This window comes from Rhinatrema bivittatum, chromosome 1, assembly GCF_901001135.1.
Source record: "Rhinatrema bivittatum chromosome 1, aRhiBiv1.1, whole genome shotgun sequence".
Classification (NCBI taxonomy): Eukaryota; Metazoa; Chordata; class Amphibia; order Gymnophiona; family Rhinatrematidae; genus Rhinatrema; species Rhinatrema bivittatum.
In genome coordinates, this window is record NC_042615.1 from 285,521,698 (window position 1) to 285,755,965 (window position 234,268).

The 234,268-nt window shown below is 44.2% G+C and overlaps 1 protein-coding gene across 1 annotated transcript; it reads right to left on the bottom strand.

Moving 5' to 3' along the window:
• Positions 1 to 16,284: 16,284 nt before the first annotated feature.
• Positions 16,285 to 185,290, bottom strand: DOK1 (docking protein 1). Its single transcript, XM_029596004.1, has 5 exons — positions 184,782 to 185,290; positions 109,018 to 109,317; positions 90,451 to 90,562; positions 75,095 to 75,267; positions 16,285 to 18,766 (listed from the first exon to the last, which is right to left on the bottom strand). The coding sequence occupies exons 1-5, from the start codon at positions 184,836 to 184,838 to the stop codon at positions 17,492 to 17,494; spliced, it is 1,917 nt and encodes a 638-aa protein (XP_029451864.1). The 5' UTR covers positions 184,839 to 185,290; the 3' UTR covers positions 16,285 to 17,491.
• Positions 185,291 to 234,268: the final 48,978 nt, after the last annotated feature.

Sequence of the window (234,268 nt, forward strand, 5' to 3'; positions counted from 1 at the left end):
GGTATCCTTTGACTGGACTCCCTTAATATATTCATGATGAACTTTTGAGACAGTGCAAATGATGTAATATTCTTTCTTTGGCAAGTTAACAGTGTGTGTGTGTGTGTGTGTGTGTGTGTGTGAGTGAGTGAGTGAGTGAGTGAGTGAGTGTGTGTGTGAGTGAGTGAGTGAGTGTGAGTGAGTGAGAGTGTGTGTGTGTGTGTGTGCGCGCACGCGCTGGATCAGGTTTCAGGCTAACTGTCCTCCATAAAACCGAATAAACAACTGGGGACACTAAAACCACCAGTTGTGATGATACAGGTTGGAGCACAGATATTCCACAGAAATTCTGCAATAAGTAAGACTAAATATGTTGAGGCTTTCTGGCTTTGAATTTGTTATTAAATAACTGAATTTCTTGTATTATTTTAGGGTTTTTTTTTTTTGTTTGATGCCCTGACCAGGGTGCCTTACAGTAAATAATAAAATAACAAAATAGGGAACATAGTACGAAGTTAAATTATAGGGGGCAGGATGAGATAGATGGAGGAAATTATAATTCTGGGTAGCGGGGCCACAACTAGAAGTGGATAAGAGGAGCAGCCATTAAGGGTGCAAAATGCATTGGAGTAGAAAAATGACTGAAATTCAAGAATGGGTTTGCAGCCAACGAAGCCAGGTAGACTGCTGCAGTCCTGTCATGGATGCTCTGCTATACAAGGTATCACCTCTAGGTATCACTGTGGGGAATGAATCTGGAAGGAAAGCAGAAGACTACTGAAAGAAGCTTGCAGATCCAGATTGCTGTAAATACTGGTTTTAATAGTAAAAGGTCTCGTTTTACTAAAAACTGCCTCTAGTCTTTTCTGTGAGCGAGTGGCTAATGCTCACGATATGGTGTCAGAAGTGATCTGGTGAAAATGCCAACATTCAATCCTCCAGGGGAGCTTTTGCTTTAATAGGTCAGCAGATTGGCCCGACTAGATACAGCACTTTACATGGCTCAGGATTGCCACAGAACTGAATGCTGAATCATATGGTGTCCAGGTTTCCAACTTGTTTGGCTTTTTTGCAGAGGAAAAGAGAAATAGGTAAGATGCTATAATGAAGGAGTCTGATGAACAATTCATTCTAAAATTCAGTAGGCAAAGAGATAAAGGGAGACTGCAGAAGCCTACTTCTAGTCTCGAAAATTTCAGATATTTGTGAGTTTAAAGAACCAGAATACATCAGGGACCGACTAATAACTGGGATTCTGGATAAAGTACAAATCCAAGTAGATCTTACTCTTGAAAATACAATACTGATAATAAAGTCAGTGGGCCTCAAGGTTTCCTGTCTCCCTCCTAACTTTCTTTCTGTTGATTCCAAAACAGAAATAGAGTTTTCAAGAGGTTAAATATCAGGAAAAAGAAGCACATTCAAACAAACACAGCTTAGAGAAGATAGAAGCTGAGAGGAAATAATAGGAGCTGAAGATGCAAATATTATCAGCAAAGGAATGGTAGAAGCAGACAAACGGGGGAGATGACATCTAAGGAGCCAGTGTAAAATAAAAAGAGGAAAAGTACAGACAGAAAAGAGGAGAAAGTGTTAGTAATAAGTACAGTAAAGAAACTGATAGAAAAATAAGTGGATAACCAATCATGGACAGAGCTAATGAGTCCAAAATAAGAAAATGAAGTGGTCTACTCTGTTGAAAGCATCAGAGGATAAGGATTATGGATAAGTAAAAAATGGAGATAGTTAAAATATGGATGAGAACAGTTTCATTGGAATGAAACGGCTGGAAACTACATTGGAAAGGATTGTTGGTTTTAGATGAAAGGAGATAATTAAGGGTTTGAAGCACTGAAAAAAAGTGCAAAAAGTGGAATATAAATCTAAATAAATTAAATAAATAAATACTTTTGAAAGAAAGGAGAGAAAATGGATCTATAGTTGGGGATTGTAAGGGATATCCCAGAAGTTTTTACTACTGTATGCCACAAAATATGAATTTTAACCCCATATTGGAATCTGGCCTGTGTTCCTGAAAAGAAATGCAAAAGAGGAACTTTGAACAGAACAACAATATGTGCCTAAGTTATTAGATCTGTCTGTTTAACTTAACGGTTATAGCTTCTCTCCACAAACAATGAGCTAAGCAGCCCAGTGTGTCAGAAACAGATCCCAGGCTGAAAAACATCTCAAATCTGCCTGGAAATGAAAATCACCTAACTAAAGAGTTGAGTTTGTAAGACAGATTAACTCACAGGTTAGCGTTGACTCAGCAGGGCAGCTCACTGGTCAAGAGGTTACAGGATTGAGATTATATATCTGGTCCGGAGTTGCCATGTGATAGGAGCATTAATCCCCTCCCCCATGGGAAAGGGAGGCGAGCAGTCTGAAATAAAGGAGATACCTTTTTTTGGCTCCTGTTTGACAATGCATGACCTACCTGTTAAAAGCAGAAGGGGAGAAGGCATGGGGGAGGCTCGCACAAGAAGAACCATTAACACCTGAGCTCGCACAAGAAGAACCATTAACACCTGAGCTAGCAACCCCCGCCCCTGAAATCCTGCTGTTATCTAAATGCTCATGTCAAACCTGTCTTTTCTTCTCCAGGATTTAGACAAGCCTCCTTAACCTCGCAAGCAACTGGGGCAAAGAAAGCCTGCTCCCTTCAACAGAGGCAGCCTCTGAGACCTCCCCTCACAGACTGCTTCAGGGTGAAATGGAAGGTAATCTCCTAAAGTTAAGGAAGTAGTTAGCTAACTACATTTATTAATATACCCTAAGCAAGTCAAAGCCTTTGATATGTTTAAGTTCACAAATGATGCAGGTTTGGGGAAAAGGGTTGGGGGTAGGAGACTATGGTCTGGAAAGACTATTATCATGCTTTGGGTGTGCGGGGGGGGGGGGGGGGGGGAGGGAGTGGATTGGCCATCCTCTAGTCTTACTTTTATTTTGTAGGGTCATGATAGCACTACATCTTTTAAAGATATCCAGTTCCGTAGTGTGTTATCTGACCACACAAGGCTGGATAACAAAAACTTAGCTGACTATATTCAAAGTGATGCATATAGGGAAAAATAACCCATGCTATAGTTACACAATGTTAGGTTACATATTAGGTGCTACAACCCAAGAAAGATCTAGGCGTCATAGTGGATAACTCATTGATATCAGTTCAGTGTGCTGCAGCAGTCAAAAAAGCAAACAGAAGGTTGGGAATTATTAGAAAGGGAATGGTGAATAAAACGGAAAATGTCATAATGCCTCTGTTTCGCTCCATGGTGAGACCGCACCTTGAATACTGTGTACAATTCTGGTTGCCACATCTCAAAAAAGATAATTGCGATGGAGAAGATACAGAGAAGGGCTACCAAAATGATAAGGGGAATGGAACAGCTCCCCTATGAGGAAAGACTAAAGAGGTAAGAACATTTCAGCTTGGAGAAAAGACGGCTGAGGGGGCATATGATAGAGGTGTTTAAAATCATGAGAGGTCTAGAACGGGTAGATGTGAATTGGTTATTTACTCTTCCGGATAATAGAAAGACTAGGGGGCACACTCCATGAAGTTAGCATGTGGTACATTTAAAACTAATCGGAGAAAGTTCTTTTTCACTCAACGCACAATTAAACTCTGGAATTTGTTGCCAGAGGATGTGGTTAGTGCAGTTAGTATAGCTGTGTTTAAAAAAGAATTGGATAAGTTCTTGGAGGAGAAGTCCATTACCTGCTATTAATTGAGTTGACTTAGAAAATAGCCACTGCTATTACTAGCAACGGTAACATGGAATAGACTGTTTTTGGGTACTTGCCAGGTTCTTTTGGCCTGGCTTGGCCACTGTTGGAAACAGGATGCTGTGCTTGATGGACCCTTGGTCTGACCCAGTATGGCATGTTCTTATGTTCTTAAGAATAGCCAGTCAGATTTCTGTTACCTGATTATAAGTACCTGAATAACTTTAGGTTGGTTATATTCAGCAGGATGTTTATCCTGCTGAATATATGGGACAAGTCATCTGGCTAACTTTAGCAGGATAACTTGTTCACTAACCGGCTTAGTGAATATGGACCTCAGTGGTGGAGAGGACAACAACAATAATAAAGAGGATGGAATAGCTCTCTTATAATGAGAGGCTGCACAGGCTAGGGCTCTTCATCCTGAAAAAGAGATGGCTGTGAGGGGACATGATAGAAATTTATAAAATCATGAGCAGGGTGGAATGGATAAATAAAAGGCGGTTAATTACCTTTTTAAGTAAAACTAAAACAAGTGGACACTTCATAAAACTAACAGCAGATACAAAACAAATCGTAGAAAATACTTTTCTCTCTGTGCACAATCCAGCTGTGCAAGCTGTTGTGAGGGGACATGATCAAGGCAACTGGCATTGCAGGTTTAAAAGATGTTTGGACAAGTTCCTGGAGGCAAAGTCCATTAAATTTTATTAGCTGGGTAGACCAGAGAAAGCTATTATGATCACTGGGAGGAAGCAACAGGAAATAAAGCTACTTTGGGGTCTTCTGGGTACTCGGAGACAGGATGCTGGGCTCGATGGACTTTGGTCTGACCCAGTATGGCATTTCTTATTATACACTTCCTAGGCAGCTTAAGTTTGAAAACAGTTCAAGTCGCTCCTGCCTTTTTCAAACTATGTTGGGTCACTAATGAGTAGAAAATAAAACAAACAGGGAAAAAAAAAAGAGAAGCTACTGGAAGATATGATCCCCTTGACAGAGGAAGTGAGAGGTTTAGGTCTTATTTTTAGAACTGGAATGAACACACTTGAAAAGAAGGAACTGAAAATATGTTAATATTTTCACTACTGTGCTTCCACATTTTATTCACACATCAGTCTGTGATGATCTCTTTCAACAAAATAAAATTGTACCAAATCCTTTCCCAGAAATTATTTTTTTTATATTAGAAGACAAGCAACCACGCACTCATCACTTAAACATAAAACTAACCTACTAAATCCAAATTCCAAGACCCTTCATCAGTGATATCTCATAGCTAATAATGCAACTTATTTCTGCTCACACCACAGTGCAGTCTTTCCCCAACACCAGAACTGTGAAAATTCACCAAACTACATCAGACCAGTAATATTATGAATATACCAGGTATTGCCCACATGTAGTTATTTATATAGGTGAACACAACAAGAGTAACATAAAGCTTGATAGTAGGAAGCTAGGTAAAAGAAGTTAAAACTGATACATATTCAAGTCAATGTAAGATGGGGCATGGACCTTCCAGTACATCTATTACCAGGACTTGCAGGTAAGTAAAACAAGTAGTACATTACAATTTTGTGAAAAACTGCTCAACCATTGGGAACATCACATCCCCCATCAAATCTCTTCACCATTAATGTGATAGTCATATTAAATGTAAAAATAAAGAATTTAAATTTGTTTTCTAAATGATGATGTTATAATGTTGTAGCAGCCATAATAGTGTGGATGGTAACAGACGCTGCAGCTCTTCCTGCATGAAACAATATTGTATACATCTTTAGAGGGGTAACCATGTTAGTCTGGTGTAGCAAAAATCACAGAGCTGGGTGGCACCTTATAAAAGTCTAACCAAATTATTAAAGCATGAGCTTTTGAGGATGAGTCCACTTCATCATTTGACAAAGTAGACCTGCTCCTCAAAAACTACTTCCTTCATCTGTTTAGTCTATAAGGTGCCACTTGCCTCTGTCAATATTGTTAGGTAACTCATGCTGCCCTAACTGTTGTTATTCTAAACAGCACTACCCTGTGGCAGAGATCTTCTCTCTCTGTTGTGGCTGAGGCTAGCGAGTGTTGCAGGTTTGCCGTGCTGCAAGGCTTCTAGATGTAATCTCAGTAAGGAAGAGGGATGTTCGATGCCCTCTTCCCTATTGGATCTCCTGTACAGGAATGGGGTCCATCCAGCAAAGTCTCCCAGGGGCAGGGAGGAGAAGCAGGGAGAAATTTAGGATAACCACCCTGAGAGAGGATGTTACCTGGAGTACCTTGGGAAAAAAAAACAATCCCTGATGAACAAGTTTAACAAGTTTATTTTTTACCAAAAGGAAAAGGATTAGAAGTACTCTTGTAACAATACAAGTATTCAAGTTCTTTAGCATGTACCTTTGGAATAATACTTCAAAGACTTTTGTTAACCACAGACAATTAGACAACAATTAGAAACTGTAAATACTTTCCAAATTTCCTTTTACAGTAGCAGTGCAAAAACCATATTAACAATTCTATTCCCTTGTTTCCAGGAAACATCTGCTGGATTCACTCCAAGTCAGATAAGCATGACTTTTATTCTTTTGTGTGTTATCTTCACATTATTCTGTGTTTAACCTTCAGATCTGTATCATAAGTCTTTGTGGATACTTTTTCTCTTTCTCAAACTATTCTTAAAACCAAGAATCCCTTTTTTATGGTAAGTATGCTCCTTTTTTCTATTTGTCTTTTGTGTTTGCTGGTCACTTTCAGTGTTGTCGGTCCCTTTGTGTTACTTTCTTATTGAGCTCAATTAGATTCTGCTAGCTTGCTAGTCTGGCCTAAGATGTGATTTTTTTTGTAGTTATATGCACACACTTATCTGGGATCCAATCTCAGTCCGTTGTGATTCAATCTTTGATGCGATGGTCTCTAGCACAGCAACCATCTTCTCCAGGCGATGGGTCCTGAGGTCACTGGCATCTGCTCTTCCTCAGTCGCTGTCTGCCTCCAGAGGGGTACCTACTACCTAACTATACCAACTCCAAAAGAAAGACTACCTACCTGGCACAGAATTATCTTTTGCAAACTAAAAGTCTTTCTGCTGTGGGTGCCTGGCAGCTTGGTGAAACTGTTTTATCTAGCTAAGGAAAATAAATGATAATCAGGAAATCCCTATCTTTAATTTCAGGGGAACAGCAGTTACCTTTCACACAAAAAGAAATCCCACTCCCCTCATTAAAACAGGCAAAAAAAAACCAACCAAACAAAAAAAAACCAAACTGTGTTCCTGTTCAGTTGCTTCTGTCCCTCCTTTTCTTTACCTTCAGGGCACAGGAGTCTCTCTGGGATATCTGGAATCAAAACTTTTTTTTTCTCTCTCTCGCAGATTTCCCAGGGACACAGAAGCTTAGTTATTAGTTTCTGTGGCTGTTCCTTTTGGGTGCAGGCTAGCTCCATCACAAATGCTTTTGGGGCTTGACAGAGCTAACGACCAGCACTTCTGCTTCCTGCCAAGTTCCCCACATGGAAAATCTCTTTCTCCCAGAGCAAATCCCTGGTCCATTGATGTCACTATAAAATAGTGCAACTTTTAAAAATCTTTACTTTCCCTGGAACTGCCACTCTCAGCCTTCCTGGCAATAGGGCAAAGGTGTCAACCACTTCTTTTAATTTTTTTTATACTTTAAAAATAGCTGCACTGTCCTAAAACAAGGTTCCAGGAACTAGACATCTTACTTTTTACTGTTCATACACTAGGCAAATTGCTGATAAAAGCTACAAGTCTAGTCCCCCATGCTTTTGAGTTGTACAAAAGACATACATGGTGCCTGCAGGAAAACCTGGACTGGATTCCTACTTAGAGTGGAGTCCCAGCACAGGAGCTTTCCCTGGCCACATAAGCATATCAAACAAGCCTTGCACAAGTGATGGGGGCTAGCACTATTTACCCCAACACTCAAGCTGGTCCAAACACTTATTTTTAAACTATTTTTCCCCAGGGGCTACATGGACTTGCTTCCCGGGATTCATTTTTCTCTCCAGCACTCTCTCATATAGCCAAGCAGCAGAGGCTAACCCAGCATCCCTTCCTGCTGCCCCTGCTGTGGTCTGTGCTCCAATGTGCCTCTGTCACTCCCAGGGAGGGAGGCTGTACACCCTGTCACTGAGGGGCTGTGGCAGCTTGTCACTGTTGCAGGAGCTTGGTAAGTGCCTTCTACTGCATGTTTTTTCCTCCCTTGCCTATAGTTTAATGTCTTAGATTTGTTTTACTTGGATTTCTTCTCTTTTACTTTTGTGCCTGCCCCTGAGGTGCTGATATAATCTGGCCAACTTAAGAGCCCAGGCTATGATTTAATTGTTGATGGACTACTAAAGGGAAACTCAACCAGCAGCTCCATTTGATCTCCTGTAATTGGGGTGGTAGCAGCCCTTCTCTCCTGCCTCAAACAGCTGATACACCAGGGGAGAGAAATCCCAAACAAAAGAACAGCATGCTGTCTCTGCCTAGCCCTGCTCCTGCCGCAGCCCAAGTAAGTTTTATTACCTTTTTTAACCTGTTCACATTATGTATTTGCTCTTCTTTGAATACTGTAGTTGTGTATGAGAGGCACAAAACACAGGGTCATTCATCAAAATGCATTATGGCATTAACGGATGCGTTAACACATTCATATGCCATAACGCATGCGATAACAACATTAGCGCAAGGCGCAAATGCAAATTTTTGGAAGGGGTGGAATCAGGAGGCGTTTGGGTGGGATTTAGGAAAATGAGGGGCAATATCACACCATGCAATAGCATAACACATGCTATTGCACGGTTTTAATGCTGAAAATAACTACACCTTTTTTTCCTGGTGTTTATGCTGTGCGATATGCCTGAAATGGCTGCAACACAATTCGCGATACATTTTTAGAATTGCATTTTGGCCATTTCTGGGCTTGGGAAGGGAGAAGGAATGCAGTGGGGGTGGGGGGGGGGAGAGAGAGTGAGTGTCTACAAGGCCTTCATATTAGTCAGGTATTTATATCTCAAGAGGAGGGCCATCTAATAGCTCGAGCTGAGGTGCTGGTGGTTTAGGGGCCACTTTCTCATAAAGGGTAAGACATATGAACAGCACAGTACACCTTGATGAAGATTTGAAGTAATGTGAGGAAAGTCTGACATGGAGGAGGTTCTCCATGTGGTGTGAACAGAAGGCCCTAGATCCATTCTCCTGTCCCACACAAAAACTGCTTGAGTTCCTTCTGCATTTTGGTGGCGGTCACCTCAACATGCTGGGTCAGGGAGCTCCAGGCCTAAGTGACTTACCCACCATATACCAAGTTTTATCATGACAGGGTGGTCTTGCGTATGCACCCTAAGTTCCTGCTTAAGGTGGTGACGGATTTCCATCTTATCCAGTCAATCGTCCTGCCAACATTCTTTCCCAGGACCCATTTACACCAAGGTGAACGAGCACTGCACAGTTTGGATTGCAAGAAAGCCTTAGTCTTCTACCTTGAGCGGACAGAAGCCCATAGACAGTCCACCCAACCTTTCATTTCTTTTGACAGGAATAGATTTGGTGGTTGCCATTGCCAAACAGACACTATCCAGTGTAGGCAGATTGCATTTCCTTCTGTTATGCCCAGGCAGGACTGAATCTTGGGGGTCATGTCAAGGCTCATTCTATCAGAGCTATGGCAATGTCTGTGACCCACTTGCGAGCAGTTCCTGCGGAGGAGATCTGCATGGCTGCGACGTGGAGTTCTCTCCACGCATTCACATCACACTACTGCCTGGATAGGGATGGCAGACGTGACAGTAGGTTGGGCCAGTCTGTCCTCCGGAATCTCTGATGTGCAGAACCAACTCTTCCCACCTAGGGCCCGTTTATGTTCAGACTGTCTCCCCCTCTATTACCAACAGTACCGATGTTGTGCCCATTGGCATCTGGTTGGTGTCTGTTGGTCCCCTATGGTGTTGGGGAGCAGCCTGTAGCTAGGGATTCACCCATGTGTTAGGGCTACCATCCTGCTTATCCTAGGAGAAAGCAGAGTTGCTTACCTGTAACAGGTGTTCTTCTAGGACAGCAAGATGTTAGTCCTCACAAAACCTGCCTGCCAGCCTGCAAAGTTGTGTTTCTCCTACTTTTATTTTAATTCTGTATTATGAGACTGATGAGGGACCCCGCATGGACGCGTGGTACAGGGCATGCTGGGTATGTTCAATATACCTAGTCAAAGTTCTAAAAACTTTGACATACGTTTTCCATGCTGGGCTCCATCTAATGATGTCACCCATGTGTGAGGACTACCATCCTGCTTGTCCTAGGAGAAACCCTTTGAATATTGATTTCTTAGTGTTACAAACAAACACAATTTTACAGTCAATTGCTAGCTTCCAATATGGTCATGGAAAAAAACTTAAAAATGTCTTCCTTATGTATTCATATGTAAGTGATCACTTATATGACTGGTCTTTATACATACATTTTTTAATAAAGCTGTATACCTACAAGTACAGCTTTGATGGACTACTAAATTGCATTTTCCATCAGATTTTTTCCTGTGCTGTATAACTGATAAACAGGGTTTCCCATCGATAGCAGGGCTGAATTAGCCATGCTGTCATGGGAACTGTCAATCAGGCCCGGGAGGCGGAGCTTCCAAAGTGATGTCAGAGCTTTGCTCTGAGGCTGCGCGTGGTTTCCCGCGCTCGGATCAACTCTCCTCAGTCTGTTTTATCCACGCGCTGGATCGCACGTGGAGCTCCAGACCTCCTCAGTTTTTGTCAAAAAAAAAAAAAAAAGAAGATGAAAGATAGGAACTTTGTCCCTCCGGATTTAAGCCTTGCGCCTGTGGTAAGGTGATGTCCCGGATGGATGGCCACGACAGGTGCTATCGATGTCTGGGCCCAGACCACCCGATAGCCACTTGCTCCCACTGTGATAAGATGTCCCCAAGGGTGCGTCGGCAGAGAGCCAACAAAATTGAGGCCTTAAAACTAGGCCGGGGTGGATCCTATGCCCCCCTCCGAGGCGCGATCATCGCCAGGACCGGCCTGTCCGGAGACATCCAGAGGCAGGGACTCCACTCGGGACCGAGTAAGGAGTCGAAGGGATTCATCAGCGTCGATGAGGCGGCTGTCAATGGAGCCCGGTGCTCACAGGCCTTCGGCGCAGAGTATCACGGTGTAGACCGTATCTACCTCCTCGATCGATGCGACGCAGATGATGCCATTTGTGCCATTGCGTCCACCAGCTCATACGTCGACTGCGCCGGAATGACCGAAATCGCACCAAGCGTCAACGCCGATGCATCGATCGACACCAACTACATCGACGCAAACAGAGGCCTACTGATTCGGCATCAAAAAAGACCACGACGCAATCGGCGCAGGTACCGACGCCCACAACTGCTTCTTCAACACCACAGACACAAGTACCTTCTGTGGCCACTAAGACGAGGGAGAAGGCTAGAGACAGACATTCTCTTGCCCCTCAACCTCGGAAGAGACATCACACTTCCCATGGAGAGGGATATCTGCCCGTGGAGTTCAGTGCGCCTTCCTCCCCGGACTCCAGCGAAGAACTAGTTCCGGTGTAGACTCCTCGCTCTCCCTCCTTGTCCTCCTCATCTCTCACGGTCTACTCGGACATGACATCGATCTAAAAAAACCGCACTAGCGGGACCGGTTTGCAAGAATCACTTTCAAAAAAGGGAAGGCTCTGGATTCCCCTCACACCCGAGATACTAATATGCCCCCTCCGGACTCTGATATACTATTAGCTGCATTGCCATGAAGAGGCACAACACATCGACCAGTCATGCCTTTACAGACACAGGAGGCGTTTTCCACTTTTTATACCACTCTAGCGGGGTTTTTTGAAGTTATGCAAGCCTCCTACAAGTTGCTGATAAGTTCTCCAAGTACTACACCACCGTCTCCGCAACAATCGGTCCAGGCCTCACCGACGCCTTCACCACCAACTCCGGTTCACATTCCAGTCCTCATTACAGTATCGACACCTCATAACTTTCCTTCCCATCCCACGTCACCTACGGGTGACACTACAACTCCCGACTCATCTATGGGATATCTCTCGGAGCCAGAAGAGCAACCTGCTGAACCGTATTCTCCGCCCAAGGACCTTACTTATCCTAAATTCTTGGAAAAAAATGGGTAAGGTACTCTATCTTGATATACAAAAGGTACCAGACCCTAGGGCTGACACCTTAGGACTGCTTAAAATCTTCGACCTTCCGGCAGATCCAACAGCGTTGCCAGCACACAAGGTTCTAGATTCGGTTCTCGAACGTTCGTGGGAGTCACCCTTCACGCTACCGGCAGTCTCTAGGAAAACGGACCTTAAGTTCAAGATGCAAAAGTCATCCTACTACACGCCTACTCAATTGCCCCATGCCTCCGTGGTGGTGGAATCCGCCATGGTGCGGGCCAAAAAATAAAAAATTCACTCGTCCACTCCCCCGGGTCGAGACTTGAGATCTTTGGACGACTTTACTAAGAGAACCTTTCAGGCCTGAATGTTAGCTGCCCGGATAGGACATCATCAATTCTATATCATTCAGTATATATATGAATGTATCCAGTGCCTTAAACAGGGTTCAGAATCGCAGACTCTGATGCCTGCAGATCCGGATCTTAATGCAAGACATCGAAGAAGCCATGTGGCATTTACTGCATACCGTGTACGAGAGCTTTGAGGCCTCCTCCAGGGTTTTGGCAATGGTTACTGCGGCACGCAGAGTCGCATGGCTTCATGCTAGCACCATCAGACCAGATGTACATGACAAACTGGCCAATTTGCCCTGCAAAGGAGACAATCTCTTCTGTTCACAATTTCAGGAGACAATCGCGCAACTCAAAGAGCAGTTGGGAGTGGTACAATCTCTCACCACTTCACAACACTACCCTGCTTCCAGGGGCTACTACACCCCGAACAGAAGACAATCCTTCCAGCGACGTCCGTACCGTTTGTATACCTCATACCGAGCACCATCGTATCAGCTTCCTCCACGGCAACAAACACAAGCACCCCAAAATTGCAGAGGCTGTCAGCGACCTCTGCATCCAGCAACACAATAACCTGCTACTGCAGTGAAGTCTAACCCCTCTTTTTAGACTTCACTCTGCCATCATCACACCAGGCAGGAGGCATAACAACTCACCTTCAGCAGTGGGAGAGAATAACATCAGATCAGTGGGTTCTGGACATTGTCCGCTGGGGATATCAAATCCCTTTCCTGAGCCCACTGCCCCTTCCTCACCTCACATCCAGGGGGCCCAGATCCAACCTCATGCAGTTGCAAAAGGAAGTGTCTGCCTTACTCCATCAACAGGCAATTAAACGCCTCCTTCCATCCAACCAAGGCACGGGGTCCCATACTTCTTCATTCCAAAGAAGTCTGGGAACCTGCGTCCTATTTTGAATCTCCGAGACCTCAACAAATTCATTGTCAAGGAAAAGTTCAAGATGATATCTCTCAAATCCATACTGCCCCTGATCCCACCCACAGCTTGGATGTGTTCAATAGATCTCAAGGATGCATACACTCATATTCCAATACCTCCTTCTCCTGGAAATTTCTATCTTTTCAAGTTCATGGCCAGCACTTTCAATACAAAGTACTTCCCTTCGGTCTCTCGACAGCACCCAGGTTATTCACCAAGTGCATGGCAGTGGTGGCGGCGTTCTTTCATCAGAAGGGAATAATAATTTTTCTTTACCTGGATGATTGGCTTCAGATAGCGTCCAGCCCGCAGACGCTACTACAAAACCTTCATAATACGATTCATTACCTAAGTCAGTTGGGCCTCAACATCAACTACCAAAAGTCCAATTTGCAACCTGCCCAAAGGATTCAATTCATAGGAGCCATCTTAGACACAACACAGCACAGAGTTTTTCTACCACACGACAGGAGACTCACGATGCGTCAGCTCTTCCGGCGCCTCCACCGCACACCGAAGCTTTCGGCTCTTCAAATTCTCACAGTGCTGAGACACATGGCAGCAGCCATTCATGCAGTGACCACTACCAGACTTCACATACGCCACATCCAATGGGATCTCAAACGACAATGGCGACAACATTCCCAACCCCTGACAACGACAATATCCCTAACACCAACCATGTCCAGGGAACTAGAATGGTGGCTACGCGCACGGACGCTCAGCAAGGGCGCTCCATTCTTGCTGTTACCTCACAATGTAGTACTCACCACGGATGCCTCCCGCAAAGGCTGGGGAGCACATCTCAACCACCTGCAGACACAAGGCCTGTGGACCCGACAGGAACAGCGTATCAAATCAACCTCCTAGAACTTCGAGCGATATGCTACGTGTTATGGACTTTTGTCTCTCACCTTCGGGGTCATCGCGTAATGATCTATACTGACAACCAGGTAGCCATGTTTTACATCAACAAACAGGGCGGCTCGGGCTTATGGGTCCTCTGCAGGGAAGCCCTCACCAATCTGCTATGGGCCAGCCGACACTCAATTCAGTTGCAAGCTATCTACCTACCGGGCATCTCCAACACCAGAGCAGACAAATTGAGCAGGGCATTTCACCCTCACGAGTGGTCTCTCAACCCAATAATAGCAGAAGAGATCTTCCATAGATGGGGAAAACAGACAATAGATCTCTTCACCACGGAATCCAACTGAAAGGCAACTCGTTTCTGCTCCGTCTGGCCAAGTCCGTACCGGACCGCCCAGGATGCCTTTCTAATTCCATGGAAGGAAACCCTAATTTATGCTTTCACTCCATTCCTCTCATTACCAAAACACTACATAAGTGCATGTGCAAGACGGCGCCCAATTAATCTTAGTGGCACCAGCATGGCCACGTCAACCGTGGTACACACACACCTCCTCCGGCTTTAGACAGCGGAGCCCTTTCGATTACCGAATCGAGAAGACCTCCTGTCACAAGAGGAGGGTGAAGGTTGAGCGGCTCCTTCTCGCTGAACACGGATTTTCTGTTTCTGTACAAAACGTGATTTTGGCCTCCAGAAAGCCATCCACGAGACAACTATCAGCTCAAATGGAGACGCTATGCAGCATGGTGCACGAACGGAGCAGACCCGCTCACCTGCACCCCAGACATACTCCTGACGTATCTACATACATTATAGATAGCAGGTCTTGCCACGGCTTCCGTCCGGGTCCACCTTAGTGCCATAGCTGCCTTACCGGCTCCATGAAGGACAACCGATCTCCCATCATCCGATGGTTTCGTGATTCCTCCTGGGGCTCACTCACCTTCGCCCTCCAGTCACAAAACCCCCCATACCATGGAACCTCAACCTGGTCCTCGAACAGTTAATGTTACCCCCATTTGAACCAATGGAAATGGCGCATCTCAAATACTTGACTAGGAAAGTAGTTTTCTTATTTGCGGTAACGTCAGCTCGTCGAGTTAGCGAGTTACAAGCCTTGGTACACTATATCCAATATCTACAGTTCTACCACGATGAAGTACTCCTTCGAACCCATCCCACCTTTCTGCCGAAGGTCGTATCCCAATTTCATCTGAACCAATCCATAGAGCTACCTACGTTCTGTCCAAAACCCCATCAGAACGAACAAGAAAAACTTCTGCACACATTGGACTGCAAGACAGCGTTGGCTTACTATAAGCAACGAACACACTGGCCTAACAGAGTTTCACAAATATTTGTATCTTTCAATCCAAATGCTCCTGGACTTCCAGTAGCGAAGTGGACTATCTCTAGCTGGATTACTCAATGTATACTCTTCTGCTATGAAAAACGGCAGTCCAAGTTACCTTCGCTTCCCACCACTCATCAAACCAGGGCGGTGGCAGCTTCATTGGCTCACTTAAAACATGTTCCACCACTGGACATTTGTAAGGCTGCCACATGGGCATCTTTTCACACATTCACTTCCCATTACTGCTTAGACCAGCAGGCGGCAGATGATGCCAAGTTGGGATGAACACTGTTACAGTCCTTGCATAAGTCACTGGCGGGGTCGACTGGCACGTAACTACCAGCACGCCGCACCCACTACATGAACTAACAATTCAGTGCAGCGTGCTAGGGAGCTTCGGACTCCCATGACAGCATGGCTAATTTAGCCCTGCTATCAATGGGGAAAAGCAAGTTTGCTTACCATAAACGGTGTTTCCGTAGATAGCAGGATGAATTAGCCATGCTGACCCACCCACCCACCTCCCTGCACAGTCGACCGTTGTTATTGTACGACCACGCTTGCTTTATCACAGACTGAGGAGAGTTGATCCGAGCACGGGAAACCATGTGCCGCCTCAGAGCAAAGCTCTGACATCACTTTGGAAGCTCCGCCTCCCAGGCCTGATGGACAGTTCCCATGACAGCATGGCTAATTCATCCTATCATTTACGGAAAAACTGTTTACGGTAAGCAAACTTGCTTTTCTTGTTGGTGGACATTGGCACATCTTGGGTGTTATTATAAGGTCACAGGATCTCTTCCTTCAACCATCCTAGAAGTGCTGATTTCCCATTACCATGTAAATCCTGGAATTCATGGTTTATTGCATCACATTCTTTCCCTTTCAAATATGGAATAACAAACACACATTCACATTCTGGGTATTAAAACATATTTAATTTGTTAAAGTTTGTTTTAAAAAATATATTTTTTAAAAGAAATACATTTTCTTTAACAAAAATATATTACCTGGCAGTGAACCAGCACACATGAAATATCCAGATCCTCCAACCGATATTTTCGCCTATAGGCATCATAAATAGCCCCTTTGATGGATGAATTGAATGCTCTGTGTGGCACTCAACCCTTCCTCTTCCCTGCAAGTCTTGTCTGTAACAGGACCGCACATCCATCTTGTGGTGGCTCAGCAGCAGATGGATCTAATTTGATTACCACAGGGTCACTCCTTCGTAATCAAAGCAGAAGCCAAACCTACACCCAGAGCTGCAACACCAGGCGCCAATGAATTAGATACATAGCATCCAACAAATAAATTTGCCACCTGCACCAAGGGAAGGAGGTGATGGCACATAACTGCTGCTTCTGCTCCTGGCATAATGACCTTAATAATCAGCAAAGTCCCAGTATGGGATTCAGCCATCCCTGGAGAACCACAACTTCCTGTAAATTCTCAATAGTGGTGATTTTGTGGAATGGTGACTTTGTGGCATATTCCAAATAAGTTTATAGAGCAGGTCCGAAGGGAGCAAGTCAAGTTTTTCTTGATCTATGTTATAGCATAACCTCCAATGTATTATATTGTATGAAAAAAGTTACATCCAAAACTGCTGTACAGGAAATAGATTCATTTAGAGACCAATAACGTCCTTTGTCCTCTCCCCTAACACATACAGGGTATTAGTAATTATTCCAACCTATCAGTCTTCACGAGGTCATTGGAAATGCTGCAGAACTCTATGAATGTCATTTCTCAGACAGCTCATCAAATCATTAAGATCCTTCAATGAATTAGAGGAAGATCCTAGAGTATCAACTGAGTTGATTAACAGGGTAATAAGGACTGTTTCATCCTCTGCTGTACAGTAACAGTAAGGACAAACTGTTTGAAGGAACACCAACACCCAAATTCAGGCCTACTCAGCACAATGAAAAAAAAAAGTGAAAATGTTTAAAAACTAAAAAGGAGAAGGTTGAGGTTACAAGCTTCAAATTGTGTGTATTTAACAATATACATTTGCTTCTGTCTCTCATCCTTTGACACTGTAACCCACGAGATATTATCAGCATTTCAGCCAGACAACATTAGAACAGCCTGATAAGAATATAGTGTTTGCCTGCTGGTTAGATGTCCCCCAGGTCTTCATACAATGATGTTATTTTCTCATCCACATTGAGCTCACATGACCCCTCCTCTGGTGATGGGTGTATGGTGAGCGGTGGTGGTGGCATCCCTCTGCCAGGTTTTATTACCTGGCTATAGATGGCTTCATTATTATTGTTGTTTGTGCTATTAAGGCTTGATTTTCCCACTGAGGTGGTGCCATCTTTTTTCACTCTGTCCAGATCTGTGCTTTTGTCTGGTAGTCGGGGAATCACTACCCCTTGGGGTTTTGGAGCAGGGATGGGTTTTGGCCCCTTGGCTTTGAATCTCTGTGGTTTTTTAATCTTTTGGAAGACAGGCACTGAATAATCATCTGTATTGGGATTATAGGGGTACTCGTACCCAAGCTTGTCATCAATCCCCTGTGTCTTCCAGGCATCTATTGATAGGCAGGCTTCATCGTAGATATTTGAAGAAGAAGGGGGTGGCATCTGGGCTCTTCCTTCAGGTTCATCGTAAATGTGCTCCTCAGGTTGCATCCTGCTTGGTGGCTTAGGGTCAACCACCATTTTTACCATCTCATAGCTGACCTTTTCATAAAGATCCGAATATAGTGGACTCTGCTTTCCCTCCTCAAGTATACCACAAGATCTCAAAGTGTTATGACCTTTGACTCCACTGCCTGGCACACTGTCAACAGGATCAGAGTATAAGGAATCCACACCGGGTATGAATGCCTTTACAGAGTCCTTGGGTTCAGAGTATAGGCTGGTTGGGTCTTCCAGAGGCCCTGATGCACCCTTGGGCATCTTTAGGAGTGGGGAACGAGGAGGAGTATTAGGGCCAGCAGACTTAGTTGGTGGCACTGGTGGCTCTGGAAGACTTCGGGCTTTTAATAGCTTCATCATCTCTTTGTCTTCAGGGCCCTTAGATTTTCCGTCCTTCCTAACTAAGAAATTCTCAGTGGAGCTTAGCTTGCTCGTGAGTCCGCCTTTATTTATGAGATCCTCAGGCGTGGCAAAATCTATGTTGAGTGTTTCACTTGTAGTATCAGAGGCCTGTGAAGTGACAGAACTAGAGGACAATGATTCAGCAATAGCATTCTTCACCAGCAGCATGGCAGGGCAATCTGACTCCACAGAATTGTAGCTCTGGCGATTCTCCTCAACTTGGGCTTTCTGTTCTTTGATGGAAGCCTCCACAATGAGGAAGATGTCATTTCCCTGCTTAGTCTCAAATGTGAAATTCCCCGCTCCAGAATCGCAGCGTCTGCCAGCTTCAAAGGAAAACATTACCTGTAAGGGAAAGAGAAGAAAAGGTTGGGGTTAACAAAGGAGTGCCCTCAACAAGAAAAGCGAATTGCTTCCCATTAACACATTGCAAATGGATTCCCTACTTCTCCATATTATTTCCTTCATCTTTAACTACATCCCTGCTCCAATAGTTTCTCTAGCTTCCTGGTCAAGGAAGACTAACCCTGAGACTAACCCTCCATGTTGATCTTGTGCTAGCAGGGGGTCAGTGCGACACAGCAGTCACCTTACTTCCTACCCAAGAGCTCAAGTGCATTGTGTCTGTAAAGTCTCTAAGCCATGCCAGCCCTGTAGAAAACACTCAAACACCCTCCTCCTTTGCTGCAGTACATAGCCTTTTGGCAGAACTGGCTCTGTGAATAGATTGTTAAACACACTAGAAATTTGCTACAATTTACTAAGCTAGGAGTCTGTTACTTAGATTGGTATGTGAGAAAATGTTTAACCACTGAATATGAACTTAAGGCATACTGTAGTTATTCAGCAAATGATTAAGATATAACAGATCAAAAATTAATACATTTCACAGAAGAGCCAAACCAAAAAGATATTTCTTTTCTTCTTTCCACCAAATGTCCTCCCTTAGAAAACTTGGCACTTTCATTTTTAGCTTTTATTTTATTTTTCTGGGAATTTATCAGTGTTTATCATAATAACAAGGAGAAAAATCAGTGACAAAAATTTTTCCCCATTGATTTTTCTCCTGTTTTTGCTCATTATGATAAACACTGATAAATTCCTGGCAAAAAATAAATAGCAACTGAAAATAATAATAATAGTTGCAGACATTTGGATGTGAGTAATGAAGCTACATACTCTCCCCCTCCACAAACTGTATATGTGTATCATAATGGGGTAGATTTTATAAAAGTACGTCTACGCGTACTTTTGTTCGCGCACCAGCGCAAACAAAAGTACGCCAGATTTCAATAGATACGCGCGTAGCCGTGCGTATCTTTTAAAATCCGGGGTCGGCGCGCGCAAGGGGGTGCACATTTGTGCACCTTGCGCGCGCCGAGCCCTGCGCGCACTGCCCGTTCTCTCCAAGGCCGCTCCGAAATCGGAGCGGCCTCGAAGGGAACTTTCCTTCCGCCTCCCCCCACCTTCCCCTACCTAACCCACCCCCCCAGCCCTATCTAAATCCCCCCTACCTTTATCGCAAAAGTTACGCCTGCCGAAGCAGGCGTAACTCGTGCGCGCCGGTGGCCCGCTGGCGCGCCATCACCCGACCTGGGAGCTGGTCCGGAGGCCTCGGCCACGCCCCCAGGCCGGCACCACGCCCCCCGGAATGCCCTGAACGTTGCGCCTCCCCCCGACACGCCCCCCCCTAGCAAAGCCCTGGGACTTACACGCACTGCCGAGCCTATGCAAAATAGGCTTGGCGCGCGCAGAGGGGTTTTTTTTTTTTTTTTTTTAAAGGGTTACGCGCGTAACCCTTTTAAAATCTGCCCCAGTGTGTCTTCCACAACTTATCTCTTTCTGCTGAGATGCTTTATGATGATAAAGCTCCAATGCTGAAATAGTGAAGAGCCTTCACATACATGACTATCGAGGTTTTCTTACTTTTTTCTTGTAACCTAGACACTGTGGTGACCTCCAGAAGCCCAGAAAGCAGTTTCAACTGTTTCTCTATTATGGGTGATTTCAGCCAATCCTACTTCCCAAATATACAAGATGATGGATTCTGACTTGGAGCTTCTATGAAAGCAATTTCACCTTAGAGACTGGCTATTGTGAGAATCAAGGTGATAAATAAGAAATTACTTTTCATTTAAAAAGATACTTTAATATGAATTGCCTTCTCAGAAATGCTGCAATTTGACAGCATTTTATAAGTTATTAATAGGCAGCTGGTTACTACCTAATAATAACTTAAACACTGATTTTTCACCAAGCTAATAAATGGCATTGAAAATCTATATGGGGCAAATTGTCAGTCACAGCTATAGCTGAGCCCATCTTCCAGCACTGTGTCAGTTTCTCCTGTCCTCTGGTGCCAGTAATACAACACTAGAGAGAAAGAGAAAGCTGATACATAGTTTTTGAAGCTAAAACAAAACTTTTAGTTGCCCAGTGCTAGCTTGCTAACAAAAATCAATATTTAGCTCAAACTAGGCAACATTCACTACATAGATCAGATGTAGGTAATATCGGCCCTGGAGTGCCACAACCAGGTCTGGTTTTCAGGATATCCACAATGAATATGCATAAGGTATATTTGCATACACTGCCTCCACTATATGCAAACATCTCTCATGCATATTCATTGCAGATGTCCTAAAAACCAGACCTTTTTGTGACACTCCTGGGGTGGCTTCCTTTCAAGGAAACAGGCTGCGCAGAACACTGCTCAAGGTGTTAAACTTTAAACAGGTGTAACTCATTCTGAAGACAGTTAAGGAAGGCTTGAGAACCGAGTTACAAAGGTCACAAAATCTTCCAGCTTCTTGACTGCAGTGCTGGACAAGGCAACAACACGGAGAAATGAAACACCTGCATAGCCATAATATTTTGCTGGATCACGTGAAAAGGAGAAAATATTTTTTCTCCTCTGTGAAAAAAGTCCAGAAATGTTCTAAACGTCATTATTTTCCAAAGATTGTGAGAGAGAGAAAAAGTCTAGGAAGCATGTTGAATTTGTTGGGTGACAAAGGAACTGCATGGGTTGCGGAATACAAGTATACACTATATATGCAGAGAAATTACCAACTACCAACTATTTGCAGCTCAGATCAATCTGGCTTGGTTCTGGCAGGCGTTGGGTGGAGGCTGATCACCCGTGGTTTCTCTGGGTTGCATTGCTCTGCCATTTTTATGCATCTACTGTTATGGTTTATTGTTAAAATATTTAGCTGTGCAAGCATAATATACCTGCACCTATTTAATTTCGCCTTACCCATCCTATCAAGGCAGAAAAGGGAATACGGTATCAAGAACAAGCTGTCAGTCTATTTTTCATGCTGGAGGTATATGTTAGAGCTGACCCCCTGAAGATCTTTTAAGGCTTTTTGACTCTTATGCTACATTTGTAGGCCTCTAACATTTAACATTTAGCAAATTGAGACTGACATATTTGCTCATCATGAGTCAAAAGAGGAAAAAAAATGTGTATCTCAGCATGTGCAACAAAAGGGGTAATTCCTTCCTGACTCCTTCATATTTTGGCAGCAGTCCTATCTGGGAACATATCATGTTCTTAAAGTTGTGTAGTCCCTTCTCTGCCTTGAGAGAGAGGCTGACTGCCTGCAACCCTTCCAGATCTCTAAGATCGTCACTCAGAGCCTCCTTAATTGTTCTGTTGACAAAAGAAATAAAGAATGGATACCTGCCCTCCAGTTTCATATGTTTGCCCAGTTTTTCTATGTTGGTATTCAACTTCCTCCATCAGTATAGCATTATTTTTTTCCCCCATACTGTAATACATTTGTTAAGGGACCTGTGGTTTCCCCTTACTAAAGGAGCGTACCAATTAACTGGGGAGGTTCTGTGCAGAGATATATGTGAGAGACGTTTGGGTTTTGCTCCCCCATGTGGGAACATGCATGTGGCATGTTTTAGTTGTTTATCATCCTGACGCACCTGCTAGCCTCGTAGATTTTTAGTTAGACTTTTTCCTCATGTATGGGAATTGGAGTAAGGAAATGTTCCTGTTTAGCAGCCAGACTCTGCTGACTTGTCTATCTAGCCTTTAAGATTTGTTTTGGACTTAAGACAATTTTTGAGAATTCCTGTGAGAGCCAATCCCCCTGGTTGCAGTGGATTGGGGCGTCCCTGTATTCTAGGATGGATTGGGGGTAAGGAAGACCTGCAGTGTGATATATTTCCTTCAGAGTGTAGACCTGACAGTGACCTGATTCAGAGGAAGAATATTTTTGCATTAACTATCTTTTGCACTATCTCCTCTGTTTGGAGGCAAGGAAGTTTTATTTCACCCTTCCTGCTTCTTGCTTGATTTTTCCCCATCAACTAATATTTTTGTCCACTTGGAGCTGATAACCTATGGTATCTGGTAGTCAGTTTACCAAACCTTTGGAAGAGGGAAGTCTTTCATCCAGAAGGATACAGAGGTGTTACAAATTCCATCTAAAACAAGGGATGCCAGTAAAGCGCACTACCAGGAGAAACAAAGAAGATACAACATAAAGGTAGCAAGAACTTTGTTGTTGATAAGGGACGTTTTCATGAGGGAGTGAGAAATGCCCACCAGGCAGAGGCACAGAAGTTCACCTTCTCAATGAGAGGGCAGGGTCTTCACAGTTTACGTAACCGAAAATGCTGGCTCCCAGGGGTCCGGCCTCTTCCTCCTCGGACACCACCGGAGCTGTTTTTTCGCCCGAGGAGCAGTAGCTAAAGTGCAAAGCCAGCGAAAAGCTGAAGGTAACCGAAGCCTTTGCATGTTCGGTTGGGCTGAGTGAGGAGTTGGTTAAGGTGCCTTCCTCGCCTTTCAGCTACCTCCTACACATAACGGGAGCTTTGCAAGCTCATCCGCCTCATTTGCTGTTCATTGTTTCTTGAGCCTGAAAGTTGTAGTTGTAGTTGTAGTTAGTTAAGTGGACAGGGTAAGTACCAGGCTTGGTCTACTGGTAAACGAGTGATCGGGATCTCCAGGTCCTCAGTGCCTCTGCTCTGCAGGTTCCCCAGACCGTGAAGTGAAGATTTTTCACGTGTCCTATCTTTCGGGGATGGCGCATTTTAAAGTGATCCACAATCACAAGTGTTTATGTGTTCGTTAAAACTGAGTTGTGTTCGTAGTTTACTGAAATGCACACAAATCCTTTTCTTTCCAATTCACTGTGCATGTTTGTGAAAGAGAGGCAGTGGGATGATCTGGGAGAAATGAAAGGATTTAGTGGAGATGGGGCACTTGGAGAACAGTGGAAAGGGGAAGGGCGGCAGGAGAGGATGGGCTGCACTGAGCTCCAGAGTCTGCCCTTGCTGCCTCATGAAAACCTGTTATGTTCACATGTCCTCAGACCCCCCTCCCCCATCTTGCTTTATCTTACATATCTCAGCCCCTCCCCAAAGAGTTCTTGATAACCCTGGCCTCTTTTTGAGTGCCATTCAAATTGCAGGCAAAGGAGCGAACCAGGTGACTCGCTCGCGCCCGCCCCTCTGCATGGGGAAAGTAATCTCCCCCCCTTATCAAATCCAGAGAGTAAATTTAACATTTGTACCGGTGGGAAGGACTTCTGTGGGCTTCAAAGCTAAGCATTTGCATGGCTCCTCTCTGTCTAACCTAAGGTACTGCTAAGTAGTTCGCATGTCACCATTCGCTAGTCAGAGCAAGAACATAGTCTTAGCTCCTGGCTTACATTCCAGGATGATACAGCATTGCAGAGCCGTGGGCAGCTGCCAGGGACGGGAGCAAAAACCCCTATCAGCAGTCTGTAGGGGCGGTGCCACCTATTTGTTGAGGTGCTGGGGGGGGGGGGCGGAGGAGAGCAGTATTTAGAATTGCCCCTCATGGTCCTACGGAGCCTGACTCCACCTTCTCCTCATACTTTATGCTCCCTTTTGGCCCCCGTGTCTGGGAGGGGCAAGTAGGGTCAGCTGTAGCATCCATGTAGCAGCCTATAAAAATACCAGCTCTGCAACCTATAGGGGCCCTAATATCTCTAAACAAGTCACCTGGGATGGATGATCGGGAGTGGGAAGCAATCATGTACCATAGTCTAGGGGTTCACCCGTCCAGTAAGGGTCAGGTAGAGGCATAGGATACCCAGCCAGGTGGGAGGCTGTACCTATTGGTTCGCTGGCTTATCCTTGGCCCCACCCTCATGGAGCGCCTGCATTCGTAACCACAACAAAGAAAAGGCGTCTTGCATTGCTAACCGCTGGTCCTCGAGTAGCTACGTATTGCACGCCATACGGCAGGGATCGCCCAGGAACATGGTTCGTTCACACCTCATGACTTTAGATTCTCGAAGCAGAAACATGCCACGCTGATCGCTACTTTTCAAAGGGGAAGTGACATTCTGGCTCCTGGAAAGTTGTTTGGCGGTGAAAGTGTTTCTATGAGTCTGAATCAATTCCTTCTATGAGTCTGAATCAATTCCCTCTGTGCTGTAGTAGCTGTTGGTGTACAGTAGAGGAAAACTTATACGAGAACATTTCTGTTCATTCACTTTAAGATTCCGGGTCCGCAAGCGGGAAATGTTTCAGAACTTTCTTTGCAGTGAGGGGGAGCAGAGACAACGTTTGCCGATACGTAATTCAGTATTTTCAGGCGAGGAACAAATTATGCACTTAAGGAAATCTTATTTCTGCCTGCTGTTCTTATTGGCACCTAAGAATACAAAGTCTGATTCTTGTGGGACAGTGGCCTGTGCAAAGATAGAAACTCTTCAGAATGGATTCAACACTGCCGGCATCAAATTGCAAGGTGAAAAGCAGACATGTTGTAAGTTTGCTCGCATTTCGGTTTTCTTTTGATTCAGGCCATGAGGGGTAACACTTTGAAATTGAAAAGGGGTTAATGCTCGGTGGGGCCAGGGGGTTCCCCCTTCCTCAGTGTGATGTACAAAGGCCTCTGACCCATGACCTACGTTCGTGGCTGTGGCATGTCTTGCCCGTCAGTAATAGGCTGTTCGAGACTTTGCTCTTCTGGATTGCATTCGCGCTGGTATTCTTTGGAGTTTGGCATGTTTACAGCGCCATCGTGTAATACGCCAGGCTATGTGGCTTAACGGGGTTCGCCTTATACCTTAGCATGTACAGCCCAGCATAAGACCGAACAAGGAGCCCAACCCTAGGCCCAAAAGGAGATGGGCTGTTTTGCTTCACTATGATAAATCCCCTTAGCTGTTACCAGTTTTCAAGAAAGCCATCTGATCCAGCAGCCATAGCCATTGTTGGGGGGGGGGGGGTCCCATTACGAGCTAGCGGAAGGTACTTCCATGCCTGTGTGTGCCGGGCCCCTGTGGCGGCGGTGTCTTAGTCCAGGAGAGCATTTGTAAATGCAGAAGCATTAGCTGGGAGGTGCCAATATGTATGTAGGAGGCCCAAGGGCCCTCCCTCATTGCCACATATCAGGCCCAGGCCCAAGAGCGGCATCGACTGATCTAGGGCTGATACGAGGGAAGGGGCTCCGGCAAGGCTCAATTTGTAGCCACCGGCTGAGGGCTTGCTTGTGGTGGCCTGAGCTGGGAACCCACTAGGGGCGGGTCCCTGTGGCTCCGCGTGGGCGGAGATTAAAGTATCTGCACCCGCTCAGCCTCGACTGGACTCGATGCCTGATTAGACTCCCCTGTTAGGGATTCTAATAAACAGCTGAGGCCTTTGCATCCGAATTGTGTGTCGTGTTTTTATCCTTGTGTGTAACTGGTGAGACCAGCCGGGCTGGGGTGGGGGCGGTTTTGATCCCAAGGGTGCCTGGGCTGCCTGGTTATTGAAAGAGGCAACCGGATATGCCTGGATTTGTAGGAGCATGGTTAGTAAGGTTTTTGATCTGCGTTTTCAGGGGAAGCTCACATTTAGTCTTGGATGTCAAGGAGTTTGATAGTATTCAATGAACCTTTCTTTTTCTACTATTAAAAAAGCTCAGTTTTGGGCCTGACTTTCTGAAGGTAATATCATCCCCTGATCAGTTCTCCAACTGCAAGACTGAAAATCAATGCTGGCTTGACATTACCCTTCCATCTAACTAGAGGGATCAGGCAGGGATGTCCTCCACCTTTAGCACTCAACTGTAAAGATACTGCAGGGGTTACAATAGGCATTACAGATCATGAAATCGATCTATTCGCCAGTGATGGGGGTTCTGTTCCTGGAAAAGCCATTCTTTTCCTTGCCGAGTTTCATGTCTGTCTGTAGAAGGTTTAGTTGGACTCCTATCAGGATACAAATTACATGAATCTAAAAATAATATACTTCCATTTAATACCTCACCTGATCTGAGAGTAATATTTAACCTCACTTCCCTTTTCAATGGAAATACAGGAGCATACTGTTCTTGGGGATAATTATACCTCTACATATAAAAGACCTGTTTATCATCCAGACATTCTGGATCAATTTAAGAGGGATCTGGGCAGGTGGAGTTATGTCTCAATTTCTTTATTGATCAGGATAAATGTTAAGATGAACATGAAACCCCAAATTATTTTTTTCTTCTCTGTGATGAACCTACATTTTTTTTTTTTTTTAAAGAAACTGAACAATATCCACTTATTGAGAATGGAAAATGTTCCAGAGTCACTTTTAAACTTTTAATTTCTGCCAAAGCAGATGAGGGTCTATCTCTGTACAATCTTGAACAAATACCACTGGATGGCGGAAGTGCAGGGAGCTGTTAGCCCAGAATAGCACAAACTGAAAATCACTCCGTAGTCCTCTTATGAAATGGTTTCATTCTTATGTACACCCAGAAAGCACATCAGAGGATTTGTGTTCCCATCCTATGGTAGGACCAGCTATGCAAGTGAGGAGAAAGGAGGCCGGACAACGTAAGCTCAGCCCTGCTGCTGCTTCTTTGTCACAGATACGTCTTAACCCCATGTTTCAACCAGGGTTTGAAGATCCAGAGTTCTTGGTAGACAAAAGAAATGGGTTTAACTAAAGCAAATGATTATATAAAGGAGATGCTATTATCGGTATGCATGAAGACACTGTTGTCCTAGCCTTCTCACCGTTACAGGTAGACCATTTTTGCACTCTAACAAAACCCTTTTTCTCAGACATTGCATGAGTTAGAACGTGGCATTTGAAGAAAAAAAAAAAAAGAAGCAGCACAGAGGGCTTATTGCAATACTTCATTTGCAAGTAAATGTTACAGATCACAAGGGTAAATCTCTCTACCAAAATAAGTGGGAGAATGAGTTGCAGAAAATACTATCCAAAGACCAGTGAATGCAAACATGGAATCCTGCACAGAAAATCTCGATATGCACTACCCATACTGACACACGTTATTTCAAACATATGTTACCCCCGAGTTGCTAAGTAAGATATGGCCTGATACACCAGACACTTGATGGAGGGGCTGTATACTTAAGGGGACCTTTAAACATATGGAGGATGAGCTTAAAAGGTGTGCGTGCGAGCCCATATATGAAAAGTTTTGATTTATCCGGCCAAGTAGTGGCAAAGTGTAAACAGTTGTGCGAGTGTGAGCCCTTCTTGCTGCGGCATGGTTGATGCTGCCTCATGGGCGTGTCCACGAGACCCATGAAGAAATCTGGAGAAGTCACTTCGGTACGGGCCAGGCTAAGGTTTCACCTGAACCAGCTGGGCCCTAGAATTGCGGTAGCCGGCAGGTCTCAGAAGATTCAGGGAACTAGGCAGGGTCCAGAGGCAGTCCAAGGTCAGGGCTGGTAGCAGACAAGGCACGGTGCAAATTCAAGACGAGGGTCAGGTCCAGCAAGGGCTATGTCTAAGTCCAAAAAGTCCAAGGCTGAGATCAGAACCAGAGAGACGGGCCAAGACAGACAAAACACCAGGGGAACAGACAGGGCAAGACCAAGAGGCAAGGGTAAGACAGACAAGAGGAGGAGGCAAAGATAGGGCAAGGCTGGGAGGCAGGCTGGACCAGGCAAGGAACTGCTGGAGCAGGAAGACCCATTGCTGAAGCAAGGTAGGAAGGACTGTGGAGCCCTTTATAGGACTGACAATGATTGTGTCATTGCTGGGCGCTGCAGTGCTTGCCCCCCGCGGGCCCTTCAAACATGGAAGTGGCAGGCGCACGTGCGCCTAGGTAACAGCGGTGTCCTGCCATGCTCGGGAAGGTCGGCGGCGTACGCCGCGAAGAGGGCACCGGCGGCCTCGGGGTAAGTGAAGCTGCTCGCGGGAACTTCCCGCTAACAGGAAACCATAACACAAAGCTGCTACTTAGCTAGATAAGTTCATCTAAGCAGTGCTTTTAGACTTATCCGGCTAAGTAAGATACCTGGATGTGTCTAAAAAAACTGCTAATTAGATGGCTAAGCGTTAAAACGCTGCTTATTCAATTAAATCAGATAGCCTGATCAGTCTAAAAGGCGCTACTTAGCCGGATAGATCAGAACTTATCTGAATAGATGCCGCTTAGCCGAATAAGTTGGAAGTTAACCGGATAAGTATGTGCAAATGATATACACAAGTAACTTTACTTCCAGTTTTAAAGAGATACATGAGTAGATTTTAATCGCATATTTTAGATGCATTTACCCGCTTTAAGTCGGCTTTCACATGTGCAAGTCAGGGGATTTTCTAACATGGTGCACGGGAAGGAAATTACAATTAGTCTACCAGCTCACCCAGTCCATCCGCAGCTCCTGAAGACCCCCTTGGCTCTTCAGCATAAAGTCCCCCCCCTTTCCACCCAAACCCCTCCTACCCAGTCACTTTTAAGATGTTTACATTCACTTTCACCCAGGGGCGAGGGTGATTACTAAAGCAGGTGGTGCACCAGAAGATTTGCTGCAACCATGTGACTGAAAAACAAATGTTTTGAGATGCTAGGACCAACTTAATTATATCAGACCCTCTCTCAGGCTTATGATCTCAGCATTGAACTATTTTACATAGGCCAGGTTGTAAAAAGTTAAACTAAAATTTCTAGTTATCTTTTTTGTGTATTTCTTACTTTAAGGCGAGGCAGCAGGTATTATGGGGAGGGGTTCATTGAAAACTCTGCACATCCTGTCCCTAATAACTGCTTTTCTCTTCCTATTACCCCTAGTTGAAAACCACAGTTCTAGAACATGTTTCATTTGCTACTTTTTCATAGGTAGGGTTGCTGGGAATTAGTGCTGTTCAGGCAGAATTGGATATTGTGATGTGTGTTTGAGGTATCTGGCTACGCTTAAGTTATAGGATACCACTTCTCGCGACATCTTTAAATATAATTGAAAGTATGGCAGCTACTCAGTATGGAGACTACTCAGAAATCTGTTGTCAGGTGCATTAGTAGAACTGCCAAGGCTCAGACCTGTATGCCTACTACCCACCTATGTTAGCTTTGGGCACAGCCAAAAAATTAAGTCTGGCCTCATTTAGGATATTTTGCAGCTGAAAAGTCTCCCAGAGAGGGCCACATATAATTCTGTTGGCCTAGCATCTCAAAATATTTGTTTCTGTCACATGGCTGCAGCAAATTTTCTGGTGCACCACCAAATTTAACATATTGTAAAACTAACAAATTGGACTGCTACAGATACCTACACAAAAACAACATACTAGCAGATTACCTATACTTGATTGCATAAACAAAGCACAGATAGGCTCTACCAAGTACAGAATATATGACCACAAATTAGAAATAGAAATATTCAAACAAAACCTGAACCGGAAACCCAAAAAAGCCAGAATCTTCCTGCAGGGCAATACCAGAGAAAAAAAACATGAATTTCCTTCTGTACTGTGTAAAATGCAAGATATGAGAGATACACATTTTTCAAACCTGACAAAAAATGAAACACTTCCCAAAAATATAATGAGCAGGAAAAACTCCTAGGAGAACATTACATGCACTTAAAGGGATATTCTCCAAGAGAAAGGCCCTCACCAAATGTAGAATAAGTGACCACAAATTAGAAAATGTGCAGTCAAAAGCTGAAATAGACCTCCAAGAAATCAGACTTTGCATGCAGTGATCTTAGGGATCTCTCCCACATATACAAGTTCTTACTCTCACTCTCTCATATACACACACATTCAGGCTCTCACTCTCTCTCTCTCATACACACACACATTCAGGCTCTCTCTCTCTCTCTCTCATACACACACACACACACAGAATTCAGGCTCTCTCTCTCATACACACACACACAGAATTCAGGCTCTCTCTCATACACACACAGACATTCAGGCTCTCTCTCTCTCATACACACACACACACAGACATTCAGGCTCTCTCTCTCTTATATACACACACACACACATTCAGGCTCTCTCTCTCTCTTATACACACACACACATTCAGGCTCTCTCTCTCTCTCTCATACACACACACATTCAGGCTCTCTCTCTCTCATACACACAAACACTCAGGTTCCCATTCTCAACACATACACAATCTCTTCCAGCCACCACCAAACCCCTTCTTCCTCTGCTGTGGGGATGGGATCTTGCAATGGCCTTGCTCCATCAGGCTTCTTATGATATCAGGCAGCCCTGAATCGGTGTGCCTGATCACAAGGTGGATGGACCCCAGGCCCACCCATGGCTATGCCACTGCTTTCAACCTTTTAAATTTTAGGGCACACTCAAGTTTGCTTGATTTTCAAGGCACACACCACTTACCAAACCTAATTTCACCTTCTCGCCTGCCCAGTAGGATCTCCCCCTTCTCCCCTGTCTTCCCAGCATCCTCATCTCCCCTGCTTAGCATTCCCCTTTGCTCTGTCTGGTCTCCTCCTCCCAGCATGCTCATTAGTAGCATTTTCCTACCTGCTCTTCCTCCTTCAAGGGTAGCAGCTACTCTTTCATCAGCAAGGGCAATGATAGTCTGGTCTTCTTTCACTGGCAAGGAAGTGGCAGCGTGGGGGCCGTCTTTTCACCTGCAGGAGCAGCAGTACTTTTTTGTACTTTTCACTGGCAAAGAAGCAGCAGTGCAGGGCTGTCTTTTGCCAGTAGCAGCAGTGTGGGGGCCTTCTTTCTGCTGGCAGGAGCAGCAACAGCTCAAGGTTTTTTTTCCCCCTTGGCAGGAGCAGCAGTCTGGAGCCTTCTTTCACTGGCAGTTCCTCTGCCTTGAATCAGCTTCAGTGCACACTACTCCTGCCTTGTACCAAAGGTACTTTTGTACAGTGCCAATGCTCAAAAGTTCAATGTGCCAGCCCTGCGGGGAAGGGAGAGAGTTGGTGATAAGGATGATTGCCAAAGTACATCAAAGATCCTGCTGAGACCCATGGGTTCAAAAGCTCTACCCCAGGGGATCCATCACTCAGAGAGACTCCCCGACACACAGGCTCTCTCCCCCTCATACACACCCACACACACTCACTGGCTCTCTCCCCCTCATACACACACACTCACTCACTCACTGGCTCTCTGCTCCTTATACACACACACACACACACAATCACTGGCTCATTTCCCCTCATACACACACACACACACACACACACGGCCGGCCTTATGTGCGCTAAGCCTATTTTAGAAAGGCCCGGCCATGCGCATATGTCCCAGGGCTATGAAAAATGGGCGGGGTGGGGCAGGGTCAGAGGATCCCGGCACAGTGGCCATTTGCAGCTGTGCCAGGGGATCGTGTGCCAGCAGGTTGCCGGCATGAGCAACAGGTATGATAAAGGTCGGGGGGGGGGGGGTCCTAGGGGGTGGAAGGGGAAGGGAAGGGGAAGGGAGGTTGCGTTAGGGGGTTGGGAACGGGGAAAGGCCGCGAGGCTCGGCGCGCGCAAGTGACACAATTGTGCACCCCCTTGCGCGCACCGCCCCCCCCTTGCGCGCACGTTATAAAATCGGGCGTCCATGTGTGCGTGCCCATAGACGCATGCACGTAGGTATTAAAATCTACCCCATACTCACTGGCTCTCTTCCCATCACACACACACATTATATATATATATATATATATATATAAATAAAACTCACTCTCACTGGCTCTTTCCCCATCATATACACACACACACACTTTCCCCATCATATACACACACACTCATTAGCTCTTTCCCCCTCATACATACATACACATACTCTCTCATTTGTTCTCCCTTCCCCTCATAAACACACTCATTCACTGGCTCTTGCACAAAGCAGGCCTACTCTTCTGCTGCAGGCACCAGGGGGATGTGTGCTGGAGCCTTTGTAATCAGCAATTGCTGGTAGGAGTGTGCCGACTCCAGAAGGGCTCTTCCTCAGCTGCAGATGGGAGCAACAGTGCCGGCAGCCCTGCAGATCCTTTGTAGTTAGCATCATGTGGGAGGGTCATGACGGCCCCGTCTCGCTAAGCCTCCTCTTCAGCCTTGCTGATTCCTTTCTTCTGCCATTGGTGGGATAGTTGTTGCCAGCGGCCCCGTTGGGTTTTTCTGCACTTGCAGGCAGGAGGGGAAGTGTTGGCGGCAGAGGTGTACCAAGGATCTCCGGTGCCCGGGGGCCAATGCATTTGTGTTGCGTCTCTTGCGACCCCCCCCCCCCCTCAGTTATCCTCTTTGTAGAAATGCTTGTGGTCACAGAAAGTCTCACTAATACAAACCCCAGATAAAAAACTGAACTGACAGACTATTGTGAGCTGCCTAGGAGGCAAAAGCTTTCCTGCCTGCAGACAAGACGCCACTAGTTTCCTTTGCTCCTTCCCTCTGTGGTACTGATCATGAAGGAGACCGAGTGTTTAGGACTGTGATGTAAAATTTCTCTTTTCTTTCAGCCTTTCCACTTTTTCCATGCAGTGCATTAATGCAAAACTAGAACATCACCATCAATTATAAAAGTAAACCATACTAATAAAAACAGTATTTCAAAGCATCTAATAAAAAAAAACAAGGATAAAAAACATTTCCAAGAAAATCAATAAAATATTTCAACAGAATAAAGCTAATAAGGATAAACTTCCCCTTCTCCATACTTGGGAACTTTTGATTATTTTTTTTTAATTATTATTTCTTTATGCATTTTAAACATTTAACAAGATTACATCTTGAAAGAAAATACAGAGATAACATAATTTATACACCAAAACTATCACCAATCTAGAAAATACAATCTTATTATTATCAGTGTATAAAGTCCTCAAACAGAGTAGGGGCAGAGTATACTCAACTTAAAGAAATGTAGAAAAATAATTATTTTACTACAATAAAGAAATAAAGCTGGGTAGGTACAGAGACTAAATAACTATGAGGAACTTGAGACAATCGTACTTGGAAAGGCAGGTGTTACCACATTTTTCCCCACTAGAAACTGTGTCAATTGGGGGGGGGGGTCAAAGAAAATATAAGTATTATTATTATGCTTTATTATGCATTTACATGGAAACTTTAAGTAATACGCCCCCCCAATTTGTAGGACCTGAGGTCTTAGTAACAGAAAGGCCCTCCTCCTTTTTTGTGTCTCCCGCGAGATATCCGGAAACACTCTGATATTACAATGAAGAAATATTTTAGACCTATGACGGAGGCCTTATTAGCGCGGGTCCTCATTTGCATACTGAATCGCGCGCCCAGGAGAGTGGGAGGACTTAAGTAGACATTCTATTTCTTATTTTTAACAGAGTCTGCTCAAACAGATGCCTCCCACAGTTTATGATGACATTATACAGAGTTGGTCTCAAGAATTAGGGATAACTTTGTCTAGTGAGGTTTATGCTAAACTTATTGCCAGAGCTTGTTACCTTACCACCAATGTAGGCCTCTATGAGGTCCTCTACAAATTTTTAATGCAAGCTTATATATCATCTACACGTGCTTATGCAATGCATATTACACAGTCCGATAGATGCCTAAGGTGGCTTATGGATAGGAGTACTTTGGGACATCTGTTCTGGACATGTCCCTGCTTGCAGAAATTTTGGGGCACAGTTCAGCGTTACATCAAAGAGGTGACGAGATTAACCTCATGCTTAGAAGCTAGTTCCTTTTTATTTGATGACTTACACACCCCTGTCAATACAAATGCATATCTAAATTTGTAGGTGCGTAAAACACTTCTTTTAGCAAAGAACATTATTTTACCTAATTGGCTCCTACCTGAAGCTCCCACACTAACTCAGTTAGTGCATTGCCTGTGTGCTATGGAGAATCATATTGAAAAAATTGTTTTGACTATAAAGCGAAAGTCGTTTTGGAAAATTTGGGAAATGTATCTGCAAACTCAGCCTCATAAAATTCAGAGTTTTTACTTGAATGTTCTTCAATGATGGTTGCCTGAATCCATTGGTTGTAGTGCTTATTGGGAAGGGATTTTAAGGTTGGCCGCTTGTTAATGGGTAACCTTTATATTTCGGTCAGTGACTGAGGGTGCGCAGATTCCCCCATCCTCAGTCACATCTCTCACGTTACTGTGTATTTTGCCTATGCTAATATTAATAAAAAGATTTGAAACATACCAGGCAGGAACTGATGCAATACCACCAGTAATCTTTGAAAACCTTAGATTTAAAATGATACATGAAGGTCTCGCAATCAGTATTGATTGCTGCAGGGGTAGATTTCGTAGTTATGCTCGGCTCGATTGTCAATTTCTTTGCAATTCTAAACAGTTTTTGGGGTTGTAGCCAATTTCTCTAATGCGTTTAGAGAAATATTCTCGTTTGGTCTCATTTATCAGGGAATGATAAGATTTCAATAATGACTTGTAGTAAACTAAAGAGTTTCCATGCCTCCTGCAGGTTAACCTTTAGATTGCTCCTTTAAATTTTTCCAACAAATTTCCTCATTTTATCATAATCTCTCTTTTTATAGTTAAATGCTACTGCAGTATTCACCCTCCAGTGATTATATCAAATTTTATTACATTATGATCACTATTGCCAAGCGGATCCACCACCTCTATCTATTGCACCAGGTCCTGCATTCCAGTGAGAATTAGATCTAATGTAGAAACATAGAAACATAGAAATGACGGCAGAAGAAGACCAAATGGCCCATCCAGTCTGCCCAGCAAGCTTCACACACTTTTTTCTCTCATACTTATCTGTTTCTCTTAGCTCTTGGTTCTATTTCCTTTCCACCCCCACCATTAATGTAGAAAGCAGTGATGGAGCTGCATCCAAGTGAATATCTAGCTGATAAGTTAGGGGTAATAGGGGTAGTAACCGCCGCAATAAGCAAGCTACACCCATGCTTATTTGTTTTACTCAGACTATGTTATACAGCCCTTATTGGTTGTTTATCTTCTCCCCTGCCGTTGAAGCAGGGAGCTATGCTGGATATGCTTGAAGTATCAGTTTATTCTTCTCCCATGCTGTTGAAGCAGAGAGCCATGCTGGATATGCATCGAAAGTGAAGTATCAGGCACATTTGGTTTGGGGTAGTAACCGCCGTAACAAGCCAGCTACTCCCCGCTTTGTGAGTGTGAACCCTTTTTTCTTCTCCCCTGCCGTTGAAGCAGGGAGCTATGCTGGATATGCTTGCAGTATCAGTTTTTTCTTCTCCCCTGCCGTTGAAGCAGAGAACTATGCTGTATATGCATAGAAATTGAAGTAACAGGCTTATTTGGTTTGGGGTAGTAACCGCCGTAGCAAGCCAGCTACTCCCCCCTTTGTGAGTGCAGATCCTTTATTCCACATTTCCTCCTGCTGATGAAGCTAGAACGATGTTGGAGTCACAGTAAGCATGTGTACGTTTATTGAATAAGGGTATTGTCTCCAGGCAGTAGCCATCATTCTGGTGAGTCACCCACTCTTCATTGGCAGCCTCTTGACTTTATGGATCCACAGTGTTTATCCCACGCCCCTTTGAAGTCCTTCACAGTTCTGGTCTTCACCACATCCTCCGGAAGGGCATTCCAGGCATCCACCACCCTCTCCGTGAAGAAATACTTCCTAACATTGGTTCTGAATCTTCCTCCCTGGAGCTTCAAATCGTGACCCCTGGTTCTGCTGATTTTTTTCCTACGGAAAAGGTTTGTCGTTGTCTTTGGATCATTAAAACCTTTCAAGTATCTGAAAGTCTGTATCATATCGCCTCTGCTCCTCCTTTCCTCCAGGGTGTACATATTTAGATTCTTCAATCTCTCCTCGTACGTCATCCGATGAAGATCCTCCACCTTCCTGGTCGCCCTTCTCTGTACCGCTTCCATCTTGTCTTTGTCTTTTTGTAGATACGGTCTCCAGAACTGAACACAGCACTCCAGGTGAGGCCTCACCAAGGACCTGTACAAGGGAATAATCACTTCCCTTTTCTTACTCGATAGTCCTCTCTCTATGCAGCCCAGCATTCTTCTGGCTTTTGCTATAGCCTTGTCGCATTGTTTTGCAGACTTCATATCATTAGACACTATCACCCCAAGGTCCCTCTCCTGCTCCGTGCACATCAGCCTTTCCCCCCCCATCGAATACAGTTCATTCGGGTTTCCACTCCCCATATGCATGACTTTGCACTTCTTGGCATTGAATCTCAGCTGCCATATCTTCGACCACTCTTCCAGTTTCCTTAGATCCCGTCTCATTCTCTCCACTCCTTCCGGCGTGTCCACTCTGTTGCAGATCTTAGTGTCATCCGCGAAAAGACAAACCTTGCCTTCTATCCCGTCCGCAATGTCGCTCACAAAGATATTGAACAGGACCGGTCCCAACACTGATCCTTGCGGTACACCACTTAAAACCGCTCTCTCTTCAGAGAAGGTTCCATTTACCATCACACATTGTCTTCTGTCCGTCAACCAATTTGCAATCCAGGTCACCACCTCGGCACTCACTCCCAAGCTTCTCGTTTTATTCACCAGTCTCCTATGGTTGGTTCCATGACCAACTGCTGCATGAAGCAGTCATTAATGACATCTAGGAACCTTACCTCCCTTGCATGTGACATTTACCCAATCAATACTCATGAAACTGAAGTCTCCATTATTGCGTTGCCCATTTTACTAGCCAATCTAACCTCTGTTAGCATTCTGCAGTCTATTTCCTCACCCTGGCCATGCAGGCATTAATCTATATATATCCTCACTACTATACTCTCCTTTTACTCTTGGGATTTCTATCCTTAAGGATTCCAGAATGCAATTTCTTTCCTGCAAAGCTTGTATCCTGCCTGGCTCTATGCCATCTTTAACATATAGTGCCACCCCTCCCCCAATTTTATCTGCCCTGTCATGTCAGTATAATTTGTACCCTAGTATCAGAGTGCTCCATTTGTTATCCTCCTTTCACCAGGTTTCAGAGATGCTTATTATGTCTATATCTTCTTTTAGTGCCATGCATTCTAATTCTCCAGTCTTTTTTTTTTCAGACTTCTGGCATTTGTATACAGACATTTTAAAATAGGTTTATTTGTACTTTTATTTTTAAATGTACTCACAAACTGCTTATTAACAGATGTTATAGGCAGTTTAGAGTCATTTTTATCTGTGTGCTCTGTATTGAAATACATCTAGTTTTTCAGCTTTATGAACTACTGCTCTATTGGGACGTGCTAACATACTTGGTTTGCCAGTATCGTTTAAGATACTTGCCTCTGAACCAGGCGCTGCTAGTGACTAGCTGCTTTCCCCCATGTTCTTTTTTAAAAGCTAGCAGCTCGGTTCCACTCTGATTAAGGTGAAACCCATCCAGTAGGAATAGCGTCCCCCTTCTCCAGAATGTTCCTCAATTTCTAACAAACCTAAAACTTTCTTCCCTACACCACTGTCTCATCCACGCTTCTGCCTTCCTTCCATTCACTCTAAGTGGTACCAGATGCTGAACAGAGGTGGCTCCTGCAGCACTTTCCTACACTGGCTTTGTGGCAAGGGAGAAGGAGTGGTGCGGAGGGGAAGACAGCATGGCACACGAGAGAGAGGGGGAGAGACAGCATGGCACACGAGAGAGAGAGAGAGAGAGGGGAGAGACAGCATGGCACACGAGAGAGAGAGAGAGAGAGGGGAGAACAGCATGGCACACGAGAGAGAGAGAGAGAGAGAGGGGGGGGGGAGAGACAGCATGGCACACGAGAGAGAGAGAGGGGGAGAACAGCATGGCACACGAGAGAGAGGGGGAGAGACAGCATGGCACACGAGAGAGAGGGGGAGAGACAGCATGGCACACGAGAGAGAGAGGGGAGAGCATGGCACACGAGAGAGAGAGAGAGAGGGGGAGAACAGCATGGCACACGAGAGAGAGGGGGAGAGACAGCATGGCACACGAGAGAGAGAGGGGAGAGCATGGCACACGAGAGAGAGAGAGAGAGGGGGGAGAGCATGGCACACGAGAGAGAGGGAGAGAGGGGGAGAGCATGGCACACGAGAGAGAGGGGGGAGAGCATGACACACGAGAGAGAGAGGGGGAGAGCATGGCACACGAGAGAGAGAGAGAGGGGGGAGAGCATGGCACACGAGAGAGAGAGAGAGAGAGGGGGGAGAGCATGGCACACGAGAGAGAGAGAGAGAGGGGGAGAGCATGGCACACGAGAGAGAGAGAGAGAGGGGGGGAGAGCATGGCACACGAGAGAGAGAGAGAGAGAGAGGGGGGAGAGCATGGCACACGAGAGAGAGAGAGAGGGGGGGGAGAGCATGGCACACGAGAGAGAGAGAGAGAGAGAGGGAGAGCATGGCACACGAGAGAGAGAGCGGGGGGAGAGCATGGCACACGAGAGAGAGAGAGAGAGAGGGGGAGAGCATGGCACACGAGAGAGAGAGAGAGAGGGGGGGAGAGCATGGCACACGAGAGAGAGAGAGAGAGAGAGAGGGGGAGAGCATGGCACATGAGAGAGAGAGAGAGAGAGGGGGGGAGAGCATGGCACACGAGAGAGAGAGAGAGAGAGAGAGAGAGGGGAGAGCATGGCACATGAGAGAGAGAGAGAGAGGGGGACAGCATGGCACACGAGAGAAAGAGAGGGGGGGATAGCATGGCACATGAGAGAGAGGCAGGGGTACAAGGAAATGTAGACAGAGGAGCACTCAGAGGACAAAAAAAAATCAGGATTCTTTACAGAAGATGGAGGAAGAGAAACACAAGCAGACTTACAGAAAATAAGAAGCTGAAGAGAGGATGACTGCGCTGAGAAAGATAAACTCCAGGAGTGGGAAGAAGCAGGGTATTTGTTCCTTCCTTGATAGTGCTGAAATTTGGTGTGTAGGCCCTAATAGACCTTTTCTGAAGATAAATACATTAGAGCTTACTGAACACACTCTTTGGCACTGCCATGTGTAAAAGAAAAGGAATTTCTCCACCTACCTAAGTATCATCTGCTAATGTTAGCGTAAGCAGAACCTAAAAGTTTCCAGGTGTGATCATTAACCCGGGTGCATGAAACTTGGAATTAAGTAGCAGTAAGAGGAGACCGAGCTCTCTCCTCCAAAATTCTCATACAGCTCCTAAGTGCTTCCACTCTGCAGAGCAGCAATTGTATAGATGCGTTCTTCTTTTCTCCCTGCCCTCATCAGACTAGCCCCGCAGCTTCGTGGTCAGCATGAGCTGGGGTTAGGGGTGCCACGGAGGCAGCATTCATAGCCGCTGGGCGGGGGGAGGGGTAGAAAGTTGTGGTGACTGCTTAAGGGTGGACATTTAGTGACTAGATATAGGGCCCATGACTGGAAAGTTCTGGAAGGATCTCTGGTGTATGGCTCTAAAGGAAGGGGGGGGGGGGGACGGAAAGGGAGGAGGATCTAAAATAACAGAAACATTCTCCTGAGTAGCTGCGACTGAAGGCTCGTGGCACCAGATCCCAGCCATAGTTCCAACTGAGCTGGGAGTACAATGGAGCAGGAGGAAACTGCCTGCCCGGAATAAAAATCCTGCATGCTGCGAACAACAGGGCTTTGATGAGAGGATGGAGAACATGGATTTGAAAGAAAGAGAGAAGAAAAAAAAAAAAGAAAGCAGCACCCTCAGGATTTTAGCACTAGTGAGAGAGGTTATTAAGAGAAGGTTTATGGAATCCCGCACCTTTCTCCTGCAGGCTTAGAGTGGGAGGAAAGAGGAAATGCTGGACATTATGCGTGGTGGTACCCCGATGGCAGTCAGTAACAGAGGATTAATTTATTTTTTTTAAACAGCTGCATAGAGGAAGAGAAAAGAGAGCGAAAAAAAGAAAACGCTATACAGAAAGCAGCAGCTTGAAGAAGTGCTAAAGTCCTAGGATGTGCCTTTGTGAGCCTCTGTTGGGGACAGAGTCAGGCTGTGACAGAACTTTCCGGCACTCCAGTGGGTGGTGCACCGTGACCTGTACTGGTCCAGCCTCAGGACCCCCCCCCCCCCCCAAATCTCTGTCTTCACTTGACAGCAAAGCAGAGAAAAGGAAGAACTTTTCACCCCACCAATAGACAGAGCCATTTTAAACCAGATCACATTTTCCAGTCAGTTTCTTTCTTTGGTAAACCACTTCCTAACTCCAGGCCATCTCTGTCGACTGAGCACTGCAGAGCCGTCACAAAAAGGACAATACCGCCCGAGTCTTACTGCCAAGAGCCTTACCGCTACCAGAGGAAGAGAAGAGTCATTTCCTAAAAGGGAAGTGGGTTTGATCAGCTTCAACTTTCTGAGCAACATGCATGCTGCTGAAATTAAACCAAGACAAGATTATAAATATCCTGTGATGTGCGAGCTGCAAAAACACCACTGTCAGTTCTCAGTGATCCTCCCTGGCTTTCAGGCCCAGGATTATTTTTGGTAGACCCAAGGTATTTCTGAGGAGCAGGAGAGGTCTTTCACTAAGCCGCAGTATTTTGCCCTGAAGGAACAGCACTGCGGGAGTCACAAAGCTGTGGTGGATGACGCTGCGGCTCTGTGAATCCCACGGAATTTTTCCCAGCAGGAGAATACAGCAACACATGGTGTTTTCCCACAGGGAAAAATGGCACGGCAGCGAAACCATCCACACAACCCACGAAGGCGGCCCTGGGACTAGAATGTCCGTTCCCCCCTCCCCAGTAATGTAAAACTCCCGCTTAAAAACCCCGCGCCGTTCCTATTGCGTGACAGGGGAAAAAGCTGGGTGGTGCCATTTTCCTTGATGGCTGCTGCCCGGGCCCAGAGCCTCCCAGAGGATGCACATTTTACAAGGAAGGGAGAAGGTCCAGGGTGGGGGATCCACTAGACCATAAGAGAGGTTTTTTTGTGTAAAGGGTTGGGTCCAAGGGGCGCGATGGTCCACTGGACCACCAGAGCAATTTTATTTTCAAAAAAAGAAGGGGCCTGAGGAGGCTAGGGTGAAGGGAGAGGGTCCCAGCCCAGACTCTTCAGGGAAGGGGAGGGGCTTCCATCTTGAAGAACCGAGTTTTTTTTTGTTTTTTTTTTAAAGTTTCATCAACTCCAGGCTGCCTGCAAGGGCAGTGGAGGGGTGGCACAGCGGGGTCTCTGCTACAACTCCTCATTTATAGTTAATTTCAAGTCAAATAATGCAGCTTGTGAATTTTTTTAGGGTATTAATGAACTCATTAGCATGTGTCTGCATGCTAATGAGCTTATTTAAATACACACGGTACTGGGGCTGGAATAATGCAAGATACTTTAAATATCTCGTCTTATCCCCATGTTAGGTCATTTACCATGCAAAAAAACCAAAACAAAAAAACAGCATTTTCGTGTGGTAAATGGCCTACCGTGAATGAGGCCTGTGTTTTGAGCTCAAGGCTTGGTATCGTTTAAAAACGTTCAGTCCTTTCTTAATTTACTTTATTATGCTAAAAAAGCCTTCTGGGCTCCAAAAATACAATTAAGATGGATATTCTTGGCCTGTGCAATATTAGTGCTACATTAAGGACATGTAATATTAAATCTCTTTGACAGCAAATCTTATAACGATGCTACAGATGCAGCACATTAACTCTCTCTTTACTATACGCTTAGTGGAGCAAAAATAATTCTTCATAGTAAAGAAAGGTTTTTGTTTAAGAAAGTCTGAAAAAAATTACTTGCGCCTCATTTTGGGAAGAATATTGCACGATGGCACAGCTTTTCATCATGGCTCCGAGCACTTTTAACCTTCCCAGCCTAGCCAAGGAGAAGCGTGAAGAGCAGCAGCCCTGCTCTCCCTCCCCTCCCATGCCTGCCTGCAGCAGGAGCAGTAACAGAGGAAACACCGTACCCCCCCTCCCCCCCGCAGTGGTCTCTGCCCCAGTCTCTCTCCCCCCTTTCCACTGCAGCATCAGGCACTGCTGTTATCACACAGCAGCTCCTCCCTGACCCTACCTAAAACAGCAGCAATGGTGAACCAGTGGTGTGCATTCCCCGTGTCGCTGGCATGCCACTGCCATCCTGCCCACACTCTCACTGCTGTAGCCTGGGGGAGGGAGGAGAGAAGCCTAAGAAAGGTAGGGGGGTGGTGGGAAAAAGAGAAGATAGAGAAGATAGAGAAGGAATATAGGGAGGGAAAGAGAGGAAAGTGGGGGGGGGGGGGGACAGGAGGAGGCAGGCGAGGAGCCTAAAGGAAAGGGGAAGGGAGGAACCTGGGGGGAAAGGAGGAACTTAGGGGGGGAGACACAGAGGGGGAAATAGAGGAACCTGCAGAGGTGACCTTGTGACAAGAGAGGGGAGCAGAGGAAGATAATCGCAAGAGAGGAAGTTATGTAGAGCGGGGGAAGAGAGAAAGACAGAGCGAGAGTTGAAAGAGAGAAACATCAAGGCAGAAACAGACCATACAGCATCCAGTTGCCCATCCACATGAAGATGACAATTGAACAGGTGATGCAGGGGAGAGAGGTAAGAGTGAAAGATAGATTCAGATATGGCTGGAGAGAGGAGGGGAGCAGAGAGACTGGAGGACCTGAAAACAGGAAAAGCACTCCCACTTTTTTTCCACTTTAATCCTTGGTTTTAATGGATACATTTTCAGCAATTGCTCCAGACTCCTGGGTAAGTTACAGTTATCTCTAGCCACGAATTCAGCCATACTCACCCGGGTAAAAGTGTGGCTGCATATCTGCCTGCATCTAGCCAGTCAAAGTGTGTGCAGCTGGGTTCCCTAATCTAACCAGCACAGTGCCTTGTAAAAAAGACTTCACTCTCTTGTACATTTTTCACATTCTCCTGTCTAAAAAATAAAATTCAAAATGCATTAAAAGCAGGAGTTGGTTTCAGTTATCTATACAACATGCTTTACATTTTCATTGTGAAAGAACAATTATAGAAATATTCCAAATGTGATTAAGAATTAAAAAAAAAAAAAAAGGATCTGGATTGCGTAAGTATTCACACATTTTGTCATAGCAAACCAAAACTAGATCTGATTCAAAATTATTGTTAAATGAGTCCACCTGTGTCCAATCAAAATAGCTGAGCAGATTTGAACAATCCTGGATGAAGGATTATGCTGTTTGAGTGGGGAAGAGCAAGATGGCGGCATGAGCGAGAACATGGTTTGCTGCTATGCGGTTCCCCTGTTTCCTCATGCGCTTTTCCTTTTGCGATGCCCTCAAACGGAAGGGGACGTGCAGGTTTTCCCCTTCGAACCCATCCACCTGCCTGCCCAGCAGTCTATTACATCTTTTATGTCCCAGTTATCTGCAGAACAGCAGGTGGAGGTCTCGCTGTGGTTCATAAAGAAAGAGTGCTGTTTCACCTGAGGAGAAGATTTCCTTTAGCCCCCTGGATCTTTGACCTCCACCAGCAGAGAGATGCAACACCCCATGCAGGTTTCCCTCAGCACTAGTGGATGATGCCATTGTGGTGATCATGGTAGGAAAGAATGGTGAGGTCTTGGCATCTGTACTACTCCGGTGATGGAAGAGGATGGTGGAAAAATGAGTTCCAGCCTGCGGCCCATTTTTCTTGCATAGGAAAGTGGTGCTGTACCAGAGGCGGCCTTGAGATTTTTTCCTTCAGTTCGGCCATGGATGGAGCAGTGTGTTCTTCTTGGTGAGTCTCTATCAATACCGGCGAATCCGGCAGTGGTGATGCTAGATTCTCTTTGGGAGCTTTTGGTTGGTTTTGGGATGTCCCTTAATGATTGTGCTGTCAAGACAGATCGTCTTTCTACTAAATATCTAAATATAAATTACTAAATATAAATATAAATTACTAAATATAAATATAAATATAAATCTAAATATAAATTATCTACCTGATAATCAATAGCTTGAGCCCCACTTCATACAAGACGTTTGACACACTACCTCCTGAACAATGGACACTGGCACGTTCCAGGTTAAAGCATAAGCTCTAACCCGTTAAATTATTCATATCACGTTATATTTATTCTACCTGCTTTTGCTTTTATCTTCCTTCCAGCTTGTTTTAAGCTCCCAAGTTTCCATTCCTTGTTGATTGTAACTTTGACTTATTCCTTTTCCTTTGTTATCCATTGTTTACCAGAATTGTTACATCAGTTTACCCTTGTTAAAATGTAAACCGATCTGATATGGTTATCTACTATGAAGGTCGGTATAAAAAACTGTTAAATAAAATAAATAATAAAAACTTAAGCCAATGGTGATGAAGCATGAAGGACAATTGCTAGAGCGCAATAAAAAGATTCAATCCACGGAGAGTGACATTAAGAATGCTCATCTTGTTAATGCTACAATGGTGAAGGAAAAGCATATCTTCTCTAGGAGTATAGGAGTTTTGGAAAATCAATCTAGGCATTTGGACATTTGTATGTTGAATTTTCCAAACGTTACGAGTGAAATGCCGCTTACGACTTTGAAGAAATATTTCCTAGAGGTGTTACAATTACAGTCTGACCAGATTCCTTCTAAAAATGAGGTGTATTTCTTGCCTAAGACTGCTCATTTTATTTTTAACAGAGTGAAATCACTCAGTCTTCTACAGATTTGTTTAATATGATAAATCTTCGGGAGAATTTAGGCCCTGAGATTGAGCAATATAGTCTTTTAGTTTCTTTTGTGAATGAGCAAGATCATTGGGCCCGATTCATCAAGGCTTTTTCCCATAGACACAGAATGAGAGAAATGCCTTCGTGAATCAGGCCCTTAAGTAAGGTAATGCGATGATATTTTAGAAATAAGAATTTTTGTTTTTATGGCCAAGTTGTAAGAATTTTTTCTGATTTGTCAAAAATAACTCAGGAGAGAAAGAAAGGATTTCTTGCGTTAAGACAAGAGGAAGTCAATATTCAAAGCTGGCCATTTAAGTAACAAGTTACAAGGCATATTCAGCGGCACAGCTATGTGGCTCTGCCCTGATCCGCCCACAAGTTATGTGGCTATCTTTTTAGCTGTATAAGTGACTTATGCAGCTAAGTGGCAGCACCCGAACATATTCAGCGACCGCCATGTAGCTACATTAGTTACACGTATCCAGCTAAATAGTGCTGAATGTACTTTGAATATTGACCTTGAGGCTATTACTTTGGGTGCCTTTTTCATTCTAAGGTATCCTTGCAAGTGTGTAATTAATTATAACAACAATTATGTATTTTTTGTTCCTGAACAATTGAAGTCATTTCTGGACTCCAAAAAACTATTGACATCTTCCCTGGCTCCCACTTAGGATCAGCGGTATGATCTATTAGATACAGTATCTTTTATGGTAAACTATTTCTCATGTAGTTTCTTTAGGTCTCCTAATTTCTTTCTTTCCCACATTTAATACTGTATGACCAAGGAATGGAAATTTACATTGTTTAATTGTTTATTTGTGATACTTTCTTTTTGGTTTCTGAATTCCATTGTGCTTCTGAATGCAAAGTTGTAGTGCCTGGTATATTGTTATAATTAATTAACAAAGTGAAACCCCCCCCAAAAAAAACAAAACATGCTACTTCCGTTGTATGAAGTGAATTTGAAGCAAAGGTCAAAACATGCCAAACAGGAAGGTGTCAAAACAACTCAGAGATAATGTTATTCAAAGGAACAGTTAGGGGAAGGCTATAAGAAAATGTCAATGTGTCAGTGTCTTGGTACCAAGACACTGACATGATCAGGCTGTCCCTCCAAAGAGGGCAGTAGTCGTGGGTTAAGGAAGCTGCTGCTGAAGGTCACTATAAGGCCTGAGATTACTTTACAAGAAACTAGAGAAGTCTCTGGCTGAGACTGGGGAAAGTGACTGTTCAAGACATTTTTCAAGATTTTGCCACAAATGTGACCTGTATGGGTGGCAAGAAGGAAGTCACTGCTGAAGAAAAGCCATCTGATGTGCCACATAGCCACTGCGAGGAAACCAACACTTAGGGGACACTGCACGCATGTGGGAGAAAGCTTTATGGTTTGGTGAGACCAAAGTGGAACATTTTGGTCCCAATGCTAAGCCATCTGTGTGGCATAAAGCAGCCCATCCCCCTGCTAACCCCATCCCTACAGTCAATCATGGTGGTGGCATGTGGGGATAGGGAGGCTTGGGAAGATCAAGGGAAAGATGGATGGTGCAAAGTACAGGCAGATGTATTTATTTATTTATTTATTTTTATATACCGACATTCGATCTCAATCGAGATATCACACCGGTTTACATTCAGGTACTGTATTTCTCTATCCCCAGAGAGCTTACAATCTAAGTTTTTGTACCTGAGGCAATGGAGGGTAAAGTGACTTGCCCAAGGTCACAAGGAGTGACAGCAGGACTCGAACCCTGGTCTCCTGGTTCGAAGGCCGGTTCCAGAATGCCATTGACCTGGGCCTGGGGAGAAGAATCCTTAACACAAAGCAAAAACAATGGAGTGGCTCAGCAAGAAGAAAACTAAGGTCTTAAAGAGCTCAGTCAAAGCCCAGACCTGAATCCAACAGAAATTCTGGGTCAAGACTTGAAGACTGCAGTCCACAGACTTTTCCCAGCCAACCTGTAAGAGAGCTTGAGCTCTTTTGCCACGAAGAATAGGTAAAAAATTGCACCATCCCACTGTGCTAAGTTGGTATACTCTTAGCCTAAATGACTCATGGCTCTTATTGCTGCAGAAAGGGCTTCCACCAAATATTTCGTCAAGGGGTGTGAAGACTTATGCAATAAAGTGTAAACCCCCTCCCTTCTCTGGCAGAGGGTCGCTGGTGCAGGGGCTACAGCAATGTCCCAGGTCTGTCTTTACTCTGCCAGATCTCCAAAACACAATCGCACCAAACGTCATCCCTGGGGGCTGGGGTTGTCCGGGAAGGAGGAGGCCTGAGTCTCTGGGGACCCTAGGTGGGGTGGTGGGGTAACCAGGCTGCACAGTCACTCTCACTCTTGTACAAATATTCACCACAAGGGGGGGTCTGTTGATGCAAAAGGGCATATCTGAAGTAAAAGAGTTCAAGGTTGGCATTCAAATAAAAGAAAGGTTTGCTTAGGCTTGAAAAATATATTCATAATAGGGCAATGTTTAAAAAAATCTGAAACAAAATAAGAAAAAAAAAATCAAAAAGGAAGTATGGTGTCTGTCCATAGTGCTTCTTTTCTCTCAAAACTGTGCCCTGGTCCAAAATGCCTTCCCTAATAAGTGCAGGTAAATGCTCCTCCAGTTCCAACATATGCCAGGGATGATGGAAAAACTTTGCCCAGCGTCAAAAACAGAATCTCCAGGGCACTTCTCAAAACTCACAAAAACTCTCAAACATCCAAGCTGTCTTCCACCTTGCTGTTAGCTGGGCCCAAGATGCTGAAACCGAGATGTAGTCCTTCCTTCCAGAGAGTTCTCCCTCTCAGTCAGGAGCTGATCCAAACTAGCCAAAAATTACCTTAATCTTCTAAAAAAAAATTCTTAGTCTCCAAAAACCTCTGCACTTGACTAGGCCTTGAGCACCTTCTCAAAGTCCCCTCTCCAACCCTGTCCCGAATGAGATCCTGACTCTCTGCAGTCTCGCATTCCCTCTCAGTGTCTCCTAACCCTCTGACTACTGCACATGCTCAGTGGCAATTTATACCACTGAAGCCCATCCCAAAAAGAGGATGTCTCAAAAGATGGGAAGATTCAGAATACACATAAAAGCCTACCTATAGGAGGAAGTGACGTCATCGGTGAGATGGCAGCTTGAAACGAGGGCTCCTCCTAATGCCGGGCGAGTTCCTTTAAATTTTCGCATTTTCTGCTGCTCGCTCATTGTGCTTTGCAGCGCACCAGCTACCTGAAATCAGCCGGATGCCGTTGCCCAAGAAATCAGTGGATTTCAAAAAGTTTTCATACCGTCAAAAAGGACAATCCCCTGAGCCCGCTACTTCCAAGATGGCGACCGCGGGCGCTGACGCCGATGGCGAGCACGAACCCGAGGAGGAAAGCTTGGAGATGGCGCAGGAGGAAGCGGTTCCTACTCGGGCGGAATTTCGCTCGTGGTTCTGCGAGTTACGGAGTGATATCAAAAACTATAAACGGGACATCATGGTTGCGATACAGGACATGAAGGAGGAAATGGGGGATATTGGACGGCGAATTGATGCCGTGGCAAACCAAGTTGATTCCCATGAGGAGGATTTGAAGTCTATAGGTAAAGAGGTGCAGGGGCTGCAAAATACGTATGATGATCTAACCCTTAAAATTGAAGATCTAGAAAATAGATCAAGGCGCAATAATCTACGCTTTCGTGGGATTCCGGAATCTAGAGACAAAGAGAACTGTACCGAAGTCATACAACAAATTTGCTCTTCCTTGCTTGCAGATAACACTTCTGGTGCCGGGGAGACTGAGCCGGTCAAAATTGATAGGGCGCATAGAGCGTTGGGGCAGCGCTCACAGCCTAACGGCAGGGACATTATTGTGTGCTTCCACAACTTTGTGGACAAGGAGAAGATATATAATTTGGCAAGGAACAGCACAGCATTGAAATGGAATGGCGCCTCGATTAACATCTATGCGGATCTCGCCGCTAGTACGCTACGCAAGAGGCAGGAGTTGCGATCCGTGACAGCCTTACTCAGACGCGATGAGCTACGCTACAGGTGGCTGTATCCGTTCGGCCTCCAGTTTACCAAGGAGGGATCTACGTTTCGTATTCGAAATATGGCGGATGCTGCAAAAATACTGACTGATGCTGGTTACCCGGACCAGGATATCAGGAATTCGACTCCCAAACCGGAGGTGCGGAAACCAGATAGACCTCGATGGCAACGTGTGACGCGAGGAGGTCGTCGGCTTACCAGGAACTCACCTAGTCCATCGAGCCTTGTGGATAATACTTGACTGAGCGGCTATACGCCAATGATTCCTTTCACTATGGCACGCAGCTGCACTTGGGAGCAGAAAGCGTGCTCAGTTTCATTATCGTGACAAGTTCAGTTTAAATCAGGGTTAGCTTATTTGGTTGTTCTTGACGTTGTTTATATTTGTAGATTTTTGAGAATATGCGAGTTAATTCTACAGCTTTGGGGGGACTCGCTTTGGCATGGGATGTGGGAGAGCCCACGTTGATTTCCTCCTAAGCACAATTACCGATCTCTTCCCGGGGATATCGGTATGGAGGGGCAGGGGAGGGAGGGGGAGGGGGACGGGATTTGGGGGGGGGGGTTCTATACACTGCAGTACCTATATTCTTTATATTACATCTTTTTTGTCTTTTTGTGGGAGTGGTTTCGCTGTCTACTAATCCTTTATTTCTTAAAGATGGGCCCCATGATGCAATGGGGGGGCGTTAGCAGCTGTTATTTGCGCTTTCCGGGGGTGGCTTCGCTTTGTTGGTGGCTAAGTTACGGGGATAGGATTTTTATATCATGGCTGCTTTAAAAATTGTCTCCTTAAATGTAAAAGGTCTAAATTCGCCTTACAAACGTAAAGCTTTGTTTAACGAGTTGACCAGACAGAATGCGACTATCGCTCTCATCCAGGAATCTCATTTAAAGCCTGGCCATCTAAAGTATATGAGGTCCCCACAATATCCCGTACAGTATTGGTCCGGGGCCTCTCGAGGATCCAAATATGCAGGGGTGGGCATTCTATTTAGAAGAGACTTGGTGTTTGCTGAGGTTCACTGTGAAAGAGCCTTGGATGGTAGATATGTATTGGTTGTCATAGATGTAGCTGGCCATAAATATAGCGTGGCTTCCGTATACGCCCCCAATCAGGATCAAGCAGCGTTCTTCCAGCGGCTAAATACGATCTTTAAAAGTGTGGTGGTGGGTCCACTTGTAATGGGAGGAGATTTTAACATAACCCTTAACCCAGCACTGGATAATTCAAGGGGACTGGCGGCCTCCTCAAGGCGAGGCCGGATAGCCTTGAAACAGCTAATGGGGGACTTTAATATAGTTGATGTATGGCGAGTGAGATATCCCACTTCTAGAAATTTTAGCTATTTCTCTCGGCCACATAATACCTATTCCCGTATTGATATGCTTCTGGTGGATAAGGGGCTCCTAAATACTGTTACGTCCACGGATATAGATCCCATTACGTGGTCGGACCACAGCCCAATATGGGCTTCCTTGGATCTGCAGGCTACCGACCGCGGGCAATTGTATTGGAAACTTAATGACTCCCTTCTGGAGGATAAGGAGTTTGTGCAACAGATGGAACAAGTCCTTACTAATTATATTACCGAAAATGATACAGGTGATACGCCACAATCTATGGTATGGGACGGCCTAAAGGTGGTGGCTAGAGGTCACCTGATTTCGAGAGCTGCATTTATTAAAAAACGACGCAGTTACGAGAGGGATAAGATACTGGCTCAGGTGACGCAGGCGGAAGCGGTACATAAACTAAACCCCTCGCAGCAAAATTGGAAAAAGTTATCAGCAGGGAGGGAAGCACTCGCTAATCTAGATGCGCACGCTATTGCCTTTCAGCTAGAGCTCTTAAAGCAAAAATTTTTTGAAGGAGGGGATAAGGCTGGGAAGCTTTTGGCGCAGAAACTGAGACAGCGACAAACTCAAAATAATATTACCAAAATTAAAGATAGCCAGGGACACATTTTGACGGTCAGTAAGGATATTCGACAGAGATTTATTGACTTTTATACCACTTTATATAGTAGAGACCGGTCTATAGAAGATGACAACATTGATCAGTTTCTGCAGGGTTTAGCTATCCCCGAATTACCTGCAACTCACTGTGCACATTTAGAGAAAGAAATTACTATGCTGGAGGTGACACAGGCTATTAAACAATTAAAAGTAGGGAAATCTCCAGGTCTGGATGGCTATACAGCTAAATTTTATAAAACCTTCTGCACTCAGCTGGTGGGCCCGCTCACTGCGATGTTTAATGCTTTACGTGAAGGGGATGTGATTTCCTCGCACACTAACACTGCGGGTATCACTATTTTGGTGAAGCCGGGACAGGATCCTGCGGTGTGCGGTTCGTACCGCCCGATTTCTCTGATTAATTTAGACCTAAAGATTTTGGCCAAAATTCTAGCGGATAGATTAAAGGGAGTGGTAGGTGACTTAGTGCATCCAGATCAGTCTGGTTTTATTCCAGGCAGAATGGCATCAGATAATGTGAGAAAGGCGGTGGACTTTATGTGGTGGGCTGCGCAACATCAAGATCCAGCCTTATTACTGACTATCGATGCGGAAAAGGCGTTTGATCTGGTGCACTGGTCCTATTTATTTAAGTTATTAGAAAGGATGAAGTTTGGGCCTTTCTATAGACAATGGATTGCGAAGCTATACGATTCACCCAAGGCATGTCTAAAAGTAAATGGGGGTTATACGGATACGTTCCTCGTACAAAGAGGAACGCGTCAAGGGTGCCCGCTTTCCCCTCTACTCTTTGCTCTGTTTTTGGAACCTCTGGCTATAGCAATTAGGGCCAATCCCAACATATTTGGTATTGATATCGCTGGCGTGTCGTCCAAAATGGCGTTATTTGCTGACGATATCTTGTTCACCATCTCACATCCTGTCCAATCGCTGCCTGAGGTTATCACTGAGATTTCACGTTTTAGTCCAATTTCAGGGTTTCGCATCAATTGGGATAAATCAGAGATTCTCAACCTCACAGTCCCTCTTGATCAGGCTAATCATCTCCGTAGTGCTTATGCTTTTAAATGGCCACCTAACAAGATTAAATATCTGGGGATATATTTGGGACCACTGGGGGAATTATTTCATTTAAATTACACACCCTTGTTGACTAAAATATACAAGGAAATGGAGGAATGGGATAGGTATCATATCTCATGGCTCGGGAGGATAGCAGTGGTAAAAATGAACGTGCTTCCACGCCTTTTGTATCTATTTCAAACCTTGCCTCTATTACTTTCCCGAAAACAAATAACCAAATGGCAAATCAGACTGCAGAAATATATTTGGCAGGGTCGACAGCCCCGAGTTTCCAAGACTATTTTGTATAGATCCAAAGTGCAGGGAGGGTTGGGAGTACCAAATCTACTGTGGTATTATGCATCTGCTCAATTACGGGGCATATTGGACTGGCATAAAACACCTGTGACGAAGCCTTGGGTAAAATTAGAACAAGCCATGGTGGGGTGTATGCCCTTGACAGCCCTGCCTTGGCAACCTGCCAACACATGGCTTCCTTTAAGGCTCCGGCCCTTACCCCTGCAGACTACTTTATCAATCTGGGATCACTGGCGGTCTCACTTGCTGGGAGCCAGGCGGTACTCCATATTGACTCATCTTTTTTTCCACTCGGATTTTAAACCGGGTTTAGGGACCGGAGCTTATACCACGTGGAAAGCTAAACAAATTTTTCACATAGCCAATGTTTGGGGTTCTCAGAAGCTTCTACCATTTCAGGAATTTTGTAGTAGATATGATCTTCCCCATAGTGAATATTTTCACTTTCTACAAATCAGGCACTTTTTGGGTTCTCCGGGGATAAGAGGGGATTTGCAGAAGGGAGTCTCTTTTTTTGAAGGACTCTGTCGGGGAGCCAACAAGGTACAAAGAGCAGTCTCTCGGTTGTATGGGTTTTTCAACTCTGATTTAACCCACAAACCTCACTTTATTCAATCCTGGGAGATCGATTTAGGTATGACGGGAGACATGGATGCTTGGAAATCAATTTATTTAAGCATGGGCAGAGGGCTCATAGCCTCCCATTTGATGGAAAATTGCTACAAATTACTATATAGATGGCACAGAAGTCCTTCGCAACTCCACAAAATATATCCGGGTAAATCTGAGTCCTGTTGGAAAGGTTGCCAGCAGGTTAGAACGTTTCTCCACATGTGGTGGTTGTGCCCCTATATTCAATGCTTTTGGCAAGGGGTTTATGGCTGGATAACAGAAATGTGTCATGAGGGCGGAAACTCTACTGTTGGTAGGGCTCTGCTTTATGTTAGTCAGGATCTACAACCAATCTCACCTAGAGGGTTAGATTATTTTATTTTGGTGGCAGCCCGTTGTGTAGTGGCTAAATATTGGGGCTCGATACAAGTTCCCACCTTACATGAGGTTCAGATGAAGGTATCCATGGTGTATAAACTCAGCAAAATTACCGCTTGCAAGAATAAATCTCTCTTAGCATTTCACAGGAGATGGGAACCATATGTTTTATGGATGGGTAAGGCACAGTTATAAAACAGGAGTTGCCCCTTGGAGGTAGCCGCCGGCAGGGAGGAGGTAGATGTGTGGACGCCATAGGTTGTACTTAGTAGGATTGCATTTGACATTTTCCAATGCCACCAGGTCCCACAACTGTCAGGTCTATAGTGGGGGGGGGGGGCGGGGTGGGGGGGGGGGTGGGTACGGGTTGGGAAATTGTGAATAATGGAAAATCAGGGTGTATTGTATTAGAACTGCTAAGATTATTTGGACACTGTACTGTTTCAGTTGATTTATTCTATGTTCATTCTCTGCAGTTGTTTTCTGCCATGTTGACTATGTTCATTACACTCAATAAAAATTTTTCAATATAAAAAAAAAAAGCCTACCTATAAAAATTCTAAAAGGACCATTGAGAAAATATTTCTGTGGATTCTAATCCCTGCTACACTTGAAAGAGCTTGAGCTCTTCTACCAAGAATGGGCAAAAAAAAACTGCTAAGTAGGCAGACTCTTATCCTAAATGACTCATGGCTGTTATCACTGGAGATGAGGCAAATATTTAGTCTAGGGGTGTGAAGACTTATTCAATCAAGAATTTTGTTTTTTTAATCTTCATTACTTTTGGAATATTTCTATAATTGTTCTTTCACAATGAACATGTAAAGAATGTTGTGTGCATCAGTGAAATTCCTACTTTAATACATTTTGATTTGTAATTTTTAGTCAGAAGAATGAAAAATGGACACAGTTGTGAAGACTTTAACAAGACTACCAAATTCTTTATAACAAAGAAAAATAAACTAGAATCCCTGATCCATCCTTCTTTCCTCTCTCTGGGTACTCTGATGTAAAAGCCCCCAAATGTGCCCCTTGCACCCTGATCCTCCTTCCTCTCAGAGACCAATAAAATATTGTGATGCAGGCCTCCCCTGCCCCAGATCCCCCTCCCAGCAATGGCATTCAATTAAAGAAAATACAAAGATGCATGCCTGATCAACTTCTCCTTCCCCATCTCTAAAATATCCCCCACTTTAACCCCTACTCTCACTCCCAAGAACCCCCCCCCCCCCCAATATTCACCTGAAGGGAGCCAGCAAGAGGACTTGCTTCTCTCTCCCACTGGCTGTGGTGTCCTTCATTGCTCTGACAAGCATCACAGTCAAAGGAACAAGGAAAGCCCAGCTGAATAGTTAGGAGCGAGTTCTCCTGCCAGCTCCCTTCAGGCAAATTTTAAGAATTCTGTAGGGTGGTTACAGGGGTTGGCAGGATGGGAGAGGGGTGGGTGATGGGAGAAATCAGCCTTCATTTGTTGTATTTTTTTTTAGATCGGGTGCCACTGCTGGGAGGAGGATCACAGTGCCAGGGGAAGGGGGCAGGAGGGGCACATCACAATTTTGAAAACATTTTTTATTGGTACCCATGAAGAAGAGCGAAATGACGAGAGAGATTTGAGAGCTTTCTACATCAAGGAACCTGTCGGGAGGGAGGGGGAGATGAAGAGGCATTGGGATTTTTATATTTTAGGCTAAGGGTTGATTGGTTGGATTGGTTTAGGCCAACTATTGCAGTTCTTAAATTTGTCTAGAGAAAGCTATAAATAAAACTTCAAAGAAAGGGGAAGTACATAAACTTACAAAACCACAATTCAAAATCCAACAAAATAAACAAAATTAATACAAAAAGTAAAAAACAAATACATTGTTGAATATTTCTATTAACATATATACAAAAATATTTACAGCATAAAAACCCACAAACCCAAACTATACAGAAATAATCAAATGTTACAATATTTTCCTCCTATCCTTTCCCAACCCTAACAAAAAATTAAATATATACAAAACAATTTTACACATATCACCCATCTAAATATACAAAAACAAATTAAACACAACATATACAAAATAATGTACATAACAATATATCCCCATAACTCACCCAACACCCACATATAAACCCACCCTCACATTAAAACCTTACAAACCCCAAAGCAAATGGTAACGAGCACCGAACTTCCAATGTTGTTTCTAATATAGCAAATATCATACATCTCATCAAATCTCTTGACATGGGCCCATGTTTTACCTCAGAGAAACTTAAAACAGAGAAAATAAGTTACTTCAAAATCACAGATAAATAAAACACCAAGAACAGGAAAAAAAACCCTCTTACCAGGAAGAAATGCACAACAAATTCCACACTGTTATCAAGGCAAACCTATTAGAAAAAAAGTCACACTGCTTAAATAAAAGATTTTACCAAAAATAAATTGGTATTACGAAAACTTACCAACAAATAAGTATAAAAGCCAAAAGTAGCAACAACTCCATCCTAAACTCTCATTAAAAAAAACCCCAAAAACCACCAAAAGCAAATCTACCAAACGACCTTATATAGTTTGCAAGACACATTAAAACCAATCACTAACAATAAACTAAAAAAAAAATATATTGACCAATCCTCAACAGCCAAATCTGGAATATATTCAGCCCAACCTATCACAAACATTTACGGGTAGATTTTCAAAGGCCTATGCACATAAATCCTGAGCTTTATGTGCGTGGCCGGTCCATGCGCTTGCCGAGCACATTTTCAGAGACCCGGCCACGCATGTAAACCCCAGTATATGCACAACTGCCAGGCCTCTTCAAAGGGGTGGGCCGGGACAGTGCCATTGAATGTTGTTCCGAAGACTCGCGTGCCGGCAGCTGGCCGGCGCGTGCAACTTACTTCAGCCTGGGGACCTGAAGTTCTAAAAACAAACTAACAAAAAAAGATAAGTAGGGTTTAGGGGGTGAGGAGGCGAGGAGAGGGGAGGGGAAGAGGGAGGGAGTTTAGATAGGGAGGTAGGGAAGTTCTCTCCCAGTCCGCTCCTTGGACTGGGAGGGAACTGGGGAAGGGCCGAAATGCATCACCGCGCAGAATTTGCATAAATTCTCCCCCCCCCTTACACCCGCCGCCCGCACATTTGCGCATGGATTACAAAATCCAGTGCGCATGGATTACAAAATCCAGTGCGCATGGATTATAAAATTCAGATTTTATAACATGCACACCAACGCACGCATTTTACAAAATCAGCACATCCGTTTTAAAATCTAGCCATATGTCCAAGAAAAATAAATATTCAAGTGAATTTTCAAATGAGTTATGCATGCAAATGTAAGATACTTTCATAGCAATTTTCAAAAGCCATTTACCCATGTTAAGTGCACTTAATGTGGATAAAACTTATTGACAATTCAAAGGCATATATTGTTGCAATTTTCAAAAGCCTACCTACACGGGTAAAGTGCATTTACACATGTAAAGCCCAGTTTTAAGCGTGCACATGTTTTTGAAATTCATGCCCATTATATGCAGAATACCCACTCATTTCTAACATTAGCACCATCTAGACTTAACAGAACCCAGATGGAATATCCATCTCTGCTCAAACAAAAGGGAGCCAACAGGATGAATTACGTCTCCGAGGATTGGGAAATATTTGCTATAAAGCAAAAAAACGCAGTTCATAAGGACAACGTGATACCTCTATCCCATGCTCCAAGAGTGTAACTTTAACCCGAGTATGAGTAATATTACTACGGTGTTCAATGATGTGAACCTTTGATGAGTGGATGGTTTTGCCCACATAAATAAAGCCACAAGGGTATAAGATCACATTCGGGCCAATACAGAAAAAAGTGCGGGAGAGCCGGCGAGCGCCCGCTCTTCCAATGTGCGCACAGGCCACTCTCCTGTGCGCGCGATTTAGTATCGGCCGTCATGCAAATGAGGGCCCGCGGTAAAAAGAGGCGCTAGGAACACTAGTGCGTCCCTAGCGCCTCCTTTTTGACAGGAGCGGTGGCTGTCAGCGGATTTGACAACCGACGCTCAATTTTGCCGGCGTTGGTTCTCGAGCCCGCTGACAGCTACAGGTTTGGAAAACAGATGCCGGCATAATTGAGCATCAGTCTTTCAAGCCGCTGGCCTCCGGCCGATTTAAATTTTTTTTTTTTTTAAATTTTTGATTTTTATAAAATTTTGGGGCCTCCGACTTAATATCACTATGATAGTAAGTCGGAGGGTGTACAGAAAAGCAGTTTTTTCTGCTTTTCTGTACACTTTCCCGGTGCCGGCAGGTGTTAAATTCTGAAAGTAAAATGTGCGGCTTGCCTAACAAATATGCTTCATTTTTTTGAAGGGGTTAATAAACATGTGGATAAAAGTGAACCGGTAGATGTAGTGTATTTGGATTTTCAGAAGGCATTTGACAGTCCCTCATGAGAGGCTTCTAAGAAAACTAAAATGTCATGGGATAGGAGGTGATGTCCTTTCGTGGATTACAAACTGGTTAAAAGACAGGAAACAGAAAGTAGGATTAAATGGTCAATATTCTTAATGGAAAAGGGTAAACAGTGGAGAGCCTCAGGGATCTGTACTTGGACCGGTGCTTTTCAATATATTTATAAATGATCTGGAAAGGAATATGACGAGTGAGGTTATCAAATTTGCGGATGATACAAAATTATTCAGAGTAGTTAAATCACAAGCGGATTGTGATAAATTGCAGGAGGACCTTGCAAGACTGGAAGATTGGGCATCCAAATGGCAGATGAAATTTAATGTGGACAAGTGCAAGGTGATGCATATAGGGTCTGACCCAGCATGGCAATTTCTTATGTTCTTATAAGAAGATACTAAACCGTCCCACAGATGTTTTCCACGTTTAAAATGCAAACAAAGGGGGGTTTAGAAGAAACAGAGAAATCCCATGCCAATGGCCAACGCATCCTAATAATGGAAGTGACCCACTGAGTAAAAGGGGTGTAAGGAAGGACACAAACCACCCTGTCTGAGGACACAACTAGTTTCTTCTTGAGCAGCAATTCCTGATCTGAAAACCCGTCAGTCAATTTTTCCGATTTCGTAGTATACGTTACGTACCACTCTAGCTGACTTCAAGATCCAAGTAGTTAAGATGCAGGAAGCATTTTTAGCGTGGGGGTATCCACTGAGGATTGTCAAGAAAGCGTATAAACATGCCCGGTTTTCAAATTGGGAATTGCTGCTTAAGAAGAAATTGGTTTTGTCCTAGGACAGGGTGGTTCTTGTGCTTCCTTATACTCAGCAGGTCATTTCCATTATTAGGACACACTAGCCATTGCTACTGAATTTCCCTGTATTTTCTAAAAAAAAAACCCCCCCCCCCCACTTGTTTGCTTTCAAACAGTCAAAAAACTTGCAGGACAGTTTAGTATTTTATCTTCCTTTGGAGTTAAAAACTGCTGATGGTATCAGGCTGGTCATCGCCCCTGTGGAAGTTGCAGTGTTTGTGATCTATCTTTAGCACTCCTTGAGTTCAAACATCCGGTAACTAGTTGTAAATACGAACATGTTCTACAACCTGTTCATCCAGTAATGTGGTTTATGCGGTCTTGTGCCCATGTGGTTTAGTTATGTGGGTAAAACCATCCACTCTTCAAAGATTCCGATCATTCAACACCGTAGTTAACATTACTCATGCTCGGGTTGACGCACCACTCATGCAGCTTTGGATAGAGGCATCACATTCTTCTCAGGAGCTGTGGTTTGTTTTTTTTTTTTGCTTTACAGCAATTATTTTCTCATCCTTGAGGAGGAAATGTATCCTGTCAGCTCCTTTATTTTGAGCAGAGATGGATATTCCGCTGGGTTCTGTTAGTCCAGATGGTCTTAATGTTAGACTTGAGTGGGTATCCTGCATATAGGGGCAGATTTTCAAAGGGGTACGCGCGTACCCCCCGAAAACCTGCCCCAAGCTCCCCCTGTGTGCGCCGAGCCTATGTTGCATAGGTTGTCAGCGCGTGCAAAGCCCCGGGGCTTTCCTGGGGAAGCGTGTCGGGGGGGGGGGGGGGGGCATGCCGCGGCCGGCGCGTCATCGGGGGCGTGGCTGCGGCCTCCGCACCAGCCGCCACACCGGACCATGGCGTGCCGGCAGCCGGCCTGGTGGGAATTATTTAGGGCCGGGAGGGCTGGTTAGTTAGGGGAAGGGAGGGGAAGTTGCGGGGGTGGAAGGAAAGTTCCCTCTGTGGCCGCTCCGATTTCGGAGCGGCCTCGGGGGGGAACGGAGGCTGCATGGCTCGGTGCGCGCAGGCTGCCGATTTTGCGCAGCCTTGCGCGCGCCGACCCCGCGCGTATCTATTAAAATCCGGTGTACTTTTGTTTGCGCCTGGTGCGCGAACAAAAGTACGCGCGGGCGTACTTTTATAAAATCTACCCCATAATGTTTATTTTTCTAGAACGCTATCTGCTTGTGAGATTGTGTTGAATATATTTCAGATTTGGCTGTTGAGGATTAGTTGATAATTTTTTTTAAAGTTTATTGTCTGCGATTGGTTTGAATGTGTCTTGTGAATTATGTAAAGTCGTTTGGTAGATTTGCTTTTGATGGGTTTTTTTGAATGAACGTTTAGAATGGAGTTCTTACTGCTTTGGCTTTTGTACTTATTTGTTGGTAAGGTTTTGTAATGCCTATTGTTTATTTTATTATTTTTTTGGTTATAATCTTATTAAAACCAGTGTGTATTTTTCTGCTAATAGGGTTCGACTTGGTAACTGTGTGGAATTTGCTGTATTTTTCTTCTGGAGTTTCTATCCTTTGATAGCAATTTGTTTTATTTTTTGAAGTAACTTATTTTCTCTGTTTTTATGTTTCCCAGAGGCAGCCTCAAATGAGGCAAAATATGGGCCAGTGCGGGGATGCTTGATGAGACATATGATATTTGATATAATATTGTTAGAAAACATTGGAAGTCCAGTGACAATTTCCATTTGCTTTGGGGTTTGTAAGGTTTTAATGAGAAAGTGGGTTTTTATGTGGTGTTGAATAGATTATGGGGGTATATTGTTATGCAACTCAACAAAGAACAGAGTGAGAACAATAGCAATTATGTTTTTAACTGTATCGGAAACAGCTGTGACTCATATGAAATAGCCGACATAATAGGCATCATCGTTTTTGCTTTTCGCGAAAGCAAAAACGATGATGCCTATTATGACGGTCATAAATGCAGTAGTTTAATCTCATCAGTATTTGTGCGTCTAAAACATGGAGTATTGCCTAACTTGTGTGAGGTATATTGTTATGTACATTCATTTGTATTTGTTGTGTTTAATTTATTTTTGCATATGTAGGTTTTTTGAGTGATTTGTATAAAAATGTTTTACATATGTTGAATTTTTTGTTAGGGTTGGGAAAGGATAGGAGAAAAATATAATATTGTTTGATTATTTCTATATGGTTTGGGTTTGTAGGTTTTTATGTGTATGTATTTTTTGTATACATGTTAATAAAAATATTCAAGAATTAATTAACTTTTTAACATTTCTGAATAAATTTTATTTTGTTGGATTGATACATTTTGAATTGTGGTTTTGTGAATTTCCATACCTCCCTGTTCTTTAAGGTTTTATTTATAATACTTTAGGGTTGGTTTACTTAGCCAGTACTTTCTTTGTTCCAGACAAACGGACCAATGCAGAAAGGTGCATTCAGCCAAACACACAGTGTTACCTGCACTTGAATGCACATTTTGTGAGCATAAGCCTAGCTGCCAATGCAGGAAGGAGTTTTACACTCACAAAATGTACTGCTTAGCGCCCTCGCATTGAAATTTCAAACAAACAAGGGCATTAAGAAGTACTCTGATGCACAGAGGTGCACTAGCTTAACCTGGTTTTGACTTGTGCTGGAATCTTTACTCCTGGTCAGAAATGGAGTTAAATTTCCAGCCCTGATCTATCAACCTACCCCATCAAGTGCATGACCTGATTCTGCAGGAGCAGTTTCAGATGGACAGAGTAGGTCCCGTCAAAGGAAAGGGGTAAGAAATCTGTGATGGGGGCTCGCCGCTAAGCTGTGAGAAGCTGGCTTAAGGGTGAATTTTCAAACATTACGTGCATAAAAATTAGCACTTATGTGCATAAAACAGCATATATATGCTATTTTCAAAACTGCAATTTAGGAACGTAAATCAGGATCTGGGAGAAACTTGGCATGTGTAAGAAAGGGACAGGGCCAACATTTACATAAATAAGTTGCTGTTTTGGGGGGTTGAGTCCGTGTCGTCGGCTTGATCGCACGCTTTCTCCTTTTGTTTCCTAGGAGCCGGCGGGATTCAGACATTTAACCTGCTTAAAAAAACGCCTCAAACATCATAAATATAGTCTGCAGAGGAGGGAGTCTGCCCCACAGAAACGGCATTTTTGGAGGTAATGCCAGGTCGAACTTAGCGTACCGGCCTGGAAAAGGTTATCAGGGGTGATGACAAAATGGTGGCGGAAGGCCCAGGTCAGGAGGGCCTCTCTCCGGCACTTATCAAGGACCTCACCCAGGCAGTTTCGGCCACGCTAGCAGATCAATTACAGCGCATTCAGTCCTCAGTTGATGAGATTCGCAACAAAAGTCATTGCATATGCCACGGCCTTGTCAGTGGTGCAAACCAATCTTGCCGTGCATGAAGACCGCCTTACTGGCCTGGAGACTGGTGTGACTGAGCTAGGGCGACGGCACGGATCCCTCGAGGATAAACTTGAGGACCTGGAAAATCACAGCCACAGGAACAATTTGTGCATGGGGGGGCGGGGTGTCTAGAGATTACAAGACACAGTGATGATCTGCCTGTCTTGCAAGGTTGACAACTGTGCTTCCAAAGATATGAAATATTAAAATTATATTTGTTCTAAAAATTCTGATTCATATCTTTGTTTAAAAAGTGCTGACAAGCGTCTTATGAAAGTCTAATATTTAGACATTGGTTCCTTAATTGGTGCACGGTGAAGATCTGGTACGCCTTTGTGAAAAGGAGATTAACGAGCAACTTCAGTTAAATGTGATGATTAGACCGATTTTGGTGGAACAGGCACAACGACTTGGCAGTGGAGGGCCGGACCAGGCGCGGCCTCACCAAGTCTTTGTTCGTTACTTAAATTACATGGAGAAAGCCAGAATCCTGCAAGCCTACCACAATAAAAAAGATCTTTTATTTCATAACATGAAGCGGTACATGTTTCATAACATGAAGCGGTACAGAGAAGGGCGACCAGGAAGGTGGAGGATCTTCATCGCATGACGTACGAGGAGAGATTGAAGAATCTAAATATGTACACCCTGGAGGAAAGGAGGAGCAGAGGTGATATGATACAGACTTTCAGATACTTGAAAGGTTTTAATGATCCAAAGGCAACGACAAACCTTTACCATAAGAAAAAAATCAGCAGAACCAGGGGTCACGATTTGAAGCTCCAGGGAGGAAGATTCAGAACCAATGTCAGGAAGTATTTCTTCACGGAGAGGGTGGTGGATGCCTGGAATGCCCTTCCGGAGGAAGTGGTGAAGACCAGAACTGTGAAGGACTTCAAAGGGGCGTGGGATAAACACTGTGGATCCATAAAGTCAAGAGGCCGCCAATGAAGAGTGGGTGACTCGCCAGAATGATGGCTACTGCCTGGAGACAATACCCTTAGTCAATAAACATACACATGGTTACTGTGACTCCAACATCACTCTAAGATTCAACAGCATGAGGAAATGTGGAAAAAAGGATTTGCACTCACAATGACGGGAGTAGCTGGCTTGTTACGGCGGTTACTACCCCAAACCAAATATCCAGATTACTACCTCCACCTTCCTCTATTCCTGATGCCTTTCAACTAGCTTGATCACTCCATTCTTATACTTCACTTTCAATGCATATCCAGCATAGTTCTCTGCTTCAACAGCAGGGGAAAAGAAAAACTGTTACTTCACACATCCAGCAGAGCTCTCTGCTTAAACGGCAGGGGAGAAGAAAAAAGGGTTCGCACTCACAAAGCGGGGAGTAGCTGGCTTGTTACGGCGGTTACTACCCCAAACCAAATGTACCTGATACTTCACTCTCGACGCATATCCAGCATGGCTCTCTACTTCAACGGCATCGGAGAAAGACTGATACATCACGAATTTCCAGCATAGCTCTCTGCTTCAACGGCAGGGGAAAAGAAAAACTGATACTTCACGCATATCCAGCATAACTTCAACGGCAGGGGAGAAGAAAAAAGGATTCACACTCACAAAGCGGGGAGTAGCTGGCTTGTCACGGCGGTTACTACCCCAAACCAAATGTGCCTGATACTTCACTTTCGATGCATATCCAGCATAGCTCTCTGCTTCAACAGCAGGGGAGAAGATAAACAACCAATAAGGGCTGTATAACATAATCTGGGTAAAAACAAATAAGCATGGGTGTAGCTTGCTTATTGCGGCGGTTACTACTCCTACTACCTCTAACTAATCAAGCTAGATATTTCACTTGGATGCAGCTCCTCCACCGCTCTCTACATTAATGGCGGGGGTGGAAGGGAATTAGAACCAAGAGCTAAGAGAAACAGATAAGTATGGGAGAAGAAATGAGGGAAGCTTGCTGGGCAGACTGGATGGGCCATTTGGTCTTCTTCTGCCGTCATTTCTATGTTTCTATGTTTCTATATGAAACTGCGGCTATTCCAGGAATTTTCTACTAAAGTTCAAGCTATGCGCCAGGAGCTTACACCGTACTGCACGCAGTTATACCACTGTGGAACTTTCTCCCTCCAATATCCTGTGCGTCTGCAAGTTTTTTTTCAGGGTGAGACTAAAGTAATCACCTCGGCGCAAGCAGCCAAGGAGTTCCTGGATCAGCTCCCAGGTTGATGAGGTCTTGGAAGTTATTTTCTTCAGTTGGTTCCTTCTGGCGGCGTGGAAAGTCGATGTTTTCTTTTTTTTTTTTGACTGAGGTTCGCGTGCTCTGTATTCTCATTGCCTTGTGTCCTTGGCTCACATGTTTATCTCTATATATATATATATCAGGCACCATTTCTTTTTCTTTTTTGTGTTTTAGGACTTAATTGCCCTGGATTTTGGCTGTATGGTCCGAGCGCTTTACCTAGCGGCATGACTTTGTGTTTTTTTGAGCTTGGGCCTACAGAGTTATCTTTTTCTATGTAGCTGTATGAGACACCTTCAACCTTTTCTTTTTGTGCCCCTGCCTAGCCTTGGCATCATGGATCTGTTCCTCCCTGGCGCCTATAACTTTGATGGAGTCTGGGATAACTGTTTGGTGCCTGGTGAGCGGTGGTGAAGTCTGCCGGGGAATTCTACCGGCTCTGGGAGCCTTCACTTGATAGTGGGTGCCTCTTGCTGGTGATTGAGGAAGAGCCCACTTCTTCATTGGCATACTGGAGGTGCCCCTCCTGAATGAGGGATTGAGAGTTAGAATGTATACTTTACTGGGGGGGTGGGTTGTCATTGTAAGTGCTTGGTTTAGTGTGACTGTTGGCCTGCTTGAGCATGTCGCTTTTCCTGTTGCGGGGATTCTTGGAAATTTTGAGGGAGGAGTGGGTCCTTGCTGGGGGATCCCTCCTTTTTTGAAAGCTTATAACATCTTTTGCATATATACTAATATTAATTCAAATGTCTAGGATTATTTTTTCTACTGTTAACATCAATGGGTTATACTCCCCAAGTAACTGGAAGACGCTTCTCACTGATTTACGGAAACGAGGGGTGCATATTGCTTTTATTCAAGAAATTCATTTGGATGATGCAGAGCACAAGAAATTACAGCGGGAATGGGTTGATCAATGTTTTTTATTCTTCTTTCACTTCCCGGCAGAGAGGGGTGGCCATTCTGATCAGTAAAAAGATTACCTTTAAGAATAAATGCTTCTCTGATCCCAACGGCCGCTATGTTATTGTTGTGGGTGAATGGCAGGGAATAAAAGTGGTCCTTTGTCAATCTGTATGCACCAAATATCTACTCCCATAGTTTCTTCTCCACTCTTTTGGCTCAGGTGGTGGCATGGGAGGGCTATTCGGTGATCTTGGGAGGGGATTTTAATGTAGTTGATAATCCTCTGGTAGACTGTAAACCACCAAAAAATCCTAAGAAAACCCAAGCTGATATGGAGTGGGCTTTCTGTCCCCAAGAGCTGCAATTAATTGATTCATGGCTTACACTTCATTTGGAAGACCGGGAATTCACGTTTTACTCACAGGTGCATAACGTGTATTCCAGATTGGACTATATTCTCATATTGGAATTTCTTTATAACAAGTTGGTAGCTAGTGAGATTCACAATGTCCCTTTTTCTGATCATGCCTTGGTACTTGTTATGCTTGACCTAATTCCCACGCAGGTGGGCAAATTCTGGTGGCCCATGTCACCTTATTTATACAATGACAAGTGCCTTGCTTTCTTCCTCCATGACAAGTGGAAGGAATATGTTGAGTTTAATCTCACACCCGGCATTGACCCTGTAATGTTCTGGAGTGCAGCCAAGGCTGTCATGCGGGGGCATATTATAGCCTATCAGGCTTTTGCTCAGCAGGCTAGGAACATCAATATCCTTGAACTCACTAAACGGATCATGTCGTTGCACCGTGCCCACACGCGAGATTTAGCTCAAGACACTAAAGAATGTCTGGTGGAGGCACACTGCAAACTAAAAAAGCTCTTAGATGCTAAAGCACAAGAAAACTTGTATCTTAAATATAAACTTTATCAATGGGGGGAGTAAATCTGGGAAACTACTGGCCCAGCTGGTGAATTCTGTGGGCCGGCGGAATGAGATTACTCCTCACATTTGGGAAGGGCTGATGAATCTCACTACTTTAACTGTTGTGATGGCACCACAAACGACAGTATAGAAAAATTGTCAAATAAATAAATAAATAAATAAATAAATACTATGCCTCAGATAACTGAAGCCTTTGTCTCATTTTAAGGTCTTATATATGGCTGGGCCAGTTAACGAGCAGACTTATCATACTTTTTTCAGGAACTAAGTGAGCAAGCTCGTGAGTTAATGGATAAACCCATTCATGAGCATGAGATACACAGGGCTATCAGACAATTGAAATTACTAAAAGCTCTGGAGCCTGACCGGCTCGGGCTGGAATTCTATAAACTCTTAGGTGATTCCACCCTATGCCCATTATATGATATGTTTCATGCTGTGCAAGGGTGAGGGGAATTTGAAAGGGGACACAATCCGGCCACTGTGATATTGCTACCCAAACTGGGGAAGGATCCTGCTTTCACCTCCTCATCTCCCTTTCTTAACCAAGATATTAAATTGCTAGCAGTGGACCTGGCCCAACGAGTGAATTTGATTATAACTGAAGTTATTGCTCCTGATCAAATGGGGTTTATTAAGGAGAGGCTCTCTAACACCAATCTCCTAAAAACGTTACTGGTTGTACTTTCCCCACCGCCTAATACTAGCCAGGGCCCGATCCTCAGCCTTAATGCTGAAAAAGCATATGATTGTGTGGAGTGGCCGTATCTACTTTGGATACTGGAATGCTATAAATTCGGGGATGCTATGATTTCCTGGATCAAATTGTTATATAGATTGACACAAGCGCAATTATTGGTAAATGGGGCCCTGTCTGAGGATTTTATTTGGGGGGGGGGGGGTAGGGGCACCAGGCAGGGATGCCCCTTGTCTCCCCCTTTATTTGTTTTTGCTCTAGAACCCTTGGCGATTAGGCTTTAGGCCCTTCGCTCATTCCAGGGCATTAAGACCAGGAGCAAGTCTGTTAAATTAAGTCTCTTTGCAGACGATATGTTGCTTTATGTGGGGAATCTGGCTGAGAGTTTGGGGGATATCATTGAGGTTATTAATCTGTTTGGGTCCTTTTCAGGACTTTTGATTAATTATGGGAAATATGCAGCTTTCCCATTATCTCCTAGTTTACAACAATGGGTGGGGCACTTTCTGTTCACCTAGGCCGGATCTCATTTTAAGTATCTGGGTATTCAGGTTGCGAGGTCCATGGAGGAGCTTTATGATCTCAACATTGAGGCCAGTTTACATAATATGAGGGCTCTCTTATTGAAATGGAAGGCCCTCCCCCTTTCTGTTTCGGGTAGGTGCACCCTGGGTAAAGATGGCGATTCTTCCTAAAATGTTTATATCCATTACAAATGCTCCCAATGTGGCTTTCAGCTTCAACGATTAGGTCCTATTGCTCTACGGTGGGATCCTTTATCTGGCGTAATAGAAGGGCGAGGGGGGGCTTTCATGTGATACGGCTTGGCCGCTCAGGTGGCGGAGTTGTACTTCCTGATCCACATGTTTATAATACTGCTTGCGTTATGTGTTATTTACAAGAATGGGTGTCTCAACATCCTAAGTTTGATGTGGAAGGGCTGATGTCAAATTGGATGTCCCCCTACACCCCTATAAAGTTAGTTCATTTACCTCCTGACAAACTGATCTCCCTGCACACCTCCATTTTTTGGGTTAAGGCCATCCAGAAAGCCTGGGTGTGGTGGCGGGGGTTGGGGGCACATAGTGCGTCTATCTCCCCCTTCTTGTTCCTGACAGGGAATCCAAATTTCTTACCAGGTCTGGACGGCTTGGATTTCCAAAGCTGGTATGGTTTGGATCTTCGTTCTCTGGCCCAGCTGATAGATGTTGAATTTTCTTGTTTGTACTCATTTGAGCAGTTGAGGGAGGAGTGGGATATACCGAGACATCAGTTTTTTGCCTATCTCCAGGCTCGCCATTACTGCCATAGTATAATTAAGGGGGATGTTTATGTTATTGTTCCTACTGACGATGAGGAAAGTTTTTTAGAAACCCCACTGAAATTTAATAAGACTGCCATTTGGACGAGATATTTACTTTCTCTTTTGCTTGCCCCTCATTTGGCTCGTTTGGCTGAGAAATGGAGTGCGGATTTAGGCATCGATGTCTTCCCAGAGCTATTGTCCCATGTATTTTTGTTGATATATAGGCATTATGCTGCTGCTTCTATGAGGGAAATACAATTTAAATTACTACACAGAACGTATATTACTCGGGAATGGGATGTTCTGAGGTTGTGGGATCTGATTCCTGTTTGAAATGCAAAATTGCGCCTTGTACCCTTTGTCACATGTTCACGGGCTGCCCTAACTTGCAGCCTTTTTGGGGCTCTATTATGTCTTACTTAGATAATCTGTGATATCACTTGGACCGGGGAATCCAAGACAGTTATTTGCAGGTTTGGAAATCAGAGGCATCCCATCCTTCGCTCAGTGGAAGGGTTGGATGGAGCAGACCGCACGACTTGAACTATTTTGGAAACAGGACTTAGCTACCCAGAAGTCTTCACTACACCTAAAAGGCTACTTTGCTCTTTGGGACAAGTTGCTTCTTCTGCGTTGAAGCATTTTTCAAAACTTGAGGATATGAACTACAAGATTCTTTGCTTTAGTGTACGTACAATGTGGGCTACTCTTGATGGGATGGTGTGGTAGGGTGGATTGTATGGATGGGGTGTGTGTGAATGTTTGGTTATATGTATGTGTGGAGCCATTTTGTAAAAATTTTCAAAATGATGAATCATTTGATTGCATTGTAAGCCAATATGATTATTGTGGCTGTTACTACTATTGTGTGGGGGTTTTTTTTTTTATGATCTAATAAAACACACATTTGAAAAAAATAAGCTGCTGTTTTAAAACCTGCCCAAGTCACATGGGTATGTTTTTTATTTGCATATTGCACAACACCCTGGTCTCCACTAGGTGGCCCTAGATCCTGCCCTGGGTTTTCAGCTTAGTGGGAGAAACCATTTTCTAACAGTACCTCCCTTAGAGGCTGCTGTGAATGGTAGCTCCTTGGTGCACACTGAGGGGCTAGTGGTCTAGTGAATATGGTCATTTTGGTTTGGCTTCTGGAGAGTAAGGAGCCATTTTGGCAGCAGGTAGATTTGAGAGGACCCCAGTGCATCCCTGGCCTGTCAGAACCTGCCTCCACTTTTGTGGCAAAAAGACTTTAGGGACAATTTGAGTATTTTTTTGGGCAGTTTTGTTGGTGGTGAAACCTTGGATCCTTCAGGTGAGGGACATGCCCCATATCCGGAAGCCAGGTGTAAGCTCTTCTTCCTGCCAATGAAGGGACTTGTCTCATCAGAGGAAGTTTTTGGGACTTGGAAAGTGTTTCCCCCTTTTGGCTTGAGGGGGTTTAGTGCCACCCCCTTCTCATTCTGAAGCCGGGGTATATTAGCCTGTTTTTCCAGCAGCAGACTTTTCCTACAGAGCGGTCATTTCAGGATGAGTTTGGATAGAAAGGACAAGATCTTTGGAGTCCCGCAGCTGGATCTCCACCACTGTTCCCTCTAAGCTGTGCAAGTGCATGGCTGCGCACATCTTTTACCACCTGGTGCAGGGATTGGCTCGTGCAGGGATAAACCAAAGCCCTGCCGATCTGATCCATGGCATTACATCTCCCTACACCTCCTACCGAGCAGCAGGGGTCACGTTTATCCTGACGTCATCTCCTGCCACAGGGTCAGTCTCTCAGCTCTTACCACAAGATCAACCCTGAGACAGCAGGAGATGACGTTTGGAAAACCGTGACTCCTGCTGCCGCCTAACCCTCAACCTGGCTCTGTGGCGGCTGAAGATAAAGGATGCAGTTGCTGCCAGTGGACCCCATTCTGCTAGCGATCAAAAAGAGGAAGAGGAAGCGGAGGCCACTAGTGGACCCCATCCTGCTGGCATCCAAAGAGAAAAGGAGGATGCAATGGCTGCCAGCAGACACCATCCCACTGGCACCTGAAGACAAGGTCTAGGCACTGTGTTTGTATGGCTGGGTGAGAGCATGGGTGGTGAGGTAGTGACTGCCTGTATGTGTAGATGAGTACCCGGGTGTGAGGGTGAGAGCCAAGCTGTGTGTATTTGTGTAGATGAGTACCTGTGTGTGTGGGGGGGTGACAGGGGGGGGGGGGGGAGGGAGGGGTGACTACCTGGGTGAGTGTGTGGGTGTGGGGGGGGAGGGTAGGGAGGGGTGACTACCTGGGTGAGTGTGTGGTGGGGGGGGGGGGAGGGTAGGGACGGGCGACTACCTGGGTTGGTATGGTGTGTGGGGGGGGGGGGTAAGGAGGGGTGACTACCTGGGTTGGTGTGGTGACTACCTGGGTTGGTGTGATGGGTAGGGAGGGAGGGAGGGGTGATTACCTGGTGTGGTGTGTGTGAGGGGGGTAGGGAGAGAGGGGTGACTACCTGGGTGGTTGGTTTGTGTGTGTGTGTGTGTGGGGGGGGGGTAGGGAGAGAGGGGTGACTACCTGGGTGGTTGGTTTTGTGTGTGTGTGTGGGGGGGGGGTAGGGAGAGAGGGGCGACTACCTGGGTGGTTGGTTTGTGTGTGTGTGTGGGGGGGGGGGGGGGGGGGTAGGGAGAGAGGGGGTGACTACCTGGGGTGGTTGGTTTTTGTGTGTGTGTGTGGTGGTGGGGGGGGGGTAGGGGAGAGAGGGGTGACTACCTGGGTGGTTGGTTTGTGTGTGTGTGTGGGGGGGGGTAGGGAGAGAGGGGTGACTACCTGGGTGGTTGGTTTGTGTGTGTGTGTGTGGGGGGGGGTAGGTAGGAGAGAGAGGGGTGACCTACCTGGGTGGTTGGTTTGTGTGTGTGTGTGGGGGGGGTAGGAGGATGAGAGGGTATGAGAGGCGGGTGCCTACCTGGTGGTTGGCTTGTTGTGTGTGTGTGGGGGGTGGGGTCGGGAGGGAGTGACTACCTGGGTGGTTGTTTGGTGTCGTGTTGTGTGGGGGGGTAGGGAGAGAGGGGTGACTACCTGGGTGGTTGGTGTGTGTTGTGTGTGGGGGGGGGGGTAGGGAGGGGTGACTACCTGGGTGGTTGGCCTGTGTGTGCGGTGTGCGTGGGGGGTGGTAGGAGGCGTGTGACTACCTGGGTGGTTGGTGTGTGTGTGCTCGTGTGAGGGGGGGGTAGGGAGGGGTTACTACTGGGTGGTTTGGTGTGTGTGTGTTGTGTGTGTGTGTGTGTGTGTGGAGGGAGGGGTAGGGAGGGGTGACTACCTGGGTGGTTGCGCCCAGGAGACTGGCCTGTGCTCGCCCGCTTTGCAGCGACGTTTACAGTATTGGCCCGTTATTTGGCTAAGTAGCCCCTTTCCTGCTACTTAGATGGACAAATTCGAACTTCTTCAGATAAGTAACGACACTTATCTGGCTATATGTGATTTATCCACCTAAGTAGAGCTTTTTGGACTTATCCAGCTGCATGCTACTACTTAGCCAGATAAATCAGCATTTATCCAGATAAGTTTGAATTTGCACAACTCGTGGTTTTTACATACGCGAGCATTTGTGCACACATAGGTACTCTTATTTTTAACCTGCACATATGCTTTCTGCACAGGTTATAAAATACTGTAGCAACTTTGCTCATATTCATATACAGGTGTATTTTGCCAGCGTGACCAGTTTGAAAGTTACCCTCTCTGTTCTATATTTTAATTATTTAAAATACCCAATCCACGGGGAAGCCCTCCGATGATTTCCTTCTGCCTATTGTCCTGCCGCATAAGCTCCTGTTCTTTCAGGCCAGGTTCACCCTGCCCTCCCCCCACCACTGAGATACAGTGAGGCCAGAAAGCACACACACAAACCCCAGATCCGGACCAGTGCCACTCCCTGCATGGAAGAATTCTCAGACTTATCCTCGCCCCCATCTTAGCCCCACTGGCCTTAAATAGCATCAGAAACTGCAAACTGCTCCAAATGGCACCAGCAGCCATCATCCCTGCTGGGACAGAAAAAAAAATACCCAGCTTGGACTGGACGACGGGCAGTAGTCAGAAAGCTAGTGGAGGCTGGCACTGATCTGAAACTGATTGGCAGTCACTCACGCCATCGCCAAGCATTAACCCTTGACGGAAAGTCAGCCAAAGCCTTTGCAAATGCTGCTAAATCTGTGCTAATTCCTCCTTCTGTACTGTTCTGTGTAGATAGGAGCAGCTGTCAACCGGATACGAGGGCTCCTTTCCTCTCCCCCTCACCTATGCTGAACGCACATTTTCAGTCTATGCGCCTCCTTTTTATTTTTTAACTCACGATGGATTGGATTAGCATAGCATAGCATACTTGCATCGGGAGTTAAACAACATTTTAATGTGCGTGTAAAACTGCGTGCTGAAATCCAGTGCACAGGTTCTTAATGCACAAGATTATTGCATTGGCCTGAAAGTTAGCCATGTCGTTGTATTGCGCTATCCCCAACCCCCAGCACACCGCTGACTTGGCCTCCCTTTCTGAGCGGTTACATTTGTGCGTACAGATTTAGATGGGCTGGAAGGGGGAGATTTGCAATTGGACAGATTCACTGGCTAACCACCACAGTTTCAGGCCGATACAGAAAAATCGCAGGAGAGCGGGCAAGTGCCCAGGCCACTCTCTCTGCATGCGATTCAGTAAATAAAAATATTCAAATTAGGGTCCGTGGTAAAAAGAGGCGCTAGGGACACTAGCGCGTCCCTAGCGCCTCTTTTCGGACAGGAGCGGTGGCTGTCAGCGGGTTTGACAGCAGACGCTCAATTTTGCCGGCGTCAGTTCTCAAACCCATTGACAGCCACGGGTTCGGAAACCGGACGCCGGCAAAATTGAGACGCCGGTTTTCAACCCGCGAACCGCAGGCCCATTTAAAAATATATTTTTTTAAATTTTTAATTATTTCTAACTTTTGGGACCTCCGACTTAATATCGCCATGATATTAAGTCGGAGGGTGCACAGAAAAGCAGTTTTTACTGCTTTTCTGTGCACTTCCCCGGCGCCGGCAGAAATTAATGCCAGCCTTTGGGTAGGCGCTAATTTCTTAAAGTAAAATGTGCAGCTTGGCTGCACCATTTTGCTTTCTGAATCGCGCGGGAGGAATACCTAATAGGGCCATCAACATGCATTTGCATGTTGCGGGCGCTATTAGTCTCGGGGGGGGTGGACGTGCGTTTTCGACGTGCTGTTACCCCTTACTGAATAAGGGGTAAGCTTAGCGCGTCCAAAACGCGTGTCCAAACGTGGGTTAACAGTGTGCTCCACCGGAGCGCACTGTACTGTAATCGGCCTGTTAGCTTCCTGTAAATCTTCTGAAAAATTCACCTTTGCATTTTTGTCCCACTACATGTGACATCAGTCCTGCATTCAGAGGGCAAATTTTTGAAAAGCCATTACTGGGGAAATAGGATGTCTGAAAACTGACCAGCCTGTACAGGGGGGGGGGGGGGAGGGTCAATAAAGCCCCTGCTTTTCCCCACGGGAGGCAGGCTTAGACTGGAGGAGGCAACACTGCCCATTGGTTTTGCATTTGCAAAACCAGGCGCACTGTTTTTCAAGGAAAACATATCTGCAGGAAAAGCAGATGCAAATCTCTGCAGGTACTTTTCCCCCCTAAGCAGTTTTCAAAAGGGAAAACACATATTTCCAGGTCTGGGTAACTTTGGCAGTTATCAAGACAAACCCCCATGTTTTAAAATTCCCCAAATCTCCCTCTGCTCCCCACTCACTGGCTAAATTTTGTCGACACATCGTTGCCCAGAAAAAAAAAAAAAAGACGGCACAAGGTGGGGTGGAGGTTTTTCTGACGTGTTTTTACCTTATTTTATACTGTCCAGGTAAAGAGCGGTCCTAAGATTTCTCGGACAACTTTGGCTAACTTCAGGTGGGATATTCAGCTGGTTCACATTTAGACAATCTATGTTATGGTTAATGTTTTTCAAACCCTATGTTCCACGTAAACCGATTTGATATGATTTGTATCATGCATGTCGGTATATAAAAGAACTAAATAAATAAATAAAAATAAATAGACAATGTTTGCATTAAAAGTTAATTGGACAAAGTTGCCTGATTAATTTTATCCGGTGACTGTGGGCCGGAGTATGGGACCCTTTTTGAGAAAGGGTGCAAAGTCCAAGGGAAACTTGACCCATGAACTTTGCACCTACGCACATAGTTTTGAAATTGTTTCCAAATGTCTCTCTCTCAGACACCTTAATGCTTACAGAAGGTCGCCATGTGCCAGGTTAACAGACACACCCCCTTGACACAGGCCTCGATTCACAACGGCAGAAGGCGGGTGAGAGAGCACACCTTGCTTACACTAAACAGATGCAGCTGTTTTCATCAAGGTAGAAAACACAGAGCGTTCAGGGTATGATGGGAATGTAAAGGTTGGAGATCCATAGATCGCTTGTATTTACATTATTTATTTATTTAGCATTTTTCTATACCGACTTTCCAATAACAAAATTATTGATCAATTCGGTTTACATTTTAAACAATAACAACAATGACAAGTAAATGTCTTACAATGAACAGGTCGAATTAACTTGGATTAAGATATATGGGGGTAATAACATAATTAAGATATATGGGGGTAATAACATAATTAACATTACCCCAACCCCCACATACCAAGGTATGTGGGGGTTGGGGGAAGAGTCTTGGAAAGGATAGTACCAGAATCAGTAATGCAGGCAACTCTAGCTCTTGAGGATCAAGAGATTATCTTGATCCTCAAACCAAATCCTTCAGTACCTGGTTTATAAATGGTTTAATCCTGTTTTGTGGTTATATGATGGACCCATAATAAGCCTCTTAGTGCCAAAGTCTGGAGACATTTCGGCACCTTAGGCGAGAGAGAAGCCAGCCACACAGACTCGTTTTCCTCTTACCTTGTCCCGGCCATAGCGGCGAAGCAGTTTGTACGGCCAGGTGTACAGGACTTTTGTGGTCTTGGGGTCCTTGAGAATCAAGCAGTCCTTGTCAGCTTTGAGCATGTAACCCCCGTACAGCTCGCACCTCTCTGCAGCCTCCGTCTTCTGAACGGTCACCCAGAACTCATTCGCTGCAGGGAACAAAACCCAATGACAATACATCCCATTGAGAAGAGCCGTATCACACGGAGAATCCTCCAGAGCACTTTAACCTATGGTGTACGATCAACTGGGAGATTTAAAGGTGGTGAGAAAGGGAAATCTTCCAGAGAGAAGTGTTATGACATGACATTGCCATAGCTATTTTTCTGTGGATTTTCCTCTCTCTACATACATAGCAAGGCTTGAAGATCCTGGGCAAAGAATGAACTATTTTCAAATTCTGCATCACTTGTAGGCCCCTATATTTGTCTGCCCTGCTTAGGCTATCATGCATATAACACCACTTTTGCATTTGTTAATCGCTAATGTTAATGCACTTCAGTAAATTGGCCCCCTTGTTAGAAAATCTACTTTTTATTTTTTTTTAAAAATGCATTCATTTTTGCCATATGGCTAGGATGATGTAGTGATCTGCAGCATGAGGAGATCCCCATTGTGCACGATGTTCAACTTTGGACCAATCAGATGCTGAGTTTCCCAGGCTTTTTCAAACCTGTTCCATTTCAGCACAGTTTTAAAACTTGGACTTGCTCAGCCAACCTTAAGTCATGTCGTATTGTCTAAACGACGTTCCTACGTGTGCCAAAGCCAGGAGATATGCGCGTATATCGGCCCGGCGCGCCATCCATAGCAGAAGTAAAGTTAGGAGGTAGAGGACCCCGGCGTGTGCTTGTGTTCATAAGTATTTATGTGCTGGTTTCAGTCATGAATCCTGGAATGCCCATGCTCCGCCTCTTTTTCAGAATACAAATTTTGTGCATGTGTACCAGGAGATTTGCAGGTACACTAATGCCTTTAAAATGTGTGCCGTGCGCGCTGGCCTGACTTCTGCGTGCATCTCGCAGGCTTTGGCGTGTGCTGGGCTTTTAAAATTCACACCTAAGGTAGCTCATTGCAAAGCAGCCAGGCCATATGTGCAGGCTCGGAAGCTCTTTTCTGAACTGCAGCCAGAAGCATGAAACCGTGTCACCGCTTCAGGGTATTCTGTAAAACTGGGGAGGTGTTTTGCACATGCTTTGCACAACTCAATCAATTACATCTCATAGTATTTGTTTGTGTGTGTCAGTGTCCGAGCAGTACACTATTTTGTGAATTACTTTTGCTTGTTCTGTTTTGGCTCCACAAAACATCTGAGTGCAGAGGAGACTGGGAAAAAAAAGGGGAAGGAATAGCTCCCTTTCTGGAAGTGTATGAAAGTTTTTAGGGTTTACAGATGTGGATGAAAGGGGCGGATGGTATAAAAGGCACCATGTCTTGTAATTGTACGGATTGGGACAATGGCCTCTCTCATGTTCTATTTAAAGTGCTCTGTTCTAAGCATAGCCAAGTTTGCATATTGGTATATCAGATGTGTCTGAAGGGCACCACTGCCTTTGTTTCTCTTTGCTGCTTAAATAAAAAGTATTTTGCAAAAAAAAACCACAAAAAAACCCAAGGCTGTGTTTGCTGTGGCCCCTCAGAGAAAGAGGCAGCGCAAAAGTCAAGAAATGCCATTCCCGTAGAGTTCATGCGTCAGGCGATTGAGTAATTCCTTTTCCCAACCCATGGTCCTGAAAGGATCAGACCCTGAATGCTGGGCTCTGCTGGACATTTTGGTGGGCTGCTATGTAGTATCAACAATAAGCTCACAGACCGCCATGTTCCTCAGTCCCCTGGTATCGTTGGAGCAACTCAGCAAGTTCCTAGGAAGCACACTGCTGCTTTTTTGTTTGTTTTTGCAAAGATAAAATGGGGAGGACCACCTTCAGGAGATAATACTTGTCAGTGAGGAGGTAAGGCCTGTCCCCCAGAGAAGAAAGGCAAGCTGAACAGGACTGGTGGTGGAATTCATCTATCAGTCGTCCTGCCCTGCCCACAGAAAGAGCAGTTCTTTTGGGGGTTTTTTTTTGTTGTTTGAGACCAGCTGGACTGAAGAATTTCTTTCCTGCAGTCTGCAACACCAAATCTCTAGGTTAAGTAAGGAGCTGTGCAGCCTTTATAGTAATAACTGCAATATGTATGTGTCCTGGGCCCTGCTTTAGACAGGAAAATGGGGTCGGGTGTGTGGGAGGAGGTACTGGAGGAAGAAGCTAGTTCCCCAAAGTTAGCAAATAAGGGGATTCTGTTGCCTCGATTCTTGCGGCAATCAGATAAATGCTCCCACGTGTGCAGGGAAGCTGAGCATCCAGTATTTTCATACAAAAATGTAACCCCCCTAGGGGAAGGGGGATGCTACTTTCCAACCCTGCACAGCACCAGAACAAACCTAGCCAAGTGAGGGAACGCAGGTTCTGTGAATTAAAAACATAGAAACATGATGGCAGAATAAGACCGTATGGCCCGTCTAGTCTGCCCATCCAACACTTCCTTAGAGATCCCCTGTATTTATCCCATGCTTTCTTGAATTCAGATACCATTTTTGTCTCCATCATTCCACTGGGAGGCTGTTCCACACATCCACCACCTCTGTGAAATTGGGTAGACTCAGAAGTAACCTCAGGAAATATTTGTAAAGAAATATTTCCTGAGGTTACTCCTGAGTCTACCCCATTTCAACCTCATCTTTCCTTTGAAAGAGGTTCACTTTCTGTGCATGAAAACCTTTGAGATATTTGAATGTCTTCATCATATCTCCTCTATCTTGCTTTTCCTCTAGCTTATACATGTTTAGATCTTTAAGCCTATCCCCATATGCTTTAGGACAAACACCACTGCTCATTTTAGTATCCACCCTCTGGACCAACTTCCTGCTGTTTATATCCTTTTGAAGGTGCAGTCTCCAGAATTGTACACAGTATTTCAAATGAGGTCTCACCAGAGGTGATATCACCTTCCTTTTCTGCTGACCATTCCTCTCCCTATGCAGCAAGCATCTTTCTGGCTTTTATTGTCACTTTACCCACCTGTTTGGCCACCTTAAAATCATTAAATACATTTACCCCCAGATCCCATTCTTCTTTTGTGCTTAGAAGAATTTCACATCCAATACTGTACCTTTCCTTGGGTTTTTGCATCCTAAATGAATTAACTCTGCATTTTGTAGCACTAAATCTTAGCTGCCAGACTTTAGATCATTCCTTGAGCTTCGCTAGATCCCTCCTCATGTTTTCCACTCCTTCCTGGCTGTCCATCCTGTTACACATTTTGGTTTCATTGGCAAAAAGACAAACTTTTCCCGACAACCCTTCTGTTATGTCGCTCACAAAAATGTTGAAAACAATAGGTCCAAGGACCGATCCCTGAGGCACACCGCTAGTAACAACCCCTCTCCCCTCAGAGAAAACTCCATTTATCACCTCCCTTTGACACCTTCCACGCAGCCAGTTTTTAACCCAGTCAGTCTTTCTAGGATCCATACGAAGGGTGCTCAATTTATTTATAAGTCTTCTGTGCGGAATTGTGTCAAAGGCCTTGCTGAAATCCAGGTACACTACACATTTAGTGTATTCCCTTGATCCAACTCTCTGTCACCCAATCAAAGAAATTGATCAGATTTGTCTGAGAAGATTTTCCTCTGGTAAAACCATGCTGCCTTGGATCTTGCAATCCATTGGATTCTGAAAATTGCACTATCCTCTGTTTTAGCAGTGATTCCATTAGTTTGCTCACCACTGAGGTCAGCTAACTGGCCTGTAGTTTATTTATTTATTTATTTAACATTTTTCTATACCGACCTTCAAGTTAAATACCATATCAGATCGGTTTACATCGAACAGGGTTAGATAACTGAAACAACTGAAGGAACAACTTTTTTTCATAATCAAAGAAAAACCAAGGAAACAAAAGTTACATTTAACGTGGACCGTGAACTTGGAAGCTTAGGCAGCTGGAAGAAAAAGGCCCGAAGAGGGCATCAACTTAGATTAAGTAAAAGGGAGAGATCACAAATTCCAGTCTAGTGATAGTCCACATATTAGAGGAAGGAATACGTGTTCCCAGCTTCCTCCTTACTTCCACCTTTATGAATTAGGAACTACATCCGCCCTTTTCCAGTCCTCTGGAACTACTCCAGACTCTAAAGAAGCATTGAAAAGGTCAGCCAGCGGAGCTGCCAGGACATTTCTAAGTTTCTTTAGTATCCTCTGATGTATCCCATCTGGCCCCATTGCTTTATCTATTTTAAGTTTAGCTAGCCCCTCACGAATAGGCGCTAACTAAACAAAGTTGGGACACCAGTCTACCAGTCTGCAAAATAAATAGTCCACACCAAATTTTGTGTTTCAAACAGAAGAAAAAATGTTACTGAGAAAAAAATCCAACGTTCAGAAGAGTTACAAGAATAAAACAGTCTGAATGCAAAAATCCAAACAGTCCACTCTTCAGGTTATCACAATTATGTATGTAGGCACAGCTCTTATGCTGCTTAAGTTCCCTTCACAAAAAAAAAACCCATCAACAGAAGCCTCTTCTTGTACAATCAATTTCTCACAACTGGCTGGCTAGACCAGAATGAAATTCTATTTTGTAGTTTCCCTATTTCATTTCAGTGCTGGATAACAGCTCTTTGCTGAGAAGCTAGGAAGCAATTAGATCAAATTGCTGGCCCACATCCAGTGGCTGGTGTTTGTGGTTTTATGGATTTTTCTTAGTAATTTTGAGGTATTGTATTAGTTGCAGAAAGAATATATGATCATATAGATTTTAATAAAATCAAGGAATAAGAACAGAAAGGCAACAAAGGAAGGGCATCTGGAACCAAGAACCGGTTCATGCTGAATAAAACCATTATGACCAGCTGTAAGACAGGTCAAAACCTCAGTAGAGCATGGACACATTATAAAAAAGCTTTTGATAGTATCCCACACTCTTGGATAATAAATGTCCTTGAAATGTACAATGATTCCTGGATTGATTACGCATATCAAGCTCACCATGAAAATATTTCAGACTACATTCCAACTGAACTATGGCGATGGCCAATGTTATTCCTAATATCAAAATCCAGTGAAGAGTATTTCAAGGAGATTCCCATTCACCACTTTTGTTTTGCTGGGCACTGAATCCTCAGAGTACAGTTATTAATTCTTTGGGCTATGCATTTTGCCTTAATTCCAGAGACACTAATGATCCATAAACATCGCACTTATTGCTTGCAGATGACTTGAAAATGTTTAGCCCCTGCAATAGTCATTCAGTGGAACAGTTCAGAGTAGTGAAGAGCTTCTTAGATGACATGAGGATGGCATTTGGCCTGGATAAATGTGTGAATGCAACTTTTGGTAAAGGAAAAGTTAAATAAAACATCTCTCTGACTGAGGACTGTAGCACAAAAGATCTTGAGCAGGATGGCATATACAAATATCTAGGGATGGATGAAGGTGCACAAATTCAGCACAAGTTACTGACAGAAAAGAGCACTAAAGGAGAATGAAACTGATTTTGAAAAGTGCTTTAACATGAAATAATCAATTAATCAATCAACTTGCAATATCTGCACTTTCCTACAGATCTGGAATAGTAGACTGGTTCAATAAAGATCTTAAACAGTTGTATGTAAGAAGAAGAAAAATGTCTTCATGGATATGCAATAATCTATAACAAGCAGCATATGCCAAGACTGTATATTCCAAGAGCTGAAGGCAGTATGAGCCTATTGAAATAGCCTATAATAGAAGTTCTATATGTATAATCTTTCAAGTGTACCTAACAGCATCAACAGATACTAATACTTAAAAAGTGCTGATGTATGAAAAAAAATGGTCTCCATCCATAAGCTTGGATAATCATTTCAGTGAGTAGAAAGAATGAGAATTTACCAGCACATAATAGGAAAGAGGCAGCAGAATTTGCAAAAGATGAGAAAAACTCATTAAAGATTTTGACTAGCAGACAAGGAAAATCAATAGACAAAAGCATGAATATAATGGGAAATACAGTCAGTCACTGTCCAACAGCTAAGTTAGCCAGATAAACTTGTGTGGCTAAGTTTGGAGGCATATTTAATAGCCAGCTACATTCAGTAGTTCAGCTGCACTATCTTAAAGTTTGCCAACTAACTATATTCAGCTAACTTTAGGGAAGCTCTTTGGCCCAACCAAATATATTGGAGTTAGCTGAATAACTTAACCAGCTAACAACTCCTCCAAATTACAGAACGTCCCTGTAACGCCCCTAACTTATCCAGCTAAATTCGGGTCAGCTGACTTATTTACCCACTAGATGTTAGCCAGATATGTGCCCAAATCTTCGTTTAGCTGATAACTTCTGAGTTATCCAGCTATATGCTTTTGAATATGGACCTCAAAAAGTTGTTTCAGAAACCCCACATAGATCAAAACCTGACGCAGGAATGGTTAAGGATAGATGAGCTTAGATCTGAAGATGATACTGATAACTGCAGAACAGGATAGTGAATTATGGACACAATGGCTCACAGCCAGCATAGAAAAAAACAGTAAGAAAGATAAAAGTAGATTATGTAAAACAGAACTAATAATGGATATAGATCTTGTTGCTGGATGTCAAGTGTTTGATGTCAGGCCTGTATACAGAAAGGCATAATAAGGTGGAACAGCTCATCCACTGGAAATTGTGTAAACATTACAATGTCAGTGTACCAGAAAAGCACTGGGAACATGACCCTGAGAAAACAGTAGAGAATGAAGACAAAGTCATCACCTGGGACATTTCCATTCCAACAGAAAAAAAGCTCAGTGCAAGAAAACCGGATATCGGGATAAAGGAGAAAAGTAAAAGAACAGCATTACTGATAGAAGCATCACTACAAGTGAATATTCTGTGGATCATATGGAGAGAGAGAAGATCCTCAAGTGTCAATAAGGCAATCAGAGATCAAGAAAATGTGGCAGAAAGAAACTGAAAATTCCCAATTGTACTGAGTGCCATTGGTTTCAATATAAAAGAACTTCCAGGCCCATCTAGACATGTTGCTGTGCATACAACATCTAATGAAATCCAGAAGAAGCTCTTTATGGCACAATGCAAGTATTAAGAAGGGCAGGAACAGAGAATTTGAGAGATTGAGGTCTTACTGAACATACAATTCCATCAAGCAGAACTTTGGCACCCATTAAGGAGAGCACAAAGCAACGGAGGAACAGATTTGAAGAGTCCTGGTCAAAGACCACCATGATAGCAAAAACCTCCACAGCACATTGATGCTGGATGCAGACCTCACCAGTCTGAGTCTCCTGAGAAATTCTACAGAAGAATTATCTTATGAGTGGCTGCTACTATCAGCAGCAATTTACACAATCAGGAACATCGAAAAGTTTGCAGTTGGAGAGATTGCTAGCACATCAATTGCAGGGTTTTACACAACCGACAAGGATGCTTCTCAACTGCAGCTTCATCGTGATATGTTTGCTGGATGCCACAATGAAGCGGAAAGTTAACCTTTCAGCTTTTGAGGATGTGGTTGTTCTGAGTGGGACACAAGAGAAGCATCTGCGACAGCTACTACTAGAGCTGACGAAGCTGATTAAAATCAGTCTTACTTATACATGAGCTTTTAATCACGTATATCAGAAAGATCACTCTTCATGCCTTCGTAGAATAAAGACTTTCCTACAGTCGTGCATGGGGTAAGCTAGGTTCAATCAGATCGCTGTTTTACATGAACATAAAGAAAAGGCTTAGGAGATGAATCTTAATATTACAGCCGAGTACATTCAGGCAGCATGAATGAGAAAAAAATACATTCCGTGTGGAAGAATTCTAACAATGCATAAGAATGTATTTCTTCTTATTGGTGCTCATCTACTCTTCAGTGCTTCCTCTGGTTAGCTCTAATAATTTTATTTCTGGGTTGTTGCTGGGTTCTTTACACACAGCGGACTGGGCCCAATGTGAATGGCAGAGTGGACAGGGTGACCTGGACAGCTGAACCCTCTCCACTGTAAAAGGGAATTATCTCTTGACTGGCCAACCAGGGACACACACTGTTAAAATAGCTTTCCTTTGCAATCTCTCTTGAATCTACAACCCTGGGATTAAGAGAGTTTGATCCAAAAGCAGCAATGGTGGTTCCAGCAAGGCAACTTATTTAGCTAAAGAAGACAACAATCAGGAGATAACAGAGTCTTTAGCCACAGACTTCACAGCACGTTAACAAAGCAGCACCCTCCATAATCAATATATTTTCTATACAAGCAAAGTCTTTTCAAATAAAAAAAAAAAACCTGCCCAAGGCAAGGGAGGTTGTTGGTGAGAGCTCTCTGCCTTTCCCTCCCTTCCCAACATTCCCTTTGCACCGCTCAATCTCTTTCCCAGAGGCAAGAAGGGCCATGCTGGGCCAGACCAAGGTCCACTGAGCCCAGCATCCTGTCTCTGACAGTGGCCAGTCCAAGTCACAAGTACCTAGCAGATCCCAAATAGTAGATCTGTTTCTTGTTGCTCATAACCAGGGATATGCAATGGCTTTCCCCAAGTCTACCTGGCTAATAATTGTTTACAGACTTTTCCCCTCCACTAACTTATCCAAACCTCTTTTAAACCCCACGAGGTCGACAGTGAGACTGCTGGACAAAAACTTCCATGATCTTCCTAGGGGGCTTTGTGAAGGGCAAGAGCCTAGGAGTTATTTTAGCTGGCAGAAACACTCCATGCTAAAAAATACTAGTGCAACACCAAAAGCAGTCTCTCACTTTGTCTTGGTTTCCTTGCACAGCTCTCTCCAAGTCTTCTTTCTTTTTCATCTCTAAACCAGCAACCACATTCCCTCTAGAGGTCTCAACATAAAGACACCCTATATCACAGAAAAGACATCAACAATCGATGAAGTCACATGGCACACTACCATGGTGTACCTCTGCTTTACACAGACTCTTCAACATAAGGGAAAGTATTTTTAATGGCGAGTCACATAATCGGCTAAAATTAGCCAATTATCTTGGTGTCTTCGGTCTTTAAATGCCTACCTATAAGAGAAAGGATCTTTGGTGTAGGCAGTGCTATTTTAGTTACCAATTTATTATGTATGCTATTTTTGTACCCTAACTACTTATAGATAGAGTAGGCTAGGAATTTTTAATGTAGGGACCCCTTTGGTCCCTATTTGTGTTGCCCCTGGCTTAAACCCTACGTTATGCATTAGGTTGGAGGAAGTAGTTGTCTGAGCATCCGTTGGAGACACCACCTGTGAGGATGCTTCGATTGGTTGGCCAGTCTGCTGAAAGGCAGGAGGGCATGAGGAGAGGTGCGGTGTCTTCTGTTAGAGTTTTAGAGAGGAAGGAGAGTTGCAGAAATGATTCCCCATTCTAGGCCTCACAGCCTGGCACCAGAAAAATTCTTGGCATAGATCTCATGGTCTGGCAGGAGGTATTTGAGAAGAGAGAAGAGTTTGAGAGAGTTTTGGATTTTTTTCAGAGATTTTTGCATTCTGGGAGCCTGATCCTGGCTAAGAAGGATTCTCATCCCTGCCTTGGGAGATCAAGAGAAAGTGCTGTGATTCTTTCCACCCAGCTAAGGAGGGACAGCAGTGATCTGACAGAGTAAAAGAAAGCAGTGTTTTTCCAGAGTTCTGTTCCTGATTGTTTTGAGAGGAATTTCTGCCATTAGTTCCTGTCTACGAGAAGGACATTTGTGTTTTGCTGTTTTTGGGACCCTCTACTCCAGAGGTCCTCGGTAACATCGTGGAAAGAGGTGAGGAGATCCCAGCCCACACTAGAAACCCACTTTCCACCATCTGTGGGGCTGGCGGGTTGTTTTCCTAGTGCTGGCCACCACTGGCTCAGAAATGCAGGTCTGAGACCATCAGAACTGTCTGAATTTGTTTTGTGAACATTGATTGAAGACTGGACTTGAAGTATTTTTAATTCAGGAAATTTATTTCGGAACACCCTACACGAGTGTCCCCTGAGTCCTTTGGTGCTGGGGACAGAGACTGAGTGTGTGAAGAATTCGGCAGTGAGTGCACCCATGGAAGAGAAAGTGAGAGCAGAAAGATTTGTTTTTTTCCCCTGCATGCCTTGGAGTCCAGAAGGTTAAGCCTCCTCTTCCTCCTAACCCCCCCCCCCCCCCCAACCCTCATCAAGAAAATCCACACCTCGGGTTGAAAGGACCGGTATAAGGGAACTGTAAATTTAGCCCTGGGAACGGTATTGTCCCCTGCATCAATTCAAGTAGGGGGGCTATAGTAAAATAAATAGGTAAAACAGATGAATGAATGGTTGTGCAGATGGTGTCAATGAAAGCGTTTCGGCTTCCTGGACCATGAGATGATATTCCAAGAACTGCTGAGCAAGAGATGGGGGGTCCACCTGTCAATAAGGGGAAGCAGCGTTTTCCAGAACAGACTGGCAAACTTACTGAGGAGGAGGAGGGCTTTAAAGTAGGATTATTGGGGCTGGGTGGGCAAAGATCTGTGGTAAGTAATGGACTCAGGTAAGTACATTTTTAAACACTCACAGAGAAATGGGAAAAAAAATGGCAACATCTAGATCACTACACACACTAACTCTCATAGCATGGGAAATAAAATCTCAGATCTAGAGGCAGTCATAGAAGAGGCTGACGACCTGTAGACAGAGGCAGTCACAGAGAACCATGCCTGGGATTATAGGCACACGAGCCTACAAACTCTTCAGGTTGGACAGGGTAGGAAGGATGAGAGGAGGAGTGGTGATACATATAAAAAAAAATATATATATTAACAGAACTGCAGGGTTTACAAGATGAGGAGGAGACACTATGGGTTCATCTGAAAGATGAAATGCAATATCCATTTATATAGATGTGATGTACAGACCTTCTTTGCTGACAGAAGACATGGATAGAGATATTCACAAAACTGCATTGAAAGGGGAGGTGCTATTGTTATGTAACTTCAGTCTGCCAGACATGGATTGGGATTATCCTGGATGCAGTGTCAGCTAGAAGCAGGGGGGGGGGGGCGGTCCCTGATTATCTATAGGAAGAACTTTTACAGAAACTAGTAGCAGAACCAACAAAAGAGAGGGGCGATACTGGACCTGGTACTTACAAATGGGAAGAATGTTTCTGATATCGGGGGGAGGGGGGCGGGGGGAAATCACCAGGCACACAGTGATCACAGGATGGTGTCATTCAGTACTAGAGCACAGGCAGAGATGATTCATTCAAAGGCCAAGGTCCTGGACCTCAGAACATTTCATTTTGTTAAGCCAGACGTGTCTCAAGGAGGCATTAACCGGGTGACATAAGCTAGGGGAAGTAGAAGAACAGTGGACAAAACTAAAAGGACATATTATAAGGGCAACTGAACATTTGTAAGAGTACTAAATAAAAAGGAGGAAAATGAGGCTACTGTGGGTTTTCTAAAGAAGTGGCTGAAAAGGTAAGGCAAAAATATTTAGCATTCATAAAACTACAAGAGACTGCTCGAAGAGGAAGAAAGGTAACTCTCTGGAAAAGGTACGAGAAATTGGGAAAGTAGACATGAGAGCAAAAGAGCAAATGGAAATAAACATAAGACAGTAAAACAGGAGGACAAGACTTTAGTTTATTTATTCCGATATGTTAGTGGAAAAATGGAATTGTAAGACTCAAAGGTGAAGGGAGGAATATGTAGAGGCTGACTAGGAGAAAGCAGAATTGCTTACCAAATATTTCTGTTCAGTATTCACTAACAGGCCGATACAGTACAGTTAGCCTGCTCTTGTTAGCCTGCTCTTGGACACACGTTTTCCCTTACCCCTTATTCAGTAAGGGGAGGAAAACGTGCGTCCAACCCGCGGCACCTAATAGTGCCCTCAACATGCAAATGCATGTTGATGACCCTATTAGGTATGCCCGCGCGATACAGAAAGGAAAATGTGCAGCCAAGCCACACATTTTACTTTCAGAAATTAGCGCCGACCCAAAGGTAGGCGCTAATTTCTTCCGGCACCGGGAAAGTGCACAGAAAAGCAGTAAAAATTGCTTTTCTGTGCACCCTCCGACTTAATATTATGGCGATATTAAGTCGGAGATCCCGAAGAGTAAAAAAAGTTTAAAAAAATTTGAATTCGGCCTGCGGCTGTCGGGCCGAAAACTGGACACTCAATTTTGCTGGCGTCCGGTTTCCGAGCCCGTGGCTGTCAGCGGGCTCGAGAACCGACGCCGGCAAAATTAAGCGTCGGCTGTCAAACTTGCTGACAGCCGCCGCTCCGGGCTAAAAGGAGGTGCTATGGACGTGCTAGTTTCCCTAGCGCCTCCTGTTCCCCGTTTCTACCGCACCACCTAATTTGAGTACTGAATCTCACGCACCGGCAAGGGGCCGGTGCACGCGCCGGGAGAGCGGGTGTTCGTCTGCTCTCCCGCGGACTTTACTGAATCGGCCTATAAGAAAGGGCTTGTTGTAGTACCACAGAAAACCACCACAAATAGGAATGGAAGTGAGGAATAGCTCAAGTGATTTTAACAAAAGACTGAGTTCATGAAGTGCTAGCAAAACTAATAGTAGATAAAGCAATGGCACCAGATGGAATACATCTAAGGGTATTAAACATAGAAACGTGACAGCAGAAAAATACCATATGGCCTAGCTAGTCCGCCCATCTACGGTGTTCACTAAAACAGTGGGCCTAATTTTAAAAAGCATTACATGCTTAAAATTGTTTTTTTACATGTGTAAATGCACTTTACTCAAATAAGTTGGCTTTTGAAAATTGCTACAATATATGCCACTGAATTGTCCATGGGATTTACTCACATAAAAGCACTTTACTCAAGTCAAAAATTTTCAAAAATTGCTATGATAGTTTCGTAGCCCTTTGTGCCACAGAGAAGGTGCAGAGTGTATAATCTTTGAGAGATCAGTGTTTTCTTCTAAGGGAAACTGGCAAGGATATTATGAAAGGGGGAAGGTTCCAGAAAGTGTAAGGTCATCCAGTGGTCAGAGGTCTTTCTGACAGACAGACTGGTTCAGCCCCTAAGGGCTGGGTTTTGGAAAGGGGATATTACCCCGGTTAGAACGCGGGAGGGCGCTCCTTCAGAGTCACCAAGCCAAAAGAAGGAGGCGGCAGCTGTGACACCCCCCTTCCCCCCCCCCCCTCCCGGGGTTTTCAGGGGAAAAGAGAAAGGAGTTGGGCAGAGATACCCCACAGGTGCCTGAGTGAAGAGAAAAGACAACGGAATTATTTAATATTGGAGTTACAGAGTGAATAAGGGAACTGTAAGGAGAGCCTTCAAAACCAGAAGGAAGCCTGTGCCTGATTGGAGCCTCTGAGCAGGGTTGAGAAGCTGCATTTTTTATCTACAGAAGCGGGAGCGAGTTGCCTTGCAGTCGCCCTAAAAGGTGTGACAAACAAATTGGATTTAACTGTTGTGAAAATTAAGGAAGTCAGGCCTAGTCTAAGGCTGAAGAAAGATTTGTACATAGGACTGTAATATGACTTTATTCTGAACTTTTTAAAAAAGGATTGAGAGGGAAACTGCAGATTTTTTTCTGGAAGTATGATTACTACAATTTTTGGACTGATTAACCAGTTTATTTACATAAAATATTTTTTTTTTGTTGGAGCGCACCCTTTGTAGTGGACAGTGAATTTGTGGGGTTGTTTGTGTGCGTGTCCTGGGCTCAGTTTGGCCCTGCAGTTAACTGCCTCCAGCCTATGACCCAGCTGAGATTGATTTCCTAACTTTGGGTGAATTAGCCCAGGTTCACCGAAGCTGAGAAGGTAACTGCAGATGGAGAGGGGGTTACAGGATGTTACATTTACACGTGTAACTCCTTTGAAAATTACCTCCAATAGAAGGAAAAACCAAACTTTTGTGGGTTTTTTTTCTATGGTATTTTGAAAATGGCATGACGTTGCACATTGACATTGTCAGCTCAGTGTGCTGTGGCGATCAAAAAAGCAAACAGAATGTTAGGAATTATTAAGGAAGGGAATGGTTAATAAAACAGAAAATGTCATGAATAGCCTAGTGGTTAGAGCAGTGGACTAGGAACCAGGAGACCAGGGTTCGAGTCCTGCTGTCACTCCTTGTGACCTTGGGCAAGTCACTTTATCCTCCATTGCCTCAGGTACAAAAACTTAGATTGTAAGCCCTCTGGGGATAGAGAAATACCTACAGAACCTGAATGTAAACCGATGTGATATCGCGATTGAGATCAAATGTCGGTATATAAAAATAATAAATAAATAAATAAATAATGCCTCTGTATCGCTCCATGGTGAGACCGCACCTTGAATACTGTGTACAATTCTGGTCGCCGCATCTCAAAAAAGATATAATTGCGATGGAGAAGGTACAGAGAAGGGCGGCCAAAACAGCTGCTCTATGAGGTAAGGCTAAGGAAGTTAGGGCTGTTCAGTTTTGAGAAGAGACGACCGAGGGGGAATTATGACAGAGATCTACAAAATCATGAAAGGATGTGAAAAAGTTAATGTAAATCAGTTATTTACGTCTCAGATAACAGAAGAACTAGGGGGCACGCCATGAAGTTAGCAAGTAGCTCATTTAAAATAAATCGAAGAAAATTATTTCACTCAGTGCATAGTTAAGCTTTGGAATTCATTGCTACAGGATGTGGTTACAGCATTTAGTGTAGCTGGGTTTAAAAAAGGTTTGGATAAGTTCCTAGAGGAAAAATCCATAAACTGCTATTATGGTAATTAATAAGCAATAGTAGCTTTTGATTTATTTAATGTCTGGGTACTTGCCAGGTACTTGTGACTTGGATTGGCCACTGTTGGAAACAGGATACTGGGCTTGACGGACCCTTGGTCTGACCCAGTATGGCAATTCTTTTGTTCTTATCCCTAATAACACATCCCCCCTTTTTCTGCTGATCATTCCTCTCCCTATGCAGCCAAGCAGGCTTTTGCAGTTACTTTATCCACCTGTTTGACCACCTTAGGAAGTTACAGCAGCTCTGCCTTATGACCATTTTAGCACTTGTTTACAATCAGGAATAGCTCCAAACGACTGGAGAAAGGGCAAAGGTGATTCCGAAAACTACAGGCCAGTTAGTCTGACCTCAGTGCTGAGCAAACAGAGGATAGTGCAGCAGTTTCTGGAAGCCAGTGCCCTAAGGTAGCATGGTTCTCCTCAGGTTTTTCTTTTTTTTTTTTTTAATTGGAGATATTATTTACTAATCCTTAAAAGTCTTCGACATTGGAGTCTAACATCTGTGGTGAAGGAATGATACGTTTTGGGAATTTCGGTTATCTCTTACAATAAAAAAGTTTTTTGCCTTTTTCTGATTTATAAAAAATAAAAATAAAGATCATTCCCATAGCTCTTACCTTGATCTCTTGAGTAATAAATGCTATTTACAGCCATCTCCATGGAAGATGCACCGGTGTCGTCATCCTCAGTCTCCAACACTTTGCTCCTTTTTGTGCCATTGGAGCTATTCTGTAACAGAAAAACCCCCCACAATCTGTGAAATCCAGTGAAAACTGCTGCACAACATTTCAAAAAAAGACACGTTTTAATTGTGGTGTCATGTCATTTGTGAGTAATTACGCGCTTGTCATTGTACTGTATCGTAATGTTTGCTCTCCGTGAGCTGTTTTATGTACATGTATTATGGAATCCACTTAGAATAGTAGTTCTAATGTAAGTGGAATATAAGGATATATTATTTCCCATGGTGATGCCAACAGGTATAGTGCATTCAGAAAGTATTCAGACCCCTTCAATTTTTCCACATTTTTCTTACATTACAGCCTTATTCAAAAATGGATAATATTCATTTTTCCCTCCTTGATCTACACACAATACCCATAATGCAAAATCAGGTTTGTAGAAATCTGTGCAAATTAATTTAAAAAACAAAACCTGAAATATCACATTTACATGAGTATTCAGAATCTTTGCTATGACACTCAAAGCTGAACTCAGGTGCATCCTGTTTCCATTGATCATCTTTGAGATGTTTCTCCAACTTGATTGGAGTCCCCACCTGTGGTAAATTCAATTGATTGGACATGATTTGAAAATGTCCCATAGTTGACAGTGCATGTCAGAACAAAATCAAAGCCATAAAGTTGAAGGAATTGTCTGTAGACCTCCAAGACAGAATTGTGTTGAAGCACAGATCTGGGGAACAGTACAAAAAGTTGCTGCAGCATTGAAAGTCCAGAAGACTACAATGGCCTCCATCATTCTTAAATGGAAGAAGTTCTGAACCACCAGGACTCTTCCTAGAGCTAGCCACCCACCTAAACTGAGCAATCAGGGGAAAAGGTCCTGGCCAGGGAGGAGACCAAGAACTTGGTCACTCTGACAGAGCTCCAGAGTTCCGCTGTGGAGATGGGAGAATCTTCCAGAAGGAAAACCAACTGCAGCACTCTACCAATCAGGCTTTTATGGTAGAGCAGCCAGACAGAAGCCACTCCTCAGTAAAAGGCACATAACAACTCACTTTCCAAAAGGTACTTAAAGGAATCTCAGAGCATGAAAAAGAAGATTGTCTGATCTAATGTGTGACAGGGACACTAGTTGTGTCACCAATAAAGCCTGGGTGAGCCCTTGTTCTAGCTGGAGAAAGCAATATGTTAGAGTGGTGGGAGATATCATTTAAATACAGCTCCTCCTCTTGTGAAGTCTGGAATAGCCAACCCCAAAAAGGCTATTTAGGAGCTCTCCAAATGAAGCTTGGGAGGCAGTCCCTTTAGATTTACAAAGAGTGCAGAGAAGTTTCACTTTTTGTTGTTTTTGCAGGCCCAGTCAGCAAAAGCAGGGCAGCCCAGCCTGTGGGTCCTGACTAGGGTCGGGAAGATATCCTTCTTCCAGTACACAACCTGTCTGGAGTTTTCCCTCTGGGTCAACTTTAAGGGATTTTTGAGACTTGAATTAAGGAGCCTCACTGGACACCTGGACTTTTCTTGCCCACGGGGATTGTGTAATCCTATGTGCAGGCGTACCAGGGATTGGGAAGATAGACCCCTGAAGTGGTGGTGATCTGCTGTGAGGAGGGCACTCCGTTATTTTGATTCTGTTCCTTTTGGGGGAAAGAACACTTTTGTTAGAAGTTCCAGGAGGAAGTTTGGATGCCCCTTCCTTCCTGTCTGAAGCAAGAGAACATCCTCTTTCCAAGAAGATTTCTTACAATCAGGGATCCTGCGAGAGAGTACTAAAGAGACTGTGTAAAATAAGAGAAGATCCAGAAGATCTCCTAACCATGAGTAAAGGAAACTTCATCATTGGGGACAGCCATCCGGTGATCACTACCCTGGGGAGAGAAAGGGAGAATTTACTCTTTGTGCCATAGATTGTTTTTGCAAGTTATTGGTCTTGGAAGGGGTTTTGTCCAGCTTAAAAGACCCTGCCCATCTGGGAGCTCCACTTAATTAATCCAAGAGAGTGAGAGTTTTCCCTGGTTCCCGATACAAATGAGTCCTGCACACATAGAGGGAAGAGATTGAGAAGAAATTGAGAAGATAATTCTGTGGTGTTGCAGTTTATGTTTTGTGCCATTTTGGACACTACTCAAGTGACTCCAGGTGTTCCGTGACAGAGCTCCCTCTGATGACATCACCCATATGTGAGGACTACCATCCTGCTTGTCCTGGGAGAACCTTGATGAAAACCTGCTCCAGAGTGCTCTGGCCCTCAGATTGGGTGATGATTTACCTTCCAACAGGACAATGACCCTAAGCACACAGCCAAGACAATGCAGGAGTGGCTTCCGCACAAGTCTGTGAATGTCCTTGAGTGGCCCAGCCAGAGCCTGGACTTGAACCCAATCGAACATCTCTGGAGAAACCTGAAAATACCTGTGCATCAACACTCTCCATCCACCTGACAGCTTGAGAGGATCTGCAGAGAAGAAAATCCCCAAATCCAGGTGCGTCAAGATTGTAGCGCTATACCAGAGAAGACTTGAGGCTGAGTAAAGGGTCTGAATGCTTACGTAAATGTGATATTTCAGGTTTTTTTTTAAATTGCACAAATTTCTACAGTTCTAATTTTGCTTTGTCATTATGGGGTATTGTGTGTAGACTAAGGTGGGAAAAATGCATATTATCCATTTTAGAATAAAACTGTAACATAACAAAATGTGGAAAAAGTGAAGGGGGTCTGAATACTTTCTGAATGCAATGTAAGTCAATGTTGAATGATTATCATCATCAATTTTTAAATTTTTTTTTTAATCTGTTGCCTTCCCATACAATCACTCAAGGTGATTTACAACATAGCAAAACATAATAAAAATAAATATTACAAACTAAACCACCACAATATAAATACAACATCTTTAGGAAGTGAGTTTCAAAGAACTGGGCTACGGTACAAAAAAGCAGGTTGTCTCATCTGTGTTAATCATGCCATTTCACCGATGGTAACTCCAGGAGCCCCTCTGATATACTGTAGATCTCAGAGAGTAGATGGGAAAGTATATCCCCAAATATGTACAGAGATAGCTCAGGGTTAAATCACTTATGGATTTAAACACCAGCAGGAGCATCAAACTGGATTCTGAATATCAGCAACCAATAAAGAATTTTCAATACTGGTGAAGTTTGGGCACTTGTCTTAGTCCCCTCAATTATCCGTGCGGTTGTGTTTATTTTTTTTAATAACCGAAGAGTAGTTTCAAAGGAAGACCTAGTACAGCGTTATTTACAATAGCCAATGCAAAAGATTAGCAACACATGGACCACCAGTATCTATGCCGACCTGGACAAATTTCTCTGGACAGATAGATCGCAAGGCGAAGTAAAGACCTTTACACAAATGCGGTGCCACTGATAACATCTCATCAAGTGGCACTCCTAACCTATTTGCTTGCTGCTTACAGAGCAATGATACTATGTCCACCTGAAGGAATATTTCTAATTATTTTCTTACCATGAGTACATCTGTTTTTGATGGATTCAGAAGCAACTTGTTCTGGACCATCCAATAATGAATTAAATCTAAACCTCTGTGCATCCAGTCGTTCCCCCCCCCCCCCCCCCCCAATCCTCTTTACCCAGACCCACATGAAGCTGGGTAGAACCAGGCTTAGTGAAATCAGAGGAAGACAATTCACCCTCAGCCTCCAAACAGTGGTGGCACAAATCAGCGGGCACTCCTGGCTGAGGTGCCCGTATATAACAAGCAGTGCAAAGAGAAAGACAGGCTTCTTAGGCACAGGCGCCACAGTGTCTGACAATTCGCTGAGCGGCGGTTGGAAGTGTGCATCTAGCTGTTTTTTTGTTTTAGATAGGCGCTCAACTAGGTGCCTAAAAATAATGCATCCAACACTTAGGTGCACACACCTAGGCGCTTACCTAGGTGGTCAAAAATTAAGCTCAAAAGGTAAGCGTGTGGCCATTGCAAGTCACTTACCGTGGGTGCACAGACTACAAGGCCCCATTGTGTGCCCAAAAACTGGGCGCACAATCTGGATGCACAGTGAGATGCACTGGGCTGACATCCTGTGGAGGGCTGTTCTGGCTCAGTTAAAACATCAGTGTTTTATCATCCAGGCAGCTAAAATTTCCCTCCAATCAGTCCTCAAGACAAAGATTCTGTAAGTTTGAATGCATAACCCACTTGTTCTGGATTCATCTGACCAGACACTAAGAATTTTTTTTTTTTTTTTTTTTTTTTTTTTTTAACTGTCCGCCTAGGTACAAAGTCCACAGGCACATAGTGGATCCTGTACCTAATTTTCAAAGGGGAAAGTCCCTGCAGACTTTCCTTTCTAAAACTATCATGGGGAAAAGTATCTGTAGAATTTTGCGTCTTTTTCTGTAGGTAAAAATGGAAAAATATGAAAAATAAGGCATATAGATTTGAATATGCAACCCAATGGGCCTAGTTAGCAAAAAGAGGTAATATGTGCAGTTAATAAATTTAGATTAATGGCATCTATTTACTAACAATGCAGTTAATGTACTTTAGTACACTATGATAAAGAAGCTTCCAAATGCATTATTTTTCCAGTCCCAACCAGAGCACATAGAAACATAGAAGTGATGGCAGAAAAGGACCTTATGGCTTATCCAGTCTGCCCAGCAAGCTCTCTTACCAGTTTCCCATACTTATCAGTTATTCAGTCTGCCAAGGTCAAGGCTCTTGTTTGTTACTGTTTGAGTCCAATTTCCTTCCCCCACCCCCCATCCCCCATGGAAGCAGAGAGCAATGTTGGAGTTGCATCAGAAGTGTGGTATTAGGCTTTTTAATTAAGGGTAGTAACTGCTGCATCAAGCAAGTTACCCCATGCTTATTTATCTTCCACTGGTCCTCTTCCTTTGCAAACGGTCATTTAATATCTGCTTTAGCCTAATCAAGATATTGACTCACCTTAATGCCTCTTGCCTTCTTCTCCAATCCCTTTGATTTATGTAACTCGCCTTATCCTTTGATCACTACCCACCCTCCCCCCTCTTATTTTGTTTCTCATTTCCTTTGCTTTAAATTGCTCTAGCCAATATTTTATCATTTTATTTAGCGTTGCTAATGTTCAATTTAATTATCAATTACCCTTTACTGCCTTAAGACCCTGTATCACCTCCCTTGTTCTATGTAACTTCTTGTTTCTGTTAATATTGTACGATGTAAGCCAGCATGATGTTCCTATGAATGTCGGTAGATTAAAAAACCTTAAATAAATAAATAAATACATCTTCCCAGACTGTACAGTTCAATGTCCTTGTTGGATGCTGAGTCCAATTCCTCTTTTCCCCCTGCCGTTGAAGCAGTGAGCAATCATGGAGTTGCATCACAGTATGAAGGCTTATTTGTTAAGAATCCGCCACACAAGCAAATTACTCCCACGTGACGGCTTATTTGTTAAGGGTAATATCCGCCACACGAACAACTTACCCCCAAGCCTCTTACATCATTCCCCTCCCGCTTGCTTTTAGGGATCCACAGTGTTTATCCCATGCCCTTTTGAAATCTTGCACAGTTTTTGCCTTCACCACCTCCTCTGGCAAGGCATTCCAGGCATCTCCCCCGCGCTTCATTTCATGACCCCTAGTTCTACTGTATTCTTTCCAGCGGAAAAGTTTATTGTTGATCGTGCATCATTGTTGAGGACACCTTTTCTCAATCTGCCTAAAAAGGCATGTGCTGTGTAGCACTATGCGTCTTGCTGGTTGGACTGTGGCCCCGTCTCTGCCAGTCAATGTACCTGGGCAAATGGCTTTGAATACTGTCCTCTATACAAGTTGCATATTGGGTATTAATTTGAAATGGCTTGCTCTAACCCTTCACTTAAGTTGTTATGTTATAGTAATTGCCATCTTGTTCTTTTGTTTTTATACTTAACAGCCTGCATGTATATTACTGAAGATCTTATTGATTACAAAATGATGGAAAAAAGAATTGCTGATATCCTTCCTTTGCATATATTCATACTTGTCTATGAATTGCTACGTTAGAGGAATCACGTGTAATATATGATCACAACACAAATTAGGATCAATGCAAAATGACCTATTATGGTCAACAAGAAACCATACAGGATGTCCACACTGTCAGCAAGTGATGCTAAATGTAGCTGAGGATGCACTTCCACCCTGGGTTACAGAATTAGAATTTTTCTACTTTTTCTAGCATGTGGTTCTACAAAAAAACATGTGGGCGATGATTATGTCTTTGTAGAAGTTGAAAAAGTAAAAGCACTCCCATGCAACTACACCACTGGCATCTTTTTGTCAACATTTTATGCAGTGTCTGCATTTTACATGTCTCAAGGAAATACACGTGGGCAATTATGGGGCACTCAGATTTATAATGGTGCAACTGGTCAAATAGAAAGAGCACATAAAAACTTTGGGGATAATTTTCAAAGGGACTTCTGCATGTAAAACACCGTATTCCAAATGGAAATGTAGCCGGTCCCCTGTATGGGCAATGAGCTGCAATCAGATGTGCCTCGGGTCTGAGTCAAAGTCTAGATGAGGGGGAAGCTGTCTTCCCGGGCCTCTGGCACGGTCAGTCACAACTTCAATCAAAAGCTCACACTCTAGTTTGATGATCACCACCAGATGCAAGAGTGTCCAGTATAAGAGTAAGGAAGCCCAAAGCATCAAACTAGGTAAAAAGCAATACTCACACCAGTGTCTATCCATTCCACCAGTGCCCTGGGACAAGAAAGGAAAAGCCAAGCAAGAGTCCAAAGTGGTGTTCAAAATAATCTGTTACTGCAATTTAAATAAAAGGATCCAGGCCAAAATCACAAAAATAAAAAAATAGCATAAAAAGTTTTTCCCAATGAAAACAATGCTTTCCTTGTCCATTTTAGGTGGTTTTCTCATCACTCTCCCTTCTCTTGCGCCTTCCTCCATAGCAGATATACCCTCCTCGTGTAGGGCAGGATGACTAGAGTGTTGCTCCAGCATAGATTGGTCAAGATGGAAAAAGTATCCCTAAGCACACAACTTTAGGTAAATCCCAAAGTGGGTCAAAAACTATTAAACTGTAATCCAACTGCAAAAATCTTCAAGTCTCTTGAGTTCTTCTCTCAAAAGCCTCAATACTTCTCTTCACCCATGTTGTTCACTGATTGCCTGGGTAAAAAGATCTTTTGATACAACCCTTCGGGATACCAGGGAGATGCCCTTCCCTCCAGTCTGATCAATCCTCTTAAAAAAAAAACCAAAAAACAAAAAACTTCTCAAGAGCAATAATACTCCTTCAAGTCAATGGATCCCTTGGGATGAGGCCAAAACGCTCCAGAGCTCCTTCTCCAATCTCTTTTCACCCACTCTCAGTCGCCTTCCTACTGAATACTGAGCATTCTCATGGGGATATTTATATCCCACACAAGCCTTTCCCCAAAAGAGGAGAAATCCTAAATATCAAAAAACCCTCCCCTTGTCGCTCTCTATAAAATATTTGGGAGCCAATGTTAGTAACTGGTAAAGCCCCGTTACAGAAATATTCATGACTATAACAACTAAATGGACCATTCACTCCACACACGTCCCCAAGTAACATGATTTTATGCTCGACTTTCTAAAAAATGCATACAACTATGCTCGGGTGCAAAAAGAAATCTGAGCAGCAGTGTGCAAATGCTTGCAGAATGATGTCAATGTAGCAGTACAACCTGTGCACACTACGTTATACACGTGCACACCAACTCCACGTGCGGTTTCCTGGCTCTTGCAACGAGCAGCTAAAAGATCATTTTCCCTGTGTAACTCAGAGGGTTACTAAAGGATGTTAAAACCAGAAGGGGTCCCTAGCAGTCTTGCATCTGTCAGAAGATGAAGGGTGGTATAGTTCAAAAGCATTCCTAAAGGAACAGGAGAGTTATAGGATCCCAAGGGATCAGGTGACGGTAGGGATGTTTGTGTAGAGGAGAACTTGAAGTGCTGAGAGAGAGGGGAGCATCCTGTGAAGAGGAGATGGATTTCCAGAAAGGTACTGCTAGAAGGAAGAATGTTGTTGTCCACAAGCCAGGGAGAGTCTGACATGCTAAAAAGTGTGAGTGTGGTCATCACATCACTCTGGGCCATATTCAGGATCAGTGGGGCAGGCAGATACAAAAGATACCAAGGGAGCATGGGTTAACAGGGGAACTTACAGTCTTTCAAGGCCCTTAAGCCTTTTGGAGATATCTTCTGATACCTCCCAGTAAAAATAAAACACTGCCACACAGTCTGATATTGTTCAGAAATAAATCTTTTACTGGAAAAACTGAGGCAGATGAATAAATCAGTAGAGCAGACACTAGAGAATAGTGAAACCCATTCAGAAAAACACAAGACAGTACACAGTCCAAAGGTACAGTCATTGCACAATCTTCACATGCTAGGGGGTTTTTTTTTTTTTGTTTTTTTTAATTTCCTCCATTATCCACTACTTCTGATGTACTCTTCCTCCCCGGCCTCTCCCATTTTTGGTAGCTTCTTCCTGGTGTGCAGATCTCTATAGACTAGTAACGTGAACTGGAAACACTCCTGAACACTGACTGCTTCCAAGCAGCATCTCTGAAATGAGGGCTTCCACTCTGGCTATCTTTATTCTGATTCCAACTAGAGCTGCATATGTCGAGTAGCGCTATAGAAGTGTTAAGTTGTAGTGGTAGTAGTAAATAAACTCTGCAAACCCTTAAAACAAATCATCAGCGAAATGCAAGGAGTATGAGACTGCCACTCCTAAATAGCTCACTGGAGATGAGGACGTTGTGGTCTATTGTGTCAAAGGCTGCTGAGAGGTCCAAAAGTGTTAATATTGCCTACTGTCCATGGTCTAGACACAGCCATAGTTCATCCAGCAGGCTGAGCAGTATGGGCTTTGGTGCTGTGGCACGCCTGGAAGCTAGATTGGTAGGTGTCCAGAGCACTGGTGGTAAGTAGATAGAGAGGTGCAGTAGCACAGACTTCTCTATGATCTTGCTTAGGGAGAGAAGATTTGATACTGGGCAGTAGTTGTTTGGGTCTACGTTGGATGACATCAGAGTGGGTCTTATTGCTTTCTTTAGGTAGTTTAGGAGATGGGGGCCTCTGTTAGTGATAATCTTAATGTAAACCGATGTGATATCTAAGATCGAATGTCGGTATATAAAAATAATAAATAAATAAATAAAATACAATAAAATAATCTGAGACTAACAAAAACAGCAAAGTCAATGGAATCCAATGAGTGCACGGAATTCTGCATTTCCCCCTAGTTTTGTTTATTTCAATTGGCCCTCACTACAATATCTCTCCTCTTGTATTCGGAGGGGAGAGACGGCAATTTTCAAACTGTACATACTGGGACAAATTCTGCTGGTATTTTGCAGTAATTTTCCAAAGAGAAATTAAGCACCTACTGGGTTGCAACCCTGAGTTTGAAAACCACTACTATAAACAGGTCCTTTGTTTCCTGCGATCTCGGGGTAAATTCTGCACCAAAGATTTTTTAAAAATCAGTGCCATAAAATGCACATTTAACATTTAATACTCTTTCAAGTTATACAAATGAAAGTAGTTTTCCACCCTTTCTGGTATGTCTGGATATTATATTTTATTATTTGATGGTTCTTTCATTCTTTCTCCATTTCTTTTTTTTTTCTTTTTCTTCTCTCCTGTCATAAGAACATGCCTTACTGGGTCAGACCAAGGGTCCATCAAGCCCAGCATCCTGTCTCTAACCGTGGCCAATCCAGGCCATAAGAACCTGGCAAGTACCCAAAAACAATCTATTCCATGATACCGTTGCTAGTAATAGCAGTGGCTATTTTCTAAGTCAACTTAATTAATAGCAGGTAATGGACTTCTCCGCCAAGAACTTATCCAATCCTTTTATAAACACAGCTATACTAACTGCACTAACCACATCCTCTGGCAACAAATTCCAGAGTTTAATTGTGCGTTGACTGAAGAAAAACTTTCTCCAATTAGTTTTAAATGTGCCCCATGCTAACTTCATGGAGTGCCCCCTAGTCTTTCTATTATCCAAAATACTAAATAACCAATTCACATCTACCCCGTTCTAGACCTCTCATGATTTTAAACACCTCTATCATATCCCCCCTCAGCCGTCTCTTCTCCAAGCTGAAAAGTCTTAATCTCTTTAGACTTTCCTAATAGGGGAGCTATTCCATTCCCCTCCTATATGTGCCCTTTCTCTTGTCTGCCTCCACCCTTCTACCATTCTTCTTCCCCTTCCCTGCTCTATTTCCTCTCCCAGTCTCTCATCCCTCCTTTCTCCCAGTTCCATCCCCTGCCATTTCATCTCATGCAGTCTCCCATTCAAACTCAATCCTTCCTGCCTATTGCCCCTCCCTCTCCCACCTTCAACCCACCAGCCTTCTCCCAGCCTCATCCTGCCAACCTCTCACCCTTTTTGCATTTTCCCCTGCTTTTTCCCAGCCTCATCCCATCGAACTCTCATTCCTTTTGCCTTCTCCTCGCTAATCCCAGTGTTAGCCTGCCAATTTCTCACTCATTTTACCTCTCCTCCTGCCAGTGGCTTACCAAGGGGGTACAAGTTGGGGAGGTGGCAAGGCCCCTGGGCACCAGACTGTAGGGGGGGGGGACGGACACTGAATAGGAACTCTCCAGATTTGGCCTGGAGAATCCAGAATTCTAAAAGACTTGCCAAATCTCTGGGGCAATACTGGAAAACTCAGAGTCCTGCTGCAGAAGAAAGCCTAGAAGAAAATGTTACCTGGGCGTATAACCTAGAAGAGATCCATCAGGCCCCATGCACTAGAAGGAAGGAGGAGTATGCAGTCAGGCTTCCTGTGTAAGAAGGTGGAGCAGGGGGGCATCCTTAGTGCTATTTGGGTAGGGCCCGAACCCCTAGTCTCCTCCGGCAGCTGTTTGATCACAAAAGAGAGGCCCACTGGAGCTGCTGCAGACCCCAGCTTAAGGTGGCAGAAGAAGAGTCCTGGCTTGCAGGGCAGGAGAGGGATCATTTTGGTTTTTATCTGCCGTCACTCATTATGTTACTAATGTTACTATGGATGAGGGGGAGATAAGGGAAGGCAGGAGGAGGAGTGAGTTTGGAGAAGGGGATAAGAGAGGGGAGGGAAGGAAAGGAAAAAGAAGACGAGTCAAAGTGAGTGCGGGGAAGGGAAGGGGATGATAGAGATGGGAATGAAAGAACAGGAAGGGAGGAGGAGTCAGTAAGTGAGGGGAAGGAAGACTTAAGTTATTGTTTTTGAATACCTGTTTTATATGTTTTCTTGATGTTTGATTTTATGTTTTGATTGTTTTATTCAATTAAATTATGAATGTACGATTGTCAACTGCCTAGGAATGTTGATAAACACGCAGCCTATAAATATGAAATGAAGGAGGAGGAGGAGTGAGTGAGGGGAAGAGAAAGGGGTGAGCTGGGAGGGAAGGAACGGGAAAATGTAGAAGTGAGTAAGAAGAAAGGCAAGTGGGTGAGTGAGAAGGAATGAGCAGCAGCAGCAGCGTTGGCCCATGTGCCCAGATAACAGGTGCAGGAGCAGCACTGATCCATGCCCCGAAAGGAAAGAAGAGTAATCCCTTCGGCTGCGTGGGCTGAAAGTGGAGGTTGCCACAACTTATGCACTCCAGAGGGGGAAAGGAGTGAGTCTGTGTGTGAACCTGTGAGAGCATGTATGTACAAGTGAATAACCATGTGTGTGTGTGTGTGTGTGTGTATGAGAAGAGAGGGCAAAGTTTTTGTGCTCTCCTCCTCCCCCAGCTAATCTACGACAATCTCAGGGTGACTAGAAATTTAAAATTCCCAGGTATGGAAGATGGGGTACTTTTAATCCTTATTAATTTTAATTATTGGTATTATTTGAAATGTCTGATCTTTTAAAATATTTTATTGATTTTTGTAACTGTTTTAAAAATGTTTATATGTTTATTGAATGTTCTATTTGACAGCTATTTTGAAATATTTTTTTCTTAGTATCTTTTTACTATTATGATTGATGCTTTATATTCCTTAATTTTTTCATTTGATGTTTTATGAGGCAATGAGGCATGGTGATGTTTATGCTTTTCCATTGTTGCACTGCATACAGAATCTGGCTTGTTGCAGTTTCCATTTAAGTTTTTGTCTGCATGCTATATTTCTTATTTATGGTTTCTTTATTCTATATTTGGGGAGGATCTGTGTACTGCATGCGTATGACTGAGGTGAGGTACTCTGCTGGTGTGTAGTTTCTGTGTAGGGATCTATAGCAGTTTGGTTTGTTCTGTTTTTCTAATAGGAGATATATGGGTGTTTGAGGGCCTGGTGTAATATTTGTAGGTTGCCTTTTCATAGGTAGGGTTGTCAGTTTATGAGTGTTGATAGTGATGTTTTGGTATTGGAGCTTTACTACTTGGCAATTGTAATTGTTTATTCATGGCTTTCTAAGGACCAAGCATACACCCAATGCACATTACAATAAGCTTAATGCCATAGGGGTTCAAATGTCTTTTTTGCTTTTTTGCAGGGTTTTCTGGTTGGCACCACAACAGTGCATGTAAATATAATACAAATGTTATTTTAAATGATATTTTTACCTCCAAAAACTGTAGTCTGAATGTCTTTTTTCCTGCAAAATCTGTTATAAATGCATCATTTTTAATTGTGTGTGAAGAGGGCCATTGGGAGGAGGGCACAAGGCTGTAAGGTTTGCCTAAGACATCTAATACCCTTGCACCAGCCCTAATCTGGAGCCACGTGCAGACAGTGCTCATGGAGAGAGCGAGGAGACCAAATCAGTGGTGATCATTATTTCATTGGCTGTGCCATGGTATAATCCTTATTAGAATAATAAGGGAAGCCTTGCTGGGAGGAGACGCCACACCTGGAAGCGTACGAGCGAGAAGGACTGAGACTTGGTAGAGCAATACGATCTGACTTCCGCCCCATTGACGTCATCAGGAGCCGCCAGCTGCATCTATTTAAACCTCAGTGCAGCGACAGGTTAGTGGAAGCCTTGCTGGGAGGAGACGTCACAACTGGAGGCATACAGGCGAGAGGGACTGAGTCTCGGTGGAGCAATACGATCTGACTTCCGCCCCATTGATGTCATCAGGAGCCTCCAGCTGCACCTATTTAAACCTCAGTGCAGCGGCGTGCAGCCACTGGCGCACTGCTAAAGCCGCGCACCAAAGGGGTGCGGCCTTGGGGGAGAATTTTTTAGAAGTTTCTTTCCATCATAGTTTGATGGGAAAGAAGAGGAAAGCAAGAATTGTGGCTTCCATGCCTGCAGCAAGAGATGTGAAAGGCCCGATGGATGTTCATCTCGTCTGAAGGGTGAGTCAAACCATGAGAGAGGTTATCCCAGATATTTCATTCTCGTCGGGGGCCTCTACTAGTCCCAGCCCAAACCAATCATCCGATTCTACCTCTGGAATTAATGGGACTAGTGCATTGATAACTAACCCCAATTTAATGGATTTAACAACTCCTTTAACAATTAATGATAGAGGGATTGTACAACCGGAACAGGCTGAAGCTAATCTTCTAGTAGCTGAGAGTAATATACTATCATGTGTAAGACCTACACTATTGGAAACAGGTACTGAAATAGCCGAGCCTGATAATATCACTCTGGTGGATGTATGGAGAGCTGTTACGAAAATGGAGAAGGTGTTATCACAATCCATGTCCCAATCCACAAATTTTGCTGGAGAGACTAGGAAAACCCTTGAAGATTATGGCAAGCAAATTACATAATTATGGCAAGCAAATTACAAATGAAGAGGATGCACCTGATGCATCCTCTTCATTGCAAATTAAGAGGATGCATCAGGTGCATCCTCTTCATTGCAAATTACTGCTCTTCAAACAACGGGAACTATCTTTATTAAGGATACCTTAATTATTTATAAGCAGCTTCAAGGGTTAGAAAATATCGTAAGAAGTAAAAATCTATGATTTTTGAATTTCCCATATGTAAAAGAAATTGTGTATTTCTAACGATTTGTTAATTTCCAAAATGTATTATATATCTAATATGAAGAGAGATGTGTTAGCACCCGAGGGTGAAATGGATGTTCTATTAGCAGACAGCCCAAATTTAACATCTTTTTCAGAGGCATCAGTGGATGACATACAAACAAGAGCCACCTTGATAGTGGCTTTTAGTTTAGAACAGAAGAAAAATCTAGTTCTTCAAAAATATTTTAAAAATGGAGAGTTTTGTTTTTGTGGCCAGAAAGTCCAGGTTTTTCCAGACGTCTCAAGGAACACGCAATTAAGGCGGAAGCAGTTTCTATCTATGAGACAGAGAGTTATATCCCTAGGGGCCACTTTTTTTCTCAAATTCCCTTGAAAATGTTTGATTACCTTTCAAAAGAATAAGTTTGTATTTTTAGATCCTGCCCACCTAGAATTATTTCTTACTGATAAAGGTGGATGACAGAATAGTAACAGATTAAATTGGAGAAGGTTACTGGTAGAAAATAAAAAATTAATCTCCCTTTAGTTCATACTGGATCGAATTTTGCTCTAAAAATATTTCTGATTAGGCTTCACATTAATGTGGACTTTAAAATTGGAATTACATTCTTTCTATTTTGCTTTTTGACAAATGTATGTTTACTTGATGAAGACTTGATATGTACTCCAAAAGTTTACTTATTTTTCTTTTTCCATTGTAAAAGTGAATTAAGAAATTAATAAAATATAAATTATAAAAAAAAAGAATAATAATATATAGAATAAAACTGAGCATTCCTTGTTTTAAAAATAAAAATAAAAAAAATTCACTGCTTCTGTTTTCAGCGGCAGACCTGTACTGAAAACTTGTCAGAGCACTTTTAAGTGATTTATTGGTACAAAGTTATTGTGAAGTATCTAGCTCTGCCTAGCAGTGACCAGTCTAACAGTGGTCCCTGTACGCTCCCTCAGAGAAGTTGAACGCAGTAGGTTTCCTTTCTCGCTTATTTCAAGGGGATCCCTCCCCATCGCCTTTTCTCCCGTCCTCCCTCCTAACCTCTGGGGCACCAGCAGCTGAGCAGAATTTGTCATAGTTTGTTAACCAGCTGGAGGCTGGAAGTTTTTGTATGTGAACCCCTATAGGGTGACCAACCAGGGACTTTTAAGGTGAAGTCAGCCTTCAGCCTTCACCCTAGTAGCACAAGGAATCGCCATCTCAGTGAGCACAGGGAAGCTTTTGCTCCCACAGGCTGTTCACGACAACCTATCAGTCAATTTCTTTTCAGGGGTTTCTACTAGTGTGAACTCTTGTGGCTTTATTTCTACAAGAAGGATGTGAACGGGGAAGGCACTGGAGACCCTCGGTACACCTTTGCCCCCTGGATAACCTCTTCATCATCATTATTTTTTATGACATGCTTTCCAACCAAGGAGTTCAAAGCTGGATACATATAGTATTGTATACAAATTATAGTGAAATGCTTGTAGGGTAGTTGACAGCAGTTAAATAGCCCTTACTGGAGCAAGCATATCACATAAATAGGGCAGTAGAGAAATATATATATATATTATGGACTAAAATCTTTGGGCTGGTTTGTGTCTTAATTAGGACACTGTACAGAAACAGTGCATAGCTCATATACCAAAGTACAGTCTGTGGTAGGAATGGTGCTGTTAGTTGGGTAGAGAGACTCTGAAGAGGTTTATGACTCTAGTTGGGACTGAAAGTTGTTTCAAGCAGCCATGTTTTCACCCTTTTCCTGAAGACTGTGAGATCTGGGGCAAGACTGATTTGTAAAGATAGGGAGCTCCACAGGACCTACAAATGCTTTTTTCCTGGTGTTACTGAGGTCCATGATTTTTGGGAATGGTTTTTCCAGTTGTCCTTGGGTTTGAGAGCACAGAGCATGGGCAGGAGAGTAGGGAGTAAGATTTCATAAGGTAAGTCATGCCAAGCTAGAGGGCTTTATAGGCCAGGGTTAATAATTTGAATTTAGTACATTAGAGGATTGGGAGCTCATGAAGGGTTTTCAGAATAGGGGTTATGTATTTTAATTTCTTTGGCCTTTGCTATAATCTAATAACCTCTCACACCTCCAACATGTCTCCTCCTCCAGCTATCCCTGCTCCTTTTCCTCATTCTCCGCCCCATCTCCCAACTCCAGGTGCTATCCCCCATCCTCTAGCATCCCTAGTTAACTCCTTCCCCCACATCCTCTCCTCTCCCTCGCCTTCTCTTCTCCTCTATCCTGTCTCCCCCTCCCCCATATCTCTCCATTCTCTCTCCTTTCCTTCTCTACTCCCGAAACCAGGCCTCTTCCCCTGGCTGATTTTTTTCTCTTGTCCCTGGATCCTCACCCACCCCACCACTGCCTGCCCCCCTAGTGCTGATCTACTCTGCCAGCACCCTTCCCTTTGCCGATCATCTCCCCCCTGGCAATCATGAGGAGGAGGAAGAGGAAAGAGATGTTTTCATGTCTCTTCTTGCCACCCATGCCAAACCTTGAACTGTGGAGGAGATGATAGTGTTTAGCCTGGATGGCAAAAGGAGGCAGACAAGGCATGAATCAACCCTCTCTCCTCCTGCTGCTGCTGACACGGGGGATAGGAATGGCATGGAATGGCAGGATAGTGAATGGCCCAAACTGTCAGAGGATCTTTGGGTGGGGTAAAGAGGAAGGCTCTGTGCCTGCCCCTGCCTGCCGACTGACTCCCAGTCCTGTTACTTGGCTCCTTCCTTCTCGGCCACTTTTCCGTGATTCCATGAGGAATTGCCCAGTCTTGTGACATCAGGGAAAAGCGGTGGCTGCGACTATAAACAATGCAGATGGCACCAAGAGATCGCCTCCTCATCTTCTAAGTCCAACTTATTTTTGGCTTCTGGATTAGCTCTGATAGGGTGAACAAAGATAAACAGAAAAAATAAAAAAGGAAATAAACTGCAGCAGAGAGAAACATGTCCCTAATCTTGCTTAAGAGACAGATTTGTAGCATTCATGTCACTTCCTTCCGCAGTTTGCACAAAACACTAAAACCAAGCTACTGTCCATGAAACATCCTCATGGCTCTGTACAGATCAGGGAAACTAACTTCCAAGAAGGAAACCAGAATCGGAGGACGAGGGACACAGCCTTTTTATTAAAAAATGCAGCTGGGTCGTACGCTGGACTTGTTCTGTTTAAGAACTTGATATAATTATGAGGACAGTTTGCACAGAAGGAGGGTAAATGATTGCATGATATGGAGCGCTTTAACTTGTGCTGATCACTAACGGTATGATTAAAAAAAAAGCTCCTGTTTTTTTTTTTTTTTTTACTGTAGATTAAATAAAAAGATTATGCCCATTACCCTCTCATTCATTTTCCTTGATGGAAGTTATATTTGTGACATCCCCTGTTAGTTTTGTATTTGACTTTGAGAAAAGCGTTTGGTTCCTTTTCTACGGTTTTTATTTACCGTATTTATTTATTTTGAAAGACCAGGGGAAAACGATGCACCCTGTAGCTTCCAATCAGAAGATGAATCCTAACGATCCTTCCCAAAAAATCATACAGCATAGAGAGATAGAACATTTTCACAAACCCGTGGCCGAAGCTCAGGGCCAAGAACTCGGACATACAGAGTAACTGGCGAGGAGGAGCGAGCAGAGGGATGCAGGATATTGCTCCACACAGCAACAAAACAGGAATGTGGTGGATCATGAAAAAAAGAGAGGAGAGGATAAAGGAAGCAGCTGGATGGTTCCTGGCAAGTGGAGGTTGCTACCGTCACATATATGCACACCATGAAAAGCCCCGACAAAACTGGCCAGGAGGCCGATTTCATTATTGGCTTTCAAAGCACAATTAGATTTTTTTTACCCAAAGCAATAGAAATACACTGATTCCCATCCTGGACCTCATCACAGCTCTGCTGGGGCACCTCAGTGCCCATATGCCTGCATCCTAGTCCTCTGCTTACCAAATTTCAATCATCTGCTTTTCCTCACGCAGAGACAAGTAATTACCCGGACCGGCTGATGTCATCGGGTGCGTGCCTGTGTGTCACTGAACCAGAGTATTCTCTCAAGGCTAGGGCCACGGCCCTCTCGATGCCGGCATGTGGCATGCTCTCCAGGTGGAACTTAACGGTACCGTACTCAGACGTGAGCCACGCATAGTACAGGGAAGACTCAGAGAGAAGAGGTGCAAGCCGTGATGTGCTACCAGCTTCTTACCAAAAGGGCTCTCGGCAGTCAGCGAGACTCTTCATTCCCATAAGATAATTTAAGATTAGGGACTTCCAGGAGACCACTGGAAGAAAAGAAGAAAAACCCCAAACCCAAAGAAGACAGAAATTGGGTGAGAAATCCTCCTGTGTTCCCCCCCCCCCCACCCCCAATAACCTACGAAACATGAAATAAGGAACTGGTCAGAGAGATATGGCCTGTTCTTTTTCACAGCAAACGAGTGGGCTGGAAAACAGCTGTCTGTATGCAGGTAGGACAAGTAGCACTCTTGTCTATGAATCCTGACTTAACACCACCGGCACATTTACCGTAATGCCAGCACAAGTACGAGTCACGCCCTTACCGGGAAGGCGATTTCGCAGAGCTTGTCGATCCACTCAGCGCTGGCCTGCTTCTCCGTGGCAAATAAGTAGTTCTTCTCGCTAGTCTCGATACAGAAAGCCAGCATGTTTTCCTTGGGGCAGCTCTCCGTCAGTGCCGGCACGATGCTAATGCAGTCTGCCAGGCGCAGGATCTTTTTATCCAGCCGCCTGGTGCTCAGCTTCTCCAGCGGAGTGCCAGAGTCTTTGCTGTCGAAGAATTCCAGACGGGCCACTCCAAACTGACTAGCTGGGTACAGGACGATCCAGTTCTTCTTCCATTTCTGGAATCCAAAAAGAGAGAGAAGGCGCATTAGTACAGAAATGCTAGGTGAGAACAGGGTGGGGGCATTCGTCGAAGGAGACAGAGGCCTGAAGTGAATGGACTTTATTTATTTTGTAAGTCTGATCATAAAAATAAAAATAATATTCTAAGGAACTCATTCTCCAAACAACCAGATTGCTTTGGCATTCATATGCAGATCCTATTTACAGTACATGCACAACGATAAAAGAGCAGCACGATAAGGCATGAAGGCAGCCGGGACTGCGGAGCCTGTGCGCAGCGAGAAGCCTTGGGCCCGGGTGAGCGCCACGTGAAACTAAGCACAGCGCTGCCGGCATGTTTTCCAGGAACCTAATGCGCTTCTCAGCGGCTACCGCAGAAAACTCTGGCAAAGCTCCTTCGCCCATGCCTGCACCCACCCCCCCTCTTATTCCATCCTCCAGTTCTGCCGTCCTGTAACTCCCTCCTCTTCCTCCTGCTTGTTACTGTTTAAGCTCTTTTCAGTACATTTACCCCTGGTCTATTACAATTTGGAAATGGTGACTAAATTATAGCTCAGCAAAAAAAAAAAAAAAAGCAGCCAGGAGATTAGTAAATTTGAAAAAAAACCAACAAAAAACAGAAGAACAAGAGAAAAAAAGTGAGAGAGAAAGAGTGAGAAACTGCAGTAAGAGAGAACAATTCATGTTTTAGCCTACATCTGAGAACAGGCCAAGAAAGTGAAGTGTGGATGGCCAATGGAAGAATGTTTCAGGAACGAGGTGGAGCAAGAGAGAAGTTATGACAACGCAAAACACGTGTCGATAGTTATGAGAAGAAAACATACCGGCCCTTGCTGATTTCCTGTGTTGGCACAGCACCAGACCTCCCTAGGCCATTAGACAGAGCGGGGGAAAATAAAACTCTCCCGAGGAATCAGACTGTCAATCGCAGGAGCAGGAGAGGGAGCAGGATGGACATCAAGAGGAGGAGGAGGAGGAGGAGAGTGAAAGAGACGGTGTGCAGCCTTTTACCGGCGCCAAAGTGAGAACTGTTGAATAAGAAAGGTTGAGAGAGGGATGGAGGAGGAGGGAGATGGACGAAATAAAAAGAAATTAGAGCTGAGAATAGAAAGACAGAGGGGAAAAAAAAATCAAACACAATTTTAGTGTACATGGGAAGATCTGTACTTTGTAGCCTATTCACTAAATTATTATGATGTACAGCATACACGTGGTAAAAGACCCATAGTAAATAAAAGACAGGCCTCTTAGTGTGTACACAAGGTGTATGTTAAAATCCCTCCATGGTAACTGGCCCAATGTGTAAGGGCTGGTTAGTATGAGGGACGTCTCTACCGTTCCTTCCCCCTTACTCCCAACACAAAAGAAGCCCCTCCAGGGGTCAGACGGACACCACTCCCATATGCAAAGACCCCTCTGGGACCCCATGAGACCCCTATAACTTCCAACCCTAATATAATACAAAGTCTCTCTGGCACCACCAATTACGCCAATTCCCATTAAATCAACATTAAGGCTCCTATAGAGGGTCCAAATGAGCACCTCTAGCCCCTCCTCCTTCCCCTCTCCCAGAATGGATGCTTAAGTCTTCACCGCCGCCGATACCAAACAGCGCTACTTAGCAATGTATCAAAACCTCCCCTCCCTCATGTTAAATGGTAGTAAGGTGGCATGCTAGCTTTTCTATTTATTTATTTCTTTTAATATTCCACCTTTACTAAGTAGTCAGCCACTTCGAAGTGGGTTACGTTCAGGTACCCTAGGTATGTCCCTATTCCTCGTGGGCTTACAATCTAAGGGAGTCATTTACTAAGAAGAATTAGGTGCTTAGTGTGCGGTAAATATCTTAACGCAGCAATAACTCACATTTTAACTCCCTTGCATTAATTTGCCCCAAGACTGCAAATATGGGAACATGGTTAGTGCAATTAGTTTAGCTGGGTTTAAAAAAGGATTGGATAAGTTCTTGGAGGAGAGGTCCATTACCTACTATTAATTAAATTGTCTTAGAAAATAGCCACTGCCATTAGCAATGGTAACATGGAATAGACTTAGTTTTTGGGTACTTGCCAGGTTCTTATGGCCTGGATTGGCCACTGTTGGAAACAGGATGCTGGGCTTGATGGACCCTTGGTCTGACCCAGTATGGCATGTTCTTATAAGCTAAATAGTATGTAAATGTATGCTAATCTGCTTTTTTAGGTAAAATGAGGTAACCCAAACATCATGGCTTGCCTCAAAATTCACAAACCATCAGTTAAAGGGGCCAACCCCCAGGGAGCTCTCGAGACCCCCTGTCCCACTCACCTTGCTGTCCCTGGAGGTGGCCAAAGTTAAAAAAATTAGAAAGTTTAAAATGCTTAACAAGTAGTGCTCTGCTCCCTCATACCCAAATCCCTCTCCTTTGAGAACACCCCCTTCCCCTCCCCGCAGATCACAGTCCCCTAATCTGTCAGTACTGTGCCAAGTTATCCGTGGTGGTCCGGTGGGGGCGCAGAGCACCCCTTAGGGCTCCAGGCCCGGTGCAACCATTTGCACAACGGTGCCAGCCAGCTGATGTACTACCTTTGCTGGCTGGCACCATTTTAAAATGGCTGTGCTGGACCTGGCACCCTTGGGGATACTCTGGGTCGCCACTGGGCCACTAGGGAAGTCTTGGCAAGGTACTGGAGGGGAGGGTGGTTGAAGTTCAGTTTTTTTGACTAAGGAGGGGGATTGTCTCTATTTGTCTTCCCCCCACCCCACCAGAAACAGCCCTGAGCTGAAGCACCAAGTAAGAGCTGAAGTCACTTTTACTCGCCTGTTGCACATCTTTAGCACTTAATGGATTATACTGGTGCAAGCTCCAAGGATGTTTTAAAAGAAGAAATATGAATCATATGTATTTGGCAAGAAGAGGTTGTCCAAGACTATAAGAGCAGAATGATTCCAATTGTATTTAATACAGATTGCTCACTACTTCCTATAGGACACGGCTTCCCAAACTTTTAGCCAATGTGATCCCATTTTAGCACTTGAAAATTCACATGACTCCAGATGATTACCATAACAAATTAGCAGGGGTGCGGTCCCGTTCCAACATAAGAACTCGCCATGCTGGGTCAGACCAAGGGTCCATCAAGCCCAGCATCCTGTTTCCAACTATGGGCAATCCAGGCTACAAGTATCCGGCAAGTACCCAAACACTAAGTAGATCCCATGTTACTGATGCCAGTAATAGCAGAGGCCATTCTCTAAGACAACTTGATTAATAGCAGTTAATGGACTTCTCCTCCAAGAACTTATCCAATCCTTTTTTGAACCCAGCTACACTAACTGCACTAATCACATCCTCTGGCAACAAATTCCAGAGCTTTATTGTGCGTTGAGTGAAAAAAGAATTTTCTCAGATTAGTTTTAAATGTGCTACTTGCTAACTTCATGGAGTGCCCCATAGTCCTTCTATTATCCAAAAGAGTAAATAACCGATTCACATTTACCCGTTCTACACCGCTCATGATTTAAAAAACCTCTATCATATATCCCCCTCAGCCAACTCTTCTCCAAGCTGAACAGCCCTAACCTCTTTAACCTTTCCTCATAGGGGAGCTGTTCCATCCCCTTTATCATTTTGGTTACCTTTCCCTGTACCTTCTCCATCGCAACTATCTTTTTTGAGACGCGGCGACCAGATTTGTACACAGTACTTATGGCACTGTCTCACCATGGAGCAATACAGAGGCATTGACATTTTCCATTTTATTCACCATTCCCTTCATAATAATTCCCAACATTCTGTTTGCTTTTTTGACTGCTGCAGCACACTGAGCCGACGATTTCAATGTATTATCCACTATGATGCCTAGATCTTTTTCCTGGGTGGTAGCTCCTAATATGGAACCTAACATTGTGTAACTACAGCAAGGGTTATTTTTCTCTATATGAAACAACTTGCACTTGTCCACATTAAATTTCTTCTGCCATTTGGATGCCCAATCATCCAGTCTCATAAGGTCTTCCTGCAATTTATCACAATCTGCTTGTGATTTAACTACTCTGAATAATTTATCATCTGCAGACTTGATTACCTCACTCATCATATTCCTTTCCAGATCATTTATAAATATATTGAAAAGCACCGGTCCAAGTACAGATCCCTGAGGCACTCCACTGTTTACCCTTTTCCACTGAGAAAATTGACCATTTAATCCTACTCTCCGTTTCCTGTCTTTTAACCAGTTTGTAATCCACAAAAGGACATCGCCTCCTATCCCATGACTTTTTATTTTCCTTAGAAGCCTCTCATAAGGGACTTTATCAATTTCTCCTCATCCTCCCTGCATTCCAGCTTAACTGCTCTCTCAACCATAAATAGCATGGGATCTTCTTAGTGATTGGGTACTTGCCAGGTTCTTGAAGCCTGGTTTGGCCACTATTGGAAACAGGATGCTGGACTTGATGGACCCTTGGTCTGACCCAGCATGGCAATTTCTTATGTTATTGTGTCTCCATAGGACCTCCACTCTTAACTAACTCCCCTCCAGTGGACATCCTCTTGCAACTTCCACTTCTCTCACCTCTGTAGTCTATCCTTTCTCTCTCACCTCCTCTAGTCCTTTTCACATCCCCCCTGCTGATCCACTCTCACCCCAAGTACTTATAACCCCCAAATGATCTTATCTCCTCTCTCTAGCCCATCCCATTCCCTCCTCACTCATCCTCCATAGCCAATGATGCTCCACCTTATCCAACCCTCAAATCCCTCCTGTATATCATCCCTCCCTTCAAATAGCCCCCTCCTCCAAACATCCCCCTGGCCAGGGTCAGCAGCAACATTTCCCTTTTGGCCCTGGGCCAAAGATGGATGACAACTGGTGGGGAGAGAGAGCAGGTTGATGACAGGGAATTTTTCTTGAGTAGGTTCAGTGGTGGGTGTGAGGAGGGGGGGGGGGGGGAAGTCATATCAATCTCCATTAGCCCCAAAATGCTCTGTCCTCTCCTCTGCTCACAGCTGGTCCCAAGCCTGACAGTAATCTGCAAGCGGCAGCAGCATTTCTAATAAAAATCCGTATGGGGCCCTGATTCATCCTTGTGCAGGGTTTCCTAGGTCCACAGGAAATCATAAAATGGCACTGCAGGGCCTGTGAGTGTGCGCTGGCTCACAGGCCCCACACTGACTTACACTACTAATGCTGCAGGCACTTGAAGAGTGCCACCATTTGAGATCCCAGCTGAAGGTTTGATGACCCCGTTTGGGGACCCGACCCAGTCTGGAAAGCCCTACTCTAGAAGGTTTGGTGGACCGATTTTGGTACTGAATAAAATTAGAATGATAAAATTAAGGGGGCAATTGTTAAACTATCCACAGGGCTTGCAGGCCCCTAGGTACACTGCACCCACGAGCCTGCAAGAAGAATGCAAATTACTGACATGAAAGTGCATGTGGGAATTTCAATCTTTCCCTGCCTTGACCTATCCCCACCCTTTTTTTTCCCTGCGCTGCGAGAGAGCCTATCTGCCTTAGTTTGCCCCCACTTGGAGGAGCAGGAGAAATTTTCAAACATCCTTTTTCTGGGGATAAAACACCTGTTTGCCCATGCAAAGAGTGATGAAAATTACCTTCCAAGAGCACTGGATAGCCTTACCACCAATTACACTTTATATTACAAGGATTTGCACCACACTACTGGGGTACACAGACTGAGATATATAAGATTACCAAATAATTTACCGGTATGACAAAAAAAAAAAAAAAAAAGTCATCCATCAATAGGGATAAGATTAAGTGACAGGTCTAGAGAGTGTGTGCAACGGCAACCATGAATCAGCAGCTTAAATATTTGAATCCGGGTATATGCAAGCGATTGAACCAGTAGATGGCCGAACATCCATAATAAAACATAAAAAAAAAAAGGGTCATAGCATCAGGGGATACAAAAGAAGAAGTGAAACAGCAGAGCAGAGGACCAAAGCATGGAGATGATGGAGGTAAGAGCATCATAGTCAGTGGCGCGAGTAGATTTTAATTCAACCCAGTACTGCACTGACCCCCACCCACCTCGCCAAAAGCATTCCACAGCCATCAAGACAAAAAGCTCAGCCTATTTAAACATGAAAACAACAACGTGAAATACAATTTAAAATGCTTAAAAAGAGAGTTAGAAATCTGCTCATATTCACAGGCGGCAAGCATTTAGGTGCCTCATTTTCATTTCATTAAAATTTATTAATCGCCTAACACAAAAAGGCCTAGGTGATATACAATAAAAACATACATAATATGAAATATCATACATATCAACCACAAACCTAAACAAAAAATACCTTGAGTTTCATAGAAACTATAATATCCAATACCTTACCTAAGGTAATCTGAATAATATTTAGTACTACAACCTTATCAACTATATCTGTCACATAGGATAAGGGAATCGTCTCACTTATTTAACTCTAGAATACATTGAAGGCACGATGAAGTAAGAACTCTTTCAATAGATGTTTAAATGTTTTTAAATTGTCTAAGGACCAGAGTTCAAAAGGAATAAGATTCCACAGAGCTGGTGCAGCAATAGAAAATGAGGCCTCTCTAATAAAAAACAAGTGTGCTTGGCGTACTGAAGGAAGTTCTAGGGAGATTTTTAGCGCTGCTCTTTTAATCTATCAATTATAAAGCACCAGACCAGACGGTCCTCCGCTCCAACACTATCCACAGCTTTAGCAGAATACTTCACCTTTTGAATGGGCCCCCGACAGCCAGCCTCAGCAGCTCGGACCACCCCGGGACTTTTCAGCACAGGCTATTACAGCCCCACGCCCAGCAGCATTCCTCTCCAGGAGCCCCCGGTCACTTTTATTTTTTAAATAATAAAAAAATTACACACACACACCCCCCCCCAGCATTAATGTTTCACTCCAGAGGTTACACAGCAAAGAATAGCAGCAGTAAACTGAGCTGGGAGTTGGGGCAGGGGAAGTTGCATTAGTACCCGTGTCTATAGATTTCTCTCGGTCCTCTGGAACTTGCTCCCCTGTGCGGCAGACTGCAAACTTACAGAGCAGCCCACGGGAAAACCACAGGCAAAGGAGGAAAGTGGCAGATATGCGTGGGGGCTCTCTGCAACAGGAGCAGCTACCTCATCTGCCCTGGCAAGAGTGCGGGAGACTGCTCTGCTTTACAGCCTCCGCGCAGAAGTCCCACATGGGCAGTAAATCCTTCTGGTACTGTGTACCTGACCCTAGTTATTTATTTGCATCGCTGCTCCTTCCTCACTCTGCCCTCAGCTGAGTCATAGTCCTGGGATCTCAGATAGATGCAGGCTAGAGCTACTTCAGTTCCTCTTTTCTCTGCCAACACCTCTCTCCCCCCCACACATCAGAGCTTGTACAAGACTATTTGGTGCCCTAGGAGGCGAACCTTCAGTCATGCACCTCCGACTCCTAACTTACTTATTTGGTGGCAGCTCCAACACGGCGCTTCCTTCTTTGGCAGTAGTGGCTTTCCCCCTCTGGAACTTGCGCAGGGTGGGATTTTACTACCCCGAAATATTTTGGCCCTCTACACACTTTCTCTCGTTCCTCCCTTATTTCCTTCCACTTCATATTCAGGAAACTTGCTGCATGTTTATATGGGGGAGGGGAGTGAAGCTAGACAGAAACACAGAGGAGAAGAAAACAGTTGCTCGGCTCCTTTTCCAGCACCTCCCCTCCTGTTTCATGCCTGCTGCCTGAAGGTGAAGGACTGAAGCAGTAATCAGAACAACTATTTAATCTCGGTGCCTGAAGATTCAGGATGCTGGCCTATAGAGTCGGGGCTTTAGTCCCCTGGGTGGCAGTGCTCCTGCTGCTCAGCTGCCGTGGAGATGTTCCCTTGCATCCTGGCTCTGGGTCTTTCCAGTACTGTGTATTGGCAGAAAAATGTCTTACAGGCACTGAGTATCTGACCATACAAGCTTACCTGCAGCACTGCTCACAGTATAAAGTTCAACAGAGAGGGTCCCGACAGTGACACAAAAGTTTTAGAGAGTCTGCTTTGTTTACCAGAGCTTTCATGGAGGTAGAGACGGTTACAGTTTGAGGGTCTGTCAGGCAAATAAAGAGATGAAGAGAAGTTTGGGGTTGCAGGCTATAATGGGACAATTTGCACCTTTATTTTTTTTTCTATGTTTTTATTGACTGACGAAATGTAATACAGCAACTCAAGCATGAATTACAGTCATAACTTTTTTAAACAAATCAATTATACAACCAGCCTGCAGGACAAGAGAAAAAAAAATACAAATAAATAAAAGCGTAATGTCTAAAAGGATGCTATGAGAATAGCTCACTTGAAGTAACACGCCACTCCCGCTGGGTTTCTTCAGGCAAGGAGAAGCATTGACAAAACTAAAAAGCAAAACATTATACATGTGCAGGTTGTATATAACCCCCCCCCCCACACACCCCTAAGGGACATCAATAGAAAAGGTAAGTGTTTTGTTATATAAGGCACCCAAGGCATCCACCTTAACACAGCTAATTGTAATAGGCTCCATGGAATAATAAAAAGAAACTAATTATAAGACAGGCATATCATTGATAATAAGGCTCCGTGCCATAGGTGACAAAGTAGAAAGGTAAATCTCCCAGCGTTTATAAAAGATACGACGTGGAAGAAACCATTCCGTTTGAACTATGTATTGCACCTTTATTTAAAAAATGACCGTATTTGCTGGCATTTAGGGCGCTGTGGCGTATAAGATGCACCCCCTTTTTTCTACACATTTTTAAGGAAAAAATAATTTTCTATCTTGACTTCCCCATTGCCAGAGTAGGAGGATTAAAGCTGCTAAGTGTCGCAGAATACTAACAGCATCCGGTGGGGTGGGAAGTGAAGCGGTGGCATCGGAGAGCAAGGGTGCGCCGCCCGATTGACCGGTGTTGGGCAAAAGGGGCTTGCCGAAACGCGGCAAGCCCCTTTTGCCCAGCACCGGAGAATGATGCACAAGGCAGTACATGTATTTTCTCTAAGATTTGTGCCACAGATATTGAGGATGTGATCATCTCAGATCATGCCCCTATCTGGATTGAGATGAACTGGACCTCTCCCCATCTCCAAAATGTCGTATATGGCCATTTTCCTACTATCTGACTGAGGATGCTCATTTTCATGACTATTTACGCACTAAGTGGGATGAATACTTGCAGTTTAATGGCGAACACTTAACTGACCCAGTATTGTTTTGCTACGCTGCAAAAGCAATTCTTAGGGGGGGAGATTATATATCTTACACTGCCTGGCGACAGAAACTTCTCGACAAGCAATTACTCTCCTTAAGTACCCAGTTACGGCGTGCCAGGCACACTTTCCAACATGCTCACAATAGCGCCAATAGGGAACATTACTTTGCCCTTCAAAGCACTATTAATCCGCTGCTGCATCAACGGGCCAAGAAGAGTATATTCTACTACCAATTTAAACTTTTTTAATTTGGCAATAAATCAGGCAAAATGATGGTGAACTTGATCAAGTCCAATAGAGTTCCTCGTCAGATATCAGCTGTATATACAACTACGGATAGAGTAGCTCATGATACTCCTACTATATTGTCTACCTTTCGGGCATTTTATGCTCGACTATACACTGCTGAGCATAAGAATTTGCAGGTCTGCGAGCAATTCTGTGCACGATTGAACCTTCCTCAATTAGCCAGTGATCAGCAAGACTGGTTAAATGGTCCAGTCACAGAGGATGAAGTCCGCTTGACCATTAAACAGGCTAAATGATATAAGGCCCCTGGCCCAGAAGGTTACACCGCTGAGTTTTACAAGTGTTGATAGATTCCATTTCAGCTCCACTAACATGTACTTTCAACACTTTAATCGAATCAGGGTCCTTCCCTGTTCATATCACTTTGATACCAAAACCTGGGAAGGATCCACTGCTTCCGGAGTCATATCGTCCGATTTCGTTGTTAAATGTAGACCAAAGATTTCTGGCTAAGATTTTGGTGAATTGCTTAGAAGTGATGATGCCTTCCCTAATTCAACCATGTCAGGTGGGTTTTGTGAGAAAGCGATATGCACATATGAATATTAGGAAAGTATTGGCAGCCATGACTCTCTGTCAGCAGGTGGGGGAACCATATTTAATGGATAGCTTTGACACTGAAAAAGCGTTCGACCGGGTGGAGTAGGATTATCTATTCCATATTTTACAAACCATAGGAATAATGGGGGTCTTTTATAATGCGGTTAAGTTGCTATATCATGACCCCTTGTCTAATATTGTAGCCAATAACTCCCAATCTGATCTGATACCAGTCTATCGCGGTACCAGACAGGGCTGCCCCTTATCCCCATTGTTGTTTCTTCTACAGTTAGAACCTCTCCTCTTAGCTGTACAGGATGCATGAACGATCAAAGGGGTACGGTTCCGCACAGAAACTTTCAAATATGCTGCATTCACCCCCGACAATCCTTACAAGCTCTTTTACAGTTATTTCAGGAATTTGGGGCGTTTTCGGGGCCCAAACTACACAAAGGGAAATCGGAGGCCTTGGCCTTCCCTGGCTCACTACGGGATAATTGGGAGGAACCCTTTCCATTGGCCTGGGCTGATTCTAAGATCAAATACCTGGGTATATATATCCCCTCCCAACTTTTATGACTTAAAAGTGCTTCCCATGCTTACTGCCTCGTGACCCGCCTGGAGGCGTGGGAGTCTTTCCCCCTGTCTCTGATGGATCGTGTTAATTTATATAAGATGATTATCCTCCCCAAATGGCTTTATTTGTTTCAAAATCTGCTCTTAGCGATCAAATACAGTCCTGAGGAGTCTGGAGAGGGCGTTGCGGACCTTTCTATGGAGAGGCAGAAAATCGCGAATCCCGTTTCACGCTCTACAAGCGAGACGGGATAAGTGAGGGTTGAATGTCCCGGATTTGAAATTATATAACTTGGCTGATAATTTACGAATAGTCCGCGATTGGCTTTTGGGAGAATAGTCTTATGTTGATATCAAGGCTGAAAAAACATTAGTGGGGATGTTAGATCAACGTTTTGTTCTAGAGGTGGAGGGGATAAAAAACTCTTGCTGTCCCCCCTCTTAAATATTTTACTTTCTCCAATTCAGAGTGCCTGGAAGCTCGCTACAAAGCTACTTTCCATACCATGTCAATGTGCATACTTTTTTTCCCATTAGCGGTAACCTAGATTTTTTCCCGGGTTCCCACACTGCAGGGTTGCGCACTTGGACTTCTAAAGAGCATAATATATTTAGGCCATGTTTTAGACGGAGAAGGTAATTTGTTATCTTTCCCCTCCCTATCTGCACAGTATAATTTACCTCCGACACCAATATTCTCCTTTCTTCAAATACAGCATTATATAACCTCCCTACCTGCTCATTCCATGCAACCACAACATTTCCTAATTTTAGAGAATTTCTTTGCACTAGAGAAAGAGCTAAGGCTGATACATTGCCCCAACACGTTAAAAAAAAAAGACTCAAGACATGGCTATTCGGTCAAGCATTCCCCTAACTTACTTAGTCTTCCACAGCTCCCATAGACTGTTTTCATACTGTTGACGTCCAGAACCTATGCCATGTTTTTACTCATCAATAAGAAATTTCTCCCTCCTCCCCCCCTCCACGAACAAACTTCCTTCCCCCTCCCCCCCATTAGCAAACCTCCCTCTCCATGCGCTAGTTTCGCTCTAATAGTGCATACTGCTACTGTTCCTAGTTATGTTATGTTATATTATCCAAGTTGTTCACTCCCTTGTTCATTGTAAGACACATGTTGTCATTGTTTTCTACTTGTTATAATGTAAACCGGAGTGATAAGTAATTCTGTTACCTGAACTTCGGTATAAAAAAAAGTTATAAATAAATAAATAAATAGAGAAGGAGCAGAGCCCTTCCTTGGCCCATTACTATAAAAAATTAACCACCCGTAACAATAATGTTTTCTCCTTATTAGCGGAGCGTTGGAACAAAGAGGCAGTGAATACAGTAACTGTAGAATTAATTAAAATGGGCTTCAGTCATATCTCTGGGATATCCACCAATATGTATTTTCGAGAAATGCAATTTAAGTTTTTGTGGCGCACCTATATTCCCCCCACTACAGCAGTCCATTATAATATATTGGTGGGAAATGTGGGGTTGTCCTCTTGTCAAGGTTTATTGGGAACGTATTATTCAATACCTATCCCGTTTGTTGGATATCTCAATGAAGCATACCCCACAGCTAGTGCTGTTTGGTCACATTCCACCATTACTGATCAGAGAGAAAGGGCCTCGGTTGTTGTTACGTAAGGCTGTGTGTGTGGGGAAAAAGATGGTACTTCTTCAGTGGCGGAGCTCTGCCCCTCCCACGTACTGGATGTGGCGGAATCTTTTCCATAGACTGCTACAGATGGACAAAGAGCCGGCTAACTCCTCTCCTCAGCAGCACCAGAGTTTTTTGCAAATATGGAAACCATATATTTTAGCTTTACCACACAGACTCAGGAGTTTAATACTAAATAAATAAAAGAACTTGCGAGATGAGGTGAGAGGTCTGATTCACCACTACACCAGGCCAGAATTGTTTGAGGATCGGAGGTCCATGGGAGATTGGGGGGGGGGGGGGGGGCTAAATGGTGTGGGGATGAAAAGAGTGCTTTATCCAACACTTTGTTGGTACTTCCTTCTTTTTAATGTTTGTTCAATTCTCTGTTTTGTACTTGTGGTATCACTGTTGGTATTTTCAAATTCAATAAAAACTGTTTGAAGTAAAAACTCCTCCTGGAGCAAATGTTAGTGAGTGGCAAAGCCCCGTCACATTAAATTTCCATCTTGTTATTTGTACAGTAAAATTTTAGAGAGATTTGCTTAAACTCTTCCTTTCTTTTGACCCACTAGTTTCTTCCTGCTCCTTTGGTCTTTCAGCTCTTCTGGAATTAGGACTGGGAACTCTCTCCATGAGCCTTCACTCACAGCTACTCTGGGATTTTTTACCTCATTTCATTTATGTATTTAAATATATCTTATATTCTGCAGCTTTCAGGAATATTCCATCTAGTGTGGAATACAATCAATCATAAAAAACCACACAAATACAATCAAGCAAATAAATCAGCTATAAAACAAACAGTAACATTAAAAATACAAAGAGAGCTGAAGCCATTTACCCAAATGTTTCTTTAAAAAAAAAAAAAAAAAAGACCACAGCCCTAGCCAGCTTCCTAAAAGCCTTCAAAATCTTGCTCCTCACTTAGCTGCACCGGCAATGAGTTCCACAATATTATGGAGCGAAATGAAAATGCCCTGGCCCACGTCTGCTTATGCAGATAACCTCAAGCAGAAAGTACCTGCAAAAGCCAACACCCTGCAGAAAACAGAGACCTTGTCAGATTATACCATTTGGTTTCTATTTTGGATGACACAAGGATGTTCAGAATTCAGCAATTTATGAATAATTACTAGCAATTTATGAATAATTACTAGCAATCAAAATGTTGACCTTCACTTGATGAGTAATCTGTGTAGTTCCCACAAAGCAAATGATATGTGGTCTCACCACACCTTTCGGGACCTCCGACTTAATATCGCCATGATATTAAGTCGGAGGGTGCACAGAAAAGCAGTTTGCATGTTGCATGTTGAGGGCGCTATTAGGTGCTGCGGGTTGGACGCGCGTTTTCCGCCCCTTACTGAATAAGGGGTAAGGGAAAATACGCGTCCAAGGGCAGGTTAACAGTGTGCTCCGGAGTGCACTGTACTGTATCGGCCTGTAAGTAAGGATCCCCACACAAGATGCACCTGGTTGAGCATATTTGCCACAAGGAAGGATGCCTTTAGTGACAATTATTTAATAGATTCCTGCTTGAGCAGCTCAAAGGGCAATTTGACTATGGCTCTTAGCACCAGAATGAGATCCCACTGGGCGGAACAGTGGCCTGATGCATTTACCCCTTTAAGAAAAAGTTGTACGTCCAGGTGCACTCTTACTGCGGTGCCTTTAATTCAGCCCCATAACATACAAAGGTTGCAACTTGGAAATTCAAGGACCTGAATGCCAGACCTTTTTCCAGACCTGTTTGCAGGAAATCTAATATTTGCAAGATATCCACTTTCCAAGGAGAATGGTCTTGCTTGGTGCAAAAGTTCTCAAACAGTCACCAAACCCCAAAATTGGCCAGAGAGGTGGAAAACTTCCACACCTTTAACACTGTTGAGATTACAGAGGCAGAGTGCCTTCTCTTGCGAAGGTGCAACCTCTCAAGTGCCAAGCCATAAGACAGAATAGAGACGGGTCTTCCATCGGGACTGGACCTTGTCAGAGATCATCCCACTCCATGGGTAGGGCCAGCGGGACTCCATCAAGCAGCCTCATGAGATCCATATACCAGGGCCTCTTTGACCAAGCTGGGGCAACTAGGATGACCAAAAATGGATGGTTTTCCACCTTCTTTGTTGTCCTACCTATTGGTTGGAAGACATATAGCAGATTGAACCTTGGCCATGGGCATAAGAGTGCATCTATTCCCCTGGATCCCAGGTATCTCAAAGAAAAGATAAGTCATTTTGGGAAACTGGTTATAAGAATATAATTTTTTATTTGCAACCAAAAATGAAAAGAAAAGCAATATGTTGGGGACCGATTATTAAATATAAAGCAATGAAAGTATTATCGGTAGTGCTTATTATGATGGCCCTTTTTTTCTAAAGTACATTTCTTTCTGTTTGGAGTGGTTTATCCATTTTTTTTAATCTGACAGTATATTATAGATTTTCACACAAAATATTTCCATTTCCACCCTCAATATTCTTTCCCACCCCTTCCATACTTCCCCAATACTATCATGATGAAGCATCATATGATCCAGAATCAGAGAGGTCACTGGTCAACAGATTCAGTTCTATTCTTAGTATTACACCATTTATTTCATACAAGGTTCCCAAACAACCTTAAAGGAAGAAACCGAGTCATTACATACAGCTTCCCCATACACCACACATTCCAGAACCACTGATAAGGACCAATTTCATACCTTGCAGCAAAGACAATTTGAGCAAGTAATTTTATTTCTTTCAATCGGCTAATCACTCGGAAACAAAGAAAGCAGAATGATCATAGGATCTTTGAGTACTTTAATTTTTTTTATCATATCTATTATCTTGTACACCACCCCAAAAGATCTGAATCTTTGCAAATCCCCACCATTTATGCAGGAAGGTTCCTGAGTCACAACATTGAAGTCAGCAAATGTCTGGAATAGTAGGAAACATTTTATGTAGTTTAACATGTGTCAAATATCATCCAAATAAAGTTTTATAACTATTTTCCACTATTAGTGAGGGTAAGCAGCTCTTGTTAGCCTACCAAAAGCATTTATCCCAGAGGTGCTCCTCAAGCTCACTGCTAAAATCTGTCTCCCATTCATTTATATACTTAGGTTTAGGATGGAGATAGCAACATGAAGATTTTGGATAGGATCCTTTTCCCTGTAATACTTTTAGAGCACAGCATTTCAAATGAAATTAAAAGGCCTAAAAACCCACTGACACAATCACTTTGTTTAACAAAAAGTGCTTAATTTGAATATACGGTAACAAAACCTATCTTTCTCAGTTAATCCAAATTTTTCCATAAGCTCCTCAAAAGTAAGTATTTTGATATAGTTGTCCAAACATTACCAGTCCAGACCATGCCCATCCTTGGAATAATGGAGAGCAGGCATCTCCAGGCTGAGTCATTCTACTCACTCCAATTGGAATCAGAGGTGAGAAATCTTTATGTCCAGTAAGCAAAACTCTATATTGTTCCCATAACTTACAGTTAGTGCTGAAAGTGAATTAGCTAAGTGTCTCCACCAGCCCCTTGGATATCGGTTACATATCAAAGTTTTTCACGTGTTTGGACCCAGGGCTGGTGCTAGCTTTTTTGCTGCCCTGTGCGAAAAATTACTGTGCTGCCCTCCCCCGTCGATTCACTCAGTGTCTGTCCCGGACCCATCGAATGAAGCCCAGCTCCGTCCTGCAATCTATATATTTTTTTAAACTGACACCCCCTCCCCCCCCCCAGAACCCATGGATAGGGAAGGGTATTAGGTACCCTATGGAAACCTTACAGCCTTGCACACACGCCACCCCACACACCCCCACATCCTTTATAGACACACAAATTATGCATTTATAATACATTTTACATGAAAAAGAACATTCAAAAGTACAGTCTGCCAAGGCAAAAATATTATATTTATGCACTCCTGTGGTGCCTACCAGAAAACTCTGAAAAAAAAAGACACTTGGAACTCCTAGGGAATGAGACTTTTTATAATACGTATCGGGTGTGAGCTTGGCCCTCAGAAAGCCATGAACAAACAGAATTACCATTACAATATACCAAAGCAACCCTAACAACCTTATCTATGAAAAGGCAACAGTGCACACATTATACCAGACCCTAGAACACCAATAAAACTCTTATTAGGAAACCAGGCTACTATAGATCCTTTCATAGAATTTACATAGTATCACTACCGTGGGCATGTGGCAGGGGGTTGACCACGACGCAGGGTGCACGGCATGTGCAGTTCTTGAAAGCTGGCTAGGGAGAGAATACCAAGTAGCATGGTATTCCTGCTCCTATGTTACATCAGTGGGTCACAGAGAGATGACTTGACTGTCAAGTCTTCGGCTTCGATGGCTGGGATTGGCCTGCGCATCACCCAAAATTGTGTTGGCTTGCTTAGAGAGCGACACCTGCTCTTTTACAGAGCAGGACTTCAGCGCACTGCTGAGAAGTCCGTCTGTAATCAGGATCGAATGCAGGATAACCCGAGGGGCAAGGCTTTGCTGGCCCTGTGTCCCCCAACGGTGCTACATCGATGTAGCATGATACTATAGAGCCCTTGTGAAATTGGAGCACAGCTTCAATGGCCCTGTGTCCACAACGGTTACATGGCAGTAGCAGGATCCTATGGAGCCTTCAGTGAATTGAAATTCAGCAGATGAGGGAGTGGTCACCCTGGGGATTGAGATTTTAGTAACTGATGTTTTGTATATTAAATGAATGTTAGTAATTGTGCTGTAATTTAATTGTTGTATGCAATGACCTATGCTGCGGCCATATCCATTCAATAAAGATCTTCTTTCGAATAATGGACGGACTGTTGTTTCTTACAAATATGACAGTATGGGACAAAGGTGGGGTTAATTATAGAGAGGCACACCTGGAGTTGGTTAAGAACCCAACACACCCCCAACTGAAGCGGGGAGGCCACAATGGGCAAGGTGCCCCGCCTCTGGAGCAAAGGAGGGAGCATGGGCTGGGGTGGGGGGCGGGCCAGCAAACAGAATTTAAGGGTGAGCTGGCCCACCTCCCAGCCTCTTTTGGCAGCACCCTGACTTTGATGCTTTGGGAAACTATGTATGGGGGAGACCTGTATGGCACGGCTGATGCTACCTACCATAAGCTTGCTGGGCAGACTGGATGGACTATTTGGTCCTTTTCTGCCGTCATTTTTATGTTTCTATGTGTTTCTATACATGCAACAAATACCTCACCTCGGTCACATATGCAGAACACAGACAGACCCTCACCAAATACAAAATAGAGATCAGAAAGTATAAACAGAAACGGGCTGAGAAGAACTGAACTGGAACCCACAACAAGCCAGCCTCTGTATGCAGAGCAACAATGGAAAAACAGAGACACTACCATTCTTCATAAAACAATAAGATCAAGAAATATAAAACAATCATAATAGTAAAATCGTATTCATTAACTGAAATTTTTTTATGAATAGACTATACAAAATTTCGCCAACACCAAGAAAATATTTCAAAACATCTGATGAATAAAAAAAATCCAATTAAAAAAATGTTCTATTCCCCCCCCAAAAAATGTAATATTTCAAAAGAGCAGAAATATCAAATTATACCCAATAATTAAAACTAATAAAGATTAAAAAAATCTTCTGATTTCCAGTCACCCTGAGATTGTCGTGGATTGGGGGAGACAGGGACCCCCAAAATTGTATCTTCTCTCTGTCTCACACACGCACAATAACACATTCATTCTCTCATACACTCCCTCTCTCTAACATACACAGGCTCCCTCTCCCTTACAGTTACATTCTGTGTGTTTGTGTGCCTGTGAGAGCCCGTGTGTGACACACACATGGGCTCTCATAGGCACACAAACACACAGGCTCCCACACAGATACACACACACATACAGGCTAATTTTGAAAACCCGGTGTGCACTGGGTTTGGGGAGATATGTGCGTGGCCAGGCCGCGCCTGTGCTTTTTCAAATGCTCGCAGCCACGCATCTATCCCCCAATACGCGCACAACAACGTTTTTTAAAAAAAAAAAGAGGTGGGTTGGGGCAGCGCCATTAGACACCGTCCTGGTGAAGCGCACGCTAGCACACGCTACTTACTACTGCTCTGGAGAGCAGCTAAGTACAGAAAAAAGATAACCTAAACTTAGAGAGGATTTAGAGGTCAGGGAGGAGAGGGGAAAAGGCATGAAGGGTAGGTAGGGGGGTGTAGGAAGTTCCCTCCCTTTATTGGAGTGGACTGGAACTGGGGAAAAGCCCAGTTCATCGTCGCATTCAATTTTTAAAAAGACCACCCCTCCCTTGAGCACACAAATCTGCACTCGCGCATGCTGATATAAAATCGTGCACGCGTGTGTGTGTGGATAGCGGATTTTCTAACCTGCATGAGTCAATGCGCCCATATTATAAAATTGGCGCATCCAGGTAAAATCTACCTTATAGCTTCTCACACAGATACACACTTACAGACACACACACATGCACAAACACACAGGCTCTCAGACATTCACACACGTAGCCTCCTGTTATCTTCGGGCCATGGTGGGATGAGCTCCACCATAGCCCCAAGGGCCTCCAGATGTCGTCGGGCAGTGGTGGGATAAGCTCCATCACCAGGGCCAGTGCAAGGGTATTAGGTGCCCTAGGCAAAACTTCAGCCATGCACCCCCCCCCCCCCCCAAGCTCAATCCCTGAGAGGTGTTTGGACTGCGATCGGCTGGCTCACTACCTGTAAATATTTGTATAGCTGCCGCAGCCACTTCTCCTCACCTCAGGCGTAACATCAATTGGGCCGTGGCTGAGGTCAGGAGAAGTGGCGGCTGCAGCTATACAAATATTTACAGGTAATGAGCCAGCCGATCGCAGTCCAAACAACTCTCAGGTCCCTGCCCCCGCAGCAGCATTGTCATTATTGATAGCCTGAGGCTGGAATGGAAGGCAGTATTTCATCAGCCCTATCCATCATGGCCCTGCGGGCCTTCCTGATTGGAGGGGGGAAGTGGACGTTGTGCATGCGCAGGCGCACACAGTAATGGAACACGGGCCTCTCTGATGGCTGCCGGCGGCTTGCAGCCTCTTTCCTTCTTTGGCTGCCGGTGCCCCCACAACCTCTCCTGCTTCTGCCAGCTTGCCACCCTCCCCTGGGTGTGCCGCCCCATGCAAATGCATGGTATGCACACCCGGTGACACCAGCCTGTTTGGACCTAAGCACTCTTGTTCTAAGATGCTCCATTGTTAAGTGTCAAAGAATGATTCCAGCCACATAATACTGTTTAAAGTTTGGAACCATTAATCATCCTTGTTCTTTCTTCCGATACAACATCCCTCTAGCCACCCTTGGAGGTCTGCGTTTCCAGATAAATCCAAAAATTCTTTTCTATAATAGCTTCAAAAATGTATCTAGAGGGGGGTGGAACCAAGCTGGCTGCTCAGTAGCTGAACACTACGTTTGAGCTCCTTAGGTCAGAATTTCTAAAGTATTTTCCTGTTGTGGATTTTCCAAAAAGGGACGGAAGCGTAAACCGAGAGGTGAGCCTTAGCCTGCAGCCCCTCCGAACGCTATCGTCGCCGGACCTATGGATGCACACATGGTGCGTAGAGACCCGAAAGCAGTAGCTCAACCGCTGGAGAGAGGGGGAGGGGAAGATGAGCTACCCTCACTCCCAGGCTCATTATCACCACTAAGTCCTACTAAATGAACTCCACCCGTGAATCTGGCCACAATATGGAGCCCCTCTGAGATGGGAGAACTGCCGTTAGACCAAGGAGTTTTTCGGCGGAGCTCAGCAGGGCACGACAGAGGAGAGAATGCGATCTTGAGCCCAGGAATAACGGCGGGGCAGACCAGGGAAGAAGAAGTTCCATTTTCTGGAGGTAACTGGAGGAGCAGAAGGAAGCACTCCTGTAAGAGCTTTGCCGGTAGTGGTAAAACCAGATGTAATCACCCTAGAAACTATATGGGAGACAATAGTGGATATGAAAATCTCTATTTTGTCACAAATAAAACCTTTAAGTGACTCTGTAAAAGAACTTGAAGATAAAGTTCAAGTTGTGGTTAACTCAAATGTTGACTTGGAGCAACAGATTGCAACTAACAGAGATCAAATTAGGAATATTCAACAAATACAGAATCTACTAGATAAGGGAGCCCTGACCGATGTGCCGCAAATGCGCAGTGGAGAGGAACTCTACCGCGCATGTGCGGGCGAGCACGTCGGTCAGAGCGGAGCGTGCCCGAAAAAAAAATAAATGGTGCTGGGTCCAGGAGCAGGAGCGGCGGCGGTGAGGAGAGGTACCAGCGGCGGCGACGACGACGACAAGCAGGAGCGAGAGGAGCAGGAGTGGCAACACGCGCGAGGGACACCCCACGTCTGCCGGTTATGGATGAGCTGAAAGGGGAGGGTATTGAGAGAGGGGGAAGTGAGCTGAGCTGAGGGGAGGAGAGGGTATGGGGAGGAGAGAGTGAGCCGGGGGAGGGGAGGAGGAGAGGGAGGGAGGAGAGAGTGGGGAGGGAGGAGAGAGTGAGGCGAGAGTGGGGAGGGAGGAGAGAGGAGAGAGTGAGGAGAGGGGAGGTGGGGAGGAGAGAGTGGGGAGGGAGGGAGGAGAGGGGGAGGGAGGAGAGAGTGAGGGGAGGGGGGGAGAATGAGGGGGAGAGAGTGGGAAGCAAATGGACCGAAATTTTTTTTTTAAATGTTGCCCATTGTTACGGGCTTAACGGCTAGTGTTACTATAAAAGAAAGGAAGAGCATTTCACTGAAAATGGAACAGTTGGAGGATGCGATCAGAAACAAAAACGTAAGATTCATTAACTTCCCTCAAATTTCATTAATTCCCCACGTGATATCTTTAAAAGACATCTTGGGGAAGTTTTACATATAGGGGAAGTTGAAATGCCACCAATATCAAAAGATTTTTATCTTCCTAAGTTAAAAAGAGCAATGGAACATAATAGAGGAATAACATCTTTGGCTCCTGTTGGTGAAACGCCCTTGAATATTTCTACATTTCTTGAGGCTTCCGATACCGAGCTTGCGATACCAGCTACATTAGAGCCAGATAGAGATTGGCTATTAAAACGTTGTCTGAGACATAGAAACGATCAGTTTCTGGGATGTAATGTAAGGGTTTTCCCGGACGTAGCACGGGAAACAAAGGCTTTTCTCCTTATGAGACCGCAGGGGGTGCATTTTTCCTAAAGTTCCCTTGCCAGTGCTTGGTAAAGCAAGATGGTAATTCTTATGTATTCTATGCCCCCCCCCCCAGCTGTCTCACTTTCTGGCAGGGAAACCTCCTGCAAGCTCCACAGTATCCAGGGAAAATGTAACCAGTTCCTCTTAAATAATATGGTTCTCGAGAATGCTACGGAGGATGTCCTTTTCTCTTTGATTGTGTTAATTGCATATTTCCATAAGTCGTGTATTCCTGTTCCCCCAATATTGAGGACTAGAAATCCGAGAAGAAGTGTTTGATTTCAGTATTTTGTTAATTTCTTGCAAATGTATTGATATATCTTTCTTTGTATTACCTATCAAGAGTGTTATCTTGTTTGATTTTGGAAAATTGCATAAAGATAAAATAAAAAAAAAATAAAAAATTATCTAGAACCACAATAGGTAAAGTTTAAAAGAAATAACCCCACCTAGGCAGATTTTAACAGCTGTAACATTCCCCAACCAAGAAAAGGTGTAATGAGACCAGGAGTCCAGATTCTTTACCGTTTGTGTCATGAGAGGAATTGAATGTAGTTGGAACAGGTTCCTCTAATCGATTCCTATATGGACATCCATATATTGAATACATTCCAGGGTCCATTGGAAAGGAAAATTATTGATCTGTTCCCAGGAAGATTAATATTTATAAGTTTGGACTTCCCTGTGTCAATTTTAAACCCAGAAACCTTTCCAAATGCCATCAGCTCTTTCATTAAAGACAGGCAGAGTAAGAAAAGGCTTAGGTACTGAAATAAAATGTCATCTGCAAAAAAAGTGAAATCCTGAAGGTGTTTTGGCCCACCTCAATCCCATATATGTCCTCCATTCATCTCTTTTTCTCTGCCACCAGCTCCACTACAGCCACACTCAGAAGTGGCAAGAGGAGACATAAGAACATAAGAAAATGCCATACTGGGTCAGACCAAGGGTCCATCAAGCCCAGCATCCTGTTTCCAACAGTGGCCAATCCAGGCCATAAGAACCTGGCAAGTACCCAAAAACTAAGTCTATTCCATGTTACCATTGCTAATGGCAGTGGCTATTCTCTAAGTGAACTAAATAGCAGGTAATGGACTTCTTCTCCAAGAACTTATCCAATCCTTTTTTACACACAGCTATACTAACTGTACAGTGCCCCTTCCTAATGTAAATGATCTTGAATACCTCCTATTTACGGTACTTTAATACAGGCTTCAGGATGAGAGTACAACCTTTGCAACCATGTAAAAAAAAAAAAAAATTGGGACCCAATCCAATTTTTTTTTTAATACCTTAAAACATGAAGACACGAGCATAACTGAAGGCCTTTTTAGCATCAATTGATAAGAGCACCACAGGGAACCTTCCTCTCCTGTGCAAACCAATATCATCAGCTACCTGCCTTCTGTGAATGTATCTCAACTGATCTTCAGCTACCAACTCAGGGATCACACAACCCCCTTGAATTTCTAGAACAGTCACTAAAATGTGTAGGTCCAAATTTAGAAGGGCTTTCGCTTAATGAGAACTACACAGAGTAGTTCTTATTAAGGAGGACCATGACTCTGGCTAAATTCACAGACCAGGCAAATGTGGAGACTGTAATAGGGAATTAAATAATTTTAACAAAAGGCAGAGCTAGTAAGTCCTTGCATTTTTTTTTTTTAATAAAAAAAATTTGTTGTGAAACCATCTAGTCCTGGTGGTTTATTTGTTTTAAGAGAAGTATCGCCAGTAAGAACTCTTGTCCAGAAATTCATCTTAGCCATAACCTTTGGGGATAACTGAAGTAAATTAATGAGGAAGGAATACTAACCAATTCCTTCCTCATGGATGGAATTGTCCATCTTATACAGCTCTTTAGAAAACCATACAAACTGGACACTAATCAACTCATCATCACGCAAGTATTTCCCTTTTTAATCATTAACCTTTAGGATTTGACTTTGGACCTGCTGATTTTTCAATTTCCAAGCTAAAGTTTGCTGGGTTTGTTCCCATATTCAAAATAGGATTGTCTAGTCAAGTCTAGTTTATATATTGGACCTCATATGCCAATAAAGCTTGAAGCCGACCCCATCGGCCTCTAATTTCTTGAATGTTGCATGGTCTCCCTTTTTTTTTTTTATGAATTTGTTCCAGATTTCTAATAGAGTCTAATAATGTATCACTCTCCTTCTGTTTTACCCCGCAGAACTGCAATACGGCCTACAACTTCTGTGCTGAGGTACCCTCTTGATCTTTAAAGTGAAGATATTAAAAAATGTTTTCCCTTATCTACTTACAAATATTATCATAGTTCAACAAATTATTCACCCTTCAAAAAGTGTTGCACAGACTCTGTTTAATAATGTAAACTGACAACAGGTGCATGGTCAGACCATATTATAACCCATGCATTCCACCGCACTCAATTTGCTAATCAGGAAGTAATCCAAAAGGTCTATATTCAAAAGCCATGTAGACAGATAACTGAAAAGTTATCCATCTAAATGGCAAAACCGGCATATTTAGAGACTTATGAAGCTAAATTCATGCTACTGACCTGTCCTAAAGTTAGCCAGATAAACATATCTGGCTAACTTTAAGATAGCTGGGTATATTCAGAAGAGCAACCATACTGTTGAATAACCCTGTTAATTAACTGAATACGTTTATCCGGCTAACTAGCCAAGCTACTCAGTGGCTGAATATTGCCCCCCCCCCCCCATCTATTGTAAGAATTGTGGGATCTAGAGTAAAAGGTATAATTCCATTGTGAGGGGTTATGCAATCTCCATACATTATAAAGTCCCCAAAAGGAAATAAGAAATTTCAACTTCTTCTTATGGGCCGTAGGGACTCATCCAAGGGGAAATAGTAAGGTTAAAGTCTCCCCCCAAAAGGGTATGACCCTCCAAAATATCACTAAGCTGTTCTAGCTTCAAAAAGAATCCCCCCCCCCCGTTCACTATTTGGGGCATAAATAGTCACGTTTATAAGGTACATTTATAACATACTCCACCTTGAAGTCTAAAAATCTCCATTCTTTACCCCTCTTGATATCCAATATATCAACACAAAAATTCTTGGATCCCAAGATACCCACCCCACCACGTTTAACGTGAACTAGGTTGGATACAAATAACATATGAGAAAAGAGCTTGTTTTTCATCACGTTCATCTTGTTTTTTTTTCAAATGAGTCTCCTATACAAAAATAAAATTGAAGCCCCAGACTACCTTTAAACAGAAGCTGATGCTTCATTGGTGAATTTAAACCTTTTACATTTAATGCCATAATGAAAAACATGAAAGATCAAGCCACTTAGTGAACACAGGTGACCCATGACATTCACTCCCATTTCACCCCATCCCTGACCCAGTCTCTACCCCCGAACACAATCCATTGTGCGACCACTCCAGCACACCTTCCTCCTGAGGTTTGACGCTCCCTCAAGACAGCCCTCTTATATGAATTCTACTGCAATAATAGATGAGATAAGAAAACAGCACACTGCCAAAACAGGAACAAGGCACATAAAAACAAAAAGGATTCTGAATCAACAGAAGTATAAGAATATTGAGACTTAAGCCACCAGAAAAAAAAACCCAAAACTAGTATTTAGGCACATCTCAGGACTCAAGAAGCAGCCTCTCATGCTGGGACATCACTATCAAGAGTTTCTTTGTAGTCTCTTTCCTGCTCTGTTAAATCTATGCGATGTCGCTGTCTCTCTACGAGGCAAGGATCTATAGGCTCTGATGGATCCTGATTAACAGTAATGCCAGCTTCCTCTTGTGTACAGATTCTTGAAGTTTTGCTACGAGTGGTAAAGGTGAAGCCAAAGAGGAAAAGCCATTTATACCCAATATTTTCTGCCCTAAGGGCATCTGTAGCTGGCTTCAACGTTATCTGGAAGAGATCATTAAGGAGAGCAGTAACATTGCCTTTCCATGTGATGGAGCCCGATGATCTCACTTTTTTCATTAGAAACTCCTTAATATAAAAATAATGGAGGTATGCCAATGGTCTACTTTATTTATTTTATTTATTTATTTTAACATTTTTATATACCGATATCCGTTTACACATCGTACCGGTTTACATGGAACAAAATGGAAAGCCACAAAAGGGCGCATCCTTTACATGGAACAAATAACAGGGATAAAACAAACTAAATAGTAACAAGCAGACAAACATATTCAGAAAAAATAAAATACTAAAAAAATCAAATGCTAAATAAATACAGCAATTAAACCAGTAAGGTAAAGTATATATATATATATATATATATATATATATATATATATACACAGCTTATGTAAGTAAGGATAGCATATTTACATTGAATTAATTAGCTGGGGGTTCAATGGGGGAGAGAATTATTTAAATAAAAGGTTAAAGAGTAGGGGATAAGGAATGGAGAAGGGAAGAAAAACTAATAGGTGACCACATTAAACAAGTAGGGCGGGCGATTGGGAAGCAGGAGCCCACTCAATGATAATGTCTTTTGGCTCACCCTCTAACTCCACCAAATTCAAGATGGGCTCACAAACAGCTTTCACCACTGCAGGGCAGTCTATATAGTCATCTGCTTCTGGGACTCCTCTTTTTCTGATATTACATCTGCAAGAACAGTTTTCTACGTCCTTGATCTTGTCAGCCAAGTCCCTATTTTCTTGAGCCAATTTTTTTTATATATAATTTATTTATGTTTTCAAATTATAATAAGAACAAAGAATGTCCTTTGTTACAGAAATATATGGATTTAGCAATAACAACATTATCAAAGAAAACTTCCAAAGCCAAGCAGTACAACTAAGAAGAGTGGCAATGAAAAAAATGGGAGAATAAAAGAGAAAAAAAACCAATCACAAGTAACAGCTATCATATAGTTATAAAGTTGCAGCTATAATACAATGCAGACCCGGCGTGATCGGGTGTACATACCGGACATTTGCATGGGGCAGCACACCAGGGGGAGGCAGCGAGCCGGCAGCAGCAGGAGAGACCATCAGGCCGGCAGCAGCCAAAGAAGAGAGGCTGCAAGCTGCCGGTGGTCCTTGGCCCATCTTCTAGCTGCATGCACACAGCTTCCACTATCCCCCCAAACAGGAAGTCCCGCGGGGCCAGCCCGAAGACATCAGGAGGCCATGTGTATGAGTGACTGAGAGCATGTGTGTGTGCCTGTGAGAGCCCATGTGTCATATATAGGCTCTCACAGGCGCTCACACAGACACACATAATATATCTGTGAGAGAGAGGGAGCCTGTGTATGCACTCCAGGCTGCAAATCAATGTATCAGGCAGGGAAAGCAGAAGTAATTCTGTATTGCGCTCTTTTCTAAAGCCATGTCGGTTACCAAGAAGAATACTATAATCACTCAAAAAATTGTCTCATTATAATACAGACTTTTCCAAGATCTTAAACTACAATAGGCAAAATGGAAATGTGTTGAAAGTTTGACAACTCAATCACTGACATGTTTGTATCCTTCTGAACTGGTCTAATCGTGACATTCTTCTACTGAATGGTTACATAGCCCTGAGGTAAAGACCTGTTGACCATCTTTTTTTTTTTTTTTAAATAATAAAGACAAATCCTTTACATTTTTAAACAATAGTGAAGGGCTAAAAAAAAGTTTTGTTTTTTTTTAAGCAGGACCAACCCAGTGGCTCAGTGCTCTGCACTGCCATGCACAGGAACCTGCAGTTGATTCTCAGATCAGGGCTTCCGCTTCTAAGGTCAGCCAGGTCTGGTGATGCTGCAGAGGGCGGTGTTTACGGCTCCTGTCTGGAGAGGAAGTTCCAACTCACTCTGCAAAGGCAACACCTCCTAATGGTCGGACTAGGGCCCACGACTGCAGGGTTTTAGGAAGAGAGCTCTGGAGCATGGCCCCTGGCTGAGAACTGTTGCTGCAATAACTGAACGAGTTGGGAAGAGATAGACTACTTCGAGGAAAAGATTATGAGTATTCAGAAACGCTTAGGTGAGGTTTCTGATCTACCCACAGATTTATAAATTTCTACACAGAGGAATAAGTGGGCTCAATTTAGTCCATTTAAACATTCCAACTATAGTTTCAGGTTTAAAGTCAACCTTTTCTGCCTATTGTACAAGGACATTCATAACAAGATATTCAATCTCTCTGCACATTAATAACACCACTCAATTCTATGCCATTTGCTTTGCTAGCAAATTCTAACCACTGATTTCATAGAGTGGGCTTTGATCTTTTGTCTAATGAAGGATATCATGACGGTTTAGGATATTCTCTGGTAAAATCCTGATCAGGAAAGGAAGAAAGCTTCATTTTTAAGAACTAAAAATGGACTTTGTGGGTCGTAACTTCCAGTGAGAGACTCGCAACTCTGTTCTGTTCTGCCTGACTGCTGCCACTGATTATATAGCCTGGGGATTTGGTCTCATCAAGAGTGGTCCCGAGCCCCCAACCTTTGAATCTCTTGTTGGGATTATTTGGCCAAGTTGGATGATCTCTCTCTCTCTAATGAGGGAATCAGATACAGCTGAACTCAGACAACTGCAGCAGCAGAGTTTAGAATCAGAACTGAATTACAGGGGAAAACTTAATCCAGAGTAATGATCCTGCTTTCTGTTACAAAAGGATTATGGGATTCCAGCAGAGAGAAGGCACACACTGAACATTTCCAATAGATTTCTTCTACTGAGGGAGTGACCAGGGAATAGCACCAAATGTGGTCTACGTAGATTTATATAAGGTTTTTGACAATGTTATTTACAGGAGTGTCATTAACAATGTATCCTCCTCTTCCTTCCAGCTTTCATCAGGAACCCTTTAATGGGCATCATTTCATATTCTAGCCATCATACATGCTTTCTATTGTCCTACACCCAGCATTTGTTAACAAATTATAGCAACATTACAACCTATAAATGTGAACCTCCTGAAACTAGTGGCTATAAGGAAGACGAGGCCCTTGACGTCTAAGCTATTTGACTTCCTTTTTGGTTATTACTTAAGCAAAAAAGATAGCAGGTAGTAAAGAATTGTTCCCTGAAGTAAGTTCTGCTCTCAGCCCGCAATGGCATTTAAATGTTCTGATTAAAACAAAACATACCCACTGACTACCCTGAGTCCTCTCTCATTCTAGGACTATAAATAGGAAGGGTATTAAAAAACAAAAATGACTGTGTCATTTCCAAACTCAAAAGTATTAATTTATTATTGACTAGAAGCTGCAGATCTGGGAAGCTTTGTCTGTCTTGTTGTTCTAACAGAAGAGAACAAACCAAGTCACGCTATCACCACAGTTCACCAGAAAGATCAGAAGGCCCCGAACCACACAAAGCATTCACTTGCCCTGCCCCCAGTGCAGCCAACAGCAGCTCATAATTGTCTTTTATTGATTTTGTTTGTCTATTTCCTTGGATCTATGTAAACCGTTGTGATGGACCCTTCTAAATGACGGTATATAAAATTTTATAAATAAATAAAAAAAATAAAAATAAATGTGCTCCGAAAGGTTCTCAAATTGTTCAGTGGGGCTTGTGGGAGGCACACAACCAACTGTCAAAAACAGAGTCTCTCTGCAAAAAATCATGCAAGTTATTCAAGGGACAAAAGAACATAAGAAATTGCCACGCTGGGTCAGACCAAGGGTCCATCAAGCCCAGCATCCTGTTTCCAACAGAGGCCAAACCAGGCCACAAGAACCTGGCAATTAATTGCAGTGGCTATTTCCTAACGGGCCGATACAGTAAAGTCTGCGGGGGCGCGCGCACTGGCCACTCGCCGGTGCACGCGATGCAGTATTTAAATTAGGTCCGGCGGTAGATCCAGGCAAAAGGAGGTGCTAGGGACACTGGCGCATCCTTAGCGCCTCCTTTTTGACAGGAGCAGCGGCTGTCAGCGGGTTTGACAGCCAACGCTCAATTTTGCTGGCGTCGGTTCTCGAGCCCGCTGACAGTCACGGGCTCGGAAACCGGCAAAATTGAGCAACCGGTTTTCGGCCCGACAGCCGCAGGCCGAATTCAAAATTTATTTATTTTTTTACTTTTCGGGACCTCCGACTTAATATCGCTATGATATTAAGTTGGAGGGTGCACAGAAAAGCAGTTTTTACTGCTTTTCTGTGCCCTTTCCTGGTGCCGGAAGAAATTAGCGCCGATCTTTGGGTCGGCGCTAATTTCTGAAAGTAAAATGTGCGGCTTGGCTGCACATTTTACTTTCTGTATCCCGCGCGCATACCTAATAGGGCCATCAACATGCATTTGCATGTCGAGGGCGCTATTAGGTGCCGTGGGTTGGACGCGCGTTTTCCTCCCCTTACTGAATAAGGGAAAATGGGCGTCCAATAGCAGGCTAACAGTGCGCTCCGTCGGAGCGCACTGTACTATATCGGCCTGTAAGTAAACGATTAATAGCAGTTAATGGACTTCTCCTCCAAGAACTTATCTAAACCTTTTTTGAACCCAGCTACAGTAACTGCACTAACCACATCCTCTGGCAACAAATTCCAGAGCTTAATTGTGCATGGACTGAAAAAGAATTTCTCCGATTAGTCTTAAATGTGCTACTTGTTAACTTCATGGAGTGCCCCCTGGTCCTTCTATTATCCGAAAGTGTAAGTAACCGAGTCACATCTACTCGTTCAAGACCTCTCATGATCTTAAAAACCTCTATCATATCCTCCCTCAGCCGTCTCTCCTCCAAACTGAACAGCCCTAACCTCTTCAGCCTTTCCTCATAGGGGAGCTGTTTATCATTTTGGTTGTCCTTCCCTGTACCTTCTCCATCGCAACTATATCTTCTTTTGAGATGCGGCGACCAGAATTGTACACAGTATTCAAGGTGCGGTCTCACTATGGGGCGATACAGAGGCATTAGCACATTTTCCGTTTTATTAACCATTCTCTTCCTAATAATTCCTAACATTCTGTTTGCTTACTCCTGAGCTTCTTGCCCATAGAATGATGAACAACCAACCTATAATCATGCTGCGGTGTGGGACACCTGAAGCTCACCCACTTAGTCCCTTCTCTGCATATACCTGACTCCATCTATCCACCACTTCACTTTATACAGTGTAAGCCCTTCAAGGGACTGCTGACACGTAGTCTGTGTGCGTGCATGCGTGTGTGTCGTTTGTGCATATCTGAGGCAGGGCAGGTATAACGGTTGTGTGGGAAGAGGAGCAGGAAGAGCACAAGGGTAAATCCAAATCCACTAGTTTCCCCCTACTTATTTTCTGCTCTCCACACTAACTCTTTTAGTTGGCTCTTGTTAACAAATCCCCAGACCAGAATTAAAAAAAAAAAAAAAAACAGCTGTGTCTGAACCGCTTTTTTGCATCTCTCTTCCTGGGATATTACTTAGGAATACTGGATAAAGAATAATTTCTTGTTTGATTTATTCTTTAATTTTAGAATTATAAATATCTGTATTTATTAAAATTACTTGTATTTGAAAATGCATAAATTAAAAATAAAAAAAAAAGCTGTGTCTGAAAAATTCTGTCATAGAAGTGCATCTTTTAATTTTCATCCTTTTTAAAAGAGAAATCTGGATGGGAAGCAGATGTGTTTTTAGCTAAATCACTAACGGGGTTATTTCGCATGCGAAAAGGGCCTTTTTGCATGCGATATCATGCAAATTAGGGGGAGGGGAGGAGTCGGGGTGTCTTTGCTGCCGGCAATAAGGTTAGTAACGTTATCGTTGGCGGTGGCACTATTCGGTGCAAAAGCCAGCAGACCGTGGTGGTGCGAAGGCCGCGGGCTTTCGCAGGCCTACCCCCACCCCGTTTTCGCAGGATTCATCATTCTGTGAAAGAATGATGAATCCAGGCCTAAGTGAGAAATGGAAGTCTAAAAGCTGAATATCTTCCAGGGTTTTGATTTTCTGCATCCTTTTATATTTACCTGGACTTAGAATTAGTTCAATCTTTAAACAAGACATATGGCAGGCTTATCTCTGCAAACCAGGCTTACAGTTCTCCTATTGCGCTTGACAGACCCATGCCCAAGGAATTTTTATTTAAAACAAGATGTAAAAAGAAAACCATGCCAGCTTAATAATAGACAGTCAAAATGGTTTTACTGATAAGAAAAAAAAATAGAACAGGGTTCTTCCACATCAGTACCTTATAAATAAAATCACTGCAGAAAAGCAGATTTTAACTTAACATGATAATCAATAACTTTTCAAATACCATAACTTTGCAATCACCATTAACTGGCAAACTTGTTCTCTATGTTAAATTCCTATTGCCTTTGCTCTGCCCCAAGTTATGTTATTCCCCATCGCCTTTTCATTGCTCCAAGTTTTATTATATCCCTGTTTTATTGTAACTGCAACTTTGTCTCTCAGCACCTGTTAATGTTCTTATTATATCTCCTTTGCACCCCTAGTTAATTGTAAACCGGCATGATGCGATTCCAATCGCAAATGCCGGTATAGAAAAACTCAAAATAAATCTTTCATACACATGTGGCTGCAAAAATTATACATTTGATTACTCAGTGGACATGTAATCCTACAAAATAAAAAATAAATAAATACCAGTGACAAAAAAAAAGACAAACTCCCAAAGACTGGTGCATCTCAGTTCCTCTCCTAGTGCTTTGCAGTTTTAAACCAACTGTGCCAACCACGGCTAACCAACATGCTAACTAACCAATTAATCAAACTACCACTTAACACAACTACCCATCCACTGATGTACACTGGCATAACCAAATGGAAATATTTGTATGAGCTGTGGCATTATTCTGGACCTTTACAGCATAAACTTTGGATTTCTGGATGGACCTTTCCCCTTTGCTATTGTGATGGGCATTATATTCCCCTGGTGAATACAGGAAGATGGGCTGTAAAGAAAACCTGGGAAGGAGATACTGTATATAAAAGAAATCAGACTAGGAGGCAAACTCCAACTCCCAGAGGACACAGGGGTTCCGGGGGGGGGGGGGGGGGGTGGAACATCCCAGTCTATGCCCTATCAAGAGGACAAGAGAGTCCGGGCTTGGTGGGAGAAGGGTGAGAGCTTGTCTGAAGGAGGGGCAGGGCAGGAACAGGAAGGAGCTCTACTAGAACCAGGTGAATAGACAGAGGAAATGGAAGCAGCCCTGAGGATGAGCCGGAGCCGATGGACTTGGGAGACGAGAGGTGGAGACCCCTCCAGAAGAGGACACACTCATGGAGACTGCAGGTCAGGAGCTTTCAGTGAACACTGCCGTTGGATGGATGTAGTTGCAGCCATAGTGAAAGAGAAAGCACAAACCCAGCTGCAGGCTATGGTGGGAGCTGGGAGTAGGGCCTGGTTCCCTAAGAACCAGGTCCACGGAGCGCAGCCAAGCTTAGGCTGTGCAGGAAGCAACTGTGAGCAGAGTGCAGGAGGATCAAGGTGAGTTACTTTCTTATTGTAGGAGTTTGAGACTGATGTGGTTTGATAAAGCTTTGAGATTTTAAACTACCGGGATAACCTAGGACTGTGTGTGCTTAAGCCCAGATCAACAACTGATGTGAGAGGATTTGAACCTGTAGCTGTGACACCCTGGAAGTATCAGGGTAATATAAAGCTGTAGAGACTTTAAACTATGGTGGGCCTATGAGCACCCACATCACTGGGAAACCTGAGATTTTGTTTAAGCCCAGCTCACCAACTGGAAGTGAGGGGATTGGAATCTGTAGCTGTGACATCCTGGAAAGAATTGGGTAAAGTATAGGCAACAGAGACTGAAGTACCCGACTTGGGGGAGCCTCTGAGGGTGAAACTTGGGAAGCTGCAAGGAGGAGCCAGGCAGCAGAAACGTGGAAAAGCACCCCCAGAAGCTTAACCAATGGATCGGTTTCTTTTGTGACCAGAAGATTCCAGATTACGAGTGGCCAGTGGCACAAACCCGCAACACCAGTTATTAACAAGACAAATGGACATATACATTTGTTGGTATTTCGGGAGTTGTAAATATCCCATAAGACACCTTTTTTAAAGCTAATCATATGATGTACTGACCAACCTACACAGCAACGTACCACTCAATCAAGAAACCAAAGCATCTAGCAAAATAACGCATTAATGCAGTATCATGCAGAGCATGCATCACAGTGAACCATATCTTCAAGCATGGCAACGAGGGATATCATGTCCTGGTGAGAATTTAAAGTGCAAATGATATTTACCTTTTCATTATATTTGCTAATACTTGTGACACTACTTGACGTGCAGTCCCACTTTGGACTATTCTGGGGTTTACTGTTGAAAATATCAGCGCTAAATATGCATTCATAATTTACTATGATTAAGTGCTTGATAGAAGAATGTTCTCCAGTTTGAGAAATCAGACAACTGGAAGGAAAGGTTTAGATTCCAGTCATATTCATCATTATTGTGTGTCAGTTCAACAATCAATCACTGGCATCTTAATCAGAAATATACAGAGATCAATGTGCTGCAGTACATTAAGAATATGCAGAGACAGGATGTTAAATACCTTGCATCTACTGTTATATCCCACAGAGAGGGACATCAGGTCTATGTAAATATGACAGGAGGCCACGCTACAAGGCTGAAAGTTGGCAGGCACAGGAGTAGCATTAGAAAATATTTCTTCATGGAAAGGGTAATATGGATACATGGAATATCCTCCCAGGGGAGGTGGTGGAGGCAAACATAGTAACAGAATGATGAGCACAGAGGGAGTCCTAGTTGCAAAGTAGCAAAAGAGAAAGCCAAGAGATCAACAGGGGGGGTCTATCGCACTGTACCAGGAAAAAAACTGGGCCTTATAATCCTGATCTGCCCTCATTTTCGATACAAGAACAGATGGGTTTCATTGAAATACAGAGGGCTAAACTTCACTCACTAGGTTACAAAACCGACTGTATTCAGGACAACCTGATCCAGTTCTTATTTTAGCCCTGTGCATGCAGGGACTTGTAACACTAGTATTCTTGTGAAACAACAGAACTACAAGCCCATGCATGAGATGAGGTAAAATTATGACTGTATCAACCTGCCCTCGGAAAAAGAAGACCAGACTCCATTGATAACCGCATTCACTCATATACATTTGCATACCAAACCTTTGCAGTGCAAACGAGAGGGTGCATGCATGCAAGAAAGATGTCTTTTGTTTTCTTTTAAATTTTGCTTGTTTTGTGTCATTTATTTTGTTTTGCTTTTATTTCATTTTAGTTTTAAGCGCATGCTGTTTGCAAATAGCACACACGTCAAACAACAAAATACTAAACTTGTGTTTTTCTGTCATTTCGTTTACTAAAACTAAAATGAATGATGCAGGAAATGTTGACATTTCCTACATCATTTCAAACAATTGCACATCCCTACAAACTGTGACTCCAACATTACCAAATACAGTTTTCCCAATCATGTCTTTTTATTTTCATTTTTTCAATCCCTTAGGCCCCTAGCAGTCTTCTGCGCCTGCACTCCTCCCCCGACTACTCATGCAATGCAGGTGACCTTTGCGGGTCCCAAAGCTGGAGGAGCGCCTCTTCTGAAGGGGAAGCCTCAGTGCCAATGGTTGGTAGGGGCCTGGGGAAGCCACTTCCTCAACAATGCCCAGCTGACCCCGGACAGACACTCTGACTCCAGATCTCCTGTACTACAACACAGGAGGCACTGAGCCCAAGGCACAGGGCTCACCCTCCTGCCATACATACTATGGAGTCCATTTTCCAAGGGTTTAGGAGCACCTAAATTGGACACTTTGAAAACCGACTAGATTTGAGTAGCTAAATGTAGGGAAACTATTTTCTTTAGACACCAAAATTTAGATTAGGTGGCTACAAGGGCGGAATTATGGCAATGTAAAAAAAAAAAGTTAAGAACTTAGCACTGATTTTCAGCACTAGGCAACTGGAGCCTAATGAACAACAGCCCTAAATGTAGGTGAATTTTGAGTTGAAAATTTAGCTACCTAAGGCCTTGGTTTATCAAGGCATTTTCTCATAGAGACAGAATGGAAGAAATGCCTTAGTGAATCAGGCCCTAAATTTGGCAGAAAATCTGCCTAAAATTTAGGGACATTTTTTTCCCCCCATAAACACAAAAAGGAGAAAAATCCTTGGGCACATCTCGTCCTTAAAAGTTAAGACAGGAAACAGACTCTAGTACTTGAGGGCTCCTAATGTTATCTGAACATGACAATATACAAAAACGCAGTTGGTTTTTTTCTTCCACATGAAATTTTCATTTTGTACGTATTACGTGAACAGAGAAGAACAGGCCTAAGATGGCAGCCAGATTCATTTCTTCTCATGTGGCAGAGCTACAGCTTTTTAAAAAAAAACAAACAAACAAAAAAAAAAACCAGACTATCAAAATTTGCATATTGGTCATCATACACCTTTCAACAATGAAAGCGATAAGGGAGAGACTGAAGAAGGGGATGCAGACTACATAATGTTACCACACAACTGGCTGATCATGGGGGTGCCCAGACCAATCTCCATGCATCCCATTCCAAAGCTGCTAAACCCCTGGAAGCATTAATGCTTTACTCCCCAAGTCCTGAGCGTGGAGGAACCTCTGCGGGACAGAAAGAGCTCTGAAAGGAAATGAAAAAAGTTCCAGCTGGATCTTCTGTGTCATTCAGCTATTTTAAAGAGAGATTGGAAATTTGTTTGAGAGCATGTCAGCTCTTACCCCCGCCCCCTCAAAAAAAGGGCTAGTAATTAGCTTGCACAGTAATATTGTTCAGATGTGGGTTTGTTTCACACTCGTTCTTGCGCATCTGCTTCCTCCTTCCTCTCATTTTAGCTGCGGTTTAGCCAGGAGGTCCTGTCAGTTTGTGAAGTTCAAGGCTGCGCACAATCCGCCCTGCAATCTACAGCCACATGTGAGATCGGAGCAAACGAGGCAGTGGCTCCCTGGTCATCGGAACACCGCAAGTGGGCAAGGGAAGAACGAAGTCTATTCTTCTGCTGAGGGATGAGATGGGGGGAGAGTGGAGAAAATGAAGGCTAGGTCATATGCAAGTGGGGGTCATTAAGGGATAAAGCCTCCTGAATCTGCACATAGTTTTGGCTTTCAGAGATGGAATTCTGGCTAATCTTGGATTTACAAAAACAGGTACCAAGGAGCCAAAATCATACTTTGTGTGTGTTAAGATGGAGCCTTGCAAGGCTCCAGACAGGGTATTAGCTCCCTTTTCCTCTCTCGTGCACGTAAAGACTTCCAGTGCCAGTCTGCAGCTCTTAATTTTTACTGGCCTATCTTTTTCTGACTCACAAAAGTGAATTATAGCACGACTTCCCCATTTACAAACTGGTTACCGATTTCCTCCCTCGCTCCACACACGTGCAAGACCTTACATTTCTCTAGACTGCACTTCAGTCGCCATTCACCAGCTCAGTCCTCCCAACCTGGCCAAGACCTTATCCATATTCTACCTGTTGGATTATTTTACTATGCATGTTTGTTTGTTTTCCGCAAAATTTGTTCTGCTACTTTTCACCCCTCTACATTATTTACAAATATTGGAGAATGATCCTATTTATTCATTCTTAACCGCACAGATTAACCCTGATTAGTGCGATGTACAACACATTTATCAAACCATAATTCAAACAACAAATCATAAAATTAAAATAAATTCCCTGAATATAAATAATAAAAGCATTACAGCATAATATAAAAAAAAGAAAATTAATAAAAACAAGATGGCGTCACCCAAATTCCTTTTGTTCTCTAAAAGATGGTAACATGAAAAAGCACAAATAGAGTTAAATTAAAAGCTAATTATTCAGCAAAATAAGAAAATTCTCATCTAGCCTGAAAAAAAAAAGTTGGGTTTTTTTTTGTTTTTTTCAGGATTCAAGAGTGTCGCAGGCTTGGAAGAGAGGATCCTTGGAGTGCTGGCTAAACAGGACTAAGGTACGGTACAGAATGGTGAGGCAGAGACATGGTCAGGCAGACAAGGTTGAGGCAGGCGGAGTTAAAGCAGGAGACATGGCAGGCAACCAGACGGAAGCAGGGTCAGGAACCAGGCTGGGTCTCAAAACGGCAGTCGGAATCGGGAACAGCCAGACGCAGAGGAACGAAGAATCAGGCACCTGCTCAGAGGAGTAAGATTCCTTTTATGTCAGAGCAGTGCCGCTGTCATCAGACCGGGCCACAGGAAATTCTGGGTGGTGGCCTTATCAAGCTGGTGAGCTGCTACAGGCCCTTACTCAGAGCAGCAGGATGCAAGGAGCTAAGCTGGGAGGCCCCAGCAGGTTCCAGGACACAGCGCTGGGCCCAGGATTGTGAGGTACAGGACACAGACTGCAGTGCAGCATCCTATCATCGGCAGCATGTTACAAAACACCCTCCCAGAGCCCTTTTCTTAGGCTTATGGGTGGAAAGGTGATGAAATCTCTTGATCGGCGATGGTGCGCTGACGATTTCCACTAGTTCCCAAGACCTTTCCTCTGGGCACTAATTCTTCCACTTGACCAAGTAGTAAAGTTCGTTTCGCAGCACCTTGGAGTCGATGATTTCACTGACTCTGCGTCAGGACATCACTTTCAAATTCTGCATCGGGACAAATGAGATAGGAGTGGGAGAAGGAATTTTCTTGGAATATCTGCCGAGAACCAGTGGTTTAAATATGGAGACATGGAAGGAGTTAGGAATATGAGGCTGGGTCCCAATGCCAGGGTCGGGGCCTGATGCCAGGGCATCAGCATCCAAATCTCAGAGCACTCCTCTTCAGTCTTCTTTCTTCGGCTCTTGAAGCCAACTGTCGCCACCCTCTGGATTCAAGCCGGAGTTAATTAACTCCGGCACAATCACCCCAGTGGATGGCATCATTTTGACATACAGCATTACTGTGGTGAATACGCCGGAGTTAATTCCGATGTGATTGCAGAGGGCAGTATCAGTTGACTTCAAGAGCCAAAGAAAGAAGATGGAAGAGGAGCGCTCCAAGTTCAGGGCCTGATCCTGGGCCGAGGCCAGACCCCAGCATCGGGCCTGGGTCTGGGATGCGGCCCTGGCTTTCGGACTGAGCCGCATCGTCGGGCCTGGTTCCGGATCCTGGCCTAGGCAGAGGTCCTGGCATCGGGATCCAGTCTCCAGACCAGGCCCCAGCGCTGGGGCCTGGGCTCAGGCACTGGCCGAGGTCTTGCACTAGGCAGAGGCTGAGGTTGCGGCGACCTACGGTGGCTTCGGCCTGGGCCTAGGCCGAACCCAGGCACTGGGACCTGGCCTCCGTTGGATACCATAAATCAGGTAAGTTTCTTTTTAAATTTTTCAGGGGTTTCAGCCGAGACCCTGGCGTCCTGCTTGGGCGTAGGCTATGGCCCCTGCTTTGGTCCTCAGCCTATGCCCTAAATGAGGCACTGGCATCAGGCCTAGACCAGATGCATTAGTTTAAAACAAATGTTACATTAGAACATAAGAAATTGCCATACTGGTCAGACCAAGGGTCCACCAAGCCCAGCATCCTGTTTTGAACAGAGGCCAAACCAGGCCACAAGAACCTGGCAAGTTCCCAAACACTAAGTAGATCCCATGCTACTGATGCCAGTAACAGCAGTGGCTATTCTCTAAGACAACTTGATTAATAGCCGTTAATAGACTTCTCCAAGAACTTATCCAAACCTTTTTTAAACCCAGCTACACTAACTGCACTAACCACATCCTCTGGCAACAAATTCCAGAGCTTAATTGTGTGGTGAGTGAAAAATAATTTTCTCTGATTGGTTTTAACATCAGCGAAATCAGCATACTGTGGTGGAAGCATCCAGGAGGCGGTTGCTAGCTGAATGTTAGGACGAGGCAGCTTTGGCAAGCAAGTAGAAAAACAAGCTGGACTCCAGGCAGCGATTTGGGGAGTGTTCCAGCCTATGAGGGGGGAATGTTTCTGGAGCCACGGTAGACCCAATACTACGGGTTGGATTGCCTTTTCAAGAATGTAGAAGGAAATCTCCTCTTCATGGAGAATCCCGGTGCGGAGGAACACCGGAGCGGTCATAGCAGAAACACGGCCCGGAAGAGGAGTGCCATGAATGGAGGATATCCGCAACGGTGGGGAAAGTGGCAAGACAGGCAGCTGTAAATGCTCCATCACCTCTGCCAAGATAAAATTTCCTCACACACCAGAGTCAATAAAGACCAAAGTAGAAAACCATCCACCAGAGTACCTCAGAGATACTGGAACTGTGCATTGGGGAGCCGGATTCACACAGCCTAGGATTAGCTCCCCAGTGAGACCTAGGCTCGGGAGTTTTCCGGACGTTCCTTACACTGTGCCAACAAGTGACCTTTCTGACCACAATAGAGGCATAAACCTAGTGAACGATGACGCTGTCTCTCCTCCAGAGTAAGTGGACTGCGTTCCCAGCTGCATTGGTTCCTATTCTCTGGCAGCTTGGGGTTCAGGGGGTGGCGCCATCAGCCGGGAGAATGAAGGTGCCAGTAAAATTGGTCGTCGCCCTGGCTTTAACATCCAGGCCTGCTGCTGAAGACGGCGATCAATCCACCCAGTCATGTCAATTAATGCTTCAAGATCATCTGGAAGATCCCGGGCAGTGAGTTCGTCTTTGATCCTGGAGAACAAAGGTAAATACTTTGTAGACTGTCCTCCCTCCAGCCCAGCTCTGATGCTAGGGTCCGGAACTCGATTGCATAGTCGACCAAGAGCCGAGCCCCCTGGCGCAGATGGAGGAGTTCGTTAGCAGCTGTGGATTGTCGAGCTGGATCGTCGAACACTTGCTTGAATGTTTGGACGAACTGATGAATATTCCCAAGCAGAGAATCGCCCCACTCCCATAAAGGAGAGGCCCAATCCAGGGCTCTGCCATCCAGTAAAGATAATATATAGGTTCTCTTTACCTGGTCAGATGGAAACCGTGTAGGCTGAAGGGAGAAGTGCATAAAACAGTGGTTCAGGAAACCCCGGCACTGCTTGGGGTCTCCCGCGTAGCGAGGCGGTGTGGGTAGATGCAGGGGTGTAGAATGAATTAGAGCCAGTACTGGAGGCATAGGCGGTGCCACAGGTGGAGTCGACACGGTTAGCCAGCCGCTCATCTGTGGAAGCCAGCACATCCAGGCACTGCTGCTGCAAATGCTGAGCCAAGCCCAGAATGGCCTGGAGGCCAGAGATATCCACAGTCCATGACAAACTGTTGGGTTTGTAGACCTTTCAGCCAGCTTGAGAGCAGTTGGAACTACCAAGGGGAGGCCCTCGGAAGGTGCTTGTAGCCGGTAGGCTGTGCAGGACCAGGAGACCAGTCTGAACTTTTACCAGCCCTCGTTCCCCACGGGCTCAGCCCTTGGGTGCCGGGGCCGGCAGGACCTAAGCGAAGGCTTCTTGGTGGAGGGAGTCCAATAAATAGTCCGAGTCTGGGCTGGCAGAGATCTGGAAGAACTGAGACGGTCCAAGAGTCGAGGCAGGCAGCAGTGTAGCTTTTCGATAAACCAGGCCAGGAGTCGGGATGGGCAGAGACAGGAGAAACAATATACCCAGCCGGATCAGTACCAAGGAGACAATCTGAAGACAAGGGCTGGAAGCAGAGCGAGGAGCACAGGAGCAGGAATACAGGAACTGGTACTGAAGCAGGATCAAGCAGGAGTTGTAACGGATACATGAACTGGCAACTGGCACTCACAGAAGCTGACCTGTTGCCAAGGCAACGCAGGGAAGCCTGAAGTGGCTTTAAATAAGCCTCTGCTGATGACGTCAGATTCCAAGGGGCAGAGCCCCCAGCAGAGTTCAGTGGTGTCTCCCTCATGGAGAGGACCTCGCAGCAAGACCCCAGCATGGCCTGATCCAGCATGCCGAAGACAGCGGGGAGCGCCAGCAAGCAGGAGTAAGGGAAGGGAGGCCCAATCCCGCGGCAAGGCCCCAGCGCGGCCTGATCCGGCCTGCCAAACACATTGGGGAGTGCCGGCGAGCAGGAGTAAGGGAATGGAGGCCCGACTGCAGCTGCCCGCAGCCGGGTTTCACAACAATTATGAGTTGTAGCCTCTATGGCCAACTTCATTTTAAATTCTCTCTTATCCTGTCTTATCAATGTTTACATTTAACTTGACAATGCTTATGATTTTTCCTATTCTCTTCAGATGGATCCTTTTTCCAACTTTTGAAGGACTTTTTTTGGGCTAAAATAGCCTGTTTCACTTCACCTTTTAACCATGCTGATAACACGGGGAAACATTTTTAACATAATTCCTGCAGAGTTTGATTTTTCAGCTGTTTTAGACTTAAATAGGTATGCTGATTCCAAACTGCAGTTAGTTTTCTTCTATCACGTCAAGTTTTTTCTCTACAGCCTATCTTAGGCCTGGATTTATCAAAAGTATCACATATCCCTGTTTTCTGTGATGTGGGACAGCAGAGTTCATGAGAAGCATTGGGTGAGTTGAATTGCTCTCCAAGTCTGACTTCAAACCTGGTGATCCAAACATTCTACATGAGCCACTTGTTGACAGAAAGAACATTATATTCCCACCTCTGCACATAAAACTGGGTCTCATGAAGCAATTTGTTAAAGCTTTGCCAACTGAAGGAGACTGTTACAAGTATCTCATTTTGGCATTTCCTAGCCTGTTTGAAAAGATAAAGGCCTTTTTATGTTTGACGGTCCACAGATACGGCAACTCATTAAAGATGAACATTTCATTGGGACAATGTCAGAACTCCAAAAGAATGCTTGGTTGTCATTCAGAAACCTTGTCAAGGACTTTCTTGGAAATACACGAGCACAGAATTACACCAAAATTGTCTAGAAACCTTTTGAGAGCTTTAAAATGCTTTGTTGCAACATGAGCATCAAGGTGCATTTTCTGCATAGCCATCTTGCTGACTTCCCGAAAATCCTTGGTGCAGTCAGTGATGAGCAAGGTGAACGATTCCATCAAGATGTGAAGGTCATGGAGGCACGGTATCAGGGTAGATGGGATGTACATATGATGGCTGACTATTGTTGGAGCATCAGGCGAAATTGTCCACAGATTGAACACTACCGGAAAAGCTATAAGCGTAAATTTTTACCTTAATATGTATGTTTGGTAGCAGAACTTTACTACTTGTACACAATTTGACTTAGAGAACAATATATAGCCTTTGTATGAATAAAATAACTCTAAACAGTATATTCAGGTAAATTTTCTTTTATTTCCTTTGTATGTACATTTTGTATGATTTTTGGGACAAAGGGAGGGTATCTTGTACCTTAAAAAGTTGACATGAGAGAGAAAAACTGGGGTCATTTTTGGATTCAGATGACAAAAGTTAGTCAAAAACAAGTGTCAGATCTAACTCAATGAAAATTGTGTTCTCCAGTGTAATCGTTTTGCCTTCCTCCCACCTTTCTTAATGCATGGAATACATCTGGACTGCACTTCTAAGATTGTAAAAAATACAAATGTCCACACCTGTTGTACACTTTTAACCTTTGCAACTGAACCTTTCAGTTTTTTTCTCTATTTTCCTAATTTTATCAAAGTTTCCCTTTTGAAAACTTAGTGTTAGAGCTATAGATTTACATATTGTCCCCTGAGTCATTAGATCAAATTTGATCATGTTATGATCACTATTGCCAAGTGGCCCCACCACCGTTACCTCTCTCACCAAATCCTGCATTCCACTAAGAATTAAATCTAAAATAGCTCCCTCTCTCATTGGTTCCTGAACCACTTGCTCCATGAAGCAGTCGTTTATTCCATCCAGGAATTTTATGTCTCTAGCAAATCCTGATGTTACATTTATCCAGTCAATATTGGGGTAATTGAAATCTCCCATTATTATTGCACTGCCAAATTGGTTAGCTTTACTGGTTTCTCTTAGCATTTCATCATCTGTCTGATCACTTTGGCCAGGTGGTCGATAGTATACAAATAGGGTTTATTTCATTTGGGGGCCCTAGCTTGATAGTACCCTGGTATAGAGTCCATCAAGCTAGGGCGAGAGAACATTGTACAAATCTCTTCTTTATGAGACTTTCCTTACTCCAAATGATGTCAAAGCTTCACTGAGGTGTACTGTGCTGTTCATACATCTCACTCTGCATGTAAAACTGGCCTCAAAACCCTAAACCACCACCAGAACCTCACCTCGAGTTATTAATTGGCCCTCCTATTAAATAGCTGACTACTATGAAGGCCTTATAAAGAGTCTCTCTCTCTCGCTCTCAGCTGCCTATGTCTGTTTACTTTTGGCAGATAATTGTTAATTCTCCCATCTCAGCCTCTTAAAAATTCAGAAGTGCCAGGGTCAGACAGAAGTCTATTTACTTAATCACTATTCAACATCTTGAGAGATTAATTCTCTTCTATAAAACAGCTGCCATAACTAGTGAAAAACAGATGTAGCAAGCTACCATAAACTAGGTTCCTGCCCCCACGAGCTTATGTGTTCAAGCCTTACAATGTGGATTGAACTGTATTTGGATCTGAGTGATGCATTTTGGACCTATCAAAAAGGGGGTTTCAACCCTGTCAAAAAGGGGTTTTCAACCATGCAACCACCACAGCCAAGGTGAAGGAATATAAAAATACGTCAAAAAACCCCTCTGTGCTCTCCTATCAATGACAAATGTTCTGCAACAACCAGCATCCAGCACTCACAGTGTTAAATTGGGAAAAGGGCTGTACTGTTTAGTCTACTCAGAGCATAGCACTACATAGCCAGCAAGGAGGAAGCCAAAGGAATGCTGGGAGACCATTTAAGGAAGAAAGGTGCAATTTGGCTGGTTCTGTCTGGGTTTGAGTGGTGGAGACAGCCAGGAAGAGAGAAGGGCATATGGCAGCCAGCAATGAGTTCTCCTCCTGAAAAGCTAATGATCAAGAATGAGAGACAGACGTCTGTGCTCTGAGGAAATACAAAGGCAAACAGCTGTTTTTGCTTCATTGCCAAGCTACATGTAAAATCTCAACAAGAGACAGAGGAGCCAGGAGCTGAGAGACTGAAAGAATTCCTTTCCAGAGATATCCAGGCCAAGGAGCAGGATCACCCTCCTAAGTGACTGAGTTAAGAAACATAAACTTTGCACAGAGAGTATCTTAGCAGAGAAGGGAGAAAGTTTATTTCCTTGCCTTTTGTCACAAATTCAGTAACTCATTTTAACTGCTTCAGCCCTTCAGCCAAAGTCAAGCATAAACCCTTTCTGGCAGTACAGACACACAAGATAGGGCTGGGCAGAGAAGCTGATGGACCATGGTGTTTCTGTAAGAAACTGAAACCAGGCCGGCTTTCTGTGTAGTATCGAGTAAACTATTTGGGGAAGCTCCCCAGGAAAGCGAAACCTTTCACACACTGCAGTGCTCACCTATTTGATTTGTCATCTAGCCAGCTCCACTATCAAGAGGGACTTCTTCATTTTCTTGCTTGTTTTATTTTCCCTACACAATTCTGTGTTTGGGACAGGGAGCGCCCTCTACAAAACTGGTGACATTGGGGTGGATCTGTTTCCCCCCCCCCTTTTTTTTTTAGTACTCAAGGTAAAAGACAATTTTTTAATGCTATAGACTTCATTGCTTTTCCCCCTCAATCTTTCTCTATTAGCGTTCCTTTTTTTTTTTTACTATCCATATGAATATGTTGCTTGCCCTGGCTAACAGCCCATACCCAGTGTTATTTTTGCATTGCTTGATTTAAAATAAGAAAACTGCAAGATTTTATTATACTTCACCACTATACTTTTCCCATTTAATGTTCTGGTTGGATTTCCTGTCTACTAACACAATACTAGTAAAAGGGTTAATTACTGTTTTATTCTGGGGTGATGATTTTATCTGGTTTGTGGTCCCACAAGTGAGAGGTTGTTTGGGAAGGGCACAGAATTGTGGTATCAGAGTGAATGGGTCCCTGTCTCATCCCCCACCCAGACTACAAACCCAAAGATAAATCCTATTAGTAAATATAATTTCTCATGTGGTACTCCCCATCCCAAGCATAGGGGTAATTCATAGTCCGGACCAAAGGGGGGCCCACACCGAAGACAGGGCAAGGATGAAGAGATGGGAGATACAGTCTTGCCAGAGAGAAAAATAGTTTGGTAACTACTGCTGTGAAGAGTTTGGGGTAAGAAGAAGGGGGCATGGAAGAGAAGGAGCTGGGCCACAGAGCCCATCCATGTAAACCTTTGCACCCCCCCCCCCCAAAAAAAAAAAAAAAAAAAAAGAATTCAGTTCTGGCTACACCCCTGTTTCAAGAGAACAATTTTGCATACCAAGAAAGGGATAATGAGAATCTTATAAATTTGTAATGAAGCTAATTACGTACTACTGGTGTAATGGGGTGCCAAAACTAGCCCCTTAGTAGCAGTGTTGCCTTTTATCTTTATGGCTGCAGTGACCTCAACTGCCCCACTTTACCAGCCGTGTGACTGGGGAGTCTCAACAGAATCTGGACCGACAAAACAGGAGGGTAGGCCGTCTAAGAAAGCCGTTAGGAAAACAAAGTAGATTAGACGCCATGGATTAGTCCAACCTTTGAGCTTTATTGAAATGGAGACGCGATCTTTTAAATATATGGGCATATATTTAAAAGATCGCGTCTCCATTTCAATAAAGCTCAAAGGTTGGACTAATCCATGGCGTCTAATCTACTTTGTTTTTCAACAGACTCTGGCCCTGGGTGCGATGTCAGGGCAGTGTCAGTGCGATAGAGAGGTGAACCACTCCCCTCTGAAAGGATGTATGGAAACCCCTGACCCCATGTAACAGAGGGGAGAAACAGAGGACTCTGAGCTCCAGAGTCTAATGGGGGAAACCATCTCCTCACAGAGTGGTATCACAGAGAAGAGGATTTCTGGGGAGAAGGAGAGAGAGTCTTCCCCAGGGAAGATGCTGGGGCCAAAGAGAGAGCTGCTCAGATCTTACTGGGCTGAGTTTGGGAAGAAAACCTCAGTTGTCCCTGAAGAGAACTGAGAAACAGGCAGGCTGGTTTGCGATGGGGAGATCTTGAGGGGAACGAAACCTGTGACAGTTGTAAAGAAGGAGTTTTCTTCAATAAACTCACCTAAGAGCACATAGCTGAGTGAAATGAGAAGGTATCCATCATCTTAACAGGTACTGGAGGGTACCCAGGGAAGGTGCATCCCTACACACTGCGAGTTGACTGTGTTGAATGTTTTGCGAAGAGAGACAGATTATTTTTGTTTGCTGTAATTTTGGGGCTTTTGATTTGCTGCTCAATTCACCAGTAAAGAATTTATTTTTGAACAACTCTGCGTGCCCTGCCTGGTGATTTTTTTTTTTTTTTTAGTGACTGAGTGAAGAGCAGAAGAGCCCCAGAATGAGTAAAACACCAAGGGTCTTGCAAAGACCGCCCTTCCCCCCAAGCAGGAACTCTGGAAGGTCATGGGGCCTTGCGTTCCGTGTGGCCCCTGTGCCCAAGAGCTGATCAGAACGGGGGCTACATCCGATTCTGAGGGCGTGTGGGGGAAGAGGGAGCCTGGCCTTAAAGCTTATGTGAAAAGAGGGTTTACTTGGTTTTATCGTGTATCTCCGAGATGCATATTTTTTAAATTTTAGGATGTAACTCAATTTTGTCACATTTGATAAGTACATATCTTTTTCTGCCAGAAACACTTCTTAAGTTGTGCATGAGGGTGACTCAAACCCAAAGTGACAAGAGGGTGCCCAGTACAAACCCCTACAGACATACCTGGGAAATTTTGAATTTTGCTCACCATGAGATTTCTCAAGATTGGAGGGAGGGAGGAGAGCAGGTATTGATTATTCAGCATAACTGGGAACTTTTGATTTCCTGTCACCCCAAGATTGTCCGGGGGGGGGGGGGGGGGGTAGCAGCATGCACACAAAGTTTGTCACAATAGTACACGCACATGTTCACTCCCACACATACATGCACTTTCTCACATACGCACACACTTCTCTCCTATCATACACATAAGAAAATGCCATACTGGGTCAGACCAAGGGTCCATCAAGCCCAGCATCCTGTTTCCAACAGTGGCCAATCCAGGCCATAAGAACCTGGCAAGTACCCAAAAACTAAGTCTATTCCATGTAACCATTACTAATGGCAGTGGCTATTCTCTAAGTGAACTTAATAGCAAGTAATGAACTTCTCCTCCAAGAACTTATCCAATCCTTTTTTAAACACAGCTATACTAACTGCACTGACCACATTCTCTGGCAACAAATTCCAGAGTTTAATTGTGCGTTGAGTGAAAAAGAACTTTCTCCGATTAGTTTTAAATGTGCCACATGCTAACTTCATGGAGTGCCCCCTAGTCTTTCTATTATCTGAAAGAGTAAATAACCGATTCACATTTACCCGTTCTAGACCTCTCATGATTTTAAACACCTCTATCATATTCCCCCTCAGCCGTCTCTTCTCCAAGCTGAAAAGTCCTAACCTCTTTAGTCTTTCCTCATAGGGGAGTTGTTCCATTCCCCTTATCATTTTGGTTGCCCTTCTCTGTACGCTCTCCATCGCATCTATATCTTTTTTGAGATGCGGCGACCAGAATTGTTCACAGTATTCAAGGTGCGGTCTCACCATGGAGCGATACAGAGGCGTTATGACATTTTCTGTTTTATTCACCATTCCCTTTCTAATAATTCCCAACATTCTGTTTGCTTTTTTGACTGCCGCAGCACACTGAACCAAAGATTTCAATGTGTTATCCACAGATGATACAAAATTGTTCAGAGTAGTTAAATCACAAGCGGATTGTGATAAATTGCAGGAAGACCTTCTGAGACTGGAAAATTGGGCATCCAAATGGCAGATGAAATTTAATGTGGATAAGTGCAAAGTGATGCATATAGGGAAAGATAACCCATCACTCTCTTTTCTGTGATTTTGATATTTAGAACACTTTCCATTATTTTTCCTGGCACTGAAGTCAAGCTAATTGATCTGTAGTTTCCCGGATTGCCCCTGGAGCCCTTTTTAAATATTGGGGTTACATTAGCCACCCTCCAGTCTTCAGGTACGTGCACTCCTCTTCCACACACATATGCATACTAACTTCTATCCTTCTTCCACATACATACATGCACTGTCACACACACATGCACATTCACTTCTCTCCTTCTTCCACACACAGTCCTCACCCCAAATCTACCAATGACAGCAGCCTCCTCTTCCAGGGTGGACAGATCTCCTTCAAGCAACTATCCTTGCATGGGCCCAATATAGCTCCTCCTTCTTCCTACACGCCTCCTCGAAGCTGGATGGGCAATGGATCTCTTCCTTTTTCAGGGGTTGGGGGGGGGGGGTATGGAAGATGCTCCTTGTTCTTCTGCATGTGTGCACTGCAGCCCATCTTCATTCTGGCGTGGAGCACATTCTCCTCCTCCTTGTGCATATGGCTCGACGGGTCTCTTCCTTCCGGCGCGGGGCCCACACTCCTCCTCCTTCCGGTTGTGCAGATCTCCCTTCAGCCGCACGCCCGGTGACTTCTTTTACCAGGGTCTGCTTCTGCAGCAGGACCCGGAGACCCGGTAATGCCTTTAGAACTCAGGAGTCTGCAGGCCAAATCCAGAGAGTTCCCAGCTATGCCTACACAGCTTCTTTCTTACCTACTCTACACACCAGGGCTTGGAGCTAGAGTTGCCTCTTGGTGTTATGCAAAGACATACAGAAGTTAATAAACGCAGATTGCACATCACTACTGAACAGTGTAATATCACTTTCAGGGCTGCAGCATGCATAGTGGATTTGATGGCTGGAGAAAAGGCAAGTTACAAGTTGTGGAGACGGTGGCAATATTTTACAGAGTGCTATAGAAAATAAGATAATTCACAAGACCTCCCATCCCCAAGCAGTTTACAGTCAAACTACACATGCAATACCAGAAGAGAGAACGATGACAGTAGGACGGAAAATAGTGAGTGGCACTGGGTGTGTGTGTGTGTGTGTGTGTGTGAGTGTGCACGCGAGTCACACTGACTAAGGGTAAGGGTTTGGCATCTGATCATGAAACAGCATCTGACACAATATTCAGATGAGATTTAGAACAAGTGTGGGAGTGCTGGTGGGAGAGCAGGCCAGACAGAGTACGACAGTGAGCACAGGATTGAAGCAAGAACATAAAAAGTATCTCATGGCTGAAGGTCACAGTGCGTCAAAGTGACAGATAAATAAAGAGGCGATGCTGAAAACGTATCCGTATATGTCCGGGGTGGTCTGGGGGCATTCCAGGGTAGAGTGGCATTATCAGGCTAATCCCCAGATGCATTAAGCCGTGATGTTTTATCGCAGGAGGGGTCCCACTATTGCGGGCAGGGGTGTTGCTGTGATAGTGGATCCCCTCCCCCGTGGCCTGGGTCACCCCTTTCAGTATTCCTGGTATAGTTTTGTAAACCTTTAGGAAATGGGGGGGGGGGGCTAGCCAACCTAGTTCTCCCCCTCCCCACCCTCTGTGTCACTGACCCTCCCCCTATTAGTCTGTCCCTGCCTCCCACCCCTCTCTCCCCCCCACACTGATCATCAGCAGGAAGAGGAGAACATTGGTTCCGCGGGCCTGACATGACTGCTGCTTTGAACCACGTGATTCAAAATAGCAATCTAGCCCCAGAGCAATAAAGTCTGAGCAGGCAATCAACACTGCTGCTCTCCTCCTGCTGCTGCCACCTGCCAGATCCGGCCCCAAATCTCCAGCAGCAGCTCTGCCCTAAGGGGCCATGGCCCTGCGGCTCACCCCACTGCGACGTCTATGGCTGTACCTCCCCAGCCCCTCTGCAGAGCACAGCGAGGACTCAGTAAGAGATGTCCGAGGGCTCTGCCCTGCTTTGATTCCTCAGACAGGACATTCAAGAGACAGCCCACCCATGAGCCATTCCCCCCGCCTCGCCCCAACCTTCCAACCATGACTATCTACCGGAAATCCTGAGCAATAAGTTTCAGCCAGGCAGTTAAAAGGCAGCGTGCCATGGATCATTAGGCGAGACAGCTGGAAGCAAGTCTGGGTTTAACCTTATTGCTATGAGCAAATATTTATATTATATAATAATTGAATCATCATCATCATCATCTAATATGAGGTAGCAGTTTGTTGAAATCCAGAGGGAAGCAGAATTTCTGCACAGTTTCAGCTAAATGTGTTTTTTTTTTCAAGTAAAATAAACAAACGATTTGCGTGAGGGAAGGACTTGCTGCAGGCTACCATACATCTTGAGATAAGGTGACAGCATGGGAAGAAAGAACACAGGGATCCAGTGGTCGGTATGTAAAGTGGCCAGAAGAAGTTTTAATGCATACTGGTTTTCTAGGGGCCAGAGGGACGTTCTTTGGAGAGATTCATCTCCATTTAAGCACACAGTTACAATTATCACTTCTGAAGAAGCTGATTAAGTAAAGGTTATTTGCTGGTTCACCACCGAACGGGCACAGAGTGATTTTGTTCACGTTCACGAGGAAAACCCTAAAGGGTAACTGATTCCTATTTTGTAATTTGTTCCTGTCTCTTACCCTTTTATTTTGATCTTGTATATATTACTTTGGCAATACATGGATGTAATGACCCTTTGAGATTCATTACAAAATGTAAGGTACCCTTGGTTTCCTTACCAAAACGAGCTTACAAAACTCTGAGGCGGTTTAGAGGAGGCAAGGAAGCAGAGGTTTGGGTTTCTGACTCCCCCATGTGGGAGCAGCAGATGGTCTGCTCTGGAGATATACAATCCCCTGCCACCATCTTAAGGTGCGGATTTTTACTTTCATTTGTCTGAACTGCCCTATTGAGGGACAGCCCTATTTGTGCAGTCATCATTTTTTGATGTTGTTTTATGGGAAACAGCTCTGAGGGTCTTCTTCACAGAGGCCTGGCTAAAGAGAAGTGGAAACAAAGTCTCAACCCATTTTTTCAGTCCAGAGCTTTGGCTGCTGGACAAGGAAGTTGCTCCACCCTTCCTCTCTCTCTTTTTTTTTTTTTTTTTTTTTTAAAAGCCCCTTTTTTCATTAAACATTTTTTTTAAATTGACTGAATCCTAGGGCCCAGAATCTATTATTTCTGGAACCAGAGGAGTACAGTCTTTTACCCAGAAAGAGCCCAAGGAGGGATGGATTCCCATCCATTGCCGGAGAGAAGCAGTGAAGATCTATTTTTCAGAGACTTTTCAATAGGGTCCCAGGTGAGACATATACTGTGAAAGAGAGGAGTAGATCAGTGCCTACTGGAAATGACTGAAGGGAAAAAGAGGATATTGAAGACTACTGGAGAGGTAGGAGATAAATGGGACTTTCATTTAGTTAAGTAATTAGGACTATTGATCTGCCCATTTCACTGTGAGAAGGCTGGTATAGATTTTAGACATTGAGAGAAGATTTACACTTTCTTCAGATCTAAATTAATTGGAATGCAGAAGAAGTTAATTCATCAAAGGAAATGACTATTATAAATTCTGAAGATAATTACCAGAAGAGTAAGGTCACAAATTTATTGCGTCTTTTAATGATGTACATCAATTTCATTTAACAGCAAAGAGCTGTAAACAACCAATTTTCATCCATGTGATCACCTATCAGTAAAAGAAGTTGGAAACCACTCAGCTTCCAGCACTGTTTCTTGCTGGCATAGATTCTAGAGATTATCAGTGCTATTTTACAATGGACTTAAGGGACCATATAGTCGTGACACATACAAAAGAGCCTTGAAGCTAAGCTTCCCCCAACAGGGAGCCGTGGCCCACTCAGAAGTACAAGCCATCATGGAGAACTGTTTGCCAACAGGGTCTAATTTTCGATTGTGTGCCTTTGGGTCCAGTATCCAGGTTTTATCTCACCCAGGGATTACACAAATATGGCCAGTTTTTAACAGCTTTTGAACTAGGCGAGAGAGCTTAGGTGATAGAGAGTTGGGTGCACCATTTTGGAACAGCTCTCCCAATGACATTGCTGGAATAAAAGCGGCCTGCAACACTGCAAAGTGCGGCATTTGAGTTAGAGGAGATTTTCCTGAATTAAAGTTTTGCTCCCCTGCTCTTTGTGCTAGGCCTGACGACCCAGACCATCGTCTGGAGTAGGAAGGGGGCCGGTACCTTCTGGTGCAGGTTCCAGTGATTTGTTTAAGGATCCTTGGACTTGTACTTTTGAGGTTTCTTGCTTGTAAGAGCCCCGATACTCCTGGCTAGAGGATTTTGGGGTAGGGAAGATTCCGCTGTTTTCCATCCCACAACTCATGGGTTGGATCAGAGGCGACTCACTGCAGGAAGATTCTTCACAAAATTTGGAAAATCTGGATTTTTACCATAAGGTACCAGGGAGGAAGTTTGTAGCCACCCTCCCCACCCTTAAGAGGGAACATCTAAGAGAGCTGCTGTATTCCCTGCTGAGTGGGCCTTTCCTAAGAAAGACCAGGCATTGTCAACCGAAGAGGAGGACTGTGAGTAAAACCTTTTGATAAATCTGAGGACACCCATCAGGAGTCTTCTCCCTGGGGAGGCACCTTTGGGAAGCTGTGCAAAGAGACATATTTCTGTTGTAAATACCTCTGGAATAGGATTCTTCCATCCATCTAGGATACCTCTGTCCACCTGGGAAGCCTTTCTTTTCCATGCCATGGAGAACAAGAGTTTCCTGGCCCAGCACTGAGAGACCCTTGCACAGATTAGAGAAAAGATTGGAGACCTGCAATTTTCATCTTTGTGCCAAGAACGGATGTGAACTGTGCCAATTCACCATTTAAGAACTTCTGCAGTAAAGATTTCATTTCAACACTCAGCCTGAATATTTTGTTGGCAATCACATCCCTTAAAGATGAAATTTACTTAGTACCTCTCCAGGACAATAACTTGGCCTTGGAAGATCTATTATCATCGTCGTCGTCATCCCCCCCCACACACATACACAGGAAAACAGCATCGTTCCGGGACCCCTGGACTGTGCTGGAGTGGGAGACAAGTTGAGAACCAGCCCTTGCCCTCCTGCCTCTTAAATCGATCAGGGGTTACATGTGAAATTGTCATGCCAATAAAGTTCTCTCAACCTGAATAGCTCATTTATTTATTTAAAACTTTTATATACCGACATTCAAATGGATATCACATCGTGTTACAAACAACTGGGGGAGAATAACTTTAAGAGAGAATGGAAAATAAGTTACATATAACAGGGATATCGAAAGGAACGGGGAAGAGGGAGAAAATGGTCAGGGAGACCTAGAGAGATTAATAATATGTAGAAGGTGGAAACAGTAATTATATTACAATTGCTATGAGGTCTGGAGTATGGGAGGATTAGGTAAATGCTTGTTTGAAAAGCCAAGTTTTTAACTTTTTTTTTTTTTTTTTAAGGTTATTGTACAATGCTCTTGGCGTAGTTCGGGTGGCATCGAGTTCCATATTGTTGGTCCAGCTAAGGACAGAGCACGTTCTCTGGTAGAGGTGAGATGGGTAAGTTTGTGAGAAGGAGTAGACAGGGAACCTTTGTAAGCGGATCTGGTTGGTCTGCTGGAGGTATGGTAATGGAGGGAATCATTGAGCCAATGAATCTCTTTATTGTGCAGGGTTTTGTGGATAATTGTTTGGCTTTTATGTAATATTTATTTATGTAATGTTATTGTTTAGAATGTAAACCGAATTGATCAGTAATTCTGTTATTGGAAAGTCGGTATATAAAAATGCTAAATAAATAAAAATAAATATTCTAGCTGGGATTGGGAGCCAATGGAGATCTCTGAGGATTGGGGTGATGTGGACCGATCTGTGTGAGTTGGTGAGGATTCTGGCTGCTGCATTTTGCAGCATTTGAAGAGGTTTGATAGAAATTGAGGGCAGGCCCAAGAGTAGGGCATTGCAGTAGTCTATCTTTGTGAATAAGGTGGCTTGGAGGACTGTCCGGAAATCGTTGTGGTATAGTAGGGGTCTTAATTTCTTAAGTATATGCAGTTTGTAGAAGCAATCCTTAGCTGTGTTATTGATGTGTTTTTGTAGGTTAAGGTGATTATCCAGGGTGACCCCTACATCTCTGACATGTTGTGAAAAGGAATGAGGGTGAGGAGGGGAAGGGGGGTTGTGACTGGCTGGGGAGATAAAAAGTAGTTCCGTTTTTGAGGAGTTTAAGGCAAGGTTGAGGTTGGAGAGAAGGCTGTTGATTGAAGTGAGGCATTTGTCCCAGGTTTTGAGAGCATTGGTCACGGAATTGGAGACAGGGATGGATATCTGAGCGTCATCCGCATAGATATAGTGAGTAAACCCAAGGTCAGCAAGGAGTTGGCATAGTGGTAGAAGGTAAATATTGAAGAGGGCTAGGGAGAGGGAAGAGCCTTGAGGGACCCCATGTGTTAACTTAATGGGGTTGGATTCGTGGTTGCCAATTTTGACTTTGTAATGGTGGTTGTTCAGGAAGGATGTAAACCAATTCAGAGCTGTACCTGAAATACCGATGTCAGAGAGGGGGTTGATTAGAATGTTATGGCTGATGGTGTCAAAAGCTAAGGAGATGTCTAGCATGGCCAGGATAAATGATTGGCCCTTGTCAAGCCCTTTGAGAATGGTATCTGTTAGGGAAATTAAGAGGGTTTCCGTGTTGAAGAACTTCCGGAAACCAAATTGTGAAGGGAATAAAAGGCTGTGTTTTTCAAGGTGATCTATGAGCTGCGAGTTGACCACCCTTTCCATGAGTTTCGCTATGAATGAGAGGTTAGATATTGATCTGAAGTTAGCGGGAACTGCAGGGTCTAGATTTGGTTTCTTTAAAATAGGTTTGAGGATAGCTTGTTTCAGTTCAGAGGGGACCAGTCCAAGGGTGAGAGAGCGGTTAATAATTTCTGATATGGGTTTGGCTATAATGTCAGGGATAGATAGAAGAGATTTTGTAGGGATGGAGTCTTCCGGGTGGGTGGAAGGCTTCATTTTCTTTAGGAGTACTGTTATCTCTAAAGCAGAGGTAGGTTCGAAGGAGTCAAGAGTGGTGTTAGGATTCTTCTGGATGATGTAAGTGAGAGGGGAGGAAGGGGGGAATTTCGAGATGAGATTGGTGATTTTGGTATGGAAAAAGTTTGCTAATTCATTGCATTTGTTTTTTGCATCATTATCTGTGATGGGGAGGGGAGCAGAGTTTGTGAGGAATGATACACAAGCAAAGAGGGCTTTAGCATCGTATTGGTAGTTGTGGATTTTTTGAGCATAGTAATCTTTTTTGGTTTTCAGGATGGAAGTTCTGTAGGTGTGAAGAGTGTGTTTGTAGGATGCTAGAAGGGCAGGGGTAGGGTTCTTGTGCCATTTCTTTTCTTTGGCTCTTAATTGTTGTTTAAGAGACTTAAGTTCAGCAGTGAACCAAGGGTTTTTTAGTATTGGATGGAGTTATTTGGGCAGATTTTGTCAGCAATGTGTTTTGTAATGTTCTTCCATGAGCAGTAGGCATTATCCCCATTAGTGAGGTCTAGATTCTGCAGGTCCTTTGAGAGGGAGAGGATCAATTCCTCTTGAGAGCAAGGTTTCCTGTAGTGTATGATGTTGTTTTGTTTTTTGTTGGGGCAGTAAGCTTTGTTTACAATGAGATCCGATTTTATCAGTGAGTGGTCTGACCATGGTATGGGGGTGTAGATAGGGGCTACAGTTGTGATGAGGTGGGGGTTTGTAAATATTAAGTCTAGGGTATGGCCAGCTTTGTGGGTAGGGCTCATCTTCCCTTCTGCTTGGAAAGGGAACTGCAGCTGAGACTCCAGCGAAGCCTCTCTGTGCGGTGAGAACATGGGATGGGGGGGGAGGAGGGGCTACATTTGTCTGAAATAAGATCTATACCACCTTCACTCCTGTTCATGTGTGTGCGTGCGTGCGTACTTTCCTTTAAAAGATTCTCCTGTTCAAACTCTTCTCCTCCAGAAAGAAATGTAAATCATTTGATGTCAGCATACCGAGGCCCTCCCCCCAACCTGCACCCTACTGCGATGAAGGCCACTCGTGCCAGGGTTTGAAAGGGAACAGAGAACGTGTCCTGCTAACAGAGGAATGCCACCGTGAGAGCTGAACTACTTGGGTTGCTAAGGACTTTACAAAAAAAAAAAAAACGAGGCCGAGAAAAGTATAGCTGTAGCAGACAAAAGCCCCACAGCACCTGCTCAGCCCTGCCCTCTCCCTCCACGTTATTCAGAAACGACAGAGGGGGACTGAAGGAAGGTGGGCTTCTTTATTTTGAAGAGGGAAGAAGACTGCAATACAATAAAAAGGAATTTTAAAAACACTGAAAGACTAGCAAGAGAAAGAAAGGCAGAAAAAAAAACAAAACAAAACCCTCCCATCCCCCCCCCCTATTTGCTGCATCAGCTGCCGCCGGTGTGCAAGAGACTGTGGGCGAGAGGCCACGAGAGAGGCAAAGGCAGCAAAACAGAAAGCACAAGAGAAAGAAAGATGAAGGGAATCTGAGAGACAGCAAAACACTGCAAAACAAAACCCAGCAAGAGAGGCAGGGAGTATGAGAGAAAGCAAGCTAGCCATGGTCATCGGGAGTCTGGCTGCCCTGGTGTGGAATCTGAATGAGGCCGGCTAGTTCTCGCCAAGTTTCTGATGTGCAGTGACTGCCAGGAACTAAACCAGGCAAAAAACTCTCCATGATAAAAAAAAAGTTTCTTTGATCTAAAGACAGTGGGGGGAATGAGACAAGAAGCAATGGGCTTAGGTTCTAGCCAGGGGGAATTTAAGTAGAACGTTAGGGAGATGTTTCCGGGGCTGTGAGCTTTGACAAGCACTGAAGAAAAATAAAAGTTGCCTGGGGGAGGGGGGGGGGGGGGGCGGAGGAAGCTCCATCGCTGGAGAACTTTTAGCAGCAGGGGAGGACAAAAGATTCTTCGAGGAGGTCTGGATGACCTTCTGGAGGTCTCTTCCAGCTCTAACTTTATTATTTATTTTCAGGACGACAGTGTACACAGAACTGTACAAAGGCAGTAGTGAAGTCAGTCAATGCAATAGGCATAGATATTTATAATTTTCTTCTGTTTAAAATGGTAGCACACTAAATAAAGCTCAAATGGAACAAAGATATACGACCACAATTTAGGGTATATTTAAAAGACATTATCAGTGCATTCCATTTCCATTTACAGATGAGTTTGTATTGAACTGCACCCCCGGATTCCTCTCCCCCTCCTCCCCCCCTCCATCCCATGGATCACCAGCGAGAGCCTGGATTGGATTGTCACCAGTACAAAGAAAAAAACTTGCATTAAGGGTTAACTCCCTACCTAGCAGTCAACACATCTTAGCCTATTTAATCCACATCAAGATTTGTTCCGGATAGTTGCTATGCACCTCTGCTTCCTCTCAGCCATTGATGAGCTTCCCTAGCTCTTATAAATGCACTCTCGGTCTCTGTCAGGCTGTCCTCCACCATTCTGATGCCCTATTCCAGCCCCTTTCCCCTTTTCAGGTGCCTTGGTGCTGCCCATCACTCCCGGATATTTCCAGCCAGTGTAGCTGAGGCCCTTGCCATGCCTCACCCCTCTCAGGAGTCTCACCCTCATTACACCTCCACCCTAGGACCTGCTCCTTTCCGCAGTCACTTCAGTTCCCTGGTGACCACCCTCGGGGCAGACTCTCCTGCAACCTAAAAAACTCTTACAGTCTCACCTTCCCTCCAGCACCTCCGGGTTCGCTCTTCTTCTCGTGCGAAGAAACGACTTGCTGCTTTTAGAAACCGGGTGAGCACACTCGCTCCTGCAATTTTGGGCTCCAGTTTCCCACTCCCAAAACTGACTCAACTGCTCAGCCTCAGGCGAGACTAGCAGGCTCTATATGCCCATCCGCCAGCCTCCTTCCCCAAGGGGCCATGTAGGGTTTGTTGATGTTTAATGAATGAGATTTTATGTGCCACGGGGAAACAGATGGAGATAAACCGTTACATAGGGTAGGGAGTATAAATAGGGACTACAACTGGAGATTGTACAGGGAAGCAAGTGTAAGAGGATCAGAAATCTCCTCCCCCCCCCCCCCCCCGAGGACATTGATGTACATACCCATTGGGGTGGGGACCATCTGCCAGAATGCTTAAGAGTGTTATATGGGCCTTTACTCAACTAAAAACCATCTTTGTCACTTACACAAAATTTCTCATTTCCTTAATCGAACAAATACATTCTTTAAGTTGGCAGTGGATCATAATAAGTTGGGTTGGTTTGCACACTGCTTCGCTAGAATAACGTACTTGTGGTCCCTTGAACCTCCACTGGTTTATCCCAGCTTTAGCCCTTAGTTCATTCAATATTAAAGGATGGACAAGAGGGAAAAGTTCTCTGCCCTAGAAAATGCACAGTCTAAACTGATGGACTGGATGATTAGCAGGGCACAGGAGAGAGATGCAGGCCTGTTAGGCCTGTGCCTAGAGCAGTGTAATTTGTGTGGCAGCAAAATTGCCTACTCTCCTCCCATCTTGGAAAGTGCCCCTCCTGCTGCCTCTTTCTTCCAGACCTTAACTCCAGCGGCGTTCCTCAAAGCAGTGAGCACAGGGAAAAAGCCTGTCTCGGATCCTGCCCCCTTGGACTTCCATATTGAGTTCAAGATTAATGTAGACTCTATTAGGATCCCTATGAAAGTGTGGCCTTGTAGAAAGGCTGTGCATTTAGAGAAGAGGAGAAGAACAAGCTGTAAAAACACCCTGGCCTCCACCAGATGATCTTAGGCTCCTTTCTAGTAACAGCTAAGAGGAATATACCATTCCCCTAAGGCAGGGGGGTTCCCAACCTTTCAGGGAACATGGATCCCTTTTCACCATCAAAAGGTTGCACGGACCCTATATATTTCTTTAATTTTTGCATGCCATATAACAAAAGAAGCAATGATATGCACTCCAGAATCAAACATAATGTATAAAACACTGATCCGAACTGAATACGTAGGGATGACAATTCCCAAAACTATTTACAAATTGCCCTCATAATTGAAGGTCGAGGGCATTCCCCCTTCCACTCGAGCTGCAATGGGGAAGAGGAAGCAAGTTCAAAACCATAGGCATGGCCTGGCAGAAAATCAGCACTGCTGCCTGCAGACCCTCAGTTGAATGTCCCGCAGAGTTTCCTTTTGAGAAGTCTGACTAGTGAGGGACAGTTAGTATTTTTGTAGCTGTCTACTTTTCTTCTGCTTTGAAGCCGGGCAAAGTTCAGTTTCTGCATGTACCTTCCCTCCCCCAGCCTAGCCCTGCTCCTTTTATCCCCGCAGGTAAAAGTCTCCAAGCTGTCCACAGTGTAGGTAATTTTATCCTCAGTGATGACGAACAGAAATTTTCAAAGGGCCTTTTTATACATAAACAGTTTTGGAACTTACCCTCCCTGAAAACTGACCCCCCTTTTAGCCTGACCCTCCCTGAAAACTGACCCCCCTTTTAGCCTGCTTTTCGTGCATTCTTTATTTTCTTTTCTGATTCTTACAAACACTTAGAGAAAATGACAGTCACAAAATAATTTTGATTTTAGAAAAGCGAAACAATGGCCTGCTTTTCAAAGGGGAGAAGGCTCCATGTCTGTCCGCGTGTCCCCCTAAATAACTTGTGTTTAATGTCACATCCAGACCTGGCTGTTGTCTCGTCCTCTCTCCTCCTCCATTCCTGGAGGTCATATTTCCCTTCTTCCCTCCTGGTCCATGGTGGCCCCCTTGTCCCTCCCTCTGTCCAGCATGATCCCTGGGAGTCCTCTCCCCTGAGAGGCTGCCATCCTCTCTCACTCATGGATTCCTCTTTATCCTCCTTTTCTCCCTTCATTCCTGTCTCATTCCTTAGTCCCTCTGTCTTTCCCCTCATACTGTTAACCCCAGTCCCATTTCATGCTCTGAGCCATTCTACTCACTATTTTGGTACAGCTCTGGTCTCCTGTCTCTGTCACACCAGTGGCAGCAGTGGGATATGTTTCTCACACATGTGGTGATCAGTCTTTCCTCTGCTTTCCTCAGTCTGCAGTTTTTCATTTCATTCAGGGAGGAAGTGTTTGTGTGTGCGCTCAGCATTAGGTCCCAATCTAGCACAGCCCTGCCGATGCTTTCTACCAAAGGCTGGAGGGAAGGAGGATCAGAGAGAAGGGGTTTTAATTGTTTTACCACTTTGAGATATTTTTGGGATTTGCTCAGACCTGCATCTTCTGGAAGTCAGAAACCCCCTTTCAGAGGTGCAGGAGGAATCTGCCTACCTTTTCCATCCAGCTAAGAGGGGTTTGCAGAGACCACAAAAGGAGTCCTATTTTGATGTAACTTGTACCACCTTTTGGGAAGGAAGTAGTTTTCCTGCCCAGGACTGGAATTTAAGATCTGCTCCAAGAGTCGACCTTTCGCCCAGAAAGGTCCCATGATAACTGAATTTGGGAGAAGAAGAAAGAGGAACCTCGGAGACCCCCCCACTCGGAATCCCCACCCCGGGATGCGGGACCACAGACTGGCTGGAATTCGGGCCATGCGACATGGACCTCGGGAAGTGTGGGCACCAGGAACCCTACACGCTGCAAGGACACCACGGCCACGTTGGGATACTCTCTCTTCCATAATGGAGGGACCCAACATGTCAGCTCCCCAAACTGGAGAAGAACTGTAAATATCTTGTGATCTCTAAAGTTTCTACCAAAGCTGGATGTAAATGGACTTTACTTCTACTATACATCTTGACTGCATTATTACAATTCCTAGTAAAATATTACGGGCCAAATTTGAAAAGCCCGGCATGTGCAAATACCGGCAGATACGCATGTAGCCGGGCCGTGCGCGGGCCGAGCATGTTTTAGGAACGGCCCGATACGCGCGGAAGTGCCGGGTTCAGTAAAAGGGGCGGGGTCTGGGCGGGACAGCGCCATGGGACGCTGTCCCGGGGAATCTTGCACCGGCAGTCGGCCGGCGTGCAGAATTTACTTCTGCTCCAAAGGAGCAGCAAGGTATTTAAAAAAATAAATTAGGCTAGATAGGTAGTGATTAGGGGTCGGGAAGGAGAGGGAAAAGGGTAGGAAGGGGATAGGGAACTGGGGAAGGCTCTATTACATCACCGCATGTTTTATTTTTAGAAAATTGCCCCCATTGCGCACGTGAGCCTGAACCCGCCTGCACATGCGTGCGTGGATATCCTATTTTATAACAAGCGCGGCGGATCAGAAATGCTGGGTAAGAGACACAGCAGCTAGCCGTGTTGTATAAATTATTTTCTGTGCCCTGGGAAATAGAGACATTGCTGGAAAGAGGGTTACAATACCATCTATAGCACCGCACCCCACGTGAGGCTGCTGCAGTGGCTTTGGCTGTATAAGACCGAAATCCCTAGAAAAGTTGTGGATTTTTGTGTTCAAAGTCCAAGGGAGAGGAGTGGGGGTTTTTTTTCCAGTTCTTTTTCCTGGAGAAATCCTAGGCCCATTCAACAAATGTGGATCACATTCATGCTTCTCCTTAAATGTAGTATATATTATCCAATGCAGGAAAAAGTGAAGAGAGATGCTACTTTGGTGAAACTGCGATGGTGTGATGTGACCCCGAGACCGGAGTAAGTGGCACACACTGTGGCAAGGCGAGTCAGATGGAAGAGTGGCCGGGTATCTTCTGCCTGCAATGGCCACCTTCCCATCGGGCTGATCCCTCAGGTGCTGATGGCCAGCAGAGCTTAGGTCGTAGACCCCAAAACAAAATATATATATGAAGCACAAGTGAACCCTGGAAACAGGAAGACCAGCTGAGACAAACCAGCAAATCCGAAGAAACGAGGAATACCCTGGAGTCTACTCAGCAAGACAAACTCTGGAAGCAAGATTTCAGCGAGGGAGCTGGAAGCCTGGAAATGAAATAAATGGCCACCAGCAGGAAGGAGCTGGGAGGATTGAACAGTTAGTTCCAGAATCTCACAGAGGCCCCTGCTGACAGGAGGCAAGAACTATCTATAGGGATCTCACAGAAACAGGTAAGAGAGTGAAGGAGACCAGAAGAAAACCTTCACAGACAGAAGAGAACACATTACAGAGAAAAGCAAGGTGGACATTCCTGCGAGGGACATTTTTTCAGGCCAGAGCACTTCATCACTGGCTTTACAGTGAGGACTCTAAAAGGGATACCAATGTTTTCGACTCCCTCCTAGCCCCCAATCAAAAATAAAAATTAGCCTCTCTAAAAATAAAACAAAACAAAACACAACAAAAAAAGAAATATGTAAAGAACCTTGAAACTCCCTGTAGATTGTCTGGAAAGTGAAATATCTAAAACAGGAACTGAAATCCAGTGCATAGACACTATGACGATGCATTAAAAGTACCTCATAACAATAACGCTAAAAGAAGCTCTCCGATTGCAATAGGTTGTGAAAGGCCAATGTGAGAAAGAAGGGACGAGCAAAACGAGGACTACAAGACTCCAGTGCAGTGTGAGAATAGCTATGTTTTGGGACATGGATGTAAGCAGGATTAAGTGTGTGTATGGTGCCAGTTATGCACTCTGGAAGATCTGCAGCTGAAACCCCCAGCCAGAGAGACCGGTCTGTTTCTAAGGGCACTTGGACCCATCCACCTGCTTACAGCTAGCGAGAAGCACCCACAGCAAAAATGAGCCCCCGCACCTTGGATCCTGGAGGTCTTATTCTCCCACCCTGTCGGAGAATCCACACTCCTGGACTTTGCAAGGACTTGGCCATGGGATTGAGTGTGACCCCACACACCTCTCGGACTGTCCAGAAAAAGGGGCTACAGCAGTAACTTTGTATTAAAGTCTCACTTTGTACCATGCAGAGGTTGTATCGGCTTCTCGTCACTTACAGTTTCACCAAAACATACAATTTGACCAGGGGTGCTTAAACTATTGCACACAACTATCCAGAATACTTTTGTACAATATTCACAAATAAAGGGGTTGGTGAATGACCCCAGAAATGGCAGGAATACAAAACAGTGTAATTACTAGCCTTTCCCCTACTCCTTATTGCAAAGAATGATCAAACACAAAATGTTATTGGAGCTGCCAGTGCCTTTATCTTTTTTTGCCCCCGCTGCGTTACCTGCTTTCGGTTTTGCCAGTTCCATATGTGATGAGTCTTCAGGGGGAAAAAAACCCAAAAAAAACTAACTTTAAATGGAAGTCCCTACCGACCACGAGCTTACACTACAATGGGGTTTTGTTGTAATGGCTCACAAGAGAAAGGTTACCTGCTGAACAAGCACTTTTCCAGGCACTACTAGACCGCCTTTGAAAGCGACCCCCAACAGACTGTGAGACAGAAGTAAAAAAAAATCTACATCTTGTGGAATGCAGCTGGACTCTAACACTATACCATAATTCCTTACAGGATTCATAGCATGGTCCTCCAGCTAGGCAGCATCGGTCTTTCTGCCTAGAGACCTGTATTTCCTGCAGAGATAACAGAATGCCTACACAATGTCAGCTGCAACTCTGAACTAGAGGATAGAGGCTCTTGATCCAATCGGAACTGGCTCCTCACGGTGTTTTGAATTCCCTAAAAAAGCTAGGAATTTGGTGCCAGAAAGCTGAGCGGTTGAAGAGGTGAACATTTTGTAGGAGTAGAAGAGGTGCAGAGCTGGGGGGGGGGGGGGGGAGGGATGGAGGAGCTGCAGAGCTGAGTCAATGGAAAAAGTGAGCAGTTTGCCTCAGTGAAGGAAGGAGAGAAACTGCAGACAGAGGGGAGGGGGGGAAGTGGCAGCGTGGAATGAGTACAGAGGAGTGAATCTAGAGCCAACTGCAGGAGAAGAAACTCAGCAAGGGGCTGGCTTTCCTCTGCACCAAAGGCCTGCCAATGAGTCAGGAGCTCCTGCTGGGAGAGACAGCTGGAAGATAGCGCTGTCCAGGGAGAGAGAGAGGATGGCGTTGGATTGAGGTAATGGGAGAGGGCAGAACTGCGCCCATCATACTTCAAGCCAGGTAACCACCCCACCACTGTGGCTTGCAGCAGTGAGAAACAGCTCTTGTAGCCCAGAGGTACTCTGGGATCAAGAGACTGAAGTGGGGCTGGAGGAAAATGTGCTTCCCCCCCAAAAGAGGGCTGAAGTTACGTGCCCCAAACAAGGCAACAGACTTTACTGTTTCAGCCCTCAGAGCAGCTGGGGGGAACTTCCCACACCCAGTACTGAAAGGACCAAGGGAAAAAAATCCCAAAAGTCTAAAGGCCTTGACGTTTGAATTGGTACCGAAAGTGCACTTCTACATAGGAGGGACTTTCATATAAAAAGGCCTGGTAATTCCCACAGCGCCAGGTTTGGAGAACAGAATCACTGCTAAAGGAAATAATGAGCTATCTTCAATGCAGCAGGCGACAGGACCCGAGGCAGCAGAGTTTTATCCACAGTAAGGTCACGACAAACAAGCAATCTGATCAATTTCTTTGGTACGGTAGTTGTGTAGGGCTGACTAGGCCCTGGCATACTTTAAGAGGGCAATTTCTAAAGAGCACGCCTAGCTCTACAGTGCAAGGCAGTCTTTGAGTATTTTCAAAGCCAACTTAGGCAGATAAGTTCACTTTGAAAACACTCAGGTAAGTGGCTGTATACACGCACCCAAACCTACCCGCACAACGTTGCACCTGCTCTATCGAGGGCGTTAACTTGTGCAGGTAAACTTAACAAAACTTCGTTTTTCAAATCTAAAAAAGTCTTCATGCGAGTTTCAGCCCTGCCCCATCTCTCTCGCCTCCTGCAATGCCTCTTCTCTGCATGTTTAAAAAGTTAATGGAAAACTGACTTTCACATGTACTTTTATGTGCACTGGGACCCAATTAATTTTTAAAATGTCACTTAGACATGAAAAACAAGATTGTGCGTGTGCAGGTTGTTCTGAACATTAAGCCCTAGAAGATTAACTTTGCAGCAATAGGAGTTCCCTGGGCATGTAACTAATTTTGCGATTGATAGGAATATCCATCCCCTAAAGGGTGGGCCACGGATGAGGTCTACAAAAGGTGACTTGGAGAGTCACTGGGGGACAACAGTGAAGGGAGCCGATGAGAGGCAGTGGTGGGTTGTGGCTCTCACTGAGCTCCAGGAAAGGGAGAGGGCTGGTTTTCCTCTCACTTCCATCCAGAGGTTGGAGAGTATCCAGTGAAGGATTTCTTATCCAGTGTCAAAGGGAGTTTGGTCTGCCCACTAGGTAGAGCACTACCATTCCCTGTTGAGTGAGAGGATTCCAAGGGTTTTAAGAGGGAGAAGATACCATTTGGGGAGAATTAGTAGAGATCCAAAATGTACTAATTTAGTACTCAAGTGGTTTGAGGACTTAATTTTGGTTTTTTGAAATTAGGCCTCATCTATTTTTGTATCTGCTGCAATTGCAAGAAACAGTGTGGTATTACTGGTTGCTTTCTTCCTTGTACACTTCAGACTATCTTTATTCTCTTATACTGAACTTTTGATTTTATTCAGTAAATTTTAATTTTGGTTTCTAACACAACACTTGGTAAGAGGACTTATTTTTCAGAGTGTGATCCTCTTTACGACCCCCACAAGTTAAATCTGACCCCATCACAGAATCCATGTGCCAAAAGCTGCAACAGATTGTTGGTACTCAGCAGACACATTACAAGGTGTAGAGGAACTTCCTGGAATAGGACACCTAAAAACACACCTCACCCTTCCTCACAACAAACAGATCAATAACCATTTTTTTTCCTAACCATGGCCATACTATGGCTCAAGGGATATGAACAGATTAGTAGTGAGAAATTCAGGAAATATGGCTGCTAAAGTACAGAAAAGAGGAAGGAAAATGGTGGTGACTACTTTGGGAGCAGAGTCAATAACTGGTGTACCAACCAGCAGCTACTAGCACAAGGCAAGTGAAGAATGTCTGCAAAAGGAGAGAATCCACACACAGCAGAACCTCCGTTTTACGGTTTAGAAACAAAGTGGAGAGCCTTACAAAGCAATGCCTCTATACTGGAAGATAGGGCTGAGGGTACAGAGAACAGAAATAAAAACTGCTGAAGGTCTTAAATCATTCCAGAAAGTGTCAGACAGCAATTTGATCAGAGAGCCGAGCAAAGTGTGCATTGGAAGTGTTAGTCAGCTTCCTGCAAGTGCCAGTGGAATACCCCTAAAAGACTCAAACCAGCGACTCTAAAGCTACTGAACTTTGCAGAAAAAAATAAAATTGTTGGCATCCAGGAAAAAGAGGAATTTATATTTTAATGGATTAGCGATTTCTCTGCTAAGGTGACGATTAAAAGGAAGACAGTACTGGTGTAGACATGGTTTAAAAACCTAACACAGAGAGGACAATTTCCAAAAGGGATTTAGCCAGCTAGAGCATCCTGTGTGGCGGCTAAAAGTACACGCATGCCTTTAGATCAGAGCTTTCCAAACTGTGTGTCGCGACACATTAGTGTGTCGCCTGCAGTGTGAAGGTGCGTCGCCCAGTCTACATAGCAGCAGGGCTGGCTGAAGCAGGGAACTACAGCAGGAAGATCGGCAGGGCCGTGGTGGAGCTTACCTCACCACGGCTCAAAGAAAAGGGTCACATTCACTCCTCCTTCTTCCTACCTGCCAGGCCCGGAAGAACAACATTGCCAGAGCCACATGGGCAGGAAGGAGGAGCATCATCTGCCGTGTACAGAAGAAAAGCAGCATTAATGGGCCGCCACATATCCCAAGTCGCGGTGGTCCGAGAAGAGGAGGAAACCCTGGTAGTAGGGCCACTGTGAGAATGAGAACCTGATTGTGTGTTTGAGGGAAGAAGGCAGCTGGAGAGAAAAGAAATAGAAAAAAAAAAAAAGACCCTATAAAAGGAATTGGCAAAAAAACAAGAAAGGGAAGATGAAAAAAAAGCCTGTGACCAACCGGTTAGAAAACTAAGATCAGACAGCAAAGGTAAAAAAAAATTACTTTTTAGTGATTGGCATATGTTATCTTTGGGAATGTGCAAGAGTAGCACTTTATGCCGATCTCACAATGTACGAGATCAGCATGGAGGAAGTGGAAGCCCACGGGGCCTGTACAGAGGAGGAAGCAGAATGTGCTTCAGTGCCAGTAGCAGCAATCGGCACCTCCCCAAAAATCCACATAGTAGCAGTAACAACAGTAGCAGAGGAATGAGAGAGAACATAAGAACATGCCATACTGGGTCAGACCAAGGGTCCATCAAGCCCAGCATCCTGTTTCCAGGCCATAAGAACCTGGCAAGTATCCAGAACTTCTGAGGTTGCTGGCAAAAGAAAGAGAGGAGGGTCTGCCTTTAGTGTGTGCATGTGTATGAATGGGACTCTGCCTGGGGGTGTATGTGTGTGAATGCATGGGTGCCTACCTGAGGATGTGTCTGTGTATGAGAATGAATGGGTGTCTTCCTGGGGTTTGTATGTGTGAGAATAGGTGCCTGCCTGTGTGTGGTGTGTGTGTGAGAATGAATTGGTGCCTGCCTGGGGGTCTGTGTGTGTGTATGAATGTGTCCATGCCTGGGGGGGGGGGGGGGGGGGGGGTGGGGAGGGAGCAGTGTGAGAATGAATGGGAGCTGCCTGGGGGTCAGTGTGGGTGTAACATTATGTAATCCACAAAAATGTATGTATATATTTAAGGAAACATACATAAAATTGTCAAAATACATTTTGTTCATTTAACCTTTAACCTGAATTACTGTGTTGTGAAATTATGTTTGTCTAAAAAGTGTGTCACCAACATGAAAGGTTTGGAAAGCTCTGCTTTAGATGAATGAGACGCAGCTTTTCCTGCTGTGTGGTTACATCGGGACGGAGGAGGCAGCAGTTTCTCATTGAAATTTTACTGACAGGCACCTGGGTACAAAAGTGCCCAAATACAGGATGGGCGAGTGCACGCGGCTCGCTCATGCTAGGCTGGCATAGCGATATTGCTGCTGCTGGCTGCATGGTCAGGGTTAACGCCGTTAATGGGCCAGTGGTAATAAGGTTGCAGCACAGAAGAGTCTGTGGTACCAGAGGTGATAGCCGTGCAGGGCTCTGCACACATGGCGCTGCTCAGCCAGGAGTGTTCATCCAGGTTATGGTACTATTCTCCTTAGCAGCCCGCAGATGGCCTGCAAATCTTGCTTTCAAGTCCCTGGCCTACACACCAAGGCCTGTGCTAACTGCTTTCCATGCCCTCCCCATCCCCCGAAAAAAAACTTTTCCATAAGGTTTCGGGTTTGATCTCTCAGATTTTCTTTGTTTTTAATGCTTCACTCTGTCTTCCTTTTATATTACTATAATGGTAAAAAGAACTCTAGATTTTATGTCTCCCTCTCCATAAGCTAGTTAAATTTGGGTCAATCTCTTTCGTAATTCTGACTGACAACATCTGCAGTGAATATATAAACTCGGGTAAAAATGATCATTTAGTCAAATATTTCTCTTCCAAAAGAAAGAAGATTCACTCGGGGTTTAAAGTTATCGATTTTCCTACAGATGAAATATGGATTCTGCTCCAGAAAGTCACCCACAGGATTCTAATAAGTGGCTTTTTCAGTGGGTCAGAAAAGCACACGGTGTATTGGGAGAGGATCCTATGGGTCAGGTACTCTCGTTCAAACAAACCAAAAACCACTTATGGGATAACATTAAAGATTTTTTATAGGTATAAAATTGGAACAATTTTTATTGCCACTGAATAAAGGAGCATGTCTCCCAGAATTAACTTTTGTATGGATTATCGTGTCAATTAAGACAGAGGACTGGCTGTCTAAATAAGGAATCCTATATTATTTTGAACATAACAGAAATCCCTGGCGTATTCATGCTCATTAAATGCTGTCCTGCATATTATGGACAAGCAGGTAAACTAGGAGAGAAATAAGATGGGCCTATAGACTAAACTTTACAGCCTCTCAGGCCAATGCAGAAAGGTGCGTTCTGGTCAACACACAGCATGGCCTGCAAGTGAGGGCATTAGGCATTACTCTCGCTGATGCAGAGCAGTGTGTTGTGTCGGCTGTCATTTTCTCAGCACTGAAAGCTTAACTCCAGGGTCAAAGATGGGGTTTCCAGTGCTAATGTGCTGGTACTTTAAACTCAGAACCTTCCTTCCCATAATGTGACCCGCTGCTGGAGGTCACAAAGTCACGTCTAGATAGTGACCAGTGAACCCCCAACACTGGTGGCACCCTGCAGAGATCTTTTATTTATTTATTTATTTATTTATTTTAAAAGCATTTATATACCGTCTTTCACAATGAGTATTGACCAAAACGGTTCACAAGACATCAAATAATTATAGAGTATAATAATTAAATTAATAAAAGTAGCAAATAAAATAGCATTGAAAATAAAAATTAATAAAAAACAGTAGCAGTTAGAGAAAAATACAATTCATGATTATTAATCCCTATTCTCATATGTCGCCGTACATCTCCCCTAAAGATTTTTTAAACATAATAAGAGATAGTCAGGGAAAAAAAAACATCTAAAATAAAACAGAGTTCAGATGAAATGCCATTAAAAAGGTTATAAGACATCCCCATGCTAGCAGCCATGCTGCCATTCACCCCTGGACAGCTCTTGCCATCGCAGACAACCGGTGCAGTGCTTGGCCCGTGATGTGCTTTGGTTGCAGGCTAAGATCTCTGTCCTTCAGGTGAGTGAAGGAAAGAGGAGATGGAAGCAGTATTGGGCTGGAGATGAAAGTGAGGTACAGGGTGAGGGCGGTGGCAGTAGGAGGCCAGGCAGTGGAAACCAGGGCTGGAGGCCAGGCGTGAGGCCCACGTCTCATTGTCATTGCTGGCTACTACAGCCAGAGGAGTGAGGGGAGAGCTTGGAATATGCTCATTTAAATGGCCCTGTGACAGCAGCGGAGATAACTTCTTATCCAGCTAACTAGCAGTGACTCAGGTCAGACACCCACTTATCCAGCTAAGTGACAGCAGCTCACCGCTGCAAGATACCCAGATAAAATCCTAAAGATCTCTGCACATGACAGCAAGAGCCACGGGCTCATGAAAGGTCAGGTGCCCAAAGCCGAACGCCCATTTTACAGTTTATGCTCATTTCGCTTGTTTTTAACTCCCAAATCATCTGCATAACATTAGCTTACTGATTAGGGAATTAAAAAAAAAAAAAAAAAAAAGTATCCGAGCGTTAAAAATGTGCACTGCAAACAACACACAGTTTAATTGTTTTAACGCTTAAATTAATGTAGGCATAAGCCTGTAAGAAAACTTTAAGCTAAAAATGTTCTTTAAATGTGCAGAAAAGAAGAGGCCAAGGTACTTCGTAACCTAATTTGCCTATGTCATCCAGCTTTACCCTTCCAGTTATTTTCCGGAGGGAGGGAGCTGCCAGGATGCGGCGACATCACTGTAAACATGCCAGGGCTTAGCCCCGTGTGTCTTTCTGTGGGCCGGGGAGAGGCGCTGCTCCCACAGTGGCAGAACTGGACATGGGAACAGCCGCTGTGGGGTGTCTGTGTCTACATGTAGGATGTCTCTCTCTCTCTCTGTCTGTGTGAGTATAGGGTAACTGTCCATTTGTGTGTGGAGTCTCTGTGTCTGTCTAGGTATCTGTTTTGCTTTCTGTCCATCTGGGTGTGGGGTGTTGGTGTCTGTCTGGGTATGAGATATCCATTTCTGTGTCTGCCTCTTTGTGTCCATGTGTGAGCTTACTCTTTTCAGCAACTTGAAGAGAAACAAAATGGGGCTTTTGAACCATTGGTTGGCAGTGTGGCTATCTAGTGAATACACTTCATATATATAGATATACATACATAGACACATATTTGTATCTCTCTCTGTCGAGAGAGAGAGAGAGAGATACATAGATATACGAATGTGTGTGTGTGTGTATGTATATCTAGAGAGAGAGAGAGAGAGAGAGAGAGAGAGAGAGAGAGATACATAGATATACGAATGTGTGTGTGTGTGTATGTATATCTAGAGAGAGAGAGAGAGAGAGAGAGATACATAGATATACGAATGTGTGTGTGTGTGTATGTATATCTAGAGAGAGAGAGAGAGAGAGATACATAGATATACGAATGTGTGTGTGTGTGTATGTATATCTAGAGAGAGAGAGAGAGAGAGATACATAGATATACGAATGTGTGTGTATGTATATCTAGAGAGAGAGAGATACATAGATATACGAATGTGTGTGTGTATGTATATCTAGAGAGAGAGAGAGAGAGATACATAGATATACGAATGTGTGTGTGTGTGTATGTATATCTAGAGAGAGAGAGAGAGAGATACATAGATATACGAATGTGTGTGTGTGTGTATGTATATCTAGAGAGAGAGAGAGAGAGAGAGAGATACATAGATATACGAATGTGTGTGTGTGTGTATGTATATCTAGAGAGAGAGAGAGAGAGAGAGAGAGAGAGAGATACATAGATATACGAATGTGTGTGTGTGTGTATGTATATCTAGAGAGAGAGAGAGAGAGAGAGAGAGAGATACATAGATATACGAATGTGTGTGTGTGTGTATGTATATCTAGAGAGAGAGAGAGAGAGAGAGAGATACATAGATATACGAATGTGTGTGTGTGTGTATGTATATCTAGAGAGAGAGAGAGAGAGAGATACATAGATATACGAATGTGTGTGTGTGTGTGTATGTATATCTAGAGAGAGAGAGAGAGAGAGATACATAGATATACGAATGTGTGTGTGTGTGTATGTATATCTAGAGAGAGAGAGAGAGAGAGAGAGATCTCTATGGGGTCATTTTCAAAAGGGATCACACGTGAAAAGTCCCTTTTCTCGTGCGATACCTAGATCGGGGCGGGTTCTGGGTGGCGTCCGCACCGGAAGGGGAGGAATCAGGGTGGCACAGGGGCGGATGCTGTGAAGATGTCGTTGACGGCGAAAAGGTAAGGGCCCTTTTCGCCACCAGTTTCGCGCCCAATAGCACCACCTTTTACGATGACGCAATTGGGTAGCGAAAGCCGGCAGCGATTGCACCACGAAGGTGCGATCGCTGCCGGCTTTTGCAGCCCCCCCCCCCCCCCCCCCCCCACATGTCTTTAGAAAATCTAGGCCTATCTCTCTCTCTGCCCCGGTGCCACCCTGATTCCTCCCCTTCAGGTGCGGACGCCACCCAGAACCCGCCCCGATCTAGGTATCGCACGCAAAAAACGAGACTTTTCACGTGCGATCCCTTTTGAAAATTACCCCATAGAGATATATAGATATATATATAGGTAGAGAGAGAGAGAGAGAAATATATATATATAATCGATATATCTCTGTCTAATTGGTCAGGTCTCTCAAGGATGAGCTGTAACTAATGCAGTGCCCCAGTGATCTGTACTGGAACCCATATTTTAAATTTTTTTCTATAACAATTGCTATTTAGCGCTCCCTAGAGTTGGGCAGTGAGAGATATCTAATATATTGTCAATGTAGTTTATGGTGAGGTTTAACAAAATAAAACGGTTTTCACTTTCGTTCAGTTTTAAAGTTTATAGCTGTTATGGACCAGACAGCCAGAGCAATACCAGGCAGTTATATATTAGCAAAAACTGCCTGGTATTGCTCTGGCTGTCTGGTCCATACCAGCTATAAACTTTCTCTCGCATGGGTTCCAGGCTGGCTGCTCGAGTGCTTCCATATCAGGCTAGAACCCAGAATGGCTTGACTCCTTGCAAGTCATGTTCTCGTGTTCTGGTTTTCACCTTTCCTAAAACTTTACAGCTAGCTGTTTTTACAGCTGCATTGGCATTTCTTAGGTGCCGGGGACCTGACAGAGGGAATTATATCACGGTACAGTAAAATGTTTTTATGGCTTGGAGTCTGTCAATTTGCTCACCAGATAAAGGGAGATTTTTCAGCAGCTCCTTTCTCATGTGGTGTCTTTTTAATGTTTCAGATATATGAGCGCAAATGTGATAATCACTTTCTCCTATCAATACATGCTTTTGCTGTAAACATGAAACTATTACTGTTACTTTTTTTTCTCCTAAATAATGTAATTTGCTGCTGTAACCTTGAAATTTGATCACTATCTCTTTTTTAATATAATAATCTCTCTGCAAATGTGGGATGTACAATACCATCCAATTAAATGGTCAACTTTTTTTTTTCCGGAAAAGTTGCCAATGCACAAAGCTAAACTGCCTTATAATCTCAGCCGAAGCCAGGATTGGCAACTTGTGGCTCAGAAACCACAGATATCTCTTGTAGCTCCTGTAAGTTATATAGAGGCTTCTAGCAGTTTGCGAGGAGGCTGTAGCAGCAGCCAGAACAGGACAAAGCCCGGGGAACCTGTTGGAGCCCTTTCATAATGTCAGAAAGAGCAGTCTCCCCTATGGCAGGGGCAAGCAAGCTTTTTGAGCTGTGCCCCCCCTCCCCCCATTCATGCTGGGGCCTCCCACGATAGGCTACTATATGTACAAATTTATGTATACCATGGTTCTTCACCCCCTATTCTCTAGCCTCTGTTCTCGTCTTCACCACCTCTTCCGGGTGGATAACTGGAAAGCCATCCTGGAGGAGGCGATGACGATGAGAACAGTATTGGAATTCAAGCGGGCAAGAGATAAACACTGCAGATGTTTGGAAGCTAAGGGATAGGCATGAAGAACCAAAGGTAAACTATATTAACTTTAGGTGGAACATTTCTGCATGGGAGGGGGTAACATGCACATAGGAACAGTTAATCATCTTAGAAGAAGCCATTTATTTATTTTATTTATTTATTGGTTTTATATACCGACATTCATCAGTGATATCACATCAGTTTACAATGTAACAAAAAACATAGGCATGGGGTGTAACATGCACAAAGAGGCAATTACTACCCTTAACAGAAGGCATGGGAAAGAAGGAAGGTAGGTGGTGGTGGTGGGGAATGTAACATACACAGAAAGGCATTTACTACCCTTTTACAGAAGTCATAGGGGTAGCTGCACAGAGTGGCAGTTACTACCATAAGGAACTTGTTGGGCAAACAAACTTGAGTCAACTACTATGTTACATAGCAATTGACGACAGATAAAGACCAAATGGTACATAGTAATGATAGCAGAAAAAGACCAAATGGTCCATCCAGTCTGCTCAGCAACTTTCTTATGATAGTAACTGCCTCCCCCATGCAGATTATCCCCCATGTGTCTGTTAAGGGTAGTAACTCTATCATGCTTCATACACATATGTAATCCTTATTCTGAAATATATTACATGTCCTAAAATAGCCGCTGTTTGCATCTAACTGGTTCTACATTGAAGAAATTCCCGACTTTGTTCACTAAGTCCATACAGTTATTGCACTGCTAAGAAACCAACTTGCTATCAAAGAGGAAGCACCAGTCGGGAGATTTAAGGTTTTCAGCAGCATTTCTTTGATCATGGACAGACATTCAGACAGTTTTAAGTTCTATGCAAAACAAGTAAACAGATGGCAAAAATTAAAAGTTCTAGTGAGCACATGAGCCTACCAAACCAGAAGTTTAAAAAGAGCTCCGAAAATACACTGGATATTACATAATCCTCCTCTAGGAAGACAGAGTTACAAAGAAAAACAACATAATTGGATACTATGAAAAAGTGTGCATTGCATAATATGATAAAAAGGCTTTTCTTTTTTTTTGGGGGTCAGGCAGCTTTTCTTCCTGTTTCTTTGCGCTTTCCAGCTCAAATAGAAACTGGCCTCTAGTGGGTACAGCATGGTGGCTTTTTCAGTTATTATATTTATCTTCCCTTCCCCTCAACTCTGCCCAGCCGTCGCAGCAGCAAGTCCTCGGCCAGGGACCACAAACCGCAGCTCCCTCTGGAACCGGCCCCTAGGCATCACCGCTGCCAAATGACTGAGGCTCTTCGCGGCGCCGGGAGCTGGAGAGACTGCCTCTGCAGTAAGGCTGGCAGGGGAGCAGGAGTCCAGGCATAAAACCCAGGCCCTCAGTATAGCGACGCACTCCACTACTACTGCATGATGTTTTTAACAGAACCTCAGTCTAAGAAACCACAACCAGATATACTAAAGAGCTTTTCCCATTTTTTTATGTCTACGGGGAAAATGGATTGGCGATCTGACTTTAGGTGCATACAATACACACACACCTATGGCGATAATTACCAGTTTGCAATTCTCCCTACATCCGTTTCCCTCTGTTGTAGGTAGCATTGGTTTTCAATGATCCATACAGAGTTGGCATTAATTGATTACTGTACGGCGCGGTCACTAGATTTGATTATGCCAAAATAATAACACACTCCGACCCAGGAAACACAACGCGGAGTTGGGATGGTGCACCCCGGGCTCGCACTCACCTTGCCAAACTTCTGGTGCTGCACATGCAGCTGCCCCTCCTTGACCGGTTTATCCATGAGAGCTTCCCAAGGCAAGCAAATCGCCCAAGTCCCCAGGCTGCAATCCACTCCTCCTCCCAAGTCCTCAGCGTGTGATCCGACACTCCTCAGTCCCCCCGGCCCCTATCGGTCAGGCATAAGCCCTCGGCTCCTTCCAGAGCAGCAGCAGCAGCAGCGCCTGCCCTCCCCGTCTTCTCTTGACAGTTTCTGCTTTCAAAACGGCGATTTCCTGCTGTCCGGGGCTTCCTGTTTAAGAATGACACAGAAGCGGCAGCGGCTGCCTTGCCCTCTCCCGGGCCCCTGCTAAGGGGGTGTCTCGCCGCCTTTTCTCCCGGGGACCGCCCACCACAGCCCGGGAACTCCACTCCCGCCACCGCGGGTCTCCCTGGCACCGTCTCTGCTTCCTCCCCCGCCTTTCTTTTTCTCTCTCTCTCACTTCCTCCTACCTCGCTCGCTCTTCCCTTCCCTTCCCCGCCCCATTGACAGACACGAGCCTGAGCTGGTCACGTGGGACGATGGGGGGTGCGCCCCCACCCTCCGCTCAACCTGTGGGCGTGACTTGACGGGCCTCCCGCGGTGGGCGTGGCTTTTACCTGCTCAGGTGAGTAGGTCTTGCTTTGCTCCCTTTCCGCACTGTGTGTGGGCACGGCTCGCCTCAGCCTAGAAAGTCGGGGTCACCGTGTTCTGATTTCACAAGTGGTTGAGCTGTGAGGTTGTGGTATCGTCCAAGCTTTCTGTAGCTGTAAACCTAGTGTCTAAAGACGTTAGGACGAGCAAAACACACACACCAACCTTGACGCTGTCTTCCCAGACTTAAAGCTAAGCAACAAGGTGGGGACTGAGAGCTGATTTTAGCTAGAAAAGCGAGCAGCTGCATCCTGTAAATTATACAGCACAGTCAGAGATGCACTGAAGAAGCCCAGTGCTTGAGTGTTGCAAATATACTGATGCTTTGAACATATCGGCACCCAACCAGCTTTATTGGGATCTGAAAATGCTTTTTGTATTGGGTAAAGTGAGTCAGGCTAAGCACTTTCAACAATGCTACAATCAACTGCATTTAACAGAAAGATTAATTACACCATCCATGCATAGCAATTAATCTAAACATCTAGCTTTGGGGCCGATGCAATAAAAGATGCGCCAAGAAAATGCATTCATTAGGAACACATACAGTTTTAATACATGCTCAATTTCTCATCGGTAACGCGCATGAATCAAAAGTTAAAAGAGCATTCGTAGCACCATAAATTTAATTGCATTGGACGTCCAATATTCCATTGCAAGTGCGATCTGTGTCTGCGTATACCTGTCAAAAAAGGCTTTTGTTGACTGTAATACAATAAAACAATTGTTTCAATTAAAAAAATATTTTAACTAAAAAAGCAATATTTGAAACCGGCTTTGCTCCCCCAATGTGATGTCAGCATGCGTGTCATAATCCTATCTGCAAGGTATATAAATCGCTACCGTGAGGCAAACTTTCCTTTTGTGCTAAGTTCAATTGGACCTGTACTGGCCACAGACTGGTGTGAACTAGTCCCTTGAATTCATGAGATTTCTGCTTTAATTTCTTCACTTTCTTTATTTTCCAAAGGTAAGAGGTGGTTGCTTTCTGCTTATTTGTATGTTTTTTTCATGTTGTATTTTACTTTTGTTGGCATGGAGGAGTAATTGGACATCCTTGAAAGCATCCTCAAATGGGGTCTTTTTTTTATGGATGTCCGATTCCTGGGTGTCAAAGGACATCCAGGAATCAGACTTCGATAAAAAAGACCCCATTTGTGGTTCTACCGATGATTGAGCATCTATAACACCTTGAAGGACCGACGTCCAAAAATTGGGCGTCGCAAAATTGATATCCGGGGTCCGGGTTGCAAGGATACTGAAAAGAGATAGATAAGAATGGTTTTTTTTAGTGCCTGGTAGCCCCTGTCCACCATACATTCTTATCTAACTTTTTTGAGTGCCCTTCCATTCTGGCCCCCAGAAATCAATTTAGCAACACCCAAGTCTTGAACATCGATCCTTGAATGAGTTATCGACACTCAATTATCAGACGTCGAATGGTCAGATGTCCATATGGACGTCTGATTCCTGGATGTCCATTTTAAACTATGAATGGTGGGCGGGCAATCACCCAGGAATCAGACATCGATAAAAAAGACACCCCTCCCCACCCCTGTTTGTGGACTGTTGCGTTCTGTGTGTCTTGAACTATAGTGGGCCCTTGGGTTGTGGCGAGTGTATGCTCTGTCCACAGGGAGGAGCCCTGTGGACTTTCGCCACAACAGGCGAAGTCTCAGCAGTGAAAGACAACAGAGGGTACAACTTTATTATACAGCCAATGATGAGTCTTGGAATAGGTTAAGGAGTCAGTTCAGCAAGTATGACCCGTAGACTGATCTGTAGAATGGAATCCACGGAGCGGAGTAGAACAGTGAATACCTTCTCTAGGCATAGCTTGTGCAGGTAATTCCAGTGGTGCCCCGCAGAACAGGATGGCTGTAAGGTAACCCGGGGAACTGTGCCACGAAGGTAGATGTGCAGGTACTGTACTCACGCTGACTCTGAAATGTAGATAGAAGACAGGCATCAAAGAGACCCAAGGCAGGAACGGCAAAGGTTTTCCAAAACGATGCAGGATCTCACTGATAGGAAGTGAGGCAGTGGAATGGCCCTCTGAGGAGCGGATAGCCTAGAGTGCAGAAAGGCCCCTGAGGAGCGGGTACCCAAGACACTCTGAAGGACAGCGAAGCGAAGTCCCAGAATGGCAGAAATAGCAGGATGGAATCCTTGCTAACTCAAATAGCAAGAGGTCAGCTGAGCTTAAATATGATATGCGGATGACATCATGCGGTGGCTCCCGCCATGACGTCTTTAAGAATGTAAGATGGCTGCCGGGAGTGCCCATGCCATCCCGGGCATGCCACGAGGGTCGCCGTGGGGATGCAGAGGCCACCCTCTCTCCCAGACCCGGAACCGCATAGAGAAAACAGCTAAGCAGGAGAAGTCGCAGCCACCTGCGACCGACGGGCGCAACAGTGAACGCTTTTTTATCGGCTTCCCATTCCTGGATGTCCATTTTTACCAATGAATGGTGGGCAGATGGCCTTAACATTCTTATCCAGTTTTTGAACGTTCTTGCATTCTAGCCCCTGAAAATCACTTTTGCGATGCCCAACTCTTGTACGTCGATCTCAGGGCGAGGCCTTGTATGTCGGTACAATACCCATTAAAGGATATCTCTAACCAAGCCTTTTTTTAAAGATTTTGGCACCATTAAAGCCTGCTTTTTTCCTGCTTCCTATGATAGTGTTATGCTCGCCGCCCGTGGCAGCCCCGCAGTGCAGCCCTCTCACCTTTCCAAGCAACCTTCAGGCTCCAGCTTCCCATTGCTTGCAGCAGTGGGCCCCTGGTTCCAACCTTGGGCTCCTGCCAGCACCTCCGGCCCTACTCTACTTCCCGGGACTTCCAGCCAGGATGCCTCCATCTGTAGGGCCTCTCTGCGGGGTTCGCGGAGAGATGCCCCTAGGCGCGCGCACATCAGTAAAACCTTTAAAGGGCCCGCGGCAGGAACCTGGCCACAGACCTGGATACTGAAGTCAGATCCTTCAGCGTATATAAGCTCAAGCCTAGCACTGAAGCTTGGTCTTTGCAACAGGTCTCCTCGGTTCCCTGTTTGGTTCTGAGTACTCGCTGCCTCAGTGCTTCTTCATTCCGTGTTCCTGAGTGTCTTCCAGTTCCTGTGTCTTCGTTAGTCTCGTCTGTATTTCAACTGATCTCCTGGTGCCAACCTCTGTTACGTCCGACTTTGCCTGCCTTCTCCAAGCCTGATCTTTGCTGTGTCCGACCTTGCCTGCCTTCTCCAAGCCTGACCACTGCTATGCCTGACTACGATTGCCTTCTCTGAGCCTTGACCACTGGTTTGCCTGACCACACGTGTCTTCTCTGTGCCCTGACCACTGGTTCACCTGACCACACGTGTCTTCTCCGTGCCTTGACCACTGCTATGTCTGACTACGATTGCCTTCTCCGTGCCTTGACCACTGCTACGCCTGACCACGCCTGCCTTCTCCGTGCCCTGACCATTGCCACAAACGACTACACTATAGACTCTTTGTGTCCAGAGTTCTACGATTACTTGTTACATCTTTCCATTGCCGCCAGCTCTTATTCGAGTTTGATAGTGACGCCTCTGTCCCTGTCCTCTGGACTTGGACTCTCAAGGCTCTGGCCTTTCTCTGCTCAAGCACCTTCCGTGTAACCTAGTCCCTTGGTGCTTGAGTTCCTGTACTAGGACCAGTCCAGGATAACACTACGCCATCTGCTAGCTGCTGTCTCTGAGCTGAACTGTTCACCTTTGTTGTTCTACCTTGAGGCCCGCCTAAGTCCTGCCGGCTCTGGCACCCAAAGGCTCAACCAGAGGGGAACGTGGGCTGGTAAGGGTGAAGCTCCAGTGGCCTCCAGCTTCAGCTCACTCCACCTGCTGATGGTGAGGACCTGTAGGCCCTTGCCTAAGGTTGCGTCAACCCCACCTCAGCCCAAGAATCCACCTCCTATGATAGTCTCTTTTTCTATCTGCCCATAGTCTCTGGAAGGCCTGTGTCTTTGTTGTTGTTATGGTAGGACAGATAGGAAAACAGACTACAAACTACTGGTATCTGTTTTCTCATTTCACATTGCTCTTTTTGAAATCACCAATAACAATACTTTTGTTCCCTGTCTCTGTTTTTCAAGCAAGCAAGTGAAATGGAGAACAACGGTCGAAATGCTGATGGCCAAGTGGACGGTCAGCTCAATGGAAGAAAACGAATGTTGCCTCAGGAAGATAGACAGGCAACTGTGCAGGAAGAGCTGGCAGGCCCCAGTGGTCTGCAACCTCCATAGAAGCATGTACATGATGTGCGCTTCTCTGATGCAGAGAAAGAGCAGCTGTGCCGGAGTGTCTGTGAGAACTACAGGGTGCTTTTCAAATCCAAGTCTTCTGCATCAACTAAGAAGCAAATCTGGGCATGGATTGCATGAGAGGTCAGTCTCCAGGGGGTCAAGTCACGGGATGTCAGGCAGATTCAGCACCACTGGCGTGATACCCACAGGGAGGTTAAAGAGAAGGCGGGCAAAATTGCGGCCTCACGAAAACAGACAGGTGGTGGACCCGCTTGCGCTCTGACATTGACTCCCCCTGGAGTCAATGTCAGATCCTGTCAATTCTGTGCCCACAGGTGGTGGATGGAGTGTCTGCACCCAATGGGTGTGACTCAGCGCGACCAAAAGATATGGTTTTGGAACCGACTACTGTGTTTACATTGTTTATTTCTTTTTCTGGTGTTTGAATGATCAACATAACTAATTATTGACCATTTTATCCTTTCCTGCAACTGCACCAGCGAACAATGTGACCCCCTCAGAATGTGGAAGATGGTGTGGAAGGAGATTCAGACTCTCCTTCCACGCCGAAATTCATGTTCCCAAACATTTCAGATGAGCACCCTCCCATTGAGAGCCAATTGGTCGATGAGAGCCAGCCCAGGGAAGAATGGACACTAACTCTACAGGAGGACACCCCGGAAACACAGTCGGTGGAGACTACAAGGGCTCCAGTACAGCAGCAGGAGAAGTGGTTGGCATGCCCATCATTTGCCTGGCCAACAATATGGTGACCGACCTGATCGCACGGCAGCAGGATCACAACAATAGTGTTGCTAAGGGGTGGACTGCAGTCCATTCGGTTCTCCACAAATGCAGCATGATAACCCTGAATTCATGACCAATGTGACTGCTCTGGTAGGCCGACTGGTTGTGGCTGTGGAGGACTTATCTAAAGCCTTCAGCCAGGGCCGGTGTGCGCACCGACCCCGGATTTTAATGGATACGCACGGCTACGCATGTATCTATTGAAATCCCGCGTACTCTTGTTCGCGCCTGGTGCGCGAACAAAAGTATGAGTGTGCCCAGCACCAGATCCGGGGGCACACTGGTACCCCCTCCCTCCCTTCCCTGACGTTGCACCACGGGCAGCTTCCTGTCTTGCCCGTACCTTCTGACAGCCCTGCGTTTGTGGGTTGTGGATGTCAGCAAGCTTGAAGGGCAAGAAACCTAAAACGCTACTCTCACTTCAGCCCTCAGACCACCTTATTTACAAATTCGCTGAAACACATGCATCCTGGCTTCATGGGAATTCATGGGGAAAGCCCCGGTGCACACACACATGGCAAAAAAAAAAAAATAACTTATTACAGTCAGAAACATATTTTAAATGGCCCAATCCCCCTAATCACTCCCTAAGGAGAACCCAATGGACCATCCTTTTGAGGGTCCACTTTGATGATGTCTATAGGAGAGGATTGACCCACAGTGCTCACCAAGCTGAGCATTATAGCAGATAGACCGTCAATGGGAAAGACTCTCAGAGGAGAAAAAGGTGAAATGCACAGCTTCTCATTGGTTCTGGAAAATCTTCAGCTGCTGAACTTCATATCGATTTCAAAGCTAAACAAAAGGGTTGTGCACTGATTATTTTTTTTTTTTCGTGTGATTTTCATTTTGGGTGGTTATCTGTCTGATTTTGTTTTTAAAATGGTTTAGGAGGCGTTTACTTCGTGTTTCCCTAATTTTGGACTTGGTTTGCGCTAACGGGACTTAATGCACACTAACATGTAGTTCCATTAGTGAGCACTAACTACATTCATCCCAGTTACGTGCCCCCTCACCCAAACACACAGACTCACACCAGGGGAGTTAAAAGTATGCATATCCTAAATTGCCATGGCCCCTTTCCTAAAATACAAATGGATTGGCAAATTTTAAAATATGCATTTGCATTACATGCTTTTGCTTATTCTGACTAGAACTTGATGGTATTATTATTAGGGATGTGCAATCGTTTTTCCCGAATTAGGCAATGTCAACGAAATTGCCTAATTCAGAATGGTTTGGGAGAACTGAAAAACGATTGAATTTTTTCTGAAATTTCAGAAAAAATTCATTTTTGAGTTAGTGCATGCTAATTCCCGTTAGTGCACACTAACTCCCGATAGTGCGCACTAACCCGAAAATCGGGGCCCCCGAAAAAATAATCTGAACTGCGGGAAAAACTAAATTCCCGCGGGGGGGGGGACCCCAAAATGAAGCCCAACATGAAATTTTTACCCGAAGCACATCTCTAATTATTATACCATTTGTTTGTTTACATTTGTTACCAGGCACTGGCCATCCCCCCACAATACCACTTTGCAACTTTGGCAACACAAACAAGTAACTAAAGAGACAGCCAATGGGAATGCAGACCCATACCTCTAGCTAACGAACTGCTCCCCAATTGACACTTTTTAACTTATTGGTAACATTAACTTATTGGTAACAAGTCTTGTTTACGCACTTAGTGCACACTAAGTCCGTAAACAGGAAAACTATAGATAATGCACACCAACTATAGTCTCCGGATGTCCTGCAGTATGTATAGTTGCAAAATTGTTAGAAGGCCACTGCATGGATTTTCTTCCTCCATTAAGTGATGGGAGCCCCGCTGGTACATCAGAAACCATGTAACGATGCAGGTCTTCTTCCTGCAATGGGGGATGGGAACCCCATCATTATGCCAGAAACCATGCTGCCATGAAGGCTTTTTACCTGCCAGCAAAGTAGGAAATTGCTGGCACATTACAAACGTGCCACCATGTAGGTCTTTTTCCTTGCTGCTGCCCTGAAAACTTACCACCCGAGGTCACTGTCTCACCCTTTCTAATGATAGATCCACCCCTAGGAATGGCAAAAACTGAGTGTCAGGAGCCTATCCAGAGGTGACCAGATATGTGGAGAGAGCTGCTCATCAGGTGATCTGCATCCAGTGATCCAGGAGTCCAAAGGAGTTCAGGAGGAGGAAGGAGAGAAGAGATTCAGCTTTGGAGAATCAGGTACCAACAAGGGTCCTTGGGAGGCAGGGAACCCAGCATCTGACCAAGGGAGCCTTAAACCCCAAAAGACCAGGATTGAAGGGATCTCAGCTGGGTGTCACAGCAAGGATCAGTAACCCACTTGTTAATCTCATTACTTACTTGTAGATTTTACATGCTCAATGACTGTACCACTTGCAACTGTTTCATTTGAACTCTGCCAATGCAGACATCTGTTTTAGAGCACCTTACCTTTGTTACATGTCTTCTTAGAACTGCTTTCATTAAGAAGGCTGGGGCCTTGGAGGTTAAAACTTTCCCCCATCAGAAGAATCCACACCAGGTTTGGGAGAATGAGTCAGGGATTTGGCCCTGGTATCGAGTGTGCCCCCTAGCTAAATGTTGCACCAGGAAGAGGAGCTTCACAAAGACAAGAGCAGCAGAGGCTGCTAAAGTGAAACAGGAAAAGAGACCTAGAGCCAGGGTATTGCTTTTCCCTCTTGACTGTTTTGCCTCAAAATTCTTCACCTTAACCTCTTCATTTGATTTCAAACCATGTTCTACTGCTCCTACTCATCAGCACGGCCACTGCCCTGACTTAGTCCTTGTTTCCTACTGCATCCTAAGGCTTCTCCACCTCTCTGACTATCATCTGATAACCTTCACTCTTAAACGCCCTCCCCACAGTCTTGTCCTGTCAAGACCAGCGCCTTCAGGAATATCTAGGCTATTGATAGGAACCTTTGTTTTCAGTTTTTATTTTATTTTGTCTGGGAATTTCAATGTTAGAACAGACAAGAAATCAGTGGAAAAACAATGTTTCCATTGATTTTTCTCCAGTGTGTTATATCAAAATCATTTTTCCACTGACTTTTTTAATATAAAAATTCCCAGGCAAAATAAAATAAAATCTGAAAACAAAGGTCCCTAGCTATTGACCATGGCATCAACTCCAGTACTATCCCATCTCTCCTCTACATTCTTGTCCGATTCTGTTGATGATGCAGTTTCTTCTTATAAAACTATACTTTCCTCTGCTTTAGATGCTATTGCTCCACCCCTCTGCCATCCTGTAGGGCATGCCAAACCCCAACCTTGGCTTATCTCCAGAGTTCACTTCCTATGTTCATATGCCCGCTCTGCAATATGTCTCTGGCTGAGATCCCATTCCCAAGCTGACTTCATTCATTTCAAATTCATGCTTCACCTCCTTCCGGTCTGCTATTACATTTGCCAAGCAATATTATTATTTCCATCTGATAAACACACTTTCCTCCAACCTCCCATTGTCTCTTTTCACGCTCACCTCTCTCCTCAAACTGCCTCTGCCTCCCGTCCTTGCTCCGCTCTCCACCCGAACAATGTCTGACTTCTTCCATAGAAAGAGTGAAAGATTAATCGTGCATTCTTCTCCAGATCACTGTTTCTGTCCCCCACTTCCTTCATCGCCCCTTCTTGTGGCCCTTGCCACATTTTTGTCCTTTTCTGAAATCATGGAGCAGGAAACCACCCATCTTCTCTCCTCCTCCAAACTCACGACTTGTTCCTCTGACCCCAATCCCACCCAACTCCTCAGTTCTATCTTCCATAAAGCATCCCTTCCCTCCATCTGTCACTTCCTCAGTTGATCACTTGCCACTGCAACTGCTCCCAAAAAACCTGCACTGGACTCTGCCTGCCCTGCTAACTTTTGTCCCATCTCCCTACTTCCTTTTGCATCCAAACTGCTTGAATGTGCCGTTTATTTCTGTTGTTTTGACTACCTTTCATCTCAAATCATTTTAGATCCACTCCACACTGGCGTTTGCCCTCTGCATTCCACAAAAACTGCTCAAACCAAAATTTCCAGTGACCTCTTTTATGGCCAAAGCCATAAATGGGCCTTTACTTGATCCTAAACCACCTTTACCTATCTTCTGCTTTTGACACCATTGATTATTGTCTACTCCTTGACAAGCTGTACTTGACTGGATTTCTGACTCTGCTCTATCCTGATTTTCGTCTTACCTTACCCATAGTACTTTTATTGTTTCCTCTGGTAGTTCTTCCTCCATCGCTATTCTGCTGTCAGTTCTGGACTCTCTTCTTCCCTCGCTGCTCTGATCGCTCACAGTTTTCAGTACTACTTTTATGCTCATGACTCCCAGATTTAGCTCACTATGCAATTTGATCACAAATTCAGACCTAAATTTCAGCCTGCTTGTCTGACGTCACCTGCTGGATATCCCACCACTATCTTAAACTTAAGATGGCCATGGTGGAACGTCTTGTCTTTCCTCCCCAAAACCCACGTCCCCTCTTCCCTTTTTTCCTGTGTCTGTGTAAAGGAAGATGGGTGTGTGTGATCCCTTAGTGCTGAGGCGTAGTTGACACAGCCTCGAGGATGAACCCCTGAGGCCTATGCCGGCAGCTGGTGAACAGATTCAATAATGGATCAGACTGGAACGACACCTGTACCAGCCGCCTCCCCCTTTGGTTGAGCCCTTGGGTTCTGGCAGCTGCAGGACTTAGATGGGACCCTAGTGTAAGCCCCGCCCCCTGGGAACAACTCACACCCCAAGACCCCGCTAGAGTAGTCGCTAACCTGGCCTTCTAATATAAGGGGTGTTTGTTAGCAGTGGGGTTAAAGGTTTACAAGAATAAAGAAATAGAAACCAAAAGTTGAAATTTTATACATTTTTGATCACTAGGTAAATGTACACTATCTTAATGTACTTAGGGAGAAAACACTCAGGCTCAAACAGGAAGAATTAGAGCAAATAACTTCTTTATCGGGTTTGTTTGTTTTTTTAGTTTGTTACATAACATTCTGAAAATATCCCAAGTCCAACAGAGTTGACAACATAAGTCAGAAAAATATAAATACAAAATTTGCTTTCTCTATCCTTTACTTTATGTATCCTTCTTTTTATTATAATTTTATTTCTAAAAATAGGTTCTTTAAATTCCTTGTAGATTCAATGAAAACATCAGGTAAGTAAATTTTTTCCTTGTTCCATCTCTATTTTGCTTTATTTTAAACTCTCTTTCTTTCCTTTCATAAGTGTCTCAGTCTTTATACATAACCTTTAGTGAGCTCACCAATACCGGTGGGGCCCTTTCTTTCAGATTTCTCTTCTTCTTCTTCTTCTTCTTTTCAAAGACCAGTTTTCTCCAGTGCAGGTCTTCCTCAGACACTTACTACATGTTGCGATCCTGCCCGCGAGGAGCGCGGGCAGGCTCTTACCTTCCACGTGGCCAGTCGGGCCGCGAACGCTGACTCCCTTCGCGGCGGTCCTGCAGCTGTGTTGGGACTTCTCCCCCGACTGACTTCTGCTCTGTACAGCGGGGCCGACCCGCCGCGAGCTCTCCCTCAAGGTCGGGACCCCCGCTGCCGCTCATGTGCCGTCCGACGTGCTGCAGCCGATGCCGGGATCTTCAGCCGGCAGGGAGGCCGTCCCTGCCGGTGCCTGCTGCTGCTCGGGTCCTGCCCAGCAGGGAGGCCGTCCCTGCCGGTGCCTGCAGCCTTCCACAGCTCCCTGCTTCTCCTGCAGCCATCCCTTCTTCTGCTTTCTACTTCTGTCTTCGTGGCTGGAAGCCACTCCCAACATCCTGCTCTTCGTCCAGCTTCAGGGCAGGGCTGCTCCGCTGCCTGCCTGCTTCTCCTTGGGCCTTCCACGTGGCTGGGAACGCCACCTGCGGATCCTGCTTCTCTCTCCAGCTTCCTTAGGCGCGGGCGTGCGCCTCTCGTCTGTTTTTCAAGGGCCAGCCAGGTGTGGCCTTCTGCTGACCCCTCCCTAGGCATTGTCCTCTTCAGCCCTACAAAAGGGCTCAGCGTCCATTCCAGCTTTGCCTTTGCAAGGAGTTGGTCACTCCTGGGATCCTGCTGTCCTTCACTCCAGGAGTCGTCCTTGTTCCAGCACTTCAAGGTCCTGTGTTTCCTGTTCTTCGTTGGAGCTCCTCGTCTTGTCCTTTGTCTACGTTCCAGTCCTGATATTCACCTGCTGTTCCACATGTCCGTGTGCCAGCCTTAAGGTCTGTCTCCTGATCCAGTATCTGTGTTCCAGTCCAGATGTTTGTTCCTGATATCCGTGATCCAGCCTGATATTGCTTCTCCTGATCCTGAAGTCCGTGAGTCTGTCTTGCTCTTCTGAATCCCTGGTTCCTCATTCCTGAATCTTCTGTACGCTTGGTACCTCGTGGCAAGCCATGTCGTGGTCCACAACCAGCCCCACGGGTGGGCTGAGTAGGGCGCTTCATGATGCAAGCCTTGTACCTTGTTCCTGAGTCTTCTGAAAGCCAAGTACCTCGTTCCTTCCTGCGCTGGTCCCGCTCCCGCGGATGTAGGACAGGGTGGTCCGCGACCAGACCAGTAGTACTGGCTGAGTAGGGCGCCCTGAGAGATTGCACCACTGTCCTTATACCCCGAAGTCTCGTCTTTGCATCCAAGTACCTCGTTCCTGAGTCTTCATCTGTGCCTGAGTCTTCTTCTGTGCATCCCAGAACCTCGTTCCTGAGTCTACGTCTGTGCCTGAGTCTTCATCTGTGCATCCGAGTACCTCGTCTCTGAGTCTCGTCTGAATCTCCATGTTCCGGTCTCTGCTGCCCTGAACTCCATCCGGCCTGCCGCTTCTTGCCGTACCCTGCGGCAGGTCCAAAAGGGCTTGGAACGGTCGGAGGATTGTTCATAAGACCATCATTGCGTTATTGGTCTTCCTAAGCGTGCAGGTTCGGAGTAGGGTCAGTATCTCCAGTCTTCAGTCCAGCCTCTCGCTCCTGTCCAGCCTATGCTCGGGCATGCCTCGCCTACCGCGGCACCTCGCCGGAGTTTCTATGGGGTCGAGCCGTGGCCCAAGAACACACATCTCTTGGTAAGTGAAACCGCTCTCCTAGCGCTCCACAACACTACATATCTAAAAAAAAACTAATTAAAAGAAACTATCTATTCTATATTTTTTTTACTTAAACCCTACCTAACTAATACAAATAAATGAATAATTATAAGCCCTCTAACTAAACCCTTAACCAGACAATCTCTAAAAAAATGTAAATAGATTATAGGGGGTTTTTATGCATTAGCATAGTTTACTTGTGCACATAAGAACATAAGAACATAAGAAAATGCCATAATGGGTCAGACCAAGGGTCCATCAAGCCCAGCATCCTGTTTCCAACAGTGGCCAATCCAGGCCATAAGAACCTGGCAAGTACCCAAAAACTAAGTCTATTCCATGTTACCATTGTTAATGGCAGTGGCTATTCTCTAAGTGAACTTAATAGCAGGTAATGGACTTCTCCTCCAAGAACTTATCCAATCCTTTTTTAAACACAGCTATACTAACTGCACTGACCACATCCCCTGGTAACAAATTCCAGAGTTTAATTGTGCGTTGAGTAAAAAAGAACTTTCTCCGATTAGTTTTAAATGTGCCACATGCTAACTTCATGGAGTGTGCCCCCTAGTCTTTCTACTATCCGAAAGAGTAAATAACCGATTCACATCTACCCGTTCTAGACCTCTCATGATTTTAAACACCTGAAGATCTTTAGAAGGTAATAATTCAAAGCTTTAGTTATAGGCACTTAGGCAATAAATATGGCCCTCGGTCTACAGCTCAGAACTGGCCAATTTTTAACCTGTGCCTCAGCTTTTACAATATTTCTTAAAGCTTAAGAAATTTCCTTGAAATCAATATAGGATCCTCAGACTCCTAAAGTTGTTCCTTTAAATTCAGGTGGTAACAGCAGCTTAACAGCGGATCTGCCTTCCCTCAGTCAGGTTTAAGTTCAACCGGCTTCAGAGAGGAAGTTATGTTACATTAACTAGACCACTGTCAGTTTAAAACTAACAAACTTCAATAAAAATTTTTTTTTTTTTTTTTTAAGAGTCCCTATCACATCCACACGCTAGAGCCAAACTCCCACAGGGCTCTCTAAGTTAACTAAAACTCTCACTCACACATTCACATCCCCACACTCTCAGACTGTCATAAAAAAAAACCTCACAAAAGCCTTTGAGAGAGAGGATCTTCCCATACACACAACCTCTCTCTCTCTCTCTTAACACTACCCACCCACTCCCTGTTTAACTGTCCCACTTGGAATGCTGACAGCAGCCGTCCCAAGCTCAGTGACCCTGTGACAGCCACATGCATACAGAACCTCCATTCAGACACACCTAAACTTGCCCCTTTTATTCCCCCTTACCTCTTTTTAGAACTTTTCTTCTTTAATTTATTTTCCCTCCTTTACTTTTCCCCCTACACCAATTTCCCAGCCTGAGATCCAGGGGAATTACATTTTTTTTATTTTAACCCATATGGGTTACACTAGGTCAGAATACAAGGCAAGAGTCAAGACACACCAGAGTCAGAGTAGACCACAGGCTTAACACAGTTGGAGAAGGTCAAGGTTGGGATAGGCAGCAGTTGAAAATAGGTCCAGGCAAGAGATCAAGATACAGGTAGCAGACAAACATGGTCAGGTCCAAGCAAGTGGTCAAGATCTGGAGCGACAAACCGAGGGTTGATGTGGACACACAGAAGACACTGGATGAGACAACAAGGAAGACAAGCTGGACAGACTGGACGAGGCTGGACTGGAAGACAAGGCAGGATGAGGCTGGGAATGCATGAAAGTTATAGGAACACACTCTGCTAGGCAGGAGACCCATTGCTGAGGCGAGGAGGGGAAGTCTGGGGAACTCTTAAATAGGGCTGAAGTGCTGACTTCATCGGTGAGCACTGCAAGCATTTTCCTGCTGTGAGCCCTTTAATTAGTGCGTGGTTGGGTCTACGCATGACTATGGAGGGAGGACTGGAATGAGCAGCATGGCTGTGTTTGTTTCGTGCTAGAGTCTGGTGGTGTCAGGGTGACCCCAGCAAGCCACAATTCCTAACAGTCTGTAGATGGCACTCATCTTCCCAGTTCTCTTGGCCCATAACGTTAGGTTCATTTTTGATGCCTTTCTCTCCTCCCAAATCACTGCTACTCCTTTATCACCTCTGGCTTAGACTAGTGCAACTAGCTCTTCGCTGGCCTCCCACTGACCTGTCTTTCTCCAATGCAATCTGTTCAAAATTCAGCTGCACGACTTATCTTTCTTCAGCATTGCTCTGATCTGTAACCCTGTTTCTCTAGTCACTCCCTGTCGGGTGCCGCGGTAAAAAGGAGGTGCTAGGGGAAATTGCATGCCCTTAGCACTTCCTCGGCAGCGGGCGCCTGGGAGAGGTGGCTGTCAGCCGGTTAGGAAAATGGATACTCGTTGATTGAACGTCCCTTTTCCTGACCTGACTGCCAGCACCCTTTTTTTTTTTTAATTTAAATTTTTTTTTTTTGGGACATTCTAATTTTTTAAGTTTCTCCGACTTAATATCACCAAATATTAAGTTGGAGGAAGTACAGAAAAGCAGTATTATTTTCTGCTTTTCTGTACAATTTTGGAGAGTAAAAATGTGAACATCGGGCGCACACATTTTTTTGGCATCGAAGGGCATCAACATGCATTTGCATGTGATGAGCGCTATTACCTACAAGCGCAATTGGACACGTGTTTTGGACCCACTAACCCCCATTTTGCTTCGGGAGGATATGAAGGTGCGTCCAAAACGCACATCCAGTCGCGGGTTGAGCCACACGCTGCAGCCAGCGCACGGTATTGCATCGGCCTGACAGCCGATAAATGCATTCACTGTGCAGCTCCTCATTAGCTATCTTTTCTTTCTCCTTGCATTCTTCCTTGTGAACTCCAATTAATGTGCAAGTTACTTTTATTTGTGCCCTTCTCTTCCACTGCCAACTCCTGACTCCACGCTTTCCACCTTGCAGTGCACATGCCTGGAATGGATTTTCCTCTCTCTCTAGCCATATTCAAATCCAGTTTAAAAACTCACCTTTTTTGAAACTGCTTTTAAATTCCAAGTTCTTCTCTAAAATAAATACACTTCCCACAGATTCTTGTTTGTCATGTATGTTTGTCTTGGCTAGATTGCGAACTCCAGGGAGCAGGGATTGTACCTTATTTCTATGTGCACAATGCTGCGTATTTCTAGTAGTGCTTTAAAAAAGATAAATAGTAGTAATAGTAGTAGTAGTAGGTGATACAAGACCTTAGCCAGAAGGGACAGCAGATTGCCAGATTGCCAAAGACTCCAGAAAAAAAAAGCAGAGGGAATTCCTGTGGCATCCTTCTCTTTCCAGCCAATGCTGTCAGCAGTTTGCCCTTTGCCTCTGATTTATTGTTTGTTGCCTTTGGCTGATAAACCCTTGTGTACATAACAATGAACAAACCTCAAGCAGGAAAGCCATTTAAGATCCTGAGCCAGAGCAGTTATATCTAATTGACATAGCATGGAGTAAAGCCCTTGGCTTACCTGTACTGGATTTTTTAAATTCGTAAATTGCTCTGGGTGGACCATTGATCCCATAGGATAGGATATAAACACAGGAGAGCATACGTTACGGTGTCACTTTGTGATCTTATATGTATTATCATCTGTTTCATTCCTTGCTGCTGGAACCGGTCCCCTGTTTTGGTACTTTATCCTTCACTAGGGGTGGTGCAGGTCTGGGTTCGAGTGCGGATGGCGAGGAAGAATTCTCTTCCAGAGCCTGGGCTTACTCACGGCTCACACTCTAAGTAGAAAATCTTGCTACAGTGCAATACTGTCCGGAAGAGGAGCAAGGAAAACCAAAAGGAGTAGAAGTGGTAGAAAATAGACCCAAGCTCTGTCATTAGTGTTACGCCTGCTGGCTGCGGGAGTGCGCGGGCGGCTTCCCTCACCCATCGGGGTCCCAGAGCAGATCCTTCCTCTTTAGTGGCAGCAAGAAAATCGCCGCCACCGCAACCCTTCATGGCAACAAGGAACGCCGCCAGCACCCTGAACCCGACTGCAGCATGGACGCACACTCGCGCCTCACGTCAGATCTTAAAGGGACCGCGGCGGAAAAATTCCCACGGTTCCCTGCTCTCGTCATGGAGCAGGGACTATTTCAGGCTGGTCCCTGCTCTCCAGCCTTGCCTCTGCAACAGGTTCTCCTGGAAGCTGCTGGCTGCGTTTGGCTCTGCTCCTCCTAGTGTCTGGGTCCTTCCGCCTTGGTGCCTTTCTGCCCTTGTTCCTAGCCTCCTGGTTCCTGCTCTCTCCTCCGAACCTGTCCTGCTCCTTGCCCTCTGGACTGACTTTTGACCTTGACCTTGGTCCGGTACCTGTATTCTGTCTGCTGCCCCTCTCGACCCTTGGCCTGTTTACTGGATTCCGCTGCTAGCCGCCTGCCTCAACCTTGCATCGGTACCTGGATTCTGCTGTCTGCTGCTGGCCTGGTACCATATCCGCCTCCCGACGACGAGAGCCTGGTGGATCCTCTCTCAGGTAGGATCACACTTGTCTTGGCTCAGGGGTCCACTGTTGCAAAGATTTACAGAGGCCATGGACCCGGCAGATCTCTCTGGCCTCCAGGTCATTCCTGGACTTGTGCAAAAAATCCAACCACAGCAGCAATTCTAGATGCATCTACTGCTCCAACTAGCAATGCGTCTATTGCTCCTCCTTTCCCTTCCCCGGCAGTGGCCACCATCCATCTTTCAATGCCTCCCAGATATGCAGGAGACCCTAAGTTGTGCCAAGGATTCTTGAATCAGTGCTTTATGCACCTTTCCTTGCAGCCCTCGCAGTTTTCCAGCGATTCATCAAGACGGCCTTTATCCTCTCCCTTCTTGATGGGAGGGCCCTGGCTTGGGCATCACCACTTTGGGAGCGAGGCGACGTCCTGCTCCAGGACCTGCAGCAATTCGTAAATGCATTCAAGTTAGTCTTAGGCGAACCCAGCCAACGGGACACCGTAGGGTCAGACCTATTGCACCTATGTCAGGGTTCAAAAACCCTGGCAGAATATGCTATTGAGTTCCGAATTATGGCTTCGGAGTTGAATTGGGGGGAGGATAGTCATAAGAACATGCCATACTGGGTCAGACCAAGGGTCCATCAAGCCCAGCATCCTGTTTCCAACAGTGGCCAATCCAGGCCATAAGAACCTGGCAAGTACCCAAAAACTAAGTCTCCGAAGTATTTTCCTAGAAGGACTATCCTCTTGAATAAAGGATGAGCTGGCCGCTCGAAAACTCCCAGAATCCCTCAATGCTCTGATTGATCTGGCCGGGAGGATTGATAGGTGACTCCAGCAGAGATCCCAAAAATTACGAGTCCCACGAAGATCAGTACCGCTGGCTCCTTCTTTCTCATGCCCTCTCACTCTGTCACCTGTCACCTCATCCAGATCGACAAACCAGGAAGAGCCTATGCAGCTTGGACAGAGCCATCTTTCATCAGAGGAGAGGCTTCAGCAGTGTTCTCTAGGTCTATGTTTCTACTGCGCCGGGCAGGGGCATCTACGAGCTCAATGTCCATTGAAGCCGGGAAACTCCAGAGCCTAGGAGTTGGTGGGGAGTTGACCCTGGGCTGTGCTCTTCCCTCTCCCCAGCTTACCCTACCTGTGACTCTCACACTGATGCCTGTGAATTTTCCACCCTCGCCTTAGTGGACACTTTATCATGAAGACCTTGGTAGAACACCTCAAACTTTCCACCGTCCATAGTGCTGTTATGTTTAAGGAAGGATGTGAACCCATGGGCTGAGATGAGTGATGTCTCCGCCCAGAGGGAGGAGCCCTGTGAGCCTCACCATCAGCAGGCACACTCTCAGCGATGTGGGACACAGCTAGGAATGAAGACTTTATTAAATAGGAAGGAAGAATTAGTCTCCTCAGAAATGGAAATGTTCATACAGTCCTGGGCAATGGGAATTACTCAGAGTGAGACACAGCTGAGAAGATCTGGTAGAGGCCCGCGGAGTGGGGTATGCTGGGGATCCCCTCTGATGAGCGTAGGCAGCTTCAGGAATACAGATCCGGTAATGGCCCGCAGAGTGGGGTATGCTGAGGATGTCTGTACAGTTAGATGTTGAAGTACTGGTAGAGATGCCGGAACCCAGAAATGGCTCCTGTAGATGGTATGTAGGTATTCTGTAGAGCAGGAAGGTGAATGACTCCCACAGAAGGAAGGCGGTAGTGGCCCGCGGTACGCCGAACATGACTGCAGCATAGGTGCATGATCGCGCCTCACGTCGGGTCTTAAAGGGACCGCGGCGGGAAAATTCCCTCAGTTCCCTGCTGTTGTCATAAAGCAGGGAACTATTTCAGCTTGGTCTGCTCTCCAGCCTTGCCTCTGCAACAGGTTCTCCTGGAAGCTGGCAGCTGCTAGCTGTCCTTGGTTCTGCTCCTTTCATGTCTGGTTCCTGCCCCCTTGGTGCCTTTCTGCCTTTGTTCCTAGCCTCCTGGTTCCTACTCTCTCCTCCGAACCCATCCTGCTCCTTGCCCTCTGGACTGACTCTTGGCCTCGACTTTGGACCGGTACCTGGATTCTGCTGTCTGCTGCCCGTCTCGACTCTTGGACTATTTACTGGATTCCGCTGCTAGCCACCTGCCTTGACCTTGGACCGGTACCTGGATTCTGTTGTCTGCTGCTGGCCTCGACCCCGGACTGGTACTAGATCCGCCTCCCGACGACGAGAGCCTGATGGATCTTCTCTCAGGTAGGACCACACTCATCTCGGCTCAGGGGTCCACTGTCGCAAAAACTAGTTTGAGTAGCCAACTAGAAACATACTCACTGAGGCCCAGAAGTGGTGTTCAATGTAAATTGTTTATGTAACTTAAATAAAAATATCCAAAAACATCAGATCTGAATGAGGAGAAGCAGTAGTGTACTTGTTCATTCTAAAGTTCTTTCACTCCTTTCCTACCTCTGGCACCTTTATCCTTAGCCAATATATCCTCACCAGTGGGGGTGGGATAACTAGCGTGTGGCCTCCAGCATCAGAAAATGTGTTGGAAAACATCTCCAATCCAAAAATTTAAAAAAACGTATTACAAACTTCCCAAAACCTTAAACTGTAATCCAATTATCCAAAGGTGAGGCTCTGGATTTTTCCTTCTCCAAAGTCCCAGAAAATCTTTTCTACCCTTGTTTGACTGGGCAAAAGGGTATTGAATTCCGATCTTCAGAGAGCTAGGGGGGGTCACCTTTCCTTTCAGTAGTAAAAAAATCTCCAAATGTCTAGAGACTTTGCCTTCTCAGGTGAGACTCTGGATGAATCTCAAAACCAGGCTTCCTCTCACTCTTGCCTCTGCTCTGAGATCAAGGGGTGATCTCCATCTCCTTCTCCTGCCTGTGGAGATCCTGGGAGGGATCTCTAGGTTATTTCTCCTGGCTTCTTCAGTCACGCTTAACCCTCTGTCTCACTGGGCATGCTCCCCAAGTTGTCTCTCCATCAAAAAGGTGGGGTTTGAACAAAGGGAGGAATTCTAAAACCAACACTCCTCCAGCTGCCCCGAACTTAGAGAAATATGCATTGGGGAAAATTATTAGTGACAGGCTGAGACCCCCGTCATACTGCCATGCACTGTCACCTCTTTTCCCAGGTATTATTTTGTACATGATGCATTGCTGTCACTCAAAGTCCTCTGCTTTTGACATAATGTTCCTTTATAACATTTTTGCTGAAACATCATGTAACATAATTTGTGATTACAGTTAAAAAATCCAGAAAATTTCTTCCAAAACTGAGTGTCCTGCTCCAAAATCAGGTTTGCCTGTGTAGACTGTGGACATGCACGTGTTTCAGATACGGATAGCAGGCTGGATTTGGTGGAATTGTTGTTGAAATTAGCACAGCCTCTTCAGTGACCCCTAGTATTCATTTTTTATCATTATTTAAGTTCTGATCCTGACAATCGGATAAACAACTTGTTTTAAACCGACTTGCAGAGGCACAGGAGGATAGTAACCTGCCCAAGGTCTCACAGAGAGTCAGTGCAGTCTCGAACTCCTGTCCCAGAACTTCTGAATCACAGACTAGTTAGTGATCTATTAGCCTGCACTCAGCAGTAACCCCAAACTGGAATATCCAGTGGGCATTTTTGTGATGATAAAGTGTTCGAGGGGATTTCATGAGATTTAGAATATACGAACAATCAGGACTGGATTTGCCAATGGACACACCAGGCCTGTGCTAGGGGTGGTAGTGGCAGGGAGAGTGGGGAAGGCAGGCCAAAGATTTGCCGTTTCCCAGCTGCACTGCTGACAATGTCCCTGCCATGCCCTGTCCTGAAGTAACCCACAGGTCTGAAGCCTGTGCTGTCTCACTTCTCCTTCCCAGTGTGGTCTGAGCAGTGTGGGCAAAGACTCAGACACCTCAGAGATGTACAAAATAGTTGAAAACTTGGTTCTAACATGCTTGAATGGTTTCTCCATTTCACAAACCTACATTTCACACGCAACATAGGGCAACAAGTCTAGGGACCGTGGTCACTGAAGCCCCGTCTGTTGCATACAAGGGCTTCATCACTGCGCATCCCTAGGTGTCAGGCCATAATATAAGGGAATGTTGTTTTCAGGCATCCTACCAGAACCCTTTCATCTTCTATAATACATCCATCACACAAGTGGGAAAGTGCCTTGAATCATACGAAGCCTGCCTTGCCCACCTTCATTATTTACAGATCTGTCCAAGGATACTGCAAGCACTAAGACTTGTTGGCTTTCCTTCCCCTTTCCCTCCGTACAAAGACCCACCCTTTCATTCTCCCAATAATCCTCTCAATCCCTTCTTATTCCCCGCAGTGATGCCCTTTTTATCTCCCTAATGATCCCTCTCTCAGCTCCTCCTCACCCAAAAAATAAATGATGCTTCTCTTCACCCCTACTCATATCTCTCACCGCTGTTAATCTGGGTGGCAGGAGAAGAAGACTAGCAACAGAGGTACATCGGGTCACGCATTCCTCTGCTGCCCTGGTCATGTCCTGACTCCTGCCTTGGGCTACAGAGCACTATGGGGTCCCACACAGAAGAGTTGGGGCCTGAGTGGCAGAGGAGTAGGAGATGGCATGATGCACTGCTGCTGCTGCTGCTGCTGCTACTCTCCTTCTCCTGCTGCCCAGGCAGGTATTGTCAGGAGGAACATGGGATGGGGGAGGGTGGCTGGCCAGATTAATAATATAACTAAGCTGTATTTAGGAATTTGCACTTCAAAATTTATGTATCGCCCCCCTTGGCCACTTACCTCCGGGGGGGGGTGTTCCTGGACCCGGGACCGACCTGGCGGGAGCCTCCCTAGGACAGACTCCATTGGTCCTCATGTTCTTGGCGCCTAATGCCTCCACCTGGGGAAGAAGGAGCTAGTGGGTGGGATTTCCCTCCCTTTACCCCAGGAAACAAATGGGACTGTGAACAAGGCTAGCAGTATGTGCAAATATATACAGGTTTATTAGACTACACAAGTATTTACATTTCTATATGACTGTACATTTCTAATAGGATGTCAAACAGCACTCTAATCTACTCATGGTTAGTAGTCTCAGGCCATGCAACTATATACATTTCTACAAGATAACAAGAACATTTAGTATTTGGCAATTTGGGGTTGAGGGCTCCCACAATATGGGGCGGATTTTAAAAGGCCTGCACGCGTAAATCCTTCCGGATTTACGCGCGCAGGGCCCTCGCGCACCGGCGCGCCTATTTTGCATAGGCTGCCGGCGCGCATAAAGCCCCAGGACGCGCGTAAGTCCCGGGGCTTTCGAAAAGGGGCGGGAGGGGGCGTTCGGGGGCGTGCCGTGGCGTTTCGGGGGTAGGCCTGGGGACGTTGCGCCGGCCCGGGGGCGTGGTCAAGACCTCCGGACCAGCCCCCGGGACCGGAGGACAGAGCAGGGCTGCCAGCCGGCGTGCGCAAAGTTACGCCTGCTTATAAATCCAGCGTAATTTTGTTCGCGCCTGGTGTGCGAACAAAAGTACGCGATTGCGTATTTTTTAAAGATCTACCCCTATATCACCATATGAATAGAAGGGACCTCTTGTATTCCTGCTTAAGAAAGTATTATTATCCTTCCCCTTTTTTCCCAAGTCTCACCCATGTGAAAAGATGCAACTGGGCTGGTGGGCAGTGTTGGCCAGGGGCGGGGGCGGGTCCATTGTATCTAAAACATTTCCTTCCGTTCCACTGAGAGGTCCGCTCTGCTGAGAGGTTTGTGCCAATGCTGGGGTCCACACCCTCCTGGGGGATCCAACTCCACTTCCTGGACTGCCGCTGTGGTCCATGCCCTCCTGGGGGACCAAACTCCACCTCCTGGTCTATTACTGGGGTCCATGCCCTCCTGGAGGACCCAACTCCTCCTCCTAGACTGCCGCTGTGGTCCATGCCCTCCTGGGGGACCCATCTGAACCTCTGGGCCTGTCACTGGGTCTCCTTGCTCAAAGGGGACCACTCCACCTCCAGATCTGCTGCTGGGGTTTCCTTGCTCAAGAGGGGACTTCTCTACCTCCAGATCTGATGCTGGGGTCCCCTTGCTCAAGGGGGACCGCTTAATATCCAGATCTGCCACTGTCCTTCAGTTCTCCTTCCCTGGTAGGAGGGTTTTCCCTGGCTTGGGTTTTACAGATCCACTAGGCTCATGGCTGTTTAGCATTCAGAGATTCAGGCCCTCCACATTCTCAGCTTTCATTGATTTTAGCTCTGCTAATCTCATGGCCAGTCATTCACTGTTATTCAGCCTGGAAAAGTCACCTTCTCTCAGCCTGGCTTTTGCTTTCTCTGTTGTCTGACCCTGTATGAGTCACCTTTTCTCATCCTGGCTATATCACCAACACCATCACTTTCTCTCATCCTGGCTATATCACCAACACCAGCATCCACTTCAGAGTGACAGCAAAGCTGCTGGAGGAGAAAGCTGCCTACCTGGCCACTTCTACCGTCACCGAGGGACTGCGAAGCAAGCGTACTGGAGGCGCTCCTCCCCACAGAGCGAGGAGGGAGCAAAGGTAAATGCCAGCACCATAACATAACATTTTCCATACTGAGTCAGACCAAAGATCCATCACGCCCAGTATCCTGTTTCCAACAGTGGCCAATCCAGGTCACAAGTACCTGGCAGGATCGTAAGGAGTAGATAAGATTCCAAGCTGCTTATCTCAGGAATAAGAAGTGGATTTCCCCAAATCCACCTTAATAATGGTTTATAGAATGTGCAGAGCAAAAAAATGTTTTTTTTTGGGGGGGGGGGGGTTTGGGGGGGCCCCAAGGTTTCATTTTATTTCATGTTTATTTTGTTTATATCCTTTGCAGAAATGAAAAGAACATTAATCCCCCCCTCCTGCCAACAAAAAAGAAAAACATTTAAACGGGACCTCCCAGGGCCCCCTTATTTCTCCTGCCTCCCAAAAAATACCAGGATACTCCTTGGCTCCCACTTACCTGGTCCATGGGGATCCCATTGTCACTGTGGACTGGTCCAGTGGTTAAGGCCTAGACCCAACAATAGACCTGGATCCATCACTGAGGACTAGGCCCAGGCCTGGTCCTGTCGCAGAGGGCTGACCCGAAGTCTGGTCCTGTTTCCAAGCCCAGGCCTCCCAATGTCTTCATTCTTCTTGGTGTCTTCTCAAAAATGACACATCTGTCTTTAAGGATGCGCGGCAGTGATACCATTGCGTGTCCATAAAGCAGATGGCTTCATTTTTGAAAGACAACAAGAAAAAAATATATGTCAGAAGGCCCGGTCTAGGCCAAAGCCTAGCCTTAGGCCTGAGCGCAGAACCCAGGCCTCAGGCTGGAGGAAGTCAATCCCTCCCTTGGCCTGCCCACTGCCCAATGCCCACCAACCACCAATACCGGGGTCCACTTCAGAGTGGCAGCAATGCCAGAGGCGCACACAAAAGAGCGTGACAAAGAAGGTTGCCCCTTTGTGCATGCTTGAGGAGATGTCTAAAGTAAGTAAATAGTGATTATAGCCTTACCAAACAGACCCTATAATGGAGCCAGCCCACATCATTGAAACCATCACAGGATGAGGAAGTTATGGAAATCTTTGGAAAAACTCAAAACATAAGCAAAGAAAGAGCTCAAAGCTGATTTATCCCAAAATAAGTAACAAATCCCCTGTAATCTCCTGCTGCCTAAATGTTCTCCTTTTGCTAAATGTTCAGTTGCTGACAAAGAAAATCCCACTGATAAATTATCTGTTAGAGGAACTAAATCCCACTATCTTCTGCATTACCAAAATATGGCTGAAAGACAATGATAATGTTCTCTTAAATCAAATTGATCACCCCAACCATGGTATCTTTCACTTCCCCAGACACAAATGTAAAGGTGGGGGACTATTAATAATCTGTAAAAAAGAACTAAAACTAATACTCTACAAAGTTGAAATTAACCATCCCTATGAGGTGGCAATTCTAAAATCACCATAACTAAACACTGGTTTGGTCTATTGCCCATCTGGAACACTACAAAAAGACTGCTTACCTCTAATCGAAATTTTCACTAAAGCATTTCCAGCTCCTGAATCAATTCTAATTGTAGGAGACTTTAACCTACAAGTAGACAGTATACCTAAAATCACAACATGCAAAATCTTTCTAGACACTATGGAAGAACTGGGTTGGTTACAATTTGTATCCAACCCTACTCATAAAGTAGGACACATAATTGACCTGATTTTCGTCAAACACAATAACTGCTTAATCAATTCCACTCACAACATAGTGCCCTGGTCAGATCACCAACTAATTAAAGCAGAAATAACCCTCCTCACCACACAGCAAACAAACACATAATAATCAATCTTTCACATACAGAAAAAAGATAGAACCAAAAATACTTGAAGAAACAGTTACAAATAAAATAACTGATTTTGATCACAATAATGCCTCCTTATCTTTTGACTCCTGGGATAAAATCATCAATGAAGGAGCTGATACACTATGGCCAATCCAGGAAAAAATGTTCCAGAATGAAGGCAATACAGCTAGACAAAAGAAACCCTGGTATAACAAAGAGCTAAGAAACTCAAAACAGACCCTGAGAAAATCTGAAAAGCAATGGTAGAAATGCCAATCTACGGAATCCCTAAAAAAATATAAATCCCTATTAACAAAATACCGTGAACAAATCAATAAGGCAAAAAAGGACTACTAGGCAAAACAGATTCATGGGGTAATATTTAATTCCAAATTACTCTTCAAAACAGTTAAAAACTTAATCAAAGACTCATCTTCCTCCATCTCAAATAACTACAAATTTTCAAAGAACTCCTGCAATGAATATGCAACGTCTCTGTTAAATAAAATCAATATGTTAAAAACAAAATTCTCAACCTGCTTACAAACAAAAGATCCTGAAGAAAAACTTGGACAAGCAAAATGAAACACATTCGACCCAGTATCTAAACTTGAAATAAACCAAATCATTACAAAAATCAAGCCTGCTATCTATCCACTGGACCCAATCCCTGCAAGTGCCCTGAAAACAATACACAGCGTAATCACGCCGATAATCTCAACCATAATAAACCACTTGCTAGCAGAAGGATGGGTGCCCGCTAGGGCAAAACAAGCCATGATTAAACCAACCCTAAAAAATAAAACTGGCAGAATCAATGATTGAGACAATTATCGACCAGTCCTAGAAAAAGCTGTGTTTTCACAATTAGATAACTACCTAGAAGACAATAATACACTACACCCAAAACAATTCGGATTCAGAAAAAAATCGCTCAACAGAAACCCTACTCATTTCATTAACCGACCCTGTACTGCAGGGGTTTAACAACAATGAATCCTATATTCTGGTACTAATTGATCTAACAGCAGCCTTTGACACAGTTTACCATACCTTGCTATGCCATCTTCTGAGGAAAATTGGAATAGATGGAAATGTTAACAAATGGTTTTCTTCCTTCCTAGAAGACAGGACATTCCAAGTCAAACTGGGCAATCAAATTTCTGACACGTTAATACAGATGTCCCCCAGGGTTCAGCACTATTGGCTACACTATTCAACATTTATTTACTGCCTCTATACTCTTTACTAGCAAATCTAGGAATCAATACTATACTCTTTACTAGCAAATCTAGGAATCAACTTCTTCCTATATGTAGACCACATACAATTCTACATCCTTTTCAACAATACATTTGTAAAAACTGTGTTAACTCTGTCAACATACATGACAGCAATACAACAAAAACTCTCTCAACTGAAACTAACGCTAAACCCAAAAAAACCCCCGAAACTCCTTGGTTATGGATAATTAAGCCACCAACCCTAGACCTAGGAACTTTTAACATTACTCCCTCAGATCAAGTATGGGACCAAGGAATACGTATCAATGAGAACTTCACAATGAAAAAACATAAAAGCTAATTAAAACAGGATACTCCAAGCTGAGAATATTAAATAGGCTGAAACCATTACTAACAATTCAGAACTTCCACACTGTTTTACAAACACTAATATTCTTAAACTTAGATTACTGCAACTCCCTATTACTAGGACTACCCACAGGACTATTAAAACCACTACAGTTACTACAAAATGCTTCTGCTAGACTATTACTTGGGACAAGGAAATTTGACCACATTACCCCTCGTTGATAGCATTGCACTGGCTTCCTGTAAAATCCAGAATTCATAATAAAGTATTAGCTCTAATTTTTAATATCATCAATAACATTAACCCATGCTTAATAGGAGTGACTCTTCAACTGTACACACTGCAGAGAGCCCTAAGATCACAAAAGAAAGGACTTCTAAAGGTACCTACAACACGAAACACACACCTAACACAAATAGACCAAATGTTTTCCATAGTGGGCCCCAAGTTGTGGAATTCTCTTCCAAAGTCATTATGTCTGATAACAGAAAGAAAGAGTTTCAAACATGACCTGAAAACATAGCTCTTTAGAAATGCATATGATTTAACGTAAAGCACCAATATGCCGATAACTTCACTGTCAGTAACAGAGACATTATTAGTAAAGTGAGCAATAAGTACTGAACGTTGTAAAGTGTAATGATAGTAGAATTAGAATTTGTACTCACTGTTGTATTGACCTAGAAAATGTATGAATATGACCTAGAATATGTATTTGCTGTTGTGTTGACCTAAAATATTAATGTTAACCATGAATGTGAATGTTGACCAAGTATATGAATTCTGATTTTGTAAACCATTGTGATCTTCTATGTTTTATATTATAATTCTGAATTGTATTGTAACATGTTGTAAGCTGCTTTGGGACCAAGAAGACAGAATATGTGTTAAGATAAGATTAAAATTTGCTTTCCTATCAATCTTGTCATGCTCTCTGATCTAACTGTCTGTTTTTCTATGGCCTGAACCACTACGATGTTAGACCAATAACATTACTGCCCGCCCTGCTGCAGAAATGCCTACCCCATAGTTATACTGCAATTGATACGAGGAACAGCTCTAAAAGCTGACCAACCCAGATTTATCTAGGATTTATCCTCTTTATCTATTTTGAAATTAAATACTGTGACAAATCTTTTTGACTGTCAACACTCAGATGTCTGTAAAGCTATGTAAAAGTCTTGCAATCAGCTGGCATTAGTGATAAAAAGTACAGATATAGTCATAATGAGTGAAGGAAGGTGAGAATTCAAATAATTATTGATTGTTTTTATGAATCACAAGAGAGCAGAGCATAATCAAAAATGTATTTAAAAAAAAATAGGTTGTGAAACTGCGTTCATCAAACTATGTTGGTGGATGGTGTGTTAATGATTATAATATACTAAGCACTAGGCAACCATGCTGGTGCCTTGATTAGCTAAATATAAACTACCACCCATCCATCTTTAAATATTGATGAAAAGAGAGTAAATGAAGCAGTAATTCACACATGAGTTCAGTTTAGGGGTTAAAGTTTTGATTCTTCTATGGATAATTTTAGGGCAGAAGTGAATAGATTGAAATTACGGAAATTGAGAAGAGATGGAAATGATGACTCTAAGGGTTCCTTTCATTTCCGAACTAATATAAAAGCGGGTAGCTTTAGATACCCAGAGGAATCTTCTATCAAGAGGAGCTTTAGGAGTTCATCTCGTCAACATGATTTCTTTTCTTTGTTTTCCTATTTTTTTCTCTCCTCAGTCCGACCCAATGACGGGTCTCTTCCTACTGTTCCTACTTTTTTTCCCAGGTAAATTGGAATTGTCCCAGAAACTGCTCACTACTGGAATTATATCCCCCAGTTTTAGATTTTTCTGGCTTTTCAGTTTCACAGGATGTTAAGTCAGCCTTTAGGAAAGGCTTATCCTTTATACCTACAAAGCAACATGATCTGTTTGCCTTTTGGGTGTACTTTCAAACATTTTTGAGGGTATAGAGATTAAGGATTTCCCTTCCAGTGAATCTGAGTGATTCACAGGATTTCTAAGTAGTTAAGAAAAAATCAAAATGGGCTACACAGCCAAGAATATATAGTCTTTACAACTAATTATTTGGAAATATTAAGACCGCACATTTCTTTGTAAATAATGTGTTTGTTTGTAATAGTGAAAATCAATAAAACAAATAATTAAAAAAATAAATTAAAAATGCAGTTGCCATAAACTTTGACCAGTTTTCCAAGTTTTTAAAAAATAATATTTCATCTTATCTTCCTCCTCTGGCTGCTGTCTTGCAAATTTTCATATCCTCTGCAAGAAGTACGCTTTCCCATCTAACTCTTCCCCATGTCACTTATAAGGACATTGAAAAGGACTGCACCTAGCACTGATCCAGTGGCACTTTACCCTCAATCAGAGTGGACCCCATTGACTACTACTTTCTGAGTCCTGTTGCTCAAATAATTTATGACTCAGATTATCATTTTTCTTCCGGCTCCTAGACTGGTTAACTAGTTCACTTGGTTCACAGCTTTGATGACTGCCCACATGATCAATGCCTCTGTCCTTTAAGGTATCAAATTGTAGCCTCACAGTCCTTTCTGCCTCTATTCATGTCTCTGAATGGGCTCCATCCTGTGACCCACTTCCACTTACAATTCCCCTGCAACCCATTGTTCTGAGTCACCCACAGACTCAGAACTAGTGAAGCGAAATGAGAAAAAAAAAGTTCTCCTTTTTATGAAAAGCATTTTACAGACCTGGTCATTTAAGGAACAGAAAATCTGGGGGACTTTTTTCAGTGGGGGGGGGGGGGGGAGGGGGCAGGAGGATTGTTATTGGCATTATATGACTTTTCTATAATTATTAGTAATACAAATGCCAGTCTTGCCTGATTAAGCATTCTTACCCCTGCATTCATAAACATTAAAATTAAAGCTATCAAAGTTTGGTATCGAGCTGCTAGCTTCTATTATATAAAGGAGTTTTCAGCACTCTCAGCATAAATATTGTCCTAGTACCTCTTGCCTAGAATTGCACAAAAGAGCTTTTAAAAAGTAAACTCTATAGGAAAAGTTGAAGCAAAGTGACTTCACGACACAGCACCAGAAGGATTTTGACCGGGTTGTCGAAGAAGAATACCTCCTGAAAGTGGCCATGGAGGCATGTGGAGATGCTCGGAATATAACAGCAGATAAAGACCGCAAGGCCCATCTAGTCTGCCCATTTTCCTTCTTATTGTATTACCACAGACTCTATTTGAATGCCAGTTTCAAATTCACTTCCCCACTACTAGGGAGGGATCCTCTGCATCTATCCCATACCTGAATTCAAGCAGTGTCTTGGATTTCACCACCTTCACTGGGAGACCACAATGCCCAATAATTAAAATGGCAGTCAATCAAGAAAAATAAACTTTAAAAGCCGCCTTTACTTACCCTTCCCAGCAACTTTCCCCACTCCTTTCCCTTGCAGGCCAGTACCACACACCAGAAGCAGCAGTGGCTGCTGAAGCTCTGTTTTCACAGTTCTCTTCCTTAGGGCCCACCACAAACTCTCTGTCTCTTACACATACCAGTCAGCCCCGCATGACCAATTTCTGACTCTCACATATCAGTCACCTCCCTGATAAGTCTCTCTCTCTCTCACACACACACAACAGTCACCTCCCTGATCAGTCTCTCTCTCTCACACACACACAACAGTCACCTCCCAGACCAGTCATCTCCCTAACCAGTCTCTCTGTCTCACACCTAGATGTCAACTCCCTGACCAATTTCTCTCACATACATGCTGTCTCTTATTTACACACATGCTCTCAATCATGTACATGTTCTCTCACTTACTCATACACTCTCCCACACATGCTTTCTCTCCCACACATGCTCTCAATTGCACGCATGCTCTCTCTCACTTACACGCAGGCTGTCAATTACTCACACATTGTAGAACATAAGAAGTTGCCATACTGGTTCAGACCAAGGGTCCATCAAGCACAGCATCCTGTTTCCAACAGCGGCCAATCCAGGTCTCAAATACCTGGCAAGTACCCAAACATTAAGTAGCTCCCATGCTATCAATGCCAGCAATGGCATCACACACACACTCTTACACACATGCTCTCTTTCTCTCTCACACACATACATACTGGATCTCTCTCACTCCTCCCCACCACCTGAGCACAAGAGATAGCTGCAGCAACTTCCTCCTCTATCCCCCATGGCTCAAGAAAGAAGAATCCTATCAACTGCGGGAGCTAACGCTGCTATTTCCGTTGCTGATCATCGGCTGCTCCTCATTTTGCTCCAGGCCCGCACTGCTGCTCAGGGCCGATGCTGCTGCTACTTTTCAGTGCAGCATGGCCCTTTCTTCTTTCTCTGCATCCCACTGAACATCACTTCCTCTTCTGAGCCGTGGGGGTGGTAAGAAGAAAACGTCATGCTGCAGTTGCCAGCTTCCTCTAACACTGCTGCCATTCCTGTCCAGGTAGCAACAGCAGCAGTAGAAGAATGCCTGCCTTTCACTGTGTGGAGGAAGGGAAGAGCAGCTGGGCCAGCGGGAGCCCGGGAAGCATTGACACAACTGCTGGTGCTTGGTGTCACACTGATTGAGAATCGCTGCCCTAGTCAATACGTGCACAATGAAGTGCACTTCTGTAGTTTAAAAATCTCAGTTTGTGTCAATAGTAATACACTGACTGGCAGCCACTACAGAGAGCTCATAGTGCAGCACTGCTCACATTGGGCCGGATTTTAAAAGGGTTACACTCATTAGGTACACACGTAACCCTTCTAAAGTGGCCCTGCACGCGCCCAGCATATATTGCATAGGCTTCCGGCACGCGCAAAGCCCTGGGACGTGCGTAAGTCCCAGGGCTTTCTTGGGGTGGGCATGTCGGGGGGGGGGGGGGGGGGGGGCGTGACGCGGTCGGCGCGTCATCTGGGGGCGGTGCCGTGGGCGTGGGTTCGGCCTGGGGGCGTTCCGGGGGCGTGGCCACGGCCTCCGGACCAGCCCCCGGACCGGAACATGGCACGCGGCAGCCGGCCCGGCGCACGCAAAGTTACGCCTGTTTCGAGCAGGCGACAAAGGTAGGGGGGGTTTAGATAGGGCTGGGGGGGTGGTTAGGTGGGGGAAGGGAGGGGAAGGTGGGGGAGGTGGAAGGAAAGTTCCCTCCGAGGCTGCTCCGATTTCAGAGCGGCCTCGGAGGGAACGGACAGCGAGCGCAGGGCTTGGCGCGCGCAAGTTGTACAAATGTGCACCTCCTTGCGTGCGCCGACCCCGGATTTTATAAGATACGTGCGGCTACGCGTGTATCTTATAAAATCAGGCGTACTTTTGTTCGCGCGCACGCTATGTTTTAAAATGTACCCCATTGAGTTTTCCTTTTGCACTTTCTGTTACAATTACTGCAAAATAGATACATACAGTAACAAAGTGTGTGCCTGCAGGAGAAACAGTGGAGCTAGAGCCCACCTCATTTTTTACTTCTCCTAATCCCAGTCTTCTCAATCTTTTGTCTATTCTCAATTTTTTTTCAGCTCTCACAGATAGAAATCCTGCAGCCTAGTGACAAATGAAATAAAATGGCACCTAGCTCAAATTTTCTTTCACAGTGAGCAAAAAAAAAAAAAAAAAATCTAGAATAGACTAGTTAAAAAAAATGCTTCACCTTGACAGGTTCTGCTTCCTGGCTTGCTCTCTCCCTTGCAGCTCCAGCTCCAGTCAGACTAGGGTCAAATGTGATATCACTGGTTGATAAGCACTGTGTTAACTGCCTTGAGAAGAAAAAAAAAGAAACATTGCAATTTTGCTTGTCCCATAGACTTTAATGGAAAACAAAATGCAAACCAACATATTTGATATTTATGACACTGACCCTTCGTGTTTGTTTTCCAAAATCCAGAACAAATTCACCCAGTTAAGGTTGGATTCCTTGTGCATTTTAAAAAATGCATATTTCTATTACTTTTAGTCATTCACATTATTTTATGAATCAACTTTCCCCACAGTGCTCAGTTTGACCATCTAAGACTGGATTTCCCATACCTGTCCTGGGGACCCCACAGCCATTCTGGTTTTCAGGATATCTACAATGAATATGCATGAGATAAATTTTCATATACTGAGGCTCCATGGTATGCAAATTTATCTCATGCATATTCATTGTGGATATCATGAAAACCCGACTGGCTGGGGGTCCCCAGGACAGGTTTGGGATGCTCTGATATAAAATATATTCTTCTAAAGTACTATATATAGCAAGTGGTGTCTTCCCCAAACCTCAAGGCACCCCATGGGAAAATATCATTCCAGCCCATTAAAGCAGATATCCCTCTTTGTCTTGCTCCCTACATGTATCATATTATCTGCAAGTTACAATCACATTTGTTTTCTCCATTAATTTGTTTCCTTTTATAAAAAATTCAATTCCAATTGCTAAAAAATCTGGTTAATAATATAATGGAAGTTTATCTTATCATCAATGACAGATCTGGCAAGATTCACCTTTTTTTTTTTTTTGTCCTTTTGCCCTCATATCCTAATAGACTTGGACCAATTATAACCAAGATATCAGTCATTTTAATGAACACCAGGTCAACATGCAAGAAACTCCCTGCAATTTTTGATCTGTTAAAAGACTTGTCACCAAACCTATTGGGCCTAATATTTGGAATGCTACTTAGTTGGATAAGAAGGACTTATCCGGCTAAGTGGAAGCTGCTAAATATCCAGCTATGTTCAGCAGCCGCCATTTATCCAGATAAGTATTGATCCGGTTAAGTAGATAGCCAGATATCTTGGGGGTGGGCAATGGGCAGATCAAGGCAGGGCAACTTATCTGGTTATCATAACCAGATAAGTGCCTATATTCAGCCTTATCTGGTTAAGTTAATCAAATAAGTTAGACCAACTCAATAGCAGGTCTAATGTTATCTGGATATAATTTATCTGGTTAACTAACACTTATCCGGTTATATATTCAGCAGTATAGCCATGCTGCTGAATATCCATTCTAAGTTACCTTGGTGGTGGGAAAATTAATGGAGACTACTGAAGGATTGTGGAGGATTGCTGGACCCAAGGCAACATGGATTCACCAGGGGGAGATCCTGTCAGACAAATTTGATTGATTTTTTTTGATTGGGTGACTATAGAATTGGATCGAGGTAGAGTATGATGCGATGTGATCTACTTGGATTTCAGCAAAGCTTTTGAAACGGTCCCACCTAGGAGGCTTGTGAATAAAATGAGAAGCTTAGGAGTAAGCACCAAGGTAGTGGTGTGGATTACAAACTGGTTGACGGATAGAAGACAGCGTATGATGGTAAATGAAACCTACTGTGAAGAGAGAATGGTGTTAAGGGGAGTGCCACAAGGATTGATGTAGGGAGTAGTCCTGTTCAATACCTTTCTGAGTGATATTGCAGAAGGTATAGATGGTAAAGTTAAATAAAAAAAATCTGCAACACAATGAACATGCTGGAAGGAGTAGAGAGAATGAGACGTAATTTAAGGAAGCTTGAATAGTGATTGAAGATATGGCAGCTGGGATTCAAGAACTGCAGAGTCATGTATCTGGATAGTGGTAATCCAAAAGAGCTGTATGTGATGGGAGGTGAAGGGCTGTTGTGCACGGAGCAAGAGAGGGACCTTGGGGCGATAGTGTCTAGCGATCTGAAGACAGTGAAGCAATGTGACAAGGCGATAGCTAAAGCCAGAAGAATGCTGGGCTGCATAGAGAGAGGAATAACCAGTAAGAAAAAGGAGATGATAATCCCCTTGTACAGGTCCTTGGTGAGGCCTCTCCTGGAGTATTATATACAGTTCTGGAGGCTGTATCTCATAAGGGACAGAGACAGGATGGAGGCGATCCAGAGAAAGGCGACCAAAATGGTGGGGGGGTCTCCATCAAATGACTTATGAGGAGAGGTTGAAGGACCTAAATATGTATACCCTGGAGGAGAGGAGGTGCAGGGGAGATATGATACAGACCTTAGGCTACCTGAAAGGCTTTAACCTTCTTCATTGGAAAGATATCAGTAGAACTAGTGGTCATGAAATGAAACTCCAGGAAGGACGACTCAGAACCAACATCAGCAAATATTTCTTCATGGAGAGGGTGATGGGTGCCTGGAATGCCCTTCCAAAGGAGGTGAAGACAAAACGGTGAAAGATTTCAAAGGGCATGGGATAAACACTGTGGTTCCATGAAGGCTAGAGGATGAAATGAAAAAAAAGAGTGCATGGGGGTAACTTGCTCATGTGGTGGTTATTACCCTTAACCAATGGGCTTTCATACTAGGGATGTGAATCGTTTTAGGACGATTAAAATTATCGTCCGATAATTTTAATATCGTCTTAAACCGTTATGGAACACAATACAATACAGATTCTAACGATTTATCGTTATAAATCGTTAGAATCGTGAGCCGGCACACTAAAACCCCCTAAAACCCACCCCCGACCCTTTAAATTAAATCCCCCACCCTCCCGAACCCCCCCCCCAATAACTTAAATAACCTGCGGGTCCAGCGGCGGTCCGGAACGGCAGCGGTCCGGAACGGGCTCCTGCTCCTGAATCTTGTCGTCTTCAGCCGGCGCCATTTTCCAAAATGGCGCCGAAAAATGGCGGCGGCCATAGACGAAAAAGATTGGACGGCAGGAGGTCCTTCCGGACCCCCGCTGGACTTTTGGCAAGTCTCGTGGGGGTCAGGAGGCCCCCCACAAGCTGGCCAAAAGTTCCTGGAGGTCCAGCGGGGGTCAGGGAGCGATTTCCCGCCGCGAATCGTTTTCGTACGGAAAATGGCGCCGGCAGGAGATCGACTGCAGGAGGTCGTTCAGCGAGGGTTCCGGCGCCTCGCTGAACGACCTCCTGCAGTCGATCTCCTGCCGGCACCATTTTCCGTACGAAAACGATTCGCGGCGGGAAATCGCTCCCTGACCCCCGCTGGACCTCCAGGAACTTTTGGCCAGCTTGTGGGGGGCCTCCTGACCCCCACGAGACTTGCCAAAAGTCCAGCGGGGGTCCGGAAGGACCTCCTGCCATCCAATCTTTTTCGTCTATGGCCGCCGCCATTTTTCGGCGCCATTTTGGAAAATGGCGCCGGCTGAAGACGACAAGATTCAGGAGCAGGAGCCCGTTCCGGACCGCTGCCGTTCCGGACCGCCGCTGGACCCGCAGGTTATTTAAGTTATTTGGGGTGGGGGATTTAATTTAAAGGGTCGGGGGTGGGTTTTAGGGGGTTTTAATGTGCCGGTTTTTCGATTTTTTCGATTTTTAACGATTTTTAACGATTTTTCACGATATTTTACCCCCCCAAACGGCAACAATACGATTCCCTCCCCCTCCCAGCCGAAATCGATCGTTAAGACGATCGAGGACACGATTCACATCCCTGTTTCATACTGTTGATGTAATTCCATTATTGATCTCTGCTTCAATGGCAGGGGGAAAACAGGAAAAGGGAATTAGATTTAGACAGCAACCAACCAGAACATTGAATTTTTGGTCTGGGAAAACAAATAAGAATGGAGGTAACTAGCCAATGCAGTTGTTGCTACCCTTAATCAATAAGCCTGATACTTTTGATGCAACTTCAACATTGCTCTCTGCTTCAATGGCAGGAAGTGATGGGAAGTTGGACTCAAACAGCAACCAACAAAGGCCCTGACGAGTTTGATGGTTTGGGAAACTAATTATAGGGGTGACTTGTATGGTGCGGCAGATGGTACCATAAGCTTGCTGGGAAGACTGGATGGACTGTTTGGTCCTTTTCTGTGGTTATTTCTATGAGGGACTTTGTCAAACACCTTCTGAAAATCCAAATACACCACATCTACTGGTTCACCTTTATCCACATGTTTATTCACCCCTTTAAAAAATACTGTTATATTAAAACAAAGGGACATAGACATAGATAACATGCTTGCCCAGCTAATACTCATGATGAACAACTTGAATTTTACAGACACATCCTCTGCAGTACTTGCTACATGAGCTACATTCTGTGCAGCAAGTGGTTCATGAGTTAACATCAAGAAAAAGGATTGGCCGACACAGATTCCAGTATGTGACCTAATTTTCTTCTAACCTGAAGTATCTAAAATGAGTATTGTGCTAAAAGGGAAGATGTTGGCAAAAATCACAGTCACATCTGGAAGCTTACTGGTCACAATTTACCATCTACAGAGCTATAACTGATGAAGCAAAAACTGTATATTATTCATCTAAGATTCAAGCACCAGAAAACAGATCCAATTAACTTTTTTTGCACAGTTAAATATCTAACTTGTGCCCCCATCACATCAACAGAAGGTGGCAATAAGATTTTGGCTCCACTTGCTGTGAAGAAATTTCTGATTTCTTTACCAAGAAGATAAACAATATTTGCACAAGGTTCTCTAGAGATGCAAGTGCCCCTGAAATTTAGCCAGCAAACACTGAATCCAAGTAGACAAATTTGGAGTTGGTGATCAAGGATGAAATCATCTAGGTCATCTATAAAATGAACACCTATTTTTGTTCACTAAAATTATGCCACAGTTATAACATAGTAATATAGTAATGATGGCAGATAAAGACCAAGTGATCCATCCAGTCTGCCCAGCAAGTTGCTCATGATAGTAAACCCCCATGCTTTCTGTTATGCATTGTAATTGTCACTCCATACAAGTTATCCCCATGCCTTCCATTAATGGTCATACTTGCTACAAGTGCAGGTTACCCCATGAATCTGTTTCTTAATTTCCAACATCTAGCTTCTAGCACTCTGCAGTGTTTATACCATGCCCTTCTGAATTCATTTACAATTTTTGTCTTCATCATGTCTTCTGGGAGGGCATTCCAGACATCCACCACTCTCTCCCGATGTTGGTTCTGAGTCATCCCCCTTGGAATTTCAATTCATGACCTCCTAGTTCTACAATTCCCTTTCTAAGAGAAAAGGTTTGAATTTTGTGCATCAATACCTTTCAGGTATCTGAAGGTCTGTTTCATATCGCCCCTGCACTTTCTCTTCTCCAGGGTATACATACCTAGATCCTTCAGCCTATACTCATAAATCTTCCATACGGTCCCCACACCATTTTGGTCGCCTTTCTCTGGACTGCTTCCATCTTGTCTCTATCTTTTTTGAGATATGGTCTCCAGAACTGATTACAGTACTCCAGGTGAGACCTCACCAAGGACCTGTACAAGGACATTATCACCTCCTTTTTATCACTGGTTACCCCTCTCTCTATGCAGCCCAGCATCCTTCTGGCTTTAGCTACTGGCATTATTTTGCCACCTTCAAGTTGCCAAAATTCAAAGTGTTGCAAAATAATATTAGTAACTTACCAAAACTGTGACCCTTTCCCTCTTCAAAGGTTATTTACTCTTAGATCTAAAGTGTACCTTGGTTCAACCAATTTTGAAGAGACCATCTTTGGACCTGGCAAATTTCCATCTGATTTCATCTCTGCCTTTTTTGGAAAAGGTCATTGAGAGTATGGTTCTAGAGCTAAATATCTACTTGAATAACAACACAGTTCTTGATTAATATCAGTTTAAATTTTGGAAACTGTTTGGTACAGAGACCCTTATTTATTTAAAAAATGTATAACCCACTGATCAACAAATCTCAGCACAGAACAAGAAAACATATATAGTTGTTACATAAAATTCAAATTAAAACAACACAACTGCATAATAAACATAGAGAAAATACATAACATTAAATTAATTACTAACTGTCCTGAGACCATAATAAAACCACAATCATAAGTATATCCCATTCCTCAGTTGGATTCTATAATAAATTAAAGGTTAGCAAAAGCCTCCATAAAAAAGAGGGTTTTAATCTGTTTTCTAAAGCTAAGCAAATCATGAGCAGCTTTTAGCAGATCAGGAAGTGCATTCAAAAGAACTGGCCCAGACACCCCAAAAATACATTCTCGTGATTCCTTCAGCCAAATCTGCTTAGCAGAAGGGACATCTAACAAATATTTAGAGATGAATATAAAACACTAGGACAATAAACACGTAGATCTGCTAAAAAAAAACCTTTGCAGTATAATGGCATGTAAAAATTAAAAAACTAAAACCAAAAATTTAAACCTGATGCAACAATGGGCCAGCAGCCAATGTAACTTGGCAAACGCAGGTGATATATGATTATAATGAGAAATTCCAGAAATTGAGTTGCTGAATTTTAGATAAACTGTAATGCTTTTAACGTTAATTTTAGAAGACCCAAAAATAAAGCATCATTAACCGGAAATCTGCAGAACTCTAAAAAGATATCAAGGAACACAAAAGACAAAACTTAAAATAAGAGCTTTGCTTCACAATTTGTATGTGAGAACGAAGTGAAAGAGCAGAGACTATCACCACACCAAGATCTCTCGCTTGGTATTTGATAGGGTTGTTACACTGCCATAGATCCAACATGACAGGGCATCAGGTATGCCTTGCTGTGACAACAGAACCTGTTTTTGCCACATTTAGCTTCAATTTATCCTCAGTTAATCACCGATTAATTGCAGAAAAACAGCTAGTTTTTCCAATGCAGCATCAAAAGATGATCTAATGGGAAAAAAAACTGAACATCGACAGCAAACAACCTGAATGAATATGTAAATGGGGCATATCATCACATGAAGGTTGCAAATAGATATTAAAAAGAAGGCAAAGCCCTGGGGAACCCCAGTAGAAAGATGAAACAACTGCGAACCGGCATCACCAATCACCACCTTAGAAGTACAATTAGTTAAAAATGAAGAGAACCAGGACAGCGCTATAGCAGTAATACCCAATGATTTAAGCTGCTTCAACAAGATGGAATAGTCAACTATATCAAATGCAGCCATTGGGTCTATTAAAACAAAAAAAGTAGCTAGTCCCAGTATCAAAGCCCCGGCAAATAGTATCAAAACTGGAAAGAAGTAATGTCTTGGAATTATGTTGAGGGCAAAAGCCAAACTGAGAATCATACAATACATGATGATCATGATGGAAGTCCTGCAATTGATGGAGAACAACATTTTCCAACACCTTGAGACAAGAGAAAGGCTGTTTAATGTACAGGGTCCATCATTGTTTAATAACGTCATCATCTTGTTTAATAACGCTAAACACACTTTGGCGACCTATTTACTTGCAATATTATTAACATTGCTATTTATCTATCAACTAATTCTTTTTTACTCAACACACAATTAAACTTTGGAATTTGTTGCCAGAGGATATAGTTAGTGCAGTTAGTATAGCTGTGTTTAAAAAAGGACTGGATAAGTTCTTGGAGGAGAAGTCCATTACCTGCTATTAAGTTCACTTAGAGAATAGCCACTGCCATTAGCAATGGTAACATGGAATAGACTTAGTTTTTGGGTACTTGCCAGGTTCTTATGGCCTGGATTGGCCACTGCTGGAAACAGGATGCTGGGCTTGATGGACCCTTGGTCTGACCCAGTATGGCATTTTCTTATGTTCTTATGTACAAATCAAAGACGTAATGTCAGAGAAAATAATCCTTCAAACAGGTGTTCCACAGGGATCTGCCCTATCTGTCACACTATTCAACATATACATGCTGCCTTTATGTCACCTGCTAGCTGGATTAGGAATTTCGCACTATATCTATGCCGACGATATTCAGTTAATACTCCCAATTGATGACACAATTGAGAAAACACTAAACTTAGCCAACATGTACCTAGATATAATAAAACAACTTCTAAACCAAATGGAATAGTTATCAATATAGAGAAAACTGAATTCTTATACCTTGAACGAAAAAACATAGCGATAATTCAGAACCTAATTACACTCAATAACAACCAAAAGATACAACTAGCTGAGAAAGTACGAAACCTGGGAGTGATAATCAATTCAGAACTAAATATGAAACAACACATTTCTCAAAAAGTAAGAGAGGGATACGCCAAACTTATGACTCTTAGGAGACTAAAACCGCTACTAACGCCTACCAACATCCGCTCAGTATTACAAGCCTTAATCTTTTCCGGTACTGACTACTGTAATGCCCTACTACTGGGCCTCCCATACACCACAATAAGACCACTAAGATACTACAAAACACAGCTGCAAGAATTTTAACTGGTAAAAGTAGAAGAGAACATATAACCGAACCTTTACTAGAACTACACTGGTTACCCATTGAACAAAGAATACAATACAAGACTTTATGCACCATACATAAAGTAATACATGACGAAAAAGCACAACAACAGAGGTGCTGGTAACAGCCTCAACCCAAACCAGGGGCCTTAGGTAGGAAGAGTTCAGTTCACAACTGAAAGAGGTTCCTGAGGACAGACTGGCCGAATCTGCTATCCCGGCGGCCATCTCTGTCCAGACAATAATCGGCTGTGAAGGTGTGGAGAGAACTCCATGTCACAGACTTGCAGATCTCCCCCCATTGGAACTGCACACAGGTGAGCCACCGCAGACGCCATGGCTCTGACAGAATGAGCAGTGACGTGGCCCCCCAGTTGCAGTACCACCTGGAAATAGCAGAAGGAAATACAGTCTGCCAGCCAGATGGAAAGAGTCTGCTTAGCAACAGCTACTCCCAGCCAATTAGAATCAAAAGAGGCAAAGAGCTGGGTAGATCGCCTGTGGGCTGCCCAGGGCCGGTGCAAGGGTATTATGCACCCTAGGCAAACCTTACAGCCTGGCACTCCCCCCCCCCCATACACAATTTTAAATTATGCATTTAGAACAACATATTTTACATGAAAAATTACATTCTGAGGTAAAATTAACATATACGTTGTGATAATTTCATGCACTGTTGTGATGCCAACAAGAAAACTTTGCATCTTGGAATTCATATTGCATCATACCTATTATGATTAGGGATGTGAATCGGGCTTCGGACGATTGAAAATATCGTCGATATTTTCAAAATCGTCAGAAATCGGGGGCTCCCCCGAAGCGATAGGAAAACCCCACAATATTGATTACGGGTATATTGTGTCATGTACAAAAGGTAAGAGGCGATATGGGCTACTAACATGGAGCCCTGAATCACCCTCCTAACCATAGCATCCCATGCCCTATGCTGCTTTCCAGGGGGAGCTGAAGCATGCATTTTCAACCTCTTCACCTTCTTTAGCGCAGACTCTACCACCACCACTGACTAGTGGGGAAGTTGACTCTTTTCAAAACCTGTAGTCTGCTGCACCAGATACACCCCATCGACCTTGCGGTTCACCGGGGCAACAGAGAGCGGGTGTTCCCATATTCTCAGAAGCAATTCACGAAAGATCTCATGAACAGGGTCCGCCACTACCTCCTTTGGGGAATCCATGAACTGGAGGATCTCCAGCATTTTATGGCAAGCATCCTCTTCCATCATAAGTTGGAAGGGTAGCAAAGACGAAACCCATTAAGGTTAGGTCCTCTGGCGGAGATCATAAGAACATAAGAAATTGCCATGCTGGGTCAGACCAAGGATCCATCAAGCCCAGCATCCTGTTTCCAACAGAGGCCAAACCAGGCTACAAGAACCTGTCAATTACCCAAACACTAAGAAGATCCCATGCTACTGATGCAATTAATAGCAGTGGCTATTAGAGATGTGAATCGTGTGCCAGATCGTCTTAACGATCAGATTCGGCTGGGGGGGGGGATTCTGATCGTTAAGATATGTGAATTGGAATCGTTTCCGATTCCAATTCACATCGCCAATTTCACATCACTAAAAAAAAACCCCACCCGACCCTTTAAATCGACCCCACCCTCCCAACCCCCCCAAAACCTTTTAAAATTTACCTGGTGGTCCAGGTAAATTTTATCGATAATTTTAATCGTTCAAAAACAATTCACATCCCTAGTGGCTATTCCCTAAGTCAACTTGATTAATAGCCATTAATGGACTTCTCCTCCAAGAACTTATCCAAACCTTTTTTGAACCCAGCTACACTAACTGCACTAACCACATCCTCTGGCAACAAATTCCAGAGCTTTATTGTGCGTTGAGTGAAAAATGTGGGTAATTGCCAGGTTCTTGTGGGCTGGTTGGCCTCTGTTCGAAACAGGATGTTGGGCTTGATGGACCCTTGGCCTGACCCAGCATGGTAATTTGTTATGTTCTTAAGAATTTTCTCCGATTAGTCTTAAATGTGCTACTTGCTAAATTCATGGAATGCCCCGTAGTCCTTCTATTATTCGAAAGTGTAAATAACCGATTCACATCTACTCGTTCAAGACGTCTCATGATCTTAAAGACCTCTATCATATCTCCCCTCAGCCGTCTCTTCTCCAAGCTGAACAGCCCTAACCTCTTCAGCCTTTCCTCATAGGGGAGCTGCCTTTATTTATTTATTTTTTTTTAACTTGCACAAGCAAAAAATAAAATTTGACTGCTTCCTTTCTTATAGTTCTATTTATTTATTTATTTATTTTTACAGACAGTCACAGGGGAATTCGCGTCCCTGAAAGAGCACCCGAGGAATGAGCATCTCGGTGCAAGGCAGCAGACTAAGGGAGAGTAACTGGCACCACCAGTATCATCCACAAAAAGGTCACCGGGAAGGGAACCTAGGCTGAGCAAATCAAGGGGCCAAGCCTCCCTAGGAACCCCAAGAGCGAGGGAGACAGAACTGTCTTCCTGACACAGTAAGTAAAAATGACAGAAATTTGCAGGTACTTTTTTTTTTTTTTAACAAGAAATCAGATGAAAACAATACTTGCTTGAGCTTGCCCCAGAGAAAAGAATCAAGAAGAAACCCCGGGGGAAACAAAGGGCAAGCTAACAGGGAACCACAGGGTGAGCTGTTCCACCTGCTGGAGACAGACAAATACTGAAGGGCTGCAGGGTAGGCTCTGTCCTCATATAGGATACCCTTTCAGTTTTGGTCTGGAAAGGAGGCTCCACCCATGGTCTGGACTGATCCAGGTACGTACAGGGAACTGTATCTTGGGGTTCCACATATAGCCTCAGGGCACTGCAAATTGCACAGAATGCAGCAGTATGCATACTCTCCAGCCACTAGCATAAAAATAAACCTATTCTTGTGCCCCTCCACTGATTTCCTGTACAATGGAGAATCAAATACAAAATAGCTCTGCTGATAGACAAATTAATAAATAACAGTTCTTCACCCTGGATTAGTGTGATCTGATGCATATACACCTCTCTTGTACTCTGAGAACAGCACAGCGCAGACGTCCTGAGGTACCCTCACCATGACTTGCATACCTCACAGAGACCTATGAGCAAGCCTTTTCAGTGGCAGGTCCTATTTTTTTTTTTTTTTTTTTTTAAACTCATTGCCTGTAGCCCTGTGCTCCACCCCTTGCAGTAAATCATTTTGGAAATGATTAAAGACCTATCTTGTTTTGACAGGCATTTGAGCCTGGGGATTAATTTCCATGCTGCCTTTCCTAATCACTGAGGCTGATGTTCTTAGTGATCAGAAGTTGCTATTAGCAGGTTTCACTTTATGTAGGTAGGAGTTATCGTTTCGACTGCACTATTTTTTTTTTTATTGTCGGAATAGGAATTTTATCACAGTATTACAAATGATTTTTATGTTCCCACCTTAAAACTGTGAAAAGGCAAGATATAAATTATTTTACATAAGTTGTTGATGTCTACTGCCATCTAATGTAATATGCACAAAGTCCGGTAACCAATTTAATTCTATGATACCTACTGTAATCTGTAGCATCTCAGCAGGCAGCAATTAGCCAGGTCTGACTCTAAATTTTGACATCAACCAAAAAGGCTGCTGAAAATTAGCAAGTAAGCTAATACAGAAATCACACATTTTAATAATACTGTGGGTGTAAGACAGGGGCACAGGGTCTCATCAGTGACCTGTGCCCCCTTACATTTGGCTTAAGCCCCCTCCCCCAGCATTATGATGATCTCACATCTGAGTCAGCTCTTAAAAGTTTAGCAATTAGAGGGCCTGGCAGCACTGCCCGAACATGATCCTCTGCTCCTTTGAAAAGGCTAATTTGAACAGAGAACCAGCACTGCCCTTTGGCTAGTCCTATAAAGATTTTTGGCAGGTAATTATCCCTCCTCCCCTCAGCATCTTGAAAGTTTAGTAATACCTGGCATGGTTTGAAATCCATTTACAAAATTGATCTATAGCAACCTAAGGGCCTCATTTACTAAGCATTTTTCCCATAGATCAGAATGAGAGAAAAGTTTTAGTAAATCAGGCCCTAAGCAATTAACATTTGCATAAAGTAACTGCCATAACCAGATAGGGAGAGAAAGCCAGGGAATGGAGAGAGTGAAAAGACAGAAGGTACAGTGTGGCCAGAAATTAAAATGATTTGTAGGCATTGCTGTGAAGAGCCACATAGGATAGGGATTGGATGGGGTGGGAGGCTAACACATTGCCCACCTCCTACCATGTTAACCTTGCCCCCCTCAAAAAACAAAAAAGAACTTGGTTCTGGCTACACCCCAGGGGTAGGTTGTTGAGAGAAAATAACAGAATCCCCTTAACATTACACAAAACACATATTATAGGGATCTTTTCACCTTTACAATATCCATCATGTATCTTAAATTTATACACATAAATTTGCATGTATACTTTTCAAATATATCTCAATGTATCAAATATGATATTCTTATTCCAAACAATTTTTTATTATATAAACTCCAGTATTAAATAAAGGTTTATCTTTCATCCAGTCATATAAGTATGATGTCTTTTCTACTAGGGTGAAATTGAAAATTTTTTTTTAGAAGAATTAGACTTAAGGAATTCTTTGGCAAACAAAAGCTGGCAGAAAGTAAATTCGTTAAGACATCAGGATGGATGCCCAAGGAAACCCCCCCCCCCCCCCCAGTGCCTTAATAATAGCTTTTGAAACTTTGGTGTTCTATGATCTAAGGTGTCTGGAGGGTGAGAAAGAATATATAAATTATAATTTATCCCAAGAGGAAGTGGGTGGTATTCTAGCTTTAAAGGAGGATAAGTCAATTGTCGTTAGGTCTGATGACAAAGGTGGGGCTGTGGTAATTCTTGATAAAATATGAGAAAGAAGCAAGGAGGCAGCTAAATGACCAACAGTATTATAGAATTAGTATAGATCCCATTGATGAGACAAATGATAAAGTCATGCGTTGCAAGTGAAAGCCATAACAAAAAAAGAGTTTTGATATATGATGCCTGAGAATCCGGTGGCCCCATATATATACTTTATGCCAAAGATACATAAATCCCTCTATGATCCACCGGGTAGGCCTATTGTATCTGGCATTGGATCCATTAGCCAAGTTCATCAATAGTTTTTTTCAATCTGAAGTAAGTGAAATTAGATCCCATATCCGTGATTCTACAGACTTTATTAATGAGTTAGAGTGTGGATGGGAGTTTTAGTGAATAGACGTTAGTTACAGCTGATGTCACCGCCTTATATACTAATATTCCCAGGTAAGGGCAATGGAGATAATACAACGGACTTTGGAGAAGGGAGATGTAGTGGGTAACGAGGCTAGGGTTATTATGCAATTGGCTGAGGTTGTGCTTTTGGATTTTTATTTTGTAATCCAGAATGAGCTCTATAAGCAAGTGAAGAGGATCCCTATGGGGTCCCCGGTGGCACCATCTGTGGCTTGTTTGTACATGGCTGCATTTGAGGAAGAGTATATCTATCCAGCTCCATCTTTTAAATAAATTTGGTTCTGGAAGAGATTTATTGATTACCTTTTTTGGATATGGGGAGGTAGTGATGAACAATTGAGACAATTTGAGGGATGGTTGAATACTTTGGATAAGAATTTGGAGTTTTCAATCCATTTAACAAGAAGATCATTACATTTTTGGATATGTCGGTACAGTGGATTGGGAATGAGTTAGTTACTCCGGTGTTTGTAAAGCCGACTGACAGAAATTCAGTTTTACACTTTGGAAGTTTTCACCCTCGTAGGTTGCGAGAAAGTATACCCATAAGTCAGTTTCTTAGATATCATAGAGTTTGTTCAACTACAGCATAATATAAAGTGAAAGCTTATGATCTCATCCAGAAGTTTATTAATCAAGGGTACCCCCAAGGGATGAATCAAAAAAGGTATACAAGAGAGGGTTATATGCCAATAGAGATAGATAACTTGCTTATTATGACTGAACGTCCCAGGACAGAAATATCATCTTAAAGCAGTGGGCAATATTAAAATCTGTTCTGGGATTTGGTGAAAATCCGGTGTTTGTGTATAAGAGGGGAAAACATTTGTGGGCGTTAGTATCAGGGACGTGGAAATATGAGAAGGAGTGGTGCGAGATTGGTCAGACTACGTGTCAAGGTTGCTTGGTATGTGACAATGTATTAGGTATTGACAAATTTCAATATTCCCCTGATAGGGTACCATATAGGATTAGGGGAACTTTTACGTGTCAGACAGGGTCATATATGCTATAATATGCCCATGTAAATTGATCTATATTTGTCATACTAGACGCATGATACGAAAAAGGATCACTGAACACAGGAATAATCTGAGAGTTCAGAAAGAGGGTGTGTCCCTTGTGGGACATTGGAATGAGGCTAGTCATCTGGTGGGCCAATTGAGGTTTTTTGTCATAATGCGAATAAATGATGAGGTGAGAGGGGATGTCACCCATACCCTATGGCGAATGGAACAGAAATTTATTTTTTTGGTGGCAAATTTATCAACCGGTCATAACAGTGATATCGAGTGGGAAGCATTTTATGCTTACAGGAGATAGTAATATTTTGATGACAGCATAAGAGAAAGATAGATATATATATATATATATATATATATATATATATATATATATATGGTATTTGGGATGAAATGCAGGTTTGAATATAATAGCAGATTATTTGGTAGATATGAGGTGGTGCAGTTAAATATTTGGATGATAGTATGGGAAGTAGATAAATATTGAATTTGATATGAGATGAAGGTTTGTGTATAACAGCAGATGATTTGGAGACATGAGGGGATATTTTAAGATATATATGGTGTGGGTTTGATTAGGTATTTGAGATCTTAGGTATTGTAATATTTAATCTTTGATTTATAATATACGATAATATTTGGGAATATATTGAATTTATTTATTTATTTATTTATTTATAATTTTTATATACCGATGTTCCTGTAAAGAATACATATCGCACCGGTTTACAAGGAACTGAACAGTCGCCTCCAGGGCGGAAATACATTAAAACAGTCGCCACAAGGCAGAATACATTAACACAAGTATACAGGAAAACTATTAAAAGAGAACTTTCATAAACTCAATTAAATGTAACTGTGAACCATAAATCAGGAACATATGTACAGAGGTAGGTATATCGTCTGTCGCTTCACCAGATTTTAGCTCTCAGGGAAAGCTTGAGTGAATAGCCAAGTCTTTAGCTTCTTTTTGAATGTCGGAAGGCATGGTTCTTGGCGGAGGTCCGGTGGGAGCAGGTTCCAAAGATGGGGACCTGCAGTGGACAGAGCTCGTTTCCTCAATGAGGTTTTTGTTGGCTGGGTGTGAAGCATGTTCTGGTATGCACTTCTGATCGGTCTATTGGAGACGTGTTGCTGTAGTTGGAAGGATAGGTTGAGGGGGGAGATGTTGTGAAGAGCCTTGTGAATCATCATGAGGGATTTAAATTGTATCCTAAATTTTATGGGCAGCCAGTGAAGATTTTGGAGGATAGGGGTGATGTGATCCCATTTTTTTGGTGTTAGTGAGAATTCTGGCTGTCGCGTTCTGGACCATCTGAAGTGGTTTGATGGTGTTGGCTGGCAGGCCCAGGAGGAGTGAGTTGCAATAGTCCAGTTTAGGGAGGATGATAGATTGTAGTACCAAGCGGAAGTCTTGGAAGTGTAGAAGAGGTTTTAATTTTTTTAAGACTTGCAATTTGAAGAAGCAGTCTTTGGTAGTATTGTTTATGAACTTGGTGAAGTTGAGTTGGTTGTCCAGAAGTACACCAAGATCTCTTACTTGTGGTGTGTGGTCGATTGATGTGAAGGAGAGTTGGGTGGAACTAGTTGGGTTAAATAGAGAGCACTTGTCTGGAGCTATTATGAGGATTTCAGTTTTGCTAGTATTTAGCACGAGGTTGAGGCTTGTTAGCATGTTTTTGATTTCCGAAAGGCAGCTGTTCCAGTAAGACCACGTTTTGTGGAGGGATTCCATTATCGGGATGAGGATCTGAATGTCATCTGCGTAAAGGAAGTGTGTTAGCTTGAGGTTAGATAGTAGATGGCAGAGTGGAAGGAGATAAATATTGAATAGTGTTGGTGAAAGGGATGATCCTTGAGGTACCCCCAGCTTTGATCTGATAGGGAGTGATTCTTTGTTGTTAATCCTGACCTTGTATTGTCTGTTT

Excerpts from the sequence above, each read along its gene's own strand:
- DOK1 (XM_029596004.1), bottom strand. The coding sequence starts at position 184,838 with ATGGATAAACCGGTCAAGGAGGGGCAGCTGCATGTGCAGCACCAGAAG. Across the intron at positions 90,563-109,017 it reads TCTGCGAAATCGCCTTCCCG|AATAGCTCCAATGGCACAAA; the intron begins GTAAGGGCGTGA and ends TTTCTGTTACAG. Across the intron at positions 18,767-75,094 it reads GCCGCTATGGCCGGGACAAG|GTAATGTTTTCCTTTGAAGC; the intron begins GTAAGAGGAAAA and ends TTTCCCTTACAG.